This window comes from Colius striatus, chromosome 1 (genome assembly GCF_028858725.1).
Source record: "Colius striatus isolate bColStr4 chromosome 1, bColStr4.1.hap1, whole genome shotgun sequence".
Taxonomy (NCBI): domain Eukaryota; kingdom Metazoa; phylum Chordata; class Aves; order Coliiformes; family Coliidae; genus Colius; species Colius striatus.
Genome location: NC_084759.1, coordinates 41325568 through 41613925, shown reverse-complemented (window position 1 = coordinate 41613925; position 288358 = coordinate 41325568). Strand labels below are relative to the sequence as shown.

Genomic DNA, 288358 nt, shown 5'->3' with positions numbered 1-288358 from the left:
AGTTTGCCACACTCAAGTCTCCAATGGGGAAGTTATCAGCCTGGGTAGAAATGGTAGGAAGGGGATTTCTCTCTCCTTCCTGCCTTCTTATATTGAATCTCAGCCCAGTGAAGGCAAAGGGAAGAGACAGAGGAATGGACAAAAGCAGCACATGGTTCAGACACTGAAGCATTCTGTCTTAAGTCACAGGGATTTGTTTCCCCTGAGTTGTCAGTGGCCCTTTAAGTAACCCAATCTGTTCTCACTGTCCTTGAGATGGCTACTTTAAAACAAAAGGCTTTGTCAGATATAATCCTTCCAGTTTAAAATAGAGACAAGTTCAACGAGTTCTATATTTTGCTTCTTTAATCCATTTCCTTATGACAAGTATTTATGGGAAAGCTTTAAACTTTTAAACTCGCAACTCATACAATTTCAAACATTGTGGACGCTTGGCTGTTACACTGAAATAAAAACTGCTTCCCTGCAGCTGTGCCTGGCACTGCAAACAATCCTTTACTGCAGTCTCAAAAGCAAATAAAGGCATTTTAATTAAGCCAGAATAATGTGATATTTCATATTATGCTATTCATAATCTTACAAGTAGTCAAGGATGCGAAGCTTATTTACTTGAGGGGAAAACATTTTTTTGAATAGGGACCTGAGTGGCTTTTTATGAATACCAGTAAGTTTACTCAGCATGTTTTCCAAAGGTCTCATTATTTAAATCCAATGGGTTTTATTTATGAGTGTCTTCAGTGGCATATTCATAATTTTCCACTTAATTTACTTACAGGTCTTATTAAGTTATTACAGAGAAAACAAGTGTACAGTGACAGACTTGGGTTTAAATCAAACACGCAGACACACACTCCCACAAATGAGATCTAAGCAATAACTTGGAAAAGTCATGGAAAAGTCTGTTTTGATCCCTTTGAATAAAAATGTTTGCACTAACTGCTGTGTACAGAGAATAGACACACCTTGTATTTTTTCAGCTACCAGAGTAATGAATGAGTAGACCAATCTGCTAAGGGATCAAGAAGATTGTCTGCCTGAGACTCCTAAATAAAAAACTGAGTGGCTCTTTGAAAAGACACAGCTCAGCTACATTGGTTGCAATGCTGGAGATTTGCTCATCTCTTTGCTATCTTCTGTTTTCTTTAATCAGCTCCTGAGGAAGCTACTATTGCTGTACTCCTATGTTGTGTTCAAATTAAAAGGGATGAGTCAAAATAGATCAAAGTGACGGATGTGTAAGTAGTCACAGCATCTCATTTAGAACTTCTCTTTTGCTTAAACAAGATTCATTCAGATCTTGTACGGTAAATAAAATGAATTCTTCGCAATCTGCTGTTCTGGAGAGAATTTTTTTCAGGATGACTTCATGGTATTTGAAGTCCTGCGTTCTCCTCTAGACATGAGTGAATCTCCTCCTTTCTGTGGACTTTAAGTAAATTTTCCTCTAGAATGCTCCTTTGTAGTTCTTTCTCTCCTGACTGGTTTTTCCTTTTGAATGCTGAAATACACCAAATAGCCAACACCCTTGCTGTATTTAACAGAGCGATGGCTGCTGCGGGCGGGTGTTAGATGCACAGCGGTTGTGAGTGCTCATTGCTTTTCAGAATTGGGCCAAACTTTGCATGCTACTTTGTGATGCACACGGGCCACTCCCCTTTTCAGGGAGAAAAGGCTGACATGGATTAGCCATGTCAGATCCCAGAGAGTTGTTAGGTTCTGTCTGTCACTCCTTTCATGGTTGAATGAACAAGGTTAGGAGAAGTAACCAACCAGTAGAGCAAATTTGCTATGGTTTCTTGCCAACACAGGGTTTTCTATAAGCAATTTAATTTCACTTGGGGCATCTGTACAGTGCAGAGAGGATGAGGGAGTGAAGCTTTTTCAGCTTGGAGAAGAGATAGCTGCTGAGCCACCCAAGAGCAGCCCCCAGTACCTCCAGGAGGCCAGCAAGGAGACGGAGCCAGGTCTTTCACAGCAGTGCATGGCAAGGGAAAAATAAAAAAAGAGGTGATTGCATTAAATTGAAGAAAAGGGGAGAATCAGAGTGGTTAAAAGGAAAAAAGAAATCACTGTGAAGATAACCACCTCTTGGAAGGTCTCAAGACTCAAACAGATAGAGTCTTAACAACCTGGTCTGAATTTGTCTCACTCTGCCTTGAGCAAGAGGTAGGAAGAGAGATTTCCCAAGGTCTCTTCCTATCCGAGTGATTCCATGACTCTGTATCTTTTAGGAGCACATGTTTCTAGGTTATATGTGTATATGACTACATTATATGAGCCTACAGATATATTTACCTTTGAAATCACTGCACTCATTTTTGTACACTTGTATTTTTGTACAGGTAACACGAGGACAGGAGAAAGCTATATTCACATCATTTACGTCTGCTATATCAGATGTGTAACAGAGATGCAATTTAAAGTACCTAAAGTGAGGGGCTTCTGATCTTTATATAATCTTGACAAAGATAGGTGCCTACAGAAGGTGATCAGATCATCTATTTTGGATTCATAAAGTCAACGTCTCCTCGGTCTTCAGGCTGTGGATGTCATTGATTTGGATGTATATACGGATATAGATATAGTTCTCCTTTCACACAACGAATAGCTATATATGGACACTGTTATTTTGATCAGCCGAGATGCAATCTGTTCCTGTTGGCTGCTATATTTTCAGCTGTATCAGAGAGATGTGAGTAATATGTTTATTTTGTACGTCAGTAATTTGTAATTTGCACTCTACAGTACTTTCTGCACATCACTAGATTACCCTTTTTTATCTTGGATGCTTTGTAGAGTTGCCTGTTGAGAATTTAACTTTAGGATGAAGCTACTTTTTAAAATAAAATGTAAAAAGCTTTATGTGCACAGATAGCTTTAGAAAGTAACTGGTATGTGCATGTGTTTGTTTAACCCCCCAATGTAAATACATACATTCTGAAATGTGTTTCAGTCCTCTAAGAAGCTAAGAGCAGCTCTCAAGATCACATGACAAGCAAAACATTTGTTAATCAGAAAAATTACAGCCTATTCATACTTACTGTTTGATTATTTCCACTCTGACCTCAAAGATCCCATTGTTGATTGCACTAGTTATAGTAACTTCTATTTATTTTTACAACTAGCTATTATGAGTGCAAACTATCCTTATCTCCAAGTGATTGATAGGCACATTAAGAAGCTGTTCAACAGGTTGCTAGGCTTGAAGAAACGCTTAAATCATGATTAGTTATTCCTTATCAGCCTAGAGTGAGGGCTAAGCTCAGATAAATACATGGTGACAAAAATTAAATTTTCAACATCAAGTGCTCTCTCACTATTTTCTGTTTGCTATTGTTAAGCAGAGGTGCTAAAGCTTCCTTTCAGTTTTATTTAAGGAACATTTGGGCTTTCTTAGCAAACTCGGTTGTCATGTTAATGTGCTTAAGGAGAGCTAAAAATCTTGTTCAATGATAACTTTCATGAGGGCCTCTATACAGCTTTAGCTATATAGAACTGTGATAGAACTATTATAGCTTTAGCTGTATAGAACTGTGAGTTATACAAACACGTACTTTTTTCCTATTAAAAATTTTAAACAACATTTTGTTGGCGAACGTGGGATTTATGGCTTTATTTGGGCTATTCAGAGTAGCATTTCTGTCAGCTCAGGACAGCTGTGCAACCTGGGGACAAACAGATGGAAGTGCAGCTATAGGAGGTATAACTTCCTGTGGTTTTACCAATATAGTGAAGTCTCCTATATTAACAGTCTACAGATAACTCACACGTTTCGGGTACATTTCACAGAATCACACAGAAGCACAGAATCATTACAAGCCTGATTACTCCGGGTTATATACAGCGTGATTCGATACAATTTGTGAAGTCAATATACTGAAAGAAACACAGCTTGAACTATCAGAAAATAGAAAGGAACTCAGCCCATAGGTTCTCAGATTTGGAAAAGGGAGCTGGAAAACTCAAAGTCAGCAGTCTCAAAGGAGGGCTGTTTTAGGATATTTGTTAAAAGGAGCTCTACTCAGTTTCTGCTCCTTGAGCTGTGTTTGTAAATAAAGTTACAAAGCATGAGCTGACAACCATGTTCCAGGAGGTTTTCTGCATGCAAGCTTTGCCAAAGCAGAATAGTTCCTTCTCCAGTTTTAAACCACAACTACTCCAAACAAACCTTTGACACAATTAAAGGGCAGAAGAGAGCAAGGACAGAGAAATAAAGTGAAGATATCAATCTAAGCGCTAAAAATGTTTCTGTTTTTTCTATCAACATCCTAAAAAGGGTGAAAGGGCCAAGTTTTTACTCTCATTTACACTCAGAGTACATGAAAGGGGGAAGGGAAAGATGATTTTCAGGTGGCTCTGAAACTATTGAGATGCTCCATCAAGCCCTCAAGTGATTTCTATTAAAAAAAAAGAAAAACAACCAAACAAAGAAACCACTCAAAAACAAGAACCGTATCCAAAACAGCAATAATGACAAAATAAAACAAACAAAAAACCAGCAAAAAATCCCCACAAAAAAACTGAGAGGTAAAAGCTGAAGGTACCATGCTTACATCTAATACGATAAGGGCTTCAAGTAGGACTATGTGAAGCAGCTTGGCAGCAAAGCCTTGACAGGACACACACACTACAGCCATGCATCTCTCCTTCACCTGCAGGACTCTGGGCACACAAGGCAGGTAAGACAGTGGACATCAAGTCTGGCTGAGAAAGGACAAAAAAAACAACAGTGTGCTACTGCAAGCAAGCAAGGGCTGCTGAGCAGGAGAAAATTAGTTGAATGCTCCTAAAGGTCCTTCATAAACAAGTCCTTCATAAAAAAGGGAATGATAAACTCATTAGAGGTTACAATCATCTTCTGTTATCACAGACTCAGTTTCCAGAGTTGACAGATTTCCCCATGAAGACTTATAGTAACGGTAGGTAAGAACCCTTGCTATAAGTCAAGCACCATTCACCAAGTCACCAGAGGGATGTTGCACTGCAAAACTAGTGATCACTCCGCCTCCCAGCAAGATGCCTCAACCATCCCACCATTTTACCAGTAAAAAAAAAAAAAGTGTTAATAAACTTCCAAATTGTCATCTCGTTACTGTTGTGTTTATTTCATGCTTCTCCGTGTTTAAGAATGTTGAGTCAAGCACACATGGGATTGCAGGATCAAGGTGACACTGGATTCTCTCACTATGTCCTCAGTTTGCAGTTGCTTCCAATGTAAGCACAGGGTGAAATAATGCTCTGTCACACCATCTATGCACTTTCCATCCCTCCACTCAGTATCAGTAGAAGAAAAATATTTGACTCCTAGATTGTAAAAGCCTTTTCTATGCCGTCAGTATGCCCACCAAGAGATGTACTACCTTAAAGGAAGGAAGCTTCATAGAGAAGTCACAGATGTATAATCTGCCTTAAGGAAATAAGTGGGTGGCAGCATGTAATTAATAGAAGAAATCCTCCAGAAAATACTTGCTACAGACAGAATCAGTCTTTGCAGGAGACAGCCGTGACAAAATCCAAACTGTAATCTAATTTTTGTGGTATGCACATCTAAAAATAAATAAACAAAAGCAGTCTTAAGAATACCTCTCCCATTCAAGTCGGACTAGAAGCTGATACAGCCATGGAACAAGGAGACTGCAAACTGCTTGGTTTTGATATGATAGATCTAGTTGAAAGTCCCAGCTCTTTTTAGCTGTACTAGCCAAAGGAGCGTGAAGGACTGGGAGTTGTTAGGTTTAGGCTGATCTGAATGTAGTATGTGACCTGCACTGTTTCATCGTGTTTTGTCTCAATCATCTGGTGGGCTTTAACAGTTCCATCAGCTTTCATACAGACATACAAGGAGCCAAGAGAATATGAAATGCAAGAAGCTAGGGGAGAGGTGCACTGGGGGAAGGGAAAATACAGAACTGAGAACGATAACGCTATGCAAACAGAACGAGACAGCGGTTAACCCTCAGCAAACATCAACCATTTGGCAGGCCCCTGTGAGGGGTGTATGTGTGGAGTCCTTCTGAGCTCTTGGGTCTGGACTCATGCTCCAGCCACATCCTTACACCAGAAAGATTTAAAACACAGGTGCACACCAGCTCCCAGCTGCCCAAACAGCCCCAGCAGCACCTCAGCACAGCCCAGTTTCAGAGACCACAGCTCAGGACAGTAAGTACCCCCTGGCAGGCAGTTACATGTTGAGGATCAGACCCCAGTGACCTCACTGAGTGCACAGCTAGTGATCCTGAGGGCTCTGCCCTCAAGCTGTCCCTTGAAGGCCAGAACCAGGTTAAATCAACATCTCAAGATCTCTTTTAACTGTATCCGAGAGATGTGAGAAGCTTCTTTTATGGGCACCCTGTCCCACAGAGTGATCTTATGATGAGAGGCAAAGCCTAGGATCATGGAAATACACAGCAACAGATAATCGTGTCTTTGAGTGCAGCCTGAACTTGTCCAGTTATAATATAGGCAGTAGTGGTTCTTGGGCAAGCAGCAACCGTGGTGCAGCCATGCAAGTGGGCAAGCTCAGTAATAAGCCTGGTGGGGAGGGCACACAGGCTGCCTTCTCCAGCTTCTTCCAGGAGGACACAGTGTAAGGCTGGTGGTTGAAGACAGCTTGTGCTCAAGTCTATCCCTGCAACAGCAGAAGATCACAGCACAGAAAGCTACAAGACCCACAAAGCACTGCTACATCCACTCCGTTCCTTGCCTTCTGCCTTTTCCACCCACACATTTAGAGACCTTGGAAGCACAAATGTAGGCATTTCCCAGTTGAGATAGGGTTGTTTATAATCTAACAAAATGTAAAAATGTGGCCTGAAATTTTACAGGTGTCTGTCTATCTCCTGCAGGGTTTATTCCCCTGCTATTTCTGAAATGATTTGGGGGTGTTTTGGCCTGTAAAGCAATCTTTGAGCTTTTCTGTTACACAGCCTTGGATTACCATGTTTTCTAGCTCGTCCTCAGAAGTTCAGTAATGATGGAAAAACTAGTTCTGAGCCTTTCTCTGGCCCCATGAAAATCTACCCAAATTCAGGAAATTGAAAAATTGGAAAATTTCAGGTCTGCATTTGTTCAGAGATTTGTCTGAGAGGTGTTTTAGCCTGCTCAGGCTAAAATCCTGCAGCCTCACTGAACATGCTTGAGTTTCTCAAAACTTTCTACATGTGACCATGCCACACAAACATGGTCCCAGGCACAGCATGCAAGTCTGGGCAGGTATCTGCTTCTAGATCACCTGTGCAGGACTCTGGTCTCACTGTGTGTGTAAAAACAAGTTATTTGTCCACATGCTGGTCCACATTATGTTCAAGGCATTGGCGCCAGACCTTTACTGTCCAGGCTATAGGATCCTTTCAGAGAAGCAGTAGAAGCATGGCCCCAAGCACCGAGTGTCCCCACAAAGCAACTGAGCTAAAGGAAAGCAGACTTTCTTCCTGACTTAGTGGCTGGTAGCAATGGTTAGGAGAGTAAAAGGATTATATATAGGAACCAGGAGCAAGAAACTTGTCTCTCCTTCATTCTCCAGGACATTGCTGCTGGAATTAAGGCAGTGAGAAGAGGAAGCAGAGATGTGGTTTGAAGGATGAGATGGTAAAAGTCAGGTCAGAGGGTCTGGGAGGGGAAGTTTTGTGAGATGGTCTCCCAACAGGGAACAGAAAGCTAGTCTGGTTGGGTGTGGAGATGGGGAGCGATGACTGAGTATGGAAAATTGGACTGTGACCTAGAATTAGAGAGCCAGCAAGCTGAGAAACAGCGGCTGCATCTGTACTTACTTGCTTTGCAGCATATCTTAGGGCCTTCATTTCCTGGTCATCTGAATTGTCGGGCGTGTTGGGACACGCTGCAGCTCCCATCCAGCACACACATCCAGGTTTCCATCCCAGCATGGCGCCAGGGTATGACTAAGCACATGTCCAGACATGGCAACTGTGAAGCACTCTTGGGTCCAATGGTGTAAACACAGACAGGAAGTCTAGTTAAAGAGCTTGAGAAAGAGGAAGACGACGACTGCATGACAATGGTTTGCTAATGGCTACGAGTAGTTCAGGCTCCTGAGGGAAGATGGGGCAGGAGACAAAATGGCGATGAGATGAAGCGGTGGAGCTGGTGAACTATTGAAGCAAAATCTTAGGAATGGGAAGCAGACCTGGTGGAAGTGTGGACGTAGTGTCACAGCATGGAAAACCCACGGGCTGGACATGTCAGGCAGATGGCCTGACAAGGTCAAGAGGCTGAAGCAATGTGAACGGGACGAGTTGTAGCAAGTCCTGGCAGAGGTCTGGCACCAGCTTTGCAGGCAATCAGACATCAGGCAAGAGTTTGGATGCAACTTGTGCCGACTTCTGACATTATCCACTGCCTTTTTAATCCTGTTTAATTGGCATCCAACTTGTGGCATGCCATTGGACATTACGATGCATCTTGTCCAGTAAAAAAATACTTGACATGAGTGATGATCTGCCTGGCTACGGCCCCTGCAAGCAGAACCTCCTTGCTAAACTGATCTGTGCTTTTACATTCATCTTAATTATGATTATTTGGGTCAAGGAGCCTGCTTTATTTCCAGTCCTACCCTGAAATACCGAATACAGATTCTCTCACTTCTTTGTATAAAAAAACACAGGTCAAACCTTTACAGAGTTCTCTGATTGTCTAAAGCCAGTCTCTTGCATCTTTCTTAGATTGCTTTCCTGATGCTCACATTACTCTTTAAAACACTTATCTTTATTATAACACTTTAAGGTTCATTCGTCTGACCACTTAAACCAAAATCCTACTAGTTGTAAGAGCTTCTTTTAACACTGATAATAGAAACTGGAAATAGACTTTCCCAGAAACATTATGCTAAAAGCCTCAGCTCTTTTTTGTGAGATCAAGTCCTCACATACGGCAGTCACACTGCATATTTTGTCTCAGACAGGCTTTTCAATAAAATTGCAATGTAAATAACCTGCCTCTGGACTTTATCCCACTGCATTTTTCCCCAGGTGCTCTAGAGAGTCTATCTATCTGCCTCAGAAGTCTCATTCAGGCTAACATCCAGTTTGCAATTCTTATCTCTATAACCGAAAACAAAAAAAGTTTCCCAGCAAGATGCTTGCCAGGCTCCTTTTAGCAGTGGCAATAAGTAGTTTATGATCGGTTTCAACTAGCAAAGATTTCAATAAAGCTTTCTTACACCTCATGGCCTGAGACCAAGTCTTCTTTCTCTATTTGAGTGCTGTGACATTTCATTTCTATAAGTACCCATGACACATGATCCACTGTATTGCTACTTGGCTGGTCTCCAACCAGCCAGGCCAGTTTTGCTGTGGCTTGTTAGCTGCTGGTGAAACAATTTAATCCTAGGTTTTCCTTACATGAGGGGATTGGGGTATTAGTGTGGTAGGAGAGAGCAAAGAGGATGCAATGGGCTAGATATAGCAAGGAAGAATAGGCTGAATCTCTCTTTTGCTGTCTTGAAAATGGAAATTTTCTTCCTGGTAGCAGGGTGGTGAGTTGATATCGGTTATCATAGACATCCCACCATGCCACCAGCCAGGCTGCACCTAGGGCAGCTGTGACCAGAGCTCTGACTGGCAGGAGAAAGGAAGGAAGAAAGGGCAGGCCATGAATGATAGGGATAATCTAGTGCTAGGACTGGGAGATAATAGGGGAGGATGAGAGAAAGAGAGTGATTCAGAACAACAGAGATTAGGTGATCGATTTTTAGGTCACTGTTGAGGTGAAGAGAGATCCATCAGGACTAGATAAAGACTTCTTGGTCTAAAGCCCAGGAGACTTGCAATTCTCTGTTACTACAGTGCTGAAGGGTGGATGGCTCTGAGAGAGTCTAGCTTTCAGCTATGAAAACAGGCTTGCATCTCTAGATTGCTAATTTGTTTTTCAGTTTGAGTTGTTTCGAGTTATTGGGCTCTTTTATTACCTTCAAAGATTGCAGCCTTATCTGCAAGTTGGAAGAGGCCTGAGCCAGTTCTGTCACAAAGATGTCTGTAGAGAACATAATTTTGTATTTAAAATCATAACATCTAGACTTTGTATGTCTACTTTATGGACCCTAATAGTTATTGGCTTCTGAATTAGTTAGCTGACACACATCCAGCTTCCCTTAATACAGTCTTCCTTTCTAAGGAGTCCTCATAGCCTTCATGGTCTACCTGGGCAAAGTTGCTAGGGATGCTATACTGCTGGCAATCTTAATAGTGAGACAGTGTAAAATGTCTTGTGGACCTCTGAGTCCTTGGGTAAATAAGTCCCCCCACAAGCCCTTTATGCAAAAGTCATCTGTCATCATCATTACTCCTAATAAGTGAAAGGACCATTCATTTTAGACTGATCATAGAGGTATCTTTAGAAGCAGGACAGTAATAGCAACCTAAACATCATGACCATTGTCCAAGACTAGGCACCCAAAGTCCATTGAAATCCCAATTTTCATTCTTAATCTAGAGCTAGGAAATTATTTACAGATATCTACAAGCGTTAGTATTTATCTCAGAATCCAGACCTGCAGGTTCTGCTCTCCACTGAGCCACAGCTATAGCATGTCTTTCAACCAAGGTAGCTCTTAATGCTATTATTTCCTTAGCTAGGACATTGCAGAAGTTACTTCACTGACTTTGGAATGCGCAGATTAACAGTTTTACAGAGGAGCACTTGAGAACTGTTAAAATGCTGTTGCTATGTTCTCTTAAAACAATAGGCACCTCAGTCTAATGCAAATATTAGTAAAATGATTCTGATCATTTACAAGAACAGCTGCGGGCAAGCATGTTCATACAGATGCTTGCTGGGATGCAATGCAAGCAGCCTGGGATGACAAAGATCTGTGTGGCAATTGCCCATTTAAAAGAGCTGTTAAAAGCACCTCTTGGTGGTGGACAGACAAGAAGAGGAGTAGCAGAAAAGGCTGTAAGAGAAGGTGGGAAGCTCCAGGCAGATCTGTCTTTTGGGGAATAGTTTCAAAGAAAAGAAAGGAGAAGGCTGTAAACAAGAAGGAATCAAGGCAGTAGAAGAGATGAAGAACAAAGGAACTGGGTTGCCTGTGTCTGTGAGGTGTTGAACCACTCTGGTTTGATCAGAGCCAACCAGCAGGTTTAGGAGGAAGGACAAAGGTTGGGAAAACACACGGATGTTGCTGAGAAAAGATGGCTTAATCACAGTGTCTTTCTCTACCATTTTGACTACCTAGTCATGCCCTCCTTTGAGGTATTCTTATTTCAAGGTTTGCCACTAAATGGGCAATGGCACTGCCTGACACGACTCCTAAAAGTCTATAGTCCCCAGCATCCTCTGAGGGATGTGTCCTGTCAGTCAGTCTGGTTATGTGCTAGTCAATGGAAAGACACTGCTGTGGCCACATACATAGGCATTAGAAATATGCTCTCATTCCTAAAGGAGCCAGGCTGGTTTTTTTTCAGCCCTCACCTGTCCAATGGTTTATGTATTCCCAAGGTCAGGAGCAATAAAATATTAACATCTAATCTGTCATACCACCAATGAAAACTATAATCTGGCCCATGACCTCACATGAGTACCAGGTTGTTAACTAAAGAAAGGAATCAAGTCTTCCTCTAATAAATACTCTGGACTGTGACAGGTAAAATTCAGGTCATACGTGTCCTTTGAAGTTTTAATGGCCACTCCAATTTTATGATAAAGCCACTCACCTTATGTTTGTAGTAATTTTGCAAAGCCTGAAGCGGCTCTAGTCATCTTTGGTGCACAGTTCCCAAGGACAAAGCTCTCATAAAACCTCAGGCTTCAAAGGGATTAGATCTCTTCTTTTCTCTTCTCTTCTCTTTTTTTTTTCCCAAACATTTCCTCCCCTGTTCTCTACATAGCTCCCTGAGAAGCCTCCCAGTTGACCCCCCAACTAGACTCAAGCTCTATCACTCAGTCACTAAAATAAAATAAAATCATGAAATGAAATGCATTTTCCCTTTTCTTAATAGTAAGGCCATTTTCTGAGTCATTTCTGCTTTTTGTCTCATTCTATTGTCAATGTGGAGTAATTTGAAGCAAATCAATAGAGCCTGTGTATTTGCATATTTCTCAGGCTCTAAGAAGGACCACATGCAGCAGAACTACTCCCCTGAATGCCATTTTTGTTTGTTTGTTTGTTTCCCTCCTTTCAAAGTGAGGGGGAAGCTGAGCTGAATCTGCCAAAGCTTGAACTCCAAAGCTAATGTCCATCTTGGTAAATGAAACAGAGCCGGGGAGCATTCCCAGGCACTGGAAGGCAATTGTCTGTGCTGTTTAATTGTTAGCACAGTGCCTGGCACAGCAGAGACGGGGCCAACTTTCCTAAACAATTCCCAAGTGTGGGCCAACAGCTGGCACGGGCCAGGGCTGTGCTCAGCGGGTGGTTTGTGTGCAGGGCATTGAGGGCAGGAGAGGCCAGTAGGATGGACGTGGCCATTTCCACCTCCATCATCGGCCTTGGCACCAGAGAACAGTCCTAACCACACTTAATTTACTAGTGCAGACACAGTCATGGCTGCGCAAACTACACCATTGCAAGGAGAAATCTGCACAAGTTTCCCAGCATAAACATATACTTGCTTCTAGGCTGATCTTATGCATTCATAGAATCATAGAATTGCTTTGGTTGTAAAATTAATTTGCTTCCATTAATTGCTAAGGGTGTTGATTTGTGTTTTTTTCAGATATTTATGCTTAAATGCCACGGATGAGACACAAGAGACCCATTTGTCCATTTTACTAACTCCCCGGTGGAATTAAGAAAGATGGGAACTTCCTGCACTTACATTGAGCACTGGAAAAATATTCAAATCAGGTGCCTGTCCAAGGACGGGCCAAAGCATCCCAAACTGTATGCAAATAGCATACAGTTCATATTTATTCAGTTTTATCAGCAAGTGCACCAGTCCCAGATGGTTCTCCAGGCATGGTAAGGTGCACCAACCTTAAGGCATTGGTGGCTGGTGGTATTTGCATGAAAAGAACACTTGCTTGGGAACAAATTGAACACTGGTTAGATGGTTATCCTCCCTTCAGCCATCAGACCTCAGGTAGCACTCTGTCCCCGTTGCAGGGACAAAGCGAGAAACACTGAGAAGAAACATCAGAAGGTGTCTCTAAGGGACCACCACAAAACAGCTATGTCAGCCACAAGGAAATGAAGGAACATCTACCAGCCGCTGTATGCAAGCTAAATAATGTGAATACACAAAGTAATCTCATAAAGATGATAAAGGAGGAGCATAGGGGTCCCCTGAGTCTAATTTTTCTGCAGATGGTACATGTCAGAAATAGCTGGTATTCAAAACTGAAAACTGTCTTTTCAGGGCATGCTTCTTTAAGGTTACTGAAAAGTTCCTTTATTCAAGAAATTAGCTTAAATGTCCTAAGGCACAGTATGTACTCTGGAAATACTCACATTTCATTTGATTGCTGTTGTTAATGTTTCAGAAATGAAGTAAGTTTTCCCCTGGGGACATTTAGCCTGGCTTACCCATTTGTCTGAGCTTCTTCAAAGGAGGAATGATTCTTAGTTCTAGTCTGATAGCAGCATAGGAGAAAAAACAAATGCAGTGTTAGGAAAACAGCGATTTATTAATTTTTGGGGTGGAGGGGAAGCCACAGGTAAATTCAGTAATAGCATACAAATATTTGTATAAGAAAACTGCTGTTATTTCATTATTTAGCTGAGAATACTGAGAACAAAAAGCCAAGCCAAACCAATTGAAACTTCAAGTGTATCTGAACACATTACTGTTGCATTTTCTTATCAACATTTTTCGAATTTGAGTGTTCATTTAAGGGATTCATCACAGATGAGCTGAGGGGAAAGGTATGGGCTATGTAAGTTTCTTACTGATAATGGGCAAGCGAGGAAATGCGAGTCTTAAACTGGAAAGAATTCTTTCATCTCTGCAGCAGAAATCTTACAAATTTTTATAGTGGGAGATCACTGCATTAGAACAAAACTGGAAAATTAACCTCTTCTAAGTGATCAAATCTGGATGTGGCCCCGGGAAAGACAGTAGATTAAAAGACTGGAATCCAGACATTTGTTGTGAAAACTCCCCGAGAACAATACGCTCAGACTTTACGTCTTCTTTTGTGTCATACTTAAACACAGCAGTTTATCAAATTAAACCCTCTTTGGAGGTTCTAGGTCCACCCTGAAGTGTAAAAGGTGCCCAGAGTCACCTACAAGGTGGTGGCAGTGCTCACCTGATGTGAGCTCTGCATCATCACTACCAAGGGAGAAGGCTGCTCCTACAGACCCAGACCTCAAGTGTGGCCAATGCAGCCTGCAGAAACAGATTTCTCAAGTCTTCTCTAGTCATGTGAGCTACTGAAGCTGCACATTTCTACATCTCACTGAAGCAAAACATCAGATCCGATCCACCTCAAAGGGATTTAGCACCTAAAGTGAGGTGCAATGTAAGCACATAATCAAAAAAACCCTCTGCAGTGCTCGTGTTTAACCCTACAGGTGAAACTCTGTATGCTGATAAATTTATGAGTTTAAAATTCCTTATGGTCTTAGAGCTGTGCTTGTGCAGATAGATATGCAGCAAAGCCTCAGGCTTCATGCTGTTAGGGGCTCAGCTCGTGCTTATCCCTGGTCAGGATCCAGAAACGAAGTATTGCCCTGCCTAAATCCTCCGGGGTTCTTAATGTCAAAAGCACTCTTCTGGCTTGCTTTCTGCATGTGGATGGGACGAAACTTCTCATAAGCTGACGCTGATTTTCTTTGCAAAGCCACCAGCTTGAAGGAACTTGCTCATGGTGCCTCTCTTTGACAAACTAACCTAAGAAGCAGGACAATCCTCCAGTGACCATTAGGTGTGATACCCACTCATCCTGGGCCTGAGAAAGCTGAAAGCCAATGTCCTTGACTTCCCAGGAGACCCACCAGGCCATGGGCTATTCAGATGCACAGAGAGGGCTCACTGCATTCGCTTTCATCCTCCTGGAGAACAGGACAGTGAGTAGCTGAGAATGTCAGATTCATGGGACTGGAAAAACAGAACCATGAGTTCACAGCCATGCAGTGAACGGACCTAGGAGACTGGACTCTGGTCCCTCTGAGGGTGCCTATGTCCTTTTTTTGGTCCAGTGATCCACCCCAATGGGCTCGAAATAATGACAAACCACAATAACAATAGCCAGCTAAACAAAACAAGTATAAACAGAAACAACAACTGAGGCTGGGAAGAGAAATGGCCTTTGGGGATATTATTTAGAAGAGACTTTAGACTTTGATTTCCCAGGCAGAGGAGATGGCAAATCAGTCAGTGTGACTCCTCAGTTCTTGAGAAAGAGGCAAGCCACATTTTCCTAAAGCTTCCTCTAGCCGAAGCAGTTGAACTGACTCTACTACAGTAAAAGAGAGAAAGGCAGGAAAATGGGGAGTTCAGACAAAAAGCAAGGTTGGAAACCCCATGACTCAGTGCTGAACAGCTAAATGTTTCCGAGTTGCTGCCTCAGAAATGCGAGAAACCCCTTTGGCATCATGCCTTTGCTCCATCCCGTGGGAAGAAGGAGGCTCTAATCAGCTTCCCAAGCCCTGCACAGAAAAAAAGAGATCACACTGGGTGCAAAAGTCGTTGCGAACATAGTAATAGTATGTCCTATGTATTGACACAAGCACTGTACATAAAGAAAAGAAGCTTGCCCAGGTTATACAGTACAACACCAGGGAGGCTGGCAGAAAGTAAACAACAGCCACGCTGTTATTGTTCATGCCTAGAAACAAAATCCAGGTTAGCTGAGATGTGCGCCTCAGTTAGGAACAGTGTAGCGGAGGGAAACCTGCAGGCAGAAGCAGGGTCAGTACATGCCCATCACCATGCCCAGCAGCGGGCTGGTGGGGTGGGAAAGAACAACAGCAATGGTTGGACCTGTGGGAGCAATGGGAAATACAAATTAAGCATGAGACTGACGGGCAGCAGATACAGGACTGGCAAAGACTGGGAAGGAAAAGTGGAGTTTAGGGAGGAGCAAGTCTTTTTTGACAAGCTCCACCTGGGACCTCATTTCAGAATGCTGTCTGCTGCCACCTGCACAGGTTCTCCTGCAAGAAATAACTCACTTTTTTAACTTGTCTAGCTGAAGAGTTACTCTCCTCAGTGTGAATTTGCTTTGTTTCTGCAATATAACAGGCCTTCCTTATCTCCACAGCTCTCCTGTACTGCCTCTCAAATTTCGAAGACTTCCAAATAAAGAAATAATCAGCTCCTTAGAAATTCATTGCTGCGTTTCTCCCTCAGTACAGTACACAACAGCAGGGAAAGCAGACCTTTGCATTGCCCCGTTGAAATTTGGTGTGGAAACACAGGAGCAGCCATTTTCTCCTCCCCCATCTGCTCTTCAGCTAACCTGTGGAGCTCATTGCCGTGGCATGTCATCAAAAGCAAGTATTTGCCAGGATTCCAAATTGAATGGAGTATGCAAATGAACACACATGCACACACACACACACAGGCACGCCAATGTATATTTGCATACATATTTATATATAAACAGTAACTATTTTTAAAAAGCACAATAACAACATCAAAGAAATCTCAGGAACCACAGCACTCTTTGTTTGCCGTAGACAGGCTTTTGTTTGCCATAGACAGACTGGGCTCTGCCTTCTCTACCGTAAGTTTCTCCAGCGGCCTGTGTCAGCTGAAATCCTAAATCTCAAACAAGCAGCACTGGTGAGGGTGCTAGAAACACAACAGATAACAACCACCACCTAATGGTTATTAGTGTAGAAGAGGAATAAGTAAACACAAGCAAAATATGTGAGTTGCATTATTAAAAGCATGCCCATCAGGTTGCTTCTGATAATTACAGTGGCAAATAAATTCCCTCTTTCCTAATATGCTCAAAGTTCCAGGTTGCATTATTCAGCACATGAGTAATTCGCCACATTTGTTCGTCTAATAGTTGTTGAGCCAGACTCTCTTTCATGAAGGTCAACAGCAACACCACTGTTGTAGGTGAAGAGCATGGCAGAGCCTTGTGCTACAGTACAGACTAGATTAAACAAAGAGTCTGTGCAACGATCCTGTGCAATGAAGGCCACGTGGTTCCCACAGAAGCACTTTGGTGGACGATCAGGCCCTAAACTGACACTGAAAACCCTAGGAAGGAACTTGACTCCCAGTCAAGGGGAGGACTAGGTGTTCACATGGCTACTAGAAAAAATGGCTACTAGTTGGCCAACCAGAGTTTCCCTCTTTATGTGGAATGCTAATGCGGGTGCTGAAGGATAATTGGAAAGTTGAATTTGAGGGTGGCCTCAGTACTTTGAGGAGACTCTGTGCCAATTGCTTTAAACAAACCGAGCGGGGAACCAGGGTGACGCTACTTTTTCTTACAGGTTTTGAGTTCGGCCATGCTGTTGAACTATTGTATTCAGACCATGTTTTGCAGATGTAACACTTGCCAGTGAAGAAAGCTCCACTAACTTTGTTTTTGTAATGTGTTCAGGTGCACGGGTCTGCTGTGCTTGTCTGTTTGCATTAGGTTAAATGTTGCTGAAGTGGATGGGCCTAATTATGGCCTTTCATTCAAGATTAAAATGAAGCCATTAAGCTGGTTTATGCAACCAGGTAGCTGAGCAATAGAAACATCTGAAACAAGTATGAGGCAATGTCGGAGGCCGAAACCATGCAATCAGCAGGCTTTTGTTGTGAAAAGTCATGGGAAACACAGAAACAGAGCTGCCTTCATCTACGGATTTGAGACAAAACACCAATGACAGAAGATTGACTGCGAAAGACTAGAAAGAGCCACCAAACCCACCACTGGTCCCAATCCCAGATCAATGGGCTGAGCTGAATGGGAAGGCCTGCAGCTCCAAACACCCCAACATCACCGCTGGTATTCACTTCACCCTGCGCTCTTTCACAGTGACGGCACATGACCAACTGCCCAATTCCTTGTCAGCTTCCCCTTCGAGAACTGCTCCGAAGAAACTTGGGTGTTTTCCTAATGGCTGGATCAGAACAGGGGAATGCCGCAGTCATGCCTTGTCTCCAAAACATTGCTCTTAATGTTTGTGGTTATGCACAGTCAGGTGAGACGCAGGCAGATCTTTCTTAGTAATTAATCAGGTCTTCGCTGACTTTGTTAATGCTATCGTAGGTACTTTTTAAAAGGAGGGATTAGCTGACAAGGGAGAGGCTAATTAAGAGAGAAAAATCAAAGGAAAATAAAAGATAGGTTGTAAGGAAAGAATGGAGATGGACTTCAGAGTCAGGGTTTAAGACTGAATTTGGAATAACTTGATAGCTGATTTAACTGGTTGATTATAATTTGCTAATAAATGCTACTTAAACTGACTCTTTTACTGGTTTTAAGAAAAAATTCTTTCTAAAAGCTCAGTGTGACCATTTACTTTAAGCTTGGAGGAATGGACGAGAAGACAGAAGTAACCCCCAGATCTGACCATTTACATCCACTCCAATCTTTCAATTGAACCAGACAGACTTCTCTCTCAAAGGGGGAAAAAGTACTGGAACAGCGACTCTGCCATGGGGGCACTGGATAGCACTGCTATGGGATCTTGCTGTCTTTCTAGGGCATGAAGAGACCTTCTGGGGGAGAAATTTCTTTTGGGCAACGCTGCAGATGCGTGTGAATAGATTCCACCCGTTATTTACAGTAACGTTACTGTGGATGGCCAACGGGCAACCATTCTCAAGCTGCTGAACACTTCTTTTAAAGTTCTGATGGCAGAAAAGCACCATCCCTTATCCCTTCACATTTACAATTTTCATTTGGGTAGGATACAGAAGGGCCAGGTACTTTCCAAAGAGCCAATCCCTGCTACAAAGCGCAGACACGTTAGGCACTTTGTTTTATTTTGCAAAAAAAAAAAAGTCTTTATATATAAACCATTTCATTCTCTCTCAAAACATTCTGCAACTATACAGCTGTTTGCTCTGTCATTTGCATAGGAAATACCACAATACAAAAATAAGGTAGGGGGGGAGGCAAAAGAAGCAAAACAGCAACCGATTGACGCATGTGTTTCCACGTATAAACATTTGAAGCCTTACAAAATTATTTACATCGTTTGTCGACTATTTACATTAAGAGCAACATTTCTAACTATAACAAACAAAACTATAATTTATCAAGTATATGTAAAATTGCCTTAAAAAAAACAAACAAAAAAAAAAGGTCTACCATATACCACAAATAAATAAAGACAAACAACAGCTTTAACAAAGCTAGGTTTTCCTGCAAGACCCTTTTTTTTTGGTATTTTGATTGTCTATTCTAGCCTTTGGTTGACAGCTTAATATTACGGCTTGTGAAGTCCAGACACTTATTACGTTTGTTTGGTTTTCTCCTGTTGTCTGGCCAAATCCTACATGGTCTAACCTCATCTTTGGCCCTTCATCTACTATTTCAAGGCTGAACACGGTGGATCAAAGTCATTGTTAGCATAAAAGGGCACCATTTTGTTGGCGTCCGTGGAGTTTCAGCTACTTCTGTCAGCAGTAAATTCTTCCCTGCGTCTGTCAATCTGAACAGTGGATTAACTAAACTGCACTGTAATTTTAAACAAAATTACTGTATCCTTTACCTTCTAGTACGTTACATGCAATACCCACATGAAACTAGATCATACTGGTGCTGAACCAGCTTAACATGTCTGTATATGAAAATTGCATCCCAAATCCTTCTTTTTAAAGCGATACTAAGTTTAGCTTATAGTAAGAGGTTTAACATTCTGTGTCCATTGTAACCATCCCTGTTATTTAAGCTTCCAACATTGGCTTTACAACTCATTCTACATGTTTTGTCCTCCTTTAAAGCAATTTGAAAACAAAATCCTGCTTTGAATATTCAGTGCACACCGTTTGAGTTAACAGGTACAAAACATCTGAATGCTTAGCTCATTTCTCTTGAGAGAAATGAAGCAAAGTTGGTACCGTTTTGAGAGGTATTTAAATAACTTTTTTGTTTTTGAAAATGTGCCATGTTATCAAACATAAAAAACTGCGTTTTTTCAGTTGATTCCTAGAAAACTTTTGTATTAAACCTAAAAAGCTGATTTGCATATTTACAAAATCTTTGTCGTAGCAAACTTGCAACATAAAGAACAAAATTTGTTCTATGGCTGTTCGCGAGATCTTCTATGTGTTTTATCTCCACAGAATGACTTAACATTTAGAAAAAAACCCCACAAGCACTAAATGTGTCCAGTAAAGACCTGATAGACTACAACGCATGGCTTTTCCACTGTGTTCATTCATGTGCAGCCTCTCATTAGTTCGTTTACTAAACATTGTCACAATAATGACAGTGCTTTGGTCAAAACACCGCAAGAGAAAAAAAAAATAGTGTATAAAGCTGCAATGTGTCAAGACATAATACTTGTAAAGAGATGAAACCCGCTGACTAAAGCCATATACATCATGAGAGCAAACAAACGACCAAACACTCTGGTATTGTGATACAGTGTCTTCCCTTTTTCTGCATAAATATACAAAATATACATTTCCAGTTTCTTTTGAGATTTCTTTTAAACAGATAACCCATACTCAAAAATTAAACTCATCTTCAGTTGTATGTCGAGAGTCAATAGGAAATTGCATAGATACAAAAACAGCCTCAACAACAAGTCCAGCTTTCAGTTCTGATGCCTCTTCATGTGGAGGGCCAGGTGATCAGAGCGGGAGAAGCTGCGGTTGCAGACAGCACACTGGAAAGGCTTTGCCCCTGTATGCTTCCTGTAGTGGCGCGTGAGCTCATCCGAGCGGGCGAATCTCCAGTCGCAGCCTTCCCACGTGCACTTGTACGGCTTCTCACCTGAGAGAGAGCACATAGAAATGAGACCGTCAGCCGCCGCCGCCGCCAGGTCACACTGCACGGCGCCGCTCTTCGGCTCACAGACCAAGAAATAAACAACAAACGGGAGCTGACGTTGCCTAATTATTCACAGCTCTGCTCCACGGGCCCCAAACTACCAGCCCTTTCGGCACTTTGGCTAGTTTTCCTCTTGCATCTGTGATTGAACATCCCAGTAAAACATCAGAAACTTTCAAGCACACCAGTCGGAGAGAGCTACGGTGCAGAAATGCACAGAGGTGAAAAAAACTCCAAAGCTGCATGGGACTGAAATACGCTCCCTCTTAACATGAGAGGGAGTAGGAAAAAACAAAGCCAGTCTCATGTGACAACCCAATCTGGTTTGTAACTTACACTTGTACCTTTTAAAAGTGGGTAAACTAAGCTATACAGAGCTTTTCTTCTTTTTTAAGAGGTCTGAAATGGGAAGGAAGATGACTGTAAAGATTCTTTGTAGTGTGCAGATCTGTTTCAGAGCTTCTGGTGTGTGAAGAAAGAGGCACAGTGTGTTGCGAACATAACAAAGATAGTATTTTCTACAACATCAGAGGCAATAAAAACTTGTGGTATCCTGGCTTGGGCTAGTTATATATAGGAGAGAGCACCTGAAAGATCATAATACCTGTTTTCAGAACTGAATGTCTACAATCAGGTGCTTAAATAGCCATGTTTCAAAAGTTGCAAGTGCTTGCTGTCTCCATCAAGCTACACTGTCATAGCAGGACGACAGTGTCTCTGAAAACTTGATGTATTGCAGAAGCTCTGAATACAGCTTTGAAATATCCATCCAGTCTTGAATACACCAGCCCAAACACCCAAAATATTTGCATTCATCCATTTTAGAGCTATAAATGGAGTATTTTATGCATGCTTATAATTTATAGATCTGTTTGTTGAAATGGGAGAAACATGAAGCCACAAAGTCAAGACGACTTCTGTGTGAAACCAGAACTTTAAGCATGTACATACACCTGCTCAGGAGCTGGCATGGACATGTCATCACCACACAAGCAAGTTTCATATAAATAAAGAGGTTAAGATTACCTATTTATAGGCTATTGGTTGACATTGGTTGACAAAAACACCTTTCAGTTGGGAGAGTCAATTGCTATCTATAGCTTTAAATTAACTTGACCCATTTGTTAAAAGGAGAAAGAAAAACGAGTTTCTCAAAGCACTCAGCAGTAGCTTCATTTATAGAGTGGAATCAGACCAAGGCTGAGCTTTCTAAGATGTCTTTTCGTAGAATCATAGAATGGTAGGGGTTGGAAGGGACCTTTAGAGATCATCTAGTCCAACCCCATGCAGAAGCAGGTCCATTTAAATCAGGTCACACAGGAACATGAGATCTGCTTCTCTATTAGTCTCAGACCTTTACCCGCACAGTCTCAATCCAGTAGCACTGCGAAGAGGCTCCTGCTTTCCCCTGTTTTACCATCCCACAGGCACACAGAAGGACAGAAGCCAGTATCCTGCAATCACTGTTTTGCACCAGTTATGCAGAGAACACCATTTGAGAAACTCAAAACCATTACTTCAGAGACTCTAATTTGTCATTCAGATGAAATTACGAAATTGGTTTTATCTGGGAGTTTCTACTGCTTCTCCTGATCAACCAATGAGTAACTTTCCATGTAGTACTAAGAGCAGAATTGACACTTGGCTCACAACGGGGCCCTGACTTCATGTTGGCATCACAGTCACAATCAGAACATGATCTCTACAAGAACAATCAACCAGGCAATCAACCACCCACCTCTTTGACTAAATGGTGACCGGGATTTATTGAAATCACGGAGGAAACATATCATCTCCTTATGAAAAACAAACTTAAGAGGCTGGCATCACCTCTCACAGAGTTAAAAATTATTTGGCAGGTGGCAAATCAGAACACAAATCATTCCAAATTTTTTCCATAGTTAAATTTACTCTGCCTGATGCTGGTGGAAGACTGGAATGGTCTACTATACAGGATTCCTGCTTCATGCAATGTAGTCTATAGGTGCGAATACAGTTGTCATTCAAATCCAGTGCTTTTCTAACAGCTGAGAAGACAGTTGAGGTAATGCATTTGGTCTTCACAGCAGAAAATGACATGAAAGGTCTCTACTCAGCGAGGCATCTTTTGCACTACCTACGTCACCTTTAATGTATTTAAACGGGGTTACTAATCGTGTTGCTGATCCCCAGGCACAGCACTAGGGAGATCTTCTCTGAACACTTTGTGCTAAAACACGTGTGTACACACGGACGTTGCACAAAAGCATTACTCCTGCATCAGAACGCTTTTACTTAAAGCCAGTCTGTTTCTTTTTCTTTTTTTTTTCTCCTTTCTCTCCCCTCTTCCCTCATATTAGCTTCCAATTCCTCCTTAAAACCTTTCACTTAAAGCTGTCATATTACACTTAGAGCTACACTCAGAGTCTTGTGATTCCCCCACCCGAACTACCCAGGGAGAGCATATGCCTGGTCAAGGCTCTGTATACTCTGGACACTTGCTTATCCATTTTGCATAATCAGACCAGGAATGAGAGAAATGGTAAAGAGGTCGGGGGAAAAGCACTTGCTGAACAAAAGCTTCGGAGTGTGTAGACTGGAACAGGGACCAGGAGATTAAAATCAGTTTCCAAACCTGGTTTTGAGGGGATATGAAGTGTATGGAACTTCATCATGTCTTGTCCTACATTGCACTGAAAAAGTGGTCTCAAAGTTGTCTTGCATAGGTAGCATCTGACCCTGAGTCCAAACAAAGCTGCTGCCCTCAAGTGAAACTTTTTTCTAACCTGAGAGCATCAGCAGCAGGTGCTACGAGGGCTTCTGGCATTCCAACCACCGGCAGCTGGGGCAGCAGTGAACGCTGTGCCTTGCTGGGGGACACAGCTTCCAAGCCAAAGCTGAGTCAAACAGACTCCATCAAACTCCAGGGGGCACAGATTACCAGAGACACTACCCCTCCATTGTCATAGCCACTTCAATACATGTCACAGCCCCAAATCCTCCCTAGGAATGGCACTGCTCAGAGGAAAAGCCAAGCAGGGCTCCTCCTTGACGACTGAAGTCTGCATACCTGAGCTAAACAGAGCAGCACTCAGGGGATGCGCAAAGGGTAAGGAGCTGGTGCCTTACACAGATTGTTTTAACAGTGTTACTTTTATGTACTGGAAATTAAAGCCAGAACGTTGCTTTTAACCCCTGCTTTGGCCAACAGTGAGAACTGGAAAATGTATTTATAGCGCCAGTGTAGAGGCCTGGATTATTTTGAATAAATCCTAGGGGTAAAATAGTGAATATCTATGTTTGTAACGCTAGTTTCCGTTGGAAAGTTCTATTTAAGAACTGAATCAATTTCAAATGTTTTCCTTGTGGGCAAAGAGGAAGGGGGGGCAAGAAAAAGAAGGTGGAGATTATTTTCACTCCTTTAAAGAAAGCAGAAGAACAACTAGCTGGTAGTATTTGCTCTCTCTCAACCTATACACATGCTTTTTGTCCCTTAGCAGAAGGAATAATTTGGTTTAAGCTCCTGCAGCAAGGGAAAAAAGAGCCTCACGTTACATATTTTCTGAAGTGATCCTACTTATTTCCTACGCAGCTTTTAAAGTGCTGAGAAACCTGGGGTTGAAGAGTTTTGGGGCTATTTTTTTTAAAAAGCAGGTATACACAACAAGGGACACTGAACCCTTTATCCACTGTTTTCATTGGCTACATAGTAATGTAAGATTTGTTTACTTTCATGATTGTGCGAAATACAGTAGCTGCAAAGTCTCAGAAATATTTGGTTTTCCTCCAGCAATTTAGGTTTTCTATAGAGTGTTAAACCAAGAATGCCACTGGTCATCAAACGCGAAGGCAGTACAGCTTCGGTTACTGGAACACGATCGCGGTATCAAACAGATATTTCACTGTAAAAGCAAGAAAACAGCTAACTCCTCCACTTCAGGGGAGCTTCCACGGGATTTGTTAGAATGTCAACACTGTTCAACTAAAACACCATGGAGGAAGCTGGTACCGATTTCCAGCCAAATAGCACACTCCAACCCTTTCTTCCCAAGCCAGAAATATTATACACAGCACTTCTGGGAAACAGAACTGCTTTCCTTTAAATTATACTTCAACAGGATAGGGATTTCATAAGTTTAATTGGATTTCTGCATAACCTCCTTCCAGTATCACTGATTTAAAATATTTTGCTAGGCTTATACATCACAAGATATATTTTTAAGTTCTCGAGCTGTTAATATGTATCCATTCTCCAGTTTAAAAAAAACCCAACAACAACATTTGCGAAGCACCAGAAACAGATTTGTACTTGAGAACTGAAATTTTAAACCCTAATATTTAATTTGGAAGCTCTTTTACAGAAAGCACCTAGCAAGAGATAAGAGAGTTTAACCTGAGAGGAGACTATTTTACTTGCAGTGTGTCTGTTGAAAAAATAAATAAAGAACTGTAATGCTGTGAGATTGCAAGGATGTCAAAAAGATCCCTGGATATCCACAAATAACATGCTAACCTAGTCAGGCACTTCCACAGATAAAAGTATCCCAACGTTCAGGATCCTTGTCACAAGATCCTGCCACAAGAGAACAGTCTGGACCAGTGAGCCACACACATCATGTTGGCTCTTCTCCCTTTCGCTGGTCTTCTCGGGATCTAGTCGTGTGAAAACGCACTGAATGCTTTCCTAACAGCCCTCTGTCCCTGGCAGCGACCGTCTCAGCCATCACCTCACCACGCTCCTCGGGGTGATATACCGTGCCACCTGTGGGAAGGCAATAGTCCCTTTGAAGACACCCTTGATCTCTGACACCCAGCCTCTGGTCAAGAAAACGCTACTGTTCACAATCCCCTTTGGAAAACAATGAGCTGCTGAAAGGAAACCTCCATTGGTGATGAATTTCTTCATTAAGGAGAAAATAAGCTTCCTTACTGCTCCAAAGAGTTGCGTGGCTGTATTTCCGCAATTCGCTGCTAGGATGGCTTTCTTTAAATATAAAGCTGCAAACAGCAAAGGGCTGGATTTTCAAACCTAAAGTTAGGTAACTCTCTTGGTATGCAGAAATCCAAATACAGGTATTACGCCAGCCAATGCCTGCAACTTCTCCTATTTCCTATCAGAAATTTCTTACAGAGCGGTGAGTTTGGAGCTCCTTGAGGAAGAGAAAGCAGCAAGGCTTTTCAAAGACTCCAAAAAGACAACACCTGATCACAGGTCGAAAGGGTATAAAAGACATTCCCCCCACCTCCCACCAGCTCCTTTGCTTATTTTAATATTACTTGTGTTTATTACAGGATTATTTGTAGTGGCAAGTGTTCGGCCTTAAAAAATATTCAACTAGGTGCTATAAAAAGGTGGTAGGCAAAGCGAAAGTTTCTGTACCACAACTGCACCAGTTATATACCTATGTCCAGTTTTAAAACAGGTTACATTATTAAGTCTTAATGTTGTCTCAAAGTTTTCTAGTGCATTTGTTTTCAATTTTTTCTCACCTCAGCATGAGCTGTCTTAGTCCCCTGACATGCTATAACCTCAATGTTTTGGAAAAAAATCAGAACAATTGTTTTCTCTGTTTCAGTTTGCCTGAAATAGCTTTCCTTTAGTTCATAGCATCACAGTTTTAAACTCTGATCTCTTCCCAGCCCACTAGAACACAAAGCAGTTGCTTCAGTGTATGTCTGCATCCATTCACAAAAAGGTTTCAGCTCACAGTGTTTACCTAAAATTAGACTTTTCTTCTGCCATTGACTAAGTGCTATAGTTAAAAGCAGCTCATGTCCTGGGGTGTTGCCCTTTTTTAAGGCAAAGTGAGGTTTTTTTGAGAGGTAGCAGAAAGATGGAATCTCAAAATAAAAAAAATCTCTCAGGTGTTTAAAAGCTCTTCAGAGAATTGAAACTCTCCTTTGTCTGAGATGGATCAGAGAGCTGGCAGCATGCAAAGCACATCCAGCTTATTTTGTGAGTGACAAAATACACTGAGTCCTTGAAACATCCAGCCCACTAGTGATATGAATGCAAAATGTATTCCACGTTTTTAAATGTGATAAAGCCTCTGCCTAGTGTAGCAATGGCTAGTGGGTGACCAGTAAGCATTACTTCACCATGAGCCAGCATTTTAAGGAACCCTGTAACAGAGCTGCTGCACTTCCAATTCTAAACACCGATATATCAAGAGGCATTTGATCTCTCGCTAACAAAAGCAGGAACAGGAAAAAAGACAAACTGACTCATAAGCGAAGAGGATGGTCAAAAGAGCTGTGCATCGTTCACTTTCTGGCTGCAGAGGTGCAGAAGGTGCTCACCTTCTCTGCCCTCCCACCGGTGCTATTTCACTAAGTGTTGTCATACGCAGTTCAAGGATTACTGGGGAATCTTGACTGGCCTGTGCAATGGTTTATTTTCTCTTCAGTGTAACATTCTGTCTTAACAGAGGTGGTCTCTCTTCAAGGAGATAGGCAAACAAAGAGGAAAGGAATGTTTTTTTCAAAGTAGGTTTGTAAGAAATCCACGACATCCGAGGTGCACGGCTGTGTCTACATGTCCCATGCTGAAGAATGTGTTTCCTCATCTATGCCTATGGTGCAAGCTCTTTAGCTCGCACACCAATAACACTGGCTCTTGTACAGTCAGATAAGAGGTGCTCTTAAAATGGAATTTATTAAACACATACTGTAGACATCCAGATTTTCATCTACTGTGTGCACACATACACACACTAAACTGAAAGCAGTACATTAAAGCTATTTTAACTCAAAGCGAAGCACTGTACACTTGCCAAACTTGAAGGTTTTAATATGTCCTTAATCAGAGTTGTTAGAGATCACTGCATATAAATAATGCAGCTTGACAGGACAGGAATGCTGCTACCAAGATACTCAGACTAAACTAGGACATTACTTAAATGTTTCTAATCTTTCACCAATGGGAGGTGCAGGTCATCTAACAAACAACAAACAACACACTACCCTGGAACCAGGAGTCAATCGTCTCAGTCAAGCTCAGAAATTAATTACAATAAGGAATGTCTAATCAAATAATGGAAAGTTTTAATCACCAGCAATTGCTGTGAATCTCGGGACTATATTAGCCTATGTAGGGCGGTCTCAAAATGAACTATATTTAAAGCCGGTCTCTTAGGTCAACAGTTTCCTTATCAGGAATCAAATATCCTGGAACTGAAGTTTAATCCTCTCAGGGAGCAATTGACAGAAACAACATTTTTTTTTAAAGCTCTCATGCTTAGAGGGACTTTCTAGGCTTTTAATCAAAAAGAAAATATTAGGCTTTTCTTTTCGGTATCTAAAAATCTAATAGGAGTACCCCTCACCTGACACCTTGGAATTTAATTCATGCTTCACAAAAACTGGGTGGTGGACACTTTTGTGAATGACCAGTAATATTTAATTAAAATTTAGGTTTAAGTTGCTGAGGTTTCACTCTCTTTTGAGCAACACATTTCAACATGTCTATCTATGACTATAGATAAAGGACTGGATCAATTAATCTCAAGGTCTGTGATCACTCATAAAGTGTTTTGAAAAAACCCCAACATTATTTTCCCTTAAACTGTGGTTTGCAGAGGAAAAATAATGTACTTCCATTTCTCACACAGGCAACTAATGGATTTAGCAGAATTCATAAATAAAAGATAGCAACATATTCTCCAGCACTGTCTAGCAATACTGTACTTTAATGCACTTTGTCAACACTTTTATTCAACTCTCCTCCATTTTTCCTTATTGTCTCTATCAATAATGGCATTTACTGACATGTCTTTAATCTGTGCAACTGACTCATCTAACAGGTTAAAGAAGCAGAATCTACACGGAAATATTACTCAACAGCTATCTTCACGATGCAAAGAGTTTTCCAGGATGGGGTTTGGTATGCACACAGAAGGCTGCAGCCACAAGCAAGGCAGAGTCTTCAGGGCCTCCGTTCCCAACTTGTGCACCGTGAGTGAAATAAATCCCTCACCTAAATCTCAAGATGATTTGAGTCAGTACATGATTTTTGCAAGCTGGGGCTTTTTATTTTTCCAGCAGGAGTCCAACCACCACTTGTCTTCCCTCCTGAACAACACACATCCTGAATTCCTGGGCAATTCTACATGGTGCCACCTTTAACAAGCATCCGTATACAGCCATGGTAAACTTGGACTGCCAAGTCCTAGGGACTGTTGAAGCCCATTGCACACAACTGGTTCTAATTCTGATGTACCATCAGAGCCTAATTCTGGATGTATTGAGGCAGAGACCTAAAATAAAATGAAATGTTTAACACCTTGAGGAACTGCACGAGTCAGCAGCTGTCCCATGCCTACATCAACATTTGAAATAACTAGGGACGGTGGAAGTATTTTGAGTGCATCTCATTTAGAGAAATGCCATTTCTCTTGAGTTATCTCGGCTTCCACTTCCCATCACTAAATACAATCTGGATCTATAGATAGAGACGAAATAGTTCTGCACTTAATGCTAGAAACTATTAATGGCAAGCCCACCATGTGACCAGAGAACATGCCTGTACAAAGACTCTGTGTACGGAAAACCAACATGCAGCTGGAAAATGTCCTCAGTGTGCGTGCCTTGATGTGTTCAAAACAATGACAGATTTTCCTCTTAAAACTATACACAATCCTGAAGCGTGCAGCTGTTCAGAGAAATAATAAAAGAAAACCCCACCCTGGAACCAGCAGTTCCTCTGCAGCATTACAGGTAGGGTATGGGTAGGGGATTCCAGGTGCCTGCATATCAAAGGCTGAACTTCCGTAGTCCAAATCTTTAACACATGTTGAAATCTAACAGGATAAGCTATAGGACTGCTGTTTCTAAAGGACTACTTGAGAGAGAGAGATATGTATGTACTCAGATCCGAGTGAGGTTTATCTACAAAACACAAGCAACTGCTTTTCACTGTCATTTGGCCATGTTGGATGGATATATGGCTGTTACGGTCGAGCCTTAAAGCAGTTTTACCGCCAGACTTCCCGTAACAAATGCATAACCCCCTCTCCCAGTATACACCACAGTTACATGATGCTGGTTATGAAATGAAACTTGTCCCATGACAAACAGGTAAAATGATTTTAAAGAAAATCCCTGCTTCGGAAGGTCAAAAAATCCAATCTGTTTTGAGAGACGTTCCAATCGAATCTTTAGCATGCTGAATACCATTTTACCTGTTTCAGGAACAACTTATATTGATCTAAGATACTCTACTGAAGTGTTGTAAGGTATTAAAATATACCAGGCATCTGCTCTAGAACTGCACAGAGATGGTTACCAAATGTCCTCTATCTTTCCAGCATTCGAATCTTTGTTCACGTTTGATTTTGGGGTCATCAGTTTCCCAACAACTAAAATTTACTTCATAATTTGCAAAAGTTAAAGCATTGCCTACAGAAAGAAAAATGTATGTCTGCTTCAGTGACTGGTACAAACATGTTAACTTTGCTTAGCTCCTTATGGGAATACCAGATTCCTAATCGACACCAAAAGTCTGGGGTAATTATATTAAATCAGAACAACTGTACCAGCTTATACCATCTGACTTGGTGTAAGGTAAACACCTTGAGAAGACCTGAGAAGAAAAATGTAAGGGGTTTTCCTCTTGCCCATTTCCTGTAGTTTTATTTAAATTTAATTTATGAAGTGTGACACCGTGTTCACATCTGAATTGCAAAAAAAAAAAAAAAAGAGACTACATTCCACCTATCAAAAATAACATTTTCCTTAGGTTTGTTGTCAAAGAATGTCCCACTAAACCCAGTGAAAGCCTTTCAGGGAAAAAAAAAAAAGGCTAAAAAAAAAAAGGCTCTTAAATAAATACTGTGAAAAGGCTGAGATTTTCCAATACAAAAGGAAAACCATAAGGTCTGTCTTTACTTTTAATGGCAGACGAACTTTGCTGCAGGCTCTTTTATTTTAAGATGACAGATTGCTGAGAAGGGCGGGGACTGGTTGGGATGAGAGAGACTGCAGCCAATTTTAAAAGGTATTGTTAAGAAACTAAGAATAAGGAGAAAACAACTTCAGTGGTCCATGATTACTAAAGAACGGGTTTAGCCAGATAAACAGGTCTGCGATCCCTGAAGGGATTTGAAAGAATATCACACACAACTTTATTAAAATGGATTACGTGACACTCACTTTAGACTTTGAAGGTAAAAAGCTTCACAAATGTTCTTTGAAAAAAAAAGAAGTAAAAAAAAGAATATAAAAATCAAAGCTTAACAGTCCTGTATGAATTCATAGTTCTGGGGGATGGGATGCACAGAGGCAACATACTCAAATTTAGCCCTCGGGCATCGTGTCCTTTTCTCTGGAGATCAATAGCAAGATTCCCTGCACTCCTGGGTGAGCTGTGCAACTTCACAGGCTTCCCCCGAGCTTACTTTAATGTTAATTTCACCAATTTACGGTACTGGCGGGTTAAGTTAGAGATCTCACTCCTAATACCTATTTCAACTATCTGTTTAGGCAGAGATCAGAATCGGTGCTGGGAATCTTCAAGTATTAGGCAAATATTCAGGAGAGTTAAACTCATGCAGACTCTGAAATAATGCAGGTAACAGGATACTGGACTCACATTCTTGCATGTAATGCACTCTTTAGACAGTTTATCCCTTCATTTGCCTCCCCAGAAGATCCTTTGTATTACAGACCTGCTTAAGTTCACCAGATTTTTATCTAAAACAACATTCTTGTTTCCATGAATACATCAGCTCCCCTGACCTTTGCACATTTATCCACATTTCTAAGGTCAAATATCTATAGGGAAAAAAGTGAAGGCAACAATAAATATCAGTGACCCTGAGCAATAAATAATCAATGTGGTATTTCTCTGCACAGAAGTATTAACTTTGTAAATCCTAAAGTCATTACTACTCCAGGTACAAAAAAATATACAAACTGACTTAAAGGAAAAGTGGGCCTTTTGAATGCTGACTACGTAATGTTCATTTTAGACTAAAGTTTTGCTTTTAACTCTCTTCCTAGTTATTGTGTAATAGCAAGCAAGATATTTAAAACTAGTATTTGGTTGCCGGCTAACGTGCCTAAGTGGAAACCACACGCTCTGAAATTTAGAGATTATTTATTAAAGAGCAACCGGACTCTACTCTGACATTATGTAGGTTTATAGCCTTGTGAAAATATTCCTTTCTTACTAAGCTTACTGCTAATAAGTGATTTTGATGACGTCCATCGAAAATATTTTTAACAGTGTTCTCGTTTAGTCTATTACTAATGCAAAGCAACAACCTTTGTACAGTTGCTTTTAAATTTTTACTATGACTGCAATACAGATAACTCTTTCATTTAGCAAAACAACATTTCCATAGTAACATTTTAGCCCGGAGATACTCAATTTCTTTACAATAATCCAAGGATCCATTCAAAAGAACTGCTTGAATAGAAGGCCTTGTTTCCATAGAGATAATGAAACATTTTGTTAGATCATAGCTCACGCTAAGTTTTGTTTTGACTTTTGGTTTAAACTTAGGTGAAGCCCCATTCCTTGAACGGCACAGCCCCGTCACGCTGACAGCCTGCTTCAGTAAGCGAGTTGCTTGAACTGTGACTCATGCTCTGCTCTGAATTGAGGTCCATGAGCAAAAGAGCTGAGTGAGGTTCACACTCGGTTTTAAAAACAGGAGCCACAGCCCTCTCGTTTGGTTTCTACAGAAAATCAGTCACGCGCTTTTTGCTGATTTAGCACGAGCAGCTTTGTACTAAGACCCCAGCACAGATCGGTCCTGAACAGTCCCAGTTGTGCTGTTGGCAAGTTGTCCTCCTTCCCCATCTGCCTCAGCAGGTGAGCTTTGGGGAAGAGCACCTCGGGCGCTCCCACCTCCCACCCACTGTCCTCTCCTGTGCCCACGCAAGGAGCGATGCCGCTGTTCGTTCCCAGCTCTGCTCCATGCGGGCCCGGCAACGGGGAGCAGCCTCTGCAGCTGCAGGCACAGCGGGGTCCAGGTACAAAAACCATGCTTATGTCGCACTGGCACTTTTTGTTTTCTCCATTTTAATGTCTTTTGTTGACAAAAAAAAACCCTCACAGAAATCCCATTCTTCGAAAACAAACATAGAGAACCGTTTGTCTTAAAAAGAGGAAAAAATCCCCCACCCCACAATTAAGGCCAAGGATGAAACAAGGAGAGGTATCTTGGCTGTTTTTATGACATTTCTGAAGAGTTCTAAGATTAAATAGTTGTATCAGGTCAAAGTGAAAGCCCCAATCGGAAAATTCTATCCGGATAAATCTTCAATACTGTAACATCTTTGCTATGCTTAATATGTTATTCAAGGCAGAAAAAATAAGTCCCTTTTTTTTAACACTTCATGGTATTTTAAATTAAAAAGGAAAATTTTCCAACTGTTTTATTCTCAGCTATTTTGAGGTATGTATTACAGAAGGTTTAATAAAACTGCATTAAGAATAAAGAGGTTTGTTGACCAAACCTAAAATTCTTCTTAATTTAACTGTCAGCCTGAACCCACACAGAGAACAGAGAGAAGACGGCAGACCAAACATGCTTGCTTTCTCAGAAAATGTGTCAGCCATGAATAAACAAGAGACAGCAAGAGTGAGTGTACATACCCGTGTGAGTTCTCAGGTGTGCTTTTAAGTGAGAAGACTTTGTATAAACTTTCGTGCAGCCTAAAACAAAAGGAAAACAAAAAAGCAGAGAGGTATTTCAGTAGGGAGAACGGGAACACTCCATGTTAATGTTTAAAACTTCCTCACTGGGGTATGATCTAGAAACATTTAAATTTTCTCCCTTCTTGCACCATCATCTTTTAGAAGTAAAATTTTATATAGGAAGCTTCTAGGGATATGTTGCTTTACACAGAAGAAGAGAAAAATGTGTATGTTTCCGGCAGTCTCGCTACCTTCTATTGTGGTATAGACCAAGAGTTGCTACAGTCTACACACAGTAACACCTGCTACGTAAGCGAACAACTCAGAGGGGACTTCATCTCTTAAAAATTTCTTAGAGGATTTGATCAAGCCAGACTTGGTGTCATCGTTATCACCCAGGGCTGAGCACAACTCTTCCCCTGAGCATTTATCCCACAGCACACTGAACAGGTGACACGCTGCTGAGGGTTACGCTGGTAAACGGGGAGATCAAGCACCAGTAGCTATTTCTCCCTGTGCTCAGATGGGTGTGAGCGCCTTCCACCTGGGATCACGTACTACATGGAGGCGCACAGTTGATACTCAGGTCTCTCTTCCCCTCCAGTTGAGGAAGAGGAGAGGCTGGAAGGGGATCTATCTGCAGACAATTTTCAGAGGTAGTTTTAATGGATTTATGCAGGCGGCTGAATCCCCTTGTTCCTAAAGGGGAAGATACGGCTGTGACCTTGCCCACCAGGAGCAGAAATGATTCTTCTAGCGGATTCAAACTGAACCTCTGCTCCACCAGGGTACAGGAAAAGTGAGAGCATAAGCTGCACACTCACACTGACTTACAGTAGAGAAAGCCATCTTTTTTTTTCTTTTCTTTTTTTTTCCTTTCTAGTCAGTACAAGTTCTGTAACGTAGTACAAGCTCAGGTGTTTAAGAGCATTGCAAATGAGATGAAGAAAAGGGTATATATTATGTAAAAAACATGACAGTGTGCCATGCAAAAGAAAACAATACAAAGAAATTCTACTCGGGCAAGAAATTACTTGGTTCTCCCTAGCTGTGAACTACAGCTAGAGACAAGCACTTAGACATCACCCATGATTATTCACTTTTCTTTTGTTTGTTTTTCAACTGCAGGAGCTGGGATTTTCCATCACAGGTCGCTTACCAGGATAGTCACAGTAGTGGATACGTCTTTTCTCCAAATCTGGGTTACTTCTCCTGTTGTATCTGACTGGCTGGATGTTCTGGGGGGTTATGGGCAGAGTCGCTGGCAAATTCGGATTGTGAATTGCCAGCTTGGAAGCTATAGTTGCGGCGTATGACGGAGGTGGGGTTAAATTCTGTAGCATCTCTGCTTGTCTGTCTGGACTTCCAGGCTCTGAGCTTGGGGGCGAAGGAGGGAAGTAAGTGGCCTGCTGCTGCAGAAACTGGTTTGGCATGGAGTAGGTGCAGGGGGGGATGCCCTGGAACTGTTTCATTGCAGTCTGTGGAACAGCGGAGGAGAGCGTGTTAAGGCCCGCCATGGCTGACGGCATGGAGACATTGTTAAGGGAGTCCATCACGGCCGCCTGAGCAGGAGTGTTGGGCATATCTAAATCCGGTGAGCTCAAGAGCTGATACAATTGGCCTTGCTGGGGCGTGACAGAAAGATGAACATCTGGAGTAGGAAGCTCCTGCTTGATGAAAATGTTGTTCACGTCGGGAGTCTGATGGGAGCTGAAGATGCTGGTAAATTCGGGGAGGGCCTGAGTAGGGGCAGGGGCAGGGGCAGTAGTTTCGCTCTGGTGACTGAAGATGGTAACGGGCTCTGTCTTGATGTGGGTTACACAGGGTCGCTGAGATTTGTACAGGCCAGTTCTCAGATGGCTAATGTCAGGGAGGAAGACGTTCATGTTGATGCTGTAAGGCAACCCTTCGCTGTCAGTGAAAAACTGGTCTACGACCGAGGCACTGTCTCTTCTGTATTTCTTGTGCTCGGGGATGACGGGAACAGGCGGGAGCTGGGGTGCCAGGTATTTCTCCATTTCACATCTCGTCTACAAAAACAAAACAGACCATAATCCACATGATTTGTTGCCAATCGAGAAGGACGATGGCATGCAATTCACATGAGGCTTTGCAAATAAAAAGCGACACTGTTCAGCTGCAAGCTACCTTCAGAGGAAGTTATAAACATCCACGTTAATGAAAACCCGTCTTTTATAATCAGCATGCTAATCAACACCATCAAGGACGTGGAGATAAGGTCATGGCACAAGCCGTTCACACACAACAAGCATTAAGATCGATCTGGTGTTTCACGGTACGACAGACTTTTCATCTTTTGTGCCTACAAGACAGTTCGAGGCGCAGAAATGACAGGCGCTGTGCCTAATCTGCAGATCTCCTGCTCTGGAATTCACTGCTCGAGCAGGGTGACTGCCTATCTGTTTCACCCGCTCCTCTTTGAAATGCTAACTCTAAAAGCCACATCCTCAGCTGGCTATTTGAACGTTTACACTTCAAACGATGTTTATACGCGTTTTCTATACTTCCAGGATTTTTCATCCCTAAAAGTAACATTATTTGATTAGAAATGCGGTACTTAAGCGTAAAGTTGTGAATGATATCAAATAAAAAGACGTGCTGACTGCATCAGAGTACTCTTTATGTAAAGTGTCTCTGAGAGTACACTTCAGAGCTAAAAAAAACGCCATCTACGCGGTATATAGTCGGCTAATAGCGTGATAAACGTGTCCCTATCCATGCCTCGGTCCTAGGAGAGCTCTTTAATTACTGGGAAATCATTCTCTTAGCGTAGTGGTGCGAGGGAATCCGTGGGCGTCTGGAGCCCGATACATTACTGGTACAGTCATCGGCAAAACATTTATCACGCACTCTCCAGTGGGCAAATGCTACATTCCCCCCTGCTCTGTCAAGAGAGCGCTCATACCAGACCCGTTTAGCACCCCGCAAGAGAAAGCGGCTGACGAACAGCAACTCTGCCCGAAAGTGGATTTTAGGACATTTCTTCAAAGACCCCCGGTAAACACCACAAACAAACACAGCCGCCTTCCCGTCCCTTTGATCTGGATCTGCCCCGACATGCCAGGCTACTTTTTCCAGCTCTTGTTTACAAGCCGAGGGCAGCCCGCTTTGAAGACAGCAATTATTTATTCGGCGGGGAAGACACCACCGAAACGCAGCGCCCGGCACTGGGGGCTCCCCGGCGCCCCCCGTCACACCGCCCCGGGGTCCGGGCCGGGGGGCCGCGGGTCTGGGAGCTGTCTCTCGAGCGAGTCCCGTCCGCGGGCTGCACCCGGCTGCGGCCGGCGCCTTCCCGCTTTTAGCTCCTCCAGCTGTTTGCCCGTAGACCCGCTCCCAAACAGTCTCCTGGGACAGGCAGAAAGTCCCGGGAAGTCCCCCCCCCTCGGCCGGTGCGGCGTGGAGCGGAGCGGCGGCGTCCCCCCCTTCCCGCCCTGAATATGACTCCCTGCGTGGGCGAGGAGGACAGGCGGCTGCTCTAATTCTGCCACCGGGCAAGTGCAAAAGGCAGCAGCTGTAGCTTTCAACACACTCGCGCGGGTAGCCCTGCTCGCCCCTCCGCCCCTGGGCAGCCCGCCGCCCGCCGCCGGAGCCCGCGCCCCGCCTCAGCCCCGGCCGCCGCGGCCGCGCCCCGGGCCGCCTCACCGCGCTCCACCGGCGGGAAGGCGGGAGTTCTCCCCGCGGCACAGGCGAGCTGGGCGGCGGGAGCCGCTCCGCCTCGCACTCCCACTCCCACACCCCGCCGCCGCCGCCTTAGCCCCGCACCTCGGGGCCCGCTGCCCTCGCCCCGCAGCCCGGCCCCACCCAGTCCCGCCCGCTCCCGAGCGGCCGCTCCCCGCCCGGACGACCGCGCCGCGGGAGAGGGGCGATGCCGGCATGCTGCGAGCGGGGCGGCCGCCGCCTACCTGTACCATCTCCTCTGCCGGCAGGGTCGCGCCGCCACCCCCGCCGCCGCCCCCCGGGTGCTGCTGCTGCTGCTGCGGCTGCTGCTGAGGCGGTGGCGGCGGCTGCTGCGGCTGCTGCTTCAGGTCGTCCCCGGGGAAGATCGCCGTCTCCCTTGCCCCCAGCACGGGCTTCAGCTGCGCGAACACCGGCTCCTCGGGCTGTTGCACTGGACCCAGGCGGGCGCTCATGGTCAGCACCCTGGTGGCCATGAGGCGGACTGGTGGCGGTGGTGGCGGCGGCGGGTGCGGCGCGGACGGGCTGCCCGCCCCGGCGCAGGAGGACTGGCCCGCGGGCGGCTCCGGGCGGGCGGTGGCTACTCGTGCGCTCGCTCCCCAGCAGCCCCAGCCCGAGATCGCATCCACTCCGGTGTCGTCAGTGCCTCCGCCTGTACCTGGCCACGAGTATCTACCCGGTGACACACGCCCGCCTCTATTTCACCCTACTCCACCCCCGGCCCCCCCTACACCCCACCCAGCCCTGCGAAGGGGGCCGGCCCAGCGCAGGGGCTGCCCTGCCTACGGGGAGTGCGGCCGGCTCCTCCCCGCGGCGTGCCCAGCCCAGGGCAGCGCGGCGGCGGCGGCGCGGCGAGCCAGGGTCCGGGTCCCCCGCCCCGGTCCCGGGTCCCCCGCCCCGGTCCCGATCCCGGCGAACCAGGGAGAGGTGCCCGGCGCAGGGTCCGGCCGCCGCCGCCGTGCTTCCCCGTGCAGGCGGGGTTCGGGTGCGGGTAAGGCTGTGTGCCGACAGGGACTGTATGCAGGCAGGGACTACGTGCAGGCAGAGGCAGGCGGCGCGGTGCTGGCAGCTAAGTAGAAGAGGGTTTTCAACAAGTGCGGCGGTCTGCCGAGGTCCCTCTCGTGCTTCAGGAGTATTTACAGTCTGTTAAGGAAGCGCTCCTAATGTAGGCATTTTAAAATAACCGTCTCTCCTACCTTTCATCTTCAAAAGGGTTTTTAAAGGCAGTCAATCAAATTTATTATTTTTTGTCCCGAAGGCAGCTCGTACTCGAAACCTGCTGCTAATAAATTTCAGTGCTGCGATATACCTTTCTGTCATGCGCTGTGAGAACGCGGCTACAGAAGTGGCTCAAAGGAGAAGGAAGAAGGGGAGAGGAAAAAGAGCGACAACCGTCTCCTCTTTTTTTTCCTCCTTTCGGATGAGGCAAGTTTCTATTTACTTGTGTTGAGGTGCGGTTTCGACGCAAAGCGTATTTCCCCGTAGACAGAAGACAGTGAGCTAAGCTCCCACGTTTCAGATGAAGGAGGAGAAAAAGGAGGGACGCCGTCCTTTTGTGCAACACCAAAGGACTCACGTCGTGTGGGAAAAGTACAGCACGTAGTGGAGCTTTGGAAAAAAAACCCCAAACTTTCCACCTTTCTCCTGGCCCTGCCAGCCACGCATCCCGGTTTGCAGGGAGAGAGTCTGTGAATCCGCGGAAATGTTGTCAACCTCCCCCTCCCCGCATTTATCCCCTGTCATTTACACACGAGGCTCTTTTTTTTTTAAGTAACATTAAAACAAGCGCATTTCTCTGGTCAACCTGGCACTCCTCCCCTTTGTCTTCCAGTCCACGGCAAGTGGGATGTCTCAGAGCATGCAGAAAGTTAATTACAGAACCAGGAAAAGAGCTCAGCGTAACATTTCTTTACACAAACTGTCTGTTTAGCAATATGTAGCCACTCGATGGTTGTTATTACTAACGTAGATCCGGCTACTCCCGCCAGCGTAGCATTTGAAGTCATGCAGGATAATTTCCATCCAACACTAACACGCGTTCGTAGTCATACAAACTGCGACTTCCGTGCTCTTTTTCGAAGCCTCATCTCGGGCATTTCTTTCCCCATTCTAGCCTAGAAACAGGTGTTTTAACCAACAGATTTTAAAACCGTGTCTCCTTTTTGTGTAAATGCCCTTCACATATGCCTAGTTTACAGTTAAGCTTCAAACTCTGTGTCTTGAATGCGTTTTTTGTATCCTTTTTCAAACCAGTTAGGCTTTGAACTATGTTTTTGACCTTCTGAATTTGCAAGTTTAGTATAAACTGCTCTGGTAAGAGCTTTAAAAATGTAAAACTAGTACTACTGCATTATGCTGTCCAGAAAGTGTTTTGGCTGCAATTCTTCTAGATCAGGCACAATATAAGTCTTAAGGAGCATCTGATGTAGTGCATATACTAGTAACTTTCAGACATTCATGTAAATTGTATGGCTGCAGTAACTGAAATGTTTCTGAGACCTGCATACTTTAATTATACGTTTTACCTCTGTCTGATTAAACGGATGATAAATAGATAATTTAAAAATTGTTTTTTTGTTTTGCTTTGTTTTATATATGTACATTTATAAAGGGCCTGCTCTGGCAAATGCTTTGGCAGGTTAATTAGACTGGTATCTCGGAGTAAATGTTCTGTGTATACTTAAAACACTTTTTTAGATGCAGCTCTGAATGTGTTTTAGATTTTTTTTTTAAAGAGATATAATTAGGTCTGAACTGCAGGTAAATAAATACAATTCTGTCGACACGTTTTTGTGCTAATGATGAGCCCAGTCTTACAGTCTTTTCTCAAGCAACAGTCAATGGAAGATTGTTAAAGACTATAGAATTTTTAAAGGGTGATTTTTTTTAATTGTTTGATAGCCCTTTTTAAGAATTCCCATTGTTATCAGATTTTATACTTCTTTGAACAAATGGTCTTTATTTACAAATTTAAGGTCAGTAATAAGCTGCCAACTAACATCATCTCCTAAATTAAACTGATATGAGAGTTTATTTGTTTGAATGACGAGTTCATGGTTATAATCATTTTGTAATGTTTCTGTTCCTTCAGTAATTTTGCAGGCAGAGTTAGAAGTGACCTTGCACCTTAACAGACAACCTTGCAGCAGAAAACTAGGTAAGCTCTTTGAAACCCAGCAGAGTTCTGTTTGCGTAAGACAGACTTTCGGCACACGCGTTCAGGAGTGAGGCGATCATTCCTCTGCAACACAGTTCCCTCAGCATCTCATCAAAATGACAACTCAAGGTCTTTAGTTACAGTCCCACAGAGCAAACAAGGAGAAGTAAAATGTTGAGTGGTAAGCAGGTAGAGCTGGATATGTGAAAGACACCTTCCAGTGTATTTGGTCATGGATAAGAGAATTGCAACACTGCGCTCGAAAGAGCGTTACCAGGTTGAATGAAAAAGGGTTAAACTTTCTGAAACTGCATAAATGCCGCAGGTTCTGAGCGGGCAAGGATCCAGGCTTTCTGAATGAGTGTAGACTCAATTACTTTGAACTCTCTTGTTCTGTACATTCCTCTTTGCTTAGTAGTGCTGTACCCATTAGGGGAGACAGGAGAAAACAAGAACAAATGTCAAGTCCCAGGCGGTGGGGAGCCTGGCAATGGTGGAGCACAGCACTGCCTTGCGGGAGAGGGTCTGGGAGCAAAAGAGTTCAGGGTGGGTGGGAACGGGGACAGGATGGAGACAGACTCCCTGCTTTCTTAAGTCATTGGCTCTGCCAGACATAAATCATGGGGAAGGTGGTTTTGTTACAGTGTCCTGGTGGGGAGGAGAGGGGCCAGAGTAGATAGGGACCTCCACATGCTTTGTTTAGGGGAAAGGAGTGGAAAGATATGGACGAGTGTTCAAGTGAGAAAAACCTGAAGACCTCAGCTGATCTAAGCCAGACTTGAAGCCATGTGAAGATGTTTGACAATAATTTCAGGAGTTTTTAGCACATTCAGAGGCCTGTCCTGCAAATACCCACTTCAATTTTTCATATATACTTACTAAAGAAGTGGAAGTAAACTTTCTCCTTGCAAAATAAGTAGCTGCCTATACTTTAAGCCACCCATTAGACTACGTCTTCCCAAGGGAAAAATTGGTTTCTCTTTTTACTTTTGACTTTCAAGAGATAACCAGTCTGATTTTTTTACCTCAAGAAAGTCTTATTCTAACTTTTTACTGAAAGCAGGATTGAGCTAGCCATGAGGTACCATCTCAACTCATGACAAGCTTTGTGAATGCCACTTGTGCTATATAATACAGCACCACCACAACGAGGAATGCAGCAGGGTGACTTTCTGTTAAAGTGAACGTGGAAAATCATGAAACTATAGTCTACTGCTGTGTACCTTTATCTGCTGCCATTTCAGGATTAGTTTACAGAAGCGTGTTCCCTTTTTTTATACAAAGGTAAGGCTGGTTCCCATTTTTCGTTTCATCGAAAATACTGTGATAGACCTGATGGAGAAAAGGATATTCTTCCTGAAATAATGGCATTCCCTAATTAGTTGAGCCTGGCATTTTGAGTAAAAGTACACTTCATCTTTACTTCTTTCCTCTCTTAACGTTTCAGTAGTCATCCATTTCCACCTTTCTGCTCTGATGTGCCAAGTCTTACAATCAGAAAAATATCTCTAAGGCTTTGTTGCGAAGCATGTACAGAAAACCAGTTTTTGTTTTGCCAACTCCTCTGTATAGCCTAGGACAGTTGTGTAAAACCCTCCTTTTCTCAGTTGAGTCTCTCAGTATTTCTTTGCTGTGCTGTGGGGTATGAAGAGTGTACCTTCCTGAACCAGCTTGGCATTTCTTGTTACTGGACTTGAATTGTCACATCATGTCAGATAGAAACCTCTTCAGTAGAATGAGTCTGATATCAAAGAACAGATTTGATAGTTTTTTTAGACTATAAAGATACACAAACTGCAAACCAATCAGTTCCTTTCTTCTACAGGCCAAGGGAGCGTCACCATTGCAAGGGCTGGTACAGACTTTATATTAATGAGTGATGTACGCAAGCTTCTCTTTTGTACAGTTAAAAATGAGGTAAAACTTTTGCTAAGATTACTAAAAGCACCCAGATGCAGTTGTACTTGTGGTTTGTTTTTATCCTTTAGCTAAACATACTTTTCTTCCACTGTAAGATGAGTAAGTTAGAATAGCAGTGAAGGTTTGTGACAACTAGATGAAGGTATGTGAACTTACCCACAAATAACCTTTGAAAAGGTTTTTTTTGCAGCAACAGGTAAAGATCCTACCATGTCTGCATTTTCAGTGCTTTGACCTGACTGAGTCAGTCCGCGCTGTATAAAGCCTAATTACAGATTAATTATATAAATCTGTCTATGCAGAGATCTGTTGAAGTATTTTCCCTCAAGTTTAACTTCAGCATGTGTGTATACACTTGCATGCATCAGTCGGATTTGCTATTTATCAAGGCCAGTGCTGACTTGGCGGAACAGATGCTTCAAGATGGAAACTTCAACTGCTCATTACTTGAATTCTTGGATTAAGAATCATCAACCTGTCTGAAGGAAACAAGACATCTTACTCAGTAGATGAACCCAATCTTTACTTGGGTTTGAAGGAGTCGTAATAACTTTAGGCAACAGCCTTGTGTTTCTCAGTTTTGGGTACTTTTCAGGTATTTTCAGCTCATCTGTTAGGAGAAAGTATGGGAAAATTTTTTCTTGTTTCTAGTCCCATGTTTTGACCTCTGTAGGTTTAACAGCTATCTGAACTGGAGGCTGTTTATTACAACAGGCCTTTTTGAGAACAACAGGTCACTGAGTCAGCTTTAGGAGGTGACTGTTTCCTGCATTTTCATCCATTGTCATACAGCCGCTCAGCTCTGACTTGCTGCATGGTAGGGCCAGAAACTACAGCAGTACGCTCCTTAAGCATGTCATTTAATTATTTATGTACTACTAGTGCAGATGGAAATCTGTACACGAGGGTAATTACACAAGAGTAATTAAAACGCATACCTGGAAAATAACACTAGTGTTTTTTGAAAGCTGGTTTGCCTGTTCCTTGGAAGTCTGGTGTGAGCCAACACCACCACCGCTCTTCCACCTCTGCCACGCAACGTGGAAGCTGCCCACTTTATAAAGGCAAATGCTGCTGGCAACAGTTGTTAGTAATGGGTGGTCCTACGCTGATGGTTAACTGCTCAAAGATATGAGACAAACCCACATTCTTTACTACTAAAGAAAGCATTTTTGGCTCTAGAGTGTTTATGCTGAAAATTTGTTAACAAATGCTAACTGTAAAACTGTCATATTTGCATGTTTTGGCTGAAATCTGCTGATTAAAGATACAACGTGGAGGAGTTTGGGTTTTGTGAAATATTGGTCTGCCAGCTGGGAGATGGAGCCTTTACAGGCTCAGATGTGGCAGAGAGGATGGTCTGGTGGGACAAGCTAGGAGGGCATTAAAGCAATGACATGCCACTAGTTTAACAATCCCTAGGAACGTAATGAGGTAGGGCAGTGTATAATCATTTGGAACTAAATCGTAATGTTGAGAGCAAAAATAATTAAGGGATGTGGTCAGAGAAAAAATTCCTTCACGTCTTACGCCATGTTCTTTCAAGCAGGGGAAGAAAGGATAAGCTCCTTAAGAGACTGCCTGTAACATGCAGAAAGAAGATCCTGGGGACTTTAGAGTGTAATATCTGCAGAGTCCAGTGTGCTTCTTACTGTGGTACTGCAAGCACTGCAAAGACCCTGACAGGCCACTACTTTGGCTGTCCAGAGCAGCTAATGAGCCTGTGTGGCTATGTCCCCTGTGGTACCTGAATTGCCTTATCCAGAGTGAGGGTAGGAACGTGTGTTATGTAGCCCTTGGTGGAGAAGCAGGAGAGCTCAGGGCATTGGCACTACTATCTTCACCATTTCTAAAATTTAGCGGTAGTCTCTGTATTCATATAATCTTGCATCTGACAAGGGAGAATTCTGCACTAGACAAGTTTATAATCATCAGATCTGATAACTGGTCAAAAAGAGAGAAACTTTTGGTGGACATCCCCAAGGGATTATTTAATCAGTACTGTCTGTAATCAGCAGAAAGGGCTGAAATAAAAAGATATCGACCTGGTGATTTAAAAGGGTGCATTTGACAAAGTTGAAATAAATAGCAGGCATCAGTAGTGACCAGTGAATAACTATGCAGAGTCTGAGGGAGGTGAGTACAGTCTTCAAAGTCTCCACAGAAGCTAGTCAAAAAAACCCCACCCCTTCCTCAAAAGAACCATCTCTTTCCTTCTGCCTCTTTAGAGGGCATTTTGTAAAGCAGTTATAATTATAGACACTCAACAGCTGGGAAAAGAACTAGTAACAGCAAATATAACTTTGATGGCAGTGATTATGGAAAAATAATATGGAAGAAGGATGCCTAAGAAGTCAATGACCTGCACTGAAAAGAACATCTAAAAAAAGTATGTGAAACGTGTTAAAAATCTAATAATTATTCTTTTCTTTTTCTTTAGATAAAAGATGTAGAACTGTTGAGAAGCAGAGAGAAAAAAAAATGCCTAATATTCCTGTGCTGTATTTAGGAAAAGAAAGGAAATGTATTTGCATGATATAATGACAAAATATTTTCCATTTCAACAGTAATTCAAGAGCATATTAAAATAGCTACTATTAATGGCCTTAGATGAGTATGTCTGGATAACTTCACACCAAGAATTTTAAAAGAGCTGGTGAGTGAGCTCTCAGGATTAATATTTGGTAATTGTTAGAGTATTAGACATGTTCCAGAAGACTGTTAAGAAAGCTAGAGTTAGAACCCTTCTTGAAATATAAATTAAATGATGCAGGTAATTATAAATTTGCATTGTGACATTAATTTGAGCAGCTTAATATGAATAGTCAATGTGGGGATTTATTAAAGTTGAAAGATAATACAATTTATGCCACTCATTACATGATTATAAAAACCAAGATGTTGTTGAACTACCTTTGAATAAAGTCGGTCACAAAAGGTAACAGACCTTATGCAAAACACATTTTTGTAAAGTACATCACTTGATCCAGCTCAACATAGAATGGTAGGAGTTGGAAGGGACCTTAGTCCAACCCCCCTGCAGAAGCAGGGTCACCTAGGTCAGGTCACATAGGAACATGTCCAGGCGGGTCTTGAAGACCTCCAAGGAAGGAGACTCCACAACCCCTCTGGGCAGCCTGTGCCACTGCTCCTTCACACTCACAGTGAAATAGTTTTTTCCTAACTGAGAAGACTTAGCTGTTTTCACATGGAATATTGCTGAGCTGGTATACAAGGTCTTATGGGGATTGTTTTTTAACAATGAAGCTATTTACCTTTTTTTCAAAGAAAACATAATTTAATTGATCAATTGTATTGAGATTAAACATGAGGGAAAAAGAAATACTGAAGGTGAGAAATCTTGTCTACTGAAACTACAAATCCCTATATTCATTGGTACATTGGATGCTTCTAAAGTATACATCTTCCAGTACAGATATATATGAGGACAAAGAGACAGATGTATATGAAGACATGGCTTAATATAATGGCTAGTTATCTCAGGATGATTCCTCAAGGTTAGGCAATAAGGATGCAAATCTCAAGACAGCCAAACAGGTGAATCTCATGTAGAGCTTTTATACTGTAATTGGCACTGGTAAGGGTGTTTTACTGAAATGCCCAATCTTTTTGAGCATCCACAGTTCAAGAGGGGCTGATATGCACTCTCTCACAGCTGTAGAGCCTGTGCCTACCTGTAGTGTCTACTGAAATATTTGGCATTTAGCCACTGGAGAGGGCTAGGCCTCTGGATGGAGGCAGACGACACGTCCCTCTGAAGGCCTTAGTATTGGCCGTGCAGTAAACTGAGATGCTCATTTTGAGAATGCAGTTGTCAGTCATTCCTACTTAGGCATCCTCCCCCTCCCCCTTTTTTTTCTTATTTAAAAAGTCTGTATAATGAATTTAAACATTACCAACTGGCTTGTTTTTATTAGTTACCTTTTGAGGAACCCCAGTAGTTCATGAGCACAAGTTTACAGACTGACAGCTGTTTAGAAGAAGGACCTTTTCAGTACACACTTAAAACTTACGAGCTATATAAATGCCTAAATAGAGCAAAACCAGAGCAGATTCTTTGAGCTATCAGATAAAGATCTACCAAGGCTGGATATTGAATGGCTGTAGTTAACTCTAGACAATTTCAATTTTGATCAGTTTCCCAAAGTGAGGTTGTTTGAGAATCATTGTCTATGTTCCAATGGATCTTTTTTGGTAGTATTTGAGAATCTTTCTGAAGCAGCTTAGAGAGCACCATAGCTCACAAATTCCTCATTTAAGTAAACTGGTAATGTGCTTCTGGTGCTTCATTTTTGTTCTGAACCCCAGTGTTATGCTCTGTTAAGGGGAGCCACCTCAACTCAAAAGGAGCACAAAGAATGAGGTAGTATCTACTGTCTAGCTAAACCATCCCCGGGGAGAGAAAACAACTACATTAGGAAGGAACCAGCCCTTCTGTTATCAGAAACAGCTGCAGCAGCAGCAAAAGGAGGATTTTCAGTTAGTCAGAGGATATTAAAATGACCATAGGGCTCTCTCTTGCTTAATGATAGGGGTAATAACTCATATTTTTAAACGTATCCTAGTAGCTTGGTTGACATTTTTGAAAAAAAAAAAAGGAAGTTAGGAATGAGCAAATCATTTAAAAAAACGTCAGTAGCAAGTGCTGATTTTCAATGCATCTGCCTCAAGACTAAGTGAGGTTTAACCTCCACTGAAGACACAATAAACATCTTTCTCTAAGTGAGCTGAATAACTGGATGTCACTTGTCAGGAGGGATAACAGCAAAACAGAGATTACAAAAACCTACTTCAGGCTGCAGTAGAAGGGCAAGTCAGGAGTTTCCATGAAAGCTTCTGAAGGTGTACTTGATTTCTCATCCGAATCACACCAGACAAGAGGAATGTCCTTTTATGATGAGAATGTTTAAAATTCTGACCTTACTCAAAATTCCAGAAGTCTGAGAATATATTTGGACTCACCAGTAAAGCTTAAAACTCACTATCAGAACATCTGCTGCATTTAGTGGCCATCACAAGTTGACCAGTAAGAAAGGAGAATGAACCAAGCGCTACCAAACCCAGACACTCCTGTCCTCCACTACAAGAAAGCTGATCAGCCTTCATAAAATGTGGCTGCACACGAGTCTTGTTCACTTGGCAGCATAAAGAGTTGGTGCCAATATTAATCTCGCTGGATAGGGAAATTTCTGTATTTCTAATCATGTACTGTAATGAAAAGGTATAGCTGCATCTCCCTCGTGGTTTCCATCTGCCTCACGATGAACTCCTCCCATCAAGGAAGCAACTGCCTCCATATGGTTTGTCTAGTTCCATTTGCTTAGGTAAGGCACAGTCAGAAAATGACCAATTTGCCAACAGTGGAACACTGAAGAAATAAGATGATAGGGGAAAAATAGCAGTCGTTATCAGTGATGACTCAAACATCTGTTCACAATAAGGCTTTAGAACTGCCCTACGTCTATCATAATCCATGTGCACAGAAATGTCCTTCTCAAATAAGTAACGTCATTTAAAGAAAAAAGTAAAATCAAATGTTGGAGAAGGTGAAATGTCTAATGATACAAGACAGTCTTACAGATCTCACAGTAGTTTAACCAACTATATTATTGCCATGAGATGCAGAGGCATCCAATTTCAAAGTCCTTTAGAATGTTTTTCATTTCGGTTCCCAGACACACATTAAATAGTAGATTATGTTAAGTAATACACAACACAGTTAAACAGTTAATTAATACAAAGTTAGGCTCTTTTTCCTCATTATTTTCTGCCTTGATCAACAGAAGTAAATACTTTTTTCAGTATGAAAAATACAAAATACTTTGTTAACATATTGGCACTTGCAGCTTCAAGTGGTACTCACATTATATTCTACAAAGCATGCTGTAAAAATATGCATTACAACATTGAGTAAAATATTCAATCCAGCTTTATTCTACACTTAAGTATATTCATTTATTCAGGTAATTAAGGATACTATTTTCCCAAAAAAAAAAAAAAAAAGAGGGGATTTAAATTGCAATCATCTGTTACAACCAACTCTGCTAGTTTCCACTTGTAATATACTAATAGTTTTCTTTAAGTTCATTTTTTCATAATTCCTTTTTGATAATGCTTTTGAAATATTAAAAAAGAAAACAAATAAGTAAAAAGTAAGGTTTACTTTCAGAACAAGAAGCCCATGAAAAAATGGGTTTCCATTTTAATGATACTTTGTTAATATTTATCTTTATTAGAGCAACTCCTCTAGATAAAAATATTTGTGTATTAGAATATTCACATTTGACCCATAAACATTCTTGTTGCCAGGTGACTTAATGAAAGCTTGGTCTACGTCTGTTGTGTTACGGCATGGAAAACTGCAGCTCATGCATGTATCACCCATTTGAACTGTGTTTACCTGACGGGTTCATAACATGCTTAGTTAAGCTATGAAGCCTGCTTACGCATGAAATCATAACTCATGAGGCACGTTGGATAAGCCAAGGCTTTAACAACGTGTCTTAATCCTGTGCTGCCTGAAAGATATAAATAAGATAAAGGAGAGGAAAAGTTGATTCAATCTTTCAACAAAACAAGGCTTCTTTCTCTCTAGATTGCATACTGATAACTTCACAGACTAACAAAATACAAAGCTTTCTTTAGAGATTAGAAAATCTTGCTTCCGTGCAAGAGTAAGTCCTAATGATTCATAAATCTGGCACACAGTATTGGGTACAAGATACTACATAACTGCATGTAACATGTGGGGGAAAAAAACCCCAATCTGTGTTTTATTGCACCAGAGAAACAAGCTAATAATAAAACATGCATTTTGCCAGGACCAGGATAAAAATCACATCTTGCTCTATGTGTTTTGTAGTGCTCCACTATGCAGCAGTACAGTTTTAATAATGTGAAGTTTTATATTCAGAGACAATTACTGAAAAGGGAAAGAAGGAAAAGCGGAAGGGACAAAGAGGATGTTAACTGTTTTCCTTTTGCTTCATGTTAGCATTGCCATATCATGTGAATAGAGCAGGCTGTGATTGCTCAAACGGTTTTTCATCAATAACGCATCTGCACCATCCTTGTTGCTGTAAATCTTGCATTAACACAATTAATTGAACATCATGAGATTCACCTATGAGATAATTATTAATCACAGTAAGTTAGACCTGCTTGTTCCACTGTGTCCTACCAGCAGAAGCATTTTGCAATGATCCATTGCAGCACTTCCAATCCAGGTGACTTTATTTATAGTATGAAGCAGTGGTAATAAGCTTTCCTGGTATCTAATTGAAGAACAAAAAAACCCTCTATGTTCTTCATCCCAAGGACATTGTGGTACCATTAAACTAGTCTCATGTCAGTGTTTCTTTCAAAAATATCACACTGAGAGACAGTGTGATGCAATGCCTACTTCTCTCTGAGTGCAGGAGCATGGAAAGCTAAGAAATAGCTAAACAGCCAAAGAAGTCACCTGTTCCCTCTGAATTAAGCAACCTAAGGAATTCCCTTCTACAAATACTTTGTTAAACATTAATGCATTATATTTCTAAATATCTACTTTCCATCAAATGCTATGGCCCCACAATCTGCTTTACTAGATTGAATTTACTCTTACTGGCAACCTAAAACTGAAAATAAGTGCTAAAGTTTGTAAAGTTGGGTGTTGAAGTAGCCATGGTATCCATACTGTCTAAGATTTGTCCCAGGTTCACTATTACTTAATGAAGAATGGGATAAAATGAATTCATAAGAATGGGATAAAGAAGAACTACAATACTGGTTATTTTTAAAGTAGACATCAGAAAACAGAGAAGGAAAAGGCATAAATTAAATTTGGTACCCGGTCAGTACTTAGAAGCTGTGTGTAGACTGTAGAAAATGCTTCAAGCGTATAGACTAGAAACTCCGAATTTTGTCTTTGCTGTTTCTTTGCAAAGCTGAAGGACTGAAGGCCACTCTTTTCTTCAGAAGCACTTCATGATCTTGCTCAAAGTTAACTTCTGTGAACTCTCAGTGGGGTTGATGAGATTCAGTCCTATCCACCACTGAGGAAAATGGTAACATCCTCAGTTTCCTATGGAAGCAGTTCCTATGGAACGACAATTGAGTGCTGTGAACCAACGGCCTTGCCAGTTCTGTTCAGACTGGGCTCCAGTTTCTGGTCCAATAAATACATGTTCAGGATGACACTTGTTCTTATTACTAAACCCAACAACTGGCAATTCATACGGAGTGAGATGCTGCTGGTATTGTCATCTCTCTATGCAGAAGTAGGACTAAGTGTTGTCAGGACTAGGCCAAGTCTGGGTAGTCGCCAAGAATTCTGGCATATCTGTACTTTCAGTAGCTTCATGTCTGAGTGGAACCAAAACAGAACTTTAGCAACTTTACAGTTATGTTTTTATGTTTTCAGGCATTAGATAGAAGTGGTAGGAATACAGAAAATTTCTTACATGAAAGATTAACAAAAACCATAGACGAGAAGTGGCATCAGGTATTCCTGTTTCCAGAAACATCCAGTGAATCTGAAAGCTTGCATAATACAGATACTGTACAGTTTTATGAAAACTAGTGCTGTCATTCAAATCTCTAAATGTGCTGTCCACTGTTGGACAGTGGGGGGTTTGCACCTTTCTGTCATGAACCTAACAATTCTTGGAGGCAGGACAATAGATCAGATAAGCCCATGAAGATGATGCAGTACAGTAACCCTTATCTTTTTCAATAAAATGAATTTCAAGATTTATTGGCATTTCATTCATGACCAAAAGCACTTTAAACATGGATGTTTGCAGAAAAACACTTTGCTTTGTGGTAAAAATAATTGAACCTAAATAATTTAACTTATATTGATATTAAAATGTATACATCTTTATAGATATTTTATTTTACAACTGCCAAAGAATAATAGTGAATGATGAGAGATTCTTGGTGTTTCTGCAGCTGGAGACATAAGGACTTTATATAGTTTCTTTCTTTGTAATTTCAAAGAGTGTTATTTAATGAACTGAAAATATTCTGTACTGGTTTTTAACTCATTCAGATATCTCAAAACTACTATCATGGTGTAAAACTGTTTGACAAAGGTTTCAGCCTGTACAGATTTGAAATGGCAATCAGAGTGAAAACCTGCTATATTTTATAGGACTGGGTATTTGGTTTTCATTGAGAACAGATCTAATCAGCTCACTTAGGTTTCCCTAAGGGAGATTTCAGACAGTCTCCATTGTGTAGGAGGGCATATTAGCTGTGCATTGAGATTAGCCTGCAGAGATTTTACTGGGTTGAGAAAGAAAGGTAAGCTCCCTCCTGCTGCTGGTAAACACTGTTATTGTTCTCCATTCCCTCTGAATGGAACAAATGCAATTCTACAAAGTTAATTACTGCAATAATGAAAGAAATGACACAAAATGACAAGGAATGTGCTAATTCAGTAAGACCCAAGTCATTGACATATTAGTCCCTTTACTTCTCCTTGTTACTTTCAGGCACGTACTCCTTTACTCATAAATACTGAGTGGATTTTGGGGATTTAGTATTTAAGGAATAAGTTAGTAGAATAAAGATTAATGTGTAAGAAGTGGTGCCTTATTATCTCTTAGGAGTTGTCTGGTCAGTACCAGGGACATGAATACAGGTCTGATGAAGTATCTTAAAAAAAGCACTTGGCCATCCCTGCAGGACTTGCTTGCAGCATATTTCCTTTTCAGTGTCCAAGAATGAAGAGTCACTAGAATTTTATTTATATGCTAAAATAATTTAATCCCCAAGAAGGAAAAGTGACAAGGGAATAGACTGCACCAAAAGAATGTATTTTTTCCTTGTTTACACTTTCCACGGTATCACAGAGATGAGTGATATTAATTATTTGTGTGAACATCTTACACATAGCTCTGGATGACAACTTGTGAATCTCTGTTTACGTGGCTCCACTGGCACTGGGAGTTGGAAACCTCGTAGAGTGACAAGTATGCTGTATGTGTGGCATTATACCAGCGACAGCGAGCACAAGAAAGCTTGGGCACAAAAATGACCCTCTCTCGAGGTCTCAGGGAGAACTTGGTGGGAATATTTCCAACTCTTTCTTTTAGAAAGGACCCCTGCACGTGTTCAACAATCTTGTTTAAAATCCACACATATGTTCCCTGGTAGAAGTCAAGCACTATGTTGCCATGCACAAAGAAACAATATCTCCTAAAGAACTGAGTAAGAAAACAAAAGAGAAACTCTTGTATGCTGCAATATGTATCTCTAAAGTCACAATAAAAAGGAGCACTGGGAATTGCTAACAATTTCAGCTGCAATACTGAATAAGCTAAGTAATCCTTCTTGTATTTAACCAAAAGAAAAAATGAAAAGACTTTCGTTGAAATACAGTCATAAATTCCATCCATAAGACTTTTCCTGCAATTAAGTTACATTTACTGATCCACTATTCCTTAAAATAAGTATTAACACAAAGACTTCAATTATTCGTGGTCAAACAAAGTTGATTCTATTGCTTCAGTCAAAGCAGCATTCTCTTTTACAGTGGTTATTTCTGTAGCATCTTCAAAAAGGGCACACAGTCTACAAAAACATGTAAGTTTCTGAGTAACTGCAATTTCCTAACTTTTTGCATTTAATACTTCTGCCATTTCTTGCTTTCATGGAGATGAAATTTGCTGGGGTTTTTGTCTCCTTCATCATTTAAAGGCTAAGCTACTTAAAATTCACCATTTTTTTTCAACCTAGTTAAAACACCCTGAGGGTAAGGAGTCTCTCTCTCAGAAAGAAAAGAAAAAAGAAAAGAATATGAGTATTTACTGCTATGGAAAATGTATCAGTAAGGAAAAAAATTCAAAGAACTCTTCAAAATTAACTTTGTGGAACGAAGTTGGTGGTTCTTGTGCTGTCAGCAGAGGGCTTAAAGAGCAGCAGAGGGTCCAACACCTGCAAAGAGCTGTACCTACTTTTCCTACTGCTAAAAGCTTCTGCAATACCACTCACTCTTCCATAATTCCCAACTGCTGTTCATTTCCACTAGTGATGCTGTTCCCCAAGAGTTACCAACTTGTACTGCTGCTGATTGCTGCCCAGCTTCAGTCTGAAATACTCTAAGTGTAACTGCCTTAATTAAGCTATGGAAGTATGCATTTTAAAGGTCAAGAGTTCCCAGTCAATCCTAGGAATTTAAGAAGGGGATAATATTGCCCAAAGACGCTAAGCAAAACTTGATCTTCTAAATATACTTGTTTCATTTTCAAAGGTCGAGAATGAATGCAGATTCTTGTTATTCTTTGGTATAAGAAAATACCAGGGATACATTTCATTGACTCAGTGTAAATTCTGGCATGTGTTCTATTAAATATAATGTTAACAGGGAGATAAATTCTTTCCTCAGTAGACGTCCCTAATGACAGCAACCCTGAAAGAGGACAGGTTGTTACGGATTCAGACTGTTACGTATAAATCTGCTTTCATGTAAATGTGCAACAGACTGATGATTGAGACATATACAGGTGACAACATAAATGCTTCTTGAAATGGTAATAATTTCTTTTTAGAGACTCATGATCTCCAGGTCATGTCTTCCAAGGTCACAGAAGTGGAAGAATGTCTACCAGGAGCAAAAAAAAAATGACCTGACCATCTTGCAGATGTCAGAGGTTTAGTAGAGTTAGTGTTCCTATTTTTTTTCTGGAACTGGATATCATACAAAAGGGTAACTGAAGCCGAAAATAACAACTAAAATTTAAGAGGTAGCAAATGGTATTCCTGAGATACTGACAAATGACTTGGACAGATAATATTTGAATTTAGAGTTGTCTTTTACAAGGTTTCATCACAGGCAGTCTTGAAGGTGAGGAAGACTACAAATCCCAGTGACTTATAATTTCTTTGTATAGAAAATATTTAGAAACTTAAATGCCAGTGAAATATGACCATGGGACTCAGCAATAAGAATTAAAAATTTAGGTCCTTATTATAAAAAAGCAATTTCATGTTTTAAATTTTTTCCTCAAACAAGAGATCACAGACTGGTAGGGATTGGAAGGTGCTTCTAGAGGTATCTAGTCCAACCCCCCTGCTAAAGCAGGTTCACTTGGATCAGGTCACACAGGTACAAGTCTAGATAGGTTTTGAAAGCCTCCAGAGGAGATTCCACATCCTCCACAACAGGGCAGCCTGTGCCAGGTCTCCCTCACCCTCACAGGAAAGGAGTTTTGCCTCGTGTTCAATTGGAGCTTCCTGTGTTCTAGTTTGTGCATATTTTACCTTGTCTTGTCACCAAGCATTAAAACAAATACACTTTTCCCATCCTCTTGACACTAGCCCTTTAGAGATTTCCCTGATAAGCTTCTTTGCTTCTAGAAAGAGACAGAGAGGTGGGAAAGCAATTACAATGTTGAAAAACCTCCTAACCTGCTCTAAACCAACTGTCCTTCTTTCCTGTTCGACTAACACACTTATGAAAAGTAACACTTAAGTAACACCAGCTTAAAGTACTAAGAACTCTAATAGTGGATTGAGAGTTTTCTCTCTTTGCTCTCTTTGTCTTGAAAAAGAGGAACTGAGGATGATTATGTGGGTTGGGTACTTCAGTCACAAGTTGCTTACATGCATGACTACTCTTAGAAATTTATCTTTACTTCATTATTTTTGACTCATACATTGGTACAAGGCCTACTACAATGGGAGACTGCAAAGACCGTGAAGAAAATTTTAGAATAATTCAACAACTATGTTTGTGGGAAAGCACATCAGCAAAAATGCTGTACAGGTAATGTAACTGAACCTTTTCATTATTTTAGGAGTAAAAAGGTTCATTAATTTTTTTGCTGTAGGGCATTTCACATTTGAATAGTTGCATTTAAATGACATTCTAGGTTTGACATGCAAGCTTAGAAGGTCTCCTCCTAGGTAATTAATTACAGCCTTGAAATCTAGTGAGGAGGCACAGGAAAAATACAAAGTCTTCACCTGGAAAAAAATTATGTACTGAGGAGATTTTCAAAAGGACTCCATGGGTTACCAATAGCGTTATGTGTTAACAGGATATGCTAACAAATAACCTTTATTTTCACAAATTTAAAGATGGAACTTGTTAGTAATTTTCTTAAAAAAAAGCCCAAACTTTGCCAGAATATGTCTCTTTGTCATCTGTAGAACTGTTTAAATGTCAATAAAATTTCACCACAAATCAGCCTAACTTTCTGTCAGCCTTCCTAGAAAATCAGGATGCCAGATACAGAAATTTGCAATCCACAGTTTAATTTGGAAGCATCAAAATGATCTTGTGTATTTTATTTCCATAGAAGAATTGATCACTTTGTGTCTCTTGGACAGTAAGAAGTAAAAAATAATGTTACAATCTTATATTTAGAAATATCATTGTAGAGTAATTTAGGTTTGACAGGAATTCTAATCAAGTCTTATATTGTTCTGTCTTGCGTGTGTTGCATCTTAGTCTGTCGTTGTGCACCTCTCTGTACCGTCCTGTTGGGTGGTTGAAGACTGCAATGAGTTCCTCCCCAAGCCCTCTGTTCTTAAGGCTGAACAAGTCTAGTTCTTGTTCTTGACCCTTCTAGATCAGTTCCTCCAGCCTGATCCATCTTGGTGGATCACTTGCTGGACTCATTTCAGTATGTCAAAGCCTTTCTTGAAAAAGCACAAAACTGGACGCAACACTCCAGATGTGGTTTCCCACATGCCAGACAGAAGGGAAGGATCACTTCTCTTTTTCTACTAGCTACTCTGTTGTTAATATGACCCAGGATCAGCTGGCTGTCTAGCATATTGCTGACTCATGTTCAATTTGTTGTCCACTAGGACCTTGAACTCTGTTTCTGCTAAGCTGCTTTCCATCCAGTACTGGCATTTTTAGATTGTTATTGTGGGACTAATTGCTTTTGAGTTATTCCATCCTAGATGTGGGAGACTGAGGGGAGATCTTATTAACATTTACAAATATCTAAAGGGTGGGTGTCAGGAGGTTGGGACATCCCTTTTTTCTATAGTAGCTAGTAACAGGACAAGGGGTAATGGGATGAAGCTGGAACACAAAAAGTTCCACTTAAACATAAGAAAAAACTATTTCACTGTGAGGGAGCAGTGGAACAGGCTGCCCAGAGGGGTTGTGGAGTCTCCTTCCTTGGAGGTCTTCAAGACCCACCTGGACATGTTCCTATGCGACCTGATCTAGGTGACCCTGCTTCTGCAGGGGGGTTGGACTAGATGATCTCTAAACGTCCCTTCCAACCCCTACCATTCTATGATTCTATAATTGCTTTCAGGTTATAATCATCATAGATGTGGGGCTGCAATTGCTTTTGCTGAACTTTGTAAGATTTTTCTTGCCCTAATTTCCAGCCTGTTGAGGTCTGTCCCACAGTGTATAGACTACTCCCCTAAATTTGGTATTGCCTACAAACTTGCCGAGGGATAGCTACTATTCACCAGTTGCCAGTAGGACTTTGCATTGCTGATCACATTTCCTTGAGCTTTGTGTGTCAGCCAATTTTCCACCCACCTTATAGTCTCACCAATTTATCTATAAGGATACTGTAGGAGAACAAATTGTGTATCCTTAAGATTCCAACTACTATCTTGCCTATAGTAGCTCACAGTCCTTCTAGATAATATAATTTATTAATTATTGGCTGAAAACAGACAAACAGGATAGTCTGGGAAGTTCAACTAGGGATTGTGAATCATATAAAATATCTATTACAAACTACAATATTAGTTTCTGCATATGGGAACTGTTTCACATGAAAGAGAAGTTAATGATTCTATTCACATAAAAAATACAAGTCAGATAAAGCCCTAGACTTCTGGAAACTAAAGTGTTTTCAGGAATATCTGTACAGATAGGTTTGTGAGCCTGAAGATTTGTGTATTTTTTTTCCCGCAGTGAATGACAGTTAGTCTAATAAAAGGTATTACCTCTGTCTACACATTTGGCCTCCCTCATCACAGAATGATAATTTGAATCCTGTGATGTGCTAGCATTTTTACCTTACTCTCTCAGAATTAGAAAATAAATAATAAAGAAACTGAAGCTTACCTGGAGCGGAGAGTGTTGCTGTGCTTTAGTCTGCTGTTTGGAAAATAAAGAAAGGTGTATCTAGGAATCACAAGCTTGATAAAGCTCAGTATTATATAGTAAATAATTATTGTTCACATCCAGATAGGAACAATGAATTAGTTGAATAAATACTGTCAAGGAAAAGAGAGGTTAAAAAAAGGGAGCTGCTTCTTACATTCAATTAAATATGGCAAGTTACCATTTCACCATTACATGCTACAGTACTCACACATAACAGTTCCATTTTTATTATTACACTGAGGTAACTACACTACAGCATGTGTAACCAGCCCATTAAGAATCAGTGTCGATAATTAAAATGTATTTTATTGCTTCTTTAGATGTTTTTTAATGTCTGTTTAGTAGAACAAATGACATCAAATGACAAACTACACAAATCAGGGATGATAAGAAATTAATTTTCTTTCCACTTAACATGAATTTTCTTCATAGAAAGTAGGATGTGGTCTGATACCGACTCGTGTAATTTTTAAATTTCTATGAGCCAGAATAGTTGCAAGGAATGTGGCACAAAACACAAGGTCCAAGAAAAACAATATAAAAAAGCTGAAGCATGCATTAATTTCAACACTCTGAGTAACATCCTTTAACTGCCCAGATTTTAAAATTAAGATTCAAGTAAAATCATTGCATGCATCATTTCCACAGACTGTATTCACACGAGAGATGTAAACATTTTTTTATGAAGCATAAGATCATTTGACAGCTGTAAAAGAACAGTTAAAACCAAAACAGTTCTTTGCTTTTTTTTTTTTTTGTAAAAAGGACATTGTTATGATGAGAATAACTTTCTTCAAAGAAAAAGCTCCCCAAAGGGTTACTTTGAATAGTTTTGGAAAAATGCTATGGTGATGTTTTCTGCAGTTTCTTGTACCATACAGGTGCCTCTTTCTTTGTCTGTAAAAAAAGAACGTTTTCATTGTGAGACAGTGAAAGTCAGAAGAAAAACATGCAACCTACGTTAAAGTCTTTCTTTCCTATGTAGTTCTGTGATAATTGAGTTCTCAGCTTAAATCAAAATAAATGAAAACCAAGATTTTGCACTTAAGGTTATTATTACTACTACTACGTTCCTGTGTGACCTGATCTAGGTGACCCTGCTTCTGCAGGGAGGTTGGACTAGGTGATATTTAAAGGTCCCTTCTAACCCTTACCATTCTATGATTCTATGATATGTGTATTAAAACCTATTACTAGGCTATAAAAAACAGATTATACAATAAGAAGTAAATGATCTGTTTTAAAATACCTATCACAACGAAAACATGCATCAACGGTGCCATAAATAGGTTTCATTTGAAATAGCGTCATCTGACTTTCCCAGTTGAGAGGGGTACAAAACTTAGAAAAGAGATCTTACATGTGCTGTAATTGATCAATATTTTATTCAGAAATATAGTTCTGTAAAATTTATTATTAAAAATACAAGAATTCATCAGTTTTCTGACAGTGTAGAAAATAATCACAGAATTATCTGTAAGCAATGTTTTGTTGCCTTCATAATCCTATGGGCTACTGCTATGCAGTCGGAATTGCTTCACATTTTTGAGGTAAATGCAGTGGTTGTTTGTATACAGAACTAAAACTAAAGAACTGCAAGTGAAACAAGGTGAGCACTATTCTGCTTTCAGTGTTGGGTATAATCTCTTGTGCTATCGGGTACTGTTTCTTTTGTCTGTTGTCCCTAAACTTGTCCCTTTCTAGTTCCCTTTTCTGTCTGCTTTCTATTAGTTCTTTCCTCCAAGACTTAATAGCCATTCCATTTAAAAACTGACTTTTCAGCTGGCCTTATGGTGGGGGTTCTCATCACATTTTAATCTCCATCTTTCTCTAATTTTAAATATTTCAGTTACAAAAATAATTCAGCTTTATTTGTACGAGCTTTAAAAAGTCTAGAAATTGACTTAAATTGGCAGAATTTTTACAGAGCTACTAACTTCGTTCCCCATCTAAGAAGAAACCTCGACATCTGCCCATTTTTCTTTCCTGACTCTGAAGACTGAAAAGCCTAGATTTTTTCAGAGATAAATTGGTCACAATTTCACAAAGTAAAAGCACTTTTTTTTCTGGATTCCTACGCCACATATATCTCTAAGTTAGTTGGGACAGATTAAACACGGAAACTCTGGAGCATCTACACAACCTAATTGTCAGCTCATATTTTGACTCTGTTTTAGATCACTGAATAGCTCCGTCAAAGAAAAAGTTTGGGCAGTATGATTTAGCACTACTGAAAGGACTGTGGAGGAGACAACACTGGGTATGTTCAGTCTCAAAACACTATCCAAGCAAATTTTGAACCCCTGAAATCCCCATATGCCCTCACATCACCTCCAAGAGATGAAAGCATTTCCTACATTTTTTATTATAGAACCAGTATCTGGTGTGCTTCAATATAAACCTCACATTGGTCAAGACACTGAATTTTAAAGTCTCTTTAAAGTCGGGAAAAAGAAAAATAAAAAAATCTACATGTCTATTTGGACCAAAACAGCACATCAGCTACCCAGTGTGGATACAATTAGTCTCGCCTACAGAAAGGTAGCCTCAAGAAATGTAAATAAGAGTCATGATTTGTTTTGTGATTCAGCATTGCAACTTGTCTCTCTTAAAATTATTAGTTGAGAGACACAGTCTAATTCAGAAACTTCTAAACCATCTTTATGAAGCTTTCAAATACTGGAGGTGCTAAATTTGAAGCAGGCCGTTTGAAGTACGTAAATCCAAGCATTTAATTTCTAAACGAATAAAAGAAGTGTCTTTAGTAACAGAAGTGATGGTGATATCAATATTGGGAATGCATTTTTTAATGTATGTTTAGATATACACCCCCCTCTTAATGTACGTGTATACATGTATCTATGAATGTATACAAATACATATATCTACTTCCTTACTCCTGCTCCTCAGCATGTACGTACACACACTTAATTCATACATGATCAAGATGGATTTAAAATTGTATACGTAGCCTGTGGATCCCTTCAGTTATTAAAAGTTTGCTAAACACTCTTAATATTGCAATATTATAATGGTATTTAAAAAAATATCTGGTTTGCTGTGGACTTAAGATGCAGAAACTACTAAATATCTAAATAACATCATAAACTGTAATTTAGCTCAACATTGACCATTCTCATAAAAGGCTGCAAGGATTCAGCTGAATTAATTATACATCTCCTTTAAGTATGAACTCACATTTTTCTTTTTAAAAAAGTGAGGAAGATTATCCAAAAAGCTTGTGGCACTTACTCTTGTCACGGTACTTACAAATAACGTTGGCTTAGGTGTAAATACATTTTCTTCTTCATGTTCTGGCAGCAGTTTTACTGAAGGGTTTGATTTGTTTTTTGCAGTCACGCTTTTTACGTCAGTATGAGACTGAGGTAAATTTTGTTCAGAGCTTTTGCCATGTAGGTTAATTAGGATCTGTTTCATTGTGGCTAGTTCCTATAAAACCACAAAAGAACAATGTTAAGCTCTTCAGTAAAATTACATTTGAATGCATTAAATATTTATTTGTTAATAATAAATTTATATTCACCAACCTAAATGTCTAAGTGGATCAGTAAATCTAACAAGCATGAACATATACTTGCCATAAATAAGAAGACTACTAATTGGACACTTGTAAAAGTAAGAAAAATAAAAAGGACAAATAGGATTCATACAACTCAAATTTTGTATTGCTTAAAGGCTGTAGAAGAGAACATTTACTGTGCAAGAAGGAACTCACCATCTCATTTAACTTAAGCTTCCATTCAATTTAAAAGAATTCTTTTGAATGTGTTTTGTTGGTCCGAGGGAGTTTACAAATCTAATTTGCATGACCCTGACAAATTGTACTTTTGAGCACTAGGTCTTGCACAGAAGTCTTATAAATACATTACAAAACCTTACGAGGACATACTGCAAGAATGGGATCAGAGTGGAAAAGAAATGCTGCAAAAAATTAATGTTCCAAGGTGATAAAAGAAAAACAAAGCACACAGAAATTCAGATTTTTTAAAATGGTCTAATTTGCTTGATAGAAAGTTTGGATTAATTAAAAAAAGCTGAACAAACCATTATTCAAAATGTAGAGTGAAAAAGGAAGAAACTGTAGTATTTCATGACTTTAACTGGACATATTTTTTTGTCACCTTGCATCACCTAGTGCCTCACATTCTATCCCCCCACATGTAATGTGTATAATTGCCGTAAGTTACAGAATTTATGGCATTATTTATTACTATTTATTTTACTGTTATTATGTAGAACATTCATTATTATAGAGCTAGAACAGCAAGGTCAGTAGAAAAGCCTTTCAAAGTAAATTTAAGACAACTTTACATTTTTTAAACGATCAATGCTTTTGTTTGCTTACTTTTTACAAGTGCTGTTGTCTTCAAGAAGCAATACTGTTAAGGTATTAGCACTCTATATAATTAACATTCTATCTTATCGCTCAATCAGAACTGGTTAACTCATATTTATAGCTGAATGACAAACGTTAGTTATATCTTACCTATTTCTTTATACTTGCCAGAAAATTACATTGATGCACATTCTATTTTCATTGCACTATCAGTAACAAGTTAAAAACCGCCCTCAGCCTTTTAAAACATTCCTGCCATATACTTTCCCTCTGTCCACTGCTGTCTTTAATACAAGACACAAATTCAAAAGAATCGTGTTGTTGCCTCTAAATTGTCCCACACTAACTCGGTTATATGAATGGATATTACACTCCAGAGACCAGCTTTATCAAGTGTATAAATTGTTCTTGTATCTCAGTCATTTAATATTAACTATTTGCATAATTCAGCCATGTGTGGTGGCATGTTGAAACAGCGTGACTGCAGAGCAGCTGTTTAAAAGGACTGCATAGTTGGTGCCAACATGTTTTTCAAAGTTGTAAACTCTGCAAAGATGTTGCCAAAGCGACACATAGACAGAATTTCTTGATGAAAATAACTCAAGCAAGTATACAGCAAATAAATGCGCCATCACAGGAGATTAAATTGTACATAAACAACAATTTGACACTAACAAGTGCTGTTCCTATACTTAAACTGCATTACTCTCTGGACCAAACAGTTGCACGTTTGCACAAGGCAAAACCCCAAAACTGTCACGCAGATTTATTTCAGAAACAGAGTTGAAACCTCTATATGTAGGGTCAAATTCTCGTGTGTCAAGATCCACTCAGCAGTCTAAGGTCTTTTCCACCTCACAGAATCTGTCCTGTATTTGACAGCCCAGTTTGTTTCCAGACTTGGAACGGGCTCTGGATACTCAGCTCTCACACAAGCTTCCCTTGTGACAGAATTCTCTAAAGTGAAGCTATGAGAAAGAATGTCAGGGAGTGGGGATGACAAATTAGCCTACAACGAATAAGTAATTTTAGTATCACAGTCAAATTTATAATGAGAATTTATGTAAAATTGCCTTAAAATTTATTTGAAAATCCTTTCAGAAAGACCTTAATAAATTTGGCAAAATAGCACAGGAAACGCTGTAACCAACAGAATCACTGGTATGTGTACAGCTAAACAAGAAAAGAAAATTGGCCCAACACATTTGCAAGAGATTTTCTGTTCTCAACCAAGGAAATACTGAAAACAAGGTTTTGTCTTGAACTGCAATAATTTTACCAATCTCTTCAGGTTTCTCTGCTCCTGAACAAAATTGTAGTTCTTAGCTTCACTTTTAAACTCTAGACAAAAAGTCATTAGGACTGCCTGCCACTGTTAGCATGCCACCATGATTCAATAAGATATTCCAAGCCTAAAAAGTGGCAAATTGGTCTAGAAAAATAGCAAGGAAAAAGATGATCTGGAGATTGTGCTTAGCAGAAATATGTCAGCTTATTCCACTGTGAATGAGACCTTGAGGAAAAAAAGGGAAAGTAGGTATAGGGTTCAAGATGGATGGGAACAATCCTTTGTGTACAAGGACATGTATTAGTTTCAGGACAAGTTAAGTAAAGGAAGATGTGAAGAGAAATGGATGGTTAAAATTTTTATGCATTTTTACTGTGTCAAGTCCATGGTTCTATGTCCAGGCAGAGATGTACAAGTTGTTTACTTAAGAGTATTCACTTCAGTTACTCAGTACTGCTAAAGCTCTGCATGTCCCAGTTTCTCTGTGGAAGTATCTGGTCCTTGCCACGCTGGCTCCTGGACACATAAGCAAGCCATGCTATGTGAGCTGTGTGTCACTGTGTTGAGGCTTCCAGGTCTGAGGGCTTTGGTGAGCCAGACAGCAATCCTTCTTGGGAGGACTATGAGTATTAACACCTCTGAGCAGATTTCTGTGTCAGTTTTACAGCTTTGGTCTCACTGTCCCAAACTTTGGGAACGTGAGCATCCACTCCCCGCTTACACAATATTTTGAGGGGATGTGGCAGGGTAGACACATGGAGAACAATGCACTTAGCAAGAAAAGGTGGGTTAACATGAAACAAGGAAAGAATTAAGGTGGCAAAACTACACCATTCGTACAATGAACATCACCGTACAAACAAGTATCAGACCTATACTCTAGTATAGGTAAGGATGCTAACCTACTCTGGCTGTCAGCACAAATGGCAAAAACCAAAAATGAGCTGTGTGACACATTAAGTGGGATTTAACTCAAGCTCATAACACCTACATTTATGTGTCTAAACTTAAGTATCTACACAGGAGCTAGGAATCTAATTTTCCATTACAGACAGTGCAGCTTGGAAAGTGATTCAACTCATTCAGAAGTTGACACCTAAAGTTGGCTGAGCTGTGTTCTAACAACACTAGCCATATTGACGAAGTTGCTATTGACCATAAAGTAAAGTAAGATGCTTACCTTACTACAGATACACTTCCATTTTGATACCTAAATTTAGTTGCCATAAGCTGAATTCATTTCTCACCTCATTCTCCTTACTGTTTACACTTCTCAGCCTTCTACTTCACCTATACTAACTTTCATTCTGAATAGCCAATGTGCAATCATAGGGGTTGGAAGGGATCTAGTCCAACCCCTCTGCACAAGTAGGTCCACCTAGATTAGGTTGCATAGGAACGTGTCCAGGCCAGTCTTGAAGACCTCCAAGGAAGGAGACTCCACAACCCCTCTGGGCAGCCTGTGCCACTGCTCCCTCACCCTCACAGTGAAATAGTTTTTTCTTATATTTAAATCGAACTTTTGTGTGTTTCAGCTTCATCCCATTACCCCTTGTCCTGTTGCTGGCTACTATAGAGAAAAGGGATGTCCCAACCTCCTGACACCCACCCTTTAGATATTTGTAAAGTTTATTATCAATCAGGACTCCCAGGTCTCTCTCTGCAGAGCTGCTCTCCAGTAGGTCAACTCCCAGCCTGTACTGGTGCATGGGGTTGTTCCTCCCCAGGTGCAGGACTCTGTACTTGTCCTTGTTGAACCTCATGAGGTTCCTCTCTGCCCAACTCTCAAGCCTGTCTAGATCCCGCTGAATGGCAGCACAGTCTTCTGAGGAATCAGCCAGTCCTCCCAGTTTGGTGTCATCAGCCAACTTGCTTGAGGGTACACTCTGTCCCCTCATCCAGGTCGTTGATGACCCATAATTGATAATTCCCCTTGCACACATATTTGGAGTATGAAATTGCTGAGTTGAAAAGAACTGCATTTTTGGATTCACACCATAGATTGTCTACTCGTGCAACTTACACAGGTTCATACTTTAGAACAATCTAACAACTTGTATTATTATTACTTATGTATGTTAATTCACAGAATCACAGAATCTTAAGGGTTGGAAGAGAACTCAAAAGATCATCTAGTCCAACCCCCTGCCAGAGCAGGCCACTTAGAGTAGGTCACAGAGAAACTCATCTAGGTGGATTTTCAATGTCCCAGAGAAGGAGACTCAACAATCCATCTGGGCAGCCTGTGCCAGTGCCCCATCACCCTCACAGTGAAGAAATTCTTCCTTGCATTTCTTTGGAACCTCTTGTCTTATCATTGGACATCACTGAGAACAGCCTGGCTCCATCCCCCTGACACCCGTCCTTTATGTATTTGTAAACATTAATAAGGTCACCCCTCAGTCTCCTCTTCTCCAAGCTGAAGAGCCCCAGCTCCCTCAGCCTTTCACGTTTAATGAAGATTACTTGAACTATAAAAGAATCATTGAAACTTTTGCATATATAACCAGAGTGTATCTGGAATTCAAAACAGATGATTAGAAAAAAATGCCTGAGAATAATGGGAGCGATGTAACAGGAGGTGAGGTAAGGTAACATGTATTGGATTGTAAATAGCATTGGAACAACTTGCTTGCTTATTTCCACTTATTTTTGGTACTGTGCTGTCCAAAAATCTTAGTTAACAAAACAGCAAAAGTGATTTTGTGTGCCAATACACAGACAAGGAAGAAAGCCAATTCTTCATGGTCAAGAAGGCCAATGGCATCCTGAGATGCATCAAGAAGAGTGTGTCCTGCACGTTGAGGGAGGTTCTTCTCCCCCTCTACTCTGCCCTGATGAGTAGAGTTTCTCTGAGTACTGTTTCCAGTCTTGGGCTCCCCAGCTCAAGAGGACAGGGAACTTCAGAGTCCAGATGATCAAGGGACAGGAGCATCTTTCTTATGAGGAAAGGTTGTGGGACCTGGGGCTGTTTAGTCTGGAGAAGAGGACTTGTTAATTTATTAGGCTGAATGCTATCAGTACTGTTGTTGCAGAATTCTTACATTCTGGAAAAAAAATACATCATATTAAAATCACCAAGCTTTAAAACAGTGCTACAGGAACCAAACCAAAGAAGCATCCATCACTTTTAAAAGGTAAAGTAAAAGAGGCAAAATAGTTGTATGCTATTGGTTTATATTACTAGTTTTTCAGAAGAAACAGAAGTTAACTTTTATTTTAAATTGGATTTGCCTGTTTATTGTGGGCAATTGAAATAGTACCTAGAAAAATTGAGACTGAAGATCAGTTTGGGAATATGAAGGACAAAATTTGATTCCTTCAACTAGCAATGCAACTAGAAGGTAGAAACGAGTAAATTAAAAAAGAAAGTGTGCAGCAGTATAAAATAATAACGTATTTCAAGTTATAGATTCTATAAAAGGATCTTTATTAATGTGTTTTTGTTGTCCTTGATACGTGCTCAAACATATAGGTACCAGAAAAGCATCTTACAGTTTCCTAATTCAGTACTAAAAAAATTCAAAATTAGTATAATATTAAATGTTGTAACAAAATAATAACTTACGTAATCAAACCAAAATTAAAAAGAATTGCCTGATATGAAAAATAACTGAGGCATAAAAAGGAATGTTGTTTTATCAGGTAATAACTGATGAAGTATACGAAAAAAGCTCCTACGTTAAGTACAAAAGTTATTTATCAAGATAGTAATAGCATTTCTTTTCAGTGGACTGTCAACAAGTAAGAGCTTTTTGTTCTTACTATCTCTGCCAGTCTCTGTAACCATAATTAATGCAAGAAAGAATCCTCCCTGTGCACTCAAAAGCTTGCAAAGGCACTGAACATTATATATGTGTGTCTATAATTATAACTAATACATAAATTTGTATAAGCAATTAAATTGATATATATTTATGTACCATGCTCTGAAAACATATGCAAAATAACAGTCTCAAGAAAAAAGCAACTGGCTTACAGGAATCAATTACATAAATGTCAGTTCTTATATTCTTACGGCAGTGATGTCTTGCACATTCAAATAATCTCCATACAATGAACTGAAAAAAGAAACTTTATATCAACCAAACTGAACAGCTGGAAATGCTCAGCATGAAAAGACATCTACCTTTCTGGCCTGAAGAGAATTCATTCTTATGGTAAATGTAATGTTTTTTCATATCACTAAAATCATCGCAGAAGAAGCCAATAGGTGTCAAGTCCAGTTGGCCCCTTCCTCATGCAGTTAAGCCCATGGTAATGCACTCAAATAAATATGCTTTAAAGCAAAAGTGACTCTAATAATAACATGTACAGTTAACTGAGTCTTTACCATGACAAACAGTGTGCTACTTTTAGCTTTACATACAGAATTTATGATTGCAAATGTTGCCTTTGATTAGAAGTGCATTTTGAAGCAGAGAACTCGTATTGTGGAAGCTGAATAAGAAATTTCTGCCCTAGAAAATACATCAGGTTCTGGCAGAACCACTGAATTTTGATGGCTGACAAGTGTTCTCAGAGAAGAAAACAGCATAAATTCCCAGTAAAAGAATGGAAACACAGAAAAGGCCCTAAATACTATGATTTTTAAACAAGAAAATCAATTTCACCAACAAAGCCAGAAAAATCAGCTGAAGGAGAGGTTTGCCTCCCTTAGAAATGCTGATCAAGACTTCACGTCTCAGAATCTGTGAGTCAAGCACTAAGATGTTGACTTCAGATGTGTGTCTCCAGCCCTATCTGTAAATCTTCTATACTTCCATGTATGTTAGGACCTCCTTTGGAACGCTTGCTTTCCTCACTTTAACTGCCATCTGGTCCCCATGTGGTTAAATTGTAACTGAAAATAAAAATATGCATCCAGTCTGAGGAAACTTGATTGATTACAGCACTGTCTCTAGGTCCCAGAACAGTTGACTGTACAGTTCCCCTTGCGTGGAGGCAACCATACAAAGAAGTTGCTTCCTGAGAGACTTAGTGGACTATGCTTTGAGACCAGAGACTGGCCTCCTCTCAATACAGGAGCCAAATAGCAGGTCTGAGTTTAGCAGTCTGGTGACTATTCTAGCTATGTTAACTTCTAAAATAACAACAATAAAAACAATAGCTATAATAGAAGATGCAAGCAAGACAGTCATCCTGGGATAAAAAACATGTTCGTGCCAAGTAAATGCAATCTGTCCTCACATGCACATATCCTCCCATTTAGGCAGCTATTGTAGTCTCCAACCAACAAGTCGGTACAGGGAAAAGCAGAATTCAGAAAATGAGGTTATGGGTACGTTAAAGTATGCTATATCCACTTGGTACTGTTTTGTAAAGAGCACACTTCAGGAAGGATTTCTTAGACCCTCAAGAATGAAAAGTTGATGTTCAATGTACAAACGTTCTTGAGAGGATTCAGAGAAAAGAATTATAATCTCAATCTGGAAAAGGGTAGCAAAGAATGTTTCACAAGGAACTGTCTTCACAGTTGCTTGTCTCAGAGTGTTCAGTAGGGTCAAGCTTGATAGGCATGTAAAGTGATGGTACAGAAAATATTAAGGGTATTGTCTTCTATGAAGTCTGTGCATTTTCTTACTTAAATCCTTCTTAGATTCCTACTGTGATTTTCTGTGACAGTAAACGTCTTAAAGTTGTATCATTTAACAGCTGATACCAAGATGTAGAGGGATCTTTGTGAGAACTCAGGTTGCAATTCAGCTTTGGAACATGTGACCAGATACTTGGTTGGACTTCCTCACACTGACCTTTAGGTATCTTCAATTAATAGTATTTAAACCTAGGCAAACTAGCTTGTCTGTTTCCTCTGTGTAGCTGTTGGTGAGAAGATCATAGGTTACAATTAATTTCTCTGATTTTAGATGAGGATATTGTAAATCACACCGTAATAGTGCCTGGTTTTCTTTTCTCACTACATATCCGTAGACAATTTTCAGATGTAGACATCTACATTACAGATTGTTAATCCTCTGCTTCTTTGTCATTTCATTTGACAAATGACTTCTTAGATTATCTTTACACTGGTAGCACCCTAATATCATTGGAGTTCACTAGCTAAAATAGAGATAGACAAATGGTGCTTTCTATACAGATTTTTGGCATAGACCATCAAGTTACTGACATATTTCTGGAGTACAACAGACTAGAGGACAGAAATAGAACCTGGTTCCACCTTTCAACATATGTAGTGTCTTGTGTACAGCATTTCGAAGAAAAAGTTTGAGTATGGTACTCTAACTTTGGAGTGCACTTAGAGGAAGGAGACATATACGTGTCATTATCAAGGAATGAGACTCTTGAGAAAAAGTAGTACCTAGAATGTCTCCCCTTTTGAAGTACTGACAATTCACACGAAGAATTATTTTAGAACTGTTCATCACAGGTTTTATTGCTATCAAACAGAGATATGTTGCAGAAAGTTTATAGCCTATAACCTGGAATGAATTATTTATCTCCCTTTTTTGGCTGAAAGTGGAAACAAGACCAACACTATTAGCACAGAATTAACAAGACTGGAAATTAGTATTAATGATGACAAAGTGTGAAGCAGTAAAAAGACACTACAGAAGCTCCATTTTGAGGTGACAGTAAAATTAAACAAATGGTAGGTCAGTCCATTTCACTATTTATGACTGTAGATGGATAGGATGCAGTGGCACAAATAGTGCAAACTCATCTTCAACAGTGAAACTCTCTGAGATTGTGCCTATCAGGAGCAGAACCTACACACATAACAGAGCTCAAAGAAGATTTTAACAGCCACCTATGCAATTAAGAAAACATTACAAGTCATGGTTTAATCCCGTGTGTAAGGCAGAGTGCATTTGACATGGTTGCATCCTCAGTTCCAGTTGTACTGGAAATACAAGAAGTCAGCAAGAATTCCGGTGTGAGGTTTGCACATATGGTCATCTTAGGCACATGGATACACATTGTAAAGCTGGAAAATGGAAGACAGTATGAAATGTCCTGATCAAACAAAAGAACCTGATAACTGGGTGGTGGAAAGATGCCAGACCATATGCAGGATGTTGATAGCTTCTCTGCACTTCACTTAATTCAGGAGTTCTCTATATCCCAGTGCATATAAAAACTTAGAATAAACTGACAGATCAGTGACAGCATGGATCTGCAACCTACTTACAGTTTTACAAGGTGAATGCATTAGAACTGTGGCAGCAATAAAATGGCCTAGTCAATGTAGTGAATAGCTTCCGTCTTTTTAGATACATAAAAAACTCTCCCTGTTTCAGCTGTACTTTAAATTTGTTCGTAACAGTTAAATCTTTCTAATTTCTTAAGAAAAGTAGGAAATAATTTGTCTCATAATTCAGAATTTGCATGTCAAATTCTGAAAGGTTTTTTTTCATTTTTGTACTGAAGACCAGAAATATAATTGCAACTGTAGCTAGGACCAAATCCTCAAATATTTTTTCATCTGAGCCACTGTGATATTCACTTACTCAAACTGAAGTTTAATAAAAAGTATGCTTTCTTGAGTAAGTTCTACTTACGGGAAACAGATGCCAGAAATGCAAATATGTCAAAATAACCTTATTTGCATAAGTTATGACGTAGAAAGTCCTGTATTTTCTGAGTGAATAACATTTTAGTTTGATTCTTTCCATCTTTGCTATTTCTTACAGATTATTTAAATTAATTTTCCACTCAGTACTATTCCAATGTTACCATAAAGTGAAGAAAAGCAAAATTTTTACACAGCTGGATAAGCAGCCGAATGTGATGGAAAAATTGATAGCTAATACAGGAAAAGTGAATACTACAGAACACCAGGTAAATGTTCAGAAAACCTGAACAATTTCAGATTGTTCAACAGTCAACAATTTCTTCTTTAAATGTTTTTCACTTCAACTGATTCTGGCTTTCTCAAAAACATACAATTTAAAATACACATGCCAATTCTACTTCGTGTTCCATAAATAAGTTGCATTTTGCCTACGAAACTTGCTCATTTTTGGAGTTATATTAACTGACATTATTAAACTCTGTGTTGTTATCACAGTTTCTAGCTTGTAAAAAAAAAATATTGCTGAGTGGAAATCCCCATTTAGTGTTTAGTTTATACAGCTCTTTATACTACTGTGTTTGGAAAGATAATTCATTAAAGAATATATGTGAAAACTAGTAAGGCACCTGAATAATACAGCTCCAAGAAAAGAATGAATGTACTTAGCTGTTTAGTCCTCCTCTTCCTAAATTCAGTACTATTTGTAATTTCAGTTTTATTAAAGCTTGACAGCAACAAAAATGAGAAATACTGCTTAGGAACATATTTTACTTTGTAAAAAATGTGCCAGAAACTTCGCTATACTCGTTTAGCAATGTAAATGTCACTTTGTTTCTCCAAGCTTTAAGCTGAGAATAGCTCCAGGGCTTACTTGTGATGCAGAAATGTCCCTGTAATCTACTTAGAAAACACGCAGAACATTAATAGAAACTAGAATCTTGGAACATAAACGTAGCATAAGAAAAATGATAATTACTCTGTGGCTTAACATTTAAAAAGAGAGCTAAGCATTGTACATCAGCATCTAAAAAAATATAAAACAAGTTGCAGCACATAGATGAGCAGGAAGTCATTCACTTCAGATACACATATAATTTTGACGTTATCATGTACAATCTTTTTCCCAGAAGAAAGGGGAAAGTAGCAGAGCTACAGATTGTTTGAAGGCACCTGTTACCAATCACTTCTTTTCAGTTTTGTCTTCCCAACCCCTGCAGATACCCCTTCCTTCCCCTCTCCCCCAACAAAGCAGTTTTGTCCTTTTATCCACTAAGCTTCCATCCCTGATTAAACACGTACTGCCCTCCCCCTGATGACTCCAAAGCTTTTTATGAGCCTCTGAACTTCTCTACCTCTGTTTTTTTTTGCAGATGGCAGCTGTTGCTGCTCTCCAGGTTCCTAAATCCAACACATTGGCTCTGTCCTGGGTTACTTCTAGTCAGTCTTCTTCAGTGTAATTCAATTACAGCAAAGGATAGTATTAGTCATACTTTAAAGTATGACTAATAATGAAATGCTGAAAACTCATCTGGAATCCTCAAGGTCATTGCTGAGAAAGAATGAAACTGTGGGCGTAGAGAATGGAGCAGTGAGGGGCATTCCCCAAGAGGAATACAGAAGGAAGAAAGATAAACATGAGAATATAAGAGTAACTGGTCAGTAAGGTAAAGCACAGATACTAAGGGAGTCCCTGTTTCTCCTGAAAAGAGGAAAGGAAGAATAAAAGCACCTGTCGTTTCTTTGGCTTTTGTGGACCAGATAAGAGGACAACTATCGAGAATAACAGGGTTTTGGTGCAGAATACTGACATGAAGCAAATATGTACAAACACAGAGACTACTAGATTCTCAGACACTGGGAATGTTAAAATTTTGGAACAATGTAATGGAATTGCAAACACTTTTGATAATTCATGTGGCCATGTTTCAGGTCTAACATTCATCAAAATTTATATAAATCCTAGAGAACTTTAGCCTGAAAATTTCTAAAAGCTCTCTGAAAAACATTTAGAGCCATCAGCAAAATATGCATATCCTAGTAGGATTAATTAGTAGCTGTTCCTCTTGCTTGATCACGTGGACTCTCTCCAATCTTACACATGCTTGGAAAATGCATTTGGCAACCATTCATTAAAAAACAAACAAAAAAAGGTCATTTTTTCTACCTTTTAAAGACAATGAAGTAATTATTTTCTGTTCCTAACTTCACCTTTCTCTCCCATTAGTTCTTTTTTCTCTATGCTTACTTATTACCTACACAAAGCAGCCTTATGTTTATCTCCTTTTCTTGTCCACATCTGATCCTGTTTACTCGGACAAAATAAGTTTCACTTTTAATCTCATTCACAAAAGAGCTCCAGCCTGCTACCATTTTTTTCTTTTTTTTTTTTTTCAGAAAATATATAAAAAAAAATTAACTATACATTCTACAGTTCAAATAAAAAAATCATTAGATTTCATTTTAAAGAGACTCACTGGACTTTGGAAAGTGGCTTTTTTTGGGAGACATGGATTAAAAATGGATGTAAATATAAATTCTGAGTTATATGCGAACAATCAGTTCATATATATGAAGATCACTTAGGGAAGAGAGTTAATTTGTGTCTAGATAGGAAAAATAAACACTAAGGAGTTTTTATTTTCTGTCTTTTCAACTGAAACATGTAAGGAAAGAAGAATGGCTGTGATTAAGATACTGCATTAGGACACATGAACTCTTAACCTCTACCACAAACTCTCGGGACTTTTGGGCAAACCACCATTTCTTTCACTGTGGTTGTTGCTTCTGCAGAACAGGGCAATGATACTTTTCTGCTTTAAGTTATGAGGATATTTGTGAGGTATTTGGTTACTGTGGTGAAGGCCAGAGAAATATTCAGTTACTCAACAGGATTATTTTGAATTATTGTTAGGAAACCATGAAAACCTGGAAAGGAAGAGATACATTGAAGTAAAAAAAAAAAGCCATTAGGTTTATTCATAGTGAGATACACATCAGATTTGGAAAGCTTCTGACCTGCCAATCAGAAAATGAGTTCAATCTAACACTCACTTAGGCAATTAGCACTTAATATTAAACCTGGTAGACTCTGTAAGAATATTTTATACTTCAATGTGTTTTTAAAAAATAGGAGTTTGCAACAGCTAACCTAAATAAATTTTAACTTGGTCTAGTTGAAGTTTTGTACCAGTTCAGGTACACATATTCAGACAGATTTAGCACTCAGTTTGAGTGACACAACAATTTACTGACATAAGCTAACTGGATTTAAGTAAACAAATAGCAATCAAATCCCATGTGTCTGTAACTATTTAACTGATTGATATCAAATAGGTTTATTTAAACGACTATTACACGTTTTTTACTTTGTCCCATAGCAGATAGCCAGAGCCTGGTTTCTGGTTGCTAACTTCACTCGAAGAGCTTTGGCACAGTAACACATGAATGTGTCAATAAGGCAGGTGACTAGTTCAGCAAGTTTACATTCTATCACTTGTATGCACAGCTGCTAATGTACCACAAGTGCACAGATGTGTAAAGGAGATAAAATATCAGCAGGTTTTCATATCTTTTTATCCAGCATATAATATTCACATGCTGATAACTAATCATGTCTGCATAAACAACTGCATTATAGGAAATTAATGAGTACTATAAATAGCCTTCATTTGCACCATTTGTCATAAATTTTATTTCTTACTACAATAATTTCACAATATTAGTTTCATGGATTAAAAATTACTGTATTGCCAACCTGCATTACACATAAGTGATTTCAAGCAGTTTTAAAACAATAAATGTAGTGTAAATTAACTCTCATATTCATGTAAACTGAAATGGATCTTAGCACTTAGAGGAATAATCTCTTTAAAGACTTCTAATGGTATCTCTTACAGCACTGTCTCATTTTTGTTTCTTTTCATGCCCTCTAGAATATTTCCATTTAAAATATAAAAAGAACCCTTCCATTTGTTATACTTGCTGGGTTTTGTTTCCCTAATAAAACCCAATGCATTATAAACTCCACATTAAAAATATAAACAATAGGTTGTTAATTTTTAAGATTTCAGAAGTCATTTTCTACACTCTGCACTTTGAATCAGAAAAGCTAAAAGAAATAGATTTAGTTGTGCACATTATTCATTTTCTTTACTATGGTAAGCCTGCATCTTAAATACCTAAAGAAACAGTACAATGCCACACATCAAAGCATAGCAAATTTATAGCCTCTTAAATGTAACTTCAGAAAATGATTACAAAAACTTCTTGCCAAGCATTTGAGTGCTGACAGACTGTCCTTCCAAGTTTTCATCTAAAGTTTGCAAACCAATGGATAAAGTCTAAAATTGCACTTCTGATCTTCCAAAATACTAACAACTGCATCAAGCATGAAAGGCAGTGGAAGTGCCAAGATCACAGAGCTCATGGTGAATATTTCTTTTAGTCAAAGGCAGACTGTTTGAGAGAAGGAAAAAAAAAACCCAGATAAAAGGAATCGTGCATCAACAGCTTCAGCTAAAAAGATTTAGTGGATTCATCTCACTTAACTTTAGAACTTAACAGAGAACTGCACTTTGGTGCCTTCAAATTAGAGATTCCCATTATATGGACAAAAGGAGAAAGTTTGGATGCAGATAACGGATAGCACACAAGCTTGGTGTGCCATCCTCTACAGTTTTGGACAGAAAATGTCCTCTTTTTTCCAAAGATAGGTAATATTGACAATATAAATATTTCTACTTGCTCTTTTTCTCACTGGACCCTTTCCAAAGGTGATTCAAACTGCTAACCTAAAGAATAGCATTGAAATTCATTTTCGTGGTTTTCTTTTTACGGTCAGGTTGGGTTTCTGTTTAGTGATTTGAATGGCCCCAGTGTGGCACTAAAGACAGGCCATAGCTGCTGAAAGAGGAGAATGAGAAACAGAAGCAAAGAGGTAAGGCAGCGTTAGAGCTATTAGGTCAACTCGGTCATAATGTACAATTTCATCTTGATTTATGCTTTGAAGAACATTCTTCTTACTTGTGCTCACCTGACTACACAAAGACAGTAAGTCAACAAGGGTCCAAGTCTGGGGGAATGTACTGAAGTTCGAGTGGGAAGAATGAAGATTATGAGGTGTTTTTTTTGTCTTTTGTATGTGTGGTTTGGTTAAAGACAGTTAAAGACAGAAGATTAAAAGTGAAAAGTTCAGCTGAGAACACAGACTACAAATAATAATGAAAAGAAAATCTGGATTTGAAATATCCTTTAACAAAGAAACACACACTATTTACTAGAAGGCTATTAATGGGAGACACCATTGTTCCTCCAAACAATGTTTTAGCTCTTCCGATGGATCTGGGAAAACAATTAAAACGCCTTTTGAATATCTTGACAAAACATACAAAATTTCTTAGTCTGAAATCAGCTGAAAAATCTGGCTGTACTAACTGTACTTGCTGTCATGAGTTGAGGGAGTTATAAATGGCATCACAACACTGCGTACTCCAGTTCCTCCTAATAGCTCAAACTGTAGAGCAGCACTATGAAGGCTTTATTACAAACTTCTAAGAACATAATCTCAGCATGATACTGGATAGTGATGATTCATGATAAGACATACCATTGAACTCCCTCTCAAACAGTCAAGTATGAATTTATCCATATGAAAAAGATAAACTTCACCATACCAGCCAATGCTGAATGACTTAAATGAGAAGTTAGATTAAAAAGTTTTCCATATTCATTTACTAATTGATTTAGAAAAAAAAAAAAGAAAAAAAGAAATAGCAAGCCAAGAAACAAAAAAAAAATCGGTACAAGAATACAGCCTAAAAAAAAGTAAAGGCTTTCTTTTTTCTTCTTCATGGGTGGGCCCAACCTTTTAAGAATGTGTACAGTCAAATGATCAATTTTCACTTTACTTTCCCACAGCCAAATGCAACAATCATCACCGAATTAGTCTACAGAATCTTAAATAATGAACTATTTTATTACATGAATATCTAATTTTTTTTCCTGTAATAGAGTGCTTGTATAACAGACCTAAATAAATTCTTCCAAGATTTAAAGTTAATATTTAACTTTTTTTCTACAAAAAAGTAAAAATATAACAAAAACACCAAGTAAAAATGAAGCATGAATTTAGGTTTAGAAGTGTATAAAATGCTGTAATTACCTCCAAAGCAAGCATTACGAATCCAAATGATACCACAAAGAGATAAAAATGGAAAAAAACCAACCCCTCAAACTCTAAGATTTCATTAAAAAGAGTTAATACACTCAGGGACCACACAGGCTGGAATATCTTAAGTCAAAACTGTATTCTTATCGAAACATGTCGCTGTAAGACAGCATTAACGTTGTTTTGGCATTTTGCTTGTACTTTTAACATACCTAAAATTCATTTTATGTTAACTATGAATATCTTGGGTTTATCTTTTAAAAAATGCTAATGTTTTTATCTGCAAACACGAGGGCAACAAAGTAATTCCTAACAAGACATGACAGTTTAGTATGTGCAATCACTAAACAAGACCGATAGTAATCATGTTACGTGATAGCATGTACAGAACACATAAACCCGTAACTCCTATTTTTTTATAATTGCATACATCTGTTACTTCTAAAAACACATGCCTGTCTAAATGGAGTTAAGTCTTTACTAACCCAAGATTAGAAAAGTTGGTATTTCTTTTTTCTATTAGCAGGGATAGTTACTGTGCAATTGTGCTGTCATTGCATACTTTACTTTGTTATTAAGATGGAAAAAATGAAAGTCTAACTCACTGTAAAATGAGTTATCCTGTACAAAGATGTCAATACATGAGACATTTGCCTTTTAGAAAAACTCATAAACTGTAAAACTACTGGAAGAGATCTGCATAAAGAATAAAAAAAAAAGGCTATAATAGGAATAAGAAGAAACTACAAAAGTTAAACACATGTATGCACAAAAGCTACTTGTTATTTTCACACATTTTCCTAAAACAACTTTCGCTTATTTTTATGTTTCTTTTATGTTTCTTATTGGTCTTTTGTGTGTTTAACTGGCATTTCAAAATTTTCTTCCCCCAAACATAGAGCTTAGAATGGTTTTTTTTCAGTATTTGTATCCTTCCCTGCATAGGCGACTTGAAAAGACTTCATCATTCTTAGGTAAAACAATATAACTAACATGGCCTATTTCATAGAATCATAGAATCACTGAATGGTAAGGGTTGGAAGGGACCTTTAGAGATCATCTAGTCCAACTCCCCTGCAGAAGCAGGTTCACCTAGATCAGGTTGCATAGGAACATGTCCAAGCGGGTCTTGAAGACCTCCAAGGAAGGAGATTCCAGAACCCCTCTGGGCAGCCTGTGCCACTGCTCCCTCACCCTCACAGTGAAATAGTTTTTGCTTACATAAAAAGAATCTTGACAAAACTAATAACCTTTTAAAATATTTCTCAACATCCAGGGTATGAGGAACATTCAAGATGAAGCCTGTTTCAGACGCAAGCTTTTGCCTTTGTTTTTTATCAAGTCTGCCTCACTCAGCCATGCTTGCACTGTTTACTACTGTTTGAAGATTTTAGGTAGACATAAAGAAACAAACTGCTGTGCGTCAGGACCAGTTTAAGGCATACTCATAGCAGTTCATGCTGTTTGGATGCAAGCAATGTTACATAGCTTTGAGGTAGGAATGTTACAGTTTTCTCACAAAACAGTGTTACATTTTACCTGTTTATCATTTTCTACTGACTTTAACCAGCAGCAATGCATGTTGGTTGACATTACACTACTAAAAGTAGACACCCAAGGCGTACCTACTTTGAGAGCGTAACTTGGCTGCAGCACTTCTTGGGAGAGAATGAGTAGGTACAGGAAATTTTGAAATAAATTAATTTGAAATTAGCCTGCCAAGGGCCTATCATAATGGAAATTCAGAGAATTCATTACATATTTATACAATTAAATCATAATTCCTCAGAGTATTTTTAATATCATTAATATAATGATAGCGCTTATAAACTTTGTAGAAAAGCTTAAATCTTGTCTGTTACATCAATAGAGACCAGTGGATTTCATATAAATAAAAAGATCACCCCCCTCAAAACAAAAGCAAACCCAAATATAACCCAAACCAAATACTTGCCTTCATCTAAGTCTTGAATTTGATATTTAAACATGATATGGACATAGGTATCAGAAGTAAGAGCTATTAAATGATTACTTCTGGTGCACCTACAGATGATCATGTCAGGTAAATTACATCTGCAGTTTAGGGAAGCATATTCAATTACTATCATGAAACTTTACAAGCACTACAATCAAAGGAATGAAATGGAGTTGGTGGACAAGGCTGAGGTTAGAGACCTGCAGGGCAAGCTTAACACCCATAAATCTATGGGACCTGATGGGATGCATCCAGGAGCATGGAGGGAGCTAGCTGATGTTATTGCTAAGCCACTTTCCATCATTTTTGAAAGACTGTGGAGGACCAAGGAGGTGCCTGAGGACTGGAGGAAGGCCAACGTCACTCTAGTCTTTAAAAGGCAAGAAGCGTGACCCAGGAAACTACAGGCTGGTAGGCCTCACCTCCATCCCTGGAAAGGTGATTCAACAACTCATCCTGGATGCCATCTCAATACACATGAAAGAAAAGATGGTTATCTGGGAGAGTCAATACGGATTCACCAAGGGGAAATCCTCCTTGACCAACCTGATAGCCTTCTATGATGGCATGACTGGCTGGCTAGATGAGGGGAGAGCAGTGGATGTTGTCTACCTTGACTTCAGCAAGGTTTTTGACACCATGTCTCATTACATCTTCAATTGAAGAGCTCAGGCAGTGTGGATTGGATGAGTGGACGGTGAAGTGGATCGAGAGCTGGTTGAATGACAGAATCCAGAGGGTGGTGATCAACAGAGTCAAGTTGGAGGCGTGTGGCCAGTGGAGTTCTGGGGCCAATCTTGTTCAACGATCTGGATGAGGGGACAGAGTGTACCCTCAGCAAGTTGGCTGATGACACCAAACTGGGAGGACTGATTCCCCAGTGGAATGGCTGGGCTGCCATTCAGCGGGATCTCGACTGCTTTGAGAGTTGGGCAGAGAGGAATCTCATGAAGTTCAATACAGACATCTGCAGAGTCCTGCATCTGGGGAGGAACAATCCCATGCACTAGTACAGGCTGGGGATTGACCCACTAGAGAGCAGCTCCCAGGAAAACCTGTTCTGGTTGATAATAAACTGAACATGAGCCAGCAATTTGCCCTCATGGCCAAGAAGGCCAATGGCATTCTTGGGATGCATCAAGAAGAGTGTGGCCAGCAGGTAGAGGGAGGGTCTCCGCCCCCTCTACTCTGCTCTGGTGAGGCCTCATCTGGTATCCTCTGTGCAGTTTTGGGATATTCATTCCTGGGGAGAAGAGACAGACCCTGACCTCACTAAAACTCCCCTTCAAGGTAGTTGTAGAGAGTAATTTTATCTCCTCTCATCTTCCTTTTCTCTAGGCTAAACATCCCCAGCTCCCTCAGCTGCTTCTCATAATACTCGTTCTCTAGACTCTTCACCAGCCTTGTTGCCTGTCTCTGAACACACTCCAGCACCACAGTGTCCTTCTTTGTAGTGAGGGGCTCAGGACTCGAAACAGTATTTGAGGCGTGGCTTCACCAGTACTGAGTACAGGGGGACAATCACTTCCTTGGTCCTGCTGGTCTCACTATTTCTAATACAAGCCAGGATGTCATTAGCCTTCTTGGCTACCTGGACACACTGCTGGCTTATATTCAACTGGCTGTTGTATGCATAGAAAAAGAAAAAACAGTGAGACTAAGTCATCAGAGAGAATTCAGCAACTGAGACTGATAGACGTGATCAATTGTGTTTCTGAAAATTACAGACAAAAAACTCCAAGAAATCAAACAAAACTAAACCATTTTTTCCACCATGGTTTAAGATTGAAGAGAGAAAAAAAGCACTTATGTTAGTAATGCTAAAACAGGAAGATTACCTCACGGTGATTTAGAAGTCTCTCCAAATCTGCTGCCATTTGATTCTTGACACGCAGCAAAGCTGTCTTTTCTTTATTTAAAAGACTGGTAGAAAGAGGATAGGAAATGCAGTAATAAAAACAGATAATCTCTTTTAATCTTGTATTCTGGCTGAAATATGCGTTTTCTAAAGATAAATACTGGCAACAAGGAAAATCTGCTCAAGTAATTGAATCAAATGATCCTTCTCTAGGTTCAAGCATTGGAATTTTTATAAATGGGACTGAATGTACTGATACATACAAAATCTTATTTTAATAAAATTAAAATACTATTAAAAATCTCCATAAAATACATTTGAGGGTTTTTTTGTTCTCTGAAGGGTAATTTAAATGATCAGAATCTTTTGTTGTTCTTGCTTGGTTTCTTCCAGGCAAAATAAGCTGATTTTATAAGCAAAGCAAGGCTCCTTATAGCTATATTTCTATATAAAAATGTGAATTTCTTTGTTGTATGCAACAGTAGCACCAGCACACATTGTTCTCTCAGTATCAGCTCTTGTTAAACTACTGTATTCAGATTTGGAAAACAACAGATACAAGGAAGAACGATATACAGCTCTCCCTTTTACTTGTGTAACCTGCAGAAACTGCAAATGCATTTTTGCCATTTTTTATTTTATATTTGAGGATAATGCATGAGATCAAGTTTGTTCTGTGAATCAAGCATGAAAACTGTTTTAGCACGAAGGCATGCTTTTATAGCACAATGTCAAGTTTAACTTCAATTGTTCTTTGTTTTCTTATAGAATATGAACATTTGAAACGCTTAGCATACACATTCTCATTCCAGAGGCAGCAATGCTAATATAAGTAAACTTATTTTCACATTTAGCCCCAACATGAGTTTCCAACAATAAACTTCAGACTAATGTATGGATAGTGCCAGTATATAACCTAGTTTGTTACAACTGCAGTTTTCTTAGAAAACCAATCTTAATATATGTCATTATCATGAGTTAACCGAATAGGCTGTACTATAAACTGTAGCATAAAACAAAAACTACACGAAATGCAATTCTGCATATGGAGTGCAAATACATAACACAGGTCACAAGTTCAAAAGCAAAGGTATTAAAATTTAATAAATGTTATGCAGCAATTGCATACATTGCCAACAAAAATTATTTAATATTCCCAGTATTTAACCCAGAAGTGATCCATAAAATAAATCAACCTTTTCTTTAATTGGCTGTGTATCATCCACTTGTTTCAAATAAGCAGTACTATCATCCTTTGCCCCAGAGATTTTCTGGCAGTTCCTTGCAAGCTTTGTACTGTAAATTATGAGTATCAATTCCTTCTAGGCATTCATTAATTCTCAGAAAAATTGTATGCTTTGGCCAAATTGCTTAGTTGTCTGAGTTATTTAAACAGAAAGTAGTAACATTTATAAAAACCTACAAAGATATTTTAATATTTTCAAGAGTTCTATTTTCTATGACATTTTTAATCATGATGAAGTTGCTGTACTGTGTTTTTCTGGGTTTATTTGTTGTAACTTTCTGATATGCCAATTTTTCTTGGATTTCTGTACTTCCTAACAGCATAAATCAATCCTTTTAGAGAATGACTCACAAACTTATTAGAGAAGAAATAGTAAAAGTTCCTTCATGCTTTAAATGATGTACTGAATAAGTCTAAATATCAGTGTTCATGACTAAACCAGAAGCTCATGTTCAAGGTTCAATTTGGTCTACAGAACAGAACCTATTCTAATTATACTAGTTTTATCTTCTGAAACAATATGGCATGTCTGATCTATGTGGAGCAGTTCTAACTTTCTTTGTTTATGCTAAGAGTGCTACAGCATTCAGTAGTACTTGATGTGTTTTTTGTCATACATGTGAATGTAGCATTACCAAACCATGTGCAGACTTCAGATTTTGTAGTTTTGCTGTAGTTATGTTTTTTCATCATTGCACACAGAAATAATTAATATACTTCTGAAAGAATACTGCAAAAGAGGCATGTATATATTTAACAGAGCAAGAAAGCAGTTACCTGATATAATGATAATAAACTCACACCTGTAATGACCAAGAAAAGCAGAAATACCTTCAAAACTTTAATTTTGGGAAGAAAACTAACCATTTCAGTCCCTGTTAAGAAAATATTTGGAACTGGCGTCTTGGTTATAAGCAGTCAAGGAGATTCCAGCTTTAAGCTACCCTACACTTCCATCAAACAGTAGCTTAACCTAATGTAGTTTTAACTGTCAGTGAAACAAATCAGAGAACAGCTTTACAGTTCTTTCAGATGACCTAAGTGAAAACTTGCTGAAAGATAATCCTTCCCTAACCACATACTAGTAACCCACTCTTTGTGTTGTTCCTAGAAAATCTGTGACCACATAAGCAGGTCATTTCACTGATTTGAATGGAAGTTGAAGTCTTTTTAAAGGTTATTTTTCACGTGGATCACCAAAACAACATGATTTACCGCATACATTGGAAACCCACTGCTGAAGGTAAGGATGAGACTGCTCCATTTGGTGATGGAGTGCCTTAACTGTCTCACTATGATTCTGAAGCTACAATCTGTGAGTCCAGGCAAACCAGCTTCTCACACCTGAGCTCAGTGGTTATAAGTTTCACCTGAAGAGACAGGATCTTTTTGACCATCTTTAACCATGCTTTTAATTTTTTGTGATACAGAGATATATTGAAGTACTAGGGTACTAAACATTAAAAGAAATCTTCCAGAATGACTTGTTCTGGGGTAAAAACATGTGAATATTTGGGAGAAATGGACTCTGTCAAAATGATCTAATATCTCTGGAGTTATTTAACAGCAAAAACAACTCCTTTGACACTGCAGGGCAAGTGTAGACCATGCTGCGCTTCACAGTCCTGGCCTCTTATTGCTCCATCCTGAATGTGGAGAAGATGTCCCATGTGACACATCATGTAACTGTGGCCCCAAAAGTTAATCCCAGGTTGGAGGATTAACTGAGAAGTATTGCAGCTCCTGCTTTTTTTGTGTGCCTAGGTTCCCAGAAGAAACTAGAAGGGAGGAGATGAAGTTTAATTCCTTCATGCTTTCAAAACCTAGCCAGGTATGAATCCAGGTAATAGGAATGCAGAACTAATCATGGAATACACTTGTCATATACATACACATTGCTCATAGCAACTGCTGCCTTGTTTTGTTTCGCTTTACTCAGGATATAAAGCCAAGGCAGCTTGGATATCATAAACAAGACATTTTTAGGTGACTTCATTTATCTGGAGGATGGAGACAAACATTTCCTAGTCTCAGACTTTTAAAGCCGTTTTAATTTGGACAGTTAAGCCCTCTTTTAAATATCTGGTCTAATATAGTAGCTACTATCCTGTTTAGAAGCTTCTACTATTAGATATTCTTTGCTTATGCTAGACACAGTAAATAAACATAGTTTTATATATTACTTGGTTTATTCAGTTTTAGAAAAGGAAAGCAGGTTTCTTTTTAAGGAACTGTGTACCCCAAATACTACAAGAAATAAAGTACATACCTTTCTGTTAATTTTGCATTACAGCATGATCAATTTGAAAACTGAAGTCCAACCTTAACTTTTTTGTATTTTTACAATTTGTATATTTTGTATTTTTTTTTTTGTATTTTATGTTCACACACAAATATTGCATCAAAAAATCGAACACAGAAATGGTAGATGTGCAGGGTTTGTACATGAAACTGAATATATAATATAGACATACAATGCAGCTATCCCCTCTCTGCAAATTACAGATGAATAGCCGAGAGCAGACAGCTAATTTTTAAAGTCTGTCAGATTTTGTTTTTAAGTCATGTAGTTAGAGAGGGAGGTATAAAAAATCTGCAAATAAGAGTTCTTTAGAAGACAGACTACATGACAAATTTTTGAACACTTGTTATGCAGCTAAATAACCACGGACCCAATTTTTAAAGGCACTTAGGAGAGTACTGCTTAATGATTTTAATTGGACTGCTTCAGGTGGCTTAAAAAGTCATCCATGTCGTGTCTAAACGGAAAATAAATTACCTTTTCAAACTGTAAAAATCCTCTCAAAAACCCAAAATGAAACAAACCCAAAAAACTTTTAAAAAGTTGTAATACGGGTCAGAAAACATTCATTTGTAGAATATAAGTAAATATATTGCTACAAATTTTGTTTGGAGCAATTCTCAGCTTAACTGCAGTAGTGGTGGACTAGATGATGCATATTTCACAGAATGGTAATAGTGTCATAAAAAGCTCATTGCCCATTCTGTGATGGGAAAAACTCAGCTGACACTGTATCCTGAGTTTTATAAAGTGTGTCTCTAATGGCAATTAGAGAACCCAAAATGTTTAGGTAAGGAACATTTCAGTACATAGCTCCTTAGTGAGCAAAATCCCTGTACCGCTTCTAGGTTTGCCACACAGTTAGGCTTTTGAGGAGTGCTTTTGGGTAAGTGAAGCACTTCTAAAACCAGCCATTGGCACTGAGAAATTTGAGTAACTGCATTTAAAATAAATACTCTCTCTTTATGAATGAAGTCCTGTTTAATATCTTTGGTTATTTATAAATCTAGATGTTTTTAGCAGAAAATTATGTACTAAGAAATTCAATTATTTCACTACACACATAAGAATGAAATTCAGAGATTTATTTTCCTACAGCATGAGACAGTTATAAGCCTTTCTTTTCAAAGGAATGCTAAAGGTGATATTTTCATTTCTGGTTAAAGAACTGTATACTAGAGAGATTTCTTTACGGTAGGAAGGAGTACATACTATTGCTCCTATTAACCATTGCTGTTTTCTTTTATTAATGAGAGTGCTATATGGACTAACATAAATGAGAGGTTACTTCACAGAAGGTTTTGAGATATGCAGGCAATCTATAAATTCACCCTGCAGATTCCCTGTCACTCAAGACCAGAGGTTTTGTACCTAAAGCGTATCTGCAGGTGCATGGCTCAGTGCACAAGCACAAATGGTCTGCTCCCAGACCACCCTGGTTCTCTCCATGGCCAAGTGTCAGTATAGAGTGGTAACACGTTTGTGCCTTCACAACTGAATCTAAGCAGTAACATCTCGCATCTATAATGACCCAGAGATAAGTCTTTAAGTTGCTCAGGCAAGTAACTGAGAGCAACGAAAGCTGCTCAGCTAAGTATTTACCCCAGCTACAATACCTCTTAAAGCTTTTAGTGAAGGTATGGCTAAAAATACAGACAGTTGTGTGAACAATGTCCAGATAGGCACACTTCTCAGCAAGACATAAAATTATCTCCAGCTCTGGTGGAATATACTTCTTAAGGCCTTGATTCAGTCTGGTACCTATTTTGACTATTCCCCTCCTTTCAAGAAGAGGTTGGATGGGACTTTGAGCAACCTAATCTAGTGAAAGATGTCCTTACTTATTGCAGAGGGGTGTGGGGAAGTGGATAATCTTAGAAGGTCCCTTCCAAACCAAACCATTCTATGATGCAGTTTGACAGCTACTGACACAATCCATCTTACGTACTATTTGAATAATCCCTCCAATGAGGAAGACATTTTTATACAGAGAGTCTGAAAGATGGCCTTAGCTCTAGAGGAATAACACTTATGGATGAAGGCGTGTAAGCTGCACTGGTTTAAGTAAACTTTGAAGGCCACATTGAAAGGAAACTTAAATGGATTTGCAGGACTTCTCAAGACTATTGTATCAAAATGATCTCTCTGAATCTGTCCTACTTCTCTTGTGGAAATAACTGCTGTTAGAAATGACACTTTCATAGACTGAATCAGTATGAAGGACCCTGAACACATCTATTGCCTGTCAAGAGACAAGTCACTTTGGGCCATTTTGTGAAAAAGTCAGTAAAAACATGGCACAAGAATACCCACAGGCCAAACTAAGGAGATTGCTGCATTAGATAGCCTTCCTCATAGTTGCCTTGTGCTGATTTCATCAAGGCCGTCTATTTCATCACAGAATCAAAACCACATCCATTAGCAACCAACAGTCTTCTCAACAGACAAGGAAATACAAAGCACTGCAGGTCGCTGCAAAACATTTATAAGGTTGCAAGAAAGTAAAAACTCATCATCCTGGGAAATCTGCTGGAACCTCACAATCCTAGGAGTAGGTTCTTAAATGATTATTGGCTGTCATCACTGTGCAACAGAAGTCATGCAACAGAAGCACCCAGAACCTAAGGATTAAGGTAAATTCACTTGCTGATCCCTCTGAACTCAAGTTAAATGAAAGGTGATAAGACAACACTGTCACTGATAATGCAGATACTCTACATGATATACATAATGCAGAATCATCACTCTTGATGAGCACATGAGATAAAAACACAACATGAAAAGAACACTCCATCATGTTCTGCACACTAAACAAGCTGGAAGGAAAAGCACGATCAAGCACGGTGCAGCTGAGAGGATAAAACTAAGTATTCTATCTTGATTGTCAGGGTGCAGGCATATCAACCTTATGTTAATTTATCGATAATCTGGCACTTAAATATGAGACTTAAAAATAATCACTAGTATTTGTCTGAAAACAAGAATTTGAACATTATTTTTCTGTTAGCTGGTATTTGTGAAACTGCTTTGTACAACTGTAGCATGAATTAAACCTCAAAGATGCTACTGCAGAACTGAAGAACTATTAATTATAGGCAATGGCTGAAAAAAAACATTTCATTTTGAAATGATTTTACAAATATTATTCCCTTAGCTCTGAGATATAGAGAAACCCATCTTCATAAACCATGTTTACTGTTTTCACTATTACCTTTCTAACACCGTCAAAATTATGTGCAGAATTTAGGGCCCTCCTTAAAGAGCATTAATTCTCCAAACTCATCCTCTCAAAAATATTCCACACAGAAACCAACAAAACGCTGTTTAATAAACTAAGCCGATAGGAATGGAGGTCTAAATCTTTTGATCCAGCAATGCATCACTTGGCATATATTTATAGGGATTATCATTAATTTACCTAAATCACATTCTGACTCAGTTCTGGGATAGCTGCGAGCTAGACTGCTCCACAAAGTAATCTGAAATCACCTACAGGATATTTTAATTTCAAACTGTCACCAGCAGATTCCAAAGGGTTATCCTCATGACACAAGATTGCTGGAATGTATTGGTTCTCTGGTTAGAAATCCCTTTCTCTAACATTCTTCTCAGTTATGGGAAAGCAAAGGACCACTATTATCAATTTTACACCAGATTACGTTTTCTCCTGTGCTCCAGGGAATATTAGCTAACAATTTAGGACATTTGTTTTAAATGGGGAGTTATGATTAGCAAAATTAGAGACTACTGATATTTATGAAACGTGCTAAGATATTTAGCTGTTTCCAAGAATTTCACTGGCCCATGAAACTATGGCAAAGTGAGGTAAACCTGTGATAAGGGAAGAGTTATTTTTAGTTTACAAGGCATACTGGAAACTACTTTTTTGTTGCAAAGCCATTAAGGATAAACATTTTTTGTTTGTCAGACCACACTTTCATTTACAGAAACACAGAGTAGTGGTGAGCACACCCCAGCTCACCACAGTAGAGCTGGTATGTTTGCCATGAATGCTCGAATTGTGGTGCAGGTCCATTTCCCTCCTTAACCTCAGGCACTTGAAGATGCCAAAAATTCCCTTTATAGACAATGGAGAGTAACAGGCATCTCTAGCAAATGACTCACTCCAATAAAAAGCTGAATTGCTTTTTGGAGATGCCATTTCCTTCAGGAACTACTAAGGAAAGTTGACCTTACTAAGTTCCTAATTTAGGTGTCTTAATGTGCAGGCTAAATTTAGGAAGAATATCTGAGCATACAGATTAGTTGTAATGAGCCATAACATCTCAAGAGAATCAATGCTACAATGCATTAAAATTCTTACATATTTTAAAGGCATAAAACATACATTTTCACTTGCTTTAAACCTGACTGTCACTGCTGCTTTTCCAAACCTGAAACAGTTGCTTTCTAATCATTAAACACAGAAGTGATTTTCCTTTCAGTTTGAAATAAACAGTGATTTTAATTACCTGACATCTTTTTCAAGTTGGGTAATATGTTCCTTCTGTAGATTTATTTGAGAATCTCTCTGTTGCACAGCTTCAATGAGGTATTTATACGGTTGTTGAACTTGACTTAACAATGAATTTGCTCTGTCAAGCTGACAAAAAAAGAGAAGTATTACTACTATAAATTACTACTTCCGTTTTATTGAATTACTATTGGATATTATTATTACCAATTACATAATAACATAGACCCCAAGCATGTTATTTCACATACAAAACCCCCAAACCTCAAATTACTATCTAGTGCATTATTCTCTCACTTTCTAATTATACAATATTCTCACTGCAATCATGCTACCACTCTTTACACTTCCCTTATCTGCATTTTCAAGAATTTTAACGTAACAGCTTCTATTGAAAAAATTAGCATAGATGAGGCTTATGCGTGTTCATCTTAGTGATCATAAGTGACTTCTTTAAAACAATATATTATGACAGTGGAATTTCCAGCTAAGAAATTGAATCTAAATACAAACACTGTAATAATGGAAGAAAATTCCCACTTCTGCTAATTAATTACTGTATGTGAACAATGAAATCCAACAAGATGTTTACAGGAGTAGTATAAAATAACTGCCATACTCATAAGTAGGCCTATTTCTAGTCCTATTCCCTGAAAAAATTAGGATCACCAGGTTTAAAAATCTTGTATGATACTTGCACCTTGAACAATATAACAAGATCATTCACTAAAATATGTACAGAATTAAAACTACACATCAAGATTTCACAGTTTCAGCAGCTGAAATACATATAAGACAAGAATATCAACTGTACCTTTTAAAGTTTAGATACTAACAGTCCTAATGGAATGAATTCAATGGAAAATGGTTAAGCTTTCCAATTAGTTTACAGAATTTCTCAATAAACATTCTGCATTTGCCAAATCAGACTCAGAAGCTAGTTGACCTATTTTGTGTTGTTCCAAAAAAGAAAGGGGAAAAACTCCAAATGTTTCTATAAAACTAGACTATTTAAATAATATTTCAGGACTTTCTTAAAATGAGATTTTTCTCCTATTCACAATTTTCAAGACATGAGACTGTGTTTCCCTCTTTCTCTGATTCCATTCCATTTTTTATTGCAGTGTTACTTGGGTCCTCTACGCTTTATGAAATGTGCAATGAACTTATAATGTTGTGGTTCACATTTATTAAAAAACAGAATACAGAGAAAACTTTGCTTACCTTACTTTACTAAAAGAAAAGTTAACTCCATCTCATGTTTTAAAAAGTCAAATGAGAGACAATAACATTGTGCTTCTTCAAATTAATGCAAATCCTTAAGTATTATTTAAAGACATTAGTTCCTTCAGGAAATAGCTATTCTACTCCACAGTGAAATTCCAAGTTTATTGTAGAGAAGTAAAAAACAAAAGAGGTAGTAATCTTGAAGAAATTAACCATCTTCAATAAATTAATTTGCAATTTTAAAAGCTATTATTTTTCTAAGAGTACAAGCTTTCAAAAGAGATCCCTTTCAGGAAGACAATAGAGAGTCTTTACAGGATAAACAAGTTACTTCAAGAGAAGTACTAAATTTTTAGATGGTCTAAAAATCGCAGTACAAAACCTTGGGACTGCCATTACAGGAGAAAAGTAATCCAACTGATCTTGTTCGGAATCCTTTTCTTGCTAGCCTAAGAAACTGATAAGAAATGTACTTTAAGACAAATGGAGTGGTATAGGCTTGGTTTGATGCTGTAAAGTCATCTGTTAACTTTCTAACTTCACCAGCTAAAAAGGATAGTGCTGTTACAAAAAAAAGGCTAATGCTTTCTCTCTCCACGGTGGTGCTTTGCTGCCTGTTTGATTCTATAAACTTAAGAGGCCATCATTACACCGTAATCAATTAAGCATTAAATGCATTTAAGGATCAATTTTACTAATATATACACATATATAAATTATTATCCTTCAGCAAAAGTACTATTTTTTGTAAGAAACTTTAATTTCTGTCTTACTGTACAAGATTTACTTAAGTATTTCTATGTCTGTCTTTCAAGTGATAAATCTAATTGAACATTTATTATTTATCCCTGAATGGACATCTCTATGAAATGGAAGGATTTCATCACTATTCAGCTTGATCTATCCTCTGTCTTTCAGAGTAAGATGCAAACCTGCTTTTGGTAAAAAAGTTTCAATCAAGGCATTAAAGAAACCCACAAATAAAACATAATGATGAAGGCTGGAAAAACTAATTCAGCAGCAAACTAAATATATCATCTTAGTAAATTTCTTTATTTAGAATATGGCTTTTACTGTATACTGCGTCAGTATTTGCTTTTTCAGTCACCCAAAGATCATATTAGCCTTCTGGACACAAGAGACTGTTTATCCATCAGTTCTGGCATTGCTGTTCAAACCCTCTGCAAAGTGAATTAATTTCAAAATTTAGTCTGGACACTAAGTGTAGTAATTGAAGGTCACTACTTTGCAGAAGTTGATATATAGCCTTCCACTTAACTTAAACTGAGAGTAACATGAAGTGAGTTGCAGAGGAAATAAGCTGAGGATCTTTCTTGGATCAGGTCACTAGAACTCCCTTTTTCTGTTTGTCTTACACAGTCAACAAATCTTCTGTAGTATGAAATAAGTCTCAATACATTAACATTGCAGAGCACTGATATACAAAGCAATAGAAGGAGGACTGTAAGGGAAAATTCTTTCTAATGCTGTATCATGATCTGCAAATAGATAGGATCCTGCAGTTAAATAAAGCCTAACAAACTATAATGGGAATAACAGAAGACTGACAAGGGTTTTTTTCAGCAGCTGAGCTTTTCTACAGGGTTCCAGATTTCAAGCAGGTACATTATATCAGACATCTATCAAATTAATGAAATTATGGAGAAGTGAATACTTTCTTCTTGGTAATGCTGGACTTTACCAGAAGATGAATATGATTCTTTTATAGAAAACTCAACAGCAACTGGATGAGGACAGCCTGAAAAAGAGAATCTTAGAAAGTCTATCCAATGTAGTTATTGCAATCTTTTTCTTTTCCTTCCTCCTTTAAAGAGCTTTAAAAAAATGTTGTATCATAAATACTGCAATGATATACCATTCAAAAGAGAAGTTTGGCATCACTTTGGCATCAAGTTTCAATCTATGTTCTAGATTTCATCTAGATGACTGAAGAAATTGTCAACTAAAAGAATAATGGGCTACTTGAGCATATCGTAGTCTACAAGATTTCTGTTTTGCTCTTAATATTTTTTTAAATACAAAGATGATAAGTTGAAGTACAAACCCATCTCAGCTCAGGGCATGCAGTAAAGGCAGCAATCAGAATTTTGATAACTATATAAAGATAAATATCAATCAGTATAAAATACGAAATAAAATTTTACAAGAGGAGCTACAACTTCAAGCAGGAAGTTGATGCTAGTAGGCATAAAACTCTAAGAATGTAAAAAAAAAAAAGGGAGTAAATAAATCCTAAAAACATTACAAACTATTCTGGCAGAGATCTGGTAAAACCATATGTAATGCTAAAAATACAGAAATTTTCAGTCATTTTTTTTGTCCTATGTTGGAAAAGAAGTCAGGTGATCAGTTTGCAGGAGAATGGTGAACTGTTTTCCAGTCCATTAATAACAAATGTCAACTTTCTGTGCACATAATGAAAGACTGCAAACAGAATGGCAATTCTGGCAAGCAGAATGTGTTGTTGTAATCGGTAATTGTTATCAAACTAAGGGGCTTATGATCATATACAAAATTTAAAACAAAACAACACAGGAGGAAAGAAATTCGGTGAAGCATTCAGATCTAAATGCTATGCATTAGTTTAACAGAAAGCAGGTCTTAAAAGATTTTATTTAACCTTTTGAGTTTCATGTTATTAGGCTTAGTAGTGGTGCATAAGCTCTCTGCAAGACATTTAACTTCTTACTGCATGACATTCTGATTTATACTATACCATTATAGGACATAAAGATCAAGAAAGGGCTACCTGGCATCTCATGGGAGAAGAAAAACGAGGTGTTTTAGGGGAATTTTGTAAGAATTTGAACAACTAAGGTAACTAAGGTCACTGGTACTGAATCTTTCAGCAGTGATCTACAAGTAAATATAAACCCACTGTGGGTAAGAAGAAATGTGTTGAAGCAGAAATCAGACAGATTTAAGTGGGAAATAATGCATAGATTTTATTAACAATAGTGAAAGCATAGTGATAGAGAAAAATACCAAAGATAACACTGGATTCACAAATCTCTTGATGTCTTAAAATCAAGAAGATTTGAAAGATATATTTCAGTCAACTATAAACTACTAGGTCATACCTAGGAAGAATACATACTAAATACTGACCAAAAAAACCCCAAACACAAAAACTTCACTGTTCACGTGTCTTTCATTGAAATAATAATCATATATACACACATACAAAAACTATAAAATTTATGTAATTTAAAAATCTGTAGAAAATACAAGTATTTGCACTGTGAAGTACTTGAGTGTACTCATTCTAATTTATAACTACTGTGGTTTTAAAAAATCAAACTGCTAATCACATTCCTGAAATAATTGGCCTAAAAATTCCATACGGTGGCAATATCTAGCAGCAAATCTAGAAGTTCTTTGGTTTCTAAAAGAAACTCAGAAAAAGATCTTAAAAATATTTTTAAAAATTACTTTGTCCTAATTCTGGAAGACTTCAAGCCAAGTTTTGTTTGGTGTTTGTTCTCCATGTCAATGTAATCTGTGATTTCAGGTATTCTACACAGAATTTTAAAAGATCTTGAAATTAAACTTGTATCAAAGTCAAAAAAGAATATTTTTTTTTAAAGCAGCTTATGTTAAGCATTTCCTAGATTTCTATGTTAAAAAGACTGAAGAACTAAACATTGTAGAAAAAGATTTACAGAAGTATTTCTGATAGTGATTTAAGAGAAGAGCTGTGTAAGAAGTAATGAGGTATTCATTGAACAATTAATTATCAAACACAACAAACTAGTTTGGCTAGCTGGTCTTTTGTTCAGAAATCAGAATGTTGTCTGGCTGGCTTACTTTCTTGTTTAGCCTGTAAAGTCCCTCTTTCGATCTTCATTTCAAAATACAACACAAACTTCTTTGAAAACGTTTGCTTAATTATAAGAACGTTTTTTTGACATCAAATAGATAATAAACATTGTTTAGAAAATATCTCATATTATGAACAGCTGTTCTGCAATGTTTATAGTCTCTACAGATTTCATTTCTTTGTAGCAGTAGTTTACCTCTTGTGAAATCTGTGTTACTTGTTCCTTCTGATGTTCCAGATCTTTGACAAGCAATGAATTTTGCTTTTCTAGCTGCAGTAACCTCCTTGCCAAGTGAACACTGTGCCAATAAAAAGCAAGCTGAAGTTGAAATTTTTCCAAAATGTTTGAAAGAAATTATCACATTTATGCTTCAGAATTTGATTGCCCTCATTTTTCACGAATGCTTAAATACTAATATATATAAACTACATAGCAAAACATGCAGAATGGTCAAAGTTTGAAAAACACCACAAATATGAAAAAAATAAAAGCACTGAAAAAAATAAAAGCACTGAAATAGCATTTCCACAGTTAAGCTGTTGTAATATTTTCTTACAAATAATTACCTATATAATTTGTACAGTACTACACAATTGCAGTAATCATGTCAAAATGTTTCAACTAATTGTAGGTATTTACTATTTAGCAGCTTTAATGAATCAGTGTAATTGGCTTCTCCATTTTTTTTTAATGCACTTTAATATACATTTTGTAGTGGAACACTGAAAAATGTAGTATTTTATCACTTTCTGAACAGAGGCACAATTGTTTTGTCTGACATTTAATATGATAAATAACAAACTGTTATTGCCACTTTTAAGAAAATTAACTCTTAATGCAGATCCACAAATTAACTGAGAAGTGAAGAGAAAGGATTACTGGGTTACAACAAATTAGATCCTCAACCTCTTTCATGGTTCATGTCCAAATCAAATGAGTTTATAACGAACTCAACAGCATAGTTGCACAGGCAGCAATGGGAAGATTCAGTATGCAATTGCAGAGGCTACTTCCAGTAATCTAACCCAGTCTTTCAAGTTCTTAGTAAGAATTTAGTTCTATTCAATATAGTCTGTAGAGCTTGACTATATTCCACTAAAATGGAGTCTTGGATGGTGAACTGAAATGTACTCCAAACTCCACTGACTGTACTGATTAGAACTAAATTGGTTATAATGGGAGGTTAGATGTCAAGTCTCCACATAAAACCTATGATGAGATCTTTTAATTTATGTAAGCTGTAATAAATCCTTCCGTCTTTGTAGGATTCAGCAGCTTGGTGACTTATTATGAAAATTGCGCCTAGAGAATTTATCACTCTACCCCTACAAGTTTGGGTACTCTAGTCACCAATCCATTTCACAACATAGGAAATTCAGAGCTCTAAAAATGAGGGAGATATACAGTGCTAATACTACTTTTTAGTGTGCTTTAACCACTAGACTAATGACTCTCCACAACAATCTATCCTTCCAGTGAAATGTGTGCCATTTTTCAGAAACCTGTGTATTGAAGGGAGAAGTCACTCCAGTTCAGATCTTAGACTCAATGCATACTGTCCATAAACTGAAAATGAAAGACTACCTCCAAATAACAGATAGCAAAGTGTTATCCAGTTCTTTACCGTGATTCTGAATCTATGGGTATAGGGAGATTATCCTTAAGCTGAGGCTTAGAGCGTGTAAATACACTTTCACTGAGAATTTGAGCAGTCATAACTTCCACCTTCTCCTCAGTAAAAGGGAATACCCTTTTGGCAGAAAGTCTTAATATTCTTCATCTATGTTATAAAACATAGACATATGTAGACAATCATATAGACAATCTTTTACTTCTGCATTATATGAGAGGAATTAAAATACCTGAAATCCTCAATAGCATTCACTAAGAGGTTGTTTCTCTCAGTTCCTCCTCCAAGGAGCATAAGGTTATGTAAATGATAACTGAGATAAATATAAATTAATTCTCCAAACTAGCTATTTATATTTTTATTTAGGAGATGGGAAATATGTATTAAGATCTCATCTGGTGCAGAGAAATGAATTTTGACTAGTTAGATTAAGTTAGGCTTAAACATTAGATCTTTCGAGGTTACTTCCAGTCCTTAAGATTCTGTAATCCTGTGATTAGCTATACATTAGAAAACTTCACATGGCAACTTTGGGAATGTAGCCCATCACAATTTTCTCAGCTACAACTATTCTGTGAACTTGGCCTGAATTTGCAAGCATTCAAGGATAAAAACAAGTGCGTCTTTCAAATATGCTTGTCAATATGCTTTTGACTAGTGTGGCAGTTTTCTTTGAGTCAGAACTGCAGCAGGTAAACCATACATAGACTTCATGGATTTTTTAAATCTTCTTAATTTTAAATTATAAAGGAAGTCTATGAAGTCTCCAACACCATTATAAATGATTAAATCAGCTTTATCTGGCAATGCCTTTTGGAACAGAAGAGGACTACATGAGGCATTCTGATATATTCTAAGTTCAGAAAGTGTCTTTCAAGCACATCTGAAACCCTGGCTCAAATTCACCATTCTAAAGTGATTTAGCAGTATTCTTTTATAGGTAAATAAACTGAACTGAATCTGATAAAGTGAGGAAAAAGAAGGATCTAAGCTGAAACTTGGAAATGCTCCCAAACTATTGACAGAGGAGGAAGGAACTGAAGTTTTAGGAAATGATGCTATAGAACTCTCAATAGTCTGCTAAAACAAGACATACAAGAGATTTACAGTGTTTTGGGCATTCTTCCCTTTTTTCCTTCTTGAATTTTATTCAATGTAAAAAGAAATATTACATGGAAACAATCTGAAGAGACTTAAAAACATGAAAGAACAAATTAAGATATGCCAAAGCTAGGTACTACATGAAATCTTTCTGATTTCTGCCTATAGTATGTAACTCGGTGCATAACAATTATAAATTGATTGACAATTGTAATTGACAACACTTACTTAAAAAACAATGGGATAGATAAAGTAATACATAGCCCATAAATCTCTGTTGCAAACATGAATTGACCATCACTTACCCTTAATTCTGATAAGTAATTTTCCATGTTAAATATTTTTGTGATGGAGAAGTTGGTGGTGAAGAGGCTAAACCCAACTAAATGAACTAATACTTGCAATAAAAAACAATTATACATGACAAAAACTGCACTTCCAGTTCCTGAATGTTAGAAATGTACACTGTCTAGCTATGATACCTGTTCGCCCTGTCTTTATACTCTTTGTGTGTTTACCAGGGATCATCTTGTTTCTCATTTTGGTGGAAAACAGCATATTCCAAGCCTACCAATAACATAAAGTTGTGCAGTTGACCTTCCTGCATTTAAACAAATTATAGCACACTCAAAGTGCAAGGAATTAATCTAATCTTCAGAGGATCATTATCCTAATTGTGATGCCTCCTCTGCTAGGCTGGAGACAGACTTCTGGATAATTAAAATAAAGAAAGAAATCACATTACTCTGCCCTGATATTGTGAAGAATGAGGAATTCCTATATGTAAAGAAAAGTCAAAACTTAGCTGGACAAATTCCTGAACATTTGGATTTAAATTTCATTAAAATTTATAATATACAAATATTATAAATAAATCCACATTGCCTATACTTCACAGAGAGATGTGGCCTTCATGCTCACCATGAGCCACTCAAATGGCACTATTATTTCTTAAAGACAATGAATAATATAAATTTATTATTTTAAAATTACTGTGATGAAGAGGTATGTTACACATCATCTTTATCTGATCAAACTGAAGAAATGTGACTGGAATCAGATGTTGTATTTGTAAAGATGAAATAGTGATGCTCTGAAATGCTGGCCTTCTTAATTTCCTGATAAATGTGTGTTTGTTACAATTATGTACAACTATTTTTAGGGTATTAAAAACTTCTTTTCCTCTTATGTAAATGTAAACAATATATCCAGTTTGCTTTTTCTGACTGTCTAGTTTTATACAATTAGTATTTATCTTTCTGAAAGACAATGGAAAAAGATTTTAAAATGACCTAGAAAAATATGTATATGCTCATTTATATGCATCAACCACATTAACAGGTTCTAGTCTTTGTTCTACTCTTGCAAACTTAAGTAATTAAAAAACCCTTTATATTACTTAAACTGGATTCTAAGACAAAACATAAAGCAAATGAAGATACGTGCAAGTAAACTCAGGAGGCACTTTTTTACCTTTGTTTTAGTCGTCTTTTGGCTGTTGTAGGAACATTAGCACCATATCCATATGAGAAGAGAACCCTTTCAGCTTCAACTTCATTTTCCACTGAAAAAAAAGGCATAAAGGTTCTGTTGAAGAATGTAATTACAGCATAAGAACCTCAAAACTTCTAAGCATTTTTATTTATAATGATACAAATGTGCAAACATTTTTCTAGAAGTGAGATTGTGGAACAGTTTTAGTCACAATTAGCATTAATACATTGCCATACATTCATTTCTTACTACACTGTCAAGTTTTCCACTTTTTGTCTGATTAACATAAGACTAATACAATATGATAGTAAAGGAAAAAAAAAGAGTTCAGTGTCCTTGAATATTCATTTTATTGGTATAGTCACAAAATACACAGTAATAGTATAAATTTAATTCAGCAGCACTGGGTTATGTTGCTTGGGGTTTTTTTTTCCTGAAGAATTCATTTTCTGTGCATACATGAGGAAGTAGAGGAAGACAGAATTACGGAGTGCTTAAGCCTACTGGACATAAACAAGTCCATGGAACCAGAGAGGATGTGTCCCATGTTGCTGAGGGAGCTGATGTCTCTGTAAGGTTGTCCAGTATAATTTTTGAAAGATTGTGGTGATGAGAAATTTCTGATAACCTGAGGAAAACAAATGCCATATATATCTTCAGGGAAGGGCAAGAAAGAGATTCTTACATTTATGCAAAGTATTCAAAATAATCTCTGCCTCCATAGATGACTGGTTTCTGAAAATCTTTCTCTTGGATAGGCATACACTTTCCTCCGTGAAAAACTGGTTAGATGGTCAAGTTCAAAGAGTCGTGGTCAATGGAGTTAAATACAGTTGGCAGCCCATCACGAGTGGTGTCCCCTAGGGCTCAGTACTGGGGCCACTCCCGTTTAACATCTTTATTAGTGATCTGGATGAGAGCACCCTTAGTTAAGTTTGCAGGTGATACAAAGCTGGGTGAAAATGTTATCTGCTTGAGGGTAGGAACCCTTACAGAGAGATCAAAATAGGCTGGATGGCTGGGCCAAGGCCAATGTCATGAGTTTCAATAAGGCCAAGTGGAGGGTCCTGCACTTGGGCCACAACAGCCCCCAGCAGTGCTACAGGCTTGGGGAGGAGCGGCTGGAAATCTGCCAGGCAGAGAGGGACCTGGGAGTGTTGTTTGACAGCTGGCTGAACATGAGCCAGCAGTGTGCCCAGGTGGCCAAGAAGGCCAATGGCATCCTGGCCTGTATCAGGAACAGTGTTGTCAGCAGGAGCAGGAAGGTGATCATTCCTCTGTACTCGGCTTTGGTGAGGCTGCACCTCAAATACTGTGTCCAGTTTTGGGCCCTTCTCTACAAGAAGGACATTGAGGTGCTGGAGAGGATCCAGAGGTGGGCTACCAAGCTAGTAAAGGATTTGGAGCACATCTCATATGAGGAAGAGCTGAGGGATCTGAGGTTATTTAGCCTGGAGTAAAGAAGGTTCAGGGGAGACCTTAGCGCTCTCTACAGCTACCTGAAAGGAAGCTGTAGTAAGGTTAGAGTCGGTTTGTTCTCCTTAGTAACAAGCAATAGAAAAAGAGAAACAGCCTTAAGTTGTGCCGGGGGGGTTCAGGCTGGATATGAGGAGGAATTTCCTTACTGAAAAGGTTGTCAGGCACTGGAAAGGGCTGCCCGGGGAGGTGGTGGAGTCACTGTCCCTGGAGGTGTTTAAGAGGTGGGTTGCACTGAGGGCAATGGGCTGGTGGTTGATAGGGCTGGGACAAAGGCTGGACTCAATGAACTTAAAAGTCTCTTCCAGATGAATCGATTCTATGATTCTATGAGTCTAAGGATTGAAAAATATTTGAATTCCTATGAATAGAAATCTCAATAGCAAGAAGATTAAAATGCATACAGATGTTAATATTTCAGCTCATGTAACTCAGGTTTCCTCTCTCCTATAAGATGAAGTTGACCAAGAAAACAAAAGAAAAAAAACAAGTGTATATGTGAGAGGCACGCAGAGAGAGGGAGATAGCACAGAGAGGTAAAAGAGGACAAAGAGAAAGAGGGAGAGACAGGGGTGTTAAGAGAAGGAGTGAGCACAAGCAAACACCAGCCCAGGCACTACACAACAGTTTTGATGAATCAAGTACTTGGAAATAAGATAAATAAATTTACTAAATGACATGACAGTCCTATCTGACTCATCTTTCCTAATGTTCAAGGGCTTCAAAATCAGAAATACCTATACCTTCTCCTCTTAACAACCTGCACAACAAACACTATGGCTTTAACACCCTTTTGACACTATTTTAAACAAGGACTCTTAAAACACATTTAGGAAAAGTCTTTAGTAGTGCACTTGTGATAAGTCACATGCCTAGTTACATAAAAATCAATACAGAAATTCTAGTAAATATGACAGAAAAAGCTTATTAATGTGGCAATACGAAAGCACCAGAACTTTTCCGTGCTCTTGGTTATGATTGGGAATTCTCCAGAGCCTTAAACACCTGTGGTTCAGAAAGACAAACAACGATTCTGTTTTCGTCATAAGCCTTTTTCGTTACAAATTCAGTGTTGCATGTTTCAGAACAATGTCAGAAAGATCCCGCCCTCTAAATTTCTGTCAGTAGTGTCCATTTAAATGTCAGATCCTGAACACAAAAAATATCAGAAAAGTTGTAGCTAACAAGTCGTAGTAATCTGCATCAGTGTGTGCTTTTATGTCTTTCCAGACTCTTCATCTTACTTTGTGCTGTAAAATATGCAATTTACAAGTTAGGGGACACTAATTAACAACAGTTTTTTAACAACTATTTAGCAAAAAAAAGTGTTGTTGTGAGGACAGAGATAGTTTCAATCTTTTTCTTAAAAATATACTAACCAACAAAAGCAAGAAAAAAATCAAACAAAAACACTCTAAAGCAAAGACTTTACCCTGAAAAGGAAGAACAGACAAGTGCCAAGAAAGTTTACTACTGTTATTCATGTGGAAACCACTCAGATGCTGTAAGGAGTGGCTACATAAACTCTTGATAGTTTCCCGAATAGGCTGTTTCATGTTATTTCAATATTAATAAAGTGAGGCACAGTGATGAGGGAATAGCAATCACAAGTCAGTGATCTCTTCCACATGCACTTTATCCAAAGGAAAAAATAAAAAGGCTTATATGATTATATGACAAAAGCCATCTCACATGTGCAAATACATGGTTTATTAAATAGTCCAGAGAATCCAATCTCTAAACACTGTGAACTGGCAGAGGCTTCAAAACTTAAAGGGATGAAAAAGATATTACATGGTATTGAAATATAGACAAGTGATCACAAGACTGAAGAGTAAAATCTTATTCTCAATAAAGTCCATAGAGAAGTCTAATTGTTTTTCACACAATGCTTCAGGCAAAATTATATTCTCTGAAAGACAGATTGGAGTATTTCCTGAACACATTAAATTTGAAAAATAATAATATTTCCTTTCTTTCAACTATTTATTCTATCTTTAGGTATTTATGACATGTAAATACCAGGACAAACTGAGAGAAAGGAGGAAGAATGTCTGTTGTCTCCTTCACAGTGTTTTTGAAAATAAATACTTTTATTTCTTCTTATTTTCCTCAGAAGTTCATCTTGGTGCTGGAATTCAGTCTTAATTAGTAATAATCTTAACTTTCAATATCAAATATGCTATAATAATACTAAGAAAAAACAATGTTAGTTATTAAATAGAAATTATGTTTAAATTGTATTAAACTATAACTCCCTTTTATTCTCCAACAAAATCAGAAAATATAGTTATATTTTAATAGAACAGTCCATTTGGAAACTTCCATTTCTTCAAGTCACATTCTGTAGGATAGAATATGAGTTGTAATTAAACTACATATTTAAGAAGTTAAGAGTGATTTAGTTCTGTAAAAAAATTTATTGCCATGCCAAGATGTGTAAGAAAAGGTAAATCAATGTAAACAAAACCCAGTATTCTAAGCTCTAACTTCTCCTTGGAAAAAAAGAAGGTAAGGTCCAAAAAGTCTTCATTAATATTTATATACTTCATAGGCAAGTTTATATATATATATATATATATATACACACACACATATATTACTTTGAAATCTACATTACCAACTAAAACATAAGCATGCATACAGCAAGCATGGTTACGGTCAGATTGGAACCTTTGGGCAGTCATGCCATTTTAATGAGTACAAGCTGCAGTGTATAAAATTAATAAAGTATGTACAGTCTAATTACTAAAGATACCCAGATATCAATGCATTCCAGTAATATACACTTTACTCCACATTTTTGTTTATATATAAAGCTTTTGAAAGAATCTTCTACCTCAAAAACACTGTGTATAAATTGTGATTAGTTTTTGGAGGAGTGAAGAAAGAAGAAAAGACAAGATATATGAACTAGTTTGAAATCTTAAAATATCCTGCTCTGTTTACTCACAGGCAAAATAAAACTTTGAGTCTTAGTTTCAGATTAGAAATCACTTTTCTTTGTGGTTTCATTTACGCTGAGAATCAAATCAGTAGAGATTCCACAGAAAATCTGCTGTGTTTGAGAACACATACTGTTATTTTTGCCAACTAGAGACAAAAATTTTAAAGAATAATCAGGCCTGAATTGAATCCAGGGTTTAGTACTTGGAACAGACATCTGCCACAAGCAACTACTTAGCATCCAATTATTATTAATTTAACACAAATAAATACTTTTTTCCCTGAATTCATTAAAAAAATCCATCATCATCATGAATCCATATAAATCGTATCATGAATCCTTCAATTGTCTGATAACAAAGAGAGTTTCCTGGTACTAAACTAAAATAATAGAAGAATTCTAAAAAAAACATATCTCATTATAAGAGATTATTAGAATAAGGAAAAGAGAAATGACATAAAAACAGTCACTGAGATGATTTTTAATTTCCATATGTCTAAGTTCATGCTTATTTGATACATATTTACAAATACATTTAGAAATCAGTCATTAACATTTTCTGTCAAAGTAATTTTTACATGTTAATTATCAGGCATAAGGAGGAAGAATGACAGGCACTGTTATACTTTCCAAGTGCCAGGAGAAACAAGACATCTTGTCATAACGCCAGACACCTACAGATACAATACAATTTGTGGAAGAACTTACTTTCTGCTGACTGCAATATTATCTCATCAAGCTCTTTTTCAAGTTTTTCGTAAGTATTGAGCCTCGCTTGAAACTCAGAATTCTGTGTTTGAAGTTCAATAATGCGTGTTTCACTAGAAGACTGAAGACTATAAAATTCCTTAGTAAGCACCTATGAGAATAAATGATGGAAAGAATAGGGATTCAACATTACAGCTCTTAATGAAAATACTTGTAAATACATGTAAAATACTTAGCAGTATGATGCTAAATATTTAATGCAACTTTTACACATGGAAGATTAAAAGACTTTAAGAAGCAGTAATGTTTTCAACTGTATTATCTTGCACAAGTTATACTTTTAGGTCGTATCCCTTAGGCCATAGTAATTCTAAAAATCTCTCTCTGAAAAAGCTACAAGAATTTTAAAGGACAGTTAGGAAATGAAGGTAACAGGTAAAAAAAAAATTAATACATAGCAGTCAAAATAGTTTAAAATGCATTTATTTTCATCACTTTGAGTAGATTCAGATTTCATTTATCAATTTATATAAGGGTCCTGTACAGAAAGGTAAATACATGAATATGAAAATCTCATGTTTAAGATATACCAGATTCTCTTTATTTAGAAGGACAATATGGCAAAAATATTTAATCCTCTAAGCTTAAATGGAAAAGCACATATTTGAAAGTAAAAGTTCTAAAGATTCATATAAGAACAAAAGCTTGAGATAGTTCTTGAAAACAGAAAACAACATTGACAATATAAATATAAATCCAACTGGAATATGGAAATCCTTGGTGTCATGGTTTAAAACCAGCCAGCAACTAAGCACCACACAACCACTCACTCACTCCTCCCCCTCCTGATGGGATGGGAGAAGAATCAGAAAAAAACTCCCTCATGGACTGATATGAGAACAGTTTACTAACTGAGATAAAACATAGCAACAAGAATTTAAAAACCCCTAATGAAAAAGAAAACAAGAAGAAATAAAACTCAAGGAAAAAAGTGATGAACAATGCAATTGCTAACTGACGCCCATGTCTGTCCCTCCTGGCCAACTCCCCCACAGTTTCCATACTGGGCATGATGTTATGGAATATTCCTTTGGCTAGTTCAGGTCAGCTGTTCTGGCCATGCTCTCTCCCACCTTCTTGTGCACATCCTTGTTGATAGAGCATGGGAAATTGAAAAATCCCTGACTTGGGATAAGCGCTACTTAGCAATAACCAAAACGTGGGTGTGTTATCACTATTATTCTCTCACTAAATCCAAAATGCAACACTGTACCAGCTACTAGGAAGAAAAGTTAACTCCCATCCAAAACCAGGACAGTAAGCGAAGCAGTAACCTATAGGCTTTGCAGAAAAAAATCCCACCAAAACAGATATAGTAATAACCAACTAGTACTGTAGGTAAGTTTAATATTAATTCCAAATAAAAATCCCTAACATTCAAGGTGACAACTGAATATAGATCTTGAGATATATGCATAGCACATTCAGCACTAATATCAGATTTGCTGTCATAAACATTAAAGAATGCTTAGAGAAAAAAGCCACCCAAATCTAAAAAGAGTGGTCTAGTATCACAGCAGAATAAACGTACAGGTAAAAATCTGGGAACATATAAATCATCTGTTTCCAAATTTTAGGATGCATAAGAAGAGAATCTACTTTATGCTGAAATCCAAGCAAACATAAGAGTTGGTTCACAAAGCAGCTGTAGCTGAGCCACAAGATACAAGTGACTACACTATTGACTTAGCTCAGTATCTTATAAAAAGGGTAAGAAAATCCCTTAGTACATTGTTACTATATATACTATAAAAAGTAAATTTAAAAATTAAGAATGAAGTCAAGTGGAACAAAAGAAAAAGCTTCAGACATCCAATATTTTAATTCTGCAAGAACATTTCTTAATGAAAGAGCACTGGTTTCAAAGCATCTCTCTAAAGAGAAAAGGAAGCACAAAAAATGGTAGTAGAATTTAATGCTAAATATTCAAGGTGTTATCAGATCAAAGAAAATGGAAATAAAACTAAAATTTGATGATCTTGTCAAAGTTTAGACATGTCTGTCCGACTAAAAATCTATTTAGCAGTCTCAAAGTCTAGCATAACTGGCACTCCCAGTGCTTGTGACCACAACCAACCTCATCATCCAGGATCTGAATGTCCCAATACAGACAAAACAAGAATTACATTTTATCTAAAACTCTTTGTTTCTGCTCATAGTTCCTTTTCATAAACACACTAGGCAGGTTCAGCACTAGAAACGTGGGGACTTGAAAACGAGCATCCTTCTCCAAAAAATGAATGTTGCCATAGCTGGCACTGGGAAACAAAGGTTTTTATTCTGTCCTGTCCAGTTTGTATCCTGATATTCATTCTAGACATATACTGCCAATCTCATTTTAAATTAATGCAGTTCAGTGATGTGATTTGGTGACTAACTTTGCACAGGTGATGAAATTTTGTTTTAAAGTAAGTTTACTTGGTTGAACACTGGACACCTTTCCAACAGTAAAATCAGGACATGATACGATTTTGAAAGTACATGTTTGAGAGATAATAAATTCTAAGCTTGTAGAGATAAACTGGTCCAAGTTATACAGTTCTATGTAAATAAGTGCACTGGGTGCATGTGCCCTGGTGCTGTCAGTGTGGGCTGCAGGGTAGCCTCTGTGGGGAGAGGCCAGGGCTACCCTGTGATGGACACAGTTGGTTCCAGCTGATCTGCTGCAGGGCACGGCTCAGTCCCACACACACAGTGCTGGGGCTTCGGGGAAAACAGGTTTAAGAAAGGAAAAAAGGCTGCATGGTGGAACTGAGGGAGAAAAGTGTGAGAAACCAAGGTAACAGAAGGAGAGTCTTGCAGCCTGTGGAGAAAAGCACGTTGAATCAGGTTGTCCTACTGCAGACCATAAAAGACCAGGCCCAAGTAAATATCCACACTGCAGTCCATTAAAGATCCCATGGTGGAGCAGGTGGACACACCCTGAGGGAACTGCAACCTGTGGAGAGCCCAAGTAGGAGCTGATTTTTTTTCCTGAAGGAAGCTACAGCCTATAGAGGATCCACACTGGAGCAGGGGAAAAGTGGGAGGAGGAAGGAGTAGCAGAGAGGATCTGATATGGACTGAGCACAATCCCCATTCCCTTTCCATACCAGCACTGCTCAGGAAAGAGGAGGTAAAGCAATCAGAAATGAAGGATGGAAGTTAAACTCAACCTACCCACTTTTTCCGGCTTATTTACCCCCCTGACCTCTTGAGGAGAAGGACTGAGAGAGTGGATGGGTAGGTGTCCAGCAGCTAGCCAAGGTCAACCCACCACAATAGGATTAGCAATGTTATATCTTTTCAATGCTGTACACACCATACTCTAAACTTCTTTAGCTGTAAAAATTTGTTGTAGAATTGTATATCAATAAAAAGTATTTTTATTATGTCATGATGCTATGACAAGTCCTGTTTTTTAATAATGATACTGAATTCACCGTAACTGTTCTGGTACAATTGTCTTCTTTCCGTACAATTATCATAAAGTTTGACAAAAGTAACTTTGTGATGCAAGCATATATACTCCTTATGTGAATCACAGAATCCTAAGAGTTGGAAGGGACCTCTTGAAAGACCATCTAGTCCAATCCCCCTGCCAGAGCAGGACCTTCTAGAGTAGTCACACAGGTTTTGAATGTCTCCAGAGGAGACTTCACAATCCATCTGGGCAGCCTGTTACAGTGCTCTGTTACCCTCACAAATGAAGTTTTTCCTTGTGTTTCGTTGGAACCTCTTATGTTCCAGCTTGTACCCACTGTCCCTCGTCCTGTCATTGGACATCATTGAGAAGAGCCTGGCTCCATTCTTCTCACACCAAACATCAATGACATCACCCCTCAGTCTCCTCCAAGCTAAAGAACCCCAGCTTCCTCAGCCTTTCATCATAAGGGAGATGCTCCACTCTATCACCTTGGTGGCCCTGCGCTGAACTCTCTCCAGTAGCTCCCTGTCCTTCTTGAACTGAGGGGCCCAGAACAAAACACAATATTCCAGATGCTTTAAGGTACTGTCTTCAACATCTCTCCATGACAGATTGTTTTGTCTTCTTCCTCTCCCCTAAGTCTTGTTTTCCATTGAACTGATCAAATTTAATACACTTTGTTATCAAATTCTGCTTCAGCAGAATTCAGTGGCGATATTAATTGTCATGTTTATTCTTCGTTACTTTTTTCCCAAGCATTTTGATTTCCCACTCTAATTGAAAACAACTATCAAGTGCTTTGTTATATGTCTATATAACATACCTCTAGCTTTCTCTGGTATTTCTCACATTCCATTTGGCACTGTGAAAGATTCTTAACTGTTTCTTGTTGCATTAGTTGAACACGTTCCGTTTCAAAGGACTTTAATTTACTTTGGTGAAGAAGTTCAGCTACTTTGCTTTCTGTGCCAAGCTGCATTTGCCTATATCTAAAAGAAAAAAAAAAAAGTTAAAAAAAATGTTTTTATGATTAAAAAATAAACAAGCTTATTTTTAAAAATGATAAATCAACGTGAATCTCTTCTCAAGTAAATAAGTGCATGCACTGAAGTCTTTTCCTGGGAGACATAATAAGATGATGTTATTTCTCCCTGTCACATGTAACACGTGGTGATGAAAATAGAAGTGGTATTGGACATCAGTGATATCAACAGCACATCCCTTGAGATAACCCTTTGCAATATCACAGGTATCAGCTACATGGCTTTTTCCCATATCCAGCCATACGAAGGAATGTCAGACACCACTGTGTTGGGTTTGTGGGGAGTTGCTTTGGTTTTCTTTTTTTTTTTTGTAACGGGAGGAGGGGGTTGTAGTAATGGCCCCTATAATTAGTTCTTGAGACCTCCCCGTCTCTGAGTTGGACACACCTCTGGCCCACATTGAGCCAATCCAGTGCCTCTGTGATCACTACTTAGGAAGGGCAGATCTGCAGTGAAGGAGGAAGTGGAAGGAACAGAACAAGAGGGAGCTGACTGGTGAATGAGCCCTTCTTGTTCCTGGGGATTTCTATGAGGCCCTCAGTTAACTTTTCTGTTCCCCATGCCTCCACGGGGAGGGGTGGGGGTGGTGAGTGGCTTCATCATGGCCTAAAGCCACGTCACCACAATGGTGTGCCAATTTCACAGTCATTCAGAATGAAGTGTCCTTTTCAAAAAGCAAAAATGAGCTATATTTTTGAGACTATCACTGTGTAATAGACAAATAATGCTGCACTTAGAAGTGCACTTCATTCATTCTACTCATTATATTTGACTGGCAGTCTCAAAAAAAATGAGGGGTAAAAAAGGTTTGATGATAAAATACTAAATTGCTGGGCTGTAGAAAATTAGGGTGATGTGAAGAATAGTAGAAAATCTTATGAATATTAGCATTAAATAACATGAAATTCAGAGATATATTGAAAGTAAATCACAGGTTGTAAAAATGATCCTAACCATATACATAAAATGATGAACGCCTAGCTGAGTTTTTTCATTTACAAGATGGCATTCTGGGAATTACTGCGAAAGCAACAGAGAAAATAGAGAAGTCACCATGTTACTTCACAATTCCATGCTGCTGCCTGCATACTGAATGCTGACTATTATTCTAGTACCTCACCTCACAAGGTAAAGCACCAGAGAAGAGTAATAAGGATTGCCTTTGACAAACAGCAGCATCATGTACTTACACAGTTACTCTGTGTGGAAGTAATTACTTAACCAAACTATGACTCTACAGCTTGCAAAAGAGATGCTGTAAGGAAAAGGAAAAAATAGGAGAGGCCGTGAGAACACCGTGAGAAACATGGAGAGTGTGAATCGGAATCAAGTCTTTTTTTCCCAGTAGATGAATGAGAAGGCATCTAATAAAGCTAGCAGGCACAGAATGAAAACAAATAGAAGTTATTCTTCACACATCAAAGCTGTGAAATTCCTTACCATAAGATGCAGATGATAAAAATTAACACTTACTCAAGAGGATGCTGAACGAACTTGAAGCAGAGAAATACTTTGACAACTATTAAATGCAAGATGGTACTTCGCACATTGAAGTCATTTAACAACATAAGAATGCCAGATAAACCTTTACACTAACCCAGCAGGGCTGTTATGTTAGCTGTCATTTGTCAAACAGCAGTTGCAACACAATTCCATCCTATTTAGCACCTGATCTTTAGGTGGGATTGAGAATGTTTAACAAAAACAAGGGGATTACTTCAAATATTTTTCCTGAGGATTTCAAATGTAGGAATGTTTCTAGGGCACAAAGAGGAAGTAATTTTCACTGGAATTAACTTGAAGAGAACAAACAGGTGTCATGATGATGCCCTTTATAATCACTCTGTAGACATCTCCTATAAGTTAACAGTCCAATGCATGAGTGACATTGTTCCCACACAGGCTACAGAGATTGGAAATTCTGTCTACTGAGCTCATGAAAGGGTTGCTCTTTTTAAAACAATTTTCTTTTTCAAACAGTTACTGCATTCCAACTGCTAAATGCCAATTGTCTGGTTATTGACTGCTGCTGTCAATTCTACTTAAGCATGCTTTTCAAGTGTTGATACTTTAAAAGTGTTTCATCACTGCTCCCTGACTGTATGTTCCTATTTTCATTTTACCACACAAAAATAGTTTCAGCACCCTTACAATCTCCACACTTTGTACACGATTGGCTGCAGACATGACACTAAATCTGTTCTGCTATACATATTGTTTACAACCCTGGGAAGACTGTTTTGTTCCAAAATTAGTAAGTCACATGTCATCCATCCAACTGAATGTGCAATGCAAAACACACCTGAAATTTATCTTCAAGCCATATTTATTGACTTTCAACCACAAATTCCTTTCTGCTTTTACACAAAAATAAATGGCAATGCCTTCCTGTACACAACTTCAGATCTTAAATTAGTCTGACATTGAACAATTTGTTCTGTTCAGAGCTTACACACAAGAAACATGTATAAACATGGGTTATGCATACTTCTCTCTACGTACCTTCTATCCTTCCCAGAGAAGTTTGCAGCTTCCTGATTATTTTTTTTAAGTGTCCTCAACCAGCTGAGTGCTTCCAGAGCATGCTTATCAACCCAATTAAGAAATGTAACTTCAGAAAAAAACATTAGTACTTTGTTTTGGAAATGTGGAGTAGTTTACGTGATCTGTTTTGTACTAGTAAGGTTATGAAGGGTCAGTTTTCTTTTGACCTTACTACACTGTTGAGTTCACTAGTAACTCCTCCAGTGTAGCACCATTCAGAGTTTCTTGGTCATATTTGCTTTCACGTGGCCAGATAGTATCTCTGGTTTCCTGGCTACTATTTCAGCACAAGTGTGTGGGCATGTGTGTACAGAGTCATTTAACATAATGTCAAAATACATTCCTTATCTGCCTAGAGGGTCTCTAGGGGAAAACAAAAGGAAACAAAACCACCCTATGCTTTAAAACTACTATTATGGAAAAAGTGGAATGAGGGTTAGCAAGATTCTTCTCCATCAAAAAACTTTAGCAAACTTGATATAGTGAAAGAGCAGAGGTTTTTGTCTCAAAGGAATGAGGGTTGGGAATGAAAGGGAAATTACAGATTGAGCTAATGAAAAAAAAACGGGAAAAAACCCACAAGAAAGAATCAACTGGAATGAGGTCTCAACTTCATTATGTCTCTCTGCCATTAGCATGAGCAGTCAATAATGACTGAAGTTTGCTAAAGCAGATTGACTCTTCACTCAGTAGAAGAGAGAATATTCAGAGAAGGACTTAAACTTTTGTTTGTAAGGATAGTTTTAAGATTTTTTCAATCAGGGAAGTCTGTTTCTGCTAATGGTGGGTAACGATATAATAACTTTTCAAACAATCTGCCTACAATGAGAATAAATTGAAAGACTGTATGTTGAACAAAGTATGGTAGCAAACAGTTTTTTGAATAGAGGAACTACAAAACACATCCAGCACAGCCTAATCTAACACTGATGTTCAAAAATTTCTATCATATATGTGTGTAAAGTGAGATTCAGTTCACATTTCCAACTTCTTACAAGCATCCCTTAAGTACTGAGATAGCAACTCTAATCTGTTTTTAGCTAACAGAAACAGAATCTTTTTTGCCATTGTCTATTCTATTGACAAAAACTGAGATGTAGAGAGAGCAGTACCTCTCAAAAGTGTAACAGAACAATGAAGTATCTTAGAAGATGGAAAATATGTAAAATTAAGCATTCGAGAAGCAGCAAATCCTAGTATTAAACTCATTAATAGGAAAGAATGCCAGGCAAGTAAATAGAAATAATGTATCTTTCAGAGGAAGTCCTAACAAAATGATAGAAAACGCCAACTCTTTCTGATTTCACAAACTTGATTATACCCACCTAAAGCTCTTTATGACATCTTTTAGACTTTATTTTCAAGTTTAAGAATGGAAAAAAACCTGCAAATTGTGAAATCATCCTGACTCCACAGATGAGTCAGTTCCAGATCTAAGATCTTAGGGTAATTACAATATACTCTTATTAGTACAAATGTCTGTGCTTTGGCTCAGTGCCAAATCTACAGAGAAACTTTAATGCTACAGACTTTTCCTCCCTAACCTGTCCTATTACAAAGCTCCCACTTCCAGTCCCAACATGTACTCTAATGTTCCTGCCCTCCTCCTCATCTGTCCCAGCAACAGCCTGGATTTCTCCTGATTTCTACTTTTATTTTCATTCTTTCTGCATGAGGCGTCTGGGGTATTTTTCTCACCTGTGTTCCTAGACTATTCAGCTGCCATTCCTATCTTATAGCCCTATTCTCTCTCTGCTCATTTTCTTTCTCTCAATTCCTGCATCACCCTCAGTTTGGCCTCCTTCATCAAATCCTACTCATGCTTCTTTCAATATGAGGTTCAAATCCCAGTTTAACTTCATCATCTTTTGCAACTGAGTCTGGCTGTTAGAACTTCCTCACTTCTAAAGAGCCCAAAGTTAAGTATAAAAGTAGAGAACAGTATTTTTCTCAGTCCTCATCGTGCCACTTGTAGTCACAGAAGCAGTAACGGCAGTCTAGAAAGACTTTAAATTAAATTCAGTCATGTTACAGACTGCACATACACTGTCCATACATGTAGAAAACTGTTCAAACAGGGGCACTCAAAAGATCTTGTTTTCACTGGTTCTCTTTTTTTAATCCTTGCTTCTAAAAATTGGGGGGCTTGTTTCTGAGCAATCAAAAATTTCCCATGAGTTGAGTTCACACGCTACCCACTAAGTAACTGAAGATGTAGGAAATCTGATCCTTAGTTAAAAATGGTTTTATTGCTCAGCTTCTGAGGCACTGATTGCAAGTCTGCAGTTTCATCTATCTGGCTGGTTTAATAACCTGAGAGTTTGTTTTAATAATTAGTACAGAATCATTAAGAAAACTGTCATTCTTCATTTAAATACCTGTATTTTATAGAGATTGCTACACTAACTTTATAAGCATGTCCAGTCTTCTGTACCATTTATTGCTTCACTAATGCCTAACAAACATGTAATATTATTTCTAATCTGGACTAAAATAACAATGTGCTCATTAACAGTGAATTTAAATACGTCCAAGAAAAGAAACAAAAGCTCTGAGTATAATGATTAAATAGGAGATGAAGTATGCCATCTACAAAATGTTTAAACAATGAAAAATGTTTGCTGAAATAGCTGTCACTTAAAATTTGTTTTCCCCAAACAACACAGAGATTTTTTTCTGCACAGTATTCCTGTTTTAGATTGTCATAAAAAAAATCCAGAAACATATAGTTTAAATGCTAAAGGGTATACATGATTTATCATGCAAGTTCTTTCCAGATGTTACATTTGCTTCATATCAAGTAATTAAACATACAATACTTTTGCATGTGGCTTAGTAAAATCTGTTGGAGAGAGAAAGCTTAGAAGCTTTGTTTAAAGCTCCTTGCTTCAAAGCAGATTTTTGTGTTTTGCAGCATTCTAAGCAGTTGTTATATATTGGCCTCTGATCCTCATTCCGTCAAAAGAACTTCCTTGGAGGCGATGCTTACACAGCCTATTTTGCAGTTTGTAGAAAGTGCTATTTTCAAACATTCAGATTCAGCAAGATAAACAGCTGGTTTATACTACCTGTAGTTTCAAGACACCTAAACCCTAAATTACCTATGCAATAAGTGGAGATCCCTGTATTCCATCACTCTAACTAGACTAGTGCCCAGTGTACACTAGATTGGACATTTTTCCTGCAGTGTCCAATGAGAACACACATACTTTCCATGTATTCTTGTGCCTTACATAAGACAAAGAACCAGGTTAGCTGCTCCACACATCTTCTCACTAATCTGTGCTGCTCCACACATCTTCTCACTAATCTGTAACATGACTGGTAAAGAGTAAAGTGAAAGGTGGGGTTGCAGAACATACACATAAAAGACATGTCTTAATGAATTACTATAAAGGTAGGTGCTTATCTTTGTAGGACAGCTACAAGGACCTAATTACACAATGAGTGTTCCATCTCTTTCAAGAACTGAAAGAACGAACATTACAATAGATGAGTCTTCTTTAGACATATCTGCTAAATCATGCTGACTGGCATGGACTGAGTTAATCTTTGTGTCCTTGTCTCCAGACTATGAAATTGTGCTTCCTTTTATTTGACTCAGACTCTGTGATACACAGCTTCAACAGCAAGGCAGAGTCTGCTTCAGCCTAGTCTAACCTGTGCTTGGAGTTACATTTCAGTCCTGAGAAGTTCTTAATAAACTTTCACTAAGGAGTTTTCTCTCCATTCTGAAGCTCTGATGGACACTGAATCCAGTCTTTCACTTCCTGAAAGTATATGCTTACATTTGGGCTACTGTAAAGAAAGATAAGCAGCTCCTATCATGCTTAAAAAAAAAAGTAAAACAGGAAGTGGGTGCCACTCTGTGTTAATTTACTGCTGCTGATGCATGCTTAGTTTTCTCAGAGTCACTTACCTAGACTGTTATTACTCAGTTTAAGTAATCAGCATCTCGATTGAGTTAATCCTTTTGTTACGTGATTCAATGAAATAAAGGAGAAATCTGTTCAAATAACCTAAATGAACTTTATCAGTATAGAGATACTAATAACAGAATCCTTAAGAAAAAACGTGTTATAAGGAATGGGATACAATTCCACCACTTCCTCCTCAAAAGCTGCTTTTTAGGTACATAAATAGAAAGGAGTGACCCTGGTAATTTTTAGGAGTCTAATAGTACTTTTCTCTTCGCCTATACATCTTAGTCAAGATGTATATCCTTGTGTTCTCATTTGTTTCTGAGGATGATGAATTTTAAATCTATGAAAAATTGTAGAAACATGAAACATAGAAATCATCACCATACACAGTTGGTCAGAGAACACCTCCTAGATCTTGTATTTCAGGAGAACTTTGTGAATCCAAAATGGAAGTTATCACCTCATGAGATCTCTAGAATAAAAAATGAAAACCTTTAAGGTTATTAAAAGAGTTCTCTGGGGCCTAGTAAAGTGATATCAAAGGAATAGCTTCATAGAATTCTCCTAAGTACTGGACAACAATCTAAAAGGGAAACATAGCCAAGGTTAAAGATGCAGACGTGAAGAGCAACTCTACCTCAGGCCAAAAGCAGTCAGAAGCAGCTGAACAGTTCTATTGTTTCTGGAACAGCCTTGATGCAGTGCACAAAGCTATCGTTTGCATCTGTGTGTGCTAGCACATAAAATGGCAAAAGTCTCCAACCTTGAAAGTATGAGAAACATGCTGAACTGAGGTGGAACACACATCTGGACAAGCAGCATTAGATTTCTCATCACCTAAATGACATCTTTGCTTAAACAGATAAATACCTCAATTTTTTAAATGACTCACTTTGAAGTGATAGAATGAAAAGGATCCCTGCTCTGCACTATGGTTTTGCCTATTGTACATATTTTAATCCAAGAGCAAAAAAAAGCCTGATTTGTATTTATTAAAACCTCATTATGCATTTAGTCACATTTTCTGTACACACTATTACCTCTTTGATTTCCCATGGCATTCCAAACCATAAACTTTCTTAAACCAATATTTTTATTTCATGGATTACTTCAGTCCTTGAACAAACTGCCACGTTAACAAAGTTGAATTTTGTACTAAATCAACAAAAAAGCAAGGAACAGTAGAGCGAATTACCCCCAATAACGTACATTGATTGGTATGAAAAATTAGTTCAAATTATAACTGTGAGAGGTTTTCATATGAGAAATATATAACAAAGAAAATGTCAGGAACTTCCTTGCTATAAAACACTAAAATAAGAAGAGCATCAACTCCTAATATTACTGTAAGAGAAATGTCAATTTATAACATACACTTAGAATCATCTGGCTTGATAATTTTTTCTGCTCCTCATTATTGTTTTTTTAATCTGTCACACAAAAATGATTCAACCACTTACCTCCTTAATCCATATATTACCTTTTCCAGAACTATTATAATTTCATGAAAATATTCTTTAATAATAGTACTATTTGTGTTTCCAGAATATAATTGAAATTAGTTGCTATGGTAGCAGATGAAACACACCTGAACAGACCTGGGGGATATTGGAAATTGTTCGTTACATTTTCATTACTGCACTGCAAACTTTGTTCTTTGTTGCTTAAGCAAACAAAGAAATCAAAGTCAACAGTTACACAAAGACTCTGAAACTGTTGCTTAAATTAGTTTTTCCTCTTAGATAAAAGACACAAAAATGTATCTTTTAAAACTCTTCACTCCCAGGTTATTTTTCATCTGATACTCAGCTAAATCAATATAAATATTTTCAGGTCTTTCTTGTGATTATGGATAGAGCCATTATTACTTGCTAAGCTAATTCAGTGTTCAGAGAGCCAATAAGTGTATGTAGTTTTACTTTACATGTCTAAAATAAATTCCAATGTAGCATTACTAATCTTTTCAGTTCATAACTGGCCCTTAGCATAATTGCATATATTCCCTTAATTAAATGTTCTAAAGCAGTAATTTTTCAAGGCAGTAGCTGAAACAAATGTATGACTGATAATAATAAAAAAACCCAAACCCTTGACACAACTATAACTGAACTACCAAATTTACATGAAATTCTTGAGGTAAAAAATCAGTCAATATTCCCAATATGATGTAGATCCTCTCCAGGGAAGACTTTTCTTTTTGTTTTTTCTTTAACTAATCAATCCACACTACCACTGTCACTATGAAAAAAGCATACTGCATCCAAATATTCATGTGTATACATAAGTCTATGCATATACATGGAAAACCTAGATGCATAAAATCTTCCTTGCTCAAACTAGTTGACATTTTGACTGGTTTCTTTTTTTCACATCTCTTAAGTCATAAATAAAGCTTTATAGATATGGAAAATGTCTGACATACAAATATTGGCCAAATCTAAACCATAAACAAACAAAACCAAGGTGATTCAAGGAAATAAACTCTCTGGTTGTTCATGTTAACAAAGTTTGTTACCTTTTCAATTCATTTACATGATTTTCTTTGTGAACTCACCAATCTGTAAACCGCATATAGTTTTTTCTCCAATTCTTTCCCTTTTCAACTCCTTCTACAAACTAGGTTACATAATTAGTTTATTAAAATTGAAAACCAGAAAACTTAAATAGGATTACAAAGAGATTTTGAAAGAATATTACTGGTCTTGCAGTGGGTGTAAAGATACGTAAGTAGCCCTGTACACAACCTGTGACTGAGCAAAAGGCATTTAACCATCTCATACAACTTAGATAAAACTTGTACTGTAAACTCAAAAACTGAAAGAATACCTGTCTGAATAGTGAAATTTGAGTCCCATTTTACAGATTAGAAACATTAAAAATTCCACACTCTGAAATGACCGAGAGCATGGCAGTTTAGTAAGTGCTGACAGCAACACTAAAATGTCTGCTTTTAACAAACAAAATCTAAAAAGCACTCAAAACACAGACAGCTACAAATATAAGAAAAATGTCTGGAATGCCATATATCCCCTTAAAACTGACAGAAATGAACATACAAATATTTAAGTTTTTAATTCCACAAAAGTAACTTGTATGTAATTAGAAGTATCAAATAAAATCCCGTTCTATAAAGTGATGGAAAAAAAAAGTGCTTTTTGGGTAATCAGCAAGAAAAAAACCAATAAAAGGAAATGTCATCATTAAAGCTTCCCAGAAAAAGACAGAGAAAAGAGTAAGTAGGGACAATTCTTGTGAGAGGGTTAACTGGAAGATCATCAGACAAAGCTCCTTTGACATCTGAAAAAGAAAAGATACAAGCAACTATGATATCAGCAGAGAGACTGTTTCTCCCCTCCATTTTCCCTACTGAAAGTCTGGCAGAGTAGTTCAGAAGGTTAGGGTTCAAACTGCCATAATTTAGCAAATGATTGGTATGTCTTTTATATCACTCTTAAAAAGGTCTGATTTCCTGATAAGCAGAGTTCAAAGTACAGTCATACCTTGTTACCTGTCAAGGATGTGTTCCTGTAAGTGCTACAGTTAGCAATGATGGACAGCAAAGCAACTTTTCCTCTAAGTATTAATATAATGGAAGGTCTTGGTGTTTGCAGTGACTTAAGAAACAAGCAAAATCTAAATATGAGAGGCTAGCTTATTGTTGCATAATTTTCCATTTATTCCCTGGTAAAATTACCCCTTAATAATAAGATTTCATCAATGCAAATGAAAAACAGAAAGTCAGCTACCAAATCAGACCAAGTTGCTCAAAGCTTTAGACACTTAGGTCTTGAACACTTGCAAGGACGGAGACTGCCCACAGTAACTCTTGGCTATAGTGAAAAAGTTTTTCCTTATACCAAGTCAGAACCTCCTGTTTCAACTCATGTTCTCCTTCTACAATGCCCTGCTGTGAAGGGCCTGGCTCTGTCTTCCTGGTGACCTCCTCATAGGTACTGCAGGTGCTGCTGTTAGGTGCCGCAGCAACCAGACTGAACAAATCCCTCCCTCAGCTTCTCCTCATAGGGCAAGTGCCATTTGTTTCCTTCTAAGACAAGAAGGATAATATGTAACTACGTAAGATAATTTGCATTTCCTTATCAGCTACATAAAGAAATTAAAATATTAAAAATCATGGAGCAAAGACAACTATAGGTGTACTTCCAGCAGTTATTTTAATCTGATATTGGAAAAATACATGGATTTCCATCTGAACTTGAACTTCCATTCAGCTTCCTGCAGGCATCAAGCATGCTTCAGTGCAACTGGGCAGCTCAGGAACGGCTTTGCAAGAAGAGTAAAGGATGGAAAGACACAATAAGGGTAACAGCTAGCTGAAATGAGCAGAGATGGGTTTTACATAATCCAGACATTAAAATGACTGACAGATAAGCAATGGGTAGAGGAATTTCACTGGATCTAGCCTCTTTAAAGTCTAAGATATAAAGTCTACTTTCCTACACAGTACCTGGAATCACAATAACAAGAAAACAAAGCTTGAGGACCTCTCTTCATTCATATGACTTAAAAAACAAGCTCATAAACTGCATTTCAGCTTTAGAGACAATAACCAAATAATAAAATGTTGCATACTAGCTTTACAAAAACAGCTTTGTCAAATACGTCAGCAGGAAAAGGAAGATAGGGAGGATGTGAACCCACTGATGAACAAGGACAGTGTCCAGTCCCTGAAGGACAGTACAATAGTCTGGAGAATGGAAGACATCCCATTGGTAGATGAAGATCAGGATACAGAACTGCTGAGCAAGTTTAACACACATAAATATATGGGATATGCATCCCATATACTTATCCCTCATGAGTGCTGAGGGAGCTGGCTGATATTACTAAGCCACCCTCCATTGTTTCTGAATGATCATGGAGGACAGGCGAGGTGCCTGAGGACTGGATGAGGGGACAGAGTGTACCCTCAGCAAGTTTGCTGATGACACCAAACTGGGAGGACTGACTGATCCACCAGAAGCCTGCGCTGCCACTCAGTGGGATCTCGACCAGCTTGAGAGTTTCTTATGAGGAAAGGCTGTGGGATCTGGGGTTGTTCTGCCTAGAGAAGGGAAGACTGAGGGGGAATATCATTAATTCTTGGAAGTGTTTAAAAGGTGCATGTCAAGAGGATGAGGTGAGTCTTTTTTTTTTTTTTTTTTTTTTTCCCCCCAGTAACAGAACTAGGGGTAATGGACAAAAGCTGGAACACAAAAAGTTAAACTTCAGGGAAAACTTCTTCACTGTAAGAGTGAGGGAGCCCTGGCACAGGCTGTCCAGAGAGGCTGTGGAGTGTCCTTCTCTAGAGGTTTTCAACACCTGCCTGGACATGTTCCTGAGTGACCTTATCTAGGCAGACCAGCTTGAGCAGGGGGTTGTACTATGTGATCTTTAGAGGTCCCTTCCAACTTGAATCATTCTGTGATGCTGTGGTTTGTTACAAGTCTTAGGATGCAGATACCCATGTGCATCATTATGAAGAAATGAAACATATACCAACTTAAAAAAAAATAATCCTGAACTGTACAAGTCCTTCAAATCAATTACAGAAACTTCTGAAGATATTGTAAAAACAACAAACACACTTAGACAACAGCATCAATAACATAAGAGAGTATGGAAGATAATCTAACAGCCCAAAACAAAAGGAAGGAGCTACAGTCACATTCTGCAGGCTTTTATAAGCTTCAAGCAGACTAATAAATGAGTCTTGAACAGATGTATCACCAAGATGGTTTATGATACTAATGAAACAATTTCATTTGTCGTGATTTCTAAACAAGAAAAGGTCTTTAGTTATCAGAATTATCCCAGAAGTGCTGAGGGAGCTGGCCGATGTTATTGCTAAGCCACTCTCCATCATTTTTGAAAGATTGTGGAGCCAGAGGACTGGAGGAAGGCCAATGTCACTCCAGTCTTTAAAAACGGCAAATAGGAGGACCTGGGAAACTACAGGCTGGTCAGCCTTACTTCTATCCCTGGAAAGGTGATGGAACAACTCATCCTGAACGTCGTCACTAAACATATGAAGGAAAAGATGGTTATTGGGGGGGTCAACATGGATTCACCATGTTTGACCAACCTGGTAGCCTTCTATGATGGTATGATTGGTTGGCTAGATGAGGGGAGAGCAGTGGATGTCATCTACTTTGACTTCAGCAAGGCTTAAGACACTCTCTCACATTACATCCTCACTGAAAAGCCCAAGTAGTTTGGGTTGGACGAGAGGATGGTGAGGTGGCTGAATGGTGAGAACTGGCTGAATGACAGAACCCAGAGGGCACAGAACTGAGTTGGAGGCCTGTGGCCAGCAGAGTTCCACAGGGATTGATTCTGGGGCCACTCTTGTTCAACATCTTCATCAGGCCTGGATGAGGGGACACAGTGTATCCTCAGCAAGTTTGCTGATGACACCAAACTGAGAGGACTGGCTGATATCCCCAGAAGGCTGTGCTGCCATTCAGCAGGATCTTGACCAGCTTGAGAGTTAGGCAGAGAGGAAACTAATGAGGTCCAACAAGGACAAGTACAGAGTCCCACATCTGGGAAGGAACAACCCCATGCACCAGTACAGGCTGCGGGTCGAACTGCTGAAGAGAAGCTTTGCAGAGAGAGATCTGGGAGTCCTGACTGATAATAAACTAACCATGAGCCAGCAATGTGCCCTTATGGCCAAGAAGGCCAATGGTATCTTGGGATGCATCAAGAGTGTGGCCAGCAGATCAAAGGAGGTTCTGCTCCCCCTCTGCCCTGGTGAGGCCTCATCTGGAGTCCTGTGTCCAGTTTTGGACTCCCCAGCTCAAGAGAGACAGGGAACTTCTGGAGAGAGTCCAGCGCAGGACGACCAAGATGATAAGGGGCCTGGAGCATCTTATGAGGAAAGGCTGTGAGACCTGAGCTGTTCAGCCTGGAGAAGACTGAGTGGAGACATTACCAACAACACGTAAAGGGCAAATGTCAAGAGAATGAGGTGAATATTTTTATTTGGAGTCCATTGACAGAACAAGGGGTAATGGGCAAAAGCTGGAACACAAAAAGTTCCATGTCAGCATAAGGAAAAACGTCTTTGCTGTAAAGGTTATGGAGCCCTGACACAGGCTGCCCAGGGAGGTTGTGGAGTCTCCTCTGGAGGTTTTCAAAACCTGCCTGGACATATTTCTGTCTGACTTGATTGAGGTGAACCTGCTTCTGTAGGGGGTTTGAACTAGATGAACTCTAAAGATCCCTTCCAACTCCTACCATTCTATGATTCTATGATGCTGTGATTCTATGCTCATAAGTGACACGCATGAATACCGATGAACAGGAAAACTGTCCTTAAGACTAGAGTGTATGAACAAACAGATGTGGAAAAAAATACCTAAAGGAATCAGTATTTCATTAAAAAAATGTTACTTCTGGATGAACGCTGCTAAGACTTAATATTCTTTTGGCCACAGCAGGTTTCAAAAAAGAGGTCTGGGTTTTCAGTAATGAAGAGCATTTTCCAAGACTCCAGCTAAGCAGACAGTAAGTTAAGCAGAGCTTTGTGCTGAAACTAATAACACTGTATGAGTAGACTAGTATAAAGCTAGATCAGATACATTCAAAACCACAATGAACTGTGTACACAGTCTTTGACATAGACAAAAGTAACCACAGAGATCAGCTTATTTGACCCACATCAATACAGGACTTGCCTGAATTAATATTTGTTTGAACTAAAATATAGTTAGTGAAAGTAAAGAATATCTATATTGAGAAAAGCGGTATTTTAGATATATGTCAAATTCTAAATAGGGATTATTTTGAAGTGGCCCATGGCTTAAACTGTTTGAACAATTTTCTTTGAACATTCAAGTGAAATTCTCCCCTTTCAGAGTAATAAAAAATACCATGCTAATCAAGCCACATGCTCTGTCTGTTAACACTGGGAAGATACATATTATTTAGCATTTCCTCTCATCTTAAAATTCCTTCCTCAAAAAAAGAAATTGTTCTTTATGCATCTCTGTCCCCTAGCCCCAGAACGTAGCACAATTCAGTAGCAGTTGTGTGTTTATATAATCTCTTTTTAAAGCCAAATTAATTATTGGTTACTTGTCACTTACCATCATACAAATTAATCAAAGGAGAGAACTTGTTACAACCACAGAATTATACCTTTTTCACCCATTATTGATATTTGGAGGGTTTTTTTTTTGTCAGTGACAAGAAATTCCTTCACACATTTCCTTCCTGTACTGTAAAGAATTACTTATAGGTTGTACAGTTAATGACTTTGACAGATTTAAGTAGTTATTTTGATGCCATCTTTAGGAGTTTTTTTAAATAAAAAACCCCAGAACACTGATTTTTACGATTTAGGTGAAACCATACACATTTTTAGTATTGTAGGAACCAAAATTGGTATTCATGTAAGTGTAATAGTGTGTGCCAAGATTTTTGGTTACTTCAAGTGCTACACTGTGGAATCTGTGCCATTACTTCTGCTGTGTTTCTACAATAGTATGCATTAATGCTGAACATAGCATTATTATACATGATGCTATATAATTCAGTACTTCCGACTCATTAACACTTTACTTTTCAAATTTCTATTAATTATCTTACATTCCTCTTAAAAATTATAATCTCTCACGTGAATTCTTCTCTGTAACATGTGAAATGAATTTAAAGACTGGAAGATCATGTCAACACTAAAACAAGAAGAATTGTTGCTTTGTCACAGTGAAGTCAAATTCAGGCAACAAAAGTTTGTATTATATACAGACAATTCCACTTTCACCATTCCCTGGTATGTTATCATTTACACACACTCTAGAACACAAAAATAAAAAAATAAAAAAAAGAAAACAATTATAATTACTTAACATGAAGTACATTTCAAACTAATAAAAGCAGAGTAGAACTATATCTTTCATTCATATATTGCAGATTTACTGAATTGATGCACACTCCTTGACAGTTGGTACAAGCAACATATACACTTCAAGTACATTTAACTCCAGTCTAGGTGAAGGTATCTTAAATTCATTTTTTTCTACTTTGACCTAAGTTAACTACTGTTTGAGTGTTTTCCTAAAACACTATACTACATTTCTCAGCTGTAACAGCATGTGTCATTCTTGGCTTGGAAGCAAGCTCGTGTATGAATGTGAGCAATCTTTTTTTGCTTCTTTAGAAATGCAGGGTATGTTCAACAACTGTACGATGGATTTATAGGAATCTAAAGCATGTGTTTAAAGTAATTCAATGCATCTCTCAGATCATGATCAAATACGGTATGTAATATGATTAATAAGATAAACAGCATACTGCAGTATTTAGAAGCCTTAAGACAGAAAATAGGATCACAAACCTTGTGGAGAGGAAAGTAATTCAACTATACAGTAGAAGGAGAATTATACCTTGCATAGTCATTAACTTTTATGGATTTAATAAATAAAAGTTTATTGCTATTGCAAATATTTTTGAACAGATTTCACAATTTCAACTACAACAAACCTAACATAGTCCTCTGGTACTACTCTCTTATGAACTCCAGTTTCCACAACTCTAGTGGCACACAGAGCTTCCATTCTACATTTCTCACTGAATTTATTCAGTGAGACATTTGACATTGTAGTGGCTCAAGTAAAGAAATTTTTCTACAGTACTATTTAAAGCATTTCTTTGAACTTTATGATTAAGAAATGATGTTGCCTGCCACTTTTTGCCACTGAGTCTTGAGCCTCAATAGTAAGATTGTGTGTGTTTGTTAGGTTGTATTAAAAAAAATCCCTTTTTCTCAAGGTCTTCTCAAAATATTACTTCTCTAAGTATTATTAGTTCAAAGTATTAATCTTTATTGCGCACTCAAAACGGTAAATTTCTTAAACTATCACGTGAAGAAAACGACAAAAATAGCAAAAGGAAGAGGTCTTAAGCACAATTCAGTTGGCAGGGTTAGAATTGGGGCAGACCTGCTTTGGCAGGGGGTTTGGACTAGATTCTCTCTAAAGGTGCCTTCCAACTCTACCTTTCCTTGATTCTATGAATTCAGAGTTTTGTAAAGATCTAGAAAACCATTTACATGCATTGGTGTTGTATTGGCCAAACTGTTCTTCCTTCATTCATGAGAATCACATTTCAGTAATCATTTAATTAGTAATTTTCTTATTTTTGGGAGATCCTCCTTCATTATATTACCTCCACTGATACACTAAATTTTTATTTTAGAAAATATACCTTGGTTCTAATTTTCAAACTAATTTAGTTTAGCATTTCAGAAGACTTTTTAAATAGTTGATTTACTATTTTATCATTAATGTGACAGTAAAAGAAAATTACTGCTTTCTAATCATATTTGAGGATCATGGAATTGATATGAAATGTGCACACATGCATGATCAACAATCTTGTTCAGTGATCGTACATTTAAATATACAAATTCATGTGCCTTTGTCATTTCATAGGAATGTACTAGCACACTAATAAATGCTCTAAGAGCTTGTAATATGAATCATACATTATAATTTGAACTGCTGGCATCTTGGCATCCATTTGAATATACAAAGATTTATTTTTTAGGGTGGCAAGTGGAATAAGGAAGGACAAGGCAAGTAAATACAAAAACTGCTGGAACTGCGGACATGGAAAGTCAGTAAGTACTAAAATCTTAAGAGAGAAATTAAGAAGTGATGCTCAATCACTGCTAATGATTTCACAGACAAGCTATGATATATAGGTAAAACATTTAAATGTAGAAGGAAAGTGAAAGGTAAGCCTATTGTTTAAACTGCAACATAATTTATACTACTATCTTCCTGAAACTCAGAGTGTATTAAAAATGCATTGTTACTATCAAGTATTTTCTGTTTACTAGGATACAGAAGAATAATCCACATGACTAGTAATTAGCAAAATAAATATGATTATAAACTACATATTTCTAAAAGACAAAAAGTAACATTGGTTAACATTTTCATAACTTGCATCTGGCTGTTGCTAAATAAAATGTACAGAAGAGTTAAAACTCATACAAGCACAAAAATTACAGAGAAACTGGTGTAATTTGATTCATAATTTTTCATAACTAGTTAACACAGAAAAAAGTGCCTTGACATGTTTGTAGGAGCTGATAAACAATAAAAACAAGGAAACAACTTAAAAATGTTTGCACTGTTTGTATTTTTCAAACACATTCTTTTTCCCCACAAAATTCAGCAATGAAAGTTCTCACTGATTAGTATCATACACCAGACTAAAATGGTAGTTTCTGAAACCCACTTAATTTCTTTTTTTAGCAATTTAATTTTTGTATGCTACTGACAGATCATTGAATAGCTGAAGATCTGAAAAAATATTGAAGATACAGATTTAAAACATGTTTCAGGAACTGTTGTTTCAGCAATCATATCCCATCTGAGTTTAGAGAATGCTGAAGAAAAGGAAGATGGCATAGGAAAACAGAAATAAAATCCCATCACAGCCAATCTACTCTTATCTCACTAACATAAGATTAGTTTGCATTTTACATCAACTGAATTTTGTTAAATACAGGTCTAAAATGCTTCAAATGCTTCCTTTATGAAAGTGCTGTAGGGGGTTAAGTTTGTAGAGATTACTTGACTCTTTTACTGTATCATTATAGTCCTACTTGTAGCTTCTATATTGAAGTCTTCATTTTTTTGCTTAGGTGGTATAGCTCATTACCACATCAGCTGTGTACATTTAAGATCACTAAGGTGCAAAGAGGATAACTATGAGGATAACTGAGCACTGGAACAAGTGGCCCAGAAAGGTGGAGGAGTCTTCATCCTTGGAGATATTAAAAAATCATATGCACGAGGGCACCTGGCTATAGGTGGCCCAGCCTGAGTGGGGTGGTTGGACCTCCAGAGATCCCTTCCAACTTCAGTCACTCTGTGATTCTTTAAATTTAAGTTCAGAAAGGCTTAGACATCTAACCTGTAAGCTAGGTCCCCAGTATGACTGGTAGAAATCTAGTCACTGCAGTCCAAGAGTTATAAAGAGAGAACCCTTTGCAGCCTTGAAGCATCAACCTTTATTTGGTCAGCTGAACGGCTCTCCACACTCCACTAATCGTGCTTACTGAGGTTCCACTTAATAATGTCAGACACTTGCAACTCCTTTGTAGTCGTATTCATGCTGAGTACACTTAAGTTTACATGTGTTGTATCTCATGTTGAACAACTGGAGCAAAAAGATTGCACGTCTTCCGCAGTGATGTGCCTCTCTGATATACTGGAGAGTGTTATTCTTACATTAGTAGCATAATGACAACATCAAATGAGATTTCATCTACAAATCCAAGACTTAGAGCAGAGCTAAAAAACTTAAGGTGGTGTCTCTTTTCATCCAGATACTTGGAAGGCAGAACAGACTGAAGAAAATGATTTAGATTCATTACATGATATCAGCATAATGAAAGTGCTAATACAATCCAGCTATGGAAAAGACATTTGGTTCCAGGAATCAGTAAGGTACATCTAGTGGAAATGATAGTATCATACAAAATAGAGCAGGAAATTATCTGAACACCATTGAGAATTCCACTTATCTGTGTCAAAGAAAGGTCAAGATTAAAAGAAATGGTACTCAGATGTTCAAGAGAACAAGAAATCTATCCCATGAGAAGTCAAATAAGCTACAATCTAGGAAAATAAAGTCTGATTAAGATGTTAAGAGGGCAAAACAATTGATATTTAAGGACTAATGCTGGCATCAGAACTCCTTGTTATGAACCAGAAGAAAATAATCTTAGAACAGAAATTAAAACTTCATCTGAACATGACAACTAGAATAGATTCTACTAGGAACAGTAGCGAACAGAGTTTAACTTATGAAAATATGGTTACATGCAATGACAAAAAAATCAATGATACGAAAGGCTTATTCTCAAAGGTATTCATAAACATTACAGGTAATTATTTAATTGCCAATATAAAAGCATAGAATTGTTTTGCCTGGAAGAGACCTTTCATCAAGTTCAGCCTTTGTCTCAGCCCTATCAACCTCGAGATCATTTTCCTAAGTGCCACACGCACCTGTTTCTTAAACACTTCCAGGGACAGTGACTCCACCACCTCCCTGGGCAGGCCGTTCCAATGCCTGACAAAACTTTAAGTACATAAATTCCTCCTCATATCCAGCCTGAACCTCCCCTGGTGCAACTTGAGGCCATTTCCTCTTGTTCTATCGCTTGTTACTAGGGAGAACAGACCAACCCTCATCCCACTACAACTTCCTTTCAGGTAGTTTTAGAGAGCAATAAGGTCTCCCCTGAGCTTTCTTTTCTCCAAGTTTAACAGTCCCTCAGTCATTCCTCATATAAGACTTGTCTCTGTATCCTCTCCAGCATCTCAATGTCCTTCTTGTAGAGAGAGGCCCAAAACTAGACACAGTATTCAAGATGTGACCTCACCAAAGCCGAGTACAGGGGAATGGTCACCTCCCTCCTCCTCCTGACAACACCGTTCCTGATACAGGACAGGAATCCCACTTGTAGGTTTGGGTTTGTTTTGTTGGGTTTTTTTTACTAATACAAATACAAAAAGGTAACTAATATAACTAAAAAAGTCTAGAAGTTATATTTTATTTGGGTTTTTTTTTTTGGTTTGTATGATCAGCTTTCACTAAAAATATCCCCAAAATTTATTTCTTTTTCCTCTTTTGTGATATTTTGCTTAACTCGTACATTATGTACATCAACATTTGTTGCTAATAATTTTGGGCTAATTGACATAACTTCCAGGTACCATCGAAACCTGTTTAAATAATTAGAGAGATCAAGAGGAAAAGGACCAAGGTCTTGAACTTCCTGGGCGAGTGCTCGAAGCACATTGCAAAAGAGGCAAGGTTAGCCATTATCTCCTTTTCTAACAGTATTCTGGAGTAAACTCAACGCCTTTGAATGAATTAGCCATGATCTAATAAAAACAGGCCCTTCAGGGACTTGAACAGAGTTCAAGCACCTCCCTATCCATATCAAAATAAACACTTAGCTTTCCAAACCAGGAGACTTCCGAGCATGCACAGGGACCTGTACCTAGATGTGCTCCAACTTGGAATGTAAACTTTTAAGAGCCTCTGAGGTTAGGTGGTGCTTGAAAACAGGAGGTACTGGTAAGTCTAGTGGAATCTAGTCAAGGAAAATCTGCTCCCAGACTATGACAGCCTGCTGGAAAGCCATTAGTATGTGAAAACTTGTACTTATCATCCACATACTACATTTTGAAAAGTTACTGCATATTTTGTGTAATGGTGCTGTCACATCTAGACCCCAAGAGATTTGCATCTATTTTATATTGCAGAAACAGTACAGTGTATTCCTTTCTCCCCTCTTCTCTAAAAACACAAATGCAAGCCTTCTCTTCATTTGACTGTGGTAACTCTTCTAAGAGTTAAGTAAGATAGTGAAGATTGAAAGATCTTCCTACCTTCTGTAGCTTCGGTAACCAGATCTAATCCTTTGTATAATCGCAAATCTAAACCTACATAATCTCATAGAATCTTAAGGGTTGGAAGGGATCTCAAAAGATCATCTAGTCCAACTCCTCTGCCAGAGCAGGACCTCCTAGAGTAGGTCACTCCATGTGAGTTTTGAATGTCTCCAGAGAAGGAGACTCCACAATCCACCTGGGAATCCCGTTCCAATGCTCTGTCACCCCCACAGTGGAGAACTTTTTCCTTAATGTTTCCTTGGAACCTCTTATGTTCCAGCTTGTACCCATTGCCCCTTGTCCTGTCATTGGACACCATTGAGAACAGCCTGGCTCCATCCTCCTGACACCCGCCCTTTACATATTTGTAAATATTAATGAGTTCACCCTTCCATCTCCTCCAAGCTAAAGAGCCACAGCTCCCTCAGCCTTTCATTATAAGGGAGATGCTGCACTTTCTTAATCATCTTGGTGGCCCTGCGCTGAACTCTCTCCAGCAACTCCCTGTCCTTCTTGAACTGAGGGGCCCAGAACAAAACACAATATTCCAAGATGCGGTCTCACTGAACTTCTGCCAATTAAAATCTTTCCAATCATGGAGGACAGAAGAATGCATTAAAAAAAAAGCGCAGCATGTAAAGATCGTCATAGTTCATAATGAAAACATTCAATTCTGTGACCAGCATTTGATTAATGCTTAAAGATTCTGCATTTGAAGAAGATTCAGTAATAAGGACAGTAAAGCATAAAAGCTTCAAAAAAACTGGATTCATTAAAAAGTCTGTGCTGAACTCATTAAACTCAGAAAAGAGAGGTGGGTATCGCCTCATCTAGCTTCAAATGTTTATAACATGGATATCTACATCTGATTCTGTTGTGTAGATTCCCTAAGTCAATGGAAAGAAATAAGTACCTCATGGATGTGATTTCATCCTGCTACAGGCATTTACAGTTAGACAAGACTGATGCCAGCCACAGTAAATGCTGTACTGAAATCCATGTTGCATTTGCTTCCTTTTCTCAGAAAGTTATGTTTGAGCTCATGTGAAGTCTAACAGTATACTACATTTAAAGTAAAACCTTCAAAGAGATCACAAAATTCTGAAACAGTAGCATGAAGGAAATTGAAAGCTCTGAAAATAGGTTTTCAGTGTTATAACAGGAAGATATTCACCTTGTACTGAACAAAATGCATATCAAATAGGTTACCATCAAGAAAATTTACAGTTTCCACATCTGCAAATAGCATACAGAAGTAACTGGATGGGTAGAATGGAAGACATGGACTTGGTCCCAGCTTCCAACACATTTCCTTCCACTCAACCAATCTCTTCATGCAACTGTTTTGTCTTTGTCTGGTTTAGATCACTCTTCCAAGAAATAAAGACTGGTAAACCACACTATATATTCTACACTCAGATGAATCCCACTCAGTAACATTTTCATGACTGCTATCTGTCTTGGTTTTTATTCATGTGATGTCTTTCCCCATCCCTCATCTTTATTACCTTTCCTCTTCTGTCTATCATCTGTTTTCTGCAAATGTCACAATTTAGACATCTTTTAACTAAAGGTTAAATAGTTTGTATGATTAAAAGCGACTTCTGTGTAATGGGGGTGGAGTGGGAAGAAAATGGGCGGAGGCAGACCAAGCATACTTAAGTCTTAAAAGAAGAATGTATTTGTATTTGTCTGACAAGATAACTAAGACTCTCTATCCTCTAAACTAACTGTTCTCCCTCCTTTTTTCTTTTTAACATTTTCCTTAATGAAAGTTAAATCTATTTAAGACCAATTCAGCGTGGTGAGGGTGTGAGGAGGAAGTGTTTTTAAATATATTTCCTTTCTATGTTTTATCACAGAACTACGGGAAAAAGGATTCCAGGAAATCTTTACTCAGTAACTCAAGTTTTAAATGTTTTCTTCATTTCCTTCTGAGAAGTTACTGATAACATGGTATTGCACCATGGACAACATACAGATGGTTAAAGTTGTAACAGAGAATAATCACAGACTTGCAAAGTTATCCCTACCATGCATATTAAACTGACAAGACGAATGCTGCCAACAACTGGAAAAAATTTAGGATGGTATTCAAATCCAGATTGCAGCAATAAGAATGAGTCTAAGTATAAATACTTTACTCACATGTTGGTACATAAGATCCCATTATAATAAATGTACCAGATACCAGGAAGATAGGACAAAGAAGTTAAAATAAGAAATATTATTTAAGCAATAGATAAATGAAAATAGACTTCCTCACAAATGGAACACTGGTGATTTTGAGTTGGGTTTTGGTTGGTTTGTTTGGTTTTTGTTTTTCTTTTTAGATTTAAGTATGCTTGGTCTGCCTCCCCCCATTTTCTTCCCACTTTGCCCCCACTACTCATGAGTTGCTTTTAATCATACAAACTATTTAACCTTTAGTTTTTTACTAATACTTGAACTGTCAAGGTAAAATATTAGGAAACAGATCAAAGTGTGGTATGGCTCATATAACCTTGAACAATATCAACTTGTACCAGAGACAGCACTATATTTACTTTGAAAAAGTTGTAAAATTGAAAAATTGTAAAATAAAATAGCATTACATTGTGCAAAATTCAGTTCAAAGAAATCTATCATTTGCCTGCTTAAAACACTCTATTTACAACACTTTGCCTGTAAACCTTAAAGCTTTTTCAGAAAAATATTCTCTTTCTTTTACAGGATGGTCACACCAAAAAAAGTGCTAAAAGTGAAAAATAAAATAAGACCTCTGCAAATGCTTCTAGGCTTATCACAAAGGACACTTTTGCATTCTGAAAGGTCTATTCACAGTCATCATGTTAGTAAAATATTATTTGGAAGCAGTTTCTAAAACTGGATGTAACATTCATTTAGATATATCTGCCAAGTTTTAAAATGTTTTAGAAGCTGAACTAAAACATGTTGAAAATGACTCATTGTGGTACCAGAATATGTACTGTAGGAAATAAGAACTCATTTACAAGTGGGAGAAATACACTCACACTTCATCTGTGGGAATTCACTAGACTTCCCTTCCAGTAAACACTATATTTTAAAATAATCATGGAAAATATGTTTCTTTTAACTGAAGTTTATGAAAAGATTTAGACAGCTGGCATAACAAAAGACACTTACAAAGATAAATGTAAAAAACTATCTTTAAAAATAAATCACAAATAATTCTCTTAAAATACATCAATTTAGAAATAAAAAAGCTTGCAATTGTTTTTGCTTACTGTAATTGATAAACCAGAACTGTTTAATACAGTTGTACTATTTGAAACAAAATATAACAGAAAGATTTGATTATTTTGCAAATTAAGAAAATGCTGGGAGTGGGGAAAGTCCTGGCAGGCAAACAAATGACCATAAGGTAGCTTTTTTTCTAACACGTAGTGTGTCTACTACTTTCTGTTCATCTGCCACTTTAATAATGCAAATACCTTGCAGTAAATTCACTACTTGAAAGAGTTTTATGTTTCTTTGAAACGTGGCATTCATCTGGCACCAGGAAAACAAACCTGAACTGTACCCCCATCCATCCATCCATCCACCCATCCGCCCACATACCCCATTTGCATATAGTATATTTTGAAAAAAACCCAGAACTTTGTCATAACACAGAAATTAGATCCAGATTTCCCAATTTGTTACTGGGAAGAGAGTGTCATAAGGGACACATTTAAAAAAAACCCAGCCTCACTAGCTTCTAAAAAGTACTCTGCCTGTAAAAACAAAGGTATCCTATATGGAGATGCAACAGACAAAAAAGATAGAATGTTTCTTCACATGGTTTTAGGTTTAAAAATCTTTGAATTAAGGTAATCAATTAAGGTTTCACTCTACCTCATTTTGGGCATCTCACAGGGGCACACGACTTACATCATTTACACTATGTACATCCTCCACTGTTTAGAGAAACACTCTCTTTGAAGTATAGAGATTCAGAGGCCAGATAACAGCCTGAAGTGAGTGGTATATAAAGGCAAGAGAAGGACTAGGGTTTCTAATAACTTTCATATACTTATGGTACCAGTTTGCACAAACAGAACTTTTTCCCCTTCCCATAGGGTTTTGAATGGGACAAATTCTTTCCCTCTCTACAACCCACAACCAATTCTAGTGACTCCAGCAATGCAGCCAAGGTAAAATGGGAAAATGTAACAAGGACCTTGAAACTTATCTAGATTCTGTTTCTGGAAAGGAAAAGGTTAAGATGTCTGAGAAATCAAAGCAAACATGAAGCAAAATTTCAGAAGGGATGAATCAGATGAATCAGTGCACTTCTATATCTGTTTACCCATGGTAACGAACACTTTCCATGAAACAATTAGAATATCCATGAAAACAATTCCAGATGACAAGTTCTACATCTAAGTTCCACACAAGATTATATGCATACACATACAGTAGTGTTTATGTTAAAATATCAGCCAAGAGTTGCAGTATTTTAACAATACCTCCAGTATTTAAATTTTAGAAGGTCCACAATTAGGCTTTTAAGAGTAAGTATGTACATTTGCCTTTCACACATATATTACAAAATCTAACATTTTATGAAGACTAAATGATTGACAGGTGTAAGCATTTCACATAATGTCCAAGCTTCATCTCAAAGGAACCTAGATTGTATTTTTCAGTACTTTTTTCTAAAACTACACTGCCACTAGATGGAAAAGGTTTACATCCCTTTAAGAGAATGTTTCTCAAGTTATGCTGCCGATACAAATATTCATTCTGTGGGTGTGAAGCTGACATAAGCTATGGCAATGTTTTTTGCTTCTGGAGGAAGCATAAGGGACACACATATGAGCAATTCCTATCATTTCCATACTTCATGAAGGAGTTTGCTGGGTGGTCTGTGCAAACCACCTTCAGTTACATTAGTTTTTTGAAAGAAAACATTAGTTTTCTTTCAAGTAGAAAAAAATATTAATAAACATGGCTTATATGAAAGGGTTGGGCAGAATATATTCCTATGAGCAACATCTTTATTAATTCTACCTACTGGTAAGAACTACAGAAGACCCTTATTTCTTGTCATGATTTTCATATGCACCCTTCCATCCTATCTCCATTGTCTTTCAATTCCCAGGTTCCTTGTTCTTTCTGTCTCTCACCATTCTCCTCTTACCATAGAATTACAAATCCTCTCCCTAATAATCATCAGCTACCATCAGCAGCAAGGCAGCGTATCTACTTTCTTGCAGTGCACCCCTTGAATCTGGGACTGTTCAGCTTGGAGGACACTGATGGGAGATCTCATTAATACTTAAAAGTATTTGAAAGGTGTAAGTCAAGGGGATGGGACAGGCCTTTTCTCTCTAGTGTTCAGCGATAGGACTAGGGGTAACGGACAATAGCTGGAATACAAAGAAGTTCCACTTTTCTTTCCTGTGACAGTGAGGGAGCCCTGGCACAGGCTGCCCTGATGTGGAGGTTGTGGAGTCTCCTCTGGAGGTTTTCAAAACCCACCTGGATGTGTTCCTGTGAACCCTGATCTAGTTGAGCCTGCTTGAGCAGGGGGTTGGACTAGATGATCTCTAGAGGTCCCTTCCAACCCCTACCATTCTGTGATTCTGAATAAATGTTTCTACCTCACTTTGGTATTGCTGAATTTCTGTTCTATTTGTAAGTAAATTTATCATAGTTTTTTAAATATGAAAGCAGTTCCTCTATATAGTCATTGATATGATTAATAACTCAATGTAGTACCACTCTTTTGGCGTCCCATGATTCAAATGTCATTTCACATATAAGTGGTGCTACGGCTATATGACGTTTAGGTAAAAATGCTGCTAATGTGTCACATTACCATCCTACGGCTATCCAGGTCAAGGTATTCCTTAGCAAGCTCTTGAACTCCAGTTAACTATGCACTAAACATTAATTCCATGTTCATTTTTCTGGTTTCACAGAATATTCTTACAGAGTTACTGAGTTAGTCATGTAAGTTGAAACAATTGTGCTTTTAGATCATTTAGCTAGCAACACAAACAGCTGTAAAAATTATCTAAATAGCTTTGCACTGAGTAAACTGAAGGATATGGCCTTCCTCCTATGCCATATGTGATGCAATACTTCAGTGCTGAAGGCCTGTAGTTTCAAAAAAAAAAAAAATTTACTGGTTTCCTTGAATGTAAGCAATGCTCTAAGCCAACTTCGAAAAAGTCTAGGATACATTCTTGAGAGAATCTTATCTAGAAAGAAGACCATACTAAAGGGAAGTTAGGCCTCCAGCCCCAGTCTTCCCATTCTCTCCTCATTGAGGCACTACTCACCAGACAAGCCAATCTCATCAAGAGATAAAGCAGCAAACAGGCAGACAAGGACTCAAATGGTTGTTCTATCAGTTGTGATTGATGTTTCCATCAGTTGTAAGGACTACATGTAAATATCATGCTCCCTTTCTTTCAGGAAGTCTTCAATATGATTAATTAGGCATATCCAATGCTGGATGGACTAATTACCAAGGCAAACAGCTCCCTGTGGCTCTCAGTTTGAAAGTACTCACTGTTTTGGCAGTGTGCTGCTGAACACAGTATGACAATCCTCCATTTAACCATAGTCTTTCTCTTACTCATTTACAAATGGGCTGGCTACTCTCAATTCCAGAACAATATGCTAGAATTCTCCTTCTTCATGACAATTACTTACATGAAACAGGTATTGCCACCATGCAAGTGAAGACCAGGATGAGAGCAGCAGTTAGCCCTCCAGTTACACATAACATTTTCTCAACACTTTGAACTTGATTCTGCAGAAGACAAGCTATGGCCAAAACTCAGCACAGAACTCTCTCTCAAAAATGTTAGTCTTCATGACTAACATTTCAGAGTTTCCCAGGAGTTCACTATGAGGTCCATAAGATTACAAAGCTGTAACTTCCCTCTCAAACCACATAAACACCAATTTGAAAAGACTGTTCTGTAAGTTAGTTACCCAGATATGAGTATAGCATCAAATCCCTTTCCAGAGAGTAATCAGAAAGTAACCACCAACTCAGAATGTAATTCCAGAAGATAATTACTATCAAAAGAAAACTTTTCTGGTTTTATTAGGCTAAAAGGTCAATCAGGTCAAGCAAAAAATACAGTGTCCCTGCTTTGACGAATTTAACTTTAGAACAGGCATAATAATACTCAGTTTTGGTAGATTTATGAAACTAACAGTCACTGGATGTATTTATGGTCATGTCATCGTTACTTGTAACTCGTTTTTCTTCTGTATTCTACAAACTGTCTATTTGGAGTTCCTTATAAACAAATTCTTTTTTCATCTACCCCTGAAGTGCTAATGTTTTGGGTTACCTAATGCTGCTAGAGTCTTCATAGACAAATTTAATCCTTCAGGCTCAAATAGCTGGAAACATTCCAGAAATAAATATTAGCATAGATACTCTGATAAATGTAACAATCTTAAAAAAATAATTAAATCACATTAATTTCATATAAATGCTTTCATTTGTATCTTGTTACATCCAGCTTAGACTTCTCAAAGGGACTCAAAACACAGGCAATAAACAGGTTGAGAAGTTTCCCAGTGCTTCATAGCTTCTGTTCATTCAGTATTTGTATACAGAATAGCTGCAGTGTATCACACAAAAGGCTCAAGCGGCCTGATAATCCTGACTCCTGCTGTATTGAAAAATTTATGTTTTCAGAAGAGAAAAAAACCTTCTGCATAGACTGTATTTCTCTTTAATCCTCTCCCACTAGCGTTCAACTATTTCTGGCTCAAGGTTTTCCTGAACTATATGTGGTTTCTACTTGGTAAGTACTTCTCAAATTTATCTCTGGGCTTTTTCAGTCTCCTTTTGAATGCATGTAAACTTTTACCACCTAAAAAAATCATTCAGTAGTGAGTTCCAAAAGATCTGTATTTCTTCATCCTGCCAGTGCTCATCATTAATGAGAAGCTGTGTGCAGTGAATCACAAAAAAAAGTGTGTATACATGAAGGTTACTAACAATTGTGGCAAAATCATGGACTGCAGTGGAAATTTCAACTCTAACTCAATAAATATATGAAGTCTAAGCAGCAGCAGCACCCTTATACTACATAATGCCTCTCTGAAGGAATTTATAACTGCTTTCAAGGTTGTTCTCAGTGCACACAGATACATTTTTAACCTTTCCAGTCTAACAAAAAAACATAAGGACTTTGGAGAGTGAATAGTTTCTTAGGTGCTCAGCATAATAGCAATCATAGAATTTCAACATTTTGCCTTTATTAGTCCTAATGTTTTAAGATTAAGACATTTTAGCTATCAGGAAATGAACAGGTAAAGCAAGAATGTCAAGACTTAAGGAAAATCTTTACGATATGAAGATATGCTCATATCAAAACCTCTCCAAAGCATCCTTCAGAGGCTAATAACATTTTGTGAGCATTATTTCTTACGAGCTGAGGTAAGCAAAAGTGAAATAAAAAGATTTCTAGAGTTATAAATATAATCATTGAACATTCCTTGCACAGTAAGAGAACAAACTTCAAAGTCCATGTTCTAGATGTATTGAAGCTCAGCAAGCTCAGCCATCAGATCAACTTATCATTCCTCAGTCTTGACATTGATAATTCTACAACATCAAGACAGTTACAGTTATGAGGTGGTTGGTTATGAGGCTTAAAGCACTCATTCCAGGAGAATGTTACCTTAGCTAAGAATGTAGAATTTCGATATCCTTATTAGGGAAGAATCAAATACAGCTAGGGGTGCCTTAGCAAGTGAGCAGTCTTCCTCATACTATTACTCATCTATTTGATCAAAGTAGTTACAAAGCACTTCATATACAAAAATAGCAGTCATGTCTTGGGAGTAAAAGGCTATGATAGTATTTTTAATAGGGTTATGGCAGCTTTGGTAAAGAAATATTTTGGCCAGAAGTTTTCAGTATAGATTCTTTTTTTAATTTATTATTTAAATCCCTATTTAACAGAAATGGTCTCCAAGAGATAACAAGCCTTTATTTAAATACCACCATTAAGTTCAGCACACAAATACATTGAGTTAATTTAAGATTAGTATCCAACAACTGCAGTCAGCAACATTCAAATCATAAAACACCTTAATAGAATAGGCAAATAATTAATGTTTCTATTGACAATGAATGTATAATGTAATAATTGCTAATCCAAAAATAAGACTCCTGCATATTCAGCAGAGATTCTAAAGTAGAACAACTATTTATTCAGTAAATTTATACAATTATCTCACCATCTAAGATAGTCCACTAGGCTTGTCTGCAATTAATATGAAGATACAGGGATCTTAATTTAATCTAATTTAAATACCCATTTCATGAATGGGATTGATCACTTCTCTCCATCACCTATGAAGTTTAAGACATATGACTAAAATCAGATAGCATTAATCTCACCTCCAAATGAATTCTAAAAAGTACAGGATTACACAGAACACAGGAAACGGTGGTAATAAAAGATTCAAATGATAAACATTAATGGATAAACTAAAAGAAGGCTCCAAAATGTATACATGGCTTGCAGCTGACTGGAAAAAAACCCATTAAATAGATAAGTACAAGCATACAGAGACTTTTTTGCAAACTTTTTTAAACCTATGAAGCATAGATCACTGCTATTAAGAAATGTCAATGACTCTTATTCTATTTGAGAAAGGCATTTTTAAATAGAAACACTAAAAATACTCCTAAAGGTATTTTTACCTGTAGTAGATTGTCATTGCTAATCTAATGGTTTTAAATAGCTGTGCTATATACCTCAATCCAGAAATGTTTAAGCAATAATCCCAAATCCTTTGAAATCTTCATAAAACAAACCTAAGGTTTTAAATCACCTTTTTGCAGAGATCATTCTGTCTTTACTCAACCCAACTATAAAAATATTGTTTAAAAAAGCCCTTTCATCATCTTGTGTATTCAAGAAAGAAAAATTACATGCTTAAAAATATCCTGTTACCTCATAGACAGAAGGCAGAAATTTAAATATTCCATTGACTTTCACAGAACTGAGGGATTTTTTTTTTTAATAAATACTTCAAAGTTGAAGGAATAGTATTGTCAAAACACATTTTTCTTTAGTACTGGTTTACTGCATACCTATTTTGTTTCTATTCATTCTGTACTTCTCATTTTATTGTATTAGTAAAGACAGGAAAAAATCAGCTTGAACACATCACGTAAGTAGCATTCAACTGAAACAGAGTACAGGGCTGTTTTCTTTGCTACTAAGAAAAACAAGATTTTGGAAAAAAAAAAAAAATCACACCATCCAATGTTTTTCCTTGTATTTCCCATAATTCTAGATTTTTTTTTTTAACTTATTTCCACTGATAGAGTTGAGTTGTACAGTTCTGGAAAAAGACATTATACTCCTTAAGTCTGAAAGGAAGTGAACAAAGTCAAGAAGTGGGATCCCCTGAGGTGGAGTTGTATGAGTTCACCCCATATTACACCTTTCAGTGTTCACTAGGAACCACCTCAGTTTGATGTTGCATCTTAACATGAAAGTAGAAAATTTAACCAGTAGGAAAAAAACGTTAGGAAATCAGGATCAACTTGTTCTACAAATTTTGGTGGTTTTTTTTTTTGCTGCTTGTTGTTTGGTTGTGTTGGGTTTTCTTTGGCAAGAAGGAGTAACAGATAAACACTCACTAGTTTGAAAATAACACTCCAGGAATACTCAAGTTGAAACATACCTAGAGTTTACTATGTAGTAGAGGATGGAGCTATTAGAGAATTCCTCTCCTCATTCAACTCCTAATCAACTTTCAATTAAAGTAATATAGCTTTAAAATTAGGAAAAGTCTTAGTCACATAACACCAGTTTAAAACAGTCTGAATGTTTCTATTTGGTCATAATTTTTTTATAACATGCATGACTGACCACAGTTTACACCAAAATATCAAATCAGTTCTTTGTTCATTGTCAGAGATAAATGAAATTTGGATTCTCATGCAGAGTTTACAGTTGTATAATAGGAGGGACAGCAAAAAAACTTACATCCTGATGTCATAGTGATCTATTTTGAGGTTGAAACAGTAGATTCTTTGTCAATAAAGTCTTTCATGAACATTTTCACTTTAGTATATTCTTGGCCTTTGTAAACATCTGTTTACAAAAAGCTATCACAAACGTCAGTAAGAAAAATGAGAATAACTGCACTTGACTACAAAATTGGGTATTAGTTACACTTCTGATCACAAGATTTGCCAGTGGCTTTATTTAATCACTATTCAGGCCAGCCAACATTCCACATAGTTCTGAAGCTTTCAAACATGTTTGTTTATACAGATTATGATACCAGTGGTAACTGCAATGAGTCACCTTGTTTTCACTAAAGTATAACTAGCTGTTATAATCACTTAACTATAGAAATGGACAACACAGATACTCCTTTTTTATCTTAGGAGTTTCCAGAGATATTAGAAAATTAATTTGTTCCACAAAATTGCCATATGTCAGTTCACAATAAATTCAGATTTTGGGGTCTTTTAAGTTAAGGCATTTCTTGCATCTCATCATGCCAGTTTATTACTTTGCAGATCATTTGGGTAGATGATTTGGAATGTGGAAAAAGTCACGGTCTTGACACCTATACTGTGGTTAGAAGTGAGGCTGTTTTAAAGAGACACACAGTACCAGTTTTCCTCTTTCCAAGTATACGTTTTTTCTCTGAAAAACAATCTTCTGAGGAATTATCTACTACTTTGAACTCAAAAAAACCACTATTAATCAACTTATTAACTACAAAGCTACAACTTATTAACTAGAAATTACAGGAGGACGGAAGCACGAGCATATCAAGCAAGATGACAGCAAATGGCATATTACCAAGTCTCTTTTTTTCCCCCTCTAAAGACTGCATTTTTAAATAATCTTCTTGTGTTTCTGTGGGGGACAGAGCACTGGGACAAGCTGCCCAGGGGACTGTGCAGTCTCCTTCTGTGGAGGTCTTAAAAACCCACCTGGATGCATTCCTGGGTGATCTGATCTAGGTGGACCTACTTCTGCAGGGGAATTGGACTAGATCATGATTGCAGAGGAACTTCCCTCAAAAAAAGCAACAGTATAAAAAAACCCCAACACGTTATATGAACATAAATACATCAGAGCTGAAAAGTATTTTCTCAATGTTTCTTAGGTTTAAAAATAAATATAGTAACATTTATAAAGTTGATATTTTCATTAAAAAAAGAAAGTACATACTCAAATTATCACACATCTGACCTATTTTCCAGAATGACTTCCAGTTAGATATGAACTCCTCAGATGTCATTGTAAGACTTATCACAGTAAAAGGTAGCAGTCTCATCAGAAACAAACACATAGTTAACTCATTAGCATTTCATTTTGAATCATGAGATTAGTTTTGAACCAAATTTCCTATTTATTAACTAGCTTTGATGTCCACATTTTGATTTGCAGTGTGGAACCACAATCTCACAGTTTGCTAACTAAATTTTCTTTTGAGAATCCAGGAATACATAAAATGTACTCTAACCATTGAAAGGCATTCAGCATCCTTGGTTCTATTCAGCCTGTATTAGAATTAATCTGAAATCAACTCCCTGAAACTCAGAGTGGGTATCAAGTCCTCTGACTCATCTTGTTTACTCTTGAACTACCCTTACTGTTTCACACCACTAGCTAGCAATGACGTTTTTTCAGTCCTCAGGCAATGTATTTCTTTAGTAATATCACCACTGAAATTTAAGAGTTCTACATAAAAACTAAAAGCTTTCATTAATTTGTGCCTATGCTTAAATGGATTATTACTTTTATTTGCAAACAATTCCAAACAAAAAGATTTTACATTTAGTACTTGCTTTGAGCAGATGACTAGGTAGCACAGTTGGTTAATTAACTGATCTTTTAAATTTTACAAAAAAAAGATTTGGATTCAATGATCAATCAGGTCCAAAATTAAGGACACATGACAAACTTACCCTGAACAGCGTTGATTACTGTTCACAGTTTAAATTACCTCCTCATTTACCATGGCATAATATCTACATTTACAAAAAGTGAAGACAAGGTGCTGTAGAATAGGATAGTAAGACTGCTTGTGAACAGGCAGAAAGTATACCACAGCTTTCTTCTCCATATGAATAGAATTGTACATTGTATAGAGAGTGTATTTTATAAGTGGCATATGAAAAATCAAGAAGAGGTAGCAGTAAAAAAACAGTAGCATGTAGCAAGTGTAACTGTTCATGACTACTGCTCTCTATTCACACTTTACAACTATTAATTGAAGTCATGCAAGTTAATTTTCTACTTTGAAATAAAGAAGAAATCCAATAGAACAGGTTCAGAGTTTGACCACTGCTACTGAACAATATGAAATCCACATTCTTGCTCTAAGATGCATCATTAAGTTTGCTTGTATTTACATTATTGTAGGAGAATTATCAAACTTTCACATTGTTACTGCACTGTTAACAGAATAAAAATATTACTAGAATTAAACCCTTAACTTCATTTAAACAAAGCGTTTGTAATTGGCATTGTAATAGCAGAGCAATTGGAATTAGATGATTCTTAAGGTCTCTTCCAACTCAAACCATTCTATAATTCTATAATTCAATTTATTCTTTATTAAGCAGGAAGTCAAAACAGTCATTACTCCTAAGTCTCCTTAGATATAAATTTAGTTATGTCTTTAAGTTTTTTTATATGCATTTAAAGAGATACTTACTGTTCTAAGAGCTGATCATATTTTCTTAAAGCATCCTTTTCAGCAATAACTGCTCTTTCTTTTTCAGCAACAGCATTATCTCTCGCTTCTCTCAAATTTCTGAAGGAAACAAAAGTTTTCTGTCAAGATTCTGTTAGGAAAAATTGTTTTGCTTCATGAATTACTACTGACTGATCTTAACTTTAATACTAACTTCCTCAGTTCTCACTGAACGGTGTAATCTATCCATACACCTACTCATTACAGAGGCTTTACTTCTGATAACTTTCATATATATCATCAAAGTTTCTTTTACTGAAATTCTGAAAAAATAGTCTAATCATCTTTTCATATCTGAAAATATATGAATAGTTCTAGAATACTAGAAGGATAAGTTACTTTTTTTTCCTGGAATTAAATAAATTCTAGTAATTTTGCTTGGTATTTCAGTCATAATGAGAGTCTGTCCTAAAGATGCTGTCCCAGCTGAGATGATTCACAGCTTTTATTATGGTCAGCTAGGCAAGAAAAGGTCAGCTAGGCATGGAAAACCTACTTCCACATACAACTAATTGGGTAGTTAGTCCTATGCATAGGTTACTGTACATCACTGGCATCTCCTTTTAGCTTCTGTTGCTGGCATGATTTTTCATCTGCACAGAACCATAAAAGAATACAAACATTTTATTACAATCAACCTATGCACTTTCATTTCTTTAACCAAGAATCAGTTAAGACTTGCATATCAGCTCACTGTTATTTCACTGATGCAAATATTATGAAGAACAACACATCTAGTATTTGTGTTGTAAAAATATATAGGTATTTATAGTCTGATAATCTGTAGTCTGCCTGTAGCATAACATTGCAATAAACAAGTGGAAGTACTCCTTAGATAGTGTGTATAAGCTGTACCCCCATTATTTAGTGCAACATAGTAGTAACCAATTTGTAGAGAAAACAGTGGCTGTGGAAGACCAGACACATATGCTACAACTGGTTTTAAGGATTCTACTTTACTCCTGGTTTGGCCCTGTGCCCTGAACACTCATTAGCATTCAGCATACATTATCTAATCTTACAAGATTCCTTTAAATTTCATTTTGTCTAAAAAAAAAATTCCTGCTACAAATGAGAGCATGGTACTGCAAATCCAAGCACAAACTGTGAGGCAAGCAAAAATGTGGCAAGCAGCACTGTCTAGAAAAGTCTAGAAAAGAGGAGGCTGAGGAGGGATCTTATTAATATTTACAAATATCTAAATGGTGAGTGTCAGGAGGTTGGGACATCCCTTTTTTCAATGGCAACAGGGCAAGGGGTAATGGGATGAAGCTGGAACACAAAGTTCCACTTAAACATAAGAAAAAATTTAAACATAAGAAAAAACTATTTCACTGTGACAGTGACAGAGCAGTGGAACAGGCTGCCCATGGAGGGTGTGGAGTCTCCTTCCTTGGAGGTCTTTGAGACCCACATGGATGTGTTCCTATGCAACCTGATCTAGGTGAACCTGCTTCTGCAGGGGGGTTGGACTAGATGATCTCTAGAAGTCCCCTCCAGCCCCTACCATTCTATGATTCAATGACTGGCAAGTTTCACTTCAAAACCACACTCTTAATCTGAACTAAGCTGTTAATGTAAATGCAATCAAGCTCTGCCCACCAAGGTTGTTTCTTCCTCTCTCCCATCAATTTTTTTTTACTTAAAGCAAAGTGAAATCGCAGTCTTGGGTAAATTTTGAAGAAAAGAGGAAAGTATATATATATATTGTGTGTATATATATATGTGTGTGCAGATATGTGTGTGTGTGTGTGTATATATATAGGTAAATGGAAAATTATTAAGCATATGTAAATGTTGTAATATGTAACTTTTGGATGAAAGACTATTTTCCAGACTAAGGAATTGTTATCAATGACACTTTTCTGAACTCCAAGTAATTAATATGAACAGGAAATGGTTACTTATGAAAAAAATAACAGAATTATGTAACAGTTAACTAGCTATAAGACAAAGCTAACATTTTTATTTAAAAATCGAGTTACTGGGCTACAGAATTTACTGATGAAATTCAGAGATTGATCTTGAGAGCAGATTCATACCAAAATGTAGAAGTATGGTAATTAATTTTGTTAACAACATTTATATCGAGCATATTATGTCTTGGGGTAGTAGTGCAATCCTTAAGTCTAGAGTAACAGAAGTGAGGTAAAAATGAAATGGTAGGAGATACACAGTGACTCGTTTAGAGAATAAACTATTTTGCTTAATTTAACAGCTAATCAACTGAAAATGCAATAGAGGAAAAAAGGACATAAGTATGGTACTACTCAACCAAAAAAGCTGTCAATCACAGATGTGACATATTGTCTGCTGAAATATTTTCAAACAGAACTAGGAAACACACCAGTGACACTGTATGATGAGCGCACACATAGGCCATATGGACCATCAGTTACCTGGCAAGTCTGTCATACAAATGCAAGTATCCTTCTAAAATGGAACAGAAATATTATCTACAGATTCATGAAAAGGTATGAGAGGGGGAGGGTGGGGAAAAAGGGTGCACGAGGGACCTATATAAGCTTTTGAAAGCAACTGCCATTTGCCACACCTCAGTTCGCATCTTGAAACCATTCTAGTGTGCACAAATTTGATTCCAGTCAAGTTAAACCAAGTCAGAAAACGTGCACAGGGAGATCATCTACCACATTCAAAAATAGTAAATTGTGTTTTATCTCTGGGAACAGACTATCCAGGGAACAGGTAATCCAAAGTCAAACCTCATGCAGACATGCACATGATCTGTAAAATTCAGTCATGCTTGCTAATGCAAACACAGCTAGTACTTACTACAATCAAAGAAGTGAAACTGATCCCAAATAAATAAAGAATGAAAACATCACCTCTTTATTGGTGTGGGCCCCGCCTATTCCCATTTTAGCTTCTTGAACTGACTCAATCCAAGTGTAAAATAAGTACCAACAAACTCAAGGGAAATATCAGGCCCATTGGGCTTGGCAAACTGGTAAGTGCAATGCCATGCCATGCTTTCAGCCTGAAGATGAAACCAGCATCTTAGTTTTATTTTCAGTCACAATCAGCATCTCACCACATCACACAAATTCGTTGCAAACCGCTATGCTCACTACTGGGGGTCACTTTTGTCTTGCCATTGAGGGGTAACCTCAGACTGCGAAGCACGGTATTAAGCTGGAAACGTTTAGCATTTTATAGAGAATAAACAAAAAATCCTTTTTTTCAAAATATGAAGTCAATTCGAAGGGATTTATATGTCAGAAGCCATTATTTCAAAACGAGGGACAACATTTCTGTAAATTCCTTTGACACAAATGAAATACCTTTCAGGAGCTTTCTCAGTGATATAAAGACACTTGTCACATCTCCACAAATAGTGGTGGTTTGAATTCATACTCTGTAATTCAAAATAGATTTACATACAGGAAATGGTGTGGATCTATGTGTGTGTATATTTTACTCACACTTGCAGAACTACAATGATGTAACTATTTTTAATTAGAGCCTTTCAGTTAACCGGAAGCCAGACAGCAAGAGTCATGTTCTTTTTTCACTCTTCTGAGCAGTAACAAAACTACCTATTAGAGGAACAGATGGTGGTGCTGCAAATATCTTTTTACTACAGTAATTTCCTTCTCCACACAAGACACTTTCAGGACATCTACAGTGAAGTTATAATGAATTAAGTATTCTTCCCCTCTTAAAAGGAATAAAAAGGAACAAGAAAAAAAAGCCCAAAAAAGAAATCCAGTGCCAAAAGTCAAAATCCTGAGATTCCTAAAGGTTATGAATGTACCTAACTCTTCATTTAATTCCATAGAATTCAACAAGATGACAAACATAAAAAATTTAATATACAAGTCTTTTCAGGACTAGGATCTTCTTCAAAAGAGGATTTTATAATAATTTACAGGAAATAAATTCTTTTCTGAATCGTGTAAATAATCTCAAAGAGATGTATTTTAGAAAGGCATAAGTCTTATTGGCTTCCCTCATTTTTTCTGCTTTATTGTCTGCATAAACACGTTCTCCTCAGGTTTTCTGGCACAGTTTCCAGATAGCCCACATAGCATGGCAAGTAAAACAACACATTTTGTATTAACTAACACCATACATCTGAACAAACTTCAAACTCCTAATGTTTTCCTAGAACATGAACCCTTGACAACCCTGGATGTCAATCATTTAATAATAAATACATCACCATATATTTATGGTACAAGTATAATTTCATTTTAGTTTTTACAAGATTCTCATCAGTTTTATAATTGAACTTAAATTCTCATATTCTGATCATCTCAAAACCAGTCAACTAGGATCATATTCAAGCACAAAATAGCACTTGGTCATTTTGCTCCAATTAAGTTTATTGCCTGTATCTTATCTACCTGTTTTCACGTTCATACATCTCTTTTGAAGTGCTTCTTAGTTGGTCAATTTCTTGATTTGTTTTCAACCTTATTTGTTCCAACTCATCATGCAGTTTCTTTTCATATTCTGTTTTATAGTGGTCCCTGTAAATAAATACATAACATGGGAATTAAAAATTCATTACACTTGCCCAAATATCATAACTTCAGGTACAGTTGTACAAATACAGCAGAGGACTTCTGGATTTTACATGTTATGTTAATTCTTACTCATTTTCCTCCCAAATTGCTTGAAATACCTATTACCTTATGTTGTTATGCAAATTGAGTGAAAATCAATCAGGAATAAATAACAGCTTTCTGCATACTGTTTCACTTTGTTAAAGTAATTTGACGTTGATTAATCACACAACGCTATGCTTAACATTCTTCCAGAAATTGGCTGCCTCTACATGAGTGTTTACATGAATCAATCATTAAAAAGAGAAAAAATCCTCACTTTCCAAAGCTCTCTAGTTTCTTCATCGCTGTGCAAGGGCTGATTAACTCACTAACTTAAAATACTGCCATGCTATTAGAAAACTTTGTAGAGTACTATTTGCACCTCATAAAGAATAAATATCATAACAAACAAGACAACTACATGCTATGGAGATTTCTGAAGTCAGAAAACCCCAGATTTAGGAATTTATCCTGCCAGTGTGATATTTAGAGTAATTAATACACTTAAGTTTTTAAGCAGCAGATATCAGAAGACTGTAGAATAAAAATGTCAGTTCAGAGTAATGTTGACATATTTTTGTAACTTTGGAAGCCCATGACAGATTATAAGGAATCCCATAAAGAATTTCTCCTACAAAACAAGGCTTATGTTGTAAGTACTTAACAGCTAAGGAATGTTAAAATTCTATGGCATCTAGTTAATGTTCAAGAATAATCAATCAATAATGAAGTAACTGGTAGAAATTACAGGTTTGGAACTAAAAGCATGTAAAAGGTTTGACTGATTTCTTCTGATAGCTCATGTTTTTAGAAATCAGTACTTGAGCAGGCCAAAACCTCCTTTACATTAAAAGCACAAAATATTTAAGTGTCAGAATGTTTGCTGTCCAGGTTTTCCTGATTTCTTTTTATTGAGACACCGAACTTCACTTGATCCTTCAAGGTAAAGGTACATTTATCTCCTCATGTTCCTAAACTCCTCCACACCACAGCAAAATATTTTACAAACATCTTCAATAACATGAAGATGTTCATAATAAGAAAAGTCAAAACCAACCAACCAAAAAAAATCCAATCAATTAAGCTAAAAAAAGCCAAAAAACGCCATACTTGAATGTAAGGTCCCCATTAGAAACTTTGTGCTCTTTTTGTGTTCTAAGGCTCAATAGGTAGGGAGAAAAAATAATGCTAAGATCAGGACCTCAAGATACAATTCTTAGGTCCAGAATCGACAAGAATTACCATTTTCCTGGTATTTAAACAACTTGCTATTACCATTACTACTTGCCAAAAAAATTTCACTCATTGCAGAAATTATACCTTCCCTCCCATAGGAAAACTGCTAAAAGTCAGGATGGTTCATTCTAAAAACTCAGAAGAATCTGGAAAAGTCTTAAACATCCACAGTAGTATCACCAGAAGACAGTTTGAAGTGATGCTTATCTTTATAATGTCTAAAATAAACAAATAGTATAGTAAATGACTTTTAATAAACACCAAGTTGCTGATGAAGCAAAGGACCATCATTTGTAATTTTTATTCCCAACCTGCTGTTACAGTTTTCTGTTTAAGTAGTAATTAAAAATGTTTTTGCCTTATCAAGTTGTTTTATTATCTTCAGTCTACAGGCTTTAATGAGCTTCCTTCCAGGCCTGTTGTTCATAAGGCTTTATGCTGTGATCTGAAGCATCTCAATGCAACTATGGATTGTGTGTTAAAATTAAACATGCAAAGGGAAATATTTTTGTGTTGGTCTTTGCTTACACAGACTGCTAATACTGTAGCTATGAGCTGCTGACATTCACCTTGCTGCAGTCTCAATCTACTTTGGAGTGTGTCTTTTTAAAAGTTTGGTTGGTTAATTCCTACAGGTTCCTAAAGTCTGTTATTTTCTAACTACAGTACCTCAAGCGACACATGTTCTGATGGTGACCATGTGAGTTATTCTTTTTTTTATTCCTAGAAATAGATACTTGGGTTTGTTTTCATCATCTTCATTCAGCAACCAAAAGAGATCCAGATGTGAAGGAAACATTTAAAAGCCTCAAATTCTTCAAAAGGTAATGAATAGAAGCTAAATCTAAATTGATGTCACCTTCAGGTAGTGCTTAAGATTGCAGAATGTCCATCAGTTGGTAAATTTTTCTCGTGCTCTACTTCTGTACCTCTCCAATTTATCTAGCAAATAAATAGGATTCTGTAGAGCTCTCTTTTAATAAACGTTAACACTGTAGATATTCGACCTGAGAGATTGTTTAAAATGCTGAACAGACAGGAAACCCCACTATGGGACAGTCTCAGAAGATGTACACAATGTGTGTACATGTGCATGGGAATATGTAAAGGGATGGCTCTGCAACACTGTAGATCACATGCAGATTTTAAAGCCTTTACAAAAGGATATCATTACCTCTATTTTACAAAATAAATCCTACATTAACATCTTCATATCTTACTCTACATATTTACATTATGAAACGATTTATTCAAAGTTCAGCAGCACGTCAGCAGCCTGCTCAAGCTGCAGGCAGTGCATTCCAACACATGCTGCTCAATACACTACACTGTCCACTCTGCTAGGCTATATTGCCCCTGCCAAAGATAATAATGGTCACTAGAGGAGAACAGACATACCTTTGTTTTTCATTAAAATTATTATGTCCTATGGAAATTGGCATAATGAAAAGTGTCACCAATACCATTGATGTCAACAAAGAAATTTCACAACAGTACAGAATCCCAATAACAGTATCAAGATCTCTAAAGGCAAAGTAAGAGTCAAAGAACCTCTCTTTAGTTGGTATCAATACGTATGAGACGGAGACTCTGATATTCAAGAGGACAGTGAAGCAGGTTTGCATGGTGGCCCAGACTGTGGGAGAGGCAAGCTACCTACATCTCCTTCTAGGTTCCTCAAATAGAGACAACTCTAAAAGCACCTCTGCATCGTTACTCTAGGATAAAGATTCAATAGTTGTTTTCTAGAAACAGAAATCCGTCTATGAGAGTTCACTGCTTACAAGCATATTTCTAGGGGAAGACTGTTCAGATCTACGTGATTTTTTTTTAAACCCTATTTAAAAGCAAGTGTTAAATTACTTAAAATGCAAAGTTACAGGTGAACGTAGCTCTGAGGTATACACATGTACAATGAATTAAGAAAAAACCTTTAAGAGACTGCACTGAAGGACAACATAATATTAAAATACTTCTGATACAAGCTGGAACTCCAAAGTTAATATTGTCATTTAGAAAGCTCATAATTAGAGTGCTCTTCTAATTCCATTTAGATAACAATTGTCTTTATGTTGTATTACAGGAGAGTCATGTTAGCATGTTTAATTTTAGTTATACAAAGACAGAAGATTCAAAGATGTTGTTTGCAGTTCCCGATTCAACAAGAAGGAAGCAGCTGAAGAGAAACTGAACCTGCTTCATACTCTAAGCTTATTTATTCAATCCATGGGTATTTTTTTAAGGACACTGCTTACCAAAAAAAGGTTTTGTATTCATTAAGGAGGTATACACAGGCAAATATTGAATGTAATTTTGGGATATATTGAAATAATTTTTTTGGCATCTAGGGGTAGAGAAATAACATTAACTGAATAATCTTGAATTCTAAATAAGAAAAATCTACATGTGGTTTGGAATTGGATGTTCTGATTTAAAACATGATCTAGTTTTCATAGTTCTGCAAGAAGCTGAGAGCTGGACTTGATGCTCCTTATAGGTCCTCTCCAACTTGAGATGTAACTCCGAGCAGCGTGGCATTACATATGTAGCAAGACACGTAGCTGAACAGTGTAGTGTTTCCTGTTCAACACCCCAAACATTATTTTTACCAATATATGCTGTATCAAATAGCATAGGGATTTGATAGTATTTACTATCGTGGCTAGCATACAGTGATCAATCTGTTTCTCAAGGCTACATTTAGATAATCTGCATTGAAACTTGAGGTATGAAAGATTGCTAGCTCTAATAGCTGGTATGAAACACACCATGCCCTATTTTAAACATTTGTGAAAATTAAATACATTTTATCCTGCAATAATTATTTAGATTATCTTTCAAACACTCACATTTTTAATATGTCATCTGAGGCAGATGGAGGGGGGCAGAGGGTAAGAAGTGTAATAGAGATTTTCCTCTGTTTTAATTCATTACAGTTACCTTCATCAATTTCTTTATACACCTAAGAGAACAGTTGCCAAAAACGTTCTATGTTGGTATCTTCACTACTATGGTCTTCTATCAAAGGTTGTAAAAACAAATTCCTGATACCCAACACAAGTGTTCTGTTTCTAGCTACAGAAATATGGACTATCTCTCTGAAAGTTGAAAATATTTTTAATTAAACAAGATTTCTGCAAGAAACAAAGGAAAAATAACTGTGAACACACAGCAACTTACCTGGACGCAACATATTTTTCATACATTTCTTCCCTAGCTTTTTTGGCATCCTCTAGCTGTATCTGAAGTCTTTCAAGACGATCTTCTTCATGGGCACAGCGAACGCTAAGCTCCATGTTCTGGCGATTAAGATAATCTTTATCTTTTTGCAACAAGTTGAAGGATTGTTGTATGGTTGCCAGCTATAAAAGGCATTAAAAAGAACACTTTAACAAGGACTTCAAGATAAGTCGTTAACCTATGCACACATATTTGTGATTTCATTTTAACTCTTTTCTGTGAGATTACCTGAACTAAAAAAGCTCTATTTACACTTATGGTTAATGGGAGCAGGTTGGTGAAGCTTTAAGCTGAAAAGAGACTTTAATAAAACTAAAATTTTAGGAGTTTTCATGATTTATTTTTTTTGTAGTTGGCACCTGGAAGACGACATAAAGCATCCCCAAACATATTTTGGTATATAAATAGCACTGATGTATTGAATAGTGATAGTACTAAATAGTCAGAAATACAGATGTTGGGTCTTGGTGCTAATCTGTCCTCATACTGGCTACAACATTCTCTGAAACAGAAGTGAAAAGCTTAAGGGCAACAAGATGATTATTGCTCCATAAAGAAGTACTAAAACTGCTAGTTCTGAAGCTGAAATATATCATGATTATTGCAGACAAGGTATTGTTCCAGAGTACCAAAGGCAAAGAGAGTCATTTGATTTTCATTTAGCATAGTGTTGCTACAGAAGGCTGAACTAAAGCCAAAGTAAAAACAATAATATCTTGTGAGTCTCTAACAGCCTTCATAATCACTCTATCAGTCATCAGTAGTACTCCAAGAAAGAGGTGTGGGAGAAAGTAGTCTCCATTGATTTGAAGTGAACATGGTCCGAGAACAGTCACAGAACATAATGGCAGTAGTGCAAAGTGGCCCAGCTTCTCACTCATGATAGCAACATGCAGTTTCATCACCTTAGAGAATTCTGCCTTTAAGCTCTTGATGTCACATGTCAAGTTCAAAGAATGATAAATTAATAACTTATCAGAAATATGTCCCCCAAAGCTATAAAGACATCATGTACATGCTTTATATACTAGGAATGCTATCTTTAAAGTAGTAGCTATAGCCACTACTTTATCTGTAACACTCCTACAGAGACACTAAGGAACATAGTAACTTCTCTCAGGCGTAATTGGTCTTATTTACTCAGCTACTGAAGTATTAACACACAAAGATCATCCATTTGATTCTTGGCTGGACCAGTACAGAAGTCAAAACCAAACTTCTCATACAGCGTCTCTTTCATATCACATTAAAAAAAAAAAACCAAACAGACAAATGAACTCAGAACAGCCAATCAATTATTTCTCTTTTGGTGTTGCATCAAAGTTGCATCAAAGTTGCACTAACCATTAGTCAATGATATAAACTCAAAAAAGTTTTTCTTGAGATTCAGTAAAAACCTCTTCTCCCTCCTGAAAAGGAGTCACAAAGTTAGACCTACATCAAACTACGGTAGAAAACCATTAGTGAATCAAAGTTTTAGATGATTCTATACTAACTAGGTTACCTAAGGCAAATAATTAATCCTAGAGGTTCAACTGAAGAAATCCCCCCTATGAACGATTTAGATGCAGAAAGAGTGAAAATGGATACTGAGTAATAGAAGCCTGTACTGGTATAAACCATTGAAAGTCCTACAGATCAAGGCAGCGGACTTGGAAACACTCTCTACAGATATCTCTGTCCCTTGACCCAAAAGTTATTTTACATGTCCAGGGAGCCATCACTGAACAAAATTGGTGCCTGCTGGATGAATGAATGATCAAAGAGAGAAACAGCAAGGGATGTTTCTCTTGACCTAACAGGCATCTGGCTCTTGGAATGTCTTTGGAGCAGCAGAAACACATTCCCCTGAGCAAAATTAGTGCTATCAGAATAGCAGTGACTGATATCTGAGTAAAGTGACCGACCTAATTGGATCAGAGCTCCCTGAAACCCTAAAAAAGATGAGAACTTTTCTGTGCTTGAAGCGTCATTGATTCATTTTTCCCAGTCGAATGACTCAAAGACTAACGGAGATGTCTTAGAGAAAAAACATCCATTACCCTAGTAGATGGTCCTGCCCAAGAGGGAAGCAGCACTGGAATTCTTGTCAACATGCAGTATCACAGAAAGAGGAGGGTTCGACTAACTTCCGTGTCAGCGAACTGAAGGAACATTTGGCCAACTGAACCATTATTTCACTAGAGAGTCAAAAAGACAAGGAACTACATATCCTATTGATGCCTAGAAAAAAATACACAACAAAACACAAGCCATATTGTAGCTCAACCCTACTGTCATTACTGGCTAGAAAAAGCTAAGGCAAGTTATAGCTAAAAGTGCACCTTTTGAGGGATAAAGCATACACACAACATTCAGCTTTCACTGAAATTTTGCTCTTAGGTCCACCCAGGTCCCAAGCTTATGGACAGAGCTTAGAAGGTTGAAGCAAAGGAAGACTAAGCTTGAGGCCTACGAAAATGTTGTGTATGTAATGCCTAGGGAAAAACAGAAAGCACTTGACCAATGCTGAGGGAGATAACGAACTGTTGCTGTGAGGCTGGCCAGCTGTTTGAAATATCACAGCAAGCAAGTAAAACTTCCGATGACCAGAATCCATCTCCAAGGAGGAAGACTCACGAAGTTGTCACCAATATAATCTCAGTCCCTTCAAAGATTATGAAGCAAATCCCCCTGGAAGCTATATCCATGCATATGGAAGAAAAGGGGATGGGAAACAACTTGCATGGATTTACCAAGGCCAAACTGTGCCTAGCAAACCCAGTTGCCTGTATGGATGAGGGGAACAGCGGTCCATGTCATTTATTTGGACTTTTGCATGGCTCTCAGCCACCTCCCGTAACATCTCTATAGGAAATATGAATCGTATAGGCAAATATCTGTTGTACAAACTAAATATGAGCTGGAAGCGTGCCCTGCGAGCAAAGGTGGCCAAGTGCCTACCTACTAGGCTGTACTAGCAACAGTGTAGGCAAAAAGTTGAAGAAAATCATTGTTATCCTGTGTCCAGTACTTGTGAGACTGTGTTTGGTGTGTTGTGTCCCATTCTGAGTTCCGTATAAAGACAGACATTAATATACTGGAGCAAGATCAGAAGAGCTCTACCAAGATGATCATGGACCAAAGCACATGATGGAAAAGGGACCAAGAGAAATGGGGCATTTTTTCAGTTCTCAGAAGAGAAATCTGGACGGGGAAAAAAACCTCAAATTGTAATATTCACCTATGCAACTAGAATGCATAGAAAGAGTCAGAGTTAACAGAAAAAAAGATGCAACAACTCTGATTATGTATTAAAAAACTTATTCACAAAGAAGGGGGATAAACACTGGAGAACAGATTGTCCATAAAGGCTGTATAATCTCCATCCTTGGAGATGCTCAAAACTTGGCAAAGCCCTCAGCAACCTGACCTAAGCTGGCTCTGCACTGCAGGGGAAGGCTGGATCAGCAGGTGTTCCGAGGACCATGCTAATCTAAATGATTCCATCATTCTATAGGTGATCCTGACAGACTTGTTTAAACAAACCATCAAGTTCCTGAGATGAAGGAATAGACAATTACTGAAATAAGAACTTTACATTTACCTCTTTTGATAAGTCATTTCTTTCTTTAGCTTGTGCTTTGTGCGACATCTCTAATATTTCATATCTTCTTCTGAGTTCTGACAATTCATGTTCAAATACATCACGGTCACTGTTAAAATGAAGTGAAAGTATTAGATAAAATGTAATGAGCAAGACTGTTGTGCATTTGTCACTTCTCAGACTTCATTTTGTTCATTTGTCACTTCTCAGACTTCTTTTTGTTCATGACATTGATTTCTTCCAACCAGTCACTTGTAAGGCAATTAATCTTACCTTTTTTAGTTATTAACACCTGCAACAGTATCTTATTATGCAAAAGCATTTTCTTAGCTTTTAATTATTTTTTAAAAAAGATCCTAAATCATAGTACGATAATCCTGAATTCCCATCCTCCTCTAATTATTTTTAATGTAACTTCGGGCTACACATTTCTCCTCTTCGCAATGAGCTTTACGTAGCCTTGTCCACCATTTTACCTTTATCAAGCTTTTGATACTATTTCCCAGACACTCTCCCGAATCTTTTGCAAATATTCAAGTCTGATGAAAACGGAAAGCAACTCCATTCCCATCTTCCTAATCAAACAGAAAGCAAAATACTCGTTCTTTGGTTGCTACTCTCCCTTACATACAGTCCCCTGAAACTAGAGGGGGTTGTACCACTTGTCATGTTTAAAATGTACATTATACAGTTGCAAAAATTAAGCTGGTGTCCTTAATAAGAGTGCTTTCCATATGCACAAAGAAGTAGCTGTGTCTCCACTCTAACTGACCTTGTCAGAACAGTGAAATGAATGAACCGGTATGAGACTGTAGTTTGGAGAAAAGAAAAGCGCTAACCAGTTTTATATTAAGCAGAGCATAGCTTTAAAACTGAAGTAACTTGTAGTATGCCAGAATTCGAAGATTTGACATAGCATTTTTAAAGGTAGAAACAAGTCTGGAAGTGATTAACTCCTGCTCCCAAATATCCTCATGCAGTCATGCCAACAGTGCTCTCCCCTCTCCTTCATCTGTGCCTACCCAGATGAATACAACCTACTCTCTAAAATATAGTTTTGGCACGTTCATTCATGCTTTTTTCAATTGAAGGCTGTGTTAAATGTACACTGTTAAAACACTGGGGCCATTCACACGAACATTATTACAGTCCACTTAAGATGCAGTTGCACATGGGAAGCAAACCATAGCATCAATATGGGTACTAAAAGCATAGTTGCAATATGCTTCCAGGTAGTTTCCAAGATTGTTTTAGAACATACAGCTGTGAAAAGTTATCCAGAACACAGACTCTCCTTCAAATGCATTAGTGGTAAAGTCATTTGTGTCAGTTACTGGGTCTGAGTTCATTCAGTATGAACATGTAAGGTGCTGACAGGGTGTTTTCTATTCATAATCCCTATTTTTTAATCCATCCCCCAACAAACGTTCCAAAGGCCAGATTTCTTGTACTTGCAAGTACACTGAAAAAGCCATTTGAGAACTGAACTATGCAGTGTATGTCTATGAGTCTATTTATAAGAAGTCCATTTTCACTATTTTGCCATTGGAGTTTACAAGAGAGCCATTCAAAGTATAGGCTAGAACTCTATAGTTTAGAAAAAAAATCTGTAGTTTAGAAATGAAGAGAGTCACTGGGACTTCATGCAGTTAAATCAATTCACTATAGGCAATTCTAAGGTTCTCTCTTATGAGAACAAAGAGTTCTCATAACAGTCCTTTAAAATTGATAGTTACAAGGACACTTTAAGTTCTAAATATTAATTTCCAAGGTCTTGTCCTCTTAATTCACTGTGTGGGCACCAGACAGTACAGCACAGGCACTTTTGTTAGATCATTGCTTCTAAACAAGTACTATTTTTTCCTAAGATGCTCGGCATCAACAGCTCCTCCTTCTTTAATTGTGCTGAGAGTGGTATGGTCTTTGGAAAGCACAGTAAATCCCTAAATATAAACTTTTAGGAAGATAATTTGATGCATCAGATTACAAAATGCTGTTCAGCTTATGACTGCAATACACTACAGGAGAGAATTGAATCATTCGTAGATTTAGCTAAGGAAAAATCTGTAATGTGCCTAAGTAAAAAAAAAAATCAAAATGAAAAACTCTAGTCAATTTAGGTTGAAGTTTATCTATTAACATTTCTATGTCAGTAGAACACTTGAGCTACAGAGACACCTACCATTTTACTTTGTCATAGTTCTCTTGTCTGTAATCACCTTGTTGAATCATCTGCTTTGTATCAGCCAGTTCCAGTGTTAAACGCTGGCATCTAACCTCAAGCTCTGACCGACTCCTCCTCTCGTCTTCATAGCTCTAGAAGGTAAGAAAATTTGAAATTATATCACAGCTATACTGATATTTACTTAAAGTGATCATCAACTACATTTTATGAAGACCTATTAAAAATATTCAAGTGGGAGTATTTTCATTTGTCTCAGTATTTGGAAATCTAGCACGTCACAAAGTACCCAGCTAAACCAATACTCAACTTATTTTTACCTTATACTAAATAACTAATGTACCTATTTTTTTCTAATATATTTGTCCATTAGCACAACTTCCAAGAACAGCAACACTTACATATACAACCAGACAAACCTATAGTAGGAGCAGAAAGTCATATCACCTTTTCAACATTTTCTAACAGGTTTCCTTGTGAAGATACTTGCTAGTCGACTTGAAAAAAAAAAAGAGAGGATTGTTTTTTTCAGAAAGTTTGATAACTTCTGTAATTATATGAAAAATTTCAGCCAGTTACCCCCAAATAGTATCTGACAACTTGTGTTGTTTGAAGTTTATCACCAAAAGCTTCGATGGAGGAAGTAAAAAAACCAAAACCAATGGGGATGGGGGGGAGGGGGGGGGGGGGGGGGGGGGAAGAAAACAGTGCTTATTTAATGGGCTATTGGCATTTCTTTCCACTTCCCCTTTTTTTTACCTCCTCATATACTTTGAGACACTACTACTCGAACCAGAAAAAAGGCACCAAACCAAAAGAACACACAGGAAGCATTTGTGTTTTAAAGCACTGGTTATTCATTTTGAAGATAAAGAGATTTTCTAATCATCATACTTTTCCCTCCCCTACCATGAGAATAACAGAATTTTGTACCTTAATTCCCAACCTAGACTTCATTTCTCATACTTTTGTACAAAGCAGGCATTTATTTTCACAAACTCATCTTATTTGTTTGTCCTAACTGCTGCACTAATTTCTTCACAAAAACAACTAAAATATAATGCTCATCCACATATACTAGGGATAAGGGGATGACTGCAAAAAGATTTGCTAGTTAAAAACTTGAGAATACCTCCTGGGTATTTAGATTTTTTCTGAGTTCTGTTTAATTAATTTTAATTTTGCAATAAGGGACACTGTGTGAGTGCATAATTTTTCAAAATAAAGTGAAAGCTATGCTTTAGTTACATGAGAGGACACGAATCATGTCTAACTAGTTTCTAATAAAGAAGAAACTTTTAAGATAACAGCATATATGGAGTGGACAACTCTTATATACAGCTTCCCAGGAGGAATGAACACAAGGATAATATTCTAGGATAAGGATGGAAAGTCTCAAAGAACACAGTGATCAAATTCACAGGGACCATAAACACTGACAAAATGCCTTCTTGAAAAAAACCTCCACATCTAAATACTAAAGATACTACAGAAAATCTCCCTGAGTAATTAAACTTACTATAACTACGCTATTTATAAATAAGATTTTTTGGTTTATATTTTACAAATCTAGTAATGCTCACTTGCAATAAAAGCACATTAGATCTCAAACAGAAGATCACAACACTGAGAAAGTTTTCGTGAGGATTTTGGATGGTATGTCACTGAGAATAGGTCAGCTAAGACATCAATGTTATTCATACTAACATACTGCTACATACGGCTTATTTTTATATTTAGTGTAATTAATGGATATATATTAAGCAAATTAACACTACACAACACTGTCTTAAACCAGTTAACATGGCATTATATATAAAGCCTCTGTCAGATGTTTTTAAAAGTGTTGTCTACAAATTAGCTAGTTTCAAGGTACCCTGTGTAAGTACTCTGTTACTACAGTGCACACATGACTCATCTTGCAATACGAAATGGTGGTAAGGGCACTTAAGTGCAAACTGAGAGATTAAGCTTGCATCCAATTCCGCTGTGGATATCCCGTGCCATTCTGCTGCTAATACCATGCTGGAATTCATATGCCTTTCACAGAGTGGGCTATTGAAACTCCTACAGTATTACACATCTAGCAGCAAGAAGATGACTATCAAAGTATGAAATAATATTGGTTAACTTCTCTGCAAATGTCATCAACAGTTCTGAAATGCCAATTAACAGAATTGTTAAATAGCTACAAAATTAGTTCCTTCTAATATCCAAGACCTAAATTAGTTTTTGGGTTTTACTTAACAAATCAGGTGTTAATGTAATAGTATGATGACTCCAGGGAACGGGAAGGAAGGGGAATTCTACTTTAGAAAGTGACACTCAGACATACCTAAAGTATCAAATCGTTGAAACACATTATTAAAGAAAGAGGATTCATTTTGTTTTGTTTTTAAAGATTTACTACAATTCTTGAAGAAATCGAGATTCTGCTAATTCTACTGGTCACTGTTTTCCAGCTACCTTATCTTTTAAGTGTCAAAGTTGTATTTTAATCACAAGAATAAATGTGACAATGCAAGCCAATAGACAGTCTATAGACTAACAAATAAAAAACCCCCTCCTATATGATGTGTACATCTCCAGGTAGCAGATACATAAGCTTCTGGACTTCTATAGCAATACATCTGGAAGACATATAAACAAGCTGCCTGTGCTCAGTAAGAATAGGCCTTGCTTTGCACGTGATGAAGTTTGTTTAATTTACAACAACGCACATATACTCTGAATTGATTTTCAAATATCTGCAATGGAACAGCTTTATCTTTCAATTTATCTTCAAGAGATAGCTTAGAAGTCTTGATGAACAGCTTTGACCTGCTAAAGCAAAAAGGGGAGCTTTTAAAAGGACCGAGATATAGAGCACTTTCAAGGACATGAATGAAGTCCTGGAAATAACATCAATAAATAATAACTGAAAGCCTATAAACCTGAAAAAAATAAAGGACAAATAGTACAAAACAGGAATTGCACAGAACATGTTTTCAATGATCCTGCCAACAATGCATGACATCTTCGGCTTCTTACTAATTTTTGCTACTGTAGAGAACACCAACCGAGACAGATGAGGTGGCTAAAACAAACCAACCTGTCCTTTGTGAGGTGGGCAGACAATCACTGACCAGGAAAGTTTTTCACAGAGCTAAAAGACCCAGTATTAGTCAGTACAGCGGGTTTCTACAGACCATGTGAAGCAGTCTTTACCAAGAACCGCTTTCATTTGGTTTACCAACCTTGTCAACAGTTGGATGTTTCTAACAAGAAGACTCTGAACATGCCTGATCTGAACCATTTAAAACCCAAACTGGCAGAGAAAGTAAAGATCTAATGACAGACCTAAGTTTTATGATATTCAGCTTCACTGGAATAAACGGCAATTTATAGCAGTCACTGAAATAAACACCAATCTAAACTTCAAGTAGAAAAATTGGGACATACTTTTTGAACAAAATTGTACACGACAGGCATTACTTGATCTTTCAAAATTCCTTCGGATATGAAGATGAACAACAGAAATGAATGGAAAAGATTAATCAGCCAATCAAGCACAAATAGCATGAATTCACATTTCTCCAGATAAGTCTGTGGAAGAAAATGCTTTTAAAAATCTTATTTAAAATAACTTCATATTTGAAGTATCACCTACACAAGCTGGCACTTTCTGTTCATATCCTAAGGGGTCTAAAGGTCTTAAAGTACCTAAAATCCCTCAAGTTACTTGGATGAGGTGCTGCTATTTAGCAAAGATGACATTTTGCTTCAATCTGTACACATAGTACATATTTAAAAATTATTGGTCAATACATTATTTATTTGAATACAACTGTCCAAATGTCAGGAAGAAATGATACCTAACTGGGCAAATATGACACCTCTTCTAGTGTGTTGATATGAAATTGGTAAACTGCCAAAGACTGTAGATGGGGTGTTATCTGCCACTAAAAATTGTAAACAAAAATGTTGAGCTACTTCCAAAACAGGGAAGCTCTGCAAGAAAGGTAAAAAAGAAAAGCTTTGGCAGAAATGCCTCTGTTGCCAAAGAAAGCAGGGAGAATAAAAAGCTGCTGTGGTTTAATCCCAGCCAGCAACTAAGCATCACAGGGCCACTTGCTCACTCCTCCCTGCCCCCCTCAGTGGGAAGAGGAGGAGAATAGAGGGGAAAAAATAAAGTAAAACTTATGGGTTGATATAAGAATAGTTTACTAACTAAAATAACAAAACATAATAGTAATAACAAGGAATATAATAAAACGAGAGAAATGAAACCTGAGGGGAAAAAAAACTCAAGTGATGCCCAATGTAATTTCTTACCACATGCTGACGGACGATTGAGCAGAGATTCACCCCTCCCCTTAGCCCCTCCCAGTTTATATACTTGGCATGATGTCCTACAGTATGGAATCCTTGAAATGACTGTATTTGAGACTAGAATGAAACCATCTGGTACTTTCTGAACAACAGCTAGCAGTCTATACGAGCTACATCTCAAAAGAGATAGAAAGATACTGAATAAGAAAGGAAATTTTCATAGATATGTAAGTTTTCTTGAGCCTTGGAAATTTTAAGCACTGGCCCAGGCTAACTGAACAAAGTACATATTAATGGTAATAACAGAAGCAAGGCACATCTATACACTAAAACTGAGGCCTTGTCTGTCCTTTCTAGAGAGGGACACAAAGACCAAGTAATCAAAGCACTGCTTGAAAGATTTTGTGCCAGGGGGCTAGGGAAGGGTTCTAGAGTGCAGTCTTTAATTACAGATTTCATTACTACAGAAGAAATCTTAGGGAATGTAGTCCTTCTGGAGCAGCAACAGTGGCCTCAATTTTACAATGCTCAGATACATCTAATGCCAGCTGAATCTTTGAGCACAATTACTTAGTTCATTCTTTGAAGACTACAGAAATGTTTTTCCTCCAGCTGGGAAACAGTATTACAGAGAAAATTGTTAGGTATGTCCAGCAAGACCTGACAGCTACTAATCCTGATTCAGAGATGGGGTCTTAGAAGAGATCTTTGTCCTACATACATCCAGCTTTGTCTTTAGGCTAACCACAGCTTTTAGATAACTGTCATACTATAAATTTGATTGCAAGTCCTGAAGGCAACTTTACAGAAAAAAATAACTAAAGAAAGGAAGCCCTGATAAAATTGTATCAACACTGCATTCCAGGAAAACATTGCCAAGAAGTGCACAGCCAGAAGAAGAAAGCAATACTTAATCTTCTAGAGCTATAAAGAAAAGCAGAATTTCCTTCTCAGACTCTCTCCCAGCCTTGAGAGAAACACACCAGTGGTAAATTACATCTGTTTGAGGTAAGGTTCTAACCACTTTTGGAAGCAAACAACTCTGAAAATAGTACACTTATGTTCAACATGGGAACACACACATCAGAAGCTGGTTTTGTTTCTGGGAAGCTCCTGGTAATGCAACACTACAGCTGTACTTTCTTCTCTATCTGTACCTCCCAAGGCGGTGGTGCCAACATTATTCATACTTTAAGTACAGAGCACTGTAAAAGAAGGACTGAACCAAGTCTATACTACACATTTGGTTAGACATTAGTCACTATTGCAATACAAGAATATCGCTTTTACCAGTTGCACCACCTCCCCCCCGTCTGTTGCTGTTGCATCTAAAATCAGAGGAATCCCAGTAGTTTAAATCAGACAATAAATGAACACAGACCCAATAACTTAGTGGTGGTACTGCAGAACCACTTATACTGATCACTTTAAAACGAGAAAGTTTTGTTAAAAGACGTTTGTCACTAGCTGTTTGTATGAGATTATGCTCCAGTGCTAGAAATCAGTCCTTGCACACTCTTCTCTGCTACCTACCACTTGTCAGAAGCAGCTCCCTACCCTACAGGGTCTTCAAGGTCTGATTTTATACAACCCATACTCAGCCCTATCAGCTCATCGTAACAGCCATCAGAGAACAGAAATGTGCTGCTTTGCTTTCTCTCAAAACAGTATTAAAGGCTCACAAGCAGAGAAAATAAAATAATCAAAAGTGCCTTACATTCACACTTCAAAACAACAACAAAATTAGAGCTCATTTCCTTTGACCAAATTAAAGGACTAGAGGCATCCTGTCACAAAATAACATAGCTAATGTCAGGCAATGAGTCTTACCCGGTGAGGTAATTTCATATTTAAGCTCTCCTAGAGTTGGCTTAACATACTAGACAAGTTTGGATTTTCCTTTAAACTTGTTCAGTTCTTTGCTGACTAGAGAGTCTTTACCCAGTTCTCTCATATTTCTCATTACTTCATTCTGGGTGAATATTTACACGTATGAAACTTACTGAAACCTAGTCTGTTGGTCATAAACAAGCAGAAATGCCAGCAAAATCCTCCTCCTCCAGTCATTAGTAGTTAATAGAAAGATTTGGGCTAAGCTTATCTTTTTCCACAAAAAGCAAAGAAAACATGTTGAAACTCATTAGGAAGAACCTTAATTATCTGCAGAAAAAAAAGGAACGCGTATTGTAGCAAATGGTTTATTCTCACAAAAGAAAAAAGTAATAAAAATGTCTAAACATAGGTAATGACTGTATTTCAGATGTCTGTATTAGTATTTCACTAAAGACATTTTAAAGCCAGAACAGACACTTGGTTGATAAACTATGTAGAGAACTGAAATATTGCAACTACAGGAGAAACTAAAATGTAAGGAACACCACATGGGAAACCAGAGGAAGGATTTCAGGAGTGTAAATTATTAAAAAATAGGCAAGAAACTTCAGCAACTGTTTCTTGTAATTGGAAAAAGGAACGATTCAAACATCACAAAAAAAGTAAAAGAACAGAGTAAGACCTTAAGTAAGACTCTGAATGCAACTGTGTTTTATTTTCTACTGATAAATTTCCTTGTAATAAACCCTGGCCTTACTGAAGGAGCTCAAATAAGTAAGTTAACCCAACAATACGCCTTGAAACCACATTTTTTGTAAACTGCAAGAGATTCATAGGTATGTGATCTTTTTTATATTAATTACATTGAAGATTCTGAAGTATCTCATATCAGGCCACATTTCATTAACTATCCAAAACTTGTCATCTCTATGCATAAGAGGTAAGGTGAAGACTTGGATTTGTGGTTTTTGTACATATGGAAAAACTGTAGTAAGTGACCTTATCTAAAACCTGAGAATCCCAAGGAACAATTTTAATTAACAATCAATCATTTTTTTTTCTAATGACATTTCAATATCTAGATGTCTTCTATGTTTTTCTTTTTAATGAGGTATTCATTGTCACTAGTTATCTCTCATTTTAAGTATGATTATGTAAAGAGGGCATAAGCATTCAAAGAACCACCTCAGTTCAACACACACAACATTCTATTGCTTTCTCATCAACTTCTGAAGAAGAGCAAACTTTGACCTTCGAAAAATAAATCAGTGGGAAAGGTGGATACTGCCACCATGTGGTACAAAGAGAACAAAATTAGACGTTTTGGTATTAAAGGTCAATGTACCAAGAAAATAATTTCTAACACAACTTTAATTATTATTATCTGGTATCCCATTAAATTACTGAAGAAAAAAAATTAATACAGATATCAGTCAAATCTCGGAAGGCTGAAATCCTCCTGTAGAAATTTATTAAGTCAGAGTACATTACATGTACAATGAAGGAAAATACTTACATAAATCAACATTAATAGGATTAATATAATTTCAGTTATGACCAGAGACAAGGAAAAATAATTCTGAAGCACATAAATGCAGAGAAAAGAAAGTAATATTATTCTGTAAATAAATTGAGTAAAAAAAAAAGGTGACGAGTAAAGAATTAGTTCATAAGTAGTAAAATGCCAGTGGCATTTAAATCCCTGCTAGCCATGACTTGGATATACTCTGTGTACCTGAAACTTTTATCAAAACTCCAGATTTTTGTGGAACAAAGCTAAAATACAAATCATCCTAGCTGTATACAAACTAAGGATAGTATAAATACTCATAAATACCTTAAAAACAACATTCTCTTCATATTGTTTCAACTCCTCTACTATTTCCAAATTAAAAAATAAATATATTCAGATAATTTGTTTCTCTACTTCTGGCATTTATAGCTTTGCCAAGATCAAATTGTCTTTTTCTTTAGTATAAACAGGAAAAATAAAATACAAATGTTGAAAAGCATAACAGAGAAGAAGTAACTCCAAATAATTCTTTAAAAATGCATTTTTATATCAGTAAAACAAAAGGTTAGGCAAATTACTATTAAGACATAGCCATCTCAAAAACTACACACTGAATCATCATTGTATTTTCAACCAATACTGGATGGATCTCCTCCCTCAGCTTCCTACCTTCAACCTTGCCCTCAGAAAGCTGTGAGAGTCTATCCTGGACAGTCTCACAAGAAAATCTTGCAGGGTAGCCATACAGATTTTATATGTTCTACATGAATAATGATTTGGAGAATGAGTTTTTTGCTATATATCTCTACATAGTTTCTTAATTGAGATAATTAAGATACACAGACCTCTGTCAGACACTTCAGTTGGGATTTGTACCCACATAGTTCTTCTGTTAGGCTGTCCTTTTTCATCTGTAGGTCACTTAGGTCTTTTCTTAAGGAATGGACAACTTCATAGAATCGGATCTAGAAGAACAAGGTATACAGTCAAAATTGAGACTAGCAAAACTGCAATCACAAAACTAAAATCCCCAAAACATACCAGCTCAACATTTTATGGCAATAATTCACCCAAATGATTTCTAGTGCATGCCAGGAACTTGGCTGGGGCCAGGAGAGTGGAGAAATGTAGAAGCAAGGACAGTATCTGTAGCCTTTGACAGAGGCAGCTAAGAAATAATCAGATTGTGCTTAGCACTGAGTAAGAGGAATAAAGGTGAAGATAACTGCCTTAGTTGAACAGAAATTTATCCCAGTCAGGCTGCCCAACTAAACAATAGAGCTGCTTGTGGAACACGTGGTTCTACTCTTTGTGCCAACTCTAGAGCCTACTTGATTAACAGTGTATAAATGAAAAAAAAAAAAGAAGTCTATTTTGCAATAAATCAATTTAACTTGCTAACTTCCCCTAAGCCAATATAAATTTTTATAGAGTGTAGAGAAATGGAGAAAGATTAGTTTTGTTTTCTGCCAGTTCAGTGTGCTGAACCTGCACCAAGAAAAATCCAAGAGCAAGCAGAGGAAGTGGGAACAGCACATCAGGAGGAAGAACTGTGACACCCCCCAGACACACTTTCAAGCAGTAGCATCCTGTGATATGGGTTCAGCTGCAATATGCAGCTAAGCCTCTGAAAGACTCGCATCTCCTAAATTAACACTGAAAAGAAGCCTTGCAAAAAGCATTTTTTTAAAAAATTCAAAATCTGTAACACATACTCCTTTCTTTTCCCACTCCAATCATAGGCACAGTCTCAGACAAAGAAGTCTCAGATTTGTAAAACTTTTCCAGAACATTTCTACTGAACAAGAAAAAAAATACTAGAAAACACAGTAGTAAAACCACAAAGTCAGTACTAAGACCCAGAGAGACAAAACAAAGAAGAAAGAGCTTTTTTGATATACACCCACACACACGTACACAGAGGTTATTACTCTCAGATTACTGGATACCATAAAATGTTTGTTTTGGGGATGAAAAGAAAATACTAGATAATTAAGCACTATTTTAATGCAAAAGCTACTCCATATCCCCCTCATCATTAACGCTTTGTTTGATATATGATTAAAGAAGAAATACAAGCAAGAAAACACAGATAAAAGTAACCATTTAAAAGCAAACTGTACTACACTTCCATGTAGAAGGAAGACAGGAGTCTCTGTTTTGCTACCTGTAAATAGCAGGAAAAAAAAAAGTTCTGGGTATTCTGTTCCATATAATTGACAACATATAATTCTAAAAAACATGGAAGCCATGGAAATCTGTGAACAAACGTGTAGTGTGCTTTATACAATAAAGCAAGTGTGCAACGTGACTGGAAGTTCAGTAGTAAGGCAGAAAAATTAAAATTTCTAAAAAGTGGTGGTTTTCTTCCATTTTTGTTTTCACGTTTTTTCAAAAATACTGTACTTGTTGAAAGTTGTAGATGTTTGAGTTTATTGTACTCAACAAGAATACTCCACTTTGCATCCTTACCTTTAGATGAAAAGCAAAGATAAGCTAAAATAGGACATATGCTGGATAAAGTTACCTTTAATTGACACATGCAAACTTTCCCAGAATATAATTGCTATTTTAATTCAGTTAAGTTGGCAACATGCAATTTTAAAACCACAGTTCAATTAAATAAAAAATACGGTATGAGAACTATTTTTGTTCATGTTCTGAAAATTCCAAATGACATACTGAACCATCAGATGCTACAGTTAAAACTATAAATTGCAATTCTATCCTGGGAAGTGAACTGACTATTATTGTCTTATTTTACTGCTTCATTAATATTTTTTTCTTACAGTATTCTATTCCTTCATGTCTATCCACAAAATCATATTGCTTCTAACAGGTTTGCATGAAACCAAACTGTGAAGTTAGTTTTGCAGGCTCTTTCTAACTTCTGAACTACAACAATCTTCTAGTATTTCCCTAGGAAAAAAATCCCCAAACTTTAGAAATGTACATGCAGTGAGGAAGTACAATTTTAGTCTTTTAAATAAAGATTCCGCAGACTACAGTTTTTGTCTAACTGGATTCTGTAAGAACTTGCCTGATTATATCTGAAATTGAGCAACTGAATTTCAAATTTTCATTAAAAAAAATCACCTCCTTAAAATATAACTTTGACACTAATTAGTAAAACACTTAAAGCATTGTAGGTGTTTTTAAACCATTCGTAGCTTTTCCATTAACTTCTTGTATTTTTACTGTGATTTTCCTGGGAACTCTAACTTATGTCATCATGCCACATTCAACCCCAAAATAGACTATGCAGTATCTGCCTTCTTAAACAAAGACCAACTGAGCTGTAGTCAGCAAAATGATGCCACAAAGACATGGCAATCAAAACTGCATCAAACAATTCACAGATACCATTTTTAAACAACTAGGTGACAAATTTTTACAGGTGAGTACACAAGAGGCTGACTTTACCAAACAAATTAAGTGATTCAGTTGCCAAGCATCGGTTTAATAACTGAAGTGCTTTCAAATTTTGTATATACTGTTTATAAAAAAACAACCCATTCTTAAAAAAAGGTTTTTTTTTTTTTTAAATCTAAGTTTTTACAGTATAAGCTAAAAAGAAATCAAGATCTTAAGAGAATGATGCATAAAACTATCATATTTATTTGTCATGAACAGGAACCGTTGCTAGTGTTAGTTCTGACATGTCACTACTGCACCCCTTTGTGGAAGAACAGTGGAAAAACAGCTCACGTTTGTTTTAATTCTAGCATTTAAAACTTGTAATATCTCTAAATACAAAATCTGCATTTAAGCACTTGCTGTTGTTTGTCCAGTATATCAGATTTCAAATAAAGTGTAAATACTATATATATATATATATATCAACAGGATAAGCGGTAATGGGATGAAGCTGGAATACAAGAAGTTCCATTTAAACATAAGAAAAAACTATTTGTGAGGGAGCAGTGGCACAGGTTGCCCAGGGAGGGTGTGGAGTCTCCTTCCTTGGAGGTCTTTAAGACCCATCTGGACATGTTTGTGTGCTACCTGATGTAGGTGGACCTGTTTCTGCAGGGGAGTTGTACTAGATGATCTCTAAAGGTCCCTTCCAACCCTACCATTCTTTGATTTACTTTTGTCCTGGAGAATTGTAAGGCGCTATTTGCTAACTGAAAATAGAAAAAAAAAAAAAAAAGATCATAAGTTTCTTGCTCAAGTTTTCTCTAAGCAGAGATATTTCTCACCAAGGAGAGTTTTATCCTAATACCAGTAGACTTTACTATTAGTCTGTATATAAAACTGGAGACAGATTTTTATCTGCCTGAGAAAAGCACAAGTCCTCCTTAGGTAAGCAAGGTAGGAAATAGCATCAGAAAACTCATTTTTTCCTTTCCTAGCCTTCAGAAGCCAAATGGATGGATATACAAGATATGCAAAACAGTTCTGTAGCTTCCCAGCACTGGTATCAGCTGAGTGACTCAAAATAATGCTAAACAATCACTAAGCTTAACTGATACTCTCAGGTTCACACTGGTCCTGTGGCCAAAAGAGTCGAGAAGAAGCAGAAGACATATTACTACAGTATATCTTCAGAATGCCTTCTCCAGGGACTTAAAATTTTGTCAGAAAAGGACTTAAAAAAGTGCGTAAAGAACTGGGCTTCACTGAACACATTAAGTAGTAGAGTTTGTGTCACAGACAAAAGTAGCATTTACTGGCTGAATACAAGAAGAAAAGGTAGATTAGAGGTAGAAGGTAGCTGTTATTCAGTTCTCCTTCCTTATATCTTTTTTAGAGCCTTTTTCTACTCATAAGTACAATCTAAGTGCCCTAATTGTGGTAGAGTTAAAACAGTTGTTAAGAATAACTCCTGGTATTTGTATGGCCTGTCTACACTCTCTTTTGTACTGACTATTGATCAGGTCCTGAAGTCCTGGAGTTTCCTGCATATCAATTACAAGCTAGCTGACACTGATTTCGGTTTGTGCTAAAAATCTGTTTTATCAAAAAACATAAAATCTATAAAAACTCAATAAAAATATTTCTATAGAGGGCAATGGGTACAGTAGACAGTGAGGTGGTAATAACCTACCAGGCCTCAAGCTAAGTGTTCCTGTTTATCACTCAGAGCCTTAAGATTTTCGTAGTACTTTCAAAAGTCCAAGTTCTGAATCTTTGAAGATATGTTCCCAAAAACATTCTTTAGATAAGTTTTACTTCTCTATACATACCTAGGGCACAGTATATAATGACTTTAACAAGCAATATAACTAATTCATGCAGCATTTATATCTCCACAAATGCACTAAGCTTTTAAATATTATATTATTTACAGTTTCCTTACAATTACAAGCTCTAAACATAAGTACAGTGGTAATATTTTTGCAAATTAAGATTTGTATCTCTCAATCCTCTTCATTCTCAAAAGCAATCCAAGAATGTTCTGGACATGTCCCACAGCCTGTGAAAACGTTTTTTTATTGTATGTATAGTACCCCCCTGCCATAATTAACAAACTTCTTAAATTCAGAAAATGAGTCATGAAGTATACCTTAAGGTACACTATCTCCTGCATTTAGTCAGATAGGAAAGGGCCAAATAGAAAGCATGAGGGAAAGGTAAGAGATGTTTGCAAGAGCCATCTCAACTTGTGGTTCTGGCAAGACAAGTTTGAAACTCTTATGTCAGCCTACTGTAATTTATATCATCAATGTATGTCTTCCATTTAATTTTGGCATCCTATCTGCTTGACTTTCTTAAAATCCATCAGCATTTAGACTCTTTTTAAGACATTAGAAAAGCTACGATTAAAATGTTCTGCTCTTTACTGGAATGCAGTCGTAACAGACTGATCCAGAAGCACATCTGCCTCTGAAGGTCCTAATGTCTGGTCACTCACTGACTCCAGTTGGAGCAGGACAGAAGAGAGACTGGGAAGGAAAAAAGCAAAACTTGACACTTGAGTTTTTTCATGAATAGTGAAGGAGAGAGATTAAAAAAAAGCCACACAAAGGCAATTGCTCACCACCTCCCACAAGCAGATGGATGCCCAGCCAGCCTCTAGGCAATAACCACCTTGGAAGCCATCCCTCCACCTGCTCGTTCTTCCTCTACCTCCAGTTTACACTGTTGGGCAGGAACATAGAATCACAGAATCATAGAATGGTAGGGGTTGGAAGGGACCTCTAGAGATCATGTAGTCCAACTCCCCTGCTCAGGCAGGTCCACCTAGATCAAGTCACACAGAAACGTGTCCAGGTGGGTTTTGAAAATCTCCAGAGAAGGAGACTCCACAACTTCCCTGGGAAGCTTGCTCCAGAAATAATGGATGTTAGATGGTATGGAGTATTCCTTTGGCCAGTTTGGGTCAGCTGTGCAGCTGTGACCCCTCTCAATCTCAGGACTACCCTTAGCTCACTGGGGACAGGAGAAGGCAGAATGGCAAAAAGATTAAGTCTTGATGCTGTGCAAGCACTGTGCAGCAGTAGCCAAAACACTGTTTTAGCCACAAATTCAAAGCACAGCAAGGCCTGACAGGATACATCCAATACAAAGCACAATACTCACAGAAACATATTCAGGGATAGATAGTTGATCTTCAGGCAGAGACTTTAGCTTCTCATAGTTCTCTTCAGTTAGTTCCAAGTCTCGCAAGCTACGACGGATATCTCCAGCCCTCTCCCTTAGCTGATGATTCATTTCCTCCAGTTGCTTCTGTCTCAATAAAATAGTTTCCATTTCTTGTTTCATTAGAGCCTGATGTTTTCTTCAAGATGGATTTGAAAACAGAAGACATTAAGTAGCGCGCAATACAAGTGATAAACCTTCACAATACTCTGGCAAGGGAGTGAGCTATGCTCATTTTGTAGAGGGGAAAATTTACAGAGAGATGAGGTAATTAGTCCATGAATGTACACCACTATGGTTATACAGTCATATCAAACAGTATATATAAAAAGCCAGGAACTTCATAATGCAAAGCCAAAGCTGAGAAGTGACAAAAAGTTTTCATGTATGGTGATCTGAATTTAGAAATTAGTCTTAATTTACCAATTAAAAAGTTAAAACCATAAAAAAGCAGAATATATTTCCACATAAAACCCAAGGAACTAGTAAAACACCAAGTAAAGCAATTGTAACTTCAATTTGTGCCATAAGAAGTTTCAGGACATACATGCTTACTTGCAGCCACATACAACCCTTCACTTTCTACTCACTGTAACATACAAAGTTGCAGGCTTTTAAAAATAAACTTTTTGGGAGGTTTTAGCTGTAACTATTGAACTGTAGTGGTTTTGCCTGGGCCAGGTGTTGGTAGCAGGGGCCTACAGGGGTGGCTTCTTTAAACAAAGATCTATCTGAAGCTTCCCCTGTAACTGATAGGGTCAGTGCCAGTCAATTCTAAGATGGACATCACAGCTGATCAAGGCCTGGTCAATTAGTGACTGAGGTAAATCCAAATTCAATCATTCTTCAAAACGCATTAAATTCCTACATTGCCTCAAAAAACACTATTAAAAATACAAGCTACTACTACAAAGTGATATCTGCTCCACTAGTATCAAAAAGACAAAAGGAAGTCCCAAGTCAGCAAAGCAGTCACACAAGGACATACTCTGTACATAGTGTACAATTCTGCTAAATAGGAATGCAAAGTGAGGTGAAAGACTGATGGGAAAACTAATGTAAATACTGGAGAAAGGAAAGTAGTTCCACCTTTTTATGCCAAGTAAAAACAATTTGCATATCAGCACTTTTTTACCAAGCACTTGGATAACTCCAATATGGCCAACACAAAATTATTCTACTCTGCAGCAAATAAGCACACAGAATGACAGACATTTTTCTGATAGCTGCTCTTAGTTTGCTGTAACTAATCTCAGGTCTGGCTTCACATTCCTAAATCTATTCTAGGTTTACTACAGAATATGACTTTGAATTAGGCCCATCCTATAAGATGGTGCATCCCCTACTGTAAAATGAGACTATTTAGTAATGCTATTTTTTCACAGGTGTTAAAAACCTTAATTGACAAAGTAATTTGGAGAAACCTGACAGCCATTCTATTTTCAGCCACAGGTTAACTCAAATTGTTTCAGAAAAGCAAGATGAAAAGTATGTTTCTACATCATCAACTCAAAGCACTTAGGACCAATAAGCAATTGTAACTGGAAGTGCTAAACAATGTCCCCTTACCTTTCCCAAGTCATCTAGGCTGCAGAGTTATTTAAAAGTCAGTTTAAATTGATACAAAGCCTGCCTCTTCTACCTATTCCTTTTCCTCTTTACTCATTTTAAGAATGTTCATACTCCCAGCTCCTATTAAATTTTGAATCCAGGTAATAATAAAAACCAAAGACACAAATTTCAGACAGTGACAGCTCAATTCAAATTTACTGATATGAAAAAAAAAATGTAAATTCAGTTTTTAGAACAGAAATACTGACATAATCTGCTAAATTAATCCTATTCCTACAACACATAATCATCAGTTTCCAGTAACTGTCTATGAATTAAACTCCTATTAATAAGTTATTAAAGTACTTAAGTTTACTTCCATCATACCTAGCATCTTCTTGCTGTAATGCCAGTTGACTATCCAGTCGTAAAGACAACAGCTGCTTTTGATGGATTGCATCATTCAGCTTCTCTTCTAGCTCTTCAATCTAAATGTAAAGCATAAGTACAAACTAAAGAAAGGAAATTACCTAGGGGATTTCAAACAAATATCTTGCACAAAAGGAGCATCTTGAAAGAAAAAAGTGAAGAGCCCAGTGCCCTGTGAAATGCAATAATGATTGTCTAACAAGACCTGTAATTATGCAAGGCTTCATCAAATACAATAAAAAAAATGTAAAATACAAATAAAACCCCCAATAAAATACAAAAATAAAACCCTTAGTTCTAAAACTGATCTTTTTCAGCCACATAGTTACTTGTTAAGCTAACTTTGAAGCAGGCTTAAACTTGGAGCAAATCAGTGAAAGCCACGGTTAGTACACAGTAGGTTGCAAATGGGGAGTCTACACAAACACGGAAAAGCTTTTACACCTTTCTTAGTTTCATGTAACTTAGTGGAAACTGTATACAACAAAATCTCCTATTATGAGCATGTTAGTATATTCTAGTCATATCTTTGTTAATCGATCAATGAATAAAATGCAGATTACTTCTTCTACTGTACCACAAGTTCAGGTTGTCATGGTTTGAAATGATGCTGTTTCTAGTAAGGGGGTAGGGGCTGTAAAGATGGCTCCTATAAGAAGTTGCTTGAAACTCTCCCCAGCTCTGAGCCAGCAACGAAGCACCACGACGCAGGTTAAAAGCCCTACTAGTTTGCTTATAAGAGTGACAAAACTATTCTTCATATCTGAAAGAAAACAGGTCTTTTGTTTTCAGAAAAACTAATTAGATCTCTATTTGTTCACTTATAAATCTAGAACCACAGAATCATCTCAGCTGGAAAAGATCTTTAAGGTCATTGAGTCCAACCACTAACCTACCACTGCTGGGGCCACTGCTAAACCATGTCCCTCAGCACCTCATCTGTGTGTCTTCTGAGTATCTCCATGGATTCAACTACCTCCCTGGGAAGCCTGTTCCAGTGTTTAAACATAGTGACTTGGACAAGTCAGCTAAGTTTTCCATACCTGTGTTTCCTCTTTTTCTTTTTCCCCAAAGACCCAATATAACAAAACCCACCAAAAAAACCCCCCTAAAACAACTAAGCATAACACTATGCACTTCCAGCATGCAATGCACAGAAATTATTTTCAGAACAGTAGTTTCTACTGTACTCTAAAAACACCAGAAACAAAAAACCAAAAAGACGCAATGACCGGAACAAAACTTCTTACCTTGGTCAAATATTCTACTTTCAAGTTATCAATCATCAAGTTTTTTTGAGATAATTCTATCTTAAGCAGCTGAAGATTATGGAGCAGCTCTTTCCGTTCAATCAGCTGCTTAGTGATTTTAACAGCACCTTCTCTCTCTTCAGAGGAAGAAACATCATCTGTTGGTATTGTAGTTTCTAAGCTAATATCTTCAGACTCTAAGGAGCTGGAAATGTTTACTTTCTTGGTTTCTTTAAAGCTTTTATGAGACATTTTCTTCCACTATGTGCAGAGCTTTTTTTAAGTTGTACTTTGAGATAAGCCCCCTGAAGAATCACCTGCAAGAATCAAAACAATCAAGTGAAAGGCATAATATCATTATTAAAAAAAGTCAGCAGTTCAACAAGATTGTAAAGCAATACTTTTCAGCATTACAGTAGTATACTTCTTTTTGTTCAACCAAGGAAAACTTTTTAAGAAGCCCTGAAGAGGGCAGCTGTCCGAAGACTCCCAAAATAATTATCAACAGGCGTTTGACTGCAGTAAGCTACACACCGGTGTGAATCAAACTTACTAGTAAGATGTTACAGTTAAATCAAGACGTGCACCTGCCACTGACGTTGTCAGAAGAGAACATACGGAAAACTCCTGAGACTCACGAATCACAGAATGGTAGGGGCTGGAAGGGACCTTTAAAGACCATCTAGTCCAACCTCCCACGAGGCGTACAGCATCAGAGAACATCCTATAAAAGGCATAACAGGACTTGAGAGAAAACGGGCGACTACTTTGACAGCCACCTTCACCTTCTCCGAAGAAGTATCTCTATTACTCTTACCAGGCTAGTTTACTTAACACTACTTACCATACAGCGTAACCTTTACTCAGATGGCGCACAGGCTACCGCGTACCGTTCAAGTCCCTACAGAGAAGGCTGCTAGGCTCGGAGGGCAGGCCACTAGCTGCCCGGCTGCCTGAGGCGAGGGGCGCGGAGCCCGCCAGAGGCTCGCTGTCCTGAGGCCGCTGTCGCCTTCTCAGAGCGGCGCTGCGCCGCCGCCGCCGCCACCCACCTCCCTCCTCACGACAGAGGAGATGCCGTCCGGGCCGACGGATACTCGACTCTGCGGAAGTCAATGAGCAACTGCCCGGCCGGTAACAGCAGTGGCGGGGTTCGGACGAGCTGACTCCCCAGCAAAGGAGCGATTCGCGCAGCACCAAACACCACAACCCCGCACCCCGCCAGACGCTTACCTCAGCCGGCGACAGCAGGCCTTGTAGCGCATGCGCGTTCTGCCCGTCGTCCACTCAGGGCTGCCGAGCCGGAGCGGGGCGGGGTGGGGCTGCGCGACGCCGACGCCATCACCAGGGCGACCGTGGTGCCGCTGCTTCCCGTTTCCCGCGCTCTGCCGCGCGGCGCCATGGGAGGTGGAGCCTTCTCTCTGGCGCGGCGCGTGCCGGGAAGCGGCGGGGCGGCCGGGCCGGGGCCGAGCCGGGGCGCGCGCCATGCTGACCTCGCGCACGTTCCTGAAGCGCACGCGGGCGGGCGCCGTGGTGAAGGTGGTGCGCGAGCATTACCTGCGCGATGACATCTCCTGCGGCGCCGCCGCCTGCCGCCTCTGCGACCCTCGCCACGCCGGGCCCGCGCCCGGCCACAGCCTCGGCCTGGAGGCGCAGCCCAGCGGCGCCGCCAGCAGTCTCTGCCCCACGCCGCACTACCTCCTGCCCGACACCAACCTTCTCTTGCACCAGGTAAGCGGCCCCCGGTCGCGGCGGGCGCCGCAGGCTCCCGCTGGGCCCGGCCGTGCTCCTCGCGGAGGCTCAAGCCGGCCTCGTTTAAATCCGCGCCCCTCAGGTGGGGAGTTTCGGGAGAGGCGCATGTAGCGGTGCACTGTCGCGTGGGGGACATGGACTTGTTGCTTGTGGCTGCTTGATTCTTGGGTGGGCAGCCCTTTCTTTCCCTGACGGCTACTGAGGAGGCCTTCAGCATCATCCACTCCGGCCTGGTTTTGGCCCATATTCCCATGTCAGCCCGTATTCTGGTTTTATGTATTGCTGCCTAAACGGGTAGGATTAAAGGACAGCACTTTTGTTTGACTGTTTGCTTGTTGCGGTCCGATACGAATGTGAAAAGTCAGGTAAAGAGAGTGAATAGACTGTGAAACAGCCATCGGGATCTTCAGGGTGGTCACTGAACTTCATATGCCGTGATGTTGATTTCATGCAATGAATAGAGGCTGCAAAATCTTCCCATATACAACTCCAGAAGCGTGGGATAAACTTTATTTAGCAACGCGTCACTCGTAATGCAAAGGTTTGAGTCTGGGCAGTGAAGACAGCAGAGTTCCAGGCAGGGAGACTGTGAATTTCCAAGCTCGATGTTTGGTTTTTATTTTTTTTTAAATTTACTTTATTTCTTTTTAATGTATCAGTAGAAAATAGAGTAGCCCCCTGCAGACAGGGGAGCCTGAAGTAATTCATGAATCCTAGCATGAATTACTCTAGAGAGGGACACAACAGACATATTTTAGAAGTTATCACAAAACTTACAAGTAAGGATTTTGTTTCCCCGATGGCTAATCAAGGGATGTTTTCAGCCTGTTACCCATGGGCTTTTTCACATCTGTTGGCAAAGTTTGTATGTGCATGCTATAGAGCACTCTGAAAATGTGCCAGGGTACGCTGCTGTGAACTGGAACAGCAGGGATTAGGAGCTCTTGGTAACGTTAGGAAAAGGTTTTACCTAGCAACTCAAACAGGATTTCAAGAGTGATACTTGCCCTTGTAATTCAGCTTGTATATAGAATAATACTGGAATATAATAACATCTCTGTGAACATGGATCTAAATATTTTAGGTTATCTCAACATCAGGTGCAGGGAAGCTTGGTCTGGCATGGCTTTTAATTCTTCTAGCCATACCCGCTATAGCCTTATTGCTCTCTCATCTTGGAGATGGCACAGTTCCTTGCCACAAGCTTTGTAAATAAAGCTCACATCTGTTTCTCCTGACGTGGGACATAAATTTTCAGTGTATGTTTCTCTCTTGAACCTTTCTCTTTTTGCAGAAACAAATTCTTCAAAAAGATTCAGCCTCTGAAAAGTTGAACAGCAGCTAAAAGAATTGTAGTTGATTTGAATGTGCCCAAATTAAAATCGCAGTGCAACAATGGGATTGGTTTTTGAGGACTTAAGCCTACGCATGCACAGGCATATACATTTTAGCTGTTTAGCAGTAGTCAGATAATATTTTACAGTTTGCATTGCTTACAAAGACATATGCCAGACAACATTTTAGGTATGTTATTGTCAGATTGTGCATAGATGTGTATAATTTCCAAAGATTCTAACTGACAAGAGCCCACTGTATGAAAACAAAATTTCCAGCGTGCACTTGGCCTTGAATTTGATTGGAGTTCTGTATGTGTGGGGGCTGAATTTGATGAAAATCAGAATAAGTCCTTTTCTCCACTTCAGCAAAATTCAGGTGACAAAGAGGCTAGAAAATCTTATTTGAACTTTTTGTCCATGAGCAAGAGGGAGCAGCTTAATGTACCGTTCAGTTTTCTGGCAGTGAGAGGAAAAAGACAGTAGTAGTATTGTCATTATTCATGTCAGCTTTTTACATATTAACCAAACAAATATTTAAAGTTCTTTTATTGAATTTTATTTAACAACTTTGATTCATTTCCGTTTTATTCCTCAGATTGACATACTTGAAGATCCTGTTATCAAGAATGTCATTGTGCTACAGACAGTTTTACAAGAAGTCAGGAATCGGAGCGCACCAGTGTACAAGCGAATTAGGGACGTGATTCAAAACCCTGAAAAACATTTCTATTCTTTCACCAATGAACATCATAGGTAAGGTATGGAATAAGGTATAACAAACTTACACTGATGTCCAGTAAAAGAAACTGCGAAACGGAACTGGAACATGTGAACTGGGTTAAAAAATTAGACTGTGTGCGTAGAACTGTAAACTTCTATTGGGAAAAAATTGCCTGTTTCAGGAGCTTTTCTGGATTATATTTACTAATAGAATAATTAATATAAGCATATTATGAAAAGGTGATTAGAATATTAAATAGCATTTACAGACTAGACTGTTAACTTGACTATAGTGATGGAATGGAATACTGATTTTTCATTTTAGTTTCCTTGTAAACATGCTTTATTAATATTGCCAGCTCAGTCTCCAGCAGAATTCAAAAACCTGTTAGTCAGTGACAGAAAGCTCTAAGAAATTAAGATAGAATTAATTTGCCTTTATATCTACTCACAAGTAGTTTCCAATACTGCAGTATCATAGTTCTAGGATTACTGAATCTATAGTTCTAACGTCTTGAATGTAGTCCTCTTCAGTTGACTGTGGGAAAGTTGTATTAGCAATTCACACTTCCTTCCTATTTTTCTTTATTTTTCTGTCTCCTGACCTTTCGGTGGCGACCTGCAGTCTCACAGGTGCTATAAAAGTTGGTACAACAATGATTCTTTTAGCCTTATAGTCTTGATCTTGTTTGTATGAAAAATTCTTGTAAGTGTGGATAGATGTTGGGATTTGTTTTGTTTCCTTCCTTTTTTTTTTTAAATTTATTTAGAGAAACATACATAGAGCAACAGAAAGGAGAAACTTCTAATGACCGCAATGACAGGGCCATTCGGGTAGCAGTGAAATGGTACAATGAACACTTGAAGAAAATAGAGGATGGGGAGAAGATTCAAGTTATCTTTTTAACAAATGACAGAACTAATAAGGAGAAAGCTCTAGAGGAAGGGATAACTGCTTACACATGTAAGTGAAGTAGCATGCATGTTTAATTTATTGCTCAGATAAACAGTCTCTGAAGTCTTTTCAGACCTAAATCCCATACATCTCTTGCATAAATATTTATGTGTGTGCTTTTGTAGGTGAGGAGTATATAAAAAGCTTGATAGCTAATCCTGATCTTGTAGATCGTCTTGCTTGTGTATCTGATGAAGGGGTATGTTTTTATTTTCTTTTTATAAAGTAATATAAAAGTAATAGTATATAAAGTCTATAAAGTAATATAAAGTAATATTTATTTTTATAAAGTCTGGCCTGGACATGTTCCTATGTGACCTGATCTGGGTGACCCTGCTTCTTCAGAGGGGTTGGAGTACATGATCTCTAAAGGTCCCTTCCAACCCCTACCATTCTATGATACTAATGAATTACAAATGGTTTGCAATATATTCTTGGACATTGGATGTCAAGCTGCTAGCACCAGTTTAGAATATGAGGACTTTATGACTATTTTGGCAATATAATTTTTTGACAACTGAAAAGGCAAAAAGAAGTACTGCAGCTTTTTTTACTGCTGCTTACATGCCTATTAGTAGGTATCTGGTTGGTTGTAAAAAGACAGTTGATTTAGGTAACTGATGTGAAGATGAGAATAAAAACAGTATGTCAAAGAAAGTATATAAATATTAGAAATAGTGGAAACAAAATGAAAACTACAAAAGTGTGTATTGCAAACCATTTAGATCTTTGTTTTCTGTCTTTATTCAAAAGTCTATGTGAACTTGTTGATAAAAAACATTTTCTTTCAAAAGCTCTGATTTTTGTGGTCACTTGAATAGACATGAGTGCAGGCTGCAGCTCAAAAGATGAGCCACATCTTCTGTTTCTTTGGGCTTTGTGTTTATCAGAATCAGGACTTACATCAGTCTGATATGAAAGTATAGCTGAAAACTAACACCACCGAAAAATGCGAAAGGTGATTTCATCAGAGTTAATTCTGATAGATTGGAAGCAGGACACGCAAGAATGGGAAGAAAGTGGAGGGCTCAGCTGATCTTCACAGTGGTTAGCTGTAACTCATTCAGCTTTAAGCAGTTGTTTGACAGCTCCCAAGTTTAGTCACGGTAATGTGTTTTCATAATGTTTCATAAATCTTGCCATGTGTTCTTACTCAGTGTGCTATACTCTTTATTATGTAGCACTATGCTAATATTTTCTTCACTAGTTATGTGTTTAGTCAGTATATCCAAATCAACCCAAAAGCATGTCACTTGTGCTGTGCCTTTTTAAGTAAGGCAAACAGATAAAAAAAAAAGGAGGCATTTCTAGAATGTCAGTGTTTCTATGTTCTTTCTACTTTTTATGCTTCATTGGGAAAACAACTGCAGAACAGTAGTTTTTAATTATTGTGTATATTCGTACCTACAGGTAGTTACAGTTTTAGTTTGTTAGCTTGAGTGTCATGTTCTCAAGCTTGGTTTTGGAATAATCATGAATACCAAAGACTGAAAATTTTCTCTTTTCTTTTTCCTCCCTTGAAGAAAGAAATAGAAAGTGGAAAAATAATTTTCCCAGAACATGTTCCTCTTAGCAAATTGCAGCAAGGAATAAAATCTGGTATATACCTCCAAGGGACTTACAGGGCAAGCAGAGATAATTATCTTGAAGCTACTGTTTGGGTTCATGGAGATACTGAAGAAAACAAAGAGGTGAGTTTTTCATTTTATTTTCATGCTGTGAAATTTAACTAGCCCCAGTAGTGATTCAAAATGTAATTGTTTCATGGCAACATATGTTATAATGGAGTATTAAAAGATTTTTTTCTCTTCTGTGGGGTTTTATTCTGATTTTTTTCTTTGTTTTTGTTTATTTGTATGGATATGGACTATTGAAATACTGTTTTTTTTGAAAAGGAAATAATGTGTTAATAATGATACTTTGTTCATCAACAAAGTATATTGTAAAAATAGAGCCAAATTTTAGTTGTTAATAATTTTTCAATTGGCCTGATATGACTTCTTTTTAATTAGTTTGACATATATGGTGAAAACAGAGATACAAGTTTTCCCTGTTATTTTCATGCCTGATGATGTGTAGATGGGCTATTTCTCTCCAATCAGTTAACTTACCTGTCTGCCTACAGGATTCTCTGTTGGTACAGTTGTACAAATGCTGTTTCTTCCTTCCTCCCTATTGGTGGTGGCAGCTAGAGATGCTTTTCTGGCTATCCATTTCTTTTATTCCTATTTCCCAGTAGTGTATGTGGAGTCTCATTAGCCTGCAAAAATAGGAGGATTGTTTGATTTAGAAAAAAAAAAAAAAAAAAGGAGAGGAAAGCATCACAAAGATGTGCAATGGTAGGACAAGGGGCAATGGGTATAAACTAGAACACAAGAGATTCCAAGGAAACACAAGGAAGAATTTCTTCACTGTGAGGGTGAGGGAGCGCTGGAACAGGCTGCCCAGATGAGTTGTTGAATCTCCTCTGACGACATTCAAAACCCACCTGGACAAGTTTGTCTGTGACCTACTCTAGGTGGTCCTGCTCTGATAGGGAGGTTGGATTACATATCTTTCAAGGTCCCCTCCAACCATTAAGGTTCTCCGATTTTGTGATTTTTTATGTGCAAAGCCTCTTACTTATGTATAGTCTTCTATTATACTGTTTTGATTTGAGTCTTCTGTTTCTGTCATCATGAATATTTGAGTTTTCATCTTGTTTTCTAAAAAATCCAGATAATTATACAGGGACTGAAACATATAAACCGAGCAGTTCATGAAGATATTGTAGCTGTGGAGCTGCTGGCAAAAGATGAATGGGTGGCACCATCTTCAGTGGTCTTGCAAGATGATGGGCAGAATGAAGATGACATTGAAAATGAGGAAGAGAAAGAAAACATTGTATGAAATATATAATTTTTTACTTCTTATATTGAGAGAGCTGAAATCCACAGTACCCTGGCAGTGATAGGTTTTAGATTTATACATCCTCTTTGTACTAGTGCAAATATGGGATTTTATAACTTAAATGTAGTCCTACAGTTGTGTTAAATATGCAATTATGCATAAAATTGATACTTTTGAAGTAATCCCAATCAGAAATCCTCACATCACTTTGTTTAATTTAACAAACCCAAAACTTACTGAGTGGTAGTCATTTAATAATGTAAAACTATGTATTGATGTGCAGATTAGTATTTGCTACAATAGGAGCAGATGTATTGTGCCAACAGTCAGCTTTCACAGGCAACACACACATTTGGAGCCACCTGTAAATTACTCTTTAGCTTCTTGCAGTAGTTCTGCTTAATTTGTGCACAGCGCACAGATGTCTACCCTGCCAAACAAATACTGCTTTGCTTTAAAACCAACATTTTCCCATTGAATTCTGTGGGAATGATTTTTAGTTATTGTGTTTAAAATTACTACAGAATTTTCAGGCGATGTGAAAGGGCTCTTAAAATAGTAAGTTGTAAAAGAAAATGGAGATAGTTGTGGAGTAAGCAGAGACAGTGGGACAAGACAGCATTTCTCCACAGTCTTTTTCTACTGTTCTTTGTTTTTCCTAAAATGGTGTCCATTAAGAAAGCAAAACCAACAAATAAATAAAGTAGTTGCGTCACATAGTAAAAATATTAGAAGTCATGCAGAGCACAGGGAGGCAGAATTCTGTTTGTGACATAAATGAATTTATCGTACTATAGTGATACATAAGATGTTAAACACCAAGGTTTGAGCTCTGTGCTGTAGTCAGGAGTTCAGAAGGTTTTGTGTTTTTAACCCCTGTGTGTTCTACCAGCTGAAGACCTCTGCTGACAAGGACATGCTGAGGCCTACAGGAAAAGTAGTAGGCATAATAAAACGAAACTGGCGACCGTTTTGTGGCATGCTTTCCAAGTCACAGATCAAAGAGGTAAGGAATCAATCTAGTTATTAAGGGTTTTCTTCACTTTCCTCCTTTCCCTTCTTCCCTCTTTTTCATTGTAAAATATTTGTTCCTTTTTCTGGCTGCTAATAGGCAAGACGTCATTTGTTTACCCCAGCTGATCGTAGAATTCCTCGCATTCGAATAGAAACGAGACAAGCAGATACATTGGAAGGACAAAGAATAGTTGTTGCTATTGATGGCTGGCCCAGGAACTCCAGGTATCCTAATGTAAGTTTAAGGGTTCTCTTCTGAATTTTTATCTATCTGATTTTTAGGTAAGATGCTTATCTGCAACACTGAGTAACTGAAAGTGTTGACATTTGATGGTGCAAATTAAGGAAGTTGCTAAATTATCTAGTTCACTCTTGCCCCCTCAAACCAGGCATGGGTTGCAATACTTAAAAAGCATACTCCAGGTTCTGTGGTGAGCATACATTAACTAAGGTGCTTTATTTAGACTAACCAGGGATCACCTTCAGTCTGGCTTCCTAGGAATGTAAACTATTCACTGTGACTTCGTTCATCCGCATGCTGATTAATTTCCTGGCAAGCCAGTTCTAAATACATTGGCCACATTCAATCAGATTGCCAATGCAGCTGAGTTACAGGTAATTAAGTTCTTCAAAGTGCTTTGTAAATAAAGCAGAAATAAGAGAAATTGAAGACCCCAGCTTCAGTTTGTGTTGAATATTAACTAGGTTTTGAAGAGGCTTCTGACGGCTTGTGTAGGAATGCATAAATGACCGGGCACGCAGGAGTCCCATGCAACTTCTGATCAATGAAGGAAACTTGGAATATATGGAAGGAGCATTAAGACAAAGACACTATTATAGCAGAGGATGAGAGATGAGAGGAAGTAGAGTTGATGTGGTATTAGAGTGGGATGTGTGCCACAGCATGAACCCATAGAGAAATGAGACCTTATTAGTTCCACTGCTTATGCAGCAATGTGTTTTCTTTGCTGTGAAACTGAATTACTATGTTCATAACTTTTGCCATCTTAGCTATGAAGAATTTAGTGCCATTCTAGGAAAAGAATTCAAACTTAATTACGTTTTTGAAATGAAATTTCTCTCTTAAAGATGGGAAAGTTAACAGAAGAAAATGATTGGTTGTTCTGTATAGTTTAATATACTTACAACTTATACAATAATGGTCTCAAATATTTTTGAACAAAGAATATTAGTGGATTGCATATATATTTATATGTATATATATTGTTTCTCAGGGTCATTTTGTAAAGAACTTGGGAAGTGCTGGAGATAAAGAAACTGAGACTGAAGTTCTTCTGCTTGAACATGATGTTCCTCATCAGCCTTTTTCTCAGTCTGTCCTTAGTTTTCTACCAAAAATGCCATGGAGCATTACAGAACAGGTAATAATTTTTAAGTTGTTGTAATTATTGCTGTGCCTTCTCCTTCAAGTAATACATGACTTTTTTGATATCCCAGTGCATCAGAAATAGAGGAGAAACGTTGTCCAAAACGATTTTGTCAACTTTCAATTGGATATCGTGTGAAAACAAGGCCTGTGCAAGTTTTTGGGTTTTGGCTAAAACTCTGTATTTTGGAGACAAACATTTTAAAAAACATATTACAGGTTTCTTTAAAAAAAAAAACCCAATATATATACACATATATATACACACACATATATAAAAGGTTTCTTGCAAAGAGGAGAGGCTACAAATAACTGTAATATCATTTTTAAGATTTTTTTTGATCTTGCTAAATGTCTTTTTAACTAAATTTGGCAGCCTTTGTCATAGATAAAATAATCTGAGGACAGGAGACTTGAGTATACTCCTGCTGTAATCTAGTAAAGTGATTAGAGAAAAAGAAATGGTTCTTTGCAGAACTGCTTGTTTTAAATGGTGTAAGCAAAGTTCACGTCCTCCCCAGTGGCTTCAACATGGGAAATGGTTGATTTACAATGCATGAAAAAATGTCATCAGGAAACTATTGGATCGTTATTTGATTTTGGTTTGGTTTGGGCTGGGCTGAGATATTTTGTTGTGCATTTTGTGTATTTGAATTTGTTTGAGATGGACTATTTCTATTATAATTTCTTACCTATTGATAGTTTTTTGGAATATGGAAACTGATGGAGGGATCTCTGTGTAAATTAGCTCTCAAAAAATCAGTTGTCTATTCTAAGATATCTATCTGAGATCTTTTTGTAGCCATCATACAAAAGTAGACACTTGCAAAATCTGCAGTTCCTTTCAACTATCTAGACATCTAAGCCATAGAAAACTAGAGTTAGTTGGGAACAGTCATATCCTAAACAAATTGTCCAGCTGCACATCAGCCAGAATTTTACTTAAAAAAAATCTTGATTTCCTCATCCTCCTAATTCTAAGATGATTAAAAGACTGTGGCTGTATTCTGTTTGCTGTTGAAAAAAAAAAGAAAAAGTTCAATACTTAATCATCTTTTGTCTTAATTTTTTCTGTCAGAGTAATTTCTTCATATCTGGTTTGATCTTATAAATAAATATGACTGCAGATCTTGCCCTGAAAATACTTAGTCACTTTAGAAGATCTTATGCAAAGTGCCTTTCTCAAGTGATCACTTTTACTTTGATATGGAAGGTGTTCTTGAAAGCAGCTATTTTGGTTTTTTTTTTAATTTCAGGATATGATATACAGGGAGGACTTAAGGCATCTGTCTGTCTGTAGCGTTGATCCTCCAGGCTGTACAGATATTGATGATGCATTACACTGTAGAGAAGTTGAAAATGGAAATCTAGAGGTATTGTCTCTTCGATGGTTTGTGGGTTTGTGTTTGTTTGGGTTTTTGTTTGGTTTTTTTTCCCTTTAGTTATGCTAGTCATTTATTTATTTATTTACTTCTTCCTTTATTTTGCAAACAGTGAGGTAGTGAACATGAGCAAAGGTCTAGATGTATTGTAAAAGAAACTAATAGTGTTTGCACAACTATGAGACTAACAAAGAAAGGGAGTTGATTTCCTTTACATCAGTGTCAGATGCTTTCTGCTCATTTGGCCTGGGAAATCAACACAATGTATTTGCTGCTTTCGCTAGGTATAAACATGAATGTCTACTGCTAGGATGAGAAATGATCAGTAGAAAAAGTGAAGCTGCTGCCATAATGCCTAAGGCATGATTGTTTTATTTAAGACTTTTAGAAAGGCATGAAAAAGCTTCAGGCATAACACCAGCTCTCTAATCTGTTATATTTGATTTAGTTAGGTTTTCTTTTTTACAGATTTGTAACTGTAATAGCAGGGTGTGCCCAAATGGAAAGTGTAGCAAACAGGAAAGCAAAAACAAATTCAGAGCGAGCTTTTATGAAAATGAAAGGGGATTGGACTAGATGATCTCTAAAGGTCCCTTCCAACCCTGCCATTCTATGATTCTATGAATGAAGTTTTGTGAGTCTGCAGGCAAGAAAATTTGCATTGGTAATGAATATAACTTTGCACTAACTAGACCCATGCCCTTATTTTGTATAATTGCTGCAACTATTCATATTTTTATTACCAGTATAATAGGTTTGAACTATTTCCATTACTAAATGTAAGAGCTGCTGAAGGGAACAGGGAATGTGTAAATTAGCTTGTAAATAAAAACTTGAGATCAAGTTTCTTCCATGTTGAGAACGATTTCTGTTTGCTAAGGTCATAACATGGTGCTTGCTTTTTAGGTTGGTGTACATATTGCAGACGTCAGTCATTTTATTCGCCCGGGAACTGCTTTGGATGAGGAGTCAGTAAAAAGAGGAACAACAGTATATCTGTGTGAAAAAGTAATTATTTTCTATAGCATTTTGTTCAGTTAATCAGTTGGATTTGTATTGCTTTCCTCTTTTAATTCCTGCGAGTAGAGCCATTATCTCTTATCTCTAAACTAAGGAAAAGAATAGGCTGCTTTAGGCTGCACTTAATTTTCCTAAGACTATCAAATTGAAGGTGCTTTCTGTCATTCAGTCTGCACAGCAAGAGAGGAAGATTTTTTTCTTTTAAAATCCATTACCAGAGAATGTTTAAAACATGAATTGAACATAGTTCTGAAACTGGGGGACTGTTTTAATACCGATATGAAATTGGCAGGAACGACCTGGTTTTGCATTTTCCATGTTTTTTTTTCTTGAAATACCTAAATCTCTATTGTTGTCTATGATTTGTATTTATTGCAAAGCTATGCTTAGTCCTGCTTGTTTTATTTTTTACAAACCATGATTTCTTTTCAGAAATAACGTGCTAAAAACCTAATAATGAAAATGGGTCTTGGAATGAATTTCTGCTGAAGCGGCTTACTCTTCTTTCAGAAATCTGTCAAAAAAAAGTTGTTATTCCCAAGCTTTTAGTATATTAAAAAGCAGGAAATGAAAATACATACTTAAAACTAGCCATGATTTTTATTTTTTACTTTGCAGAGGATTGATATGGTTCCAGAGTTACTTAGTTCCAATTTATGCTCCCTGAGATCAAATGTGGACAGGTATATGTTTACGATCCATACCCTGATCCTGACAAGAAACTCTTGATGTTTATATATGTGGATTTTAACAAATTTTGCTCCCTTCTCTTAGGCTTGCATTTTCCTGTATATGGGAGATGAACCATAAGGCTGAAATTCTAAAAACCAGATTTACCAAGAGTATTATTAATTCTAAGGTTAGTCATGTAAATATTACTATACTTCTGAAAAAAAATATGGAGACCTTTCTATAAGGAGAATGATCAACAGACTTGGTAATGAAGTTTTGTTTCTGTTCCCTGATTTATATTTTCTTAGAATTAGAAAGTGATGCTTAAATCCTAAAATTAAAACACGTGTTCTACCCTACTCTTTTAAATCTCTAAGGCTGCAATATTTTTTGTGTGGTTACTTTGTTAGGATATTTTATTTTAAAAGTATAAATGTAATGGACAAATACATTTGACATGATTTGTCTATACCAGCTGGTCATAATTTTTAGTTAGATTCAGTGGACCCTTTAGGTGTCTAATACATTTCTGAATATTAGACCTCTAATGTATGAAGTATATCTGTGATCAGTGTGAAAGGAAAACCCAGACAACATTGTGTCTGCTATTTCATTATTCTTTGAAAATAACACAGGTTTAGATGTTGAATGTAAAGCATTTGTGATTGTAACCATCTTTGACAGGAAACTGCAGTTTCTGCAAGACAGAACTTCGTTTTTCTTTTCAGTATTCAGTTATACAGCATGAAGACCCGCCTGGTCACATTCTTGTGTGACCTGAACTAGGCTGACCTGCTTCTGCACAGGGTTTGGACTAGATGATCTCTAAAGGTCCCTACCATTCTGTGATTCTATGATGCCTTTCTTGTTTTGTTTTTGACCCCTTCAAGGCTTCTCTTACATATGCAGAAGCACAGATGAGAATTGATTCAGCAGCTATGAATGATGAGATTACCACAAGTCTACGTGGACTAAACAAATTGGCAAAAATTCTTAAGAAGAAAAGAATTGATAATGGGTAAACCATGCAGTGTCCTTGTTACCTGTTTTCCCCTGCTTTTTAATGTCTATTTTTTGCTGTCATACTGTATCCTGCTCTCCTCTGTGTCCATATTTCCAATGAAAATATTTTGAAAGACAAGTATTTTGCCATTTTGATTTACAAAAAAAAAATATTAACCTGGGATATTAACTTTTCCTTCACAAGGTTAATTGATATGGATCTCTTGCAGTCATTATAAAAACACAACCAGAGGAGTAGCATTTAAAATTTTAGGAGCTACTTGTAGTGTGCCAACATTGTAATTTTTGCTAACTTGAACATTAATGCCACAATTTTAATTTCTGATAATTTAAATTACAGTTTCGTGATAAATGCAGATGTTGTGTAGAGGCTTGCAACTCATCTGCTGTGTTTGTTTTACTGTAATTCATTAATACACCTGCTGTCTTCCAGAGCATTGACACTTTCCTCACCAGAAGTTCGCTTCCACATGGACAGTGAAACTCACGATCCTATTGATTTGCAGACTAAGGAGCTCAAGTATGAGTTTTATTTTCGTCAAATGGTTAATTTAGGGCAAGGATGGGATTAAATACTTACCTAAGTGGCAACAGTTAGTTAATTGTGTATGAAGTTCCTGTAGTAGTGCAGGACAGTCATAGTATTATAGAATGATTTGGGTTTGGAAGGGACTTTTAAAGATCATCTAGTCCAAAGCTCCCTGCAAGGGGCAGGGACACCTTCCACTAGACCAGGTTGCTTAAAACCCCAACCAGACTGGTCCTGAACACTTCCAAGCACGGGGCATTCACTCTCAGGGATGGGGATCAGCTCTCTGGTCAAGCTGATCCTAGAAAAGACAATTCCTTTTACTGCACTATTTTTTGAAGCAAGTTTTGAACTGTATGGTTCATGGATGAACTTAAGTCTTTATTACTCATTTAGTGGAGCACTAAAGCCTCAACTGTCTGCATCCCACTGGCTTCTCTGTGATGCTCTTCTCTGTTAATACCAGAGAAAGCAGAAGTTGGGAGTTATGGATTACTAAAACCTTAAGAGCAACAGAGCAGTTGTATAGTTACTTGTACTGAGGAGTTGCAGAAATGGAGCTACTCATGTAGTTTGTGAAGATAGATGCTTTCTTATACTGCTACTTAGTTTCTGTGCCAAAATCTCCCCTTAGTTATGTATACTATCATGACTTTATGGTGTGCACCGTGGCACTTTCAGACTTTATATGCACAATATTTGAACAATAGTACTCTTAGTAAGAAATTAAGAGGCTTATCTGTTGGTCTTTTGGGGCATTTTAAAGAACATTTTCTATAAAATAAGCTGTTGCATTAGAATGTGTTAGCTTATTTCTTCTAACTGTATTTGAAACCTAATAAATACTATGTTTTTAGTCTTAAGAATGCTTCCCTAATTGTATAAATGTTCCAACTCACTAATTAATGCTGTATTATATTAGAATGTTAGAATGTTAGAATGGTGGGGTGTTTCTTCATTAGGTGCTCAAAGTAACGTATGTAATTTAATACTTTTCTAACAACATGAAATATTTTATGTTGATAGAGAAACGAATTCCATGGTTGAAGAGTTCATGTTGCTTGCCAACATCTCTGTAGCACAAAAAATTTACGATGAGTTCCCGGAGTTTGCCTTACTCAGGAAACACCCAGCTCCTCCCCCATCCAACTACGACATCCTCGTGAAGGCCGCAAAGTCCAAGGCAAGTTTTCACCATGCTAGTTAGTGAATTGATGGTAAAAAGCTGTATTTTCCCTCTGGTGGGCTACTTACCCAAGAATAAGGGCTGGAAAGTGTATTTGCTACACTTTGAAATTGCTCGTACCAGTAGTAAGATAACTGGAAAGCTAAATTCCTATATGTAGACAAACGTTATTCATATAAACCAAAGTGGCTTTTCACTGCTCTGACACCATGCTCACAATTGGGTATTCGTAGAATCATAGAATGGTAGGGGTTGAAAGGGACCTTTAGAGGTCATCTGGTCCAACTCCGCTGCAGAGGCAGGTCCACTTAGATCAGGTCACATAGGAACGTGTCCAGGCTGGTCTTGAAGACCTCCAAGGAAGGAGACTATATTTTTGTTTCACTTTATTTTAAAAGATGCAGTTATTTTACCATAATGCAGGCAGAGTTTGATCTCTAGATTATACTTTGTTGTCAATAGTGTACGTGCAGGAAAAAAACCGCTCAATGGATCTTGTGAGGAGACTCGTGTGACTAGAAGTTAAAAATGCATTAACAAAATGTCAGAGTGCTAGTTTTACAAATCATTTTTCCAAGTATTAAGTTTAATAATTTTGAGGGGGAAGTACAAGGTCAGTTACTGCTTACATTGGGCTCAGATGAGACTATATATGTGTCAGTTAGGTTTTTTTTGCTTGGGATGGATGTTTTTTGGTTTTGTTTGGTGGGGTTTTTTTTTAATAGGGTAGGTTATTAGGTGTGATCCCTGTGCCAGCTGCTGAGATGAGCATGGATGTAGCTGCTGCATTTCTGCTTATACTCTGTTAATATTTGCTAAAAAATACCTGACGTGTCTTTATTTCTTCTTCCCTCCTTCCAGAATTTGGAAATTAAGACAGATTCAGCAAAGGCTTTAGCTGAATCATTAGACAAAGCTGAGTCTCCAACGTTCCCTTATCTAAATACCCTGTTGCGAATTATGACCACTCGCTGCATGATGCAAGCTGTTTATTTCTGCTCTGGAATGGATAATGACTTCCGTCACTATGGTTTAGCCTCACCTATTTATACCCACTTTACCTCACCTATTAGAAGGTACTTGGATCTTTATGGAAGTTTCAGAGAACAAAAATAAGTGATTTATTTGTGAAGAAATTCTATTTTAAATGGTGGTGGTGTCCACTTAAAACCAATTCTGCTCTAAATTTCAGTTGAAACTGCAGTGGCTTTACATCTGATCTGTCTTCATGTGAGCTCCCAGGTTCACTGTCTGCAGCTCCTAAATTCTAATGAAATTTTTTTAAAATACTCAAAAAACCAAGAGAAATCCATATCTCTGGCATATAAATGCATGTCTGGGAACAGTTAGCATTAAAAAATCAACCAGAGATTGAGACAGTTTGCCCACTCACTTTTCAGGTGGAAGCTGTGTTTAAATTTTGAGGACACTGTATTTTACCTATAAAAACAATACTAGTTTGAAACTTATTACTTTAGCTGTGTTTCATTGTAATGAAATCATCCATCTTGGAAAATAAGGTTGGGTTTTTTAACTTTTAACCAAGAAGTAGCAAAGTTTAGAGGAAAATAATTGTTGTATTTTGCTCCTTAGAAACATTTCAAGTGAAATCTCTTGCAGGTGGATTCAAATTCCTCTGCATTTTTGTGGATAATTTGTGGAGCTTCTGTGAGTCCTAATAGTAAAGTTCAGTTGCTAACAGATATGTTAAAAAGTTCCTGGCTAAATCATAGAATGGTAGGGGTTGGAATGGACCTTGAGAGATCATCTAGTTCAACCCTGAAAAGTTTAAATTCTAGTGAAAGCTAAAGTTCTAGTGAAAGTTGTGTAGCAAGATGCTTTGCAGATCAATGGCACTGAAATACTGTTCTCCAGGAAGTCTGTCTAGTTCATGGGAAAGGGAAGAGACTTCAACTGCCATGGTGAAACTTCATTCTGTAGTCCAAAAAACAAGAATTTGTTGAATATTTACAAGGAAGAAACAATATAGGGTCTATTGGTAACATACAGTAAAGAATTTATCTTAAGAAACAGAAGAACACGTTCTGGCTCTGCAGAACGTGTCTCTGGTCAGCAAAGAGAGTGACCTTGAGTTAACACAGGGAGTTTGCAGCAGACCATCATTATTACAAAGACTTGGTGACCTGTAAGATTCATAAACCCCAAATTATATTTAGAAACTTTTCCTGCAGTATGCTTTGACATGTCATTGTTTAACCTCCATCTCTGCAGGTATGCTGACATCATTGTACACCGACTCCTGGCCGTGGCCATCGGCGCAGACAGCACTTACCCAGAGCTCACAGACAAACACAAACTGGCCGATATGTGCAAGAACCTCAACTACCGCCATAAGATGGCCCAGTACGCGCAGAGGGCGTCTGTTGCATTCCACACACAGGTCAGGGCTTCTGAGGGGTAGAGGAGGGCTGATGCTGGGCACTTCACATCCATCTTAAAGGGAGGGAGGAAGAGAAGATTCTAGGATGGAGTTGTGATTTGTAAAGCAAAGCTCTGCAAGTCTGCAGGCATGATTAAGAATGAGGGCTGCTGCTGCTTTGAGGAAGGGCTTCAGCACTGCACTGCTGGTTCTGAAAAAGTTAGAATAACGTCATCTTCAAGATTCTTTTTGGGTTTTTTTATAAGTAACATGAATACTTAATACTAGAGTAATGCTACAAACAGTTTATGGGATTCTTTTAAATCTGCTTTCAATAGATGGTGTTTAATTATGACTAAGTATAGATTCCTAATTGAATGTCTTGATTTTTTTTAAGCTAGTATATTTGTAACCCAAAGAGGATAGTCTAGTGCCTTTTTTTTTCCCTTATTCATATATTTTACTGTTGTTTCAGCTGTTCTTCAAAAGCAAAGGAGTAGTGAATGAAGATGCATATATATTATTTGTAAGAAAAAATGCAGTTGTGGTTCTGATTCCCAAATATGGGTTAGAAGGAACAGTCTTCTTTGAAGAAAAAGATAAACCAGCACCAAAACTGGATTACAACAATGAGGTATGTTTTATAAGGTTTGCTCATAAATACCTTGATGTTTTGATATGGTGATACTTCGGGCTCCTTCCTGTAAGAGAGAGAAACAGCTGTGTATTGATCAGTAAGTGGTGTAGGTGGTCCTGCTCTGGCATGCGGGTTGGACTAGATGATCTTTTAAAGTCCCTTTCAACCCTTGTGTGATTCTGTAAGTGAGCAGAATAACTAAAATCTGTTCTAGTTGGATATAGAGGGGTAAGAAAGGCTTTTTTAAATGCAAGTTTATTATCTGTTGTAGGAGTGCCACAATGGTCTTTATAAGTCTAAATAAACAGCTTCTGAGAGCAATTGGTTTCTATAATGGATACTTGCTAATATCTAATCATCTGAGTAAATACTGCAGAAAAATGATATACCATGATTATGACACTGAACGTTCAGGACAGTAACTTTTGTTCATTTTTATTGACACAGAAAGTTAGTAACATCCTACAAAAATACTTGTATAAAAATATCAGTATTGATACAAACTTTTAACTTCCAGGTACCTTCACTTACTGTGGAAGACACGACGTTACGTGTCTTCGATAAAGTCAAAGTGAACATTATGTTAGATGCCTCCAACATCCAACATCAGAAAATTCGGATGGTGTTGGTAGAACCAAAGGTAAGGCACAAGATTTGTGATGCATTGAATCATATTGTCCTTCAGTGATCTTTAAAAAAAATCAGCATATGGTAAAGCTGAAATTTAACCCAGAAGAAAGCAAGCCAACATTTAGCAGCAGATTGTAGCAATGGCTTCATAGCTGCTCTTGGTAAAACACAGGCCTGCTTTCACTGGCTGTTGAAAAGCATAAAGGGCTCTAATATTAAATTTCCCTTCTGGGCCCATCAGGGATATTTCCACTGATGGGAGAGATGATGATGTGCTGAATTAATATCTTTTGAATTTCACGGTTCTGTAATCAAATCTCTCCTTTGAAAATCTGCCAGAACTCAGTAGGATCATCTTTTTGCTCCAGTACATTACAGTGTAACTGTGATGGGATGGCTCAGAAGGAATCTCTGTAATTGCCTGTAAATGGGAGTCCTTCCACAATATAAAAATTCTGTCTTGATAATGTTGTAAGAACTGTAATGTCTAATAACTGTGTCCCTGGTCTTAAGACTTCTCGATTCTAGTTTCTTAGTGCATCTGGGATGCTGGGGTTTTCACCTGTCTCACACTTCAGGCCTGCTGAGTATTTTGTATGCCATTGCAAGACTCTGTACTTTCATTAATTCAACATGTGACTTTATGGGTAAGCAGATGGTTGCAGTGATTGAGTATCCATAATCACGGAGTAGAAACAAAACTCAAAATAAACAAGAGGTCTTTTTGTACAGTCAGACACTATTATTGCTTTTTTTCTGAGAAATCATGTTTGCAAACACATGTAAATATTCTGATCTCTGAGCTGTTTTATTAGCTCAAGTTGAAGGCAGTCCTCATGATTTCAAAGAGTGGGAGCAGGTGATGCAGTCTGTGGCAGACAGAAGCCTTGCATCCTGCTGTGCAACCACACACTGAGCTGCCCACTGCTGCTGCTCACCAACTGGTGTCTGTCAGAGCTGCTGCTGTGGGCATAACTCAGGAACTGTGGCAAGGACTCCAGTCCCTGAGGGATACACTTTGCTTGGTGAGAATAGACACAACGTAACACTAATGCAGCATGATTTTTTTCTCTCTCCTTGTACTTACTTCTGTGAAGGTCCTTGCTTTACAACATTGCCAGTACTTTAATTTTAGCTTAGCCCTTGGCACAGGAATGGATTTATTGGTTAATCCAAAACACTTTGTCATCCTAAACATCAACTGCTAATTCTCCTTCTTGGTAAGGAACTAATATAGGAGTAAAATCCACATACAGAGATCATTCCCTTTGTGTCCCCTCCAAGCTTCCATCTATTTACAACTTAAATACTGTCTCACCCAAAGATACACATCTTTGTGTTCAGTAGGCAGTTTTGTTCTCTGAATGTTGAATCGCTTCTTTTCCTGCTTCGCACTTTTGTCTTGAAACATTGAGTTCCACAGCTCACCATGTATGAAAAGGTACAACACTCATTTGTTTCAAGCACGGTGCCCAATGCTGTTAATTGATGACACTATATTTCCTACACTATCAAAAATCATCTATTTATAGTTACCATTCTCATGCCACTCAAGTCTGTGTCCTTCTGTTAGCCACTGTGTTAGCTCCTGATTTTCTGGAAGCTATTTTGTAACTATCTTTGATCCTCTGCATCACCTTTATGTTTTTGTAGTTATGGTAAATGATTTTCTTGAGCTGGGCATGATAGGGAATGTGGGCCAACCGTGGATCTGTATCAGATCACATAGATGCAGTTAGATACACACAGGATTTTCTGTGGTGTATGGTGTCACGTGGGAACACTTTACATTGTCTTTCATTCTGTCTAGTACCGAGAGCACTTTAAAGGTACGAGTTCATCTGCCCCAACAAGAACTAGCTGACAATTCAACACTTGATCTTAGAACTCTTTGATCAATGGTTTCTAGTCCTGGCACTGCTGGCATCTCTCTTACCCAAACTAAAGATGGGCATTTGTAACAGCTTTCTTGGTGTTTGTCTTAATTACCTGTTGTTCACTCACATCTGCTTTAGGCTTTTATCATCAAACTACCCACTGATGGAGGAGCAAGGAAGAAATCCCTGCCTCTCACTTATGGTAGCATTTACCCATTACCATTCACTCATTTACCATGTTATCTCTTCTCACAGCCTCTCTGACACTCCTTAGCATGTCATAATTGTTGGACTCCTAACTAGCTGACCAAAGCCAGAGCCTTCAGCTTGTGTCACTCCAGTACAATTAAATGACTCTTCTACAGGAATATGCTTTCACATAATTGTTAACCTTGGTATTAAAGTCCTAGCAATCAGCTTCCTTACATCAAGCGACTCAAGGGCCCATTACCAACACTGATGGGCCAGTGCAGTTTGCCTGTAGGCTCCAGGGCAGAGGGGAGCACACATCTCTCTGGTCACAGTCCAATTGTGTTATGAACCCTGCTTAAATTTATTTTATCAGAATTTGCTTTGCTCTACTTGACTGCCAGTCGCTTCTGTATTCTCAAAGAAAGCACAGCATGCTTCTTGATGACCTCCTTCCTTAAGCACAAATCATTCTCTGTAAGCACACAGGCTCTTCCCCATCATTATTGTTCCTTGCTTTTAGAAGTCTCTTTATTTATTTCATAAGGTTTTTTCCTTCTTCCAAAGCTCAATGCCTTTCTGCTGTGCAGTGTCCTGAGCATGACGTGGCCTCTGCTCACCAGGAACAGCACTTCAGAAAACACTGCAATGGTGGCTGTTGTAAAAAGCAAAATGAGAATGGTTTGGTGAAGACCTTTTTTCACCTCTCCCATGTGTACCACTGCCTTGTAAGCATGTGCTAAGGCACAGCAAACACAGAAGGTGGCACATGGAACCTAGCGGAGGTGCTGCTGCCACTGCTTTTACCCCAGGGGAGGGTTCTAGCTGTGATTGTTCTATGCTGTAGGTTCTCTTTTAGGTGACCAACACAATTTCTGCATGTTGATAGTGTTTGTAAAAGGTTTGTACAAGTTTTATCAGGATAGCATAAACTAAAAATTGAGTTTCACACATTCTGACTCTGCTCCCTCTTTTCTTACTGCAGATAGGAGGAAGTGATTTAGATCAGCCGGCAGATCTGCCTGCAGAGACAAACAGCAAGAATGAACCAGAGAAAAAGAAAAAGAAAAGACAAAAATAGCTGGGTAGTGAAGTTCAGAGGACATCACACATGAATTGTTTATATTTACATTTCTTTTTATTCCTCTATGGGCAAAATGCTACAAACAGGTCTTGTTTACTTTTAAAGACATTTTAATAATTTGTAAAACCGTTTTTTAAAGAAAAAACTTTTTATGAACGCATGTGTGCAGGAGAACAAGTTTTAAAATCATGTCTTCAGTTTTGTCTTATGTTTGAAAATAAATGCTTCTGCAAAGTGAAGGAAGAGTTGTTGCTTTCTGGGTTTTCACAGCCTTAATGCCATGCACAGGCCTGACAGAAGTCAGTCTCTTCAGGCTTGGATGCATCCTCTTTAGCGCCTCAGCACTGGAGAAAACTAAGTGTGGTTGTTGGCACATCCTAACAGTAACTAAATTTACTCTTGAAAGAATTCCACAGACTTACACTTCCTTCTGGGAAGTGTAAGTTCCTCTTGCCACAGGAGCTGGGTGTAGGTATGCACACAATGGAGAGAGAAACCATACCCTAGAAGTGCCTTAGTCTTTGTCCTAGACCTCAAGGCAATTTAGGTCATTGCTTGGCCTCTGATGGAACTCCCTTATAAAAAGGATGGAAACCTTCAGTGATCATCTGCGTTACACCAGACTCCACAAGTAATATGTTCTGTAGTGCCAAGGGCGGAGCACATTGGAATTAGTAGTTGGAATTCTCAGAAAACTCCATCTTGTGCCTTACATGGATAATTACAGTCAAGCTCCAGCACCTGCCCCTGTGCTCTTAAAGCATGTTTTATGTGCTGTGAAGTCTGAAGTATAATTTTAGCTATGCTCCTACCTTCTGCAGGCCTGACATCACAGGGACCATGAGATACAACTCACCCCCTCCGTGCCTGGGGTAGAGCAGTTTTCATAGAGTGGTTCTGCTGACAATTCCCAGCTCTCACAGCCAAGAGACTGCCATCCCAGACCCTACAGATGTTCTCAGAAATCACTGAAGGCACAGCTCATGAACTTCTATACTAGTCACTTGCTCCCCTGTGGGTTCCTTGGGCTGTCAGGGAGTCACAGTTGATCAATATATGGTTGGCTCTTGGCCATAATTACTTGGCTCTCTGGCTTTTGCCTTTGTAAAGAATTGGATCTGATTTATAAAAGGCACCACAAGGAGACAATGGCCATGTTTAACTGATGGCAACAGAAAAAAACCCCACACGTGAGACATTTGAATCCTGTCACCACTATTCTAAAAGGCTTTGGAGACTTGAACATTGGGTTTCCAGAACCATGTGTAGAGCACTAGGCCTGTTACTCCTACTGCACTTTTAGTTGAGCACCATAATATTACAGTCACTGAAACCACCTTTTAAGTGTAGGTACAAGCACCAAAGCTCAACCAGCTCCTTCCTGTGGACCCAGTACACACATACCTGTGTTACAGGCAGCACTCAAAGATGCTGCGAACTGTAGCTAAAACAACACAACTCAAAACAACCTTGGTGTTAAAGACATGTCTTTATTCTGATTCACTACACAGTTCCAAATTCCACATGTCAAAGGACTCATTAAAACCACGGAACATAATGTAAACAACGACCATTTTGTGCAACGTCTGCCAACCAATGCATTAAAGTACAACCAGAGAAAGAGAGGAAGGAATCAAATGATTTCCACAATAATTTGCACACTAGTTTTCTTCTGAAAAGGTTATACAAATGTAATATAAAATAGGCACATTTTCGTAAAATAAATAATTCCCACCTAATTGAAAGCTATAAAATGGGACAGAATACAGGCAAGGTATTTAGAGGGATCCTTAGTTACTTATTCATCCATTTCTGCTGTGACTTTTCCCTCATCTTTAAGAAAGTACTTCTAGGGGGTGCAACTAAAATATTTCAGTCATTGGGTTTTTAATTTGTGAATACTTTGAAAGCCTCTGATCACTGAACATATTATAAAGGATCAAAAATTTTAATGAAAAATCAAATAGGAATGATACATCTCACACTAAACAGCTCAGAAACAGGTAGTAATTCTGAGTACCCTGCTTCTCATCTTCACCTTTACATTAATAACACTGCTGCTACTATTTTTAGTAATCCACTTGCAAAAATGAATCCTTTGTACAGTCCTGAAATCTGAAATTCGCCCTTTCAATTGATCATTGTTAGAGTTGTCATGAGAAACAGCAAAGACTCAAGGTCATAAATAACTCTGAGACCTTAGATAAGTGATGTCTTGCTTTTGAGCTACATGGCTCATAAGCAAAAGCCAAGAACATTTTGAAGGTCGTAATTGAGAAATGTGTTTTCCAGAAGTCTTGAGTTCATTTTCTAACAAAATTCATTCCCTACAAGTTCTCAATTCCATGTACTTGCAACTGTTTCAAGATCATGAAATAGAGAATTCAGGACGTTAAGTTGCTGTCAGTCCCACATGCATTACAGACATATTGGTTAAATTGCCATGGAAGTAACACCAAATCACGCCTGTCATCTTTGCTGCTTAGAAATGTCAAGTAATTTTTCTTATTTTGGCAACGTGAGAACTAAAACCAAATGATATTTTACTGATGGTATAGAGGTTTCCCCTTTTCTTTTAGACTATTTTCCAGAAAGCCTTCGCCAGTGAATTATTAAAGTATTTCCAGGACTGTCGCATTCATGTAACACTTGCACCCGAGTCTCGGGTCTGACACCTTGCTTTCTAATGCTAAGCAGTTCTGCTCACACCTCCCCTTTGGAGATTCTTTTTAAAAAAAATCTTGTTAGTTTTCTTCAAATTTAGGTCTGCCCAACTGTTTCAGGCTTAGGGTTCCAGCAGCTACTCATCAGCCACTGCCTGTCGCTTTGATACAAGCTTTTCTGTGGGATGGGCAATGAAGTGGGAAGCAGAACTTCTACCCTGTGTCCTGGGACAGGACTTCCTTTGCTATGAAAAGGAGGAAAGACCACTCCCACCTAGAGCATGTACAGGAATGGACTTCTCATTTTGAGGAATCCAACATGGGTGACTTAAGAGCTCCACAAACACAGAGCCCTGGAATCCCACTATTTCCCCTCTCTCTCTACTTCCCCTCTTAGTCACCAGGGCTACAAGAATATCATATGGATTCCCTGCCCCCTCCCCCCCCCCAACTTCACATTTATAAATTCCAGAAAGTTCTTTTAAACAAATCCAGTCAAATTTAACCAAATCTGATTTGATTAGGCAAAGGGAGTTCTGAGCTTCCAGAACTTTCATTCCTTTTTTTCAATGATAGTTTTCTTTAAAGTATCGGAAGTTTGCTGATATTAATACTTTTTGCAGTAAGTGGCGTGCAAAAGTTTATTTCTAAATGTTTACCGGAATATTTTGGCAATTTTTGTAAGCACCATTATAATACTGGGAATTAAACATAAGAGGGAAAGTAAAAGTGTCACAGTTTACTTCAGTAGGAGGAACTGCACTGTTCTCTTGATGCAGAGACCAATTAACCTTATAGCACCTTCTTAATTCCTTCAGAAAGGTTTTGGAGCATCAATTTGGAAACGAGTGGTCTTAGGAGACACTGGTGGGATCAGGTCATCAGCTTCAAGATTAGTACTCACACAATTACTGAAGTAACACTATAATTTACTTCTTAAGTAACTGACAGTACATTTTACTTAAGTATACAGTAAAACTGTCAAGAGTTTTCTGTCAAAGCAAGGAAAAACTGTTCAAAGAATTGCTAAAAGGCTTCTTTTGACATAAAACTTTATTACTAAAATTAAACTTGGCTTTAATTGTGGGAAAGTATGTAATTTCCGTAACCAGAGATGAGTTTTCATACAGCTCTTCACAAGAAAAACAGTAATTTCAAGGACTAGTCTGGTGTTAAAACCAAAGTGCCTGTTTTTAACAGTCTACAACACAAACACACATCTTCCAGGCACCTATTACTGGAATGCTTGTTTTATCCTTTCCTTATGAAAGTCACAGCTGAGTGTCATCCCTGTCCTTTTACAGTAATACTGATAGATCCTCACCCCTCTCCTGCTACCCCAGCCCTGCTCTTATCACACTCCCAGCAGTCCATCTCTGTCCAGTGAACCTTTCCCAGTACCAGTACGAGTATTTCTGAAGCCACACAAGAAACTTGATCAGAGGAAATGCAATTCAAATCCAAACCAGTACTATTTTTCCCCTCCCATATAGAAAAATTTCCCTCATGCCTTTAGGAATTGTCTGTTAAAAAGCAGGTGTTTTTGCAGTTACATTGACTCCTAAGCAAGTCACCCTAGGTTGCCTCAGTGTATCTGAAACATTCCTCTGGAAGCTGAAGTTACATCCCAATTTTCCAAGTAAGGCTCCTTGTGGAATCTACCCTAATCACAGAAGGAACACAATCCTGAAAAAACACCATGGTTTCTCTGTACCAAGTGTAGCTGCCTTAATTTTCAGAAGGATCACTTAATAATACCAACAAAATTGTTAATAAGACCTGAAAAACCCCACCTTATTTAAAAAAACCATTAACATATCTCAGACAATTTATTACATTGGCATTTGCAAACAAAATAGTATGTATAAGCCAGGTAACACACATGGTATATATATAAAAATTTATTAGACAACACAACTGAAGTTCTCTGACAGAAAACTACATACCATTTTTGTGAAATCCCTGAACTTCATTTTTATGTTTCCAGGCTGAAATGTTGCAAGTTGCATTTTGACCAAATACTGTACTATGTGGTTTTGCCATTTGGAAACAAGACTGCTTCTCTGGAGATTTTGTTCTCAGCAACTGATTGTCCTTATGGTTTAAAACAGAAGACTCCTAGGTTGATAAGGAAAAGTTAATTTTAAAACTCTTTTCGTAAAAATTCCCCCAAAAGAAACAAGATCCAAACTTACTCCTGGAAAATCTGCAGTTACAATTAGTATCTTAGCCTCCCATCTCTCCCCTTCTGAACTAAAAAGAAATGAAAGAGAATATTTTCTCTGCATAGATCTTTGAGACCCGCTGACAGAAGGAACCTCCTTCAGAGGTTCACACATGCTCTGAAGGAGCCAGACTGGATTCTTTCAGCCCACAATGTCTACGCTTTTTTCCCTTTCATTCTCTGTGAGTTCTTGGTTGGGAGAGTTGAAGTACTTAATGTCTTCACACTTCAATCTTAATCCAAAAGGCCGACTTGGACTTAAGTCAAGATTATGACTTAAGGCTCATAAAGTCAATGGGTCCTGATGGGATGCATCCTAGAGTGCTGAGGGAGGTGACTGATGTGATTGCTAAGCCTCTCTCCATCATTTTTGAACAATCATGGAGGACAGGCAAAGTGCCTGTGGCCAGCAGGTCAAGGGAGGTTCTTCTCCCCCTCTACTCTGCCCTGCTGAGGCCCCATCTCGAGTTCTGTGTCCAGTTCTGGGCTCCTCAGCTCAAGAGGGGCAAAGAACTTCTGGAGAAAGTCCAGTGCAGGGCCACCAAGATGATCAGGGGACTGGAACATCTTTCATATGAGGAAAGGCTGCGGGAACTGGGGCTGTTTAGTCTGGAGAAGACTGAGAGGAGATCTTATTAACATTTATAAATATCTAAAGGGTGGGTGTCAGGAGGCTGGGACATCTCTTCTTTCTATAGTAGCTAGCAACAGGACAAGGGGTAATGAGATGAAGCTGGAAAAACCTATTTCACTGTGAGGGTGAGGGAGCAGTGGCACAGGCTGTCCAGAGGGGTTGTGGAGTCTCCTTCCTTGGAGGTCTTCAAGACCTGCCTGGACATGTTCCTATGCAACCTGATCTAGGTGAACCTGCTTCTGCAGGGGGATTGGACTAGATGATCTCTAAAGGTCCCTTCCAACCCTACCATTCTATGATCTAGCAACTGAAAGACCAGCTGTGGGAGAAGAGAGCTGCACAACATTGGTGATTCTCCAGGACAGGTTTGGTATCAGACAATTGGTTCTGTTGAGTACCTTCACATGTACAATCCACATCCAACAGGGGTACCAGAGAAAGACATCAGAGCAGATGGATATTTTACCTTCTAAAAATACCCATCTATTCTTCCTGCAAGGGCACAGTTAACCTAGCATCAGATGAGCAGAGTTCAAATTTTCATGTCAGTAGTCTGTAAGACATCATCAATCTGCTCTTTACCTTGGCAAAGAAGTGGCTATCAGCATGTCGGCTACCCAAGTCAGAGCTGAATGGCCTAACTTGAAGGGTTTTTATAACGTGGTACTACTGAACAGTACTGTGCCGCTCTGAAGGGCTGTAAATGATGCTAAGGAGTACATCATAAGCTACTAAGTTTCTAAGACCATAATTACTTTGCTCTCTCTTCCAAAAAAAACCTAGCCTTGCTCCTCATGCCCTGGAAGAAGCAGAACTCCTTCTCCCCAGTCACAATACAAGGAGCTGAGGAGTCTTAATAGATATGTATTGTTTTTTTGTCATTTGTTTTTAAGGATAAGTCATCAAAGGGCTTGTCATCAGAAGACTGCACCCAAACAAAAAGCTCCCCACCAGGTCAGAATGTCAGGTATAAATCTAGGAAACTTGAGGCTAACTTATAAAAAGTAATGGACAATTTTCCCCCCTCAAAATGTGCTTCTCCACAAGCACACATTTAAAAACTTTAATAAAAGTAGCAGCAAGAACAACAAAATTGAGACAGACTACAATACATCAGAAACCACAAGCAGCCTCACAACTACCCTTTATACATATACTTCAGTTTCCTCTGAAACCTCTGCCCTTTGCAAAGAACACATTAATTTTATTAACAGCCTATAATATTTGTCCTGCAATCATTCCTTGTTTCCAGCATAATACTGGAAATGGTGCTCTCTATTATCAGCTGACCATCTCTGCCCTCAGGCTCCCTGGTACTGAATAAAATTGGGAATGTAAGCTCTTTATCACTTTTGTATCACAATTTAACTCCTACCTTAGTTCTAAGCAGCTGAGATTTATTCTGAAACACGTTTGTATTCACATCATTTTCTTTGCAACTGATTTCAGCCCCTGCAGTATCCATAATGCTGCTTCCACATGTCTGTGTATTGTAACCACTGTCCACCTGAAATCAAGAAGCAGGGCTTTAAAAATGTACCACAATTTAACACCAATAAACCCCATGGTTGTGAACTCCATTTGGTTAACAGAACATAATCCAATTCGACTACCAGTTAACAAAAGCAAATTGTAACTAGGTCTGTTGGAATTACTCTGGACTCATTTAAATGTATTACTTTACATAGCAACACTACAGTAGTTTAGAATTGCTATGCTAACTCCACTGAGAGAGAAAAAAGGGGGGAAAATAAATTACAGTACCACCCTCATGCCACATCCAGTAAGAGAAAATAGACAATTACTTCCAGATGGTTAGCATGTGGAGCTCAGTGTTACCGAGAAGCAAAAGAAGACTTCTGTTTTTACCTGAATGCTACTGTTGTCACAAGGAATGGCGCTGCTCTCTGCAAGAGGAGACATGCACATGCGAGAGTTTTCGATGCTGAAAGTAATCCCCGTCATGAAGCTGGTTATGGGGGCACTGCTACTGCCCATCGTTTCCTTCATCCAAGCATTTTCCTCTGACACTTCACCTGCATCAGCCATGTCGACCGTATTGTTTTCCTTTAAGCCTTCTATATCCTGAAATGATGACAACCTTTGATGACAAGCTTCTGAGTGATCCGGTGCAATGGACACGGTTGCTACCACGAGATGTGTACCACGTGCAAAAGCATCACCGTCTTGCTGACATAAGGTTATTCCACTCTCCATTTCTGGGAACTGAGCTTCGGTTGGAGCAGCATTCTCCTTGTCTTCCTCATCCTCGTCGTGACTGTCAACCGCAATCGGTATTCTAATGACAGAAGTCTGATACTGGGCAGTTCCTCTGCATGCTCCAAGCCTCATAGGAGAACAATTTTTAATTGGAGAACAACCATCTATGTAAGGACTTCTTGTACTTGGGGGTGTCATTCTATTTGAGGTAGAAGGAATATCTGGAGAACGAAATGTAAATTTTCTTTGGTCTGTAAAACAAAAAGCCCAATGACATTATTCTATCAGGTGGAGTTGAAGTCAACATCCACAAAGCCCTACAGTCCTTTGAATGATTACAGCCAACTACATGGCATTTCCCTGACCACTGTCTTCCCAGCTCCAAAGAAAAGTCTTAAAAAGAAAACAAAAAAAACCCCAAGCAAACAAAAAACCTGCCAAGACTCAAAACATCAGTACATTTAGAATATCTTGGGGGGTTTTTTATTACCCCATTTTCACCACCAAAGTGGTTTCCAATGACTCGGTTTGCTGTATTGGATGCCTTGCATTTTCAAACTTCAATAGTACACACTGTTCAAAAGAAAGTGTGTGAAGGCTGGTACTGTAGCTTTTTTCCCCTCAAGAAGTATCAATACGCGTATTCTATAAGCATTTAAAAAAACTGGGGCAGCAATACAGTTTCAAAAGAAAATCAGATAAGTTAGAAAACACTTTTGCTATCTCCACATGCAATGGTGTTGAAATACCCAAAGGCTCATCAGAGCAAAATCATGTATAAACATGGCTAATGGATGAAACAAAGTATTGACATTTACTTTCTAGAACAATGAAGCCATAAAAGGTATGAGGTTTCTTCACCGGGCAGTTTCATTTCAAATAATCTTCACAACCACGTGACTTGAAAACTCAAGCTAAACCTTCCTTTTCCAATTAAAATGCTTCAGTTTGGGCCAAATCAGAACTGTGATTGGACTCAGTTCATACACATGGCTTTAAACCCCCTCCTCATATGAGATGAATACTTTCATTTTTTTTCTTATTCCTATTAGGTCTCAATTCCTCCTTCTAAACTATTTTCCCTAGCTGATGCTTCACAGGCATATACACTTTAGTGTTTCATATCCTTAAGATATTCCACTGCTAAATAGTGAATGTGTCATACAGGAGAAGACTGCTGGTCTGCCAAGCTCAGTAATCTGCCTCTAAAACAGCTTAAAGTTCCAGGAAGAATGCAGCAGTTTTTATAATTTAAATAAAACATATATAAATCAAGAATGAAAGATACATAAACGGTCAAACCATACCTGACAGGGGTGTCTTTCTTATGTGAAAGGCAATTGGTGAAAAACTAGGAGAACCATGATGTGCAGGAGACTCCTCTGGAAACGGAGGACTGGTTATACTTCCCAGGCTATAAGCCCTTGTTCCTCCCTGAATAGGACTTGATGAAAACTGACCCTTCAATTTAAAAAAGAAAAAGCATTATTTTCATAATGTAAACTTGACTAACATGCACACCTAACATGTTTTCTAAGTAAAAAGCTTAATAAGGCAGCACTGAGGGAAACTAATCCTGTACATGATTCATCACTAGTTTAGCTTCAATTTTCCAGTTGCAGCTTTTCACTTGGACTTTATGCCTCCACAGAGGGAAAGAGCAATGGACTCAACTGTCACTTAATACTAAGACTATAATATGTTATATTTATGAACTATGAGAAGTCTAAACAGAGATTTAATACTAAGTGTTTAATCTCAATACTCACACCAATACACACAAGACAGTCACTATTATATTTTAATGGAGTCCATATTATCCAAATTATCTGAAGGATCTAAGAGCACAAGTGTTATCAGGAGTAGCTGGGGATGTTTAGCCTAGAGAAGAGGAGGCTGAGGGGAGATGCAATCACACTCTACAACTAACTGAAAGGAGGTTGTAGCCAGGTGGGGGTCAGTTTTTTTCTACTAAGTAATGAGTGATAGGACAAGAGGAAATGGCCTCAATTTGTGCAAGGGAACATTTAGATTGGAGATTACAAAGAACCTTTTCATTGAGAAGGTTGTTAAGCATTGGGATGGGCTGCACAGGGATGTGGTGGAGTCACCATCCCTAGAGATATTCAAAAGACACATAGATGAAGTACTGAGGGGTATGGTTTAGTTTAGTGATGGGTCTGGCAGTGTGAGGTGAGTGGTTGGACTTCATGACCTTGAAGGTCACTTTTCCAACCCAAATGATTCTATGAATTATTTAACTCAGCAGCAGAAAAAATGCTCCTCCTTAAGGAAGGAGAACAGTGGTTGTGATCTTGCTTAAGACTACAGTGCAAAAAGAAAAGTCACTCCTAGAAGTCTAATTATGTTGTTGGAATTCTTTACTAGCTTATCATAGTTAAGACTTTTTTTTTTTCCTTACAAAACTACACTCTTGCGGGGGTAGGTTTTTTTTCCCTATGCACTTCAGTCACCAAACAGATGAAACCATACCACCTGAATCAGTTTAGCTGTGCTATGTCCACCTGGGAAGAAGACTCATCTCAACTTACAAAACAAGACATCATATTCTGCCTTCTAAGAAATGTCAGAAATCTCTGGTCAATTGAAAGAAAAAAAAGAAAAAAGCATGTTCAGCACTGCACTGAAAGATCCACAAGCTGCTTCTTCCACCATAAATGAGCTTACGAGCTAAAAGGGAAATAATTATATCACAGGTTCTTATCAACTAATGTCAACTTAGCAATTAAGTATTTTATGCAGCAGTTCTTGGATTTAAAGAGGCCTTTTTTTGTATACATGTTTTATGAAAAATAAAAAAAGGTTTCAAAACGCTTCCAGCAAGTCTTGTATTTGCAGCGGTTCCTCCTTCCTTTTCATAACAATGTTAAAGTGTAATTCCTTCTATATACTAGACTAGCAGCACAACATAATAATAATTTCATATAATAAAAAGTCAGTAATATATTCTTGCAAGATTTTTTGAAGTGTGTGGCCAGCAGGTTGAGAGAGGTTCTGCTCCCCCTCTGCTTTGCCCTGGTGAGGCCTCATCTGGAGTACTGTGTCCAGTTCTGGGTGCCCTAGCTCAAGAGGGACAGGGAACTTCTGGAGAGAGTCCAGCATAGGGGCATTCAAGATGATCAGGGAACTGGAGCATCTTCCTTACGAGGAAATGCTGTGGGATCTGGGGCTGTTTAGTCTAGAGGAGACTGAGGGGGGGATCTCATTAATATTTACAAATACCAGGAGGTTGGGACATCCCTTTTTTCTATGGTATCTAGCAACAGGACAAGGGGTAATGGGATGAAGCTGGAACACAAAAAGTTCCACTTAAACATAAGAAAAAAACTATTTCACTGTGAGGGTGAGGGAGCAGTGGCACAGGCTGCCAAGGGAGGGTGTGGAGTCTCCTTCCTTGGAGGTCTTCAAGACCTGTCTGCACATGTTCCTATGCAACCTGATCTAGGTGGACCTGCTTCTGCAGGGGAATTGGACTAGATGATATCTAAAGGTCCCTTCCAATTCCTACCATTCTATGATTCTATTATTTGTTCTGAATTTGGAATTGGCAAAAACATCCCAAACCTTTGGTCTAACACCCACTCTCTCATGAAGTAGCTGTAGCTTATTAAAAACATGGGTTTTCATCTTCTGAAGTCTGTTGGAACACAAATCTGTTCAGCCTGCTCTAAGAACTTCTCCTGTGCCAGTAAGTCCCATCCCATCCAGCCCCTAAAACAGGCTACTTACTGAACTAGACGTTTCCAGAGGGCTTCTGCACCGGACTGGAGATATGTCTATTGAACAAAGCACTCCAAGTGGCTGACTACCACATGGACTACGTAGAGAAGTGGATAAACACTCAGATACACTTCCGTTTTCTTCTAAAAACAGCTTTCTCCTGAGTGATGAAGAGCTCAGATTTTCCTGAGACTGATCTGCCAATTCATCAGTTCTAAAATATTCACCTAGAAACGTGGGGGAGAAGTTGTTCCCAATAAGAATGCAAGATAAAAAATCCTTTACTACAGAGACATATACTAACTAAATTAAAACATTTAATCCAATTAAACCAATACAGCAAGTGATTAATTTAATTGAGGCACTTGTCTCAAAGGATCATAAGTTATCATTACAGAACGTCTACTCTGTCTACTAAGGTTTCACTTCTGCCTATTATCTTTTTAGTATGAAAGTCTGCATTAAAAGAAAAAATATCGGCCAGTAAGTAGACTGCTAGCCTTTTCCCAAAAATGCATTATTCTTTATATCTGAGTTCTGAAAAAGGGAGTATTATACTGTTCAAGCAAAACTAGTCCATTTTCTAGGTCTCCTGGATGTTTTGATGGTCATTGTGACACATGTAAATGCAAACCAGATTCAACTCGGAGACAGTCAAAGCAGTTGGCAGTTTACAGCAGAAAAACATAGAGATCTTAACAAAGATCCATTAAAATATGCTGAGCTTTACCAGATTTTAGCTTTTTGCTCTTGCTCTATTTTAATTAAGCATTCCTTGTATAAGAAATTTTTAATGAATTCACAAGCTATATGCATCAATAGAAGCCTTTGTTCAGACAAAACACAAAAGCAATAGATATGGCTCCGTGTTTCATTTTGATGGCACACAGTCCAGGTTGTGAACTTCAATACTGGGCTAAAAGCACGCAGACAAGAAACTCTGAACTTGCTATCCCTACTACTCCCACGTGTGAACTGTAAGAATAGGCCTTTCCAACATTCAGGGGGGTTGGACTAGATGATCTCTAAAGGTCCCTTCCAACCCCTACCATTCTATGATTTCCAGCCCTTTTGCCTGAAAAGCTGGCAGCAGTTGCTTGATAGAGCAGTTATAATCAGTTAACTTGGACTTGTCTCCTCACACGGTAGTCATGGCTGTTTTGCCACCAGACAACTTCTAGTCACTATTATGATGTCAGTTAAAGACACAGGATTCTAGGATAGCTTTGCTCAAAGCAACGTTGGGCCATGAGCCTCATGGCCAGCAATCTTCAAGTCAAACGGCTCTGCTAAGTTAAATAACTGTTCTCTGTGGGAGAGGCAGAGGTTGTCTTCTGCTCTACTACCTCATACGCATTCAGAATTGTTAATCAATTTTCAGTCATCCTCTAGAGCCTTGCTCTTTTATCTTTACACATACGTTCATATCATTTAAGTCCCGTGCAACACAAAATAACTGTTTAGAACACATACTTAAAACTTCCATTCATACATTAAGTTTACAGCACTTCATAAGACCAAAGAAACCCAGGAAACAACACAAACCCAAGGTTTAATTTCGAATGTCTAACTATAAATGACATACCCAGTATTTTCTCCAAATTAAAATCCACTGGCAAAGACAGCACTGTCTGACAAGCAGCTGCAATGAATAAAACCAACTAAATTAGCTTGCAGTGACCTTTTACGAAAACTGCAGAAACAAAAAAATTCACTTCTAAATTGCACTGCAATCGAGCTATTTAACTTACAATTGCAATAAGGAAAAGCGTTAATTAAACCCAGGATTCCAATTTGACAATGTTATATTCGGGACACTCAGACCTAGATCTAAAAAACCCCAAGGGCTGTAACATGTAAGCCTCTAGAGAGGCATTCCTAACTGAGGAGAGAGGTCTCTGAAGACAGGAAGGATTCAAAAGGAAATGGGAGAAAGATCATCAAAAAAACCCTGGGGAAAAAACACTATGTGTTTATAAAAAATGAAGAAGTTTCAAGTCTTAAGATTCCTGCTATTTATTCGGCAGAGAAAATAATCAAGATTATTGAAACCAAAATGACCCAACATGTTAAGAGCTTCTTGAAACTCTCTTTTATCCATAAACCTGAGGTTTATATTCACTCTTTTAATCTGGAAAAAGGGCACACTTCGGGTTGGAAAAAATGAGCTCTATAGTCTACAGATTATAATAGAATTAAATTCCTATGAGAAATAGATCATAAAATGAATATTACCATACAGTTTAAGAAAAGTCATTTCTACAGAAATATTAACAAAACATCTTTTCCCTTTTGAAATTAAATAGCAATTATAAAAAGTGCTGTGTTGCTTCAGAGAAAGTCTGTAATTTCAGACATTGCCTTTTACTCACCATTGCTTTTCCCAGGCTGCAAAGTTAGCTGTCTTCCAATTGGAGAAATGTTATTTAGATCTATGGCTTAAAACAGATGAGAACTTAAAATTTAAGCATGCATTGCATGAGTTTTGAAACCTAGAATAGTTAATGCAACTAAACAAAATGTTTACATCAAAGTTTGGAAGAGGTTAGAAAGGGGTACTGAAGAAAGGTTACTACTACAGCCAATTAAGAGAATGTCAGTACCTTTATAATAAAAAAAAGCTTAGTGAAGTAGCATCAACTTTGCCCAAAGCTTTGCCTCCTGCAGCTTCTTCGGTGTTACAAAGACTTAAACCCAAACTCATTTTATGGTTAGCCAAACAGGCTGTGCGAAACACACTTCTAGAAAATCATGCTGTCTGGATTTGAAGACAAAGGGGAAGAATCTAACCGCTCCACCCTTTTTATACAGCTAAGGAACACATTAGCTGTCACAGTGGTGACCTCAATAATGTTTACAAATATGTAAAGGGTGGGTGTCAGGATGATGGAGCCAGGCTGTTATCAATGATGACCAATGATAGGACAAGGGGCAATGGGTATAAACTGGAACACAAGAGGTTCCAAAGAAATACAAGGAAGAATTTCTTCACTGTGAGGGTGGTGTAGCACTGGAACAGGCTGCCCAGGTGGGTTGTTGAGTCTCCTTCTCCGGAGACATTCAAAACCCACCTGGACAAGTTCCTGTCTGACTTACTCTAGGTGGTCCTGCTCTGACAGGGGAGTTGGACTAGACGATCTCTCAGGGTCCCTTCCAACCCTTAAGATTCTGTGATTAGACCATTTGCTTTCACCACTCACTTTCCCAGCTCTAGGACTGTGGCTTCTGCTCTCTGGCCAAGAAGTGGCAAGTCTTAACAACTGACAAAAGTACACTGGAGCTGCACCTTCCATGAGCTGCATCTTTTTGATAGAAAAAAATTAAAATTCAACAGTTTAGCCTCTTCCAAACCTTGCAAAAGTCCCCTAACAGTTATTTAAGAATTTCCTATCAAACAGTACTTTATAGGTGGCATTTTTCCAGCTTGCAATCCATTTACTATATATTTTGTTGGTTAAAGAGAAACTTTAATAACAGCAACATTAATAATAAAATTTCAGAATGTTGAAAGCAAAAGAAACTTTAGGAAACCCACAACCCTACATACAGTGATGGTAATCTAACAGGACAAAGAAGACAACAGGAATTTACATAGCAAGTAAGGGTAGAAAAATGTGGAGCTCAGTTTCCCATATACTTATAGTAGCAGGAGAGCAGTCGGAATGACAGATGTGCAAACACCAAAGTTTTGGATATTACCAGCATTGACACAGCGAGATTATGGAAGGAAAAAGACTTAAGATCAGGAACCAAAAATAACAAAAAAGGACAAATTATGTAAAATATGTAAAAAAATTATGTAAAATTCTGAATTAATAAAAAATGGTTTTTAAATGCATAAAACACTTGGAGAGGTGAGCCATCCTCTAGTACTGGTTCCTAAAACTGAAATTGAGGGTGAAAAATATTACACTTGATAACTTCTCCAAAAGCTAGATCATTTTGGGTGGACACACAAAAGGAACTTACATTTACTTGAACTAAACTGAGAAACATGCTTGCCTTCATGTTCAGTCCAAGGAGAAGGGACTATGAGCCTTTTTGTGAAAAACTAGAGTAAGATAGAAACAAATCATATGAGCATTTCTAAAAATTTGAGACTCTCAATGTAAGTTTAGATTAGTACCCTGAACAAGACAAGTTGAAATCATACCTTTTGCTATTCACAGATCTATATTTTAAGAATTCTAACCCTTCCCCAAACCTACAATTATCCCTTATACCCAAAATATATTTCACTATTTCAGGCCCAGAGATGCTAAAGAAAAAACTACTTAATCTGAAGAACACCCCCCTTGTTCTTTATGACACATACCACCTCACATCTTTCAAATCTGTGGAGTGAGAATTGTACAAAAGTTTAATTTAACACTAATTACTCATTTAAAAATCTGAATTGTCTCTACCATACTTGGTGCACAGTAGTCAACATAATTATTGTCAAATTTTCAGTTTGTTAAGTTGTTGTGTTTTGACAATTGAGCCATTTTGCAGAAGTGTTAAAGAGATGTTGCAGTAACAGTAAAAGTAGACAGCCAAGTCTGTCTGGCAGTATTATTAGTGATTTTCACTGGTTAGCAGTGAAACATTTGCACGTACTGGCAACTTCAGTCTTTTTCTTTGAACCAGAAACTGTATCTGCTGTCACAGTCATGCTCTAGATCACCTTGATGCTGATGAGACGAACACCAGTATAACACTTTGAGAAGTACACAGCAAATCTTGTTCCCACAATTAAAGCAAGACTCAAAGCAAACAAAAAACCCTCAGCTTGAAATACTCAACTATTAAAAGCATAATTTTTATTACAGACAGCTTATGTCTCCCAAGAAATACCTTTTGTAATATAGGTTTAGAACAACAGAGTATCTTAGCTGCAGGTCAACTACATAGCACCTTTCCAGAATCTTAAACCATGTTTTGTTTTATAGAGACAGAAAATGGAAACAACATGATACAATACAAAAAGGTCAGGCTTCCTTAGTATTCTATCCTTATTATTCCTTAGTATTCCTATCAGAGCTTCATTGTACTTCATTTTTAAAAATGAAATTGAAATAACATTGACAATTTCTATAGTGAAGATTTGAAGCACTTCTCCTTTTCTGCTAGACAAATGGATAGTAAAATGAAAAACAGAAAGAATGACAAGCTGCCTGAAGAAAGTCTTGCCTCTAACTAAGCAGACATTGGAAGAAACAAAAAAAAAAATCACCAAGGTTCTGCTAAGTAAAGCAAACTAAACTGTGTAACACAAAGTTACTGTAAAACTCCAAATAATCATTATTTTTAACCTTCAGTTAACCAGTTACAAGAGTTACCTTACAGCTACATTCCCACTAGCCAAGCAACATAAAAGAAAAAAAAACTGTTAAAGGTGTGCTAAAGATGGGAAGAAAAAGACCATGTGGATTCCAACTATTACCACAAGGCATGGTAACAGAAAAGTACTTTCTCACTGACCAGTAAAATATAACATGCTTCTGGGTTTTGAAAACCTATAATGGATGTGGATCTTTTTTGTAGGTATGTAGCTAAAGTGAATCAATACTTGATAAAATAGAAAGTTTTATTACCTCCTCGATGGCTTTTTGCCTTCTGTCTTCTGACTCCTTGTCAATTCTAAGTAACAAATGAAAAACAACAATCACCAAAATCATCACATAATAGGAAAAAAAGAGTAAAGTCACACGATGTAGCCTTTCACAGATGCTTAAAAGAAACATTACAAATGAAATTGCACTAAACCCTAAGCCTTATGATGCTTTTACTGTTGTGTGCAATAATCTCATACTCTACATTTGGAAAAAATAAATGCACTTGTCAGTTTCTTCAGTTCCTAAGTATTTATTTCCAAATTTTCTATTTACTCCTTGTATCAGCAAGTATTTTTATCTGGATGAAAACTCGGTCATAACTGATCTTCAAAACCAATCATTTTAGTTACGTTGAACCTGTCACATCAACAGATTTTACAATTCAAGTTACCATGAGAATAGGCTTGCAAAGAACCTCACTACAAAATCAAGCAGAATAAAAAACTGAGCTGTAAGGAATAAAAGGGCAACAGAAGATATTCATAGAATGTTAGCATAATCCAGTTCCTGACTCACACCACCTTCCCAGCACAGAGTTCACTTTGAATCAATTAACACATTCCCTTATGAAGCCTTTCATATCTGAGAAAGGTATGGGAATGTCTACAGGATTCACCACTGTAGCCTTCCCTTGACTTGGCATCTTGTTCTGTACTATTAGTTTGCAAGACTATGCCTCAGGATGAGCTGTGAACACCAAGCCTGTTTTGCTTACTCATTTGTTTTCCCCATGGAAGTTACTTCCAAAGAAAGGAAAAAGTTGAGATCAAGATCCTCAAATTACTTCAAGCAACTAGAAATTTCCTTCTCAAAGACAGTGAGTTCCTTCACATGAAATCCTTTCAAAAAAGGTACTGGCTTACCTAGCTAGCTTACCCAGCTCTACCCTTCTGCAGGAGTCCCAAAGACCCAAAAAGGCTACACTTTACAGGTCTCAGTATAGAACACTCTGAAAAGATAAATTGTGTTGTGACAAGAAGCAGAAGAGGTAGCTTGGTAACAATCATTGGCAAGATATTTTCTTGCTTCTGCTGACTGCTTTTACCTGGCTATCTTCCAAACTGCAGTTGGAGTGGGTCAGGTGTTCTTAACATGAAAAGGAGCAACAAAGAGGTGGCCTCATCTAAATACTACACACACATCAGGGACACATAAAAATCTACGTTAAAAGACTTGAACAAAAAGTCTTCAATGCTGTGTTGAAATGTCAGTAAAGACAGAAATGTCCTAGTGGTCAAGCTAAGTTAACTGCATAAGCCAGATGGTAAGTTACCTGGCATGACTCAAATACATTGCCTGGCGTCGAACATCTTCCGAGTCAATTTCCACTGGATTTATTAGAGCAAGCTGATCAATAGACCATCTAAATTTCCCTGGTGTCTGGAAAAAAAAAAACAACCCTACAGCAAAGAGACATCTTAATGCTTGCTAGTCTAGAAAGATAAAAATAAAACCACAGAACAAATCTCAATGAAACAACACAATCATAACTTCCATATAGTTTCTGTCAAAGATGATCAAAAGACGGACCTACTCTAGGAGGTCCTGCTCTGGCAGGGCAGGTTGGACTAGATGATCTTTCAAGGTCCCTTGCAATCCTTAAGATTCTGTGAAATGATCTGCTGTTTAAAAAAGTAAGTTAATCAGCCTTCTTTATTCTAGTAGTGATACTACAACGATAAGATAAAAAAAGACGATGAAGTAGGTTATAGCTAATATTTAAAGCCTGAGGTATGAATTTCTTCTCCACTTAAGAGAATAGATCTAATAAAAATAGAGAGCTTGGGATAAAATTTAGTTGCTTCTAGATTGCCACAATCAAAATTACAGTTCCATGAAAACCCAGAGTCCCTATCCAACTGGAGTTACCCAAATAATAGAGCAGCCTTCCTTCCACCTTGTTTTTCCAAGAAGACTTAGGAGTTGGTAGCCCCTGCAAAGTCTCCCTCATGACACCATGGCCAATTTGGAAATGAAGCAGCTTCACCTCTTTATTTAACACTTAATTACAAAATACTGTTCAAATACATATGAAAAATTATCTACCAAGCGAGTCTCTTCAGTTTGATTAGCACAGCATCATCGACACTGCTCATAATTCCAACCGCGAACCAGAATGCCTTTTGGAACTAAAAAATGTTATTTATACACAAAGTCATGAACTTCCTTCTGTGAATATGCAAACATCTCATAATAGAAATACAATCGAGTTTCATTTGCAGTCTACTCAGGACCTAAGTAGGAATTGTTTTTTTCTAGTTGAGGTGGGACAAGATGACCACATCCAACTACTTTTGACTGGTTTTGGCCCATCATCATTATGTGTTAATCTACTGATACATCCAATATTTAAAGAAAAACAAAAAGGAGCAAAGGAAGACTAAATGACAATGTTAGCATTAAAACCAGCACACTCTTGTAATCAGAAGAAACACCAAATGGCACCAAAATTCCTTGGATTAGAATATACATGAAAGTACACTACATAAAACAAACTTTTTAATGCATTTCAACATACTTGCACGACATTTATAGAGTTACACAATTAAAGACTAGATCTTACAGATGAGGATTTTGTTGATTTAAAGACTGAAGGACTAGAGACAATCAGCTCCTGGAGAGTGTAATAATCACTGGGACTTTCAAAAGGGTTCAGGAATGTGACTCGTCCTGGAGTTTCTGGTGTTATTTGCATTTTTGCTTCTTTTGTATCCCCCATAACACTAAGCTATACCTGGAACAAAATAAAAGGAAGTTTTAGTTATGACTTTCTAGGGTCACCCTGAAGGTTTTTAGAAGACGTGATAAATGAGCCATAAACATTCAAAAGACTAACACAAACGAAATTAGTTTTGGCTTGGACTTCCTGACATATGAACCTGATAAGTGAGGATAATAGGAAGAACAACTAAAAATAAAAATAAGCTTTGAAAAAGAGCCAAGAAAAAACACTGAGCAGGTGGTTTAAAAGAAAAAAAACCCAACACAACCAACTAAAAACGAGACACATAAAAATCCCATAAGAAACAATAGGGCAGTAAAGCCAAATAAGTTTGTGGAGAGCAGTTCACATACCAAACCCTGGCACTCAAAGGCTTCAGAAATAGAAGCATTAGTGGAACAGTGACCATCTCCTCGGGCGCCCCTCAGTGCCAGCCAGCCCAAAAGAGGCAAGCACAGAAGGAAGCCACACCGGCGGGAGGAGGCACGCAGTGTGCCTGCCGTTGCCACACCAGACAACCCCAGAAGTTTCTGGCAACAGGCAGCAAACCCCGGGCGCCGGGAAGCGCAGAGCAGCAAGAGCCGCAGAATTGTCCCGCTTCGCTCGGGCGCTAAAAACGTGTCGTGTCCATCACCATCCCCCACAAACGGCGGGTCATCAGCCACCATCCCCACGGGGCTCCAGCGTTCTCTCCCGCAACGGAACGCGGGGAGAAGGGCCGGCGGGGCCGCCGCCTGCGCCTCCCAACTCCCCGCCAGGCCGTACCTCAGTGGCTCCCTCACTTAAGCTGGCAAAGGGAACAGAAGCGCAGCAGGAAGATACTCCCCGCTCAGCCCCCTCGAGGGCAGCTCCTTCTCCCCTCTTCCCTGGAAAGGTAGTATCACCCAGCCTCGCCCCCAGCCACTCTTCCCAGCTCCCCAAAAGCGAGAGGCGGCCGAGGCCCGCGCAGCAGCTACCTGCCACCGTTACTGGGTAGCCGCGGCGCCCGCTCATACTCGCCGCAAGTCACAGCTCCCGCCTCCGCCTCGACGGGCGGCTCTTTAACTGGCCCCGCCCCCTCCCGGGTTCTGCCCAATCACGACGCACGATCTCCTCCGTCGGGCCAATGGCAGGGCTGCCCCGCTCTCGAACGGGCCAATCACCAAGAGAGCCGCTACACAAATTCGAAAGCAAGTCCCTCCTCTGGCTTTCCGGCTGTTGAGCGCAGGGGTTCCGCTGGGGGCGGGAAGGTTTGAACCGCGGTGGTGTGCGGGAGGGGGAGGAAACCGTGAGGGGGTCTCGTTCCGCTTCCGGGTGGGAGGGAAGGCGCGAGCTGCGCGGGGTCGCCATGGCGAGCAATGCCGCCAGTCTCAACGCCGTGCGGGAGACCATGGACGGTGGGTGGCAGAGACTGGGGCGACGGCGGCTGCTGGCCTCGCCGGGCAGGGCTTGACCTGGTGTTCCCGTCCTTGCCCCTCAGGCGGTGGGGCCCCGAGCGGGCGGTTAGTTAATGCCAGCGCCGCCACTGTGCGGAGCGCTGTGGTTGGCGTCGCTTACGGGTTCAGAGCGTAGCGGCTTCTTGATTCATGTCACGCTTAGTGTCTGGAACCCTTCCAGTGTCGGCGTAGTGCCAGTGTCTTTAGACTTGGTTTGACGTGTCTTGTTTTTAATCACTCGTTAAGCTTTTAATTTAGAATAACAGTAATTTTTGCTATTGATAAGCACAGGTGCTTGTTGTTCTTCCGCACTGTTTGAAACTGTTAATGCAAGTTAATGTTACCTGGCTCTGCGCATCTGCGATTACAGCTGTGGAAGAAGGGAGGGGAAGCTTGTGGAAGGGAGAGGAAGGACCAACCTTGTGGTGCGGTGACCCGAACTGATCAGAACCTTCGTGTCGTCTTCTTCGCCATGGCTTATGTCAAAAAAACAAACTGTTGAAAACCCCAAACCCATAATGAAAGGTTTGAGAAGGGTAGTCAGTGTTACAGAATTAGAGTAGTTTCTGATACACCAAAAAAAAAAATCAAAATAAAACAAAACCCACCAAACCCTGGTGCTGTGTCGGGATGAGGAATTGAGAAAAGTGGCACTGAGGGTAGTGGGAAGTATTTCAGAGATTTATAAGCCCTGGGAAATGTGAGCATTGTGAGTAAAAATCGAGTGTTCACTTTCCCTTTCAGCCTGAGTATGAGAAGTCAAAGCTGACAGGCGCATGTGTTGTTTCTTTGTAATACATGGTGTGAAACTCTGGAATTCTGTGGAATGGCTATAGCAAAAGCTTATATCGAGCTCAAGCAGTGTGGAAAGCAGCCAGAAAATCTCAAGGGTTATTCAATATGAAGACTTTCTCTGGAAATGGAGGGAACTTCCTCCTAATGGAGGGTTAGAGACTAGGGAAAGCATTCAGGGAGATATTGCTTTCAGTTTATCTTCTCACAATCTTCCTTTGTCTTATAATTATGACTATTGTTATGTAAGAATTTCTTAGCAAAGACCTTCAGGAGTTGAACTGGCGTAAAAATTAGTGTTTCAGTTGCTAATCACTCTGATCTGCTGCTGAAGGCAAAGCAGGACTAGCAAGATTATTTATGGTGGCTCTGATGCTTCAAGACCAGTCTGTGCAGATGGAGAGAGATTTGTTTGGGCAGGACAGTGATTCTGAGTTCTCTTACTGTACTTGGTACCTACCCTCTCCACTTCTGCAAGAATGTTTTAGATGGGAGGCATGATACATGGTTTTAAAGACAAAATAATGCTTTTGAGATCTGCTATGAAAAGTGTACCAGCCTTCAGGTTTAGAAGCCCAGGCTTCCTGTGTAATGAATACATATATTTTATTTAGGATATACATTCATAATTGAATCTCTTCCAAAGGTCAGGTGTTTTTAGAACAAAATAAATTTCCCTGAACTTAACCATACACTTAATCTTTAAAGATTTAATTGGAGTATTAGAAATATTTTCACATTTGTTCTTTTTTTACTGTAAAAAAAAAAATCACTAATGTTTTGAGATTTCCATTAGAATAATATTTAAGTGCTTTGGTCAAGTAACTGAAAATGTCATACACTATGATAGCTATGTCTGTGTATAATATTTTTTTTTATGAGGGCTCATCACAATGAGTGGAAAAAATACTTGTAGGATATTTTTTCAGACACTTTTAAATAGAACATGAAGTCTGTGATGTGACTTACTGCATAAGAAATAGGCACCTAATGGAATTAAATGGGTTAGTATTTTAAAAATCGTTGCTTTATATCTTTAGTAGTTTAGAAAATGAGAATACTTAATCTAGGATGTCAAATATAAATATTCCGGAGCTGTTTTCTGCAGAATTAGGAGTTCAGAATTTTTTTTGTGTGTGAAGAAACTGCTCCATCTCCCTGCCAAAGATGCTGCCCCAATATGTGAAGATATTTTCTATTAGAAACTAGTGAGCATAACCCTTGCTAATGTAGGAAACTGGAACTTAGGTTTATTGCACTGCCTTAGAATACATCACATGCTTAGTAAATTTTATAATAAACTTTAAATGGCTAAAGAAAGTAAGAATTGTTCATTTCTGAGGAGTAGTCTTTTAGTTCTATAGCTGGTAATGTTCAGTGGTATTTTATCACAAATGCATCAATTTGTTGTTGCTTTACCTGTGTGCTGAAGATGCTGTCTCGTGGACAGGATATGCATGTGTAGTGCGTTTGGAATGGTTTGCTTTCAAGCCAGTGGGAAGAGAAAGCCTTGTTGCAGAGAAGGCAGGTCCCCATGTGGCTTGTAGCTAGGGCTGTGGTCTGACAAATTGCTTTCATGTCTTAAACTTGTGCATATTCTTAATCCAATCTACTTGTGTGGCCTTCAAGAGCATTATCACTTGGAGGGTTTTTTCATGGCATCTGACATTTCCCTGTGACTTCAGTGGAATCGACTGACTGCATTAGGCCTTTCATGCCTTGATCTGGGTGAGCGTGGCTCAGAGGGTGGGCTGTGGTATCTTTGGTGCACTAAAGTAAAATATTTTCATAGCTGTAAAGTGAGCAGTAGTCACTGACCATGCCGGTTTTACGTGGTAAAAAGACCTTCGCTGTCTCCTAGTTGGGGGAGGTTTGATTACAGAAACAGTGTAAATAACACATGTTCAAAATCATCCTGTATATCCTCATGGCGGAGTTCCCTGTAGCAACCAGAGGTAATCTCAGTGAGTTGTTCTGTTACATATATAACAGTTTATAAGAATCAAAGAAAAGGGGTCTTTTAGTAAAGATTTTGAAGGGAAGAGAGGTTGATCTTTGTTTCTGCACAAAGCTGGCTGGAATCTCCTGCAAAAGGTTTCATACTGCCATGTGACACTGCTCTTGATTCAGGTCATGTAAAAATCAAAGTGAGTTGCTTACTTGTAAACCAGTGTTAATGCTAGACTTAAAGCCAGGCTTAGTCATGGAATGAGGTGGATTGGAAACTCCTGACATTCTCTGTAAAAGCTTTGAGAGTGCTTCCAGTCCATTTAAGTAGGCCTCTGTCAGTTTCTGGAGTTCAAAAGCACAGATTATTCTTATAGTCTACCTTTTACATACGTTAATTATTTTGTTCCTCACTTATTTTTCCTTTTTCAAAACCCATTATCTAGTAGTAAGTCTGAACCCAAAATTATGGTATTTATTAGAAGTTTTGTCTTCGAGCTTATACTGGAAAGCTAAGTGTGAATACTGTTGTGGAGGTTCAGACTGCAGGAGCTTTCCACAACTGCCATGTTCACAGAGTCTACTGTAGAAATTAAATGTTGATGAATAATGTTTACAATCATTGAAACTTGATAGTCTACAGGGATTGAAGTGCTCTCATTTTTTTTTTCTGTTGCAGTTCTGTTTGAGATTTCAAGAATACTAAACACTGGCTTGGATATGGAGACGTTGTCTATTTGTGTGCGGCTTTGTGAACAGGGGATAAATCCAGAAGCATTATCATCTGTTATTAAAGAGCTGCGTAAGGCTACAGAAGCTCTAAAGGTAATGCTTTTTGCTTAAAAAGCTTATAGATTTGGTTTTGAGTCAGATGTGTGTTCAATTTTCTGTACTTCAATTTGTAAATTGTACTTTAAGGTACGACTCATTTTGAAATCAAGGAAATTAACTGTTCCATAGAAAAGGCAATTAATACAACTGAATGGAACATGAGCAGGAAGTGGTATGAAGAAAATATTTTCAGAAGTAATTAGATTAACTCTTTTGAAGCAAAAAAATCAACAACCAAAACTAAACCAAACCAGATTTTTATTTGTAGCCACCATTTGCCCCTTTATGTGCATCATACCACAAATAGAGTACTACTTTCTACTTTAATCCTTATCACCTTGTTTCTATAACTTCAGGCCTAACAGTGTAGAGCAGCACTTGCAAACAGGTATCTGCAACTTGCGCATGTAACTTTCACATACTAGTTTTACCATAATAAGCTGTGCTTTGAATCTTTCCAAAGGCAAAGAAGGGTTTTCATGGTGTATGTATACATGGGACTATTCATAATTTAGCATTTACCTGTTTAGCTAGTATAAAGAGTAACTACAGTTCAAAAAAATATCCTTGCTTGCCTTATAAAGGATTTTCATTCTTTACTGTCTACCTAAAAATAATGATTTATTTTCTAATGTATCTTAAATTTGTGTGTTTCTGGTGAAGTTGAGGGGAAACTTATCTAGCCTGCCTATCTCTGTTCTAGAAGACTGCCCTCTGATTCGTATAAAATTAAACTTTCAGATTTTTTTATTAGATAGATGCTAATTAGGGCTATTTTTCACTGGTTTTAGAAGTTTTTTACTTCATTTTTCATCAATACTTTTCTTATGCTCATGCATATTTTACATTTGTGTACATACTTACACGTGTGCCTATGTACATGTTTAATGATATGTATGTACATAACTGAGGGCTGGTTTACTTCTTACTTTGCTTTTACTGGTCTATCACTCCTGTTGCTCTCTCCTTCACCTGTTTTGTCCTATAACTAGCTCGAGATATATTAATGTCAGTCTGCGACAACTGTACCTTGTTGACTGGATTGAGTTACTCAGTGACAAAAATACTAATGACTTGGATCAAATAATTGGCAGCGTGATTTATGCAGTTATGATTACTTTCACTCTTCTAAGTTTTTGTGTCAATAATTTAGCTGTAGGAGTGGCAATAATAATTACTGTAAGTTGCATACAGGAGTAAACTCCCCCCAGAATTCTTGTATTTGAGCACTTCTTGAAAGCTTCAGGCTAAAATGTACAGAATACAAGCTCTCCAGATACAGGATATACAATTTAACACAAGCAAACAGTAATGGCTATGTTACTAAAGTGTAGTGGCAGTTGAGAGCATTATTTGTTAAAAGAATAGTATTCATTAGAGAACAACACTACATATTTACAATTTATAAGGAACTTATTATTTTTAGACTTCTAAGTTGTTAGGTAAACTAAAATAGTTACAAGAAATGATTACATTTAATCTACATGGTGCCTATTTTTGGTCAGTTGCCATAAATGTGTCTTCTGTTTCTAGGCTGCTGAAAATATGACAGGCTGACATGGGAGAAGATTTCTGTGTGAGAAGAATGCCACGTTAAAGCTAGTAGGCTTTGAAGATTGCAACTATTCAGGCAAAAAAGTGAAATAAGTGTGTGTGAAGTTTTCAAAATATTTCTGTAATCGTCTTGAAAAGGACAATGTACAGAATGGCTTTGAAAAGTTTTTAAGAAGTTCACCAATAATCTTGTTACTTGGTACATTTGTGGCGTATTTGTGGATGTAGTGCAATTAATTGCTTTTTGGCATCCATTTTTTTTAAAACTGTCAGATACTGCACACATACTGAACTTGCTAGTGTGTAGCAACAAATATTGTTATAATGACTATAACTTGTTTACACATCCTTTAGAAGTCCTAGTATGCCTTGGTTTTTATCTCTTGCTTTAATGGAGAACTACATGTACAATTTTAGCTTTTCATTATGGACCACATAGCGATGAAGCCCATCCTGACTTGAATCAGAGAAAGGGTAGTGGTTCAAGTCTCAATCTAAAAGTAAGAAATAAAGCACTTTTGATAATGTAGGTGATGAATTGTCCTTTTGATTCAAATTGTTTTAAGAAATGTTTTTAACTTTCATACTAAAGGAACTTGAGTTATCCATTCAGAAATGTATGTAAATTTAAATTGTGGATTAGAATCATAGAATGGTAGGGGTTGGAAGGGACCTTTAGAGATCATCTAGTCCATCCGCCCTGCAGAAGCAGGTTCACCTAGATCAGGTCACATAGGAACATGTCCAGGCGGGTCTTGAAGACCTCCAAGGAAGGAGACTCCACAACCCCTCTGGGCAGCCTGTGCCACTGCTCCGTCACTCTCACAGTGAAATAGTTTTTTCTTATGTTTAAATGGAATTTTTGATGTTCCAACTTCATCTGATTACCCTATGTCTTGTTGCTAGATACAATAGAGAAAAGGGATGCCACAACCTCCTGACATCCACCATTTTTAGGTATTTATAAGTATTAATGAGATCCCCCTTCAGTCTCCTCTAGACTAAAAAGCCCCAGATCCCACAGCCTTTCCTCGTAAGGAAGATGCTCCAGTTCCCTGATCATCTTGTTGGCCCTGCGCTCGACTCTCTCCAAAAGTTCCCTGTCCCCCTTGAGCTGAGGAACCCAGAACTGGACACAGGACTCCAGATGAGGCCTCACCAGGGTGGAGCAGAGAGGGAGCAGAACCTCTCTGGACCTGCTGGCCACGCATCCCAGGATGCCATTGGCCGCCTTGGCCACGAGGGCACATTGCTGGTTCATGTTTAGATGACACTGAATATTTTACAGAGTTCAGATGCAACATTTATTACATTTATTCTGATTACTGGACCTAAAAATATTCAGACTATACTATTACTTCCTAGTCAAAACATGTATGAGAAACACAGGATTTGATTGATGTGAATCAATGAATGTTTAGCCATTTGGTATAGGAATGTCTTCTCATTCAGCACTACAAATTTTCACTGATGCCAAAGCATGTTTATAGTATATACAGTAAGCTGTGCTACTTTGTAGTGAATATCCTTGCATCCAGGAATTCTACTCAGAAGAAAGTAGTTTCTTGTGTATTCTTCCTCTGCTGTGGTTTAAGCTTTTCCAGTTTTTTGCTAGCCTGGTTCAAGGTGTAATGTTAATGAGACGTTAAGTAACCTCCAAGGTTAATAGGGTGGAGCACATTTGGAAATGAACCTGCAGTCTTAAGCCAAATGTTCTATTTGTGTAGGGGAAAAAAACAGTTTACATCATATGCACTCTACAAAAAGCAATCACGGAGACTAAAATACTTCATGTTACTGACAGAACAGAACCATGCTGGGGGACTTAAATTGTATAATTCTGTACATTCGTGAATACTTAATCCTTTGTAAATTGGTATTGTAATTTAAGATTTTTGAAATAAGTTATCAACAATGAAATTTATCTTAGGAAATTTGAAAAGTCAGTAAAACATCATGAAAATGCCAGATCAGATAGACACAAATTAACAATTAGCTTGTCTACTCAGTTTTATGTAGTCTCAATGCAACATGACAAAATGAGAAAAGATGGGAGCATTCTTGCTATTTTCAGGAGTCACATCTAAGTTTGTGAGTTCACACTTGTGAAACTTAAAACTATGAAAGTTTTCTATAGCAAATGTGCTCAAATTGATGACAAAATTGTATTAGTGCTTATTAAAGTGATGCTTTTCTGTTGCCAGATCTGTGGACAATACAGGAATTCTAATCACTTGCTTTGAAAGTCACTCTATTGATTACTTTGCATTTTTGTATTTCCTGGAGTTTTTCTAACTTATTAGTTCAGTGTCAGTGATATATCCTTGAAATGCTCAGAACAGCTTGCAAATGAGATATGAGAAGAATTTGTATATATTTCTTGATCAGTCCAGTAAGTCGCACCTATCATTTTGCCATCAATAAACTTACTGCTTTTAAGCACTTAGACATTTGCTGGTAGTCCATTTGTCATGCTAAATTACAGAAGCAGTGCATGTTTTTGGTATTTAAATCCCCAATTTGATGGATAGAATATATTTCCATCATTATATAGAACTAAATGGTAACATTGGCTATACTTAACAGTTCATATTTACAAGATGAAATGCAAACCTTAAGGTTAAATATTGAACCTATTTGGACTGAAAGCAGGGAGGATGTGTTGATTCTTAAAACTGGCAGATCTGTGGTTACCTAGAAAGTCTATATAGTTCTTAGTGTACTCGACCAGGTTTCTTTCTAAATGCTGTGTGCAACAAATGTGCTTAGGAATTGGTGTAATAGAACTCCTGATCACTTTTGATTTGCGGTACCATTCAGAACCAAGTTAAAGAAATATTTTTTCCTCTTCCCAGTAAGAACAAAAACAGAAGATCCCTTTAGCAGGAAGCTTCATGCTGGAAATGTTTGTGCTGTAAAATATCACTTGACTAGCATCTCTGCTATGTGAACATGAGTGCCCAGACTTGGTGTTAGTGGCTGAGAAGCCTTGACTGCATTTCTAACACATACCACCATCTACTACATTTAACTACAGCCAAGCAAACAACATATGCTTTTCCTCTGGACTTTTTACTTAACTTTTGCTCTTAGAACTCTTAAAAGATAAACATGGGAATAGCTGTATGGGTCTGAGCAAAGGTTTTTCTAATTGAATAGCCTCTTTTGTTGTCAAAAGCAGCTGCCTGAGGAAGGATAAGAACAATGCAAGCACATTTGGTTCTTTTCTTTTTGTATTCTTCTAGCTTCCAAGTGTCTTCTATTCTAGGCTTTCCTGAACTTCATATGGTTTGTCTATTCAATAATCCCCAATGCTTCTTTTTCCATTACTCGTCCAGTTTCCCTTGGACAGTATATACTTCCTGAATAACAACAGCCTTTATCAACTGATATCTGATGCATAAAGAATTGCCACTTTATTTTGAACCTGATGATTAGTAGCTTAAAGTTTTCTGCACAGTAAAGTTTTACCTGCTATGCTTGTGCCAGTTGTGATTCTATAAGTATATAACATTCACCTTGAAATTTTCTCTTCTAAACTGAAATGCAGTAGTTGAAGTACTCCTTGACTGACCAAAGGCATGGAGTAGCTTCTATATTTATTGTCCTTTGAAACTTTTCTGGGTTTTGCCTTGTTTTTTGAGCAGGGGGCACAAACTGTAGACAGCATTAGACATGTAGTTAAGTACTGGCCTGTTTGTTTACTTTCTTGTTCTTTATTCTTTTCTTACTAATTCCTAATACTTAAGTTCCTTCCTAAATTTTAACTGAGCACTGAGCTATTTTCATGACATTATCTATCGTAACCACAGGATATTACTCCTAGGTGGTTATAAGCTCAGAGGAGATTGTTTCAGATGTGATCCCGTGTTTATGTGTATTTTTTTATTAATGCTGAATTGCATCTGTCATTTGATTTCCTGATCAATCTTACATGTTTTTCTGCAGTTCTTCAAAATTTGCCAGTAGCCTTGCAACTGTTACTAACTTTATCACTGGCAAATTTTGTCACTTTGTCCCTTTTTTGGAGGTTAACTAGGAATAGATTAGGCAACACATGAGACTAGCAAGGACTGTAGAGTGCCACTGGTGACCTGTGACATGAACTGACTGTTTATTCCCTTTCTTTTCCAGTGATTATGAATAAAATGCAATCCTGCCTACCACTTCCAGTTTCTCATTCATATACAGTATCTCTAGTGTCACACATGGCACAGCCGTGAAATCTTAAGCACAGTCATGAATCCAGTCCTGCAGAGAGCATGACATTCTAGATAACTTTCAGAATCATAGATATTGCAATGGTATAGTTATATTTTAGAAATAAAAGCTTTAATTAAAAAAATAACAGGAGATTGTAGAGTACTATGGAAAAAAAGGACAAACATACAAAGATCATGAAGTCTCCATGTTAACATTGAGAAGTTTTCCTTTCTTAGGCGATCATGTTAACTCAAAAGTCTGTTAATGGAAAAAAAAACACCAGTGCTGGATGATTAGGCCAAGACATTTGACCTAATAGATCTATGTCCGTACAAAGCGCATGTAAATTTGTTAGCTACTGTTTTTTTTCACCAGCTGGTCTCCAGCTGAGCAATTACTGGTTCAGTCCTAGACTCACTTCTTGAGTCAGTCAACTAGTTCCCTCTGAGATTAACTTGAATGTTCTTACAGGCACACTTTATTCCAGGGGCTGCACCAGGTTGAGTCCTTCCATTCTTCCCCTGCACTTTTCACTTTCAGATGCTTCCATCTACTTTTCTATGTTTAAAGTTTCATGCTATAGAAACCCCATAGCCCTCATTATTTGAATAGACTTTGAATTAAAATAAGTATAAGAAATGGGAAAGACCTAAGCATCAGCAGTGATGCATCACAAAATGCCATGTAATGTGACTGCAGACAACCCACTTTAAAGAGCTGATGCTGAATAGGGAGGCTTTACATTACAATACATGATCTGAGCTAGGGACTTCAGCATGCCTTTAGTAGGGGAGATTCAACTCTTTGAACCACAAATATTACTTTTTGTTAAAATTTGGAAAACAATTCCAAAGAACCAAAGGTATGCCACAGTAACTTCAACCTTTAAAAGAACAAAAGTGATAACAGAACTGAGAACAGTCACCTAACATCAGCGTTATGAACTTAGGATTTTTTTCAGCAAAGAATGAAAGACAAAAAGGTGTTAAGTTCCATCTGAACGTTGTTGGAAATATCAATGATCTATTTTTTTAATTATTTATGGGTTTACATATGAGAGATTGATGTAGTATACTTCAATTATTGCAGGAGAAATTTCACTTAAAACACACCATGATATCATTCATTAAAACCAGAAATGTACTGTGGTGGTACCTGTATTACTGTTTTGTTACCTTGGGAGTAAGATTCTAATAAAACCTAAATGTAAAAAAATGTAGAAAACAAAATCTCAGTTCTTGAAAAATGGTAAAATGAAAAGGATTTTTGAAGCATCATAGACAGCTATTTTACTGTGAGGATTTTGTGAAGTTGTAGGGAGAGTTTCTGTTAGATAAAGAAAATAGGTTTATTAAGGAGAAATAGTGAAAATAATAGTGCTATGTGATTATTGCTTCCAGGCCCACTGTTTATACTTCCAGGCCACAAGGGATAATTTAAATGAACACCATAAAACTGTTTCAGGACTGGAGAACAAGCACGATAAGATCTGAAAGTACTTTGGAGTATGCAGGTTCTCGAAGAGAAGTTGAGATGTGATGACTATGGGTATGTCCTTGAACATAGAAGGAAGTCTTGTGGCTACATTTTTTTAACCCAACACAGACAACATACCAGATGCAATAGCTGATATTAGATAAATGATACCTTAAAAATAAGACTTGACTTCCCAGGAGTCAAGGTAAATAAACTTTGACGTGACATACTAGGGAAACAGCAAACTGGCTACTGCTTGATGTTGTTAAAATTAAGAACCCTTCTAAAAGACACGGTTTAATCCAGTTTCTGGGGAAAAGTTTACGCTACCTCTCTGCAGGGTATCAAGCACGCTGACTGTAGCAGTTCCTTCTGACTGCAGAGTCCATGAAGGGCAGTGTAAAACAGCTCTAAGTAAAAGGACTGTGAAGAAAATTAGGAATATTTAGGATGAAGATCAGTGATGTTTCTGTCAGTAAGATAAATGGAGGCTTGGTTTCTGAGATATTTAAATGTTACCTGATAAAAAACCCCAACCACCACAACTGTTAATTATCTGAACTGACAATCTCGAATATATTAAGTCTAGGCACTTTTATTATCACTTTATAAATATTCTGATTTTCTCACCTTCAGTTCTTGCATGTTAGTAGAGACTTGCTCATCAAAATGGATCTCTGAAAGAGCTCAGTGGTGTCATTATGTGTGAGACTGAGCTTAGCACTTGAATATAACTTCCAGTGAAGGAGATGGAAAAAGTGGGAGGAGAGGAGGCAGTGCTTCCCCATGCTGTAGTTCCACAAGGGAACGATTGGAAGGATTCCCAAGCAGGGAAGGAGGCCATGGGAGAGTGAAGAGGCTGAAGAACATCCCAGGTTGATTTTGTTTGATTACTTGCATATCAGATCCCAAACTGATATATTTGACTATACCAACAGGTAAGAGTTGTCTTTCTATTTAATGGACAAAAGATACAAGAGACTAGGGTTAATAGGTGGTCATATTGCCCTACTGCCACCCAGCGGCTCGATATCTTTAACAACAGACTCTTTGTTTTCAGATGGGGTTGTTTATTAACTACCCTCCGCAGTGCTGAAGCTAAGCCTGGGATACTGTCCAGATCAGGGGCTCCCTGAGTGTAGCATGGACCCTGAGGTCCATCAGGGCAGAGCCTGGCAGCCCAGGCCTGTCCCACCACCCCAGACAAGGAGGTGTGGGCAGGCCCAGTGAGGAGAACTGGGATCAAATGCAGGCGTGGAGTGGCCATGCTAAAATATTTTGAACTGTTAACAGTGGTCTTTTGGCCTTAAATCTGCCAGTGGCAAGACAATGAGGACACCTGTGCTCTGTCATTGTTGGTGCAGCTTGTGAAGCCACTACTTGAAGCAGACAAGTTGCTCCATCCCATTTCCCTAGGCTCCCAGAAAAGCTCCTGTTGCCTTCTCAAAAAGTTCCTTTGTACATCCTCTGGTTTTGTTCCCAAGATATTTTATAGGGGCAGATAGTTGTGAACAGGGTAAATTATAATTTTAGGAGGGGGCAACTATCAATGACAGAGAAATGGCCTCATTCCTGAGACCAGCAAACTTGCATTGAACTCAAAGTGTATTGTGAGCAGCAGGTGGCTGCTTGCTATTTTTGATTTACAGCTGTGAAAAACCCAGGATGTTACATAATATGCATCTTATATGTAAAGGTCAAGAGTTTATGAGTTATAAATGCTACAAGAATAACGTTAAGGAAAAATATTAATCACTTGCAAATAGAGTACTCTGGCATGCATAGTATTTAATGATGGATTTAAAGGAGATTGGTCCTAATATATGCACAACTATGAGAGAGACGAGTTAACACAATATTCTGCATAGCCAAATCTGCCCTTTGTCCTGGTGCACAAACTTCTCTCTTTACGTGTCCTTAAAATATCTTTACACTGTTACAGTGTGCAGTGTAGGTGTCTAATCCATTGGCATTTGTATGCCAGTCTTGGTGTAGAGATGGCACGTGAATAACAGGGATATTCTTTATTCTTTAGAATACAACTTTTATTTTATTTCATTAATACTGCCCTGTGCTGTGTCAAATACTAGGTATCTGAGTCACACTTGGCATCTGTTTATAAGTTTAGCTTTGGTGGAAGTCAGGCAGCAAAAGAACAGAGCTTTGCCCTGTTTTCAACATACTCTTTTTTTTCTATCCTAGCTTCTATGATAACCAGCTAACACAGTCTGATTTGGGTTACAGAACTTTCTACCCACAAAGGTGACTATTTGTCCTTGCAGCAGTTGGACTTTGTTGTGTAAGAATTTTACCAGAAGGGCACTGTTATCCTTTGTGCTTTTCATACTTATTTCTGTACTTACTTTTTTTAAGAACTTCTGTAATTTGTAAAACACAACGCAAGATAAAAATTATGTATTGCTGAAAGCTATTGCATTTTCCACTAGATGGCAGACAAGCATTTGCAACCACTGCTGCAACTTTGTAAAGCACCCTTCTCTTAGTTTTGCATGGATTCTAATAAATAGTGTTTTAGGATCAATTTCCAGTTTAATGAAGGATTGGTGCAATTTCACCTTTTGATTTATTTTTTTAAAACGTTTTAAATCTAGAAGAGAGAATAAAAAAAATAGTGTGCTATTGATCGCATGACTTTGGCTCACAAAAGAGAGAACTGAAGTTTAATCACTTAACATTTTGTGCTTTATGCATTTAACTTCTACTCAAATGGGATATGACAGTAGTAAAATAGCCAAAACAGAGTTTTCAGCATAGAAAATCTGTAGCCTTTTCCTTTTCATTGAGACTAATAAAATGAACACAATCTGTCTTAGAAACTGGAGTGAAGGAAGTTCTGCAACCTTCTGTAGTTCATAGCCACTTCAGTTTTTCCCTTTGAGTATTAAGGTACTTTCTGGTGATTAGTCAGCAATCTACAATGTTTAAGACAAAAAGGCACAACTGAGATAAGGGTGGCACAATGACTAACTGTAGTCTAGGAAGATATGCTTCCCTGGTGAGGATATACTAATGGATATACCAGTATCATAGTAGCATCACAGTTTAAAATAGCCACATTTATTAGGTGTGGTAGATTAGGTAAGAAGTAAGAAAACTTTTGCCATTTCCAGTAGTGAAAAAAGAGACAAGAGGTAGGATGAATTCTCTCACCAGCCCTCTGGCCAGCAGCTCGTTTCTGTCCGCCAAGTTTCTGGATCTATTGCTTGTCTATGGTCTTCAAAATAAGCAGGGAATTGAGAAAGGATGGAGACTTCCTAAAGCAGGATATTTAAGGAGATGGTAAAGAAGGGCCATGTTAATCTTCAGCCTCTTAGTTGATAACCTCTCAGGGACAAGGTGTAGCTCCCAGCATAATCAGATTCCGTTGCCAAGTGTTAAATTATTTAAAAGAGATCTGTCCCCCTCTCTGTTCTCCCCACAGTTAACCCACTAAGCCGTTCCTCAAATGTTTAACAGTATTATAATTTTATACTTTAAGGCAGTGGTATTTTAGTGAGAATCCAGATGATTTCGACTATCCTTAAACCTGTTTTTTTCTCTGCAGTCAGTGCAGAGAGGCACAATCTCAGTGGAGGAGGGCAAATCAGAGCACCAAAGTTATTGTTTGCCTCTGAATTGCTCTCTAAAGGAAACTCTATTGACTGAAGAGGTAACCCAAGGAGACCAGTATCCCGAGGCTAAGATTAGTCTTTGCAAATATTCCCATTAGATCATCTACTCTGACTTCCTGTATTTCACAGGCCTTTGAATTTCACCCAACAGCCTCTCTATTGAGTTCAATAACTTGTGTTTAGATAAAGCATATCCAAAAAGACATTTATTCTTGACTTGAAGACATTAATAGAGATAGTGTATCCACTGCTTCCTTTGTTGGTTTGTTTCATAGTTAATAATCTCCACTATTAAACTTTGTGTGTCTTATTTCTTGTTTTAGTATATTTGGCTTGAGCTCAGTACACAGCTGCTTGTTATGCTCTTTCTTTCTTAACTAAAGAGCCCTTTAGTCTGTGGGATTTTCTCCTGAGGGAGCTATTATACTCAAGTCACCACTCTGTCTTCTTTTTGATAAGTGGAAAGGATTTTCCTTTCTGTAAAGCATTTTTTCCTCTTCTCTCCAGCACTTATTCTGGTCTTCTCTGCAACCTGTGGATTTTTTGCCTTCCCTTCTATCTGATAGCAATCTCACCTGTGCTTCCTGGAGATAAGATCAGTCTACCCTATTGACTATTTTTCTCCAGTATCACACTTAACAGTTCCCTTTGTGTTATGCTTTTGTAGTGATCTCTTAACTCCTTTCTGGAGTTACTGTTTTGCAGAAGCTCCTCCACTTTTCAAGTTGTTCCCAGTTGTTGAGCTTTTCAGGTCGCAGGGTTAAAATGGATTTCATTTTAATTCACCTTACTGAACAATTAAAAGTCCCTCTTTTTTGTTTGTTTTGTCTTTACATTTACCACTGTGTCAGATTTTGTGTAATCTACAAACCATCAACATTTTTTCATTTAGTTCCTGGTTATCAATGGCAAAGTATCAGCTCAGCTACTGAACCTTGCAGCACCCTGCTAGAATCAGGATGACTGCTCCTGCTTGTGTGTGTCCTTGCATTATATGACCATAGCATGTGCTTATATTTATGTCCTGTCCTTATTTAAATCAAGTCCCAACAATGTCTTTGCTTTTGGAATCTGAATTTTGGCAGATTTATCCATTTCTGAATCCTGGGAAAGGAGTTTTTACAGAGATTGATTAGGCCAAAAAAGAGAGAAGGCTATCAGAGTTTCTAAAGTTAAAACTCCCTATAAAAGTCCAGTTACACCACTCTAGTGGTGACTTGCTTATAAATCAAATTAATAATCCCATCAAAGAATTAAGTAAATTTTATTTAACAAGACCGATTTTCCACAAAACCGTGTTGACCATCATTAATTACATTCACTCCTTTAATTTTGTATTAATTGAATCCCACATCAGCTTATTAGCTTTTCTATTAATTTTCCTTGTCTTTTTTTGTGATACTTACTGGTCTTAAGATCTCTGGGTCATCACAGTTGCCCTTTCAAAAGAATGGTACAATATTAATGCTAATACAAGATTTATCTTATTTCTCCATATTTTAAAATATATACCACTAGACTGAAGGTCTTTTGCTTAAGTTTTCATTTGTCCCACTGTTTTCCTTAACTGTACACAACTGGCTCCTTTGTAGTTCCAAGTATTTATGTATGAACATATGATGTAATATTTTAATATTTTTATTTTTTATAATTCTGTATGTCTTTTTGACTGCTGTCTATAAATATAGAAAGTAATCAGAGCACTTCCAAGATCCCAGACAGTATCCAAATATGAAAATTCATCATATTTTTACTGGTTAAAATGAAACATAAGACATTTGCAATTATTGTGGGTACATTCTGTGCTACAAATTTACAACTGTTGAAAAGGAATCCTGTTATTGGTTCTGACTGTATGGGAGTCACCAGGTGGCACTATTGCAAGTGTCTTATTGATTCTTTTGTCTAGAGGAGACTATACAAAAATAGACCTTGAAAGATATACTTAGTTGTTATTTGTTTATTTTTCCCTTACTGTAGCACAGCCCAAATATATCACAAGCTACATAGTTCTCACAGGCTTTGTAGCAGTCCAAAGGTTTTGCCTATGAACAAGCTAAACATACTCTCAGATGCCAAAGCTCACAAGAACAAGGCAGCCTAAGTGGTGGCCAGGACTATGACGTTTTTCAATTGTCCAAAATGTTTTTGGAAAGTAAGAGTCATTATTTGGAGGGTGAGAAGTTTAAACAGTTCCTACACAGCCTATCAACATTCAAGGCATCCTAAATTACAAAAACAGGAGGGAAAACTGTGCTGTGATTTGCTGCTGAGCCAGACAGAAGGATAGGGACATAATCTTTCATTATCTAGATCAGGAAGAACAAGGGGAGATAAAGTTATTTTAATGTAATACAGCTTTTGGTGAAGTTCTGAAAAAGTTCACAAGCCAACTTCAAACCTAACACACAGAGAAAAGTAGCAAGTCAGAGGACTGACAGTGTTGGTAAAAGCATGTGTCGATGTAATGAAGCTCATACAGCTCTTACACTGGTCTTATAAAACTTCTCATTGTAAATGAATAACAGCACAAAATTTGCAGGAATATGTGGAATACCATTGCAAGTATACATGCTACTTTGTTGGGGTTTGAATTGCATATTTCCTATTAAATTATTTTCATGTGTTAGTAAAGCTGTGAATTTGCTCTACTTGTTTAGATCCTGTACACTTAAGCCTTATTTATTTCTCTGTTTGCTACTCAGTACAAGAATCATGCCCAGTTATGTCCATGTGAAATATACTTGCTTCATCTTTATTTTGCAATATACGTATTAGGAATATGAAGCTTAATATTTGACACTTATTTAGCACCTGGTTAAACACCATTAAACTCCTTGACACTGAATGTGCAATAATATTTTCTCAATTTAAATGCCTGTTGGCATTCAATAGAATAAGGATAATCAGTTTCATGGGGAATGTTCCCATAAAACACCTGTCCAGGTGTAACCTATCCCAATGAAGCAAAAAAAAATTATATCTATATTTATCAAATGCATAATTTATATCTTTTATATCTTCTATTCCTAAAATGGTTTAAATTAGCCTCACACCATGTCTAGCATGATTCTTTGAGGAAATATTATTTGGTACATCAGCACTCGGCAAATCCTTGTTCATACAAAATGAAGTACAGGAATGTTACATTAAACATAATAACATACATTTAACATAATCTTTGGGTTTTAAAGTCATGTCCAGAATAATTGTCCTGTAAGCAGTACAGAGCACCATTTCTCTCACTAGAGGACAAAGGCCTAATCAATCCTATGAGACTTGTACAACTGTTTCCTAGAGTGCAAATGTTTAAGATGGAATATTAAACAAATATTTTAATTGCTTCTGTAAACTTATTCATAGCCACTTCAAATCCAAGTTCACTGGCTTGCTGTGCTCTCAGTGTGACTTCCCATTTTTAAGTAGGCAGCCATGTCATACATATACTACATCTCCTTTTCTAGATGATAATCTTTATGCAAAGAACTAAGAACTATTATTAGAGCACAGTGTCAAACCATATACAAAAAAGAAAAATCCCTCATTATTCACATCAGGAGAAAAGTTTTGGGGCCACAGCAACTACTTAGGCATTCAGGAGCATTTCACAAGCTCTTATAGCCCTGTGCTGCGAGTAGGAGTCACCCTTTCTCTTACTAGGCACTGGCTAGGATTTTCTAGCTCTCCTGGATGTATCTCAAATTGCCAGTTTAAATGCATTGATGAATAAGGGCCTTCAGATAAAGGTAAAAAGGTGTTTCAGATACTGCAGAGATAAAAGCCACATATAAGTACTTCAATGGATTCCTTGTGTTGTTGCTCTGTAACAGCATTTTTCCCTGTATCCCTTGCCAGAGATAATCATAGTCATCTCACTCTGTGTTCTTCAGTGGTCATCTACATGCCATCCTCACTAGACTTCTTACTCATTTATGTGCTTGCTGTTGCTAGGTTGAGGATAATATTTTCTCAGGCCACAGCTGAAATGCTAATCTGTATAGTACTTCTGTCACCTCCAAGGTGGATTATTTTAATTCCTTTCTTGTGTCTACCTGATTGTAAAACTTCACAAGTACTGTTTTACATAAAATGCTGCGACTGACATGCTTATTCATCTTAAACTGAATTAGCATATCACTCTGGTCTTTTGATCCATGCTATGGCTGCCAGTTAGAGTAGTGATTCATTCCTATATGACCTGGCATTCATTGACGCATGATGGATTCTGGCCACAAGTATTAACACAGGCATATAGTTTAGACAGTAAAATATTGCCTTACTCCTTTTGCACACTTTAAATTGCCTTTTTCTTTGTGTTATATTGATGTGCTAACACTTCTAATGGCAGTGTTTAAGAATAATTAATATATTCTAGATACAAGGAATGCAAACAGACTCCTCAGGCATTCTAGTTGAAGTAACGTGTCCTCTAGCTACAGAAAGTCATGTTGTAATGTGCTCTTCTAAATGAGGCTTTTGCTAGACCAACAGGATTTCTCTGTTTATTGTTTTCACTTTCATTATGGAATATGAAACCATTTAAGCCTATGTCTGCATGGTTTCATGTGGAATTGCATGGTAAGGAAAGGAATTTACAAGTAACTTTCCCATTTCCATGGTGAATACTACCACCGAATCACAATACAATTTCTCTTTATATCTACAAGAGAACAATATGAGTTTATCTGATGGGAATATAATTAATAAACTACTATTATGTGAAGTGAACCTATTTAAGAAAGGTTGATGACAAAGAATGAATGATTCAAAGTGTCAGTGGTTTCTTTCATACCTAACGTAGCCCATGAAAGCATTAATCTTGTTCCTGCTTTGGATTACAATCCTTTCTTGAATATATTTATTTTTCCCCTTATGAGTTACAGAACAACTTGAATAGTTCAGGATGGAGACTTGATTACTTTATGCCAGAACTTTGCAGATATTTAGCTTGGAGATTCACCATGTCTAAACTAACATTTGCCAAAATGAAGTCTATGACTGAGCTAGTTGCCTTAGACATGCTTGTTTGTTTGTTGGAGACATGTAATTTTAAGGCCTTTTACTTACTAATGAATTACACCTATATTAGGCAAGAAAAAGAATAAAGCCCCAAAGCTCAGTACATAAATGCATATGTTTATACACATAAAAAAATACATGTTACCAGTGTACATAGTACTATGCATTTTTTTGCGCTAGTGTGTAGATTGACAAAACCTGCCACACAGGGAGATGCAGTAATTTGGTATACAACCTGGGTCATATTCTCCTTGTCTTATATGAATATGCTCATGAAAAATGAGACCCATTTTTTGACCTTCTATAGTAGGAGACCTAAAATTAAAGAGAGGAGCTTCATGAATTCCTTCTATTTTAATGCCATTCATTTCAACAAACTTTAGAAACTTGTATGATACTAAAGCCAGCATTTTTATACTTTTTAAAGGTATAATTATTTTTTAAAAAATAAATTGAAATGTAGCTAGAAAAAATGCATCATAAACTTATTATTTAGTAAAATGGTTACTTGTTTTGTTATATTACCTATGGTATAAATAATAAATATGTAATAGTTACTTTTTATAAATAAAATTTAGCAATTACATTTTCTGAGCAAGTACATTTCTTGTTACTTGGCTATTAAGTTTTCCCATATACAGTGCTATTTAATGATGAAAACAGAGGAAGATCAAAAAAAGTAAGAATTATAGGAAACCATAGGTTGAAATTCCTGTATTGTCTAACACTAACAACTGTCTGGAAAATTGCTGTGTATTTTTTCGTAAACAAGCACACACACACCTATATATGCTTAAGTATACACCAGATAAGTAGAAGACTTTGTCCTATTGCATAAAGATAGTATTGCATTGATACACTTAATATTTAGACAGTTTGCTGTAAATATTAAATCTTTATTTATTCAGAGCTGCAATGAAATAAAAACATGTATGCACACATATGTACCACCAATTATAAAATCTGATATACACAGTGGAGTATTCTAATGGGTTGGTCCTCTGTTTATTCTCAAAAGTCTTTCCCTCAAGCTCTGTTTCTGCTACTGTACCATCTCAAGTGGATTTGAATTTGAAAGTGTTCTCTAGCTTTGGATGTTAATGCATGCCATTGCACTATGGCTCTACAAGAACGAGGAATATTACTATCAAATAAAAACACTAGAATTTTTGAAAAGATTTTTTTTAAGTCACAGCTCTGATAAAAAGAAAGATGCACATGAAAACAAGTTAATGTTCCTGTATAAATAAGGGAGCTTTATGCAGAAAGGTTACTAAAGCTTGTTTAAGTATTCAAAATAAAGTAATGGGATGAAATTAATACGGATAAAAAATGATAATTCATGTTATGTTAACATCTTGAACAAGGTCAAGGACTATTCTGGCTTCTGCATAGAATGAGGGATGATCATTCAGGTGTTTCTTAAAATTTGGCTTATGCTAGTAATGAATAAAAATTTTAAAAACCCACACCTAGCCAAAAAATCCATCCTCGGTGAAGATTCATCTAAACCTTGTATCAGAAATTGCTTTGTGGTTCAGCCTATTTATTTTGAATCTAGGGCTTTCTCATTTGGGATTTTATAGGAAAACTGTTTTTTGGGATTTTTTTTAATGGAGATTTTAGTGTACTAGATGAAATAGTAGCAGTATTTGTTTATATAAGATTTGGTACATGATATCTGTGTTCATACCAAAAAGTTGGTGCTATACTGTAAATCATGCTATACACATTAAAGGCTCTCACATATCCAAATGAAATGTGCCTAAAGTAGTTATTTTCAGAAACCAGCTACTCTGGGAGGACAGCATGTAGGTCATTAATTAGATTTAATTTTTTTTTTGTCTTTCAACCAGTCTTTCCATATTAGCACATTTTTTTCTTTTTTTTTTTAAAAAGTAATATTAGAAGGTTATAAAAGCTATTAGCCACCTTCCACTTCAAGAGTTTGAGGTCTATCTTAGCTCTTGCTTTTATGAATACACTTTATTCCCACAAACAGGCCTACTGGTGTCCATGATATTAGGAATGTTGGTATTGTGCATTGTAGAAAAGATGTGCCTTTGGACCTCACAAATATGAAAACTAAGCTCTAAGGGAAATTGGTATAAACCAGATTTTCTGAAAGCTTTTCAAAAGTATGGCAGGGAACAAACAGTAAGATTCAGTGTGTTGCTCACTGAGATGAGAGAAATAACAATGATGAAAGAACTTCGTATGCACCTTGGCATCCATGTGAATTAATGCGAAAATGCATAAAATGTTTTGTTCTGATAATTTGCTGGTAAAAGCCCAGGCAGCAAATGGTTCGGTTATTCAATATATTAAATAAGAAGTTATGTAAGTATAGTTTTCCAGCTCTTTCTCTTCTTAATCTTTGAAGTGTGTCACTCTTTCATTTTGCCATTCAACATCCTGACATGCAAAAGCTTTGTTCAGACAGTTTAATTTAATCACTGCCACTGGTTCAACAAGATGATAAAATCCCCTGTGCTGTACAACATCCAACATCCAGCTCACTGTTATCTGATACTGTTTGAAGCTCCTCTCATGAATGTATGCTGATAACACGAGAACTCCAAACATGTCATAAACAATATATTAATACCCTTGATTGAATTCCATTAGAATAAGAACGAGATGAAGTTTAGGCCATCCAAGCAGGCCAATGTAATAAAATGTAATTTGGACTAATCTTTCCAAAGAATGCCTCGTGTTTGAAGCTGACAGTCTCACATCACAAGAAGAAGTAATTGCTTGTTGAATACACTGGGAACTCCTTTGAATTCTGGCCTTTGTACTTTGTGCACCTTCCAGGTGTCTCCTGCAGCAGACAATCTACCTTTTTGTTTCAGTGGAGAGATGGCAAGACTGCAAATAATAAAATAGGCAGTGTTTGTTTTAATGAACGGTGGAGGGCCAGATGGAATTTCTAGGAGCTTAAGACTAGAAGCAGGCCTCTTTAAGGCAAAAACAAAGCAAGGGACTTAATAAGTAACATTAATTCAAGTAATCTGTTTCCTTAAATTGAATCAGGAAGAGGCAGAAAGGTATTTCAGCCAATGCATACCAACAGATGTCAGAAAGCATATAGGTTAATCCATGTCTGGAATAGATATTTTCACAACAGAGAAGCAATGCTAAAAAGTTGTTTAGGCAAAGAATTTAACTGGTTTAAACTGGGATTTTGAGGATGTGTAATTGTAAAATGGATAGGGTTTGTATATAAAATAATTTTCTTTGTGTTTGTAAATTAAAGCCAATTTCTTAGGTTATTTCAGAAGCAGTAAACTGAAAAAATATGGTAGTACTTGTTATAAATTTGTTATGAATTTGTTTTTTTCCTGCAATTACTACTTTTTATTAAAATATTGACAGGTGTTGACAATGTTCTTTCTGCTATAGAAAACCTATTAAAGTGGGGATTTCTCTTTGAAATTACATGTTTAAAGGGGAAAAAAAAAAAGGAAGCTTTACTTAGAAGAGGAAATAGCTTTACTTTGTTTTGCTTCTTTTCTGTTTAGTACTGCTTGGTCACTTCAAAATCTCAGGAACCACAGGATGATAGCCCAAACATAAAGTCATAGGAAACTGGGTGTCTGGTCACTAGTTAATGCTAAAGGGTAGCAAGTTTATCTCTAGAGCAGGTCCATGAATATTTCTACTGAGGTCAATGGCTGATTGAATTTTCAGAATATACTCAAGTAAATAAGTTTTTTTAGTCCTTTTTCTCTCTAAAAAAAAAAAAAAAATCAGAATTGCATCATCGTGGTTATTTATGAAGTCAATGCCCTGTTCAAGAAAGATTTAAATCCAGACGATTGTGTTTCCACTATGGGAAGCTGAACTTCATGCTTCATGAAACCTGCTGACACCGGAGCTCTACCTTTTAGCCTAAATATATACTTTTGGTTCTGCTGCTTCTAGAAGTCTTTCACAGCTGGTGAATGCCATTCCAAATCTATCTCCTCTCAGAAAAGATAGATTGGTACCATTTCCTCATTCAGACTTATTTTTTTTTACAATTTACTGACCTCTTAAGTCCAGTATGTGAGCACCAAAATATCAGCTGAGACCACTGACATTGCTCTGGTGAAAATAGTTTGACCTAACAAACACAATTCAAAAGTATCTCAGCGCCTTAAAATCCCAGTTTGTTCCTTTTACCAATTTGTACAGGGGAGTAAATTATCATCTTTTTCTCTCTCCCTCTCTTGTAACTGAGGAGCTACAATATTGTCTTTGGCAGAAGAATAGTTTCCCAGTTGTTCTGTTTGTCTCAGTAAATACACATACTTATTAGCACTATCGTGACAGCACTTTCACCATTTTCTATTCTCTTTCCAAGAGGTTGCAAAATACAGTTACTTGAGGAAAGGCTTAAATCTTAATTTGGGGAAATTTGAAATATATATGTCTGGGATTGCACACAGACAACCTGTAATTATGACAGAATTGCTTTCTGTAGTATCTCAGCTACTTTTAAGCTAGAATCTGCAAACACATATGCTTAACTTAAAATCTGTGAAATCAGCTGCACCTCGATGGAGCTGCTTGTATCTTTGGAGGGATCAGATGCTTGGGGGAAACATGTGTAAAATGTTTGCTGGATTAAGACCTTCAGTGTTGCATTTTGAGTGTTTGTGATATACACAACATACATCAACAGCCATTAAAATATGTTTCAGGAAAAAATTCTAGAGATTGATTGTTTCTTCAAAAATGACTCCAAAAATCAATCAGAACTGTTTTAGAAACATGCCTACTATGCACCAAGATCTAGTTTTCTCTTTTTTTTAGCAGAATTTATCAATCCATTAAAGAGGAGACAAGTAAACAAAAATGAATTGTCATTTGCGTTATTTTATTAGTGTCACATGAGATTACAGCATATTATTGACTTTAAGAATATTTTACCCTAGGAGATTTGTTTTAACATGCACAAATCAGGATCAATACTGGATATGCGTTAATTTTCATAAAAAGCTACAAGGCAATATTTTTTTTCAAATCCCATGGTTATACTTATAGTACTATTAAAAAATTATCGTTGTGACCAAATGAGGACCTAGCCAAGATTTAATTATTAAAAAATGGATTATTATGTGCATTGTTCCTTACTTTCCCAGATGTGTTATCTACTGACCAAGTATAATTTGTGCTCACCTAGTTATAGAATGTGGTTAGATCGCCTGTTCAATTTTTGCTGACGTTGCTGTCTTAGCTTGCTTTATCAATTCCTTTTTTCATTAGAGATCACATATAGTTTAAGAGCTGTAATCTGAAACCTTACAGCTCTAGTGGATACTTAAAAGACTCATTGATACACTTTGAAACCTAGTCAATTGAACAGCATTAGCAACAGCAGCATCTAGCCATTAGGCTATTAGGATCATTTGTGAGGCACTAAAATTAAATATAGGGACTCTAGCAATTCCCCAATTATATTGTGTTAGTATAATGGCAGTGAAAAGGATATTATTTTAGTCAACTCAGCTCCACTATTGCAAGAATCAAGATGTTTTCCACTTTGTGGATGTAGATATGTATTGGCCGGGAGACTTTGACATTAATTCCCTTTGCAGGAAGAGTAGATCAACATCATGGACAAGATTCAAACCCTACTAGTCAGTACTAGCTTTCCACAGGGCTCATATTTAATAATATTTTTGTGGGGTTTTCTTTACAGTCTTTAAAATTGTACATGTAGGTTAAAGTACTAGGAAAATTCATCTAGGAAAAGATGAATACCGAGGAGACGTAACAAATGGCACAGAGTCAAGGGAAGGAAATTCTTTGTTATCTGGCTCCTACAGCTATGATCCTTCAGGTTCAGCCTCCCATATGAAGATTATGTCTTCACAGATCCCTGAAGAGAAGGATTTCAGGGAAAAGAAAGAATCTGATCCAGAAAAGAAAGATAAGGGAAGTTCAGCTGTAAGGATAGGAGTTAGCTATAAATGCATTTATTCCATTTGTAATTGTGTGCAGTCCTTGTGTAATCCTTGTAATTGTGTGCAATTGTAGTGAGAGAGAAGGAAACTACTAGAAGTTCAGTCGTTATGAGTTATTTTTGCTTCCTAATATACACTGAAGCCAAGCTGTAGTAAAATTATGTGCTACTGACAGCAATATAAGAATGTTTGTATTGTGCAGAAAACCCATTTGCCCAGTTGCAACACAGCCAAGAGCAAGTGCCTGGAGAAGCACATAAGGTGATATGTGCCCAGCGCACCTTCCACTGATTTGCATCTCAGGGACTTTTGGACAAAATGGTCGTATTTTGTACTTGCTAAACTTTTTTTTTCTTGATTAGTTTGACCATTTGCTTTTTGAACCCACATAACCATTAAGAATCCATAAAGTTCTTGTGGTTAAGTGTTCTACAGTTTAGCTAGGAATTATGAGGAAAAAAATGTCCTTTATTTGATGGTGTGATCTGCTAATTTAATGACAGGTTCCTTCCATCTTTTATTAAGAATAATAATATAGGATTGCTTTATCTCTCCATGGCCCTCAGGTTTTATAGACCTGTTGTATTGTCAGTGCTGAAGAATTCAGTTTATTTAGCTGCTCTTTGCTTGGGAGCCATTCTGTACCTTCTTCTCTTCATCATTTGTCTCTGATTTTTAGTGTTACTGCATCTATCAGCATCTTAGCAATGTTTCAGTTTTGTACTTTCCAATCTAGAACTTATAAGTTCAGAAGCTTATCAATTTTTTTCCAACTGTACTAGTTAGACCAATAATTTTATTGCTTCTGTATACAGAACCAGATCATGTCCACAACGGTGCTATTAGTAATATCTAATATATGTCTAATATATTATCTGAGCATGAGATGATGTTTTCATATACGTAATATTGGATTTAGATGCTTACTGCTATACTAACATATTTCTTTCATCAACTGTTCTTGAAATAAGATATAACACTAGTTTAGGCTTTCTTTCAGTGAAAAATAGGGATGGAGCAATCACTATTTGATTCAAATCAAATTCAATGGAAGGCAAAGCTGAAGTGTATCTGCAGCTGTGTATTTTAATTTTTAAAAAAGATGAATCATTTTAAGTAGTGAAGTCAGCTACATGTGAATACGGGCAGTCAAATCTATGGGTGACTTGAAATTTCCCTTAAAATACAGAGATTGGAGTTTGTATGTAAAGATGGAGAGACATGTAAGAAAATAGCCCAGTCTGACAGAAACGATTAGATATCTTGAAAAGAATTTTAGGGACAACCAAAAAAATGTAAATAAGGGGTAAAAGACATTTTCAAGGCAAGAAGCACAGAATGAAAGTGATTTCTGAAAGCATATTCCCAGCAGCAAATACCTACACCTGGGATTGCAGAAAGCTGGGCTTAATAACTCATGTCTTAACTTCTAGTTCTGTTTCCCTTACTAGTGCTGTTTCTACCTTTCTCTGATGCTGCTTCTCTCCTGCATTACTTTACATCCATGTGGTATTTTTTTTGTTTTCAACACTCAACCAGGTTAAGCACCTCTAATGAATTTTGGCAAGGAATTAACTTTCTTCTGTCAATCCAAAATAATTTCTTTGCTATTATGTAGTTCTACATAATTTCATTCTTCCCCCTATCCTTTGTCACAACATTAATTAAATAGCTTAAGAAAATATCCTCTTCATTTGTCTCATTTCAGTCTCTGTCACATAGTCCTGTTTGTTACAATTGCTTTTTACATTATTACTGTAGTTAACAGCTATTTTGATTCTGATATTTTAGATTTCTTGATAAAAAAATCCCTGACTCCTTCATAAAACACATTTTCCCAGATGATGCTCTTTAAACTCTGCTTTTTTTTCTAACCTTCCCTTCCTCAAAATACTTGAGAAAATATAATTTTCTCAAGACAGCATTTTAAAAAGAAAGAAAAGAAAAAGAGAAAGACAGCTTTCAGTTTGGGTTCGTTCTTTCTAAACTAACAGTTTATAGAAAGAAACTCCAAAAAGCTGTGGTGAAGTGAAGAAATCCTGAAGGAAGAGCAAGGAGAAAGGGGAGGCCTGAGGTGGTGAGATGACTCCCCTCCCTAGTATACCTGCACTTGAAATTGGGTATAGTCTGAGTAGCTGAAAGTGATGAGATGTAAGAGTTACACCAGGGATTAAACCTAGCCTGATGCTTTTTGAAGGGAACTGATATTCAAGCAACGACAGCAAAAACTCTGGCTTTTGACCTTGTTTTTTTCAGCACATTTTGGTCATTTTTTGTGGCATTTATTGAAAAATAACTTTACTAATTATTAAAATACTACTTTATTTTTACAGATATTTGAGACCAAGGCACTATTTCTAATTAGCATTATATTAAAGCTTGACATTACTTAGTATTTTAATCTGTTTGGAGATTGTCAATGGAAATGGTGGGTGGGAGAGCTATAAGGAAAGTTGAAATGACAATCTGCTGAGATGTGGATAAGCAGTATGCTTTCTCTTGTTTGAAAATTTACAACAGCTCTGAGTTTTCATGAAGTATGTAATCAACCTGCGGAGCTAGGAAGCAATAGAAATGTCTGGATCAATGTTTCTGAGTTTAGTGAGGGGTTTTGGAAAAAGAACATGGAGCTTTTCTGTCAGGAGAGAAATATTGCCCTTGTAGCAGACAGCTTTTCATGGCACTTTACAGCTTAATTTTTCCTTTCTTCTCCTTTGCACTGCAAAAATAATATTTCTTCCTACAAAGACAATTAAAGCACATTCTCTAGACAAAAGCGAGATTAAAAACCTTAAAAAGCAGAATGAAAATAAAGCTTGGTTGCTAATGTAGATATACAATATACAAATTGTTTCTATCTGCCCTTAACGAGTTTGCCAAATCTTCAAGAGCAACCAGTGCCAACATTGGAATTATGAAATTAGTTCAGAATAGGTCAATGTACTCTGGTAACAGCACTGGATTTTTCTTCATCAGCAGCTGAATCACATTGCCCACAGCATTTGCAGGACACACTGCTCACTAACTGGATTGCTGCTTCACAATCATGCACTATTAACTTTTGCTGTAAAAGTAGTTTTGCCACTTGGTAATTGAATTGAAAAAAAAAAAAAAAAGCCAGCAAACTCTTATTGAGATTTTTGAACCCTGTAGCGAATAGTGAGATTTCCTCTTATAATTTATGGTATGGCACACACTGAAATCAGTTAAATGTGCATAGCTACAGCTATAATAATTTTATAATAAGGTATAAAGCAAGCATGATAATACAACAGGTATTTTGATTCCATCATGCCCCTAAGTAAATTGATACCAAGTCTCAGCCAATCATGTAATCTACTGATAATATTACAACTTGATCAAGGCATGCTACAGAGCAAAGGACCAGCAGAATGTAGGTAATTTCTGCACTTGGATGTGTATAAATTTGCTTTACTGTGAGATAGTTAGCATGAGATATATATTATCTATTTTTTACATAGAAAAGAAAAATGTTATTGTAAAAATCTGTTTGCTGATAGATTTTTGCAGAAGAGATTTTACTATGCAGTCATGGATAGCAGAAATAGGTGCACACACACACACACACAAAGGCACCTTAGACAAAAAATGGAAACATTTCAGTGAAATATTTGTGACCTTTTCCAACCCTTGCTTTTGGTCTCGGTTTGTAAAATGTGGGAAAGGCAATACAGAGTAGTGGCTGTAACATTAAGTTAAAATACTAGAACTACCTGTATTTTAATCCAGGTTTCCTACTGCATAACAGCAGCCAAGGTTTACTTTTCCAACAAACATGAAAAAAAACAAAACCTTTGATATTATTACTGTATTTTCTTAGTCTTGGCAACCAAACAACAGGATTTTGAATGTAATCTTGTAAAAGGTATTTTGTAAGTGCTTTATCTAAATCCAAGCCTCTATGTTTTTTTTGCCTTTTTTATAAATTGCCTAGTACATAGGCTACATGAACCTGGGCTATGAACAAAATTTCTGTGTCTTGTAGTGACAGAAACAGTAACAATATAGTAATGGCCTACTTCCCAGGTATGCAGCATTACTTAATAAAGTGCACCAGTGAAAAGGTGTCCCTGTCCTTAAAAGTTCAATCTTAATCAGTCTTCTGGGTTGTGTGGAATTGTATTAAGATTTAAATGCACATTAATGGAGGTAGAATCTAGAATACTCTTACTTGTCTTAATCTGCAACCTTCGACTGTATCTGCACAGGCAAACGAAACATCATAGTCCAGAATCACCTGTCTTGTCCACTTGTCCAAACAAGGAACCATACCAGCTAGCTCTCTCTGTGTCTCTAATTATAACTGGGCAGAGTTCTGCATGAGCCAAGGGCTTTTCTCAGTAGTAAGTAGAGACAGGGAGGAAATGGGATTTTAGCTGTGTAGGTGCAAACAGCAATATGCCTCTTGCCTTCAGGGCCAAATAATTGATTGTATCCTGTGTTATTTGCTTTTATGGATGTAATCATAGGTATTTCTTTAATACTCATACCTGGGGTCCTGTGAACAGCAGGATGACCATGAGCCAGCAATGTGCCCTCATAGCCAAGAAGGCCAATGGCATCCTGGAGTATATTTCAAGGGCTGTGGGCAGTAGGTCAAGAGAGGTTCTCCTCCCCCTCTACTCTGCCCTCATGAGACCACATCTGGACTATTTCGTGCAGTTCTGGACCCCTCGATTCAAAAAGGACAGGGAGCTGCTGGAGAGAATTCAGTGCAGGGCCACCAAGATTATGAAGGGAGTGGAGAGTCTCCCTTATGATGAAAGGCTGAGGGAACTGGTCCTCTTCAGCTTGGAGGAGACTGAGAGGTGATCTCATTCATGTTTACAAATACATAAAGGGCAGATGTCAGGATGATGGAACCAGGCTGTTCTCAGTGATATCCAATGATAGGACAAGGGGCAATGGGTACAAGCTGGAACATGAGAGGTTCCAAAGAAACACAAGGGAAAACTTCACTGTGGGGGTGATGGAGCACTGGAACAGGCTGCCTAGATGGGTTGTGGAGTCTCCTTCTCTGGAGATATTCAAAACCCACTTGGATGAGTTCCTGTGTGACCTACTCTAGGTGGCCTGCTCTGGTAGAGGGATTGAACTAGATGGTTTTTCGAGGTCCCTTTCCAACCCTTGAGATTCTGTGATTCTTTATATTAATATATACATCTATGACCTAGTCATCCTAGCTGCTTTTGTATTCAGTGGAGAAAAATAGGCATTTCTAATAGTGTAAGATACCTTTTTCAGGGTGGGATTAGTCACACCCTTTTTCTTTCTGTTGGTTGTATAGACTACTTTCTCAGATACAGCTATTGAAGCAGGCAGCTGCAAATGTCCAAGTCAAACGAAACCTAGGTTCAGTCTCTCTCCTGTCTCCACAAGGCCTTGGGCCAATGGAGCTGAACCAAACTAGTTTTCAGGTAAATGGGATTATTCAAAGTACCTGCACAGAAATGGATTCAAGGAAGCTAAATATTTAGTTCCTCTCCCCATTACTAAGTCCCTTATGTGATATATATTCCACAGGTCACTTGGTGTGCTGAGGATCCCTCTCCAGCCTGGTCATATCTGCGTTTGTCTGGGAGCATATAATGTACAATTGTCATCTCTTGACACATCCATCCACAGAAAGGTCCCAGAAATTGTATGGTACTACTCCTTTGGTGAGCCCAGAAAGTCTCCTGAAGCTGTGAGAGTGGTCCATATGTGAATACTTGGCTTCCTTTAGCTGTTACAAGGTGTAAGAACCCATGAGCTGCTTTACCCCTGTGTAAATAATGGAATAACTGGTTTAGTCTCTTTATTTGGAGCATGTATCAGTGCTGGTTCTGTATTCAGTCAATTAAATCACGTGCCCAATTGTTGTAGCACACTATTAAATATTAAGAGAAAGGGAAATTAAGTAACACTTCACCCTTTCTTAATAATTTATAAGCCCACCTAACCTTAATGACAAATTTGAGTAGGATGTGATGTGTTAGGCAGATTTAATGCAGTGCAGGATTTACACTCGGTTGCTGCTAAAGCAAGTTAGTGCTAACCAGATGTGGGCAGGGTGGAGCAGATTATGTGAACCCTTCATGGCCAGGAGAAACTCATCTAGAGAGAGAGCTAAGGCAGTTCCAGCCTGATTCTTTTTAATGTCACAGTTCATTTGCAGAACCATAACTGGAATCAAGAATTAAAAAGCCTTGTATAAAAGTCAGTAACATTAAACCTTTAAGACTCATGTTTCATGTGTCATAAAAAGTCTATGAAAGGATTTTATATTCTATACAGTGTTTTAGCACTTTCAATCATTTTTTTTCCAACATAACTTTTGTGAACACTTTTATAGCCTCTAAATGAAAAACTAAACTATATGTCATTCAAAAAAAGATTTTATGGATCACAGAATTTAATATAAGTTCTGCAACATAACAAGAAACTGATAAACCTATATTAGAATTAATTTAAAATGTTGGAAACTGTTTTAGAAGATTGTGCACCACACACTGTGGTAAACAACACTAGTGAGTAAAAAAATTATTGTATACACACAGTCTTTGACAGTGAACTTCAATGACTTAAAATAACAGAAATGTTAAATTGTTTATGTCACATATACTAAAATAGCAGATTTTCATGTAAATTAAAATGTTTTCCATAAGTAGAATGGAATAAACTCTAAAAAAAATCATCAAATGTATGTGGTAGTAAAAAACAGGTTGAAATTTTGTCCAAGAATATACAATATGATATAAAGTCTAATCTTTCTCTAGGGAAAAGACCGTTAACCCCCCAGTGTCATTAAAGTTCATGAATTTAGGCTTCTTTATGAATTGGCAAAATTAAAATTATATTCTCCAAGTGCTAACCCTATATTATACATCTGTTTTACTCTATTAGGGAATCTCTTCTCTTTTTTTAAAACATTACAGTATATGCTAGTATAAAAAGAAGATATCATTGGAAATACATACAAAAGTAACAATTTGCATGTTTCATCCCATATAAAATGCTGCACAGACTTGAACAATTTCCCAAAGACTTTTGCAAGGTAGGCAAGTACCTACCTGCCCAATATACAGATTGTGACATCTCATTGATTTTCCTTGCTTCTCATGCTGTTTCTGTTCAAGCCTATCTGTTCCAGCTGCAAGAGGGCCAAAGGAGACCTCTCTTCTGTGCTTTCTGTCCATAGGGTCTTTCTCTTCTAGGACTATTTTTTGTGCCATTGACCGTGACTATTATCTCCTTAGAACCAGACTAGTAATATACACTATGACAGTACATTATGAGTGACAACAAAGAAGTGCATAAAATTAAGCATCACGTCCATTCCTCCTAGCTGTAGCTATTCAAGTACATAAAATTAAGCACCACATTTGTTCCTCCTGGCTGTAGCTATTCAAGAGCTACTCATCAGGGTTTTGTTTGTGGTTAATAAAAAAGCAATTGTTCATTAGGGCTGAAATGCATCTTGTTTGTTCACCTTTCCTACCTGAGGTGTGGAGTTCTGGATTCTCCCAGCAGCAGTCTATTTAGAGGCCATTATTTATAAGCGATGGACAGTTTAGCCTTGGCTAACTAGGTCTTACCAAAGACCAATAGGTACTACCAATAGACAGTATGAGAGCCACCTTGAGACTCTATTATGTATATGCCTACATTGCAGACATCTGTACATATGCTAGGTGTTTAAGCTCACAGTATAGTCAGTTGCCCCATTCATGCCCCATGCAATACGTGTCCAGCTCCTTTTCAGGTGAGACTTTCTGAAGTACCAGTGTGAGGTTCACTGGAGAGGATCACTGGGATGCTCCAGAGTGACTCAGGTGTCATTAGAAGCTGACACATATGTAAGCCCTGGATCTTTCTTTTGACTGTAACTGGAACTTGGATACCTAGCTTTCAAGTAGATACCTACATTGAATGTGGCTAAATTTAAGTGAGTAAATCTGAAGCAAAATCCTACTCAATCCTAACTTGTGTCAGTGGGAGGAAGATCAGCCGTACAAGGAGGAGCATACCAGAAGACCAGGAACATGTCCCATATTGTTAGCATTGCATGATAATGTTCATGGTACAACAATACACCATTTATTGACTAAAGAAATACCCTTTAGTTAAGTGTCAAAACCTTATTGGTGGTGTTACCTCTGGCTGGACACATCTTTTCTTGTGCTGATGTGATCTACTGCATTCCCGAGTTTCCTATTGCTATCTTTGAGAAGGTCAGGGATCCTTCCTATTTTTTTTTATTATTTCTATAAAGTATAGTTTAGTGATTTTGCCACTCACATAGCTTGTAGCTGGTTGACTGCCTTCACATTTTGAAGACGGGAATGGTAGGTACAAATTGGACGAGAGAAGAAAGCAGTGAGTATATGTACTGCTTGTCCTTGGATTTGCTGTCTGCCTGTGCAGACTGTGAAGAAGCAGTAAATTAGCTCACATATTATCTGTGTCAAACTTTGCCAGGGAGCCATGTACTTTTTTGTGCTTGTCCTATGCTTTTTGACACCGTGGTGTGCTCAAGGAGTCTCAGGCCCAGTCATCACAGCACGTGTATTCTGATGTATATTTCACATTTTTGTTGACCTCTTCTCCCATCCACATGAATATGGCTGGGAGCTACATCTGCTAAGAAGATGCCTATTGAACTTAACCACTCAGTATCTCTTACGCTGAACATTTAAACATGTGCTTAAACTGAAACATGCCTTCCCTTTCAGCAAAGTATTTAAGCATGTTTAACTTTTGGGCCTAAAGAGTGCTCTTAAAGACTTTACTGAATTTGTGCCTAAATTAACTGTTTTGCTAGTCACAGCTTCTTGTTTTGTTTACGTTGATGGCAATAATTTCAATTTGCCATGTGTCTAGCTTCTGTAGGTAATTTTAATTTAGAGGCATTTAATTAGACATGAGCTGACTTTAAAAGAAATATCCTTGTGGCTTTGTGAATCTTCTAAGGAATTTAAGCAACAGGCTCATTAGCAATGTCAACCTTGTAACTTGTATAACCATGCCTAACCTTAGCAATACTTTCAAAATGACTTGTACACACGTCAGTTTCCCTACATGTTTTGACAAATGACACATTTCCTTTGGTGCTTCTTTGTGGGTAACAGCGTGTGAGGATATGGTAGTGGCAAAATTTATTGCGGTTATTTTGTAGTTGATATTAAAGAACATGATGTATTATATCAGGTGTCTGACCTTTAAAGATCTTAGGACCCAATTCATTACAACATAAAATTAACATATTATTCAACATTCTACAGTCCTTTTATGAAGAAGTCATGATGCATACGTACATGAGATTTAAGGCAGGCAACTATCCCTGAACATCAACGACATCGAGATTGAAGATTATGTGAAATAAAAAATATTGTAGGTTGGAAAAGACTCACTTTTTTAACCCATGAAATGAATTACTCCAGTTGCACCTTTTTGTACAAAGTCTTTGGAAAAATGAAGGGAGCCGGCAGAGGCAATGCTGTATTGGATAGGAGCTGTATTCTTTTGTCTTTTGTAAATCTTGACAAGACCTATCTGTTTCTGTTCTTGCATTTGATGAAGTTTTCTCCTGATCAGATATCTGAAGAGTCAGCCTGGAAGATTTCACCAATGAGAAATTAATGAGGTTTTCTGTGCATTATGTTTGCACATACTCACAGCTGGAATCCACTCTGAGCGCATTCCTACCTTTTATGCTCTGCTCTATTATTCTGGTCTTGATGTTATGCACACACATTCTTTGTCAGAGGAGCTAGCAGCAGCTGCAGTCTACTATTTCCTATAGCTCATACACCTCAGGTGTATAGTTGATACTGTGCACCTGGTTGTTGTGCAGTCAGTTGCAGGTATCTGGAGAAGCACCAGATGTTCAGACCAGTATAACTGGGCTTGCATTTGTGCCAGTGCTCTAAGATCTTGCTGTTGGAGGGCACCCTACCATTTTACACCTGTAAAAGTACAAAGGCAACATATGGAGTTGACCAAGACATTTGATACAGCAACTGTGAATTGTCCAAGCTGCAAAATCCATGTAGTGGAATGGTAGTGAATAATAAGAAGTACACATTTGCTTTCGTTTGAAGTTGCATAGCTCTTTCACTCCATTCAGGTGTAATCTCTTCTCTATGCTGTGCTGGCTCCTCTAGATTTTTGTGACTTTTTTGGCACTTACAGCATCTTGAGATGACCTTTTCCAAAGCACCAGAATTTATTGAGAGATTTTAGTGTTGTGTCAATGTCATATGATCGACAAGATTTTCACTTGGAGAAGGCTGGGTCAAATGCTTTGCTTTTTGTTATTCTAAGGTTCAGACTCCAGGCATGTAGTAAGATCTAAATGCTTAGATTTGGGTAGGCAAAGTTGCCTTCTGGAGCTCTTTAAAAACATCTTCTTCTCTCTATTACTTAGACAGAGACCAAAAGTACATATATCAAGACTAATTTACTAGACCTTCCAAAATTTGGATTCAACCTTGGTGATCTAGCCATACTGTGGACTGTCTTATTTAAAGGCCACTGATCATATAGCCTTCAGCAAAGAGTTGAACCTGAGCTTTGAATTTTGACTGATTCTCTGTGGATTGAAAATTCCACCCTCTGAGTTCCTTTATTGTTATCACAAAATGTGACAATACAAGCAGTAATGTTCATAGGAGGTGACAAGGACAGCTGAGACAAGGACATGCCCTGCCTGAGTTAAGCAGGGTTTTACTTGCAAAACCAATGCTGAAAGAATGTGACTAAACTACTTTCAGAAGCTATATAAACTGGTGTAAGGCTGGGATTATAGTTTAATTTACCCCTGCTGGACATAAGCATTATGAAACTATTTATATACATCCCACATAGCTAACTCTTGTTGCATTTAGCTAAGAGAGTGAACCTGGGCACTGGGCATTTATTGTGAAGAATGCTGCTTTCTATTTCTTTTCTTACAGAAAATGAAGTTATACAGGGAAGGATTGATTCTACTGTAAATTAATTTAAATACTGGATGTTTATTCTAAGATAGTTTGGGATCATCTGTAGACAGTGAGAAAAGACAGGCACCTACTTTCCCATCCCACTTATCCTTACAGAGGTTTAGTGATTCAACCAGTCTCCCTACTGTCAACAGAGAAGCGTAACGACCAGCTCAGGGCTAACTTCTAGGTAGTTCAAGTTTGATGAAATAATCCCATGCATAGTGGCCAAGATAAGAGACTGCAAAAAAGAGAAAAGAAGGTGTCATGGTTAAGGGAGCTGAATGCAACCATAGGGAATTTTACTCTATCTGTGCATCTGTCAGGGAATTCCTGTGGGATACTTGGCAAGTCACTGAACAGGTGGTCAATAATTGTGTGTTTCTTGTGTTATGGGTGTCTGGAGTCTGATTTACAGAAGCAATAAGCACTCACAACTGAAACTGAAGTAAATTGTAATTTTATTGTAGAATGCTACATGCTCATAAATATCTCTTCCTGTTGTTCTTAAACTGAACATCCCAAACTAGTGAATACTTTGGGCCCCACATTCTTTGTGCCATTATTCCCAACTGTAAAATGGGAATAATGACACTCATCTCCCAGGGGTGTTGTGAAAGTGAGCTCACTACTATCTAGGAAATATTTAGGAAAGTTTTACAAAGAAGCCCTTGGGGAAATAATAATTCTGTATTCAAAGCAGGATTTGAATAGTTTGCAGTAAGACCTTGGGCCATGCACTGAACAGTGAGGAGGCAACACTATTGAATACCTGTTTGTTACCAGAGCGTCAGCCTTAATATGAATTGAATGAAGCAAGGAAAAAAATTAGAATGTGATGATTTCAGTTTAAAGACTTTAAAATATAGACACAGGGGAAAAACAGAGTTCTCAGAGGAAACCTTCATTTTGATGTTTCACAGTTTTTGAGTTGCAGACTTTTTTGAAGTTCCTTTTGTTTCGTTTCTAAAACAATCTGGGAAAAAAAAATCCCACTCAGAAATGTAATCTTATGTCATATGAACAGCCTTCTGTAATGCTTTCTGGATGATGGACATTAATCATGAAAACATTAGTCACTTCAGTTAATGGGTAGAAATACTAGATTACCGTGTTTGTCATGTTAGCTCAACAGGTTCACCCTCTTCACTGAATACATCAAGAGTTATGTGGGGCACACACATAGTTTCCCAATACACATGTTCTGTGGGGGCAATGTGGTAGATTCCATAGATACTGTCTCTCAGCAGACCTGGGGTTACTGAGTATCCTTCTGCTCTCAAGGAGGAGCGTACTTCTGGTCACCAACTGTACATATTTTCACCTCTAGTCTGGATTTACCTTACCCACTTCTTCCAGACTATACTTTTCTACATATTTTTAACCCCTACTCCGTCCAGCTCCCCCTTTTCTCACCAAATCCTTCTCAGTCCCTTCCCCTCAAGCATTTCAACAAGTCGAGTGAATCCTACTTACCCACCTTCCAAACTCTTGTCCAAACTCTTCTCCCAAACTGCCTGCACATCTATCTCCAGCTCTACTTGTCCTCTCAATATCTTTTCACAAAGTCTTTATCTCATTTGCCTCCTTGTATCTCTCCAACTAGTGCTCACAAAGACTTACACAAGTACAGCTGCAATGTAGACACCTACGTTTAGATATCCTGAATTTCAATTCAGTGGCAAGGAAAGCCCTTTTCAGTTGTGATAGAGGACATCTGGCATGGATAGAATTTCTCAGAAATTATAAGCATTTCTGGCATAGTTTCAAAGATTTGGAATTTGCCCAAAATTGAGGTAGGCTTACTGGGAGTGAAGGTCCCTGCTTCAATAGTAAACAGGAGTTGAATTGTAATTAAAGGACCCTGCCTCTGTTAGTATCCCCAGAAATGTCTGCTTGGAATTGAGTGGGAAAAAGTCCTCTCTCCACTCCACTGTAAAATGCCCATGCTGTATTCCAGCTGTGTCTTAGTGTTGGCTGTGTTGCCCAGCCAATGAGACAATGAGAAGACCTCAGTGCCATCAAGTCCCATATAGTCCTCCAGTCCAATTCAGGTATGGATTTCTGATGAAGTTAAGAACTCTTATCTCTTGTCGAAGACAATGAGCTCCCTTACAGCCCTCTGTGGTTATACTTCTGCATATGGAGGATATGAGCTGAAAGAAGAGGCATAAAACACAGTGAGGGCCAGATGCAGATGTTTGGCACAAAACATTTCATAGAATCTCAGATTCACAGAATCTCAAGGGCTGGAAGGGACCTTGAAAGATTATCTAATCTAACCCCCTGCCAGAGGAGGATCACCTAGAGTAGATCACACAGGAACACATCCAGGTGGGTTTTGAATGTCTCCAGAAAAGGAGACTCCACAACCCATCTGGGCAGCCTGTTCCAGTGCTCCCTCACCCTCATAGTGAAGAAGTTTTTCATTATGTTTCTTTGGAACCTCTTATGTTCCAGCTTGTACCCATTGCTCCTTATCACTGAACATCATTGAGAGGAGCATGGTTCTTACAAACTGGTGTCTCAAATGGAGAAGTTCTAAGCAATTGTCTTAAAAGATAGTACCACAATGCCACTTTAAAAGTCCTCCTCTGCTCTGAATGATGTATCCTTAATCAATAGAGTCATAGAATCATAGAATCATAGAATGGTAGGGGTTGGAAGAGAACTTTAGAGCTCATCTAGTCCAACCCTCCTGCAGAAGGAGGTCCACACCTAGATCAGGTTGCACAGGAATGCTTCCAGGCGAGTCTTGAAGGAAGAAGACTCCACACCCTCCCTGGGCAGCCTGTGCCAGGGTTCCCTTACCCTGACAGTAAAATAGCTTTTTATTTAATATCCTTCAATGAAAGATGCTAAATATGTTTTATGAAAATGGTCAACATCTTGGTTTAAAATTACAAACTCTAACCCTATAAAAATGATTCCAAACAATAAAGATATGTGCTCTGTATACTTTTGCTGATCTTTGCAAGCAGAGCATTCAACACACTTTATTTCCCCCAGATATTCTAATTTTAAATTTGAGAGAAAGAGAGTACCTAAACAACAAGGAAATGAAATGAACAACCATTTAAACACAAGGTAATACAAAATATTATAACATTTTAGATTGAAATAATATAGACCAATAATGAAGATCTCAGTACAAGTTTGCAAGGCACCTTGCAAGATAGAACATCTAATCTAAGTACAATAGAAAGACATTATTTTCTGTAACCAGGGAAATAAATTGTCACACAGAACCCATTTCAGGTTTTGATGCATTAGCTGTGGTGTGAGGACAGTGTATGAGCAGGCATTTTATAGATGAAATGTCCGTTTATGTCCCATTATAGACTTTCATGATCTAAAGAACTTTGCTTTTAAGACCTACGCACAACTTGCAATTCAGTAACCTTCATCCAAGCCAGGAAGGTGTTTCTTGCACTGAGCTGGTAGCCATGCTATGTGCACAAAGAAGGATCAGCCAATATGCTTTGTCTCCCTAGAAAATGTTGACTGTTATTTGGATTTCAATTCTATCAGATTAGCACCAGCATAAACATAATGTTTCAGAGCATTGTCTCTGACTGGATGGAAATGTAAAAAAAAAACCATGCCCATGAAACCAAGGCAGGGAAAATGAAGGAAACAGATGTGAAAATTGAGTGTAAAACAAAAAGGTGGTTTTTTTTTTTTTTTTTTTAAGAAAAGGATTTATGAAACGTTATGAATGTGAACCCCTTATTCAGACACTGACTATACCTGTCCAGGACAGAGACCTAGAAATTTATGTCCTTTTGTAACTAATGAAAATACTTCATGACATTCTAATACCCTATCAGCTTGGGACATTACATGGATTTTCAAGGATATCCTTTGACTTAGATTCTTCTCATCAAAATGCTGCTCATCTACATGCCACCAAAATGACCTCTCTCCTCAACTGAATGACATTTCCTTGGTCTTTTTTGTCTTTCCTGACATCTTCCTTATGAGGAAAGGCCGGGGGAACTGGGACTGTTTAGTTTAGAGAAGAGGAGAATGAGGGGAGATCTCATTAACATTTACAAATATCTAAATAGCGGGTGTCAGGAGGTTGGGGCATCCCTTTTTTCTATTGTATCTAGGAACAGGACAAGGGGTAATGAGATGAAGCTGGAACACAAAAAGTTCCACTTAAACATAAGAAAAACCTACTTCACTGTGAGGATAAGGGATTCCTGGTACAGGCTGCCCAGGGAGGTTGTGGAGTCTCCTTCCTTGGAGGTCTTCAAGACCCACCTGGACATGTTCCTGTGGAACCTGATCTAGGTGGAATAGCTTCTGCAGGGGAGTTGGACTAGATGATCTCTAAAGGTCCCTTCCAATCCCTCCCATTCTATGATTCTATGGTGCTGACCCTGGAATCTGAGTCTTTATTGTCAGTGAAAGTCTCTTACTGCGTGAATCTAACCACAGGATCTGACTTGGTTGACTGTGCACAAAACTTCACAAAGCTTCAGCTAAGTGACTTCTTGGCTATGAACAGGTTTAACTTGTGGGTCCTAAAAGGAAATGATTAAATAAATACAGAAAAGGGGCCCTACTGTGCAAAATTAATAAAAAAGAGAAAAATGAAATATTTGTTTCTCAGCAGTGGCAGCTGCTGGGATTTTTAATCATTGTTTTATCACAGCAAGGATTATAAGGAAAATTTCTTCCCCAGAATTACTTTAAAACTCTGCCTGTACAGAGGAAATAACACTAGCCTTTTGAAGTCTCTGGTTCCTTTTTTTATCTTCATTACAAGGAAGAAAACAAAGGTGATTTGGGTGTTGTGTGTGCATACATGCATATCTGAAAAGTGAACTCAAAAAAACCCCCCTCACATTAATTTAACCTTAGTTAAAAAAAAATAATGTCAGCAATTTCTATTCCATCTGATTATTTCAGTAAAGATCCCTTCTCCAGAAATGAAAGAAGGGTCTTGCACTGTTCTACATAGTACAGGAATATTGGTCCCACAAACTGTGAGAAGACTGTTAGAGAACAGAGAAAAACTGAGTAAAATTTAAATTTAACAGAAACCTGTGAATAGAAGCTGGAGGAGAGAAAATTGGTCCAGAAAGCAATTTTCTATAAGAATGTCTTTGAAAACTTCTAATAATGAGGTGTAAAGCATACTCTGGTTGTAGGTATCTTGGGGTCTGCTTGCAAGAGCAGATCACACTGCAAAAGTGACAGGGAGGACAGAGTTGGGTCTGTCTGCTTGCAGGCTGCTCTTGCCTGGATAGACACCAGCACTGAAGCTGACTTCTCTTTGCTGGGTTCAGGGTAGCTGTGTGGAGAGGGGGACAAAAAGATTACAGGTGGGGAAAGACCCAGAACAGGCTGATGTACTAAAAGTTCAAACTCTCAGCTGGCATCATTTGCCACTGGGAAAGTCGATGAGTGTGGAGTGAAGAGTGATGCTCCTGGCTGGCGTGTTGGGTGTAAAGGGGACCAGCTTCTTGAAGAGGACAAGTTCATTCTGTAAAACACCCTGGCTGCTTGTTCAAGTCCCAGAAGTTCAACAAAGCAGTAGGGCTTTGTGGCAGTCAATACTTTATGCGAATATTTGAGAGAAAATACAGCTGTAAAAATGGGAGCCTCAGAATAAATGCAAATAACATGGGAATTATCTGGTGTGAGATAACCACTATGTTTCAAACCCATGTTGCAAATCAGCCTTATCTTGCAGCCTGTGTATTTCAACATCCCATTGTCTAATTACAGCAAGTTTGTTTTGACCAAGTACAAGTGATTGATTCACTTATTTCTCTTTTGTTAGAAAGCCTGTGAATCTGTACTGCAGTTCCGGGCTGTCTTTTTTGTCTTTTTTTTTTTTTTAGCCTTCTCAGTTAAGCGTTGGAGACTTGATAAAAGTAAAACAAAGGCAGAAAGAAAAAAAAAAGAAGTAAAAAAAAAGGAGAACAAATATTATTTTAGATTCCTGTTGCTGCTGGGAAGTGATAACTGGCTGGGTGTGAGTCGGCGAAGCAGGCTGCTCGCAATAGAGGGTGCTGTCTTCTCACGCTAGCACCGGCTGAGCGAGAAGGTCACTCAGCCTATTGATAAATCACTGTGCCGTGATTCCTAACTGACAGCTCAAACTAACATCAAGCTGGATGAGAGAGAACAAAAGGCCATCAAGCAGCCATTTTCTTGACACTTTTATTCAATCACCAGCAGATTGCTTACGACAGCAATAGCAGCTGTTTTGTCTTCATCTTTCCACATTTGATAAAAGGTGTCAACTCAAATTTTTGTAAATAATTCACTTACCCCTACTGCACACACCAGCACTGTTCAGCATATGTATTCTGTGTGAGCAGATCACTGAGGCAGGTCAGGGCTCAATGATATCAGCTGAAGGTCATCTGTGATCTAAACGGAAGCACTGATAAAGCTACAGTCCCTCAAGGTCAAAGATAAGAACTACACTGAGATATTTGTAATGTGAACAAAAGGTTAAACAATAGAGAGAAAATTATGGTATTGTTTCAGTTAACACACTAATGATTTTTCTATTGTTCTTTAGGAAACACTGTTCCAGCAGATTCAGACTCTTAACCCCTTCTGAATAGGCAATGTATTTAAGTGCTGGATGTGAGTAATTAGAGAATATCTCTTCCCAAAGTTAGTAATGTTTGGTAGTAGCTTGCAGCCTTGATATGCTGCTGCTAATATGCCTTGAACTGCAAAAGAGAGTAACAACAAATTTTTACTGCAGGCATTAAAAAGGAAAAAAAAAAAAGAAGAAAAACCTGGTATCAAACAATAACAGTTAAAAAGATTAATGCATTTCAGTAAAATATGTTTTACCTTGAATTTCTCCTTAAAATAAATTTAGATCCCAGACCTGAGGAGAATTTGAGAATGTGCCTAACATTTCCTGTTGTAACAGCTTCATTTACTTTAAAGGCTTAGGGAAACTAATAGAGAGATCTTTGAATTATTGCAATACGACACTCTATCTGATGTTGGCAGTAGCCAAAGCACTGAGATTAAAAATGATACATCCTTCAATACTAGGTTGGGGTTTTTTTTCACCCAGTTATATTACTCAGAAAATAAATCTAAACAACAAATAGTCACTGTTTATCACTATTTGGTTTATACTTTCTAATAGCCGAAGTATATGTGCATTTGAGATCCTGTCTGTGCTCAAACAGCAGGGAATTTATTGCATGTAATTCATGTATATGAAGACCAGAGAACAGTTGCCTTGCATTTTCCTGTTCTTTCTGCCTCAGTGCTATGGTAAAAGCAACTGTCCTTATTCCAGTGTGCTTGTGATAGAGAAATAACAAGAACAAGAATAAAAGAAGTTCTCTTTTATTTTTACCTAAGCAAGTTGATACAGGAATACTTTTGTAAGGAAAGCAGGAATCCTGTCTACATCTATACCGTTCCTTACTACCTAGTTGTATATGAACAAACAGAAACAGTTTTAATTAGAATCAAGAGAATGATTTTCAGCAACTTGCTTTATTTGTGCATATTGCCTTGTTTTCTTCTTGTAGAATATTCCCATTTAATTTTCTTCAAAGTTTCTTTGTTCAACTTGCTTAATACTCTTGGTGATTTGAAAGGTCTTAGTGAATCATTTATGAAAAGTTTTTAGTGAGTTTATACCTAAAAATCAAATTGTGTTTTTGGCACTGACTAGCCAGAGTTCACCTGACATTATTTCCCTCTGTCAGCTGCTGTGTCCTAGAAAAAAAAAAAAAAAAAGAATGTCTTGAAAAAAATTCTAGGATTTTAAATCTGTCATCAAGTATGCAAAAACTTTAGAAATCTTTCCATTTTTGGTCTTTCTACTTGTTCTTTCTATCTTGTTCAAAGTGTCATTCATATAAGAAAGCAGACCAGTAAAAATTAGTGTCTGTCTGAAGAATTAAAAAGTGATGTTCTTTCATCACAAAGCCATTGCTCATGAATGCACTCTTGTAGCAGTGAAGGGTGCTGTTATATTTTTTAATTGTGGAAAAGAACTAGTAAAGAAAACAGGGACACCAATCATTTGTTTTCAGTTGTATGAGGTTATGTAAAAGCAATCAACATATTCCATTTACCAGTTTACTAATTATGCATTTGTCAGTCTTTGGTTTCTGACACATGATAACTGTAGAGACTAATTTGTGTGCTATAGATGTTTGTATCCTTAATATTATCTTAAACCTCTAATTCAAGTATTAACCCAGGGAAACCTGCAATAGCCTTGTTCACTCATGTTTGCTTTCCATGAACATATAAAAAGTATGTGTCTCTATGAAGTAAATTCAGACTAAATATAACTTTGCAAATAGCCACAAAATTATTTTTCTGACATTTGCTATGTATTATGAACTTCACTCTGTATGAGTAACTACATCAGAAGCTATTCTCCTGTCTGAGGCCAGTTTGATTAACTACATCTCATCTTGTTCAGTACCTGCCAGTCTTCTTGGGATTTCATCTGTCATGCGTTAAACATAGTTTCAGAGAAAAAAAAATACAGGAAGAATTTTAAAGTTCAGAGGCTGGTTTCTTAGATCGTATGAATCGGCATCTGCTGTTTCAAGATGAAAGAAAGAAAAAGGTGATGAACTGTTACTGTACTTAAGTATGAGGAGGGATGATGGAAAAAATCACATGTAGAGAGATGGTGATGGAACACAAGGTTTGGTTCTGAAAAGTGAAGAGAAGAAATATGTAGGGAGCAGAGGCACCAAAATAGACAAGGAATATACTATGGAATATGGAGCATGGACACAGGAGACTGAGGCTCTGATCAAAAGTGATCAGGGCACAGCAGAGAATGTAGTAAGATGGAACCTTCTTCCCTCGTATTAAACTTCAACTCTTCTTTTTTTTTTTTCTTTTTTCTAAATCTAAAACTATGGGCACTTAAAAAGAATTGCCAGGTATTATTAATTTATTGCAAGTAATGTGATTTTGGCCATGACTGTGGGAACATTTGTGATAATTGATTCTGGATGAAAATGCCTCTTTCTCATCCCTTAACTTGAGCCCAAGGTTAAGACTCAGCTCCAAGCCAAGAGATTCTTCACTGAATTCTTTGTCCTCCATAATCTTTATTATTAAATATCTCTCTAGGTAACTCATCCATTTGCCAGATAAGAAAAATAAGAGCTTGACAATGTCACTGAATTAAATCTATAGACAGAATGTATCTCGTATTATCGTAGACTCAAATGCCATTTACTGTGCTGCAATTAATATAAAATTAAATACACCAAATGATGTGCATAAGTAGCACATACTGTTTGGCTATTTTTTTGTCAAACAGAGTGGATCATGGTATCTACCAAAAAAGCACCATGAAGACTTACAAGGTTTTATCTTTACAGAAGCTCAAGCTTGCCTATGTTGCCTGCATTCCTTGGTTCTCAATTTGCTTGCAAAAGAAAACAAAAATGTCCCAAATTCATTCTGATGCCTTTTAAGTACTCTTGTAACCTTAAAAGTGTAGTCTGTGCTGTGTCTTCCAAGGCTAGCTATAAAATGGTGTATTTTAAAGATTCTTAGGACTGCTGTTTGGCACCAAGGCTAATTGATGTAGAATGGCTGGCATCTATACTGTTAAAATCCTTTCCCTCCAAAACAGGGTAGCCACACGCAAATTGCTACCACTTCATCATGGTGTTTGGCACTTTCTAGCTCCTAAATTACACTTGGGAATGCCTGGGAGAAAGTTGTTTTGCCTGGGTCAAAACCACAACAAAACATGTTCCAATGTCTTAGCAATGTGAAGAATCAAAATCCAGATTCTGGGAGCACTTGTAGGCAGTGAAAGTTCCTGAGAAAGCACAGAAAACTGGTGCTCTCTTTCCTACCTCTCCATGCAGTTACTCTCAAGACTGAAAATGTAAAATATGATATGACTACAGAAACATTTTGGTGTGCCTGTGTACAAAAATATACAGAAGTTAGGATAAAGTCCTTGCAAAATTGGCTGAACTTTGAACTTGCAATACACACTTAGGAAGTAATCTAGGCTAGTATTGTTTGCAATGCTTGTTTACTACTTAATGGGAGTAGATCTTTTAGGAAGAGGTTGAAACATTTAATTATAGAATGTGTCTGGGATTGAGAGAAATGTATGCAGGAGACATTACCTCTGTGTCCAGGGGTGGATAACCTTGCCTGAGTTCTCAATAAAGGTCAAAAATTGAATTAATAAGCTTATCTCTCCAGAAAACAAGCCTCATTCTAGAAGGCGTAACATTAGTGCTTACCGGACTGCCCTAGGGAATCAGTAATGATGTACAACACTTTCTACCTATAGGTCACTGATTTTAATCCAACTCAGCTCAGCAAAGACTAATTTTTCTTATGAATGCCTTGTGGCTTATGTGTAAGTTGAGTGGGTTTTCTAGATAGTGAGACATATCTATAAACATGCATATAAACCCCTAATCCGAAGCATGCTTCTCTTGCATAATAGATGCTTTTAAATTTTTCCAAATGGCTTCTAAATCAAACCTATAACTTTTGAATAGCTAACGACTTTTTCAGAAAGTATCAAATTTAAATGTAAACCTTTGAAGTGATAGCGTGTCAGCAATATCTCTGAATAAATGGTGCCATTAGTTAATTAATCTCATTTTTAAAAAGACTGTATTTCTGGTTAAAGTTGCTTGTGAGAAGGAGAGTTATAAGCTTAAGTCCCAAATTACAAAGTCACTTCCTGTCTTTGGTCTATTTGGTTAGGTTGCGACACTAGTTGCTTCATCTCTGATCTGTCTGTGGAATACATAGTGGAAACCTTGCACCAGGAACCCTAATTATTTAACCTATAAAAACTTACAACTAGGAAATAAGCAATCCAGGACATTTCTGGAAAGTGAGGAGACAACACAGATGCTGGGTAAGGGGATGCCCTGATGGAAAGACTGCTTGTCAGACAGTGCACTAATGCCTATGGGGTATTTTTGGAGGAGATGGGACCAGACCCTTCACAGAGGTGTATGGTGGGAAAAGAGCATGAATTGAAGCAGAGGAAGTTCCATCCAGGCGTGAAGAAAGAAGTTGCACTCTGAAGAGAGCCAAGCATTTGAGCAGGTTACCCTGAGAATCCATGTAGTCTCCACCCTTGGAGCTTTTTTGAAATTAACTGGATAAAGCCCTGAGCGACCATGTCTGGCCTCAGAGCTGACCATGCTCTAAGCAGGACCAGAGACATCTTAAGGTCCCTTCATGCCTGAATGATTCTGTGATAGTGCCAGTAAAGTCGGGATTAATTTAGTTGTGTCAGTAGTCACAGAGTATTTGTGTAAAGTAGTAAACCTCACAGTCCAGTTTTGTAGTGAGTTTTGAGGCATTTGAGACATGATTATTGCAGTTCTGAGCAACAATCTACCCTTGTCAAGATGGGCTGAACAGTGTAGCAAAGTACAGCAGATCACCCTCAGTCCTTAGTTTGAATAACAAATATTATTTGTCAGCAACTATTATTACTTACTTACGTTGGAACAAACTCCACCTGGTATATAGTTCAATAATGTCTACTAAGAAATTTGATAGCTGAATGAGCAGGATGCAAAAGAGCAGCTCACAGTCTCCAAACAAGTGCAGTTGATGCTTATTACCGAGACAGCGTGGGAAAAATGTGTTCAGCCAGTGCTGGGGATGTACCTGTACTGTGGTTTAATAGAGCACTTCAGTCGCTGGGCCTGTCAATTTCATAAGGACTAAATTTACTTAAAAAAATAACTGACAGATGAATTTAGAGAGCGTTTTGTTGCTCCAGCCCTGGAGTGGGGACCAGGAGACCTGGGTTCTATTCCCACGTCTGTCAAAGACTTCCTGGACCATCATCTTACATCTTTGTTTCTCAGTTTCCCCTTGGGCATAATATGGATAGTACTTATCCACTTTACAGGGCTTAATTCATTAATGTCTGTGAGGTGTCTTGAGATCTGTGTGCACAAGGCACATTATCACTGCAAAGCATTTAGTATATTATTTTATTATTTAAGACATCTGGGACCATTTTCACTGATGTGCTCTATCCATTTTGCACTGCTTTGGTGTTGCAAAGCAGCCATATCCTTCTTTAACAGGCCAGTGAGGCTGAGTTTATGACTGGCTTAAAATGCCAGCCATCCAAAGCATCTGAAGTCTACTGTCAAATATGGCTCTTCTTTTTCTACCCATTTACTATAATGATTACTACTTTTTTTTTTTTTCCCTCTTTCCTTTGGAGGAGTGGGGTCTATGAGGAATTTTGCTTGTTTAGTGACGGACATTATTCCAATAGTGATAGACTATTTGGACAAAGCAAAACACAGCAATGACATTGATGCAAAAACATCTCCCCCATGTATATCCTAGGTAACTTCTAAAGCTTAACTAGCCTCAAGCTTTGATATAGATGAGAATGTCACATCTTCTGGTGGCCTAATATTGGCCTGAAAAAACAGTGAAGCCACGTTGGTACAAACTCTGTTAAGTCTGATGCCTCATTACTCAGTCTCTTTCTACCCTTTTTCTCAAAATGTTGATTTTCTACATTGCCTTCATAAATATAATCACTGAATTTTATTAAATAAATGAGTACTCCACAATTGCCATTTCAGTAGAAGCACAATTTTGCACCATGTGGATTATTCTCCTTAACATAATTAGTAGTATTTCAACTTTAAACATATTTATTCACTCTCAAACACACTCGTGTGTGCACACATTCAATATGAGAGACAAAAGCATAAACTTAAATATTAACTGGTGTATTGAGGTTGAATGATAAGGTTTTGGTAGTGGATGAGCTACAGGGCTCAGTGGCTTCTGTGAGAGGCTGCTAGAAATTTCCCCCATGTCTGATAAAGCCAATACCAGATGCGTCCAAGATAGACCACCACTAGCCAAGGCTGAATCAATTAGTAATGGTGGTAATGCCCCTGGGATAACATATTTGAGAAGAGGAAAAAGAAAACAATTGCAGTTGGAAGAGAGGAGTGAGAATGTGAGCGTAACATCTCTACAGACACCAGGACCAGTGAAGGAGGAGGTGCTCCAGGTGCCAGGGCAGAGATTCCCCTGCAGCCCATGGTACAGCCCGTGATAAGTCAGGCCCTGTCCCTGGAGCCATGGAGGCCATGGGGAGCAGAGATACACCTGCAGCCCAGGGAGGACCCTATGCTAGAGTAAGTGGATGCCTGAAAGAAACTGTGACCCTGTGAGAATCCCACAGCGGAGAAGGTTCTTGGCAGCACCTGTGAACCTGTGGACAAAGAGGAACCCAGGCTGGATCAGGTTTCTTTGGCAGGACTTGTGACTCAGTGGAGGACCTAAGCTGGAGCAGTGTGTTCCTGAAGGGCTGCAGCCTTTGGGAGAGACCCCACGCTGGAGCACAGGAAGTGTGCAAGGAGTCTTCCCCCTAAGGAGGAAAGAGCATCGGAAGTACAGACAGCAACCTCCATTCCCCGTCTGCCTCTGCTGAAGGGTAGGAGAAGGTAGAGGAGTCGGGAGTGAAGTTAAGCCTGGGAAGAAGGGAGGGGTGAGGAGAAAGTGTTTTAATATTTGGTTTTATTTCTCATTACCCTACTCTGTTCTGATTGGTAATAAATTCAAATAATTTCCCCTAGTTGAGTCTGCTTTGCCCTGGGATGGTAATTGCTGAGTAATCTCTCTGTCCTTATCTTGACCCACTAGCTTTTCGTTATATTTTATCTCCTTGTCTAGCTCAGGATGGGAGTGATACAGCAGCTTTGGTGGGCACCTGGCACCCATCCACAGTCAGCCCACCACAATTACCCACTCCTAGGTCCTCTGAATGATAAAATTGTCATTCATTTATTTAAAATGACAATAAAAAGGAATGGTTTAGCACGATTTTTACCCTTTTGTGGAATGCATGGAATGGAGCCCAAGTTGCAGCACAATCTTGATATTGATCTTTCAGAGAGAGTTAATTTGTCAATGACTGTAATTTGCCAAGCTTTATGAATCCATTCTTCTTCCTTTGGAGGAATATTTCTCTTCCAGATCTGTGCTATTGCTTTTTATTTTTTTTAAAAAGATAAAAAATGACATAAATTTCTGAAATCTTTCATAGACATAGAAACAAGTACTGGACTAGTATAAGAACATGGAATCAGAAGGCATACTGGCAGTTCTCTGTCCATCCCCTTGTTTTTAAGGGCATTGTACCACATTAGTTGTAAACTTATCATACTGTCCATGGAAACCAGTAAAAGGTTTTGCCTTCACCCATTCTGTAAGAAGGCAACTCCAAAATCTCAGTACTCAAAAGGATAGGAGAGATCTTTCAACTTTCCCCACTGAATGAAATCATATACAGTTTATATCCACGTTAGACTTTCTAATCCTGTTCTTTTCCTTGGGTGAATTCCCAAGGAATGAAGCTGTTAGATCTGGATGTCGAAGTCCCCTGACAGGTATGGGCAGTGATATGCAGTCAGGAGCAGCACATTGCTTGACTGCTGATGGCAGAAGTGACATGTGGACCTACAACCATAACTTCACTCTCCTCTCTGCCCTCTCCTCATTTCCCCGACTGTTTGATTAGACTATCTCTAGACATTTTTTCCAACTTAATTCCTCTTTCCTGAATAAACAGAACTCCACACAGTATTCCGGGTGAAATGTGAATTGTGTGTGACGACATTCATATTTTACTGTCTCTGCTGGATACATCTTCCCTGATATGCTCCAGGAGATGGCTCCTTGCAGCTAAAAGACACATGAGTATCCTGTGATAGACTGACACAGCCTCTATCATTTCTAATTTATAAGCTCCCAGCTCATAATCCAAATTCTTGTTACTAGTCCTCAGTTGCATCACCTTCGATTTTTTACAAGAGTCTGCTTCAGCCCATTTCTTGTATTCCAGCACTGAAGGTCACCCAGTCCCTCCTGTAGAATATTTCAGTTCTTCTCCAGCCTGAATTTATCTTGTGGCAGGGGCAGAGGTGTTGAACCAGGTGGGAAAGCTGAGCTCCAGTGGTGCTCACACATACCTGCTCAGAAACATGGAGCTGTAGCTTGGCTCTGCAGTTTGAGAGGGGGTAAGAGAGACTACAACTGCACTCATTGATCCAAGTCATAACCATATACTACTAGGTTCCTAAAGAGACTCATAAAGGTCCTATAGTCACTACAGTCTGGGTAGTTAATCACACTGAATTTACAGGAACTATCTTCACCATGTGTTTTGACTAATATATGAATAGTTTTTCAGTTATTGAAAATAAGTGAGTAAACACTTGCACAGAAAATGTTGCCCTAAACCAACACCAAAAAAATTTTGAAGGGGCATTTGAAGTTATATTAGGAATATAATTTCTAATACTAAACCACTAAAAAGATTGGATTTGTCTTGGATTGGGCTAAATCAAAATATGGAATAGCCCTTCTGGTTGTGAGAACAAATAGATTCTAGTAATGAAATCTTGTCACAAATTTACTCTTGATGGGTACCAGAGTGATCTTTACGTGCACAGTTTTATCAGTCGACACTCAAGGATGCAAGAAGTAGTTATTGATTTATTTATGCAAGTCAGTTTCTCCACACTAATTTTTTAGCTATATATGAATATAAGCAGGAAGGTATTACTGAATTTTTGTTATTACATTTGCTAACCAGATTGGTCACTTTTGATCTTGTTACAAGACTGTAGATTTAACTTTATATCTCGAGCTGTTTGTTACAGTTTTCCTCCAAGTACTTTCTTTTATTTCTAGAGGTCCTGAAAATAGTGGTTTTTAAAAGTACCAACAATTCATGAGTTTCTTGTTATGTCTGTAAAAACTCAGAGGCACTTCAATCCTGATAGGTTGGTCTACATTTCTTTATATTTTTGAAGGTAGATATTTGCAAAGAAAAGGTCCAGAAATTCACGTTATTAAAACCTGACACTAACTATAATATTTTTCAGACCTTTCAATGAAGATGAAGGCTTTTGATAGCTGTACATTTTTTATGTTACGAGAAGCAACTACTCTAATCACATCTCATAGCTTCCATAACAAAAAAGACTGATGAACTGTAGAGTAGTCAAAGGGCAAATGTGACTAGCTTTGACCAGTGAGTCAGCTCTTGTCTTGATGTAGACTGTCAGTGTGGAAAGAACAGAGATATTTAGCAACCACAATCATTAGGCATAACCTTCAGAGTCACACAGCAACATTGGCTCTCGTTCCCTGAAGTCCACATATTACTGGTTTTAGGATTAAGAAACTATAGATGACTAGTGATCTCATAAAATAACACCTTTTTTTTGAGAGCTTTCATGATATATTTTTCAAAGAAATGCATGACATTTTTTATACTAGTTGTTGTGGTTTAGCCCCAGACAGCAACTAATCACCATGCAGCTGCTCACTCTCCCTTCACCCTCACATCTCCTCAGTGGGATGGGGAATAGAATCAGGAAAAAAAGTAAAACTTGTGGATCGAGATAAATACAGTTTAATAACTAAAATGAAATAAACTATGATAACAACAATAACATTAAAATTAATAACCAAAGTAGTAGTAAAGAAAGGGAATATCACAACAAGAGAAAGAAATAACTGAAACAAGACCCAAGAGAAAGATTCCTAAGTGATGCACAATGCAGTCACCTACCACCACCCACTGACAATGCCTGAGCAACAATCTGCTCCTCCCCGCCAGATCCCTTTAGTTTCTATACTGGCATGATCCTGGTATGGAGCATCTGTTTGGCTACTTCCTGTGCACCTTCTCACTGCATCTGAAATGTCCTGAAGTGCTTCTTACCAACAAACTAAAACATCGGTGTATTATCAACGTTATTCTCACACTGAATCTAAAGCACAGCCCCGTACCAGCTGCTAGGAAGAAAATTAACCCTATCCCAGCCAAAATGGGGGCACCGGTCTAATGCAGCACTGCAGTTGGAAATGCTGCTTTGTGATATTGTATTGATGTTTGGCTGACATCAAGTAACTCTATCTTTTGCCTGAAAGTGAACATTGATAAGGACAATAAACAGACATGAGACTAGGTGTCTTCCCCCAAGTAATGATTTAGCAGTTACACAGTATTTGATACAACACACTTTTACAAAACAGAAATGGATGCAAAGGACATCAGATGATAGTACTTGAATCTGCCTATTTGTCCATTATAGTAAGATAAACTGCAGTAATCTAATTACACACAAATACATTATACACTTGTTAACCATACTGAGACTGTAATGTTGTTAATGACCAGCAAATTAAGGGTCAATATGGAAAGAATGACAATATTGGGGGCAGAGAAGATTGCACCACTGTATTAAAATGCATGTGCTTTGGTTCATACCTTTAAGGACTTGCATGCATGGTGCAGTTTTTCACTGAGATGTGATGATGCTTTGTTTGAACTACAGTGAAATTCAGGTTAGGTTGACATTTGTGCTGTTTTATGCAATTGCCACAACCGAGTTTGAATACATATCTCAATACACATAACAGTTGCTGGCTAAGACACAAACAAAAAATAAAGCAGACACTTGAGACTGAAGTTTTAAAATGGTTAGATGTGTATACAGTAGTTTTCAACTTTACTGAAAGCATTGCAGTTGATACCTCTTCACCTTCACATGTGAAAGGCAGGGATTTTCTTGAACTTCTATTACACAGCCTCACTACCATGTAATCAGTATTCAGGGTGATTCTTGTCTCTAAGATTCAGTTCCCATACTCTTACCTTGCCTTCATTCCTGCAGACATTAAAAAAAAAAGAGACAGAAGAGCTTAACAATCTACAGATATTTAGGACCAGGCTCAGCTACCCACACAGAGGTCTGCATTTACCTGAGATATCTCAGCATTTACTTATCTCAGCATTTACCTGAGAATTTGGACCCTAGCAGCTGTGCCAGAAGGATCTGTGTTTCCCATAGGTCCTGTGTAATTTCTGTCAGCCCCACATCAATGTTTGACGTACTTAGGACACCTCAAAAGGGACTGGATGCATATAAGTGAGCAACTGACCCATGCCTACGATGTCCATCGGCTGTGTTGCCTAGGCTACCACTGTACTCAAAGAAGGTTTATGGTGAGGTTCATGCCTAAAATTAGGTTTATACTGACATTTAGATTCAGTCAGGGATTTAATCCAATTCCAGTTGCTGCCTCAAGAGGATATGGGTTTCCCAAAGGTTCTGTGTCATATCTACCAGCCCTGTGAGGATGTCTCAGATTCATGAGGACTTCCGAAACGTCTATAAATGCCTACCATGCCACTGACTCTGCCTATTTTAGAGTAAACCAAATAGCTCTCTATAAGCTCTCTTTACAGTCAGTACAGAAATAAGAGAACTATAGGACAGGAGTCAATCCCATGCCATGTGAGACACTCTTGACATGCACACAGAGCTTGCAGACGTTACATAGGACCCATGAGAGATCTGAACACCTCTGGAACAGTAACTGACTTTTCTAATCCAGAGACAGTTCAAACGGCACTGGACATTGGCATTTAGACTGACCTGAGTTCAGATTCTACCTTAGTGGAAATACCTACACATAGACACTGACATATAGAAGATCCATTCTGAAACTGAATCCCACCCTACACCAAAATTTAGCTGCCTGAGTTTGAGACTGATGTAATTTGAAGTAACCTAAGTTTTCTGCTTGGTCTCCATCTTCCCTTATGTTGTGTATCATCACAGTGCTCAGTACTGTAGGCTTTCTTAGATACCTCAGAGCATCTCATCTGACTCTTTGTGCCTAACTTGAGTGACTGAATCATGTTGAAGTTTTTTTACCTTTAATGTATAAAAGTCACTTTTTACTTAATTTTACTTTTGTCCTTTTCAAGACCCTGATGCTCACAAGTGGAAATAAAATTTTACATATAAGTTTTACAGTTATTTTCACCTTTTAGGTTCTCGTCTTAGTGATCTACATCTGTACCACTATGGAACATCTCGGAAGGGAAAAGTACAAGATAAAATATTATGCCAGTCCCTTTACAAGATCAGAGTATTTTCACAGAAGAAAAAACATCTTATTCCTCAAATTGCTAACTTTCTCAGCAGAGAGAAGTGGAGAAATCTCTTCCTCTCGTGATTTTGACATGCAATCTTGATCAAGAAGGTGGCTTTTAAGGAAATGAGCCAAAATATCCTTTTCCTCTTTCCATTGAAGATGTCAGGAAAAATATTCTGTTTATGCAAAAATCTCCTCTTCCACACACTGAGATACAAGCATTTATTCTTTCCAGCTAACTCGACAAAAGTAACCAATCTGCAAAGCTATCTGAAAAACATTCCTTAATAGGTATCGAAAAGAAGAAAATGTTAGAGATGGAGACATTTAAGATAGCGGAATGTCAGTGTTTTAGAGGTTCATAACTGAACCATAAAAATTTGCTCCAGGCTGAAACTTTGCATGGAAGGCTGCCATATTTGTAAGTAGGTTATTTAATTTTAGGTTGCATTACTAATACACTAATGCATTGTGAGCTGTTATATTTATTAACCTGTATTGATTTTTTTTTTCTCTAAAAATGGACAAAAATATTCTTTTCCTGAACTAGTTGAAAGGAAATAGATGAAGACAGAGTCTGCCTTCCTATGTGTCAGCCTAAAGGAGGCAAAGACTTATTTCTTTCATACAGGAATAAAGGAAAATCCAGCAAGTATTTGTTTTGAAATCCAGTTCTGGGACACTGCAAATGCATAATAACCCTTTAAACTTTGTATTATTGCTAAATTTAGAGCTCTGCAGGCAGAATTATCTGCATTAAATGCTCAAAACTTATTTTCAACTATTAATTTTTACAAGGAAATAACGAGCTTCTAATCATATCAAAGTGATCATTAAAAATGTCAGTTTTCGATTAGTTACTGGGAAATATTGAAATACAACATCTACAGAAAATTTCTGAGGAACTAAAAAGAATACAGAAATAGATTTTTTCCTGGGACTTTTGTATAGTGCTCTAAATATTCAATCCTCCTCCAAAATGCAGGCCAGCCACCTCTCCTAAATATTTGTCAGGTAGGGGGGCCTTGCTGGAATATAATTTTGGTGAAATTTCTGTCACTGTTCCCTGTCATGAATATTTATTTACTTCCCAATGGAAATCATTGCTCATCTGAAAGGGAGTTAACAGTTCTTAATAGCCCTTTCTGATTTGATTGATGTTTTTGGCACTTCCTCCAGTAAATAGGTTTCTATTAGCATACCAAATATGCTATCTGTCCTTTTGCTTCTGAAGGCACTTAACTGACCACTTACTTAAGATTTAAATATCCCACCTAGGTGGGATATCCCACCTCAGAGTCCATTTTTTCTGGGCTAGTGAATAACTTCTTGCTGTGAGCTTGGCTACCTTTTCTGACCTTACAGAGAAACAACATTGTCATTTTGCAGGAATTCTGTAGAACTGACAGAAATTCATCCGTACCTTGTACTACAGACTTGTGAGGAGCATAATAGCAGTAGGGGAACAATGTTCAGCGACATATAACCATGTGTTTATATTTCAATTGTCTAAACATATAACTGGGTCATCTTTCATAGGCAGAACACAGACTGGAATATGTTTTTCATGGAAATACACCCTGAAGTCATATATCATTTATATGCCACATGCTAACTTTGGAAAAGAAGTGTTCAGAGTTAGCAATGTAGCATTGCTGCTAATGAATAAACTCTTTCCATTAGTGTCTACCATTTTCAGCACTGTAGGCCTCTAGTTCCAAAACAAATTCCACAATGTTTCTCAAGTGTTTTTAATACTGCAAATAATGTAAATTTTGTGCATCACAGTTGGCATAGTGGAGTTGACATTTGGGTGTTTTCCCTTTAAAACGTCTATCTGTGTGTAGCTGAAATGTGTACATTGTGATGTGTTAAGCAGAGGAATCTTCTGTATGCTTTTAAAAAAAAAAAAAAGTGAAAGCCTTTCCATTTTTATTAATGAATGTAATTTGAGGGGGAAGAAAGACTTACTAGTGGTATAAGTGCAGTTGCCTATTAATTCATGTAAATACTAGTATTATGCTGTAAATTTACATTTGAATGATGGTAAAAGAATAGAGGAAAATGGTTTCTAGAAACAGAAAATGCAATATATGATTGTTGGAGACATTAATTTTTTTTAGTGTTCTTATTAATAGTTTTGTGCTTCAGAAATGCATTTCTTGATTACAAGCAGAGGCCTGGTTCCTCACTGTAGGGAATATATAGGGCAAGATGCAAGAGAAACCTCAAGTACCCTTTGAAAGGCTCTAGTGGCAAGTAAGTGTATAAACCCAAGAAAAGGAGGCAAAAGACCGTTGTCTAGTGCTGGAATGTCCATGTATACCCAAGCACAGACCAACGGTCACCTACGCATCCTTGCTTCATAAGGTCTGAAGGTGCTACTGCCTTGACTGAACTAAGAGACAGGTTCATAACTGAGGGGTTCATCGTTAACATTTGCATGTTTATCTTCATCAAATCTCTCACTGTGTAAATCGCTTCCTTGAGCTAGTCATAATATAAAGGAATAGCTAAGAAAAAATAATTAAATACTTCATGTGCAGTAGAAGTCCAACTTCACTGCAGTGCAGCTAATATGAGGGGGAAAAAAAAGTCTGTAAGTACCTCCATTTCTTCCTGGAAATGGCAGAAGTGTTTATAATTTTGATCAGGTGTTTTGATCAACTGTTGTGATTTAATATTATAAGGGAAATGAGAATGAATTTCATTTAATAGCATGAGAAATTAGCATCGATCCTAAAAATGTTATGCATATTACTGTGATATACATGCTGCTGCCCATCACTCTAGATTAGATAGCACCAACTATTTCTGTCTATAAAAGATAATTTCTAGTGAAGAGATATGGCCCATGGCACTTGACCTTAGAGCAAAGCATTTGTTCCTGACACAATATTATGTAGTGGGATGCGTATTGTTTCATTCCTCACTTTTTGACCAATGTTTGGATCAAATCCTTTTTGAGTTCCTGTTCCAGGCTGGCCCCTGGTAAAAAGGGAAGTATAGTCCTTGAAAACTAGCACTGCCTGATTTCATACTCCCACTTACAGTTGTGCCCAGTGCTGCATATGATGTTGATCAATTAAGCAGGGAAATGTTCATAAAATAAACTCTCCCCAGACAGACAAAGCCTTCAAACTTGTCTTTTGTTAATTCTGCTTTTGTATAAGACACATAAGGGCATTACATACCCTATTAATATGGTACTTATTCTGTTAGGCTAGAGATTAACAGGATTACCATGTTGCCCAAGTTAACCTTTGGCAATTCAGTACTGCCAGCATCAATGGTGACTGGCAATTTTCATTGTCAGTGTCTTCCTAGACTCACATTGGTCTGAAATACTATGTTTGCTAAATGAAGCCTTTAACTGGGTTAGAGTGTGATACTTTTTGTTCGATTCTGAAAATTAAAAAAGGTACATCTATTGTACACTTTTAGCAGAAGGAGAAATAGTTTGTGGTAGTTTACAGACATATCAAGTTTCAGTGCAATATGTGGTATTATTTGGTTAATATGAAAACAGAAACCACCAAATAGTCATTTGCTGCACCGATGATACAGCAGCATTGTAATATTGTCTGCATTTTAGCTGTTTTCCAGCAGAAAAACTAGCAAGCAGTACTTAGGCTAAAGTATAATCCTATCATTTTTACATAAAATATTGATAAAGAATAAACACTTAGTATCCCTGGTGTGAATTCTCTGGACTTCACAAAACCCTAATATATGGATTAAGAAAAGTTAACATAATCCTTTTATGGGAACTAAAATCAATTACATGTCAGCTTTGTAGTATTATAAATGTATTTAGTCAGCATAGAATTTTTCCAGCAGCGCTCGTTGCAGATTGAAATTGACTAACCAGATGTTAAATATTAAATAGAACTAATCAAAGTATGGTTCAAGAGATTTTAAAAACAATGATCAAAGAGAGCTATTTATTATCTGATTCATGTTTCTATTCAAACACTGCTCCTATGATGTTATATCTACCTGAATTTACTTTGCTGCAAGCTCTTAATTTTTTTTTCAGTTTAACATGAATGAGAAATATAATTCAATAAAAGTATGTTAATGTAGTACCATAGACAGAAAGGCACAAGGCTCAGGGAATTACAAGTAAAATTTGCTGGAGCAATGTGTATTTTAGGAGCAAAATGAGCCTTAAGCCTGATCTGTAGATGACCAAATGTAGAGATATTCTTTCTATTGACTACACTTGGTTTATCTCAGACCCATTGTGTAAAAAGTAGGTTTAATATTACTTGCAGGATGAATTTCATGAATAGTTAAGCAATATAGTAATAACTGTAATAATAGACTCTGACTCAAAATGGGAAGGGCTCAGTCATTGCAAAAAAAAAAATCTTGAAATTCTTGGTTATGCTTAACTACAGAATTGTTTTAATATAGAATATGTAAGTTTGGGCTTCTAAATCTACAAGTCACACAGTTAGCCTTGTTTTTCAGGAGGGCTAAGCACATCCCGTTCCCATTGAAGCCAAGAGAAAAGCAGATGATGAGCTGGCTGCTACCTCCCTCTCACACCAGTGCAAGGACAAAGAAGATCTACACACAGAGAGCTACATTTAAAATGGATCAAAGGAAATGTTCTTTTACATAATACATAATTAATATGTGAAACTCATTATCATAAGAGATGACAGAGGCCAAGGGCCTGTTATTCATTGCAAGAATGTAACTTAAAAGCGTAGTTGCACAAAATGAATGTGTGCACTGTTGTGTTTGATAAAATAATTTTGAGTGTCTGTCCCTATCCGTTTTATTGTTTAAAGTACAAGTCATCAGAAATGAAAAAACTTGCTTTCCAGTAGAAATTTTGTAACTGTCTGTTATTGAGTTTTTGTCTTGTTATAGTCATCCGTAGATGCTATCAAAAGCAGATGACTCAAACAGGTGGGATATTGCCCTGAGTGCACGTTGCTTTTCCTGGGCTGTAACGATGGTCTGGTTCCTGGCTTCCTCACACAGACATCCACACTGCATCAGGAAAAATCACTGTGAGTATCAAGCAATTATCTGTCACTTCTTGTTCTCAGTACCTCTTTCCCATTTGAATCAGAGCTCTGATTTAGGAATGTGGCACAAAACATAAACCTTCAGGTCTGTAGCCAAAGGGACTTTGTATTACTTAGAAGAGGAAAATGACTCACAGATCCCTAAAGTCTCTCTCTTCCTTCTTTTGTATTACAGAGAGCCAACTGGGTACATAGCTTGAGGAGACTGCAGCTGAGCCAATAGGTCTGTTAACAGCTCAGGATGCAGATCCCAGAGCAGAGCGAGGACTTGGGCCCTTGGACATGGAGTACAGCAGGACTTGGGCTCAACTGGATCCTTGTGGTGGGGCTGCAGTATAGAGAGCATTCCAAGACGGACTTCTGAGCTTCCAGTTGTTAAGCTTGATTTGATTAAACTACAGAATAACAACAACTTGAAAAAAGCCATAATATTCTTAGTATATTTGATGGCACTTCTTAAAGTAAAAAGTCTGAAAATATAGCTCTCTCTCCAATTGTGAGAGCTGGGCTGATTCATGTTTTTCCCCATTCTCACTTTCCAGAGTGGCAACTCCAGGCAATCTCTAGTCATAGGAAACATCTCCTGCTTTCTGCCACCACTAAGGCTCGGCTGCAATTTCCCCCACCTTCCCCATGGCAACCAAGTCCTTTGCTCCTTCAGGAGCCTCCAAGCCCATGCCATGTGTACCTGTGTCTTCCCATCTTCATTTCCTTAAAAAATTTGCCCAGGAAAGAAATCTCATTCTCAGGAAAGATGCAGTCCTCTCTTTCTAAAAGTTTTACCTTTGCCAGAGTGGAAATGCCTGAACAAAATGACCAGGCAGCCATCCATTCTGCTGCTTAGGCACATCTTTTGTAACAGAATCAAAGAAAAAAAATATCCACACATATCTATATGTTCTTTGTATATGTATGCAGATATACATGCACATATATATGTAAAGAATGTGCTCACATACATATATGTTTATTTATGTATAAACACACACCAATGGAAGCTAAGACAGAGCAAATGTAACACTATACTATTTCTCACAAAGATGCTTTCTTCATCCAGCACTAGGGGTTATGAAAGTAACTGAAAGTAACACAATTGATGGCCAGTGGTTCCTACCCAAATGGGAAAAAATGTGAAAGATGTATGGAGTCAAGCACAGTTTTCACGGGTAAATATTTTTCTCTGGTCTTATTCTGATGAGCTTCCAAAGTCCCTTGCTGAGTTGCTTCATATTTTCCGACAAACAAACTATAACCAGTCAGGGTCATACAAAATTACAGCTTCATGATTCAGCTCTGCCAAAGTTATGAGCAGCTGAAAATGGTGTTATATTTATGGAAAAATGCTAACCATCTTTAATTCCAAGTGGCACTACTTTTGCTACCAGTGAAGCAATTCTTCAGCTACCTTTGCACTGAAAAGCATTTACAATTTTCATTCCTTGTCATTAGCCAGAAAATAATTTATCTTTTGAGTAAAGGATCATATTAGACTGAATTTTATGGTTTAGAAGATTAAATGTACTTTTTTCTTGTGTTATTATCTCTTTTAGAGTTCCAAAATAGTATTAAGTAATGGATTTTTTCCAAATATTGTGGTAAACCTACTTAGTCAAACCTGAGTACTCCTTGGGAGGTAAAAAGCAAACTAACCACTGTTCCTAAAAGCTACAAAATTGTTTACTTTTATTACCCTTGTAGAAAAAAGGCCCCAAAGCCTCAGAGCTATGATTCTCCAAATCACTGCTTTCTAAGCTTGACTGATTGATTTAAAAGCTTGCAAGAGATTTATAATGATTCACTGTGTAAGGCACAGAATTTATATTTAAGTCAAAAGACTGCTTTTAAATGACAGAAAACTTTAGACCTAACATTGGGCTCAGCAGGTGATCCACTATTTGCTCAGAATTAAAATGGCAGCGTTTCGCTAGCACAAGTGTTTGAAGTGGAGTTTTGAAGCCCACGCACAATGCATTTTATCTAAGATTATTGCAGAAAGCATTGAAATCTATGCCAGAATTTTCAAAGCCCCTCTCTCTGTGTTTAATGTGGTAGGTATGCAAATAGCTGGATGATCAGTATTTTTCCACAGGTATTCTCAAAGATAATTTTAAGCACCTGCCTTTTGAGAGTCTGTACAGATGACCAGAATTTGAAACAAAATTAATTACTCCAGTAGTTTTGTGTTGATCTGGGAGCAGAATTAGTTTCACAGGCTGGTTGACTATTAGGTAAAGAAACAAAAGGAGACTCTTCTATATGGTGGATGTGGGAAACGATGTACACCTTAGTACTCATGAGTTAGTGAAAACATAAAAGTGAATCGAAGAGGAAGGAATGAATGAAGAGAGAAGTCCTGTAAGGCAGAGCTCAAGTGTAAAATAATGTATTTATTTTGTATAATGAGAATTTTACCCTGGAGTGTAAAATAATGATAATGGCTTTGAATCAGTTTGCAAAATTAATGGAAATCAGCAGAAATGCCACATGCTTATGTGATTAAAACCTAGCTTTAAAAAAAAAATATTTTACATTCATCTGACCATGGCAAATGACCTATGACCACAAGGAGGTACAAAGAAAGCTGTCCAGAACATATTTCAAGAACGTATTTCAGCACCTTCCCTGGTTTCTATTTCCTGCATGGTGTGTGTTTGGGAGATATATAGATGAGCATAGTGCTTTGCAGATATGTGGATAAGTACCTTCAGGAGGCTTAGGAGGGAAGTTATTGTTTCATCTCTTCCAAGGCTGGATTGAGGACATAGTAACTGACCTCAACTGTCCCATAAGGTGACACCAGTTAGACAAGATAGCAAATTTGCTGAGGTCCCTAGTTTCTAGCCACAAGGAATAGCAAACTTAGTGGGAATACGTTATTGAAAAGACTTCTCCCATTTGATAGAGCTTTATAGGTGAAGGTAATGTGCTGGGAAGCCTTCATTTGAGGAGCTTCAGGTCTGCATCTCAGATGTCTCCCATCTTGATCAGGAAATATTTGACATCAATATTCAGTTCAAATAGGAGCTGCCAGTAGTAAACCCTATTGTTTGTCCATCTGCCCCTACTTTTATATTCATGAAAGTGAATATTGGCATCACTGCCAGCCTGTCATGAAATGACACCTTAAACTACACCGCTATAATAAATCTGGCACTAAACACCCAAAAGCTTTTCCTTATTATTTCTACAACATATTCTGCCTATTCTTCCCCTTCATTACTCTGCAGGCAGAGCTTACCCCTGAAGTCACAGTGTCTTCAGTTCTGGGTCAAGTGAGTTGCTTCCAGAACCTCATCAGAGCCATTTGTGTTATTTCTTTACCCAAGTTATCTCTAAGTGAGGTAGCAATTGTTGTCCAGGAATTGTAAGTGCAGGATGGAAAGTTAAGCCATAGACTCATTTTGAAAGAAGATTTAAATGTTTTCAGTAAACATTTTGACGAAAGTAGTATGATTTGTGAATAAGTAGTTAATGATGTATTTTACAGCTAGCAAAAGTCTAGGGATTTGGGCTTCACAAGATTCACTGCTCTATGTGGTGTACTACTTCTTCCACTTAGATGACTCTCTGTACAGAGGAACGTTTTTTAGACTGTTCTAAGAACAACAATAACAACAAAAAGATTCCCTGTAATATCAATCCCTTCACAACACACCACACATGCTTGGGAGTGATGATACAGATATAGAGAAATATGCTCCACCCAAAAGTAAGTCTCTTAGTAGTTGTGACAAATAGAGAACTACTGTTTTATTGTTTTGTATATAAAAGTTGTACTTATTTTCCTGACCCCAAAATTGAGTATAAGTGTCTTGCTTTTAGTTTAATTTATGGTGTAAGCTTATTGCAGGACAATGAGTCAGATTGACTCTCTGTAAATTAACAGTAGCTACTCACTGACATATTTGCTCAGGTAATCCCTGGTCCAGTGCCTTCTTAAGGTACAGAAGATGAACTTGGTATCTTATATTAGCTTTTGGCCCAATATAGCCATCCACCCTCACATCCTTGCTTTAAATGATGAAGAATAAAAGCTATCTGCGGCCTTCCAGCTGAAGTTTGCAGCAAATAGTATAATAATCACCTGGGCTGCAGCAAGGCAACAGGTGTCTGTAGCTTAAGAGGTACAGAATGACATGCTATAAACGGCCTTGAAGAGGAAGGGGCAGATTATGATTCTCTGTACATCACGAAAAGCAAGTCTTTAAATCAGAATGTGCAAACAAATTGGCAACAACAAGAAACAGAATTCTGGACCAAGACAAGGGTTGAGGTCCTCAACTGGATCAAGCCATGAGCAGGGAAAGGGGCACTCTTGTGGTCTTGTATCTAACTCTCGGTAGATGGCAAAACCCTACCCATGGCCATCTACCTATTCTTGACTATTCTTCGCACATTTAATATTTTATAGATTTTTTTTCAACTGTTCTTTTCTGTAGCCCAGCCCTTTAAATATCATAGAAAGATTTTAGTCTTTATGGCCATTTTGTGAGTTGGTGTCACTGGTATCTCCTTTTCATTTGTGTTATCTTCCAACTTGTAAGTAACTGATATATGTTTAGTTCTAAGCTTGCCTTATTCTGAGAATCTGGTGTAACAGCACAGACTATTAATCTCCCTACAAATTGTCTGCAATATCTTTTTCTTTAGAAGGCAGATTTTAGTCCTTTTATCCCTCTTTAACCCAGGGAGTAATATTTTGTATTTAAAACTTGAAAGCTGAAAAATGAAAGTCTAGATCAAAATACTTCTGGAAAATCTGAAGAGAGCAAGAATATTTTTTTTTCGTAAATTCAGGAGTTTTGTATTTTCTAAAATGTTTATGAAATGTCTGATGCCTGTCCCTCTGCACCCCAAAAAAGAATTTGATGTTAAGACTCATTTATTTAGAAGCAAGCCAAACCACTGTGAAAAAATATCTGTATTATCTGTTTCTTGTTGATGGTTTTTCCTTTTTCTTGTTTAATGTTGTATGTCTGATAGGAAGACATATGAAAAAACAATAATTCAGGACATGTTAAAATTTCAATCCTTTTGCCTTTTTTTGTTTGTTTGTTTTGTTTTCTTAATTTCTAAAATATTTGAGAGAGGAAGCCAGTCTTCTTAGGTATCTGACGTAATTCTCCTGTAGTTGCAACTCAATCCTCACAGTTTTTGAACACCATGGCAATGCAAACAATACGAACCATTTTTTTAACTACGATTCTAGATTCAGGTCACAAATGATTTGCATTATAGCTGTTAGCATAGGCTAGATTTACAGCAAACACATTAGAATAATTAGCATTATTCTTAAATATGAGTCAGTGTAATTGAAAGTGACAGATACTAAGTTGATGAAGGTAATAAAAAAGCCTTAATCTAGTTGAGAGTAGTTGAGCAATAAAAAAAATATACCTTAGAAGAGAGCAAATGTTTCATGCCAGTGAGTCTGCAGAGAGAGCGTGTCCTGGGTGTATTCAGTTGGGGCAGACACTGCCACTCCTGCTCCTGCCCAGGTTAAGTCCAGGCTCCCTCTGAGCTGACCTGGCCTTTCTATATTTTCAGATCCTCAGGAAAAATGATGGCACAGAGCTGTTCAAAAGGCTCTATGTTACAGTGTCTTGGATCAATACCTGTTTTCAGTGAGCTTTGAGGCACACTGTGAGCTACAGGGCAAGGGAGGGAATAAAGCTGAGTTGTCACTTACTTGAGGACAGGGAGATCTGTGATAGATGGCATCTGGTTTATGCGTTTGCTTCCTAGTTTTTCATCAATGTATGTCACTTTCTTTTTAAAAACATAGCCAAGAGAGGCAGCAAAAAAGAAAGAACCTCTTTCCTTTATTTTGGCAGACCTGGGAGTGCTGATTGACAGCTGGCTGAACATGAGCCATCAGTGTGCCCAGGTGGCCAAGAAGGTCAATAGCATCCTGGCCTGTATCAGGAATAGTGTTGTCAGCAAGACTAAGGAGGTGATCATTCCCTATACTCAGCTTTGATGAGGTCACATCTCGAATACTGTGTCCAGTTTTGGGCCCCTCTCTACAAGAAGGACATTGAGGTGCTGGAGAGGATCCAGAGGCAGGCTACCAAGCTAGTGAAGGATTTGGAGCATGTCTCCTGTGAGGAACTGTGAGGACTGAAGGATCAGGGGCTGTTTAGCTTGGAGAAAAGAAGGCTGAGGGAAGACCTTATTGCTCTCTACAACTACCTGAAAGGAAGTTGTAGCGAAGCAGGGGTCAGTCTGTTCTCCTTAGTAACAAGCAAAAGAACAAGAGGAAATGGCCTCAAGTTGTTCCAGGGGAGGTTCAGGCTGGATATGAGGAGGAATTTCTGTACTGAAAGTGCTGTCAGGCCTTGGAACAGCCTGCCCAGGGAGATGGTGGAGTCACCATCCCTGGAAGTGTTTAAGAGAAGGTTGGGTCTTGCACTTAGGGAAATGGTCTAGTGGTTGATAGGGCTGGGAAAAAGGCTGGACTCGATGATCTCAAAGGTCTCTTCCAGATGAAATGATTCTATAATTTTATGCGTGGGAGTCATACGAAGCTGTGTAAAGAACGTGGAGAGCTTGGCCCATCCCCGGGAGCAAGATGTAGGAAAACTTTCCTGGGTGCTGTTGTGAGAGGACAGGGAATGAGAGTCATCATGGGGAAGGAGCCTGTGGGGTGCTGGGGATGACCAGTACCCATAGAGAGAGGGAAGCCAACACACAGAGCATGGAAGTGGGGAACCTCCATCAGACTTCTTCCAAGGACCTGGGAAGACACACAGAGCTTGTTGCAACAGAAGAGCTGTTGGACAAAGTACAAACCTGGAGAAAATAATGCAAACTGCCAGTGGTCGAAGAGAAGAGAGGCTTATCAACATTTTCATTTGTTCTCTCTCATTTTCAGTGATTTTATTTAAAAAAACACAAACAGTAGAGCCTGGGTTTTTTAAAAACCTTTTTTTTTCCCCCCACATTGGAAGAAAAGAGCATACAAAGGTACATCTGAAAGTATCTGGCTGAGTTGGGGGTCTGTTGCAGGGCTGCATTAAGAGGGTCAGACATCTCTTACATGATGGTTTGTCAGGATCTTTTTTTTCTTTAACAACAGACTTTTATTTATATGAATGTTTATGTGTAGCCTTGCTGCACAGTAGCTTCACATAGAGTGCAAGGACAGCATTTTGGCTCCATAAATAGCATTCTATGTAAAACTATAATGTCCCTGCATCATCCTATTGTCCTGTCTACATTGTCTTTTCTTACTGCAGGGGCCTCCTTTCCCAAAGCCAGCAGTGTATTCGCACTGCCACCTGGAGAGGTGCAATACAAACAAGATTTTGAGTTCATTCATCCCACATAAAGCATGAGTAGGAACAGGTGACAGCCACATCTTAATCTTAGCATGAAAAAATAAGGCAGAGTCCAGACTTGCTTTTTGCCTGGGGGTTGTTTTGCTTTAACTTAAGTAACAACAAACATGAAGAATGTGCCAGTGTTTTTGCTTCTGGACTATGCTGAGGCTTTATCTCTTTGTTCTTTCTAGATTTCCATTGCTCAAAAAAATACCCAAATGCCTTGGTATCTGTCTGTTGTAATGATTGATCTAACACAACTGAACAGCTCAAGATCTGAATGCCTGATAGCAAGAATTGCTGTGGGAGCCTTTCATATCTGTGTACATATTAGAGATTGATACTGTGTGGTGTGAGCTGAGAACTAGTGCAGCTGTAAGTAAATGGGCCCATGGAGACTGCTTGGGCTTATCTTGCCCATGCAGAGGTTTGAGCACTTGGAGCAGATGAGAACTGGGGAGTCTGAGAACTGCTTACTCTGTATCATCAAACACAGAACAGAAATCACTCCCACTTCTGCTATGATGTTTCACATGCACCTAAAAAGTCTGGGAAGAGCTCTATTAACTGTAGCTAAGTTTCATCGGTAAGGAGGAGTAGTTATACACCAATGTACATGAAAGAGTGTGGAGACAACCAAATCATTGTAATTATAAGGATAGGTTATGGCTAAGGTGTCTGAGAACTGGGACAGGCTGCCCGGAGAGATTGTGGAATCTCCTTCTTCAGAGATTTTCAAAACCTGCCTGGATGCGTTCCTGTGTGACCTGATCTAGGTGAACCAGGTTTAGCGGGGAGATTTGACTAGATAGTCTCTAGAAGTCCCTTCCAGCCCTTATCATTCTGTGACAGAGTACTGCTAACAGCTTAGAAACCCAGTCTGTGGGATTCCAACAGTTAATGAACAACACAGACGTGAGCTGTGGGTCTGTGAAAGGTATGATTTTAAGACCTGTTTCAATGTAGTTTCAACAGTATAGAAAATAAAAGTTGGTGAATTTTGAAGGCAAAATTTAATCTTGAAATCTGGTTCTTTTTTGCTGCATGATGTCACCATAACCCCTAGGTGGTATTCAAACTTTATAAATCATATTTGTCTGTTATTTATTCTATTTGTCATGCATTTGATGTGTAGTGCAATTTTCAGAGATTAAAATGATATATCCCTAATTCTTGGATACTCTTTGATCATGTTTATTCCTTTACTCCTTTAAACATCACTGAATAATTGTATATGCATTCACTGGCTGACAAGTACATTCCCTGTTTGATGGGCTAATTATGGAGAGACTCTAGTGTCTTCATAGTTAAGTTTGTAACTAGCTTTGAGCTGTAAGGCCAGTTTTGATCTCTCTTCTAACTATACTAAATCCATGTAATAGAAACTCCAGATGTATGGTACAGTTGGAGAAAATGTTGTGAAGTTTTGGGGTTAACTGTATGTTGCATCAGACATAATTTAATATTTCACCGTTAGAAAATTATTTTCTGCTTTGTTAACCCCTCAGAAATGTTAGTCATCTCTGTGCTGACAAAGTATGTAATGTTAATTTCAATACTACTGGTTATGTTTTGCCCAATTCTGAACGTATTTGGAAAGGCCTGTTAATATACATCAATTTCAGCATTTCATTGGTAATTTTTTGAGGATCTTGTATAAATTTCTGCCAGACCGCAAAGCAAGTACTCAAATCCCACAGGATGTGTTATTCTGAACATCTCTGACTTTGTATGGAGTTATACCTCATAGTTCTGTGGAACAAAAAAGCTAGACAAATCTTCTAGAAATGAGTTCAGAATAGCAGTGTCACAGAAAAACCGTCAATATTCCCTGAAACTTTTGTTGTTAAGGTGCAGATGTGTGAGCAGAGCCAGCCCTGAGTATGTATCTGGTAAGAGATGTGTTATTTGGCTAAACGAGGATGCTGTGTCTGTATTTAACAGCTGTTAATCTCCCTGGAGCAAAACCAGCTAATGCTGCTGGCAAAGTTGGATCTTGCCTGGGAATAATAACTTCTAATGTGGTATATAGTAACAGCCATACTTCCTCTGATCCATCACAAGGGACTCTGTTGGGACAGGAGACACAGCGAGACATGAACCATTTAAGGTGAAGAAGCATATTTCCTATTCTGATATATACATATATATACTCTTAAGATTCACCTGATGGTGTCCTACCAGGTTGCAGAGCCCTTAGGGCCCTTCCAACCTCCTCACACAGCAGAGATGCCCAAGGTTGCAGGAAGCTCATTTAAATACCAACAAAACCAGACCTGCTGGATGCTGAGTAGAAGTCAAAAAATAACCCCAAACGACACAGAGCAGTTTTCTGGTATGGGAAAAAT

General features: G+C 38.0%; 5 protein-coding genes across 11 annotated transcripts; 2 read left to right on the top strand and 3 right to left on the bottom strand.

Annotated features, from left to right (window-relative positions):
- Nucleotides 1–18825: 18825 nt before the first annotated feature.
- On the bottom strand, nucleotides 18826–37838 carry KLF5 (KLF transcription factor 5). The gene is made up of 4 exons (XM_062020511.1): nucleotides 37396–37838; nucleotides 34632–35502; nucleotides 33431–33490; nucleotides 18826–20793 (listed from the first exon to the last, which is right to left on the bottom strand). The coding sequence occupies exons 1-4, from the start codon at nucleotides 37642–37644 to the stop codon at nucleotides 20615–20617; spliced, it is 1359 nt and encodes a 452-aa protein (XP_061876495.1). The 5' UTR covers nucleotides 37645–37838; the 3' UTR covers nucleotides 18826–20614.
- A 19633-nt stretch (nucleotides 37839–57471) lies between these two features.
- PIBF1 (progesterone immunomodulatory binding factor 1) lies at nucleotides 57472–175662 on the bottom strand. Of its 6 annotated transcripts, none has more exons than XM_062020507.1 (18): nucleotides 175624–175662; nucleotides 174394–174710; nucleotides 173102–173202; nucleotides 171104–171302; nucleotides 165424–165543; nucleotides 156922–157055; nucleotides 154740–154848; nucleotides 151094–151275; nucleotides 146474–146599; nucleotides 142068–142166; nucleotides 107263–107428; nucleotides 102974–103124; nucleotides 97822–97912; nucleotides 93813–93915; nucleotides 88547–88677; nucleotides 80507–80591; nucleotides 60619–60798; nucleotides 57472–58245 (listed from the first exon to the last, which is right to left on the bottom strand). In XM_062020507.1, the coding sequence occupies exons 2-18, from the start codon at nucleotides 174643–174645 to the stop codon at nucleotides 58192–58194; spliced, it is 2283 nt and encodes a 760-aa protein (XP_061876491.1). In that variant the 5' UTR covers nucleotides 174646–174710; nucleotides 175624–175662; the 3' UTR covers nucleotides 57472–58191. The 6 variants fall into 6 exon arrangements, with proteins under 6 accessions (XP_061876491.1, XP_061876490.1, XP_061876489.1 ...); XM_062020506.1 differs by lacking the exon at nucleotides 175624–175662 and adding an exon at nucleotides 175238–175596; XM_062020505.1 differs by lacking the exon at nucleotides 175624–175662 and adding an exon at nucleotides 174947–175113.
- A 102-nt stretch (nucleotides 175663–175764) lies between these two features.
- Nucleotides 175765–197236, top strand: DIS3 (DIS3 homolog, exosome endoribonuclease and 3'-5' exoribonuclease). Its single transcript, XM_062020503.1, has 21 exons — nucleotides 175765–176121; nucleotides 178075–178232; nucleotides 178970–179163; nucleotides 179280–179353; nucleotides 180678–180845; nucleotides 181873–182037; nucleotides 182936–183049; nucleotides 183155–183292; nucleotides 184293–184439; nucleotides 185701–185817; nucleotides 186733–186834; nucleotides 187465–187529; nucleotides 187621–187705; nucleotides 188409–188536; nucleotides 188975–189061; nucleotides 190097–190253; nucleotides 191118–191332; nucleotides 192489–192657; nucleotides 193112–193270; nucleotides 193791–193913; nucleotides 196955–197236. The coding sequence occupies exons 1-21, from the start codon at nucleotides 175876–175878 to the stop codon at nucleotides 197048–197050; spliced, it is 2907 nt and encodes a 968-aa protein (XP_061876487.1). The 5' UTR covers nucleotides 175765–175875; the 3' UTR covers nucleotides 197051–197236.
- Nucleotides 197237–201622: 4386 nt separating this feature from the next.
- BORA (BORA aurora kinase A activator) lies at nucleotides 201623–217880 on the bottom strand. The gene is made up of 12 exons (XM_062020502.1): nucleotides 217811–217880; nucleotides 216696–216866; nucleotides 215406–215512; nucleotides 214112–214157; nucleotides 212505–212586; nucleotides 210908–210973; nucleotides 210121–210177; nucleotides 208545–208762; nucleotides 206102–206255; nucleotides 204444–205045; nucleotides 203950–204081; nucleotides 201623–201834 (listed from the first exon to the last, which is right to left on the bottom strand). The coding sequence occupies exons 2-12, from the start codon at nucleotides 216849–216851 to the stop codon at nucleotides 201655–201657; spliced, it is 1800 nt and encodes a 599-aa protein (XP_061876486.1). The 5' UTR covers nucleotides 216852–216866; nucleotides 217811–217880; the 3' UTR covers nucleotides 201623–201654.
- Nucleotides 217881–218140: 260 nt separating this feature from the next.
- On the top strand, nucleotides 218141–225839 carry MZT1 (mitotic spindle organizing protein 1). Of its 2 annotated transcripts, none has more exons than XM_062020501.1 (3): nucleotides 218141–218230; nucleotides 221688–221833; nucleotides 223373–225839. In XM_062020501.1, exons 1-3 carry the CDS (start codon nucleotides 218182–218184, stop codon nucleotides 223394–223396), a joined length of 219 nt encoding a protein of 72 aa, XP_061876485.1. In that variant the 5' UTR covers nucleotides 218141–218181; the 3' UTR covers nucleotides 223397–225839. The 2 variants fall into 2 exon arrangements, with proteins under 2 accessions (XP_061876485.1, XP_061876484.1); XM_062020500.1 differs by lacking the exon at nucleotides 218141–218230 and adding an exon at nucleotides 220932–221016.
- The last annotated feature ends 62519 nt before the right edge of the window (nucleotides 225840–288358 follow it).

Bases quoted from the DNA above. Each gene is read 5' to 3' on its own strand.
- BORA (XM_062020502.1), bottom strand. From the start codon at position 216,851: ATGGGGGATACAAAAGAAGCAAAAATGCAAATAACACCAGAAACTCCA. The intron at 210,974-212,504 runs GTAAGTTCCTTT...ATCTGTTTTAAG, and splicing joins TCAGTTTAGTTCAAGTAAAT to CCATAGATCTAAATAACATT. The intron at 204,082-204,443 runs GTAAAAACAGAA...TCTTGATTTCAG, and splicing joins GTGACAACAGTAGCATTCAG to GTGGACAGTGGTTACAATAC.
- DIS3 (XM_062020503.1), top strand. From the start codon at position 175,876: ATGCTGACCTCGCGCACGTTCCTGAAGCGCACGCGGGCGGGCGCCGTG. The intron at 178,233-178,969 runs GTAAGGTATGGA...AAATTTATTTAG, and splicing joins TTCACCAATGAACATCATAG to AGAAACATACATAGAGCAAC. The intron at 193,271-193,790 runs GTATGTTTTATA...TTTAACTTCCAG, and splicing joins AACTGGATTACAACAATGAG to GTACCTTCACTTACTGTGGA.
- PIBF1 (XM_062020507.1), bottom strand. From the start codon at position 174,645: ATGTCTCATAAAAGCTTTAAAGAAACCAAGAAAGTAAACATTTCCAGC. The intron at 151,276-154,739 runs GTAAATGTAAAG...TGCCTTTTATAG, and splicing joins GAAATGACTTATCAAAAGAG to CTGGCAACCATACAACAATC. The intron at 107,429-142,067 runs GTAAGTATCTCT...TTTTTCTTTTAG, and splicing joins TATGATCAGCTCTTAGAACA to ATATAGGCAAATGCAGCTTG.
- KLF5 (XM_062020511.1), bottom strand. From the start codon at position 37,644: ATGGCCACCAGGGTGCTGACCATGAGCGCCCGCCTGGGTCCAGTGCAA. The intron at 35,503-37,395 runs GTAGGCGGCGGC...TTGTTTTTGTAG, and splicing joins CGGCAGAGGAGATGGTACAG to ACGAGATGTGAAATGGAGAA. The intron at 20,794-33,430 runs GTATGTACACTC...GCTCTCTCTCAG, and splicing joins ACACCTGAGAACTCACACGG to GTGAGAAGCCGTACAAGTGC.
- MZT1 (XM_062020500.1), top strand. From the start codon at position 220,962: ATGTTCAAAATCATCCTGTATATCCTCATGGCGGAGTTCCCTGTAGCA. The intron at 221,017-221,687 runs GTAATCTCAGTG...TTTCTGTTGCAG, and splicing joins GTTCCCTGTAGCAACCAGAG to TTCTGTTTGAGATTTCAAGA. The intron at 221,834-223,372 runs GTAATGCTTTTT...TTCTGTTTCTAG, and splicing joins AGGCTACAGAAGCTCTAAAG to GCTGCTGAAAATATGACAGG.